The 288,358-nt window shown below is 42.7% G+C and overlaps 5 protein-coding genes across 6 annotated transcripts; 3 read left to right on the plus strand and 2 right to left on the minus strand.

The window, feature by feature from the left end:
* The first annotated feature begins 35,206 nt into the window (after window positions 1-35,206).
* Window positions 35,207-113,088, plus strand: SPAG17 (sperm associated antigen 17). The gene is made up of 49 exons (XM_033173838.1): window positions 35,207-35,323; window positions 38,058-38,198; window positions 39,401-39,484; window positions 41,839-41,970; window positions 42,693-42,891; window positions 44,370-44,564; window positions 53,813-53,994; window positions 56,361-56,501; window positions 58,301-58,379; window positions 59,716-59,807; window positions 60,308-60,445; window positions 60,525-60,635; window positions 62,933-63,083; window positions 65,410-65,640; window positions 67,286-67,378; window positions 68,363-68,412; window positions 70,590-70,697; window positions 71,667-71,821; window positions 73,433-73,623; window positions 74,503-74,588; window positions 75,091-75,363; window positions 76,808-76,919; window positions 78,330-78,470; window positions 78,728-78,841; window positions 79,767-79,990; window positions 81,390-81,507; window positions 82,726-83,165; window positions 84,052-84,178; window positions 85,887-86,101; window positions 87,312-87,456; window positions 88,366-88,520; window positions 89,517-89,708; window positions 91,493-91,605; window positions 92,031-92,161; window positions 93,870-93,997; window positions 96,495-96,677; window positions 98,866-98,979; window positions 100,244-100,289; window positions 100,980-101,082; window positions 101,469-101,522; window positions 102,486-102,585; window positions 102,802-102,964; window positions 105,092-105,199; window positions 106,838-106,983; window positions 108,227-108,396; window positions 108,600-108,660; window positions 109,874-110,018; window positions 111,307-111,444; window positions 112,755-113,088. The coding sequence occupies exons 1-48, from the start codon at window positions 35,222-35,224 to the stop codon at window positions 111,441-111,443; spliced, it is 6,819 nt and encodes a 2,272-aa protein (XP_033029729.1). The 5' UTR covers window positions 35,207-35,221; the 3' UTR covers window position 111,444; window positions 112,755-113,088.
* Window positions 113,089-113,868: 780 nt separating this feature from the next.
* WDR3 (WD repeat domain 3) lies at window positions 113,869-141,986 on the minus strand. The gene is made up of 27 exons (XM_033173939.1): window positions 141,910-141,986; window positions 139,163-139,366; window positions 138,356-138,565; window positions 137,540-137,658; window positions 137,012-137,090; window positions 134,816-134,911; window positions 133,857-133,967; window positions 132,889-132,990; window positions 132,665-132,762; window positions 131,814-131,918; window positions 130,476-130,706; window positions 129,876-129,969; window positions 128,660-128,761; window positions 127,920-128,005; window positions 127,053-127,188; window positions 126,062-126,118; window positions 125,177-125,277; window positions 123,858-123,969; window positions 123,603-123,737; window positions 123,258-123,308; window positions 121,501-121,566; window positions 120,263-120,355; window positions 119,765-119,812; window positions 119,305-119,348; window positions 117,577-117,705; window positions 116,090-116,183; window positions 113,869-114,919 (listed from the first exon to the last, which is right to left on the minus strand). The coding sequence occupies exons 2-27, from the start codon at window positions 139,331-139,333 to the stop codon at window positions 114,764-114,766; spliced, it is 2,826 nt and encodes a 941-aa protein (XP_033029830.1). The 5' UTR covers window positions 139,334-139,366; window positions 141,910-141,986; the 3' UTR covers window positions 113,869-114,763.
* Window positions 141,987-142,950: 964 nt separating this feature from the next.
* GDAP2 (ganglioside induced differentiation associated protein 2) lies at window positions 142,951-162,097 on the plus strand. 2 transcript variants are annotated; one of them, XM_033173158.1, is made up of 14 exons: window positions 142,951-143,054; window positions 145,750-146,051; window positions 146,489-146,628; window positions 148,480-148,633; window positions 151,465-151,553; window positions 152,784-152,860; window positions 154,320-154,479; window positions 156,030-156,180; window positions 156,593-156,669; window positions 157,129-157,205; window positions 158,526-158,665; window positions 159,081-159,135; window positions 159,616-159,759; window positions 161,249-162,097. In XM_033173158.1, exons 2-14 carry the CDS (start codon window positions 145,879-145,881, stop codon window positions 161,291-161,293), a joined length of 1,482 nt encoding a protein of 493 aa, XP_033029049.1. In that variant the 5' UTR covers window positions 142,951-143,054; window positions 145,750-145,878; the 3' UTR covers window positions 161,294-162,097. The 2 variants fall into 2 exon arrangements, with proteins under 2 accessions (XP_033029049.1, XP_033029050.1); XM_033173159.1 differs by lacking the exons at window positions 142,951-143,054; window positions 145,750-146,051; window positions 146,489-146,628 and having other exon boundaries at window positions 148,547-148,658.
* A 7,633-nt stretch (window positions 162,098-169,730) lies between these two features.
* On the minus strand, window positions 169,731-176,339 carry TENT5C (terminal nucleotidyltransferase 5C). Its single transcript, XM_033173466.1, has 2 exons — window positions 176,216-176,339; window positions 169,731-173,306 (listed from the first exon to the last, which is right to left on the minus strand). The coding sequence occupies exon 2, from the start codon at window positions 173,282-173,284 to the stop codon at window positions 172,121-172,123; it is 1,164 nt and encodes a 387-aa protein (XP_033029357.1). The 5' UTR covers window positions 173,285-173,306; window positions 176,216-176,339; the 3' UTR covers window positions 169,731-172,120.
* An 11,295-nt stretch (window positions 176,340-187,634) lies between these two features.
* On the plus strand, window positions 187,635-199,956 carry DUSP12 (dual specificity phosphatase 12). The gene is made up of 6 exons (XM_033173362.1): window positions 187,635-187,930; window positions 190,041-190,154; window positions 190,239-190,357; window positions 195,167-195,263; window positions 197,634-197,820; window positions 198,436-199,956. Exons 1-6 carry the CDS (start codon window positions 187,683-187,685, stop codon window positions 198,598-198,600), a joined length of 930 nt encoding a protein of 309 aa, XP_033029253.1. The 5' UTR covers window positions 187,635-187,682; the 3' UTR covers window positions 198,601-199,956.
* The last annotated feature ends 88,402 nt before the right edge of the window (window positions 199,957-288,358 follow it).

A 288,358-nucleotide genomic window follows, 5' to 3' on the forward strand; every position in this document is an offset into this window, starting at 1 on the left:
TACATGTCATCAGTTTGTTGACGTTCAAAATTGTCCTATAGTGGCATTAGGTGTCTTCCGTCTGAGACTGGGAGGCGGTGCCACCCTGTGGGCTCTTTCCATTGCTGCACCTATTGCATTAAGGGTCAAGAAATTTATACAGGAAATCGATTAACAATCAGCATGTCTATTCAGAAGTCAATTGCCTTGGGTTCAGTGGCACTTACTCTCCAATGGGAATAAGCGAATATAGGATATCAGCGTATTTTGCCCTTCTGCTTTTGCACTAAATCCATAAAAGTTCATCACCCCTGCATTGGTGGTTCTCCAAATTGTGCACCTGATCTTGCAGTTCCCTTTCTACCTGCATAATTTTCTGAATTTATCTGTCCCATTTCAAAGTCCCTGTCTGTCCTCAGTTCAATCAACCTGGGTAACTCCATCTTTCAAGTCTATCAGTGCAACCACACTGAGACAATCTTGTTTTAAAACACATGAATCCTCACATTTGTCTCTTGTTTTGGTTTCCTCAGTTTACCCTAAATCCTGTTGTCTGGTTGGGAGGTAGAAAGAGAAGCCTTAGAAGGCATTAATGAATCCTTTCAGGAATTTCTGGGCAAAGGATGACACATTAAACAGCTCTGCTAGCAAAAATGTTTACTAAATCAAGGTATGCTGAAGTGAGAGAGGAGATACCCATTGTCTATTTAGCAGATAGCCTCAGATTACCAATGTTCAAGAATGCAACCAGTGCGCAATGCCTGGATATCCACAATTACGACTTAGTAAGCCACTTGTCCAACAGACCCCAAGGACTCAGCTACATTAGTCAAAAATGTTTTGAATGCATTATAAACATGCAACAACAGATGGTGTTGGAGAGCAAAACAAATTTCTATGTGATTTTCCATAGTGTTCCCCCCCCTTTTGTTATAACGATTAAATTTCTGACTTATTTATAGTGGGTTTCTCCTGTGTGAAGATCCACCCCAAGTAGGACAAGGATCCTGCAGCTTAAACAGTTGCGCAGAAGAGAGGGTTTTGGCAGAGGCAGCTTTTCTCACCCCATTGTGTTCGAGGGGGTGCCCCCAGGGACTGGGGGCTCATCCCAAGGAGGTAAAAGCCTTTTACCAAAACACTTACCCATGTGGGCAGGTATCAAGGTGCAGCATAGTCAACAAGCCAAGGTCAAGCATAGATCCATCAGTCTAAATCCAAAACAGAATCCAGAAATGAAGTCAGGCAACAGTCCAAGGTCAGTATCACAGGGAGTTCAGCAAGGGGATGGCGTAGACTCAAGAGCAAGGAACCCAACTACAAAGAACAAGGATCCAGAGACCTCTCTTGTTTCCAGCAACTGGAAAGCTCAAAGGGGAAACCTACAGCCTCCTAGACCAAACACTAATCACAGCTGCTGGTAGTGAAGGGGTTCCAAGGATTGCTTACTCACAAGCAGACCCCTTACTCATGAGCTGTGCAACAACTGTCGGTCAACAGGCCCATGTTTTGTCTCAGCCTTTTGGTACTGGTACCGATAATTTTGAGGACTAAGGGCATGGCTTCACCTCCTCCTCTGACCGCTCCACCAGAGGGCCCCTCCAGGGGGTGCTCAGCACTGCTTCCAGGAGAACTTGCTTGCTCCTCAAGGTTCTTGGCCTGTGGACTGCCTGGTTCATTCTCCAAGGACTCTGTGTTTGGCAGCAGGGTAGGGCTAAGCAGTGACAACCTCCGGAAGAAATGTCTTTCCATGCATTTCAATACATCTGGTCACATGTTGGCCTCTGTTTTCAGGTGCTACCTTTGCCTTTCCAGTTGTACAAATTAGCTCCCATTCATCTCATGTGAGAGTTTGGCATACCCTCCTGCCCCCCCCCCCTTTCCCAGCTGCTCAGATACACTCAGCTGCATTTTTCTCTTTCCCTGACAGTAACTAGGGACAGCAGCTCAGTAATTAGGACATGAGAATTGAGAAAACAGACTATCCCGAAAGTGTGAGGTTTGGACCCAAAAAGACCACCTCATATGAAAGTGAGTACCTGGTACATTAAACCATGAATTAGTTTCATCCACTCGAGTCAGCTAGATGCAAGACAGCTGTCTTACTCCCTGAAGTATTCCAAGGCTGGGTGGACAATTATTTTCGCAAGAGCTGAAAATGGCAAGATGGGGAAATTATTTTGAGGCAATGCACACATTTATTTTATCCTACTATTGATCAAGGAGGTTTTACTGGGTTTAGGGAACCAGAAGAGTGTCCACCATAGCCAATGATGTCTCTAGCCATCATACCAATTTTAACTCAGGAGGAGAAGAGGATCTGTTTAAAGCCAAGTCTTAATCAATAGTAGCTATATGGTCCGGGGTTAACTTTGGTTTCAATAGGGAAGGAGCCCAAGTCCATTTTTCATGCCTTTTCTTGCGTGCTCATCACAGCCTTTGGTTCAGCATGATCAGGATAAGTGGAGAGAAATGTAGCCCAAAAGGCAACTGGGAATGCAAAACTTCACAGAACTCCTTCAGCAGGAAATTCCAAGCTCGTATCTCATTTAAGATCATTATTACTCATTTTCATTTCTCACTGTTTTGAAAGGGTTTCCCCCCCCCCCCGATAATCCAGCGTGCTGGTATTACCAGCAATTCACAAGTGTGTCTAAAACCTTGACGACAGTAATTAATGTATTCTATCAGCAGTTGGGTCTCGTAGCCAGCTGTTTGTTGCAAAATCTTCCAAGCCTTACCACTGGAAAACTACTTTTACTTGTCACCCTCCCCTTTGCGCACACAAACCACTGAGCGAAGTCTAGTATAACTTTCACTTAACGATTAGTGGCTTTATTCAATCCATCAACATGGGGCAGAGGTTACTTTGGTCTCTTGGGGCATCCAGCAAAATCTGATCTGATAAGACAAGCCTCTTCTGGCAGGCTGTTTGCTATCAGAAGAGAGTGACTGCAGGTGGGGAAACGAGGGAGGCGAATTAGAGGTTTTAAGAGAGGGAGGGGGGAGTTCCCTTCTTATGTATTCAGCTATCCTGGATTGCAGCAAGAATGATGGTCCTGGGGCAGGCAACTGCTGTGGGCATTCCTGCAAGAACCTCTTTGTATTTTCATTACAAAGCCCTAACTGTACAATTGAACAGGCATACACACGAGCCAGCAGATCTCAAAGAGCGTGGGGAAACTGTGAGGATGCAATGAAAAGGACACAAATTTAATAACTCCATTCATCCTAGGAGAGGTCTACCTGCCTCCTTACCTCCTAATACAGCAGAATTTCCCGTTCCAGAAGGAGGCTGTCCATTAAATTACTGTACATGCCTTTTTTTAAAAAAGAAAATAATCTTATAAATTGTGTGTCCTTGTTTTTTTCAATTTGATCCTTTCACATGGTTTTATGGCATTGAAAGATACTCGGAGTCCAGTGTGACTTTCATGCTCTTTATTCAGCTCATAGTAGTGAGGAATGTAGTTCCCCCAAAACGTTTGCTTTATATACACTATTTACACAATGGGCCCCATGTGATTGGCTAATTCCGGGATACTCCTGTATGCCAATCAGAGTGCGGATTCACTTCCACCTGGAGCTGGATTGGGTGGCTCCTGCAGACCAATCAGACTGCTGCAATCTCAATCCTATTGTTCTGGGACCAATCAGACTGCTGCAATCTCAATCCTATTGTTCTGGGACCAGTCAGACTGCTGCAATCTCAATCCTATTGTTCTAGGACCAATCAGACTGCTGCAGTTTGGATCCTATTCAACTCAGTACATAACAGGCATTTTATGCACTGTGACTTGCCGTTATTTTTATTTATGATAGTTTAGTAATTCTTTATTATAACTGTTAAGTGTAAACTGTTTAATTATTTGCTGATATTTATTTTTACTGTTTTACTGTTATATTCTAATGGATTGTTGAATATCGCTTTATTTGATATAAGTTGTTTATTTTAAAGTTATCCTTTCTATATATTCCTATGTCTTGAGAGGTTGTACCCTGGAGACTGGAGTACAGGAGGTGACCCTGAATGATGTCAAACATAGGGCCTATCTGCACTTACCTTTTAATGTGGTGTGGTTGCTGTTTGGGGAGATTTTTTTTTTAAGCATGCTTCTACATCTAAATGTGGAAAGGCCCATATTGGAAAGACACAGCATTATCGACCTCGGCATATACATGGGCAAATTGCCAAGAAGGTCCAACACAGTGACATTTGATATCAAAGGAGGAAATTTCGGGGTGGAGGGGGGAATTAACTGGATTAGTTAAAAGGAAGCTGAAGGAGGAGAGTCAAGAAACTTTGAGCTAGGTTTGAAATTACTAAAAACCACAATAATAGAAGCTGAGCAAGAATGCGTACCACAGATTAGGAAAGGTATCAACCAGAAGCGATGAAGATGTATTTATTTATTTGTTTATCTGCGGTTCTATACTCCACTTTTCACTATATATCTCCAAATGGCTTACCTTACATTAAAAAATACATGTTCAATCAGGGCCGGATTTAGGTTTGATGAGGCCCTAAGATACTGAAGGTAATGAGGTCCTTTGTATGTCCAGCTGTCCTTTGTCAACAACAAATTGTCGCTGTTTTTTGTGTTGAATATATGCTGTATGGTAATTTATGGACCTAATAGGTATCTAAAGCCATTTCCACATAACAAATAGGAGCCTACACAACACAAAACACTGTTGCTGTATGTAGGATTTATTTTATTTGTTTTTTATCTTATATTTTGGAAAGGTACATCCAGTTGTTTTTTTCTTAAAAAATTTTTTGTTGGGCCCCAAGAGAATGGGGCCCTAAACTATAGCTTGTTTAGCTTATATGTAAATCCAGCACTGTATACAATGTATAACATAAAAATTCCTTGGAACATGGAAACACTGCAACATAGTGCAATGGCCTCTTGAAATAAAACTGTATCGAAATTTAGCAGGGACCTTGAATCATTGGAGAATAGAGTGGAGCCTGCTACTAATTTGGTATGTATTTCTGAAAGAAGAGACCCCAAGTTTCTCTTTCTATCTCCACTGCAAATCTTTTGACGTTTTACCCAGGTGTTTTCAAAATGCATTTGATATGATTACTCATTACACACTCAGAGTGGGAGGGAGAGGGAGACTGGAAGAACAGGGGGTAATGTTTTAAAAAAAAGGTGGGCAGAGGCTATGGGGTTCTTCTGGCCTTTTCTTCTGGCTCCTCTTCCTGAGATTTTATTTTTCCTCTGCAGACCCTGAATGGCCAAAATGATGAACTATTGAAGATAGATGTTTATTCGGCATTTGCGCCCATCATACAATACAACCATACAATACAAAACAAGCAGTCAATCAAAAATCAGATAAAATCAAATAAAACGATAACCCAATACAGGCCGCGGATATAATAACACAACTCACAGGGACCAATATTATCACTTCGATAAAACATATATAAAAAAGAATTAAAGTTAAAATTTAGGCACCCAAAACTAAAACCAATGTCTAATTCTATTTTTGAAAAACATATCTAATTATCAGTAATCGGCTGACATCCCATTTTGTCTCTTGTGCGAGATGACGGCTGTTAGGAATCTAGCAACCTGTAAGGGTCCACATCTTGGAGAACCCAAGCAAGACGTAGGTCAACTGGCTTATCAGCAATGGACTGAATTATCGGATTTAATATACTGGCACGTATCGATCTGTACATAGGGCAATTGAACATTACATGCTGTAGAGATTCAGTTGATTTGTTTTCACAGGCACACATAGGAGAAACGTGGCCCTTAGTAAATCTATGACTCAGCACGTTCGATGGAAAAACATTAAACCTAGCTCTAATGAAGGCATAACGATGTGAAGCAACCGTGAGTGATGTTAAATAAGATGGAACTCTGTAGATAGGGGTAATGCCGATATTTAACGGCGAACAAACTCCCCCACCAGTTAAGAGATTTTGATATAGCTCCACATCGTCCAGAATTTGGTTTATACACCTTTTTGCTGCAGTAAGATCTAATTTGAGTAATTCAGAAGGTGAGATCTCATAGGTCAGCAATTTGGCATGGATTTTTCCAGCCCACAGAATATTGAATAAAACCCTGCAAGTGGCCCAGGTTACAATGAATACACATTCAAATATTTCAACCTACATGTTCCAGCAACTTCAAATTCTGTCAGACCCTGACCTGTTATCTGTCTACACAACTGTATTTAAACTTCCAGTTGAATGCTATTTTGGCAAGAACGAGATTTTAGGTATAGGTGAATAACTGCTTGTTTGTAGGTGTGCTCATTTTGCAGAAGAGGGTAATTGCAAAGGAGAAATCAAAAGTGCAAGACAGGCATTTGTGTGTAACTGGAGGTAAAAGTTGATACAAGAAGAGCATTTGTGCTGTTTATAAGAGTTTATAAATAAGACTTGCTGCAAACTCGCTTGAAGTTGCAGTGCAAGTGAATAATGTAAGCTGTCCATTGTGTTGTGTGGGACTGTGACATCTTGGAAGGACAAACCACTGATTAACATGAGGCAATATTTGACAGCATGGCCACAGATTTAATTCTAGAGAAACAGCTGCAAAGGAAATAACCCTCCTGATTTTGAACCTCTCTCTGCTGTTTCTCCATTTCTGTTTCTGATACTGGTATTATTGAAGGCTGAAAATACCCAAACTGCATTCAGTTTGCAAACATCGCAAGGAAATTAGACAACTTCGGAATGATCAGAAACCCCCAGCATTAGGAAGACAAGTACTGGCAACCTGATTTATCACTCCCTTCAGATGGCTCTTGCCTGAGCAACTTAAGCATGTATGGAGTGGCACTTGGGGAGGGAGAAGAAACTGATACCTTGCTGAGGCCTGTGTGCGCTCACTGAGAGAATCCTCAGATGCTTCGCTAATTAATTCATTTCGCCCTCAATTAAGTTGCTGCGTGTCCCTGCTTTTGGTTGGCCTGTAATTAGATCTCTACGGTGCACCTCAGAAGTGTGAGGGACATGTCAAAGCAAGAGCAGATGATCCTCACTCAGAGCTAAACTTGTCACCCTCTGCTAGGTGGTGGCCTGAATGCTGGAAAGCATTTACCACAGTTAAGCTGTCATGACCTGTGCCGCTCTATATTGGGCGCTGGGCAGGGTAATAAATCAAATGACACGGCTATTTGGAACAGGAAAGCTATTTCCAGATGGCATTGGTGGTTTAAAAGTAGCCTCCTTCTTCAGATATCAAAACTGGTAAAATGATGCCTCAAGTAAACTGAGGTGGAGACAGTTTTAGTAAGACTTACAGCACCAAGCAGATTTTCTGTTCATAGTGAGAATAGCAGAAGAATCACAGAACTGGAGGTGGAAAACACACACAGGAGATGGATACTGAAGACCCTTCAGGTGGTCACTAGTGAAATTCAACTGTGAGTTTAGAGTAGGGTGGTTTTAGCAAAAGGCCTGCAATTATGCTGTGTAGTTCCAGTTTGCAGAGGTTTAGGCACACAAACTCGTAAACTGTATTTTTCTGGAGCTACGTGAAATATTTTCCACTTTCGATTATTGCATAGTAATTTTAAGTTTTGATGGAGTAACATTTTCCCCCCCGGAACAACACTTCAAATTGTATGAATAATAATTCATTTTGATCCTGGTTGGCATCATTGCTTTCCCAGACTTGGGCAGCTTCAGTGCCTTCTCTTCCCTGACTACTGCTTTTCCTTCCTTCCTGAATTAGTCGCATGGGATCATGCACACAGCGGCGAGGGATGAGCCAGAGGACTTGATGACAACATAACACAGTGTAGCCATTCAGATTTGCAATGTGATGAAGTCACTGAGGGGGAATAAGAACAAACAGAGTGCCCTTCACCCACGATGCCCCAAGCAGAAGAGGATTTGCATGGCATTGTGGAAAACGTTGATTAAAAGCTGCTTAGCTATAGCCATTTCCACAAAGCTATAATAGGATTTAGAAGATTGGCCACACTTATGAAGAACTTCCATAGGCAACTGGGCATATTAATTTATTGTAAAAAAAGCAACAATTAAGTTTTATCACACCTTAAAGACTATAACACAATTTGTTCATCCAAATGAATCGTATCATGGCCTTATCATAAGGCAGAGTGAAGTGACCATCTTGGTAAGCAGATGCTGGTTATGGGGGGGTGGATCTGTTCTTCCTTAGCTCTCTGGCCATTCCTCTTGGCTGTGGGACAGAGCTGTGTATACTCCCAAAACCTGTCCTGGGCCCCTAAACTATCCCTCCACCTTTGGTACTACGGAAGGTGCTGTCCCATTGCCAGTGTTGAAGTAAGATTCACCTGTCAGTCCAGCTTGTGTTTATGTGTAGGATGAAGAGGAGGCACCATTTTGTCTGTCGCCTCAGACAATAAAAAGTCTTGGGTTGGCCTTGACTTCAATAGAATCATGACGATTTCTTGTTGGCAGGTACACATACACATGGTTATCTTTAGGTTATGAATTTAGCCATGAACACGACAGAGATGTTTTCTGTCCTGAGCAGTGGAAATAATAGCAGCAAATGAGCTCAACTACGTACAGCAGTGGATTGTTGTGTTTCATGATCCTGACCCAAATTGCGATGACATTTGCAATTGTCAAAAATTTATCACAGAAGTTAGAACTGGGCTGTAGTACTGTCAGTTTTCCTGTGCCCGTGCTTTCCTCCACTCCTGCACATAACTGCAATCCCTACAGGACTTACTCAGGTTATAGCTGCTATGTCTCAGTGACATGGTTGGTGCTGTGGTCTAAACCGCTGAGCCTCTTGGACTTGCCGATCGGAAGGTTGGCAGTTCGAATCCCCGTGACGGGGTGAGCTCCCGTTGCTCTGTCCCAGCTTCTGCCAACCTAGCAGTTTGAAAGCACACCAGTACAAGTAGATAAATAAGTACAGCTGTGGAGGAAAGGTAAGCAGCGTTTCCGTGCGCTCTGGTTTCCATCACAGTCCTCCGTTGCACCAGAAGTGGTTTAGTCCTGCTGGCCACATGATCTGGAAAGCTGTCTGCGAACAAATGGTGGCTCCCTCAGCCTGACGTGAGATGAGTGCTGCACCCCATAGTCACCTTTGACTGGACTTTACCATCCAGGGGTCCATTGCCTTTGCTTTTTTTACCTTACATTGGCTTGGTCATGTCCACAGAATGGAAGATGGCAGGATCCCCCCCCCCAAGACGGGCTCTGTGGGGAGCTGCTTTCACACACCAGGCCTGCAAACAAGACAGGAAGGCTGGTAACATCAACGCCATGTGGGAATCCCTTGCAGATGACTACAGTGCCTGGACGCAAACAGTCTGTTCTGTTCATGTCTCCACAGCAGTGACCAGAGGAGGAATGACTGCTGGGAGGAGTGCAGAGAGACTAAGCACCATGAGGCCTCTGCAGCAGCACAAGTGGACACCTTCACCTGCCCCAGCTGCAACAAAACATGTCTCTCCCATATAGGTCTCTACAACCACAGCAAGCGCTGTTTGACCAATGGTTTGACTTCACCCCCCAAAGGTGCACTTCTCCATTGTCTCCCAAGACAGACCCCAACAAAACAGCTATGTCAGCTTCTGGTGAATTATGCAGCGATGGCTACAATTTTTGCAAGAGAGTGGAATGAAGAGGCAGTGTCGCCAGTCAGAGTCATGGTTTCTTTGTCGGAGTCTCATTGTACTGCCAATGGCTAAAACGGGATATGTAATCACTCAAGCAGGCTTCCCTCCATACCATGCAAATGCAATCATACAGTGGTGCCTCAGGTTAAGGACGCTTCAGGTTACAAACTCCGCTAACCCAGAAATAATGCTTCAGGATAAGAACAGAAATCGTGCTCTGGGGGCACAGCGGCAGTGGGGAGGTCCCATTAGCTAAAGTGGTGCTTCGGGTTAAAAACAGTTTCAGGTTAAGAACGGATCTCCAGAATGAATTAAGTACTTAACCAGAGGTACTACTGTATTTATGGCTAAGCATCAGGTAACATCACACCGTAAAGCAAAATATAAAATGTGCACAGTTATTACAGCATAAATACAGTCGCAGACGACTCTGGGGTTACAGCGCTCATCTTGCTTTACAGGCCAAGGGAGCCGGCGTTTGTCCGCAGACAGGTTTTCCGGGTCATGTGGCCAGCATGACTAAGCCGCTTCTGGCGAACCAGAGCAGTGCATGGAAACGCTGTTTACCTTCCCGCCGGAGTGGTAGCTATTTATCTACTTGCACTTTTTGGCAAGCTTTCAAACTGCTAGGTTGGCAGGAGCTGGGACCGAGCAATGGGAGCTCACCCCGTCTCGGGGATTCGAACCACCGACCTGCTGATCGGCAAGCCCAAGAACCTCAGTGGTATAGACCACAGCACCACCCACATAGTACCTTTATTTAAAAAGCACAGTCCCTGTATTTGACAGCTTTTTAAATCAGTTTAATAGAACTGCTGTGCTAGGCAAGACATTATAGCACTGGAAGGCAACGTCTGATGCCAAATGTTGAGTGAGGTAAGGTATGCGAGACTGGAGTGAGATGCAGTTTACTTGCTCACAACCTTTTATAGCCATCTGAAGCTCATATGACATCCTGAGGTGATAATCAAGGCTACAGTTTCATTGGAAAGCAGAAGTGGAAAGGCCAGGATAGAAGCAGGATTTCGGGCTGACACCATAAAGGTGATTCCTGGGAATTTCTTGGATGAATCAGTGTCTCTTGTAGGCAGTTTCACACTACCTGGTACTTAACCATAAATTCATCCATGCTAGACATAGAATAGCCCCATAATATCGTTTCAGAAAAGAACTGTACATATGGATTAAATGCAATGCAACAAACACATAACTTGGATAAATGTGAGGATATAATTTAAAATGTGTGTACTTGCTTTGCCTCCACAATTAAATAGAACACCATTTGCTTTGGAAATTTAATTATGGTTAATTAATCAAATTATTGTGGGGGGATTTGAATGGGTAGGACAAATTTTAATTGGCAGGGCTCAGAGTGAGGGGGATGCTAGCTTGCTTTTTGAGACCATTTTGGTTCTATCAGGGAAGGAAAAAATAAAATATTATTCTTTTCTGTTTATCTCAATGTGGCATCTATACTGAGATATTAGTAGTAGGCAAATATATTTAACTTTATTTAGTGAATTGATTAATGGTTAAAGGGCAGGTAATAGGTTAACAAAATAACTTTTGCATTGTACACCTTTAAAGCCGAGGGTAGGTTAACAAAATGTTTGGTGGTTATGATACATCCCTACATTCTGTTGTAGTTGAATAGCGCCCCCTAGAGCACTGGAGACTTCTCACCCTTGCAGTGAGTCCTGAATAGTAAATCTGAACAGAATCCTGAATAGCGAATTCTGAAGCAGTGATTTTTTCCCCCTGTATACCCCCAGTTAATCCTTTTTTAATACAGGTGAAACTCAAAAAATTAGAATATCGTGGAAAAGTCCATTTATGTAAACAATTGTTTTCATTAGCTACTGGAGTTTAATATATGAGATAGACTCATGACATGCAAAGCAAGATATGTCAAACCTTCGTTTGTTATGATTGTGATGATTATGGCGTATAGCTGAGGAAAACCCCAAAGTTGAAATTGTTAATTTGGGGTTCTCATCAGCTGTACGCCATAATCATCACAATTATAACAAATAAAGTCTTGACATATCTCACGTTGCATGCCATGAGTCTATCAAATATATTAATTTCACCCTTTAAGTTGAATTACTGAAAGAAATGAACCTTTCCACGATATTCTAATTTTTCGAGTTTCACCTGTATTTACAAAGCCTAACTGGTCAAAACTGGTGAGCTTTGTTGTAATATGATTTGAGGGTCATTAAATGGTGGTTGAGCTAACCAGTTTTCTCACTGGCCACAGAGACCACAGACATATCAGAAATGGAGCAGATTTCATGATTGGGTCAAGACAACAATCCATCTCCAACAAAAGGACAGCTTTAAGAAAGGTTTCACTCTCATTCCTGGGCTCCTTGGAAACCTCTATATTGAGGGCCCAAATATCCTCTTGCTCAAAACCTATTTTCTGCAAGGAACTCTGCACATATTGTGAAACCCAAACCTTTTCTCCAGCAGGTAATATGTAACTAGCTAAGTTAGACTGATCTTTTGATTTAAAATAAATCTGTATAATTGTTACTTTCTATTTTTTTCTTCCATTACCCCATCTAGAATGCTGTAAGCAGAGCATGAATTTTAAAATACTGTAAAAACACAAAATTATGTTATACATCAGACAAGTTGATAAAATAATAATTATTATTATTTATGTAACTATCTAATTACATTCCAGTTTGGTAGCCGCATTGGCAGAAACAACCAAGAGTTTTTAGGAACCTTCAATAATAGCAAATCCATTGTAGCATATTCTTTCATGGGCCTGAATTCTTGCAACTGATGCAACTACTTAGTTCCTCACTTCATGCTTCTGACCAGGTGGGATCTGGAGCCATGAAAACGGACACTACCATGAATTTGTTAGTCTTTAAGGTGCCGCAAAATGTGTTGTTGTTTCTCTGATGCATGTGGAGAACAGTAGGTGAGTAATGTCTAGCTCAAGTTAACTTCAATAACTGTACAATCAGCCAACCTAGGACTAAACCTTCAGGAGGAATCAACATAAGTTGCATCACATTCCAGTTAAAAGATAAGAAGACATGGGATCTAGTGTTGGCTGTATTCTCAATAAGCACTCAGTTGATCAGTCAGTGCTTTCATTTGGGCTTTTAGATGTTCAGAATAGAAGATCATATTTCCCTCTAGCTGAAGGGCTTGTCCCATCCTGAAGCTAGTGCAGTGGTTTTCAACCGGTGTGCCGTGGCACCTTGGGGTGCCTTGAATGATGGTCAGCGGTGCCACGGGCAACACTGGAGTCTGTCCCCCTTTCCTTCCCTCCCTCCTCTGATGCCCTCTTGTGTCTCTGCCTCCCAAAGTCTTGCACAGCTGTTTGTTGCAGCAGCCCTGGCTTCAAGCTCCGCAAGCGAATGGGACCTCTGGGGCTGGTCAGGGGGTGCTCGATTGCCAGGAGCTGAGGTAGCCTCGGAGTAAGCAAGCAAGCAGGCGAGGGAGCCCAGCCGGCCAGCCCTTGCTGCTGGGAATGGGCAGACAAGTCCCAGGGGTGTCACAGAAAGAATGTAGTTGGTCAAGGGAGCCGTGGGCTCAAAAAGGCTGAAAACCTCTGAGCTAGTGGATTGCCATCAAGAGTTCTATATCCCTTCGGTAGGCATTGCATTGTTTCTCTGTAGCCCTTAAGCTGCTTCTTGCCACTGCAGCCATTTCTGCTGGATCTCTAAGGTGCCTTGGTAAGTATGGGTCTTAGTAAGTGTTTCAGCTCTTGCAACACATTCATGCAGGGGAAAGGCTTCTGCTGCTGCTCTCCACTTTGAGGTGTACATATGTGCACCCCAATTATAGCCTCTGAAGCTGGCTAAGTATAGCACTGCCCCTCACTGTTAATGTAAGTAATGGCAGAGCTAGCAGTAAATTCTCTTTTGGAAAAATGAGATAGAAGTACTACACATTTTTATAGCTAAAGAAAGTCTGACATTTAGGAACTTATCTAATTTGGACTTTCTGAAACAATATACTAACTGAAACTTAATTTTGAAACTTACACTTATCTGAATTTTGTAATGCAGATATTCAGTCAAGCAATATATGCAAAAATGCATGTACTAGGATAAGCAATATATGCAAAAATGCATGTACTAGGATAAGGTGTGTGTGCTAATATTAGCAAAAATAACATTCAAAATGCATTATATTAAGGGAAATCAGTCTGGGAAAATGTGTATATTAAGGAAATTTGCATATAAAAGTATGCATAGTGAGAAATTTGCACAAAAAATGCTGATGAACTTTTCACGAGAGATTTTGAAAATAAAACCACAAAGTGATGTGGAAATGTAGAGAACCAAACTTAAGATTGGACCAATAGGAATCTTAGAGAAACAAAAATTGACATATTCACCCATTCCTACTGGCATATCAGTATTGGACTTTGGAAGGGGGTTGACAACTTTGCTTTAAAGGAGAAGTTCTCCATCTCCTGGGGGTGGGGGCAAATCAGAAGTGTAGGGGGGGGGGAGGAATATCTCTTAAGCTGGAGGTTATATTGCCTGAGAATCAGAAGGATATGGGGCGTTATTTAAATAATGGTATTTTTAAAAATCGCATGGTCAGATGGGACAAATCTATAGAGTAGAAACTATGTGGAGAAAAGAATGTGAATATTAACGATCTATGCATCTCTTTATTTGATACACGATAAGTCACTCTGGAGGTATCTGCTATTTTGCAAACTGAAAAGGCCATCATCTGCTTCATGGACAAATAAAACATTTGGCAATGTAATCAGCTAGCTAAAGAAGAGTTAACCTCCCAGCCTAGTCCCACATAGCTTGCTGTACAGCTGGTGAAACGGATCTGTCAACACAACTATTACTGCCAGCCCAAGATCAGTGCAACGCCCTTGACCCTGAAGGTCAATTGGGAGGCATTGGCTGTTCCATCCTGTCAACTTGTTTTGCAAGGAAGGAAAGAAAACGCGCAAAATTAGAGCTTAGATTATCTGATAAGGAAAAGCCAACCAGAAAACTCTAGAAATCCGGCAGCGGAAAGGGTAGAATGGGAATGTATGCATGCATCAGCACAGAGCAGGTAGTGAATAAAGATGTGCCTATATTTCATAACAATCCAAGCTTCATTTTGGCATTCTCTGTCTGTTTGATTGTTTTTAATTGGGAAAGGCCGCAAAAGACCTTAGGACAGTACAGATGGCCAGGAGTTGTTGAATTTGGTGTACGTTTTGATGTTTTGCTTATTTTTTATGGCTATCTTTGTTACGTTTGCAATTATGTGATTTTTTTTTAAAAAAATACCAATTTCAACCTATTTGCTAATATATTTACAAAAATTTTATAATCATTGTTCAACAAAGATACAGATCGATAATTTTTAAGCTGCTCAGGGTCCCTGTCTTGTTTAGGAATCAAAGTTATATAAGCATTCTTCCAAGATTCTGGCAGCTCACCTGTATTTAAAGTCATATTCATAATGTCCTTTGGTGGTTGTATTAGGTAATCTTGCAACTTCTTATAATATATTGTTGAAAGTCCATCAGGTCTATGGATGCTTTCAAAAGTTTTACCGGTACTTGTGAGATTGCTTGCTGTAATTCCATCACTATCACCGGTGCATTCAAAATTCTCATTTTATCTTTTGGTATTTTAGATATCCCACTATCCTCTAGATATTTCTGCATTTCATCTAAATTGCCCTGTTTAGCTCAATATAATTCTGTGATATTTTTTTTTTAAATATGCTGTAAGCCACCTTGCGCATGGCTTTAACTCTGGAAAGGTGACATACAAGTAAAATGATTGATTGATTGATTGAATAAACAATGACCAAGACCTTCCATAAAGCTTTGTACTGTGCTCCTCTGTCTTTTGATTTATTTTATTACATTTCTATCCTACCTTCCTTCAAGAAGCTCAAGGCAGACTATGTAGTACTTCCCCAACCCTCCTTTATCCTCACAACAATGCCTGGTGGTAGCTTGTGGCCTAACCTGTTCCGCAGGTTGACCACCTAAGTTGTAGATACACAGTGCTGAAAACAACGACCGTGAATACTTCAGATTCCCCATGATGGAAAAACAGATTTCCGCCTTTGAATCGAACAGCTTTATTGGTTTAGAATGCCATAACTCACATAACGTAACCACCCTGGTCTGCAAAAAGCTTTCTCCCTGTTCGGGTTTTCACACACAATTAGAATAGCATGAATGGGAGAGTGAAGGCAAGCTCACAGACTCTTCTGTTGTGTTCCCACTGCTTGTTCCATGGTCTTCTACACTTTGGAGGGATAAGTCATGCAGCAGGAACCTGCTCTACTCATGTGGATTTCTGGTGCAATTCGGAACACTGATCTCTGATATCAACCTCTGATATGGACAACTTCTCTCCTAATTCTGTCCCGAATTCAGAGCTAGCATTACTAGACTATGACAGATTGCTGAAATTCATGAAGATGTGAATTGGAGGAGGCAACTGATCAAACTCACTTTAGAAATATTTATAAGGGAATCCTCAGTTAATGCAGAGAGTTATAATGAAACTCTGTCTGCAGTGACTCTTTGATCTATTCCATGTGCCCCAGCTGTGATCTTGCGAAGCAAAAGTGTTTGGCCTGCAGTAAGGCTCCAGCTGGGAACAGATGATAGTTTTTAAGAGAGCTAAAGGGCAAGTGATAAAAATTAGCATTTCCTTTTTTTTGCAATAAAATTTTATTATTCAATCATCTTCTGATACAAAACTAAACAGTCATTTAGTAATGTACATTATGCATTTCTTCTAAACATTTTCCCCCTTAGATATTTTTACAAATCATTGAAAAAAGTGAATAGATAAAAATGAAGACCACTACATTAAACTCCTACCGCCCAATATTGGGCATTAACAAAAACTGAAACAAAACAAAAGTTGACAGAAAAGAAAACATAATAAAAAAGTCAAAAGTCAAAAAGAAGAAAAAGAAAAAAAATTACTACATTAAAATAATAAAGTAAACCTAATTGGACTTCCTATCAGACCCAACTGTATAATCCGATTGTTCCTCTGAGTGTACTTCAACTCATTGTATTATCTCTTTATACACCTCTAATATGCTCTAATATCAACAAGTACCTTTCAAATTGTCTTATTCTTTCTACCTCAAAGGTTACTCGAATGCTGGCATGATTAATCGGCTTTTACTACATTTCCAGACGTATAGTTTGTATCTAACCCATATTATTATTATTATTGGAAATTTTTGTTTCGATTCACCTCTTAAATTATTCGTTATTTGGGCCATTTCAGCAAACTCCTGTAGTTTACTATGCCACTCTATTAATGTTGGAGGTTCTGTATCTTTCCAACCCTTTGCTATTAAGATCCGTGCCGCTGCCGTAGCATAAAAAAAGATCTCTTTTAAGTCATTTGGAATATCTCTATTGACAATGCTTAATAATAAAGCTTCTGGTTTTTTGGTAAAGGTGATTCCTAACAATTTTTTTAGCTCTTCATATATCTGACCCCAGAAAACCTTGATCATTTTACACGTCCACAACATGTGATATAGGTCTCTATTATTCCCCCCACATCTCCAACAGGTGTTAGCCAACCCTTTATACATTTTGGACAATCTTGATGGGGTAAGGTACCACCTATGCTGAATCTTCATCATATTCTCCTTTATGTTATATGAGGTCATAAAATTCATATTTATCCTCCATAGGGTCTCCCACTCACTTGGGCGTCCAATGTCTTGTGCTCACCTCACCATTGATGACTTAACCTCCTCCTCCTTTACCTCCCAATCAAGAAGTAGATGGTAAATTCTCGAAATTATCTTAAAATTGTTATTTATCAGTTCTGACTCAAGCTTAGTTGTTTCTTTGGCGAATCCAGTTTTTTATCTTGTTTAAAAGTTGCACACATTTGGTGATACTCCAGCCAACCCCCAAGTTGGTCTTTTATTTCCTCATAAGTTCTTAATTTAATGTCACCTTCATCATCTATCAATAAAGCATTATAGGTCAACCAATTCGCTTTCATGTTCTTTTTCCTAACTGCATTTGCCTCCATAGGAGATATCCATCTTGGAGTCTTTGGCTCCAATAACTTTTTATATTTTTCCCAAACTTGGAAGAGAGTGATGGAAATTTTAAATAATCAAATTAGAAAAGAAAGAAATATTAAAGGAATCGTCTTAGGGAAGAACAGATATAAATTAAGGGCCTTCGCTGACGACCTTATAATAACAACGAAGGAGCTGAAAGAGAGTCTGATTAAAGCTCTAGAGATCATGAAAGACTACGGGAAGGTATCAGGATTTAAGCTGAATTACAATAAAACCAAACTACTAGTTAAAAACATCCCTCAAAATGACAAGGATGAAATTGAAAAGTTGACGCAACTAAAAATCTACCCTAAAATCAAATACCTGGGCATATGGTTAACAGCTAAAAATATTAATCTCTATGAGGATAATTATAAGAACTGCTGGACAGGAGTTAAAAAGGATCTCATGTTGTGGAACAAGCTAAACCTCTCTTTCTTGGGACAAATATAGGCAATCAAACAAATATACTACCTAAGCTGCTCTTTCTATATCAGACTATTCCGATATTAGGGAAAACATCATGTATATATGTTGGCAAAAGGAGCTATCGAGATTTATTTGGGCTGGTAAACAACCAAGATTAAAACATACGGTCCTAATAGATGGTGAGGAAAGGGGAGGATTTGGCCTCCCCGACTTAAAATTATATTATGAGGCCGCATGTTTTTCCTGGTTGAAAGAGTGGTTCCTGTTATATGATACTGAATTGTTAGATCTAGAAGGGCATGACCTCCATTACGGATGGCATGCCTATCTACAGTACGAAAAGTATAGAGTACACAATAGTTTTACAAGCCACATAGTAAGAAACTCTTCCAAGTTTGGGAAAAATTTGCATTTCCAGTTGTTCCATAGTCATTCCCCCTGTCCCACTATAATCTCTGACCAAGCAGGTTTTTGAAACTTTACAAATCTTATTTTCCCAGTGCTCAAGTCATTCCTATCTAGCAGTGCCATGCTACTGAGATCTTATTGTTTCCCAAAACCTTTGCTGAGTCAATGATCTCGCAAACTGCTATTTTTCTAGAAAAAAAGGTACTGGAGCGCACCATGAACTTGTTCTCTTAGAATGGCAATGGCGCCCACCTGAGAGGTGCCAGAACTGAGCTCTGGCTGAAAAAAATTCCCGTATACAACCTGCACCTAAATGGAGGGATTGCAGAGCATTTCCATCCTACGAGGGACTGGCTTCCCCCTTAAGGGCAGCAGAAACCCATCCTCTGTGTCTCTTAGTTCCAGCCTGTCATCCCCAGCTCACATGGAGATCTGCCCCTCCTTCTGCTTCTTGCTCCTAACCTACTCCAAGGACCTCCCCACAGCCTATGTCATTCAAGTTGGAACCCTAAACTTGGCCTTTGTCTCTGCCCACTGGCACCCAGTAAAGAAAGGGCCCCATGCCCCCTTGCCTGGCCCTCTGATGGTTTCCTTGGTGGGCAATTACTGGCCTTTGTCCCCACTAATGGCCTATCAAGTTAGCTCTGCCGAGCTGGCGTGGTTCATTAGCATAACTATGTACAGAGAATTATTATTATTATTATTATCATTATTATTATTATTAGTTTTTCTTATTATTATTAGTTACTCCATAGTAAGTGTGTTCAGGACTGCAGGTGTTGAGCATTTTACTGAAATATATATGTGATTGTTAAATCATGGTTTTAGAAAATATTGATGCGATTTAGATGAATACAGTGGTACCTTGGTTCTCAAACTTAATCCGTTCTGGAAGTCTGTTCCAAAACCAAAGCATTCCAAAACCACGGAGCGCTTTCCCATAGAAAGTAATGCAAAATGGATGAATCCATTCCAGACTTTTAAAAAGCAACCCCTAAAACAGCAATTTAACATGAATTTTACTCTCTAACGAGACCATTGATCTATAAAATGAAAGCAATAAACAATGTACTGCAGTCACACAATCAATCAATTCATCAGTAGCTGAACTGGGTTCCACACAGTCACAAAAAAGAGCTGCAAAAACAAAAACGCCAAATAGCAAAAACAGACAGACCTCAGTGTAACTCTCAACATGGAAGTGTGGCACTCAAATCGGAATCATAACACTCAAAACGGAGCGTGTTTGGCTTCCGAAAATAGTTTGCAAACCAGAAAACTTCTGGGTTTGCAGTGTTTGAGTTCCAAGTTGTTTGAGTACCAAGGCGTTTGAGAACCAAGGTACCACTGTAACTGATTTTTATTAACTGACGTTTAAAAGCAACACAATAAATGTAATACAAACAAATATAAAAAGGGGAAGTTGAACGAGGGAAGGGGGACTTGGAGTAAGATGTTATGACCATATAATATGTTGATGCAAATATACTAGACTGCTACCTATGATGCAGAAGGATCAAGAGTATCTGAGCAAAAGTGTTTCTATTTCTCTTCTTTGCGCTCACCTCAATATATTGCAAGCAACATAAACGGAATTGCAAATAATACAAGGGAAAAGAAGCTGAGAGCAAGTAATTAGACCACCAGGTCAGGAAAGTGGAAGGTGGAAGCTGAGCAGCAAGTATTAAGTTCTGCACACTGAAAACCCGTGTTAGAAATGTTACAGATCAGCTTGCAATAAACTTGTCAGATGCACTGAGCAGCCTGACCTCGCTCCCTTTTCTATGACTGATCTTACTCCTTGCTATAGATATTCAAGGTAGAATTTAACTTGGTGCTTTCACATTTCTTAATTACTTTTTGATGCTGGCAGCCACTACAGTGTAAAAAGAACTTTTGGCGAACACTCTTGCCTATTTCCCACAAAACTCTGGAGTGGAGCCCACTTTTTACTATAAAGGTAAAGGGGCCCCTGACCATTAGGTCCAGTCATGTCCGACTCTGGGGTTGCGGCGCTCATCTCGCTCTATAGGCCGAGGGAGCCGGTGTTTGTCCGCAGACAGCTTCCTGGTCATGTGGCCAGCATGACAAAGCTGCTTCTGGCGAACCAGAGCAGTGCACGGAAACTCCGTTTACCTTCCCGCCGGAGCGGTCCCTATTTATCTACTTGCACTTTGACGTGCTTTCGAACTGCTAGGTGGGCAGCAGCTGGGACTGAACAAAGGGAGCTCACCCCATCACAGGGATTCGAACCGCCGACCTTCTGATCGGCAAGCCCTAGGCTCTGTGGTTTAACCTACAGCGCCACATGGGTCCCTGGGACTCTTTACTATAGCTGTATTTATTTTACTAGGTTGGCCCTCTCCGGATGTGGATTTGAGGTGTTATGACGGGTGACAGCCACAGAGCAGAATTCACCAGGATATGCTCCCATCTAAACCCCATTGAAATGAAGAGCAACCTTGTGAAGTTCCTGCTTATTTCATTGAGGTTTATGCTGGGTGACTCATATCCATCATTTATTTATTTCAGCACTCGTGCCATTTTTCAGGGCAAACTTTCCCAAGGCACCTCACAACTGGAGGCGGATGGGTCAGTTCATGTCAGTGTTTGCATGTGGTCATTCATTACTCTGTTCCAGTCAGTTTCTGCACCTGTGATTTTCTTAAATACTGCATTAAATCTTAGATAATTTGTGAACGTATCTCCCCTCCACACAAAGTACTCATTATTGTATGCCTTTCACACTCAGGTATACATTTTTGGACACACTTTGGGTGAAATTCAATGTAGCATTTGTAGCAATGGATTTAGACACTAGGAGACGATATATGGTTTAGGTATTGTGCATACTTTGCAGCTTAAATTTGGAAGCTAAGACAAGGTTTGTTTAACCTTCTACAATAATTACCAAGGATGCTTTTAGGCAGACTGGATTTTTCTGGTATTACCCCTTTTCTTTCCCTTAATACTCTCACGCACATTGTTTGATGAAGAAATAAAAATATTTACTTACGTAATCTACGTCTTGAAGTTTACAGTAGCAAAATGTAGGCAGGTTGAAAAAGCCACTTCCACCTGTAGGCAGGAGGTGGCGTTGCGGGCATCACGACCCGAGCACGCGTGCAGGGGCTGATACATAGCCCCTGCACGATTGGTGGATTCCCGAGGCTTCTCCCCAGCGGCTGACCAATCCGGTCGGCCGAGGGAAGAGGCCAACAGACCCTTTAACTTGAGACGGCGGGAATCCTTCCCCCTCTCTTTTTCCTGCCCCCAGCTGCATTGGTTCTCCCGCCCACCCACCCTTTAGGTTAGGTATTGACCTTGCTATGGACTCCGGTTGGTCGCCTCACTTGGCTGGGGGGCCTGGTAGGACTTTTTCCCATTGGACTAGCCAAATCAGGGTTTTTCACCTACCTCGTAGCAATTCGTCACAACTTTGGTTTTGGCGGTTAGGCATTGGATAACATCAATATAGGTAAAAAGGGGAGGTAGCGCCATCACCTGCCCCTCATTGGAAGGGTATTCCTTTAAAGGTTTCCGGGGGTGTGGTCCCGTCCGAAGCCTAGGGAGGTCAGGGCCTAAGGCACGCCCCAATGGTGATCACAGGGGCAGTTCCCCTTGATAAGTGTCAGGGGTGCTGCATTTGAAGGTTAACCCTTCACGGACCTCCAACACTCGGGTTGGGGGTCAGATATAGTGGTTAGGATCCAATGCCTAAGCCAATACTGCTCAACATCTGTAACCAATAAAGTTGTGGCCTTTACGCCCATTTAATCCGATTCAATGTGTCCTGTGTCATTATTCACCTGGGAGGGAGGGATATAGCCACGCAACTACTATCCTAGTTACAAAGGTACAAAGGTTAAAAATGGGGTCTGAGCTGCAGACCTCAGACATGCACATGTGTCCAGCTGGGCGGCATGGTCAAGAAAACGGAGGCTGCCCAGGCAGGAAGGAAGTGTTACAGCTTCCTGCCAAGACAAACAAAGGAAGTGATCTCACAGAGTTCTCTCTAGCAAATTTAACAGGAAATCTCCATGAGCTTCAGCCCCTTCATGTGCCTATCTGGCAAAACATGGACTGTTGGTTTAACTGCAACAATGTCCCACCGCACTGATCAATCATTCCATTAGTGCAAACATATCTGCTTGGCCAACAGAACAAACTCCCCTTTCTGCCCCACATGCTGTTCGGGGGGCTCTCCCATGCATGGCAGGGGGAGACGGGGGGCAGAGTGAGAAAGTGAACACAATGATGAACTAGATGGACCTTTGGTAAGGAAAAAGGAACTCAATATGTGTGAGGGTTCCTTAAAAGTAAGAAACTGAAGGCACAAATAAAATGGAAGATAAAAGACTGTTTATGTATGCAACAACTGCGGCAAGAATTCTTTTAGCCCTAAAAATGGAAACATCAAGAAGTACCAATGAAAGAAGAGTGGCAGACGAAGATGATGGACTGTGCAGAACTGACAAAGCTGACAGGAAAAATCCGAAAGCAGCACGATAAAGTATTCCGAAAGAATTTGAGTAAATTCATATGATATCTGAAAGATTATTGTAAGCAATTAACATCATTAGCAGGGTTGTCTGGAGACTTGTAATGAGAAATTTTATATCTTTCTATATTTATTTAAATTCTGAGTCATTCTGTAATGAGTGTAATTAGAATTGGAAAATGTATACATTGCAATGATATAAAAGTTAATTTTGAAAGCCATGAGGCGGGAGGGAAGGAAGTCGTTAGGCTCTAAAGAGCCAGGGCGGTAAAGTGGATAATGATGATGTGAATGTATAATATTAATGGAATATATATATATATATATATATATATATATATATATATATATATATATCTCACACACACACCATAAACCATTCCAACGAGAAAGAAAATGGGAAGCATCCAAAGAAACTGGGTTTACTCCCAGGAGCACAAAAGACTAGCCAAAGCTTGTAGAGCAGGCATCCCCAAACTCGGCCCTCCAGCTGTTTTGGGACTACAATTCCCATCATCCCTGACCACTGGTCCTGTTAGCTAGGGATGACGGGAGTTGTAGTCCCAAAATAGCTGGAGGGCCGAGTTTTGGGATGCCTGTTGTAGAGAGAGAGAGAGATAGCCAGGAAAGCTACACTATCTTGTGAAGAACAATGGAGCCTGAGAACCAGTGTTGCTGAAAGGCTCCCTTGAACAATCACAGCCACACAGCAGGCAGGCAGGAAGTGGCACCCTCTTGACTTCCCAATGAAAGAGCAGCTAGCTTAGCACTCACAGCAGCTGGCAAGCTTCAAGGCAGTTCTGAACACCCCCCCCCCATCTTCAGGTTTCCATGCATAATCCACAAGGTTCACCAGCTTTGCTCCCCATTCCCTGTTAAAACAGGGAAAACTCCAACCTTGCACCGTGACCTACTTTTCACTCCCTCTCTCTGTCTTCCACACGCACACACATGCACATCTCCCCCTATCAGGTTCCATTTTAGGAATTTGGGACATGCAAACTTCATAGTGCAAATGGGCAAGTCGCTCTCTGTCTCGGGAAATCCCGCACCAGAGCAGGGATGATATTTTTGAATTGTGTTTATTTGTTGGCACCCTGGTGTGAAAGTGCTTCCCATCAACTGCGTATTAATCTTGTCAGTCGTTTGTGGATGTTTCCCTCTCTCTCTTCCCTGGTTAATTTATGGCTTTTGTCTCTTTTTACTTTCATCCATTGCCATCTCCCTTTGCGATTGGAGGGAGGGAAGGCAGGAGGCCAGAAAAATAAAACCTTCTGCTGTCTTAAAAAGATTCCTTGAGAATGTAAATACAAAACCTGTACTGTCCAGGTCCTTCGGAAACAAGGTACCGGTCAATATGGTGTAGTTGTGCAAAGGTCCCCAGCCTATTTGTGGACAGAGAAATTGGGGGGAATCCCTTCTCCAAACATCTCCAAGAGGAGAAGAAATTATGCATCAAATTATTGGGGGGTTGTGTTTCACCACAATACCTGCATTCCCTGTAACCTCACTTCTCACGGGGAGGGAACCGCCAGAAGACCCTGGGCGCTGGACCTCAGTGTCCAGGCTGAATGATGGGGGTGGAGATGCTCTTTTGGTATACTGTGCCGTGGTCATTAAGGGCTTCAAAAGTCAGCACCAACTATTTCAATTGTGCTCAGAAACGTACTGGTAGCCAATGTAGATCTTTCAGGACTGTTGTTATATGGTCTCGGCGGCCACTCCCAGTCACTAGTCTAGCACATCACTTGACATCCCTACTCACGAAATATGAAAAGCATCATGTTCACCGTTTTCTCATGAATAAACTTCATCCAAGGAAGAGTTCTGCATAGCTGCCTGTTCATATAGCTTCTGAAGGACCTTATTTATTTTATTTCATAACATTCATACACCATTGGATTGTATTTTTAAAAAAATCTCCAAAGTTTACAAGAGAATAGAACAATGAAATATCAGCAGAAACAACAAAAAAATCAGCAACAAACTAAAAACCGATTAAAACATGCTTCAACATTCCACATGCTAGCAATGAATGGAAGCCTGATTGTGGTTCATCTATGTATAAAATGAATGAAATGCAAGCATTTAAAGAAATGTGCCGAGTGTTTTATATCAAGGTAGTAATATTGATGCAGTGCATGTGGGAGCCATTTGGTTGAAAGGTAGCTGTGAGCATCTAATTATGTTCAATACAGTAACATAATGCTGATTTTTCCTTATTGCTAAATTACTTAAATTATCTCTTTCTGCATTAATTTTTTTTCTGGCCAACCATTATTCTATCCACAAAAAGATATCCATTTCCTATCCCATTCAGCTCATAAATTATCATTGTGCAATTTACAAGTAATGTGTCTTGGTCAGAGATTTGCCTGGGATGTGGCTTCACACATTGCCTTATATTCCTATTAATCAATTATCTCCAATGCTAGTTTTCTTTCGAGAGGACCTGAAAGTGTAAAATCGGGGACATAATTAGGGTCAAATCTGTAGGGAATACTGCAAGGGGAATGAGGCTATTATCAACAAATCAGGTTGTAAGTATAGAGCTGTTGAACGAGGAGTGTTTTCAATTAATTTCTAATTAAATAAGGGAAGTAATTTAGCAAACCTTGAGAGATCTTCCCACACAACGTTTATCTCATCAGTCTCAGACAGGCATTCCTCCAGAGCAGGATCATTGTTTAGATCTTAGACATGTTATGTGATCTGAAATAGAGGAGTAATTTAATAAAACATCAATATTTTCCTTCTATTAGCCCATAGTGTCACAATGAATGAAGAAAACTCTCTTGCTTCCCATAGGAGGTAGTCGGCTCCTATTCCTCTGCCTCATTGTCAAGACCAGGGCAAATGTCTGTGCAAAACAGCCTGGGGCTGTTGGACAGAGTGGGGGAAATGACCTATATATATATATATATATATATATATATATATATATATATATATATATATATATATATTTAACAGCACCACTGACTGTCAAAAATGCACACTTGAAGATGGACAGGAAAGACTGTGAGCTATGAATGTATATCTACACTGTATAGATGTGTGTGTGTATCCAGCCTAATTAAACTTCAATGACTTTCCTCAAATAATTGTACTTGGGTGAGGGTGCTGCCTCTCAGAGACTAGATTGCCAGATCTTGATTTGACCTGAACTTCCTTCTCAGTGTCTTCAATGGAAAGAGTTAAATCTCAAGGTGAGAGGCCAGAAACCATAGGACAAGGTATTCTTCACAGGGCCTGCCCCATTTTCTATTTCTTTCTGAAGTTTAAACCCTTCCCATTTGCGGAGGAGAGTCTCTGCTTAAGTTGGGTTCTGTAGGCCTAGTAGTTGATGGCACAGGTAGTTTCACCTTGGCAGATGGTCCCCAGTAGAAGTGCAGCCAGTTGGGGAGTTGCCCCTGTGGCTCTGACACATTAGCCGTGTGGTGATGCCTCCATCCCCCTTGAATCCATCTACTTCCAACAGCTAAAGAAAAACATCTGAAAGGGATAGTGTATTGATGTCTTGATGTGATTGTTTAGAAAACCGGAATCTTAAGGTGAGTGATATGGGTTAAAGATTTGGAGGGTAGCTTAAAACTGGAAAGTTGACAGGAACTGGACTACCTGGTTGTTAGCCTTTAAGTCATCCTATAAGTCTACCCTGGGGTTGGGGATTGGCACCCTTGTTAAACTCTTAAGTACCACCCATATATCTTTTGTGGATTTTGCAGGAACAGAGGGGCTCTGCTATATTACTCATGGAATCATAGAGTTGGAAGGGACCCTGAGGATCATTTAATTCAAACCATTGCAATGCAAGACTATGCAGCTGTCCCTAACAGGGATTGAACCTGCAACCTTGGCATTATCGGCATCATGCTGTTGCAGCCAACTAAGCTATCAGACATTTCATATACAGGTTGCAATTGGCGATTCCCTGTGCTGGCGTATGGGAGCATTAGGGGCTCTGGCTACAGCGCATGATAAAAGAACTGGGGGTGCCTGTCATCTTGACTTTAGTTCAGTTCATAGAAGGTTAAGGAGATGAGGAGGAGCACTGAAATTGCAAAGAAGTCAATGCAACATAAGGGTTAACAAAGGGAGAGTAAAATAGTGACTTTAAGCTATTTAAATTTTCCTTTTCAGAAAGGCAGCTTAATTAAGTTTAGGGTATATGTGGTTGAACAGCTCGTCAAAAAATCTGGGGTGGTTTGTCCAAATATGAATGTCCTAAAGCAACAGATGGGAATTGAGTGTCTGTTTATGCAACGAGGAGTTTCCTAAGATTTTTTTTTGTTATAATTACTGATAATGCCGATGAAGGCAGCTTTATAACCAGGGGCCTAGAAAAGTGAAACTTGATCATCAGAGATTTGCAGCAAAAATGGAAGATTGATAGGTGACATCAAACAGCTGACAAGGAACCAAGGGCAGCCAGATGGACAACAGCTGCTCAGAAGGGATTGGTGTGGGGGGTGAGCTTCACAGAGAGGGGGGGGCAACTGTCTACAAGAGGAATTGCAGGAGGAGTAACATAGAGGAAATGCAGCCATTTTAACAGTTTTGTTTTCCTGTCTCCCTCCAGAAGATATTGCATACAGTGGTAAATCGGGTTAAGAACTTAATTCGTTCCGGGGATCCATTCTTAACCTGAAACTGTTCTTAACCTGAGGTACCACTTTAGCTAATGGGGCCTCCCACTGTCGCTGTGCTGCCGCCACACAATTTCTGTTCTCATCCTGAGGTAAAGTTCTTAATCCAAGGTACTACTGGGTTAGCAGAGTCTGTAACCTGAAGCGTTTGTAACCTGAGGTACCACTGTATAGGAATGTTCCTTGTTATTTGCAGTGAGAAATTTGATTCTGTTTCCAATTGGACATAACCTCCCTAATTTGCTTTTCCCAAAACAATACAAGAACTGAAACACAGCCATCCTTCAAAATTCACCATTTCCCAGCCAATGAATGTGTACAAACATGAGTATGCTATGGTAAAGCGTGCATGAAAATGAATATCCTAGTGAATAATGTGTATATTAGGCAAAACTGCTTTGCAAAAATATGTACTGTATATTCTGGCGTATAAGACTACTTTTTAATCCAGGAAAATCTTCTCAAAAGTCGGGGGTCGTCTTATACGCTGGGTGGAGAATCTGCGGTTGAGTATATCTCAAACTCTATATTTTAACTGGAAAAGTTGGGGGTCGTCTTATATGCCCACTCATCTTATACGCCAGAAAATACGGTAAGTTGGACACAATTGCATTCAAGTGTGCATATTAGCAGAAATTTGATTTAAATGCTGATTAATTTTCATGAGGACTTTTTATAATTAAGAAAATTGCATACTAGTGTGGAAATATGGAGAACTGAATTTAAGATTTGGAGGGAAAGAGAACTTGAGAGAAACTGAACCAGATTCTTCCATCCCTATTCAGGATTTATGACTGCATTTGCTAGCAGTTTGTAGGTAAACCACTGGTGTCAACTATTGCCGGGTTCAAATAGGAGGGATTGTCAACAAGGTGAATAATGTATGTCTGCTCTACAAATGTGTTCTGTACAAATGGATCTTGACAAGGAGAAGCAAGAAATACCAAATGGTCGCCCACAAATGTGTGACAGTTCTCTTCTTACTTCAGCCTTCATCAAGCACATCCAACCCCAAGCCTTAGGGGTGAGGGAAGAATTCAGTGGGCTCATCTTCTGAAGTGAACTCATCTGATCCTCACCAACCAGAACAATATGTGGGTCAGAATCTGCAGACCTGCCAGATTCCATGCTGAGGTTGACTGAGGCTGCTTCTCTTTTCTTTTCACAGATAGTGCCAGCTGTCTGGAATAGCTAACCCCTCTCCCGCCATGATGTCCCTTTATTCCTGGGCTGGAGTGGGGAGAACTGTGGCTGCAACTATGGGCAGAAGAGTCTCCAGGTGGTTGATATCTGGGATGCTATTCCCCCAGGTGCCTTTAGGTACCAGGCAAAAACGTTTCTCTTCAACCAGGCCTTCGGATGATTAACATCCTATACCTTTTTTAATGTGTTTGTGAGAGGAGGTTTATTGATCTGTGGTTTGTTTTATTGTTGTTTTCATTATGTACTGTATATTCTGGCGTATAAGACTACTTTTTAATCCCGGAAAATCTTCTCAAAAGTCGGGGGTTGTCTTATACGCCGGGTGGAGAATCTGCGGTCGATTATATCTCAAACTCTATATTTTAACTGAAAAAGTTGGGGGTCGTCTTATACACCCAGTCGTCTTATACGCCGGAAAATACGGTATTTTGTGTTTTTATCTTGTATTTTTATGTTGTGACCCGCCCTGAGATCTGTGGATGATGGGCAGTATACTAAATGAATGAATGAATGAATGAATCCAAGTTTGTTATAAGACTACTAGAAAATCAAAGCAACATATTAATTTAGAGTGGGTTTTTTTAATAAATAAATAAACAAACAAACAAACAAATAAATAAGGATCTTCAGCTTTTTGTGTGTTCATTTCAACTGTATGACCCAACAGCTCAGCTTAGCTGAAAACATGTTGTGGTGTGATCATTAATAGCCCTTCCTTCCACTTTCATCACGCTGTTTATCCTCCTCCACCACCACTGAGCTTTTGGCACCACAGACTAAGTCCTCCTTCTCAAATGACAATTAGAAACACTAGCAATGCCAGGCCATCTGCCTTGTCCCCTTCTTTCTGATTCATAGTCATAAACAATTCACAGGCAGGTGTTCTTCCTATATCAGCTCCCCACTATGTGAGGAATTCCTGCTCTAACTGGGTTGCCTAGTTATGGAAACAGCTCTCAGATGGGGTCCATGCTAGCAAGCTAAGAAAATATAACAGGTTTTGGGCATCTGAAGGAACTATTTAAAAAATAGTTCTCAGGAAATGTAGGGCTTTTATTGTTGAAATCTGGAATTTGATAGTTCAACTTCCCACCATCTCCTTAGGCAAACATGTGCCACCTTCTCCAATACACAGAAGTTCAAGAGTGTTGCCAGGAACCCCGGGACAGCTGCAGCACAGCAGATTTAAATGTTTTTAGCATGCTTGAATGTGGCCTGAGTAAGGATAGAGGTGGAGTACAATGGCAAATCTCTATTCTGTTTCCTCGAGATAGCCGGCTGTTATTGCGTGTCCTTATCCAAATGTGTCAATTATTACACGTGTGCAGGGGGAAACTACATTTGAAGTTTTGGCTGAGAGTCGCAGCGTGCCACTGGTCAGATTATACATACTGTACAAGGAAATCCATACCCTCTGATGAAAATAGGGATGTCTTCTTCCTTAATAATAATTTTATTATTTATACCGTGCCCATCTGACTGGGTTGCCTGAGCCATGCTATGTGGCTTCCAGCATATATAAAAACATAATAAAACATTTAAAAACTTCCCTATACAGGGTTGTCTTCAGATGTCTTCTAAAGATTGCAGTTATTTATCTCCTTGACATCTGAATGTTGGCAGGTTTTTTATTGTTTAGTCATTTAGTCGTGTCCAACTCTTCGTGACCCCATGGACCAGAGCACACCAGGCACTCCTGTATTCCACTGCCTCCCGCAGTTTGGTTAAACTCATGTCCAACACTGTCCAACCATCTCGTCTTCTGTCATCCCCTTCTCCTTGTGCCATACACACTTGGAAGTAAGCCCCACTGAGCTTACTTACTTATGAGTAGACAGGCACAGCCATGTTCTCCAAGAGTCATCAAAGTTTAGAATTTGATAGCATGTATTTTCATAGACTCATAGAATTGTAGGGTTGGAAGGGACCTTGAAGGTCCAGTCCCCTGCAATACAGAAATATGCAGTTGACCTATACAAGGATCAAACCTCTAACATCAGCAATTGTCAGCACCACACTCTAACCAACTGAGTTATCCATAGCACTGACCCAATTGGCTCAGGCATGCTAAATTCTTCCCAAGGACTGGGATACAACATTTCAACCAGCTCACAGACAATAGATACAGTATTACATTAAACTTTAAGCTAGCAAGCTGTCATGCCATTGCAGTATAACAAATTTGGGATTATGTATTTATTTTAACAAAACTAACAGGACAGAAAAAGCTTTCCTGGGGCTCCAGAATCACGTGCATGAAAGCAACTCCCAGCAGAGGCTTGCAGCACACTCCTCTGGAGCTTCATCTCTAGCATCACTGCCTAGCTTTTAAGTAAAAGGAAAGAAGTTTTGCTGCTCCTGAAATTCCCATCTCAACATGAATCAAATCCGGTTAACGTTGGGAAAGCTGCTTACAAAGAATAGGGTTCAAATTGAGGTCTGCATCAGCTATGAAAGTTAGAAAATGCTGAAATTCCACAAGTTATCAAAATGCAAATTTCCGAAAGTAGATTGCTCAGTTTTAGCCTTCTTTTAAAGCAGAGGTTTGCTTGGCTGAAATGAAGCCTGGTTCAAAAGCTGATATTTGTTTACTGAGTGCTGCTATTGCATGGCAGCTGCCAGAAACTTGCTGACTGTTCTCACATGTCAGCTATCAAATATTGCCAATTGCTACTACACATCATCTGTCAAAAGCAGTCAAATGCAGATTGCTCCTGCGTGCCGTATGGCAAATACTGTCAAATAACAACTGTCAATTAATGTCAAATCAAATATTCTTAGTTGTGCCTTGACATTAAATTTCATAGAGAGTGTAAACTTATTTTGAGTACATACATGCATAAAATATGCAACTCAAATATAATTCACTAGCAGCTATTGATAACACTTATTAAATAGACACTGAATAATAATATATACAGTACTGATGAGAAGGAATGGGGGTGTTCAGTATGTTGGTAAATCAATGTAGAAACTAAATCTGTAAGCCTATTTCAAAAAGTTTAAAATGACATGTACAATCCTATGCTCCAGAGACACTGGCTGAGAAGACTTAAGCTTAGATAGAATCCCAGTACACTGATGTATTTCAGGATATACTGTACCTTCACTCAAAGGCCATTGATTTCAGTGACTGGCTCTACTCTGAATATGCCTTAATTGGATATCATCCATTATCAATAAAATGTAATTTTGAACATCTACTTCACAAAAACCAGCATGCAAATAAATAAAAAAATAGCCTAGCATACGTTACATTTAAAAACCAGGTCACACAACATCATTTCTATAGCTCAGTTTACGGTTAGCCACTAGAGACCATGACATGAAAGTTTATATTCAAGGCCTGTATAAATGTTCTGAGGGAGGAGACTTTCTGATCACACGTAGGATTGAATTCCATAACTGTGGGGCCACTGACAAGAAGGCCCTGTTCTATGTGCCAGCCAACCCTAACTGTTGCTGTAAAGCCTTCAGAGCAGATCTTAAGGTACAGGCCGGTTGATACAGCTGCAGGCAGCTCTTTAAGTAGTCTGATGCCAACCTGCTCAAGACTTCAAAGGACATTACTTGGACTTTAAATTGGGGCCTGGGGAAGGCAACTATATTGCTAGTGCAATGTAGGTGCCATATGCTCCAGTTGTCCAAATCTGACCAGTAGCCAGGTGGCTGCAATTTGGTAGCACTTGAAATTTCCCACCCAGCCATCTTTAAATCTACTACCTTTTCTGGTCAAATTGTCCACCTTCCTGCTTTTTTAAAAGACTGGTTCATCCAACTATTTAGGTGACCTTCCCTTCTTCATTTCCTCTTTCTTTTCGCACACAATGTATCTCTCCTCCCCATTTGTACTTGACTAAAAAAAAATTGGTTGCTACTATCTTGGGCACATGAATGAACAGGGAAGGGCAGTATCCTCGCAGCAGAAATTTTGGACTGAATCAATAATTCAGCAAAGAGCAACATTTCAAGGCTTGCTTGAAATTTAAATAAAGATTCCTGGCTCTGAGCAGCCAGATGGGTATAATAGAGCTGGGGGTAGAGGTGGGGGTAAGCATGTGTTTTGGGATATTTTCACAGAACGTTAAATCACACAAAATATTTCACTTGTCTCCAGTGTAAGATCACAACATGACTCCCCTGTAATGAATTCTTTATCTTGGCAGCTCTCCTACTCTCTCCCAAGCAGCAATCCTCTCTCTTCTTTCGTCTCCGTGTGGGAACATATGGTAATATTTGGAATGTGATTTCGGCCAGAGAGTGAGCCTAGCTTGCCCACACCTGTGCAGACCTCCAAGTCACTGCACAGTATGTGTCCAGGCTGAGGTCATGCTCCAACACTATTGTGCGAGTTCAGTTTGCTCACTCTTCTTCCAAGACATGCCAAGAGCCCCAGAATACTGGTTTCACGTAAATCCCATTTGGATTTGTAATTTGTTAGATACATTATAAGGCAAATCCTCCCAGCTTCTTTCTGTGTAGAACTGCAGCTTTCAAATTCAGACCTAACCAACCCACTATTGATTTTGGACTAGTGTCTTGGAGAAACACTTCAAGCATAACTCCCCCCCCCCAAAAAAAAGAAAAAAACAACGATGGTAGACTTTGGTCCATAATATAGAAAGAAAGGCTTCTATTTCTTTCTACTTCCTTTTATTTCTGGTCCGTTAATGAAAGTACTACACTGAAGTCAAGCTAAAGCTCCCTGTACATTGAACTAGTGTGAAGTATATAGGCTGAACTTGATGGGGTGGTGACAGTCACATTTATTCAATCAAGTTTCTGCTCTGTTCATGTATAAAAGGGATTGGTGTGTGTGTGTGTGTGTGTGTGTGTGTAACATATTCACCTTTCCTCTCCATGGCCAGCCAGCATTTCCCCCCTAGCCTGTGTCCAATACAAGCCAGGCTGGGTAGGTGTGTATATGTCTGAGTGATTGACTATGGGGAGGAACAAGGTGGGAGAGTTCATCTACCTTCACCCATGTGTCCCTTCTTGATATAAAAATTAACTACCCCCACCGCATTATACATGAATGGAGCAGACAGATAATTTAACATTGCAGTGTCTAAGCCTGCAGATATAGCATATAATTATAATGATGATTAAGAACAACATTGAATATGTGAGTTTTGCAAGGAATCACATACTCCTCCAGAGCCTAATCTGTAAAATACTGAAGCAGCTATGAAACTTTGCTCTCCACTGGTGGGAAAGGTGAGATGATCCTTGAAATGCTTGGGGGGGGGGGTCTAGTGAGGAGCCTCTGATCCTGCACCTATTAGCCTGCAACGTCTTTGCCATTATCCTCGGAGGTGGACATGGAGTGGAACGTGTTATGCTTTCAAATAATATTAAGTATTGTAATGTCAGATTATGTGATTTGTATACTCATGTATATTTTTCCTTTGGAGGGTGCCTTTAATATGCCTGCCAAACCTTCGAAGTGCCTTATGGTACACTCACACCCCCCCTATATTTTTTCCAATATCATATCTTGTGTTGTCTCAGTGTAATAGGATCATGTGTTAAGCTTAGTGGTACATTTTAAGTGCAGGAGTTCAACGTGACAGCCCCAAAGCCCATGTCCCTAAGGAGAGTCCATAGCCATGCCCCAAGAAGAGCTCAAAAATGCAGGCAGATGTGTTGATCCATTGTGTTACACGCAGAGGGGGTAGCAATACATAGGATAATACACATTTTTGAAGAATCAGCATGATTGCAGTCCTATGCATTGTTAACATTGTGAGGACACACACACAAACACTGAAGTGCAACATTTTGACAGGTATTTTTATGATTATTTAGTAAAAGTGCGCGCCACCCTTAGGACCACAAGCCAGTTTACAGCATGAAAGCACAAGATGCATTTTTTTCCAAGACAGGTTTTCCAATATCCAAATGTGAGCAAAAAGTTATGCCCGTTTCAAAAAAAAAAAAAAAAAGCGAGCTCGGGAGAGGCCAAGGTAGGAAATAGATGCTGAGAAACACGGGTTAATCTTGCTTTTCGTGCTGAACAGTCAGTGGTACCAAATAAATACGGAGATAAATAAAATCAGTGGCCGTAAATTAATGCCTATTGAATTAAAAATTATGTTTTGAAGCTCCTTTTGTGACCCACCCTCGTAACTCCCAGCCAACCCAAAGGGTGGCGAGCAGCTACGAGGAGCAACAAATTCTGGCACAGAGTCGGAAGGGACCCCAACGTCGCCGCGTGGCGCGATGGGCGGACCACGCCCCCAGGCCAGGCGCCTCTCGGGTTGCCCTGGCGACGCCGGCTCTTTCGGCGCATGCGCGTAGGGCCGGCCAGGTTCTCGTTGCCAAGGCGACCGCTCGGACTCTTTCTCTCCCGCGCCGACTGTTGCCTTCCGTCCCTCCGGGGAAACTCGGGATGGCTCCGAAGCGGCCCAAGAGCGGCAGCGGGACCTCGGCGCCAACCGGAACCAGTTCCAAGAACTGGGAGGCTGGGCTGGTGTCTGCCCGCTTAGAGGAGGTGCGTTGGTGGGGGTGGGGCGGGGAGACACACGTACGCACACACGTATGTGCACACACATTCACATATATATATATATGTGCACACACATATGTAAACACAAACATATACACACATATACGTGTACACACAAACATGTACACACAGATACACACATGTGTACACACATATGTACACACACATACACATATTTGTACACACATGTATGTGCACACATACTTAGTGTTTTCTAAAAAAAAATGTTTAGGGGTACTCTCATTTTGACTCAAGAAAATCACCATTTTATAGTTCAAATCGGGGGAAATAAATAATAGTAAATGGACAAAAGTACAAAGATTCACAAAATGTTTAGGGGTATGCATACCCCTGCATGTGTACCCCCCAGAAAAAAGCATTGCATATATACACATACATACATACATATGTACACACACACACACATGTACATAGACATATATGTGCACACACACACACACACATATATATACACAAACATGTGCACACATATATACATAGATACACATGTACACAAATACACACACATATATACACACACGTGTGTATACACACACATACACACATGCAAAAGCTTCACTTGAGCTCACCCGTGCTAGAGATCCTAGTTTTGCTTCAGAGTCTCCCTCTTTGTTTAGTGTGTTTTACATTGAAGGAAGGGCATGTGATGTGTAGTAGCCCAGGTGAGCCCTACGCTTATCCTTGGGAGTAGTCCCCCAATCACCAGTTGAATAAAGTGGAATTTAGCACATTTACATCCCTCATTTTCTTTAATGAGGTCAAGGAGGTGTACAAAGAAAGGATCATTTCATTTATGTTATTAATTGGATTTATATTTCGCCTCCCCCACCCCCCAGGTGACCTACATGGTTCTCTTGCTTCCTAATTCCATCTGCACAACAACCCTGTGAGGTGTAGGTTAGTCTGAGAGGCCTTGACTGACCCCAAGGTTGCCCAGTGAGCTTGATGGCCAAGTGGAGATTCAAATTCTGGTCTCCCAGGTCCTAGTCCAACACACTAACCACTATACCACACTGGCTGTTTAGCCCTTGAAGTTTCTTTGATCCTTGGACAGGTGTCAATACTCAGCCTTGAGCAAGGAGCTAATGCATCATTTTGGTCTGAGACTAATAACAGCACACCATGCATTTAAAGCACATCACTTCACCCAAAGAACCCTGGGAATTGTAGTCTCCTTAACAGAACTACAATTGTCAGCACCCTTAACAAACTATGGTTCCCATGATTCTTCATTTGGCGCGGTGGGGGTGGGTTCATGCATTTTAAATACACTGAATAAAGAATTGAGCTATGAGATCCTCAGATCAGATTTTGTTTCAGCCACAAATTCATGAGCAGCCTGATCCTTTGTGGCAATAGGCATTTCTAAGCCCAGCTGCAGTCAGTAGACTTAGATGAGCCTAATGCTTTAAAATGACTAATCAGCATAGTTAAGCAAGTCACTAGTTTCACAGCTTTACTGCCCTTCTTTGGGTTATCTACAGTGCCTGATAGTTTCACATCCAACTGAAATTAATGGGACATAATTCAGTTGCAACTAATATTGCATTGATTTCTGCTGAATTGCTTTATTGTGCTTTTATTTTTTTATATTGAATTTTGCAAACTGCTTTGAATATTGTTTTAATTAAAAAGTAGTATATATGAAATCCTAAATAAAATAAATGCCATGTTCTGCTCTTCCCTCAAGCCCCTTTAAATCCAGAAGACACCTGTGCAGCCAATTTCAAGGAGAAGCTGACAGAGGCTGATGTAGTGATACGGTATCAGCCATTGCTCAGTCAATTTCTTATTAAAAGGATCATTAGCATCTTAGCCCTGAAGACAGTTCAGTAATTTGTATGGGGTGTGGCAGAGTTGCTGAAGGTCACCTTTGGCACCCTAAATGCTGCTGGACTTTATTATTGACAACTGTGAAATGTATGATGGCTTGATACATTATTGATACATTATTATTAAGGCCATTACCCATTAATTTCATAATGGTGCTGCCAACCTTTCAAGCAGCCCTTTAATAAGCAAGACTAATAAAGTGTATTTATTGGCTAACACTGGAGATGTGTATTAATTGAAAGAAGCGCCATTTACAGATAGCAACACAAGGACAATCCTGATTACTTTCCACACTGTCAAGCGTTTGTCATGCATCACTGGAGCCCTCTTTTTGATTCAGAAATTTAGCATAATGGCTTTAGATTTGAAGTGTGCTGTGGCTGGTTTCAGTATTTTGAGTGGACCTAAAAAATAGGAGTTAAAGAATTAGGTGTATTTGAAGTGCAGACAAAGGATAGTAAGAATTGGCAAATATGACAGCGCTCTTTGGAAACCATTAGCATTTAACAGCTTATATATCCTGATGGAAAATACAAGGTCATATTTGAGCAATCATTTTAAAAGCATAGCTTGTCATTGCCTTTGCAGATATTAATATAAAATTCCATTTGTTCTGAAGTGTGTTTTGATCTGCCACACATTTCTAAGTGTGTAAGAAATTATAAATCTGAAACCTTGCTTCATATTTTTTTCACAACCAATGCAAGTATGTATGTCTAAATCATACAGGGAATTGTCACTGAATTTTGCTAGCATCAAATAGATTAAGAAAATTATTCTGCAGTATAATATTGCCATCTGGTGGTAAGAGAGTAGTTGTCTATACTTCTTGAATGTAAAAATTGTTTGTTTGCTTTTGGGATAGGAAAATTGGATTCCCAGTATCGCAATGGTTGTTGGGGACCAAACGGAGGATGAACTTCACACAAAGGCCCTGTCTCTTGCTGTGCAGGTGCCAATGCGGAGGCTCTTTAGTGTGGTGACTTGGGAAGGAATATTAGCACAGGTATTTGGTATTTATAATGGTGAGAGGTGGGGTGTGGATGCTGGGGTTAAAACTGAAACGAGAATGCATCTCTACCTATGACCAATAGTGATGTAAAATAATGCTCACCCCATTGCCATGGGATGGAAATGTGCTTTCTGGTCTCCTGGGATATGATTCTCAGAATAAGCTGGAGGAGAAGGAAGTGGGCATTGACAGAGAGGCAGAATTTAAAGACGAGATGTAGCTGGGTTGAGAGGAATCACCCTGGGGCTCATTTGCATCCCTTGAAACTGGATTGGAGGAAGAAAATTGGAAGCTATTTTACCCCATTTGCTTTGTCAGATATCTGAGTGGAAATCTTGGAGCAAGAAGCCTGTACTCTCTGTTGAATCTTGACACTATACCTTACAAGAGCTTTATTAGTAGTAGTTTAAGACTTTGGTCAGGATAGTTTTAAATGTCTAACATGCAGCATGTTTATAAGCTATGTAGAGTTCAATATACTTACTTTCCTTAGAGTTCAATACATGTACTGTCCTTAGAAGATTAGGCTAAGGATTTAAGGAGTAGCAAAACCAGTTCTGTTTGTGCAAAGGATCGTTGGGCATGTGTTTTTCAAAAAAGTAGCCATCCTCACCATGATAAGCCATTTTTGAGTTTCAAAATCAGATTGTGATATGGCATAGGAGCTTGCTAGTCACAGTAAAAAAAGGTAAAATTTACCTTTCCCCAAGTCTTCAGACTCAGCTGAAGTAGTCTACATTAAGCAACACATCTCACTCTGAGGATTTCTATTACAAACCTAGAGGTAAAGGTAAAGGGATCCCTGACCGGCTCATCTTGCTTTACTGGCCAAGGGAGCTCACTGACCGCAGACAGTTTTTCTGGCCCATGTGGCCAGCATGACTAAGCTGCTTCTGCTGAAACCAGAGCAGCACACGGAAACACCCTTTACCTTCCCACTGGAGCGGTACCTATTTATCTACTTGCACTTTGATGTGCTTTCGAACTGCTAGGTTGGCAGGAGCTGGGACGGAGCAATGGGAGTTCACCCCGTTGCGGGGATTCGAACCGCCGACCTTCCAATCGGCAAGCCCAGAGGCTCATTGGTTTATACCACAGCGCCACCCGCGTCCCTATTACAAACCTAGGTGAGCATAAAATTAATTCAGAAAATTAATTCTCTTGTCTTTGTTCTTTACATTATATATGTTTTACAGATCATGGCAAGTGGAGATGTAAGCAAACCAAAGGGCAAAGAAAAAGAAAAGGAAAAGGAAAAAGAACCACCTTTGTTTACTGAGGTGAGTGAAAGCATTTTTAATTACCATTGCTTGGATTACTTTTCTAGCTCTTGTCTCTTTGGAAGAAAATGCTTTCATGGTTGGGGCTGTTTGTTTTGCAGCTGGTACTGAAGAAAACCTTGAAACATTTTTTTTATGAGACACTAGATGTAGAAGGGTAAGCAATGATGTGTCAGGATGTTATATGTGAGCAGCTAAGTGCTACTTCATAGGTCATTTCACACGTCTGCACTTATTTTGGAGTCCAAAACAAGACAGCTTCAAGGCACACAACACACAACTGGACTTGTATAGGTTTGGAATCTATAAAGTCATTATACCAAACCATGGTTTGCAAGTTTTGAGTTTCCAGTGCATAAACTAATAATGGTTTAGAATTTCTGGAACTTTTTCTTTCTTTTTGTTTGTCTCAGTCACACGAGCAAGGTTCACATGCTTTTCCTGGATCCCATTAACCAACTTGGTGTTCCTTCAAAGCACCTTCAGGTTTAAGACTACAGACAAGCCACTAGTATTATTAAGACTCTTACCTGATGTTCCCTACACTGCTATAGCACTCCCTGCTCACAGTGGTATCTGCATCTCCTTCCTGAATCATTGACCCTCTGGTCCTAGTGCAGGTTAATCCAGCATTGTCCTAAGAATAATAAACAGTGTTACTTTATAATAATAAAAATAAATGTGGTGAACAAGAACCACACTTGCATCCAACCCTCCAGAAGAGTCAACTAGGGTAGATAGAAATATTAGCAGTTGTGCTCATGATTCAGTTGACAATGGAAAGATCCACCTGTAATTATCACTTTAATTACACTCTCCATGCTCAGGAGAGTGAGACCTGGCTCTTCCCCCTTGCTTTCTTACACCCAAAGCAATGCCCCCCAAAGGGATGATACCCTTTGGTGAAAACTTGCTGCATTTAGGATATCATTTAGAAGGTTTCCAACTTTGCTGACTTGTTTAAGTCCTCTGAAACTATTAATCCTTTACACAGTTCCAGTGCAGCCTGAAGTTGATGGTACAAAGCTGAAGCGACTCTCCCTCATTCACCATATGAACCCTAGCAGCTGTAGGCTAGGAACTACAGTACATAGCATCTTTCTCTGCCCTTGCATTTGTCAAGTGAAGCCCTTTGACTGCATTCTCAACATGAAGCCTGCCAGCTTCAGACAACATATCAACATGCAGCAAGAACACTCGTCCATATTTGTGAAAGCAAAATCGACACCATATGCAGTCGAGTGTAATTTCTCCAGAGGTGTGAGGGTATGAGAGGATGTCAGAACTGTGAAGTAACACCTCATTCATTCAAAAGCTATAAATAGATCCAGTATGCTTAAAAAGAAAATTAGAGAAATGTTTTATATAAAGTCTTCCTTAGAAACGCTTTCAACCTTGGAAGAACGTTTTAAGAGTCATTATCATGCAACGCCTCTCTCTTTCTTCTAAAAACTATTGATGAGTTTTTGTCATGTTGTTGTTTTTAAGTGGTTATGTGAATGTAAGGAAAAGATCCCAGATGTTAGTAAGTTATATGAAATTTGGTGGAAACAAGCTGTAAAAAACATAGTCATAAAACAGCTTGTCAATGCCACACATCTGGACAACATAGCCACATGTTCTTACTGCTGTCATCACCCAAAGAAAATTCAATAACCTTATTCCACCCCAATTAGGCTACACACCAGCAGAATCAGTATGAACAAGAAAGGGGGAAATTGTACCCGGATGGAAACTCTAGCACCCAAAAGTATTTCTGAAACTGCCATTGATTAGTTTCCATTTGTGTTTGCAGGTACAAATAATAGCAAGGTTCCCATTGTTGGTTTACTATCTGAACAAATTGTACTTTAAAATAGCTATGTTATAGCAGTGCCATATCATACCTGAAATCTGAACCTGAAGGTATGGTGGAATCTGTGAACACTGCTTGAATGCTAAACCAACAGTGCTTGTTCTACTGGAATGGGACTGCATCATGGGCATATCGTTGTCTCATGTCCTAAGCATCTGTGTTTCCATGACACCCACATCCATGGTGTCATTTTGCACCAGGTCAAATATGGCAGGCTCACACTTCTGTTTGCTACGCTAACCAAAATTTGCCAACACAGAATCATGTCCTGTTTTGCCCAGGTTGCTACTGGTGAATTACAGCCTTTCCAGAGGGGTTGGAACAGGCTCCATAGCTGATTTTCCTTACCTTTGAAGACAGGCGAAACTTGCAAACCAGACTGCTATATCACTATTCCTCATTCCCTATCTTGAACCAATACGCTTACGTCTACTGTTGCAGCACACCACATATACTGAATTTGATACTGAAGCAGTAATCATTCGCTTTCTCTTTGCAGGTGTTAGAGGTGGCAAAAATCATTCTCAATAATGGAGAAGCACTTCCCGTAACTCTGATTGGAAAGTTAATTAAATATCAGATGCTCTGCATTAAACAGAAGGATCTGCAGAGAAGGGCTGCTGAAAAGAAGGTATTTTTAGGATCACCTGGGAGTAAGTCCCATTGAATTCAATGGACTTCAGAGCTGAAACATAACAAATTGTACTTTTAGTCAAAGGCGAAACAAAATACCACTTGAATCATAAGCAATTTGTTGAAATAGTAATCTGTATTATTTTTTGTTGCATTCAGAGATGGATTATATTTTTCTAACTTTGCTTATCTGTGGTATTCATTAGTACTCTGCATTTATTTAAACTGAGTTTAATTTTAGTTGTTGTTGTTGCTGTTACTGTTTAAGCAGCAGTCCTAACTTTTCTTGGAGGCTGGCTGAAGGTCCTTGGGAATTGGCATTAAGTGCTTTTGACAGAAAGGGAGTGCCATTGGCAAGGCAACACTTACGATGCCAGAGGTTGCCCAGTACAGGGGTGAGAAGGAAACAAAAATGTGCATAGGCTAAAGAAGGAAGTTGCCTGCTTGGGCTCCAGCAGGTTATAGTAAGTATCCTGGAGGGCATTAGGGTTGAGGGAGAAGTGTGCTGTGCAGTAAACAAACTCTCCTTCCTGCACCACGCAGGGATGCTTCAGTAGGAAGGGTGGAAAGGACTCAATTTTCCTTTTCAGGAGTCAGGACACATACTAGATTTGGAGCCAGCTGCCTCAGATAGGTATACAAATGATTGTATTACGCCACTGTAATATTTCCCCCTGTTGTTTTTCATAAGATGTGCATGTAGTTTATCTAATTTGGTAGACAACCGAGGACAAGGACAAGGAGAAAGACGAAAAGGGGAAAGGGAAAGGGAAAGGCGGCAAAAAGGAGAAACCTCCCAGTGCCAAAGGGAAAGGGAAGAAGAAGGGACCTGAGTCACCAAGTGCGTCAACAGCTGCCATTAAGAAAGACACCAAACTTAAACGACGTGGAGAAGAAGATGATCTTGACAAATACATCGGTGTGTAAAATATAAATATGCTTCATGTCAAAAGAACTGCAGATTCAGGACTTCCGACTGATTCACACTAAGAGGAAGCTGTGGCTAATCCTGGCATTCTGAGGAGCGCAAGCATATGAGACATGATATTAGAATGTAATACATTAAATTACAGGAAGCCAGTAAACATAGACTACAGGTGAAACTCGAAAAATTAGAATATCATGGAAAGGTTCATTTCTTTCAGTAATTCAACTTAAAAGGTGAAACTAATACAAGAGATAGACTCATGACATGCAAAGCGAGATATGTCAAGCCTTTATTTGTTATAATTGTGATGATTATGGCGTACAGCTGATGAGAACCCCAAATTAACAATTTCAACTTTGGGGTTTTCATCAGCTGCCTGCCATAATCATTGACATATCTCGCTTTGCATGTCATGATTCTATCTCAAATATTAAACTCTAGTAGCTAATGAAAACAATTGCTTACATAATGGACTTTTTCACGATATTCTAATTTTTTGAGTTTCACCTGTATATGAAGACAGTAAATGACGATCAAGCAAATCCTTTTGATCTTTGCTTTTAGATTTCACGTATTTTTAGCAACATGTCCTGCTAGTTTCAAGAGGAACTTAGCATTCAGCAAAGTATGTTTAGGCTCACAGCTTGCTAAATTTGCCTGTAAATACTAGAGAAGGTCTTTCATTTCTCTTTGTGACTGCCTTGTGCACACAGGCAAAGGGGAGAGCCTTCTTCTCATTCAGAAACAATTCTTGTACTGTACTTAGCAATAGAAGATGATGTGTATCCAGAAGCATTGCATGTGCTGAATAAACAGGCATAGGAAGAGCAGGGTGCTCCTTGGATAATTGTTCCCATTTCCTGCTCACATGAAAGGAGATGGGATGCTCCCCCACCCCAATGTTGCCTTCCATTGCTTGCTCAGTGAATCTCAATGTGGTATAACCCTTTTAATATGGTATAACCTGTCAGTTATAGCTTTGGCAATGCTTGCTGGGGAACGCCCCAGAAATAAAATAAGGGGTGCTTATACTCCTTCTTTCTTCCATTCCATGGCAGCACATTCCAGCATTGGCAGGAAGAATTTTCCTTGGAAATGCCTTTCTGAAGACAACATAGGGAATGATACTACTTGGGCAGGACATACATTTATCAACTCTCTCCAAACACTAAATGTTAGTTAAATAGTTGCACACTAATAACCTTATTTTAAAAGAGTTTCTCCCAGCCTCCCTGCCCCCTCCTGAGTTATACCCTTATGAATTGCATATGATACAATCCAAACTGTAAGTCTTCAAAAGTTACATGCATTTGAAAAGCAGGATTTGTAATAGATGCATTTATCGAAAATAACTTATATGCAAGTCATCTACCATATACCGGTATATGTAAGGTGCCAATTTGGATGCATTTTCAATATTACAGTATGCTTTAATAAAACCAATGAGCTTTGTATGGTGTTTTTAACAGATGATGAACCAGATGACGGTGCTCAGTATTATTTCATAATTAGTGGTTTTCACTACCCTCAACTTCTGCCTGTGCTATCCGAACTTGGGATCAATGTTGCAAGTGTCATTAAGATTTCTTCTGACAATTATGAGCCGCTCCAGACCCACCTGGAAGGAGTTGCTCTGCAGGAAGAACCATTTCTTGAAGCAGAAGGTGAGCTGATGATTAGCAAATGTATGTGATATGAACATGAAGATCCACCGTTCTTGTTCTTGTTTTAGATGGGCATTTTTGTTGTAGCATACTTTGAGCACTTTAATTAGCTGTAAGAAAAAAACACCAAAACCCAAGATACACTATTGATATTTCAATAGACTTTAAAATCTGTATCTTATTCCTGAGCTAAGTCCATTTGTGGATGAATCAGAAGAGTAATAAGTATGGGTGATCATGGCACAGGGCACAGTCCTCGCAGAAAAAACACTGGGGAGTCAAACTGATTCTTCTTCCTCCCACCCCAAACTCACTTATAGTTAGCAAGTGCATACTAGCTGCTTTATTATTATTATTATTATTATTATTATTATTATTATTATTATTTTGTGTACCCCGCCCTTTTGGCTGGATTGCCCCAGCCACTCTGAGAAGCTTCCAACAAATATACAAAGACACAATAGAACATCACACATTAAAAACTTTCCGATACAGGGCTGCCTTCAGATGTCTATGGAAGTTTGTGTAGTTATTTATCTCTTTGACATCTTATGGGAGGGTGTTCCACAGGGCTTGCGCCACTACCGAGAAGGCCCTCTGCTGGGTTTACTGTAACGCTTTAGACCAGGGGTCAGCAAACTTTTTCAGCAGGTGGCCGGTCCACTGTCCCTCAGACCTTGTGGGGGGCCAGACTATATTTTTTTGGGGGGGATGAACGAATTCTTATGCCCCACAAATAACCCAGATATCCATTTTAAATAAAAGCACACATTCTACTTATGTAAAAACATCAGGTAGGCCCCACAAATAACCCAGAGATGCATTTTAAATAAAAGGACACATTCTACTCATGTAAAAACATGCTTATTCCCGGACCGTCCGCGGTCCGGATTTAGAAGGTGATTGGGCCAGATCCAGCCCCCTGGCCTTAGTTTGCCTATCCATGCTTTAGACCCTTGGAAGCCATCAGAATCCCAAGCCAGTGCACCCCGGCCCAGCATCGAAGGCAGAGAGTTGGGCATGTTCAAATGGTGGGGAGAAGTAGACAACCAACTCATCCATGTGCCCTCTGATGAGATGAATTGCCTGTCCTCTTTGCCACTTATTTTTTTTTAATAAGATTTTATTATTTTCCAATAAAACACCAAAAAACAAATTTAAACAACAACACAAGGCATAAAAACAACAATAAAAACAATAACAATAACAAATACAATAAACATAAAAAGAAAAAAGAACATATACATACCTTAACCATTACCTATCTTTATACTTTCCTTGTTTCTAACTTCTTAATTTGGGGACTTCCCCCATTCCCTCCACTGTCTTCAAAGTCAAAAACATCTTAAAGGTAGCTTTATATCTTGTTCATTTAACAATTGCTCGAATTTTTGATATGCTTATCTTTACACAATCATGATCTTAATCAACTATAAATCTTATCTTAATGTCAAAACTTAACTCCTATTAACAAATAAATCATTCATTCAAAAATTTTCTTTTGCCAGTTTTATCAAATTTAACCCTACTAAAGCCTCTAATTTATCTCTGCTCAAATATTCAATTTTACTGATTTAACTAAATAGTCTTTAAATTTTTTCCACTCTCGTGACACCGTCTCCTCCCTCTGGTCCCGGATTCTGCCGGTCAGTTCTGCGAGTTCCATGTATTCCATCATCTTCATCTGCCATTCTTCCACCGTTGGTATCTCTTCCCCTTTCCATGTTCTTGCCAATAATATTCTAGCTGCTGTTGTGGCATACATAAAAAACACTCTGTCCTGACTGGGTATCTCTTCGTTGGTCATGCTCAGAAGAAATGCCTCTGGTTTCTTACAAAAGGTAACTTTCATTACCTTCTTCAACTCATTATAAATCTTATCCCAGAAAGCATTTACCGCTGGGCACAGCCACCACATATGATAAAAGGTACCTTTCGCATGTTTACATTTCCAACATACATCTGACATTTTGGTATTCATCTTAGCTATCTTAACTGGTGTCAAGTACCATCTATAAACCATTTTCATTATGTTTTCTCTTAAACTATGACAAGCAGTAAATTTGATACCTTTTTGCCACAATCTCTCCCAGTCATCCATCATGATATTATGTCCTATATCTTTCGCCCAATCTATCATTGATGATTTAACCAGTTCATCTTTCGTATGCCACTCTAGCAAAAGATTGTACATTTTGGAAAGGTTCTTAAAGTTCGATTCTAACAGTTCTGTTTCCAGTTTTGATTTTTCTACTTGAAAACCAACTTTTTTGTCCATCTTAAATGTTTCAAATACCTGATGATAGTGCAGCCAGTCGGGGACCTGGCTTTTCACCTGATCATAGCTTTTTAGCTTAAAAGAGTCCCCTTCCTGCTGCAATATGTCCATATATCTTAACCAGTTTGCAGACATGTTCGGTCTCTTATAGGCCTTGGCCTCCACTGGAGAAATCCATCTAGGGGTCTTTCTCTCTAACAAGTCTTTATATCTAATCCAAACCTGATACAAGGATTTTCTAGCTATATGAGTCTTAAAGGTTCTGTGGATCTTAACCTTGTCGTACCAAAGGTATGCGTGCCACCCAAACATATTATCATGACCTTCCAAGTCCAACACATCGACGTTCTCTAACTTAAACCAATCTTTTAGCCAGCAAAAGGCCGCTGCTTCAAAGTAAAGTCTTAAGTCCGGCAGGGCAAAGCCTCCTCTGTCTTTAGAATCTGTTAAAATCTTAAATTTTATTCTTGGCTTTTTGCCCTGCCATATAAATTTCGATAGGTCCTTTTGCCATTTCTTAAAACAGTCTAGTTTATCCAAAATTGGTATGGCTTGGAATAAAAACAGCATCCTTGGTAGGACATTCATTTTAACCACTGCTATTCTTCCCATTAACGATAGTTTAAGTCTTGTCCAGATCTCCATGTCTTTTTTATCTCCGTCCACAATTTTTCATAGTTATCCTTATACAGGTTCAAGTTCTTATTTGTGAGATTGATACCTAGATATTTTACCGATTTGACAAAATTGAGGCCTGTGGCTTCTTGAATTCTTTGAATCTGTTCTGCACTCATATTTTTACCTAAAACTTTGGTTTTCTGTTTATTTAATTTGAAGCCAGCTACAAGTCCAAATTGTTCAATTAATTCCAAAGCTCTGGGGACACTGCTTTCTGGTTCTTGCAGGGATAGCATCAAATCGTCCGCGAAGGCGCGTAATTTGTATTCCTTCTCTCCCACTTTAATTCCTTTTGTCTGTTTATCTTTCCGAATCATATTTAGAAGGACTTCCAGGACCGTAATAAAAAGTAAAGGGGAAATAGGGCACCCTTGTCTTGTTCCTTTCTCTACTTCAATCTCCTCCGATATCACACTGTTCACAATGACTTTTGCTCTTTGTTCTGTATAAATGGCCTTGATGCCATTTAAGAATTTTTCTCCAACTCCCATTTTTTCCAAATTCTTTTTCATAAATATCCAAGATACTTTATCAAAAGCTTTCTCTGCATCAACAAACAATAGTGCTGCATCTGTATTTATGTCTCTCTCCAGTTTTTCTAAAATGTCCACAATAATTCTCGTATTATTACTTATTTGTCTTCCTGGTAAGAAACCTGCTTGATCTCTATGAATATGACCTTTCAGCACTCTTTTCAACCTTGTAGCCAAAACATTTGCAAAAATTTTATAATCCACATTCAAAAGGGATATTGGACGGTAATTTTTCATTAGAGTCTTATCAGTATCTGGTTTTAAAATCAGTGTGATAAAGGCTTCTTTCCACGTTTCTGGTGCCCTATTTCCTTCTAGTATTCCATTGCAAATTTCTCTTAACGGCTGTGATAGCCAGTCTTTCAATGTCTTATAATATTTTGCTGTTAATCCATCCGGTCCTGGAGCCTTCCCCAATTGCATGTTGTTTATTGCATCTTCTATTTCTTGTGTCGTTATTGGGTGGTTGAGAGTTATTAATTTTTCCTCTGGGACCTTTTGCAATCCATTCTTTTCCAGAAATCGGTCTATCTCTGCTTCATCTATCTTCTCCTCCTTGTACAGTTGCTTATAAAATCTCTGAAAACACCATCTGATTTCCTCCGGTTTCTCTACATTTTTTCCATTTACTACCAATTTACTGATGACATTTGCCTTTTGTCTTTTCTTTAATTGCCAAGCTAGTAGTTTTCCACATTTATTTGCAGATTCAAATGTTCTTTGTTTCATCATTTTCACTTTCCATTCGATATCTTGATTCATAATATTCGCATATTGAGATTGCAAGTATTTAATTTCTTTTTGGATTTTGACACATCTGGGATGTCCTCTTAATTCTTTTTCCTTTCCTTTGATTAATTTCAACAATCTCTCCATTTCTGCATTTTGTTGTTTCTTCTTTTTTGCCTTCTCACTAATGAGGAATCCTCTCATTACTGCTTTACTTGCATCCCAAGCAATCCTTTTCTCCACTTCTGAGTTCCAATTAATTTGAAAATATTCTTTCATCTTTTTCGCCGCTCTTTCTACTAGCTTGGTATCTCTCATCAATGCATCATCCATTCTCCACCTGAAAGAATCCTTGGAAATCATTTTTAGGTTTACCTGCACCGGATTATGGTCTGAAAGCGTTTTGGGACCGATTTCTGCTTTTTGTAGTTTTGGAGCCAATTCATTCGAGATCCAGATATAATCTATCCTCGACCATGACTGCTGCGATTCACTGAAGTACGTTGCCTCTGTATCTGTGGGGTTTTTTAATCTCCAAGAGTCCACCAAATTCAAATTGTCCACCATTTCAAAAAAAGTCTTTGGGAGTTTCCCATCATTTGTTAGTTTTGTTCTCTGAGGTCTATCCATTAATGTGGAAACTGCCCCATTAAAATCTCCGAGGCAAACTACCTTATAGTCCAAATAATCCAGCAGCAAATCATGTATTTTTTTGTAGAAAATCGACTTTCCATCATTTGGTGCATAAAGTCCCAGAATCAAAATTTTTTCGCCTTGTACGTTAATTTCAATTGCAATGTATCTCCCTTCTTCATCTTTAAATAGCTGTCTTGGGCTATATTTCTCCTTTGCATAAATCACTACTCCTCTCTTCTTGACCTTGTCCGATGATATGAACTCTTGGCCTAATTTTTTATTCTGTAGTAATCTTCTATGACGCCGGACTATGTGGGTTTCCTGTAAACATATTATGTCCAAATTCTTCTTTTCTATGCTGTAAAATACTCTGCGTCTCTTTGGTCTCTGGTTCAATCCCCGAACATTCCAAGTCATTAACTTGAGCGCCATTTCTTTGTTTATTCCTCTCCTCCAGTTGCCTCTCCTTTCTTTTCTTGTTCTGGATCTTGGCTTGGTCCTGGTGATCCCGACGGTGGTGGGAATACCTCTGGAAACTTGTAGAGCAGTGCTGGGTCTAATGGAGTTCCTTTAAAGAATTCCAGATGCTTGTCCAAGAACTTTTGCTTTTCCGCCAGGGACCTTATTTTTATCTTTTTCCCTTCAAACGTAAATGCCAGGCCTTCTGGAAATTCCCAACTGAAGGAGATTTTTCTTCTTCTTAGCTCCGTCACCAGGTCGTTGTAAGGAGCTCTTTTTTCCAAAAAAAATCTGGGGATATCCTTATAAAAAATTACTTTGTTCTGCTGTACCACCAGGTTGTTTCTATAGTGTAAATCCAGAAAATAATCTCTGTCGTGTCTATCATGCAGCACAATCAAACAGTCACTGACTGTTTTAGTGCTTTTCTTTCCTCTGGAGCCTCTTGGTCCAAATCTGAAGGCCTTCACTATGCGTGCTGAGACATTCACCTCTTCTAACTCCCAAAAAGTTGAAAATAGTTCCACAATATAGGCTTTTAGGTCTTCCCCCTCCAATTCTGGAAGACCCCTTATTCTTATGTTTCCTTCCCTCTGATGTAGTTGCAGAAAAGCGAGAGACTCTTCCACAGTTCTCTGCCGTGTTCCAATATTTTCTAGCTGCTCCAAATCTAAATTGTCCAATTTTTCCTCCACCTTTTTTATTTTTTCTCTGACCACTTTGATTTCCTCAGAGTCCTTTTTTAACGTAGTCACCTCCTGCCCAATTTTATTAATTTCTTCTCTGTTCTTTTTTACATTTTCCTCAATTTGACCAATTGATTTTTCTAAAATCTGGGTAGAGGTTTTAATATCAGCCTTAATATCCACTTGGAGTTTTTCAATTGCAGAATTAACTGTGGTATTCACTGAAGCACCAATAGTGTTCACCGATTCTTGTGTTTGCTTCAACCCATCGGTGACACTTTTCAAACCTGCTGCAATTTCTGCAACACTTGCAACCAATTTTTCCATTTGTTCCTGCAGGGTTAAGGAAACAGAGCCTTTCCTTTTTTCAGAGCCAGTTCCTTTAGATCTAAGTTCCATTCCCTGTGGGCTCTGTAACTGTAATCTCAAGGTCACTCCAGTTGCTGTAGTGACAATCTCAGACATTCACAGCAGAAGACCAACAGTCCCAAAAGTAAACACCAGGTGGCCTGCAGCTAGCTTCTGAGAACAAAGAGGCTGCTGAGCCAGGAATCCACAACAGTCCAGTAATCCAACTTTTAGGCAAGAGTTCAGATTTTTCAAAAGTTATAAGTTCCTTAAAGCCAAGAAGAGTCTATTTTAAATAGCCCAAGTCAGTATCTGTTTCTCACTTGCAATGTAACCACCAAGTCTATAAAATAGCTTGTATCTGGCTGCAAAAGAGTCAAAGTATCTCCACTGGTAAACAGTCACTGTAACACTGGAACACCAACAAAGAAAAAATGGCAACAATATATCCCAGCCCGCTACTGACCCGGAATCCTAATCCAGAGGGTGAGGGGCTTCTTCTTTTGCCATATCAACTGTTTTTAGATCTTTAAACAAACTTTAAACAACTTTTAGATCACTTTTAAAAAGTTTGGCAGAGTTCGCAAAACTTTCCCGTTAGCCGCGGCTTTGATCTTTTAGCGCTACCAAGCTCGCGCAAACAGTTCAAAGGGGACAGGCTTCCTTTTAAAGTTTCCTCTGCAAGCAGTGCTCTTTAAACTTGTAGGATAATCCAATATTTTAACTTACAGAGTTTCTTTGGTAGATTCTGTGTAGGAAGTGCCGGGTGCTCAAGTCTGGCGGGGTCGCTGCTTTGATCCTCTGCAGGCAGTCGCTTCTTCAGTCCCGTGCTGGGGCTCCGCTCACCCGATTCTCCCCCTTACGAGGGTAAATCAGGAGCGGAGACAGCACGTCTGGGACCCACGAAGCCGTCGGTCCACGGGACGCTCTTCCCGTGGCTTTAAGGGACCCGTGGCGCAGGCACGGAGCTCCCTATCGCCTAACGGAGGACGGAGCCGTCAGACTCCCGTCCGCCATTGACTCGGCACCCAACCGGAAGTCTACCAAATCCCCTCTTTGCCACTTAAATGCTTAAAAAGATCTTAATGGAAACACACAAACAGCCGCTCTTGTGCTTTATGTTAATTAAGGTTTATTTGTTGCATTGCTATAATGCAATAATTAAAAAAAAAAACTTTGTGCCAAGTCACTACCATACTGTGGGATCCCCTGGGCCACAGTAGTTGTCTTAACATCAGTAGTGATGGTTGAGTCTTCATGCTTAATAGCTCCATGGAGCCAACAAAAAAAAAAAGCCTCTATTCTAGGCTGGTGCTGTGGTCCAGGGTCTCCTAGGGTGCAGCAGGAGCATAGCTGTCAACTTTCCCTTTTTTGCAGGAAATTCCCTTATTCCAGTGCCGTTTCCCGTTGCAAAAAAAGGGAAAGTTGACAGCTATGGCTGTTTCCCAATGCAAAAAAAGGGAAGGTTGACAGCTCTGAGCAGGAGCCGCAGCTAGGTAAGGGACAGGTGGAAGGAAAGAAAGGCAATGGGAGTATTTGTAAAGTCAAGCAGCAAGAAGGAGGAAGTTGGATCCAAGGTTTGGCTTCTTGGATCATAATCTCCGTTTCCTTGAGGAAGAAATTATGGTAAGAGATGGCTTGCACCTCACAGCAGTTGGCAAGCGTATGTTTGCTAAGAGTCTTGTGAACCTGCCCAGGAAAGCTTTAAACTAAATCCTGAGGGGAAGGGAGACAATATTACAGATGACAGGAATACCTAGTACTGGGAATAATAGCTTCATTGAAGGAAACAGCTGGAGGGAATGACTTGTGGTTTTAGTTTCTATACTAAAGCCCAGGGTATGGGAAACAAGCAAGATGAATTTGAGCTCTTAATATGAAACTCATGAGAGGAATGTAGAAATTGGGGAGTATATCCTATTCAAAAGAATAAACCAAACAGGAAAGGAGGAAGAAGTACATTACATTAGGGGAAATTGCTTTACAAAATGTGTACATTAGTGTCACAGAACGAGCTGGCCATTTCCAACAGTTCCAAGTTGGAGTTAACTCTTCATTAGCAAAAACACGATCATCACAGACCTGACTGAGTGTCAGGCCTAATGAGCACAGCAGCTTATTCACTGTAAGCCTTACTCCATGAAATCAGTTGCCAGGACTGAAACTCCCTGCCTCCCCACAACCGTCTTATGTCTCCTCCTCTCCAGGGCTCCCCCCCCCCAAGCGATTGGAGACTGTGCCTGTCTTTGCTCCTCCTGTTTCATGCCTCTTCTATTTCTGGGAGTCAGGGGAGAAGGGAGCTTGTCGCAGCAGGAGGGGGAGATACCCATGAAACTTCACCAGCCTGATTCATCTCTGCTTCTTGACCTCCCTCCTCCCACTTGCCTATTTCAGATTCTGCCTCTGGACTTGTCTCTGCCACAGACTCTCCCAGCTCACTAAGCCCCATTACTTCTTCAGCTTCTGACACCTTGTCTTCTCCTTCTTCTCCTTCCGACCACTCATTGTTGTCCCACCACTGCTCCCCAGGTTCCAAGCCTTTTCCCCTTTGGGTTCCCCAGCTGGTTCCTCCCACCATTCCTCTGCGTCCAATCAGTCCATGACAATTAGGAGAAATTCTCACTAAAATGCTGATCAGTTTTCACGAGGATTTAACAAAAAAAAGCTGTCATGGAAAGGTAGAGAACTGAAGTTGGAAATATGACAGAACCAAAAGAAACCAAATTTGACAGATTCATCCATTCCTATGTATCATGTTATCTGACCAAAGCTTTGATTATTAAATAGACTTTGCAAAAGAGTGAACTGACCGTGGCTTAATCCTTTTAGCCCAAAGTATGTTTAAGATTTGCTATGGGCATACTTATCTGCTAAAATAATTCCATGCTTATGCAACCCTAGTTGTCGAAGCTGAAAAGAAGAAGAAGAAGAAAGCTGCCAAGGACCTGGAAACCTTCTGGAAATATTTGGAACCAATTCTGAATAGCGGGAAACCAGGATCAAATCTTTTTCAAATAGCTCGACTCCATCACCTAGTCAAGGAGTCTTCCTTTCCTGCTGACTGGAGTAACACTGACATGTTGGTTAGTAGCAGTGCTATTTTTCTAGAAAGTAGGATTCCCCCCCCCATTATTTTTATTTATTTTTATTTTTATTTTATTTTTTCTTTATTTCTTTATTTATTTGTTATTTACTTATTCTTTCCTTAGTCGTGCTTATTGTATGTGTACATGTATAATATACCTTGTTCAGAATTGGGAAAATATGACGCATATAATCAAAATAATTATTGTATATAACTTTATTTAAGTTTTGTATCAGTGTTTGACTTGTATTTGTAATTTGAGATTTTGTGTTTTAGTTTGTAGTATCTGTAAAATCTATAATAAAAATATCAAAAAAGAAAAAAAAAGAAAAAAGAAAAAGTAGTGCCAGAACTCACCCTCATTTTCTTAGAATGGCAATGGTGCCCACCTGAGAGGTGTTGGAACTGAGTTCCAGTGAGTTCCCCCTGAAATAAAGGCCCTGGCTAGTACCGGTAGTATTGGGTTATATTTGATGTAACACTAAGGTTAACATTCTGTCAGTGCATGGATTTCTCTTTGCGCCATTGATCATTTCCCTACTTGCCCATGCACCCCCTAAATAGGATCTAGGGCAGGGGTAGTCAACCTGTTTATATCTACCGCCCACTAATGCATCTTTCTTGGTGGTAAAATTTCCTTACTGCCCACCAGTGCTCGATGGAAGGAAGATTCAGCTTGTGCCATAGAACCCCCTACCGCCCACCTAGAATCCTGAAATGCCCACTAGTGGGCGGTAGGGACCAGGTTCACAACCCCTGATCTAGGGCCTTCCCCAACACTTTGGATCAGATTTGGGGATGGTACGGGCCATATGGGAGGGAAAGGAGGAAATTCTCTTGTGCCTGCTGTCTTTTACAAGAATTTGTGTTGGGTTAAGTGGGCAAAAGTGTATGGTGTGACATTTGTTTCTAATTCTAGAGTGGGAATAGCTGTTAAACTGAACCCTGAGGTTTAGCATAGTCCCTCACCAAGGTATTGTTACAGATCAATAGACCCTTAAGGTTCAGTTTGAGGCTTTCTAGAGCAGAGATGGGGAACCTCCAGCCCATGGCAAATCTTGGCCTTCCAGGGAGTCCAATTTGGCCCATGAAGCCATTTCCCCCAAACTCTGCCCACCCACACACCCATCAACTGATATATCTGGTGCTGTCAGCTGATTGGTGAGAGTACAGGGTGTAATGCATCATTCATTAGTTCAAGCAGCCCAGCACTCGTACTGGAGCCTCTGAAAAGCAGAAGTTCAAGCAAGAGCTGTCTGAAAGTGAGTGCTCCTCTGTTTAAAATCTGAGCGAGTGGCAACGAGTAGAAAGACGTCTGCATTGTACAGACTCCTTTCTCTAATCCTTCAGCCCTGCTACCTGCTCAGATGTATAAAAGCTCCTACCTCCTACCCATCCCAAGCAGGCAGCAGAGGGTGGGGAAGAGGATAAAGAAGCTCACTCATTCAGCTGCTTAAAGGGCTTCCCACACTCCACTTATAAGCCTCCAAGATTGAACATTTAAAGTGGAAGCATGGGGAGACTTGCAAAACCATGCAAGGGATTTTGACAGATAGTTGGGACAACCCACCTGTCAGTTTGTATGGTGTCATAATGACAGGTGGGTGACTACAAATTTGGCCCGTCTGTGGCACCTGACACCAAAATGGTTTCCCATACCTGCCCTAGGGACTAGTGTAGTAATCAAAATACAGTAGGAGGGGAGATAGAAATTTGGTTAAACTTTGTTTATTTGTGATGGTCTATATCCCCTTGGGTGATGCAGCATTGTAACTGGAGATGTGTCCAGTAGGGAGGCAGTTGGTTGGCTAAGAGGAATAGTTTTTCTGAGGTCTGCTACTCCTGGCTTGCATTCCAATCTCGAATGTGCCTTGTCAATCGTCAGTGCAGTTAGGCATGCCCATGTGGTTGGTTAATTCCAACACATTCCATAGGAGTGTGTGATTGCATCACAGGGAAGTAACTGCCACAATGTTCATCTCTGATCATTGGGCATGATTAAACAAAAGCTTCATTTGCAAAACAATATGTCTTGTATATACCAAATTCTCCTAAATGGATGATCGGAAGAAAAAAACGTTTACTGTAGTTGTCATTTAGCTTTGAATTCTGGTGGTATGGATTCACTGCCGCATGCTGGTGAGTGGAAGAGCAAATAACAACTCTCCCATAATGGAAATCTGGGCATTTTTTGAGGTATGATAATATTAATATTAAAATGCATTCAAACTGAATAGGGCAAAGTCATGCTTGTTGTGCTATTTGATAACATGTATAATTCATTGCTTAGAAGTTGGCTGAGTTCCTATGTGTTCTGCATGTTATGAAGCCAGACTTTATATTTCCTCCTTTTCTTTTATGTAGCTTGAATTTGGAACGGAGCTCTTTGAAATTGTGGCATGTTTGATGTATGACTGCCTGGACTGGAAAAGACAGCATCAGCACTACTTGAAATCCACCAAATTTATTAATGTCCCTGTAGTAGAAAAGAAGAGCAAGGCTGAGGTCAGAGATCACGTCCATGCTTGGTAGCAGACATATTTCCATGTAAAAATTGTGCATAGGAGTACATTTCTGCATAAATATGCATCGTCTAGTAGATAGTTCAGTGTCAGTAGTGTGGTCCAGAGCAAAAATGGTTGGATGGATTAGTCTAGGAAAAGCCACTACTTCTCAGGTCACTGGGCAATTCTATGATCCTGCTACTCCTTTGGGGCACTTATATCTGATCCAAGCACAAGTAAAGAAGAATAAAACACCCCAAATGGCAAAGGAGGGAGAAGTACACAAAGTACATGAATACCAGTTGCTAGGAATCACAAGTGGAGAGAGTGCTATTGCATTCTGGTGCTGCTTTGGAGCTTTTACAGGCATCTGGTTTGGCCACTGTGAGAACAGGACTTTGGACAAGAAGGGCCATGGGCCTGATCTAGCAGGTTCTTACGTTCTTACTTCCAGCCACCCAGCCAGGATCCATAGGAGCCCTGCCAGTTGTGGGGTGGCGTACCAAAATGTATCAGTGAAAATATTACAGAAGGAGCCAATTTGGTCTGAGCTATGGGGAGATTCCCCTATAACAACTCTCAGCTCCACGTACAATCTAGCCTCCGCCGGACTCAATAATGCCACAGCAGCCTCTAATGCATTTGCTACTGTAGAGCAGCCACTAAATCCTGTTCCACAGGGGTATGAATCCCCCTTTTTTACTCACCCACCACGTACCTGTACACACATACTCCTGTATCTACTGCACATGTAAGTGCTTTTTGACTTCAAAACACAGAGGAAGTGAGGAGAGGCATGACACCCTCTCCCACCCTGGAACAAGGAAGGGTTCAAGATGCATGGGGGAGGGCATGGATAAGGAGGGACTGGAATAGGCAACACAGGAAGCCACAGCCATTTGTCATAGGAGCAACCTACATTTATGACATAGCACAGGCTTAGGAAGCAGGAGGCTGCAGCCCAGCAATATTTCATTACATTTGGAGGGAGTGAACCTCCCAAAGATCAGGTGAGAAGGTGGACTTTTTGGGGAAGGGGGTATTTTATAGTAATATATGACATAGTCTGAGGACATAGGAAATAACCCTTCTTTTTACAGTTTAAAGCCCAAGTCTACTACAACAGGCTCTCCATAGGACTTGGACTACACGTAAAGTTTAGCCGGTTGAAAAATCAAAAGCCAGACCAGAGCTGGCTACCCATCCCTTTCCAAAACAGCATAATTAAATATGCTGGTTATGATCTACAAATCCTTATGTGACTATGTGGGAAGTTATTCACCCATAGGAATCTGCCTGGATTTTAAGATCCATAGGAGATGTCCATCTTTCTGTCCTGAAGAACATTTGGTGGGGACTTGAGAGAGGGCTTTCTTGGCTGCTGTCAGGTGCTGGAACTCCTTGCCAAGGGTGGGCCAGCTAGTCCCATTTCAGATTTCCTTGCGTTGGCTGGCAAAGACATTTTAATTTTGACAGGCCTTTGGGCCTATAGGTTCCCTTGTAATTGGTTAAACTGGCTGTGTGAATTGTATCGGAAAGGAGGGGGTTCATCTAAGTCATGGAAAGGACAGCCTAAATTCTACATTAATTCAGAAATTCTCCTCCAGGTGATCCCAAGATTCCTCTAGCACTCTATGTGACTCAAACCTGCAGTAGTTCCTTGCATCACATTATTCACAAAGAGTGTCCAGCAGCAAAATTGACAACGTGTTTAAGTACTTCATTCAAGTACTGCAATAACTGGGTTGAAGATTTGAATATAAGACAGCTGTATTGTCATAAATGTTTTTGTTTCACAAGGTACCACCCGCTGCTCCACCTACACCTTCAAGGAGAAAGCAGGCAGCAGAAGAGCCTGCTGCACCAGTTTTAACAACAGGTATTTGTGGAGTGTCTTTAAGTTATTCCTAAACTCTGTCATTGAAAAGAGTAATTCCTTTTCAACATGCTGGAGAAATAGGGCAAAATATGTGTAAACCTTCTGCAGATAGCAGTGGGGTGATGAGTCTTGATTCAAGCTGCCATCCAGAACCAGAGAATTCTAGCATCTGTAATGAGATGCCTTCTGAAGCAATTCTTAACCATTTTCACTGCATCAAGGCATACTGAATGTCAAAAACTTGCTGTTTATTTCAGGGCTGATTTTATATTCTCAAATATGGAGGATCAGCCATTGTATATCCCTTCTTCCCAACAACTATGGGCCCATTTCTTATACCCACCTTGCACCTAACCTCCTGGATCTTCCTGCTCCCATACATTGCAACTACTTTTTGCCTTCCCCATCAATTCTGAAGCCACCACTCCTTCCTCCTCTGCAGCCCCCTTTGTGCACCCCTTTTCACTTTCACCCCATTCCTACGCCTCCTCCCCTTCCTTTTTTTGCAACTCCTCCTTGCACATAGACTTCCATTTAACTGGTTAGATCTCCCTACCCAATGCAGTTACTAACCTCCCTTTTCACCTTCCCATTTCTAAAGCCACCTCTATTTTCCAACCCCATTTTGCACTTCCCCTTTTTGCCTTCACCCCCCTTTTTCAAACCACCTCCCTTCCAAGTTTCCTCTTGCACATGGAATGCCCACATGGTGATTTTGTAGCTCTTCATTGCCCCCTTCTCATCTCTGCTCTCCAACCCCAAGCAGTCTCCTCCTTCCACACCCGCATATGTGCTGTTGCTGATGTCATAGGCAGTTATGCCAATATCTGCAATAGCTTGGGGGGAATTCCTGAATTTTCGTCCTGCTGAACCAATGGACTCTGGAGCTGCCAGCCTCCTCTGGGGACTTTTCCTGGCCGCAGCCACCTATGAGGAAATGGTGAGGACATGGCAGCGACTACTAAGGATGAAGTCACACAGTCGCTGATGCTTCTTCCTCCTGCCACAGCCCAGGAGGCCCATGCCCAAATATAGGAGTTTGAGGTGTTCTGGTAGGCTGAGGCAGGCCCATCTTTGAGCAGAGATGAGGAAGGAGGGTCAGTGGGGCCAAACTAGGCCAGGGACTTGCCTGCATACTGCTCAGAGCTGGGTCTGCTGGTCTCAGGCTTCTTTGGTTCTTGGGAAAACCCCACACTAGATTGTCAATACACTGTAGTACATATGACACTTTGCGATGCTAGCACCATCTGTTGTTGATCACACAAATTTCAGTGTGATGACAGACCGGTACAAATATTATATACGAAGAAAGGACAACATTACTTTTTGATTACAGATGTAGACATGAGGTTTTATAATGACCTCCTGAACGCAGTCCCTGATGAGATTGTTTCTGTTGCCTTGATATTGGATTGCATGTTGCAACAGGTAAGCACAGTCTTCAGTTTATTCAAGAATAGTAGTCATTTTTTAAAAAAAGATTTTGTGTGCAGCTAAAAGTCCTTCACACGTTATGCATGGGAAAGTGACATGGGGAGAGAACTGCTTTACTAGTTAATGGGACTGGATCTTTCTCAATTATAACCGTCCCAGTTCTCAGTGAACAGTTTTCATAGTTGTTGAAGACATCTGAAGGCAGCCCTGTTTAGGGAAGCTTTTAATGTTTGAAGTTTTATTCTGTTTTTAATGTTCTGTTGAAAGCCACCCAGAGTGACTGGGGAAACCCAGCCAGATGGGCAGGGTAGAAATAAATAAATAAATTGTTGTTGTTTTGATGATGTTGTTGTTATCATCATCTATAGCTGGGTGGGTCCCAGTATTCCTTGATAATGGACAGATTTGGGATTCTGCTGGTATTCTGACTATCCTGATGCTCATACTATTCATGCCAGCCATGGAGTTATCCTATTTATGTTTTCTTTTGCTAGGTTGTTGCATCAGAACAGAATCTTACACCACCAAGCTTGGTGGTTCCAGAGCCTCGTGAAGATGGGCTGGATCATACCATTGCAAGTCACATGGTTTCAATCCTGCCTTCTCTTGCCCTTCCTGAGAGTGAGAAAAAGGTTTGTATTGCCAAGCATTACTATTTTGTTATTTAAAAATATAGATATTTTAAATTTGTGTTTTTACTTTTATTAACAGAATCTTTACAACTCCTTTTATCCTGAAAATAAAGACAAGACCACGGATCAGAAATGGCCTCTTATACTGAACTACCATGATACCCTGTCCCAGAGATTGTACTTCCTAAAGGTAGAATGTGGTGCAGTTTAGTCTTTCTTTCTTTCTTTCTTTCTTTCTTTCTTTCTTTCTTTCTTTCTTTCTTTCTTTCATCAGTAGCATTAAATGTGTAAATAATGGCACTTTGAACAATGAGGGAGAAATAGCAAGTAGGAGCATTTTCCTATAAATTTGCTAGGACCCAAAGGACTTCAGAGGCTGGAACTAACTTCACACTCATTGCATAATAATTATAATTATAATTATAATTATTTTAGGTAAAAAAGGTAAAGGACCCCTGGACGGTTAAGTCCAGTCAAAGGCAACTATGGGGTTGCAGCACTCATCTCGCTTCAGGACGAGGGAGCTGACGTTTGTCCACAGAAAAGCTTTCCAGGTCATGTGGCCAGCATGACTAAACTGCTTCTGGCACAATGGAACACCGTGACAGAAACCAGAGCTCCTGGAAATGCCATTTACCTTCCCAGCACAGCAGTACCTATTTATCTGTTTGCACTGGTGTGTTATCAAACTGCTAGGTTGGCAGAAGCTGGGACAGAACTACAGGAGCTCACCCCGTTGTGCAGATTCGAACTGCTGACCTTCCAATTGCCAAACCCAAGAGGCTCAGTGGTTTAGACCACAGCGCCACCAATAATATATTTATACCCTGCCCATCTGACTGGGTTACCCCAGCCACTCTGGGTGGCTTCCAATAAATTTAAACACAGCAAGACATCAAATATTAAAAACTTCCCTATACAGGGCTGCCTTCAGATGTCTTCTAAAAGTCAGATAGTTTATTTCCTTGACATCTGATGGGAGGCTGTTTCACAGAGCAGGTGCAACTACTGAGAAGACCCTTCGATTGGTTCCCTGTAATTTCACTTATCATATTGAGAGAACTGCCAGAAAGCCCTCAAGAGTTGGATCTCTGTATCCAAGCTGAATGGTCAGGGTGGAGAAATCCACACTAATATAACTTTAATAGTGAAATGAATTATATGATATGGGTACACACTCTCCCACTCCCAATATAGTGCCAAACCATGGGGACATCAAACTGACTGCCAAACGGTGTGACATTTTAGATTACTGATTTGGTGTTAATATCATTCCTTATTTGGTGTAAATATCCTTTATTCCTTATTTTTGCATGGCAGTGACCAAGGTTACTGCTTCTACCATCTACCCCCCTGTACTGGGCAAAATTTGCCCAGTTCACTTCACCCAGTAGAAGAACATAACGCTTTGCATCAAGAGAAGGATGAAGAGGAGATTAACGAAGAATGAAGTGGCTACATCAGAAAATAATGGACATATGTTTGCAACAGGAGAGGGAAACCTAATTTTTTTAAGAAATTGGATCAAATTTAACTAATTTGGACTGATTTGTATTAATTTGGTAAAACCTGTGTGTGTGTGTGTGAGAGAGAGATATATATATATATATATATTGTACATATATATGAGAACATATCGCTTTAAAGAAAATTGTTTTTGCCAGTTACAGAGCTTGCTATTCACTAAGATCTGACATTCAAATAAAATTTCATTCTGTTCCTAAAACCTTTTTTTTTACAATAAAATCTTATTTAAAAGTGGTTAACAAAATATAAAACCACAAATCAGGGAGAAATTATTATTATTATTATTATTATTATTATTATTATTATTACTACTACTACTACTACTACTACTACAGTGGTACCTTGGTTCCTGAACGTAATCCATTCTGGGAGCCCGTTCAACTCCCCAAACCATTGAAAAACCAAGGCGCTGCTTCCGATTGGCTGCAGGAGTTTCCTGCAGTCAAGCGGCAGCCGCATCGGACGTTCGGCTTCCGAAAAACGTTCGCAAACTGGAACAATTACAGTTTGCGGCGTTCGGGAACCAAAACGTACGAGTACCAAGGCGTTTGAGAACCAAGCTATGACTGTATTATTAAGACTTAAAACATTAAAACATACAAGTGTTTAAAAATACTAAAACAATAAATTCCCATTAGCATTTCTAAGCATCTTGGTAGACTTGTCTAAACAAGGATGTTTTTCACAGGTGCCGAAAAGAATACAATGTAGATGCCTACTTGATATCTATAGGCAGGGAGTTCTAAATCGTATGTGCTGCCACAATATTGCATGCAGAGAAGTGACAGCAAGCATATATGGGATTGCATTATGGGTGTAAACTATTGCATACTTGTGTCCCCCCACAAAATTTCTAAGTGCCACTTTTCAGTTAAATTTTCAAGTTCAGGAATATTTTAATGTAGGATATCTAGGGCATTAACATCGGTTAATATTTGTTTGTTTCTTTTTTCTCTTCAGATGCAGGGTGGTTTAGACCCAGCCAAGGTTGAAAATGAAATGATGTGCAAACTCCCTTTGACTGATCTTCTTAAATTCCCTCTTCCGCCTCCTGGAACCAATACCAGACGCCTTGCCAGAATCCATGAGCTCATGCACTATTGCACTAGTGGTAACATGATTCCTTTACTGTAAACAGTTTCCCCCAAAATCCAGAATGGTTGTTATAAGGTATTTTTATAGGACCAGGTAAAGGTTTGAGTCCCTTCACACCTTGTTTAATGTGTTATAGGCCTCCCTTGGCCTGAAGAGGCTGGTACAAGTGTGAACTATAAATGGTAATAAGAGAGGTTTCCTGGTAAATAGGGTAGAATTGTCTTTAATTCTGCTCTGCTTGCCAGGCACGAAGGGATTATGCTTCACCTGTTGTAGTGCAAGACACTGCTCATCCTGTTCCTGAACCCTTTCCCCAATTCATAAGTCTGGGCTGTAAGCCATACATTGTATTTTAAAAAATAGGTAGTATGGTAGAGGCGACTCCCCACTTATGCAGGGGTTATGTTCCAGTACTCTGTGTGCATAAGTGGAAATCACATAAATGGGGAGCACCCTCTAAACACCCTTTAAATGCCCGCTCTGCCACTCTCTCTGCAACCCAGATCAAAAATTGTTGTTGTTGTTGTTGTTGTTGTTGTTCAATCGTTTAGTCGTGTCCAGCTCTTTGTGACCCAATGGACCAGAGCATGCCAGGCACTCCTGTCTTCCACTGCCTCTTGCAGTTTGGTCAGACTCATGTTGGTAGCTTCGAGAACACTGTCCAACCATCTCATCCTCTGTTGTCCCCTTCTCCTTGTGCCCTCCATCTTTCCCAACATCAGGGTATTTTCCAGGGAGTCTTCCCTTCTCATGAGGTGGCCAAATTACTGGAGCCTCAGCTTCAGGATCTGTCCTTCCAGTGAGCACTCAGGGCTGATTTCCTTAAGAATGGATAGGTTTGATCTTCTTGCAGTCCATGGGACTCTCCTTCATGGATCACTGCCTTGTCATGGCAAAGGGGCTTGAATAACTCAGAGAAGCTATGAGCTATGCCGTGCAGGGCCACCCAAGATGGACAGGTCATAGTGGAGAGTTTTGACTAAATGTGATCCACCTGGAGCAGGAACTTGCAAGCCACTCCAGTATCCCTGCCAAGAAAATTCCATGGACAAAGACAAAGATCAAAAATACTATACTAAAAAAGATCCACATCTGGAATTGAAGCTCTGGGGTTGGCTGGAGAATGTGTGGAAAAGTGGCTGCAGCTGTAGAGCTGGACAATATTGTGATTGTCTGAAACTGGTATGACCTTCAAACCGCAATACCAGTTTCAGACTTTTTGAGCTGGCAATACATCGCGGCTTCTCAGCTGCTGCCAGCACCTCATTCCCACCTGCCTGCCTGCCTGAGCTGTGCAGGCGGCAGCCAGGAAGCCACGATGTATCACCAGTTCAAATTGCCTTGATCAGCTGAGAGGTGAGCAGGAGTGATATGGGTTAGGGTTGGGCAATTTCAGACATCGTGATGTATCAGTACATCATGATATTCAGCTGCTGATCTATCACAAAGCTGAAAACCAGATATCGTCCAGCTCTATGCTGCTGCTGTGCTACCCCATGTGTCATGTGTTAGGCAGGGAGGCTGAGCAGCCTAAACAAAGCCCCACTGTACCTCCAGTCCCTTCCCTGCCCTTACTGAAGTCCTTTTTGAGCTCCGGGTTGGGTCTCCTCACGAGCCACAAGGATTTGGCTCCAGCTGTCAGGCTTTGAGGGGCCAGATCCCTCCCCTGGTGGCATTAAATAAGCAGATCAAACAAAAGGAGCATTCTTACCAGTTAGTTTCTTTAATAATCACAACGAGAGAGAAAGGAATGCATATCTCCCTAGAAATGGCGTTGCTCCCAGTTAAGGTTCACCACCCATCCCCATTAATCTACGTCACTCCTACATCTGGTAATCTGAGCTTGTTGCCACTGCCCTTTCTGTTCTATCACTCTCAAAGCCCATCTAGTCTTAGGTGACAGGGGGTTAGGGATTCTTTCCAAGGACACTGAATCTGCTAGCTTTCTCTCTCCTGGCGTTTCCTCTTCTAGCTGTTCCTCACCCAATATTTCCCAGCTTTCCCCCTTTGGACTATGCCCCTCTGCAAACCACTGTTCTAAATCAATACTGTCCTCCTGCCCTTGGGAAGGTTCAGAAGGGGGGGGAGAGCTCCCACCATTCCTCCTCAGTCCAGCCCCTGACACCAGCTCTCTCCCTCCATTTCCTGGTATGAATTACATCATTATTTCCTGGCGCCGCACATATACATGGATGCGCACGAGTCAGTCATGCACCAGTGGGAGGGGTTCCTGTTTATCAATGAAAAGTGACCAGTGCCTGTAAGAAAAATATCTCATCATGGGAAAGAAACGCTTTGCTGACATTGCTGAGTTTACTTTCTGTGCCTTGATCTTCTTACAGAACACATGAACTGGGCTGAAATAGAGCGAGCTTTTAAAGTGTTTACGTTTGAAAGTCTGAGGCTGACAAAGGTAGATGACTCTGGACAGCTAGAAGGCTGTGGCAGAATACTTGGTGGTGATGATGAGGTGTCTTACATCCCATGGGATAATCCTGCTAAGTTTGCCAGACAACTGAGACAAGAATTGCTGGACCTAAAAATATCACATGAAGAGTATCTGAACAAATCAGGTACGTAGGTTATCATAATTTTACTTATTTATTTAATGGAATTCATGAAATATGTTTATGAAAGATAAAACAGTAAAATTAAGAAAAATTCACAACCATGTACAGTCATACCTTGTGTTACGGCCGCTGCAGGTTGTGTTCAGCGCCAAACCCGGAAGTACCGGGATGGGTTACTTCTGGGTTTGGCAGTTCACACATGTGCAGACGTGCAAAATGACATCACACACATGCGCAGAAGTGCCGAATTGCACGGCGAGCATGCGCAGATGCGACACTTCATGTTGCGTTCTGCTCATGTTGTGAATGGGGCTCCGGAATGGATCCCGTTTGCATCATGAGGTACCACTGTATTAAAACAGTGCATGTTATTGCTAGACCTCTTACTGAAAGATGTACATACATTTGCTGCTGAAACAAAGGGCAGTAAAGGCACAAGTTCAAAAAGGGATTTTAAAGAATGCTTTGTAAGTCATCTTGGCCAAGAGATACATTTTCCAGCATGGCCATTGTTTGCCTTGTTCCACACCCACACCCACACCCAAAGCAAAATTCCTGGTGCCCCTGTTCTCAGACTTCTGCTCTGCAATGGTGACGTGTGGCATCTCCAAGATGGCTGTGCATACACATTTTGCACAGATCACAGGGAAAGTGGTTCTTTTGAAAAACCTAAAAGAAGAGCTAGAGATAGGAGAAAGCTTAGTGTTGTTAGCCAAAGGATGAAACAGATGGAAGTATCCTAGCTAAGCAGGGATGATGAGGGCTAAGAGGCAGAGTAGGAAGAGGATTTAAAGGCAAGTCAGTTAGAATAAGGAAGAAAAAGTTTGACTGCCAGGGCCTGGTCTATATTTGCCACAGAGTAGGATGGGAGAATGTTGAGGTCATACAATAGATTACAGTACTAAAGAATGCAGGTATACTACTTAAGAACAAACAGAGAGAAAACACCATGGTGCACCTCTACTAGTGAAACCAGATGCCTTCATCTGCTCCACCTGCAATGAAACATGTCTCTCCCATATTGGTCTTATAGGCACAGCAGGCACTGTAACTCTCCAGTGCCTTGACTTTATTCCCAAAGGTGTACTCCTCTATTGTCTCACAAAATAGACGGATGCCAACAACAGCTGTTAAAGGAATTTATACTGAGCTTGTTAATGTTGTATATGTTTGGAGATGGCTACAATCCTAAAAACACGTACTAAGGAATAAGCTCTGTTGAAGATTCTTCCAAGTAAACATACCTAGGGAATTGTGCTGATGCTGTCAGAAATCTGAGTCTTATAGTACTGTATAGGTCACAGTATTCTCTTTTGATCTTACTATTTTTAGTCTATTTACGATACTACTTCAGAGCCGAAAAGATTCAAAGTTATTCGACATGCCTTCTTTCTCCTTCACAGTGAAGTCATGGTCCATATTTAACATTTTTCAGAGGTCAGTCCCTCTCCACAGTCCACTTGCCCTCAGGCCATGCTGCAGATGAGCAACTGCACTATTCACAGGCCCCGTGACACTACCAGAGTCCAATCTGCTTTTCCCACATTGTTTCTGTGCTGCCACTTTGATTGTTGAAACTTAAACCTGGAGATTAGGGAGCTCCCATTCTGACTTCGGAATTTCTCTGATTTGCACCTTCTGTTCATAGGGCTTATCACTGACAGTGCTTTTCGTAGTCGACAACTTTACTCTTTTTCATTTGAGAACAGTTTTCACAGACCATCAGGACTTTACAAATCAGGTATGCTTTATTTGGAAAGAGCCTCTTTCCCTTTCCCTCTGTCTTCACTTTGGTGTTAAAACAAATCACTCATTTTTCTCATTGGTGATCAGTCTGCCAAAATACACCCATATTAGCAAACTATCTGCAGAGAATACCAACAGCTAAGCAAAGCTTATCCCTGAAAGTCAGTTATGTTCATTAAAGAATCACAAGGCAATCCAGCAGGCTGGCAGAACCAGCAGCTAGTTTATGCTAAGATACATTTAGTATTGCATAGTCAGAATCTTTTGCACTCCCAGCAGTAGAGTGTAGCTGGCAGTCCACAATCCAGAAGCAAGAAAGCTGAATTAAGAATGCAAGTCGTGTAGTGCAGCAGAGCTCATAAACAGGTGGTCTCGGGTCCAGTCTTCCTACCAGAAAAAGCTAGGTGCAGTCCTTGCACACAACACAGCTTAGGTGTCAGAGCTAAACAGGGGGAGCGCTACATGAGCCAGTTGGCTGCGGCATCACACAGGTTCTGCCAATCACATTGTCCAGAGGTGCACCCTCACTTCTCATTTGTTGTTAAAAGAGTATGTGTGTATGTGAAACACGAAGACACACAGATTGTCCATTTCAGATTAAGGAGAAAAAGAATTAAGGCTACAATCCTATATACTGGGAGTAAAGCCCATTGATTTCTTTTGAATGGGATTGCGCCATAAAGAACCAAATCCTCGCTCCTGGTTCATGCGCTTGCTGACCCAAGGATTTTCGTGGAAGTTCATAAACAGACATTATTATTAAGAGAGAGGAATGTTGTGAGAAAGAGGCAAGCCAGTGCTCTGAAAAACATAGAGACCGTTTATCAGGGTAGAGCACGATGGAGATTGTGCCACCAGCATTTAAGTAACAGGAACAGCCAAACAATTAACCAGATGAGCAGATAAAAAATATGTCTGTGGGTGTGTTAGTGTATGCATCTCTTATCCATCCACCCATCTATTTAGCTTTATTTTTCAGATCGGATTGCTGAATGTAAGAGTGATCTCAGTGCTTCTCTTGGAAATAAGGTAAGAAATACTGTGATTGAAATGTGCTTTACAGTATGATATGAAAGCAGAGTCTGTACATGTGAATTATGGTAGCTGAGATTTTCTTGTGTGTTTTTAATTTCAAATGTATAAATAATGGATGGATGCTCTTTAGTGATTCAAAACCTTTCCTCTTAAAGATTATAAGTACACTAATAAAAGTAGAATAGGATCTTCTAATGCCACATTGTTGTACTCTAGAATAATAACTGGTTAAAAATTCTTACTCGTTATCATTCTGTGCTGCCTGCGATTCTGTCTCCTTTCAGTATGGGCAGTTACCTTGACTTACATCTAACCAAATTTAGCAGCCCCACATAACTTTTTTTGAATTGGGGCTCTAGGAGAGGGTGTTTAATGGTGGTAGAGATTTGAGGTAAACCTGGCAGTGATCTACCCCCATTTTTGGTGGTTCAGCTCAGAGTTAGCTTTTTTTAGGGGAGGCAAAGTCTGCAAGGGAATTCCTGGGTTGCCTTATGCGTACGGGTCTAGCTGGCCTAGGGAAGAGCAGAGCTGATAGCATTACAACAGAGAGCCATTGAGGGTCCTCCAAAACTCTCTGCCCCAGGTGTGACCAGAGACTAGAGAGTTGGAAGGTTGCCATGGTAACTGCTTTGGGGGAGGACAAAGAGGTCTCTGGGAAGAAGAAAGAGGAAGAAAGGCTGAGATCCATCATGGCGAGGGTGAAGGAAGGACTGCCTGCAATGGTCTGGGCCATGCTGTAAGATCTGGACCCCCTCCATGCAGATGGAGGATGTAAATAGGTGAATAAACCCTATTTCCCAAAGCATGAGAGTCTCTACACTGCCTTCTGTCCTCCAAAGGGAAACAGGCACTGTGTGGGTGCCTGGGACCCCATGTGCTCTGACCACTGCTTGGCAGAGAGAGGGGGCAGGCACCTGGCTTCTGTAACAATAGTTTCTTCTTTTGCTCTTTTCTAAACATAAACAGGTGGGCACTACACCTATCCATCTCCTATGATTTAGACTAGAGGAAAGGAAACAGAGTAAAGGACTAAACATATTTTCTCAGTGTATCATTTCCCCAGTATTTCAGAGTAGTCAAAGTAGGGGGTTGAACTCCCAACTAATAACAATTTTTAAAAGCTCTCATTCTCCCTCCCTCCCCCCCCTCTCTCTCTCACACACACAGTTCTCACCTATGTCTAGCTTAGCCTTTATCTGCTATGACGAAATGGATCCAAGTTCTAGTGAGCTATATGCTGAATTTCTTCATTGTGATGTGTCAAATCTGAAATGTAGAACGTGCTACTTGAACCATCATAACCAAGCTTACCAGCTTGGGTAAAGTGGCAAGTAAATGTGGTCCGGACTGCAAACTAGGAATGAACTGATCATGAGATAGCTTCAGTTAACAGCAGGTGCAACACAGATCTACTTAACTCGCAACTCGGCATTTCAGTTTGCTCAAATGGCTTGTGGGAAAAAAATACTAGTCAGGTCTATCTGTCACCGTGATATATGGTGCAAGTTTTTCTCATGATGTTTGAACGTCAGCTAGTATTTGTTGAAGCTGCTTCCATTGCTTTATATACGGTAATTTGAAAGATCAAGATTGCTCTTGAAGAAGAAACCCATGTTCCAAAATAGACTGAGCTGTAATAAATCCTATTAGTAGGCATTTTCAGGAACTAATTAATTCTGTTAGTACTTTTGCATTCTTTCTGGTCTCACATCTAGGTGTCCCCCCACTTTTTTACTTCTGTATTGAGTTTTTTATTGAAGGGAGAGGCAGGTGACACCTTCCATTCCAGCTTCCATTCTTAGTGGCAACTTTCTCCTTTATCTGAACAGATCCTTGCCAAGCTTACTCTGATAGATTATTTGAGAGAGAATCTATGTGATAGTTTGTGTCAGGATGGGTGTTGATGCTTGTCTGGAAGTATCTGTCCAAGTCTTCCCATTTACCAAATTAAAAATTAGTTTTGTGACTCCCAAGGCAAAAAAAAAAGGTTAGAATCATAGAACTGTAGAGTTGGAAAGGAACCGTGAGGATTATCTAGCCCAACTCCTAGCAATGCAGGAATCTCAACTGGATCATGCATGACAGATGGCCATCCAACCACTGCTTAAACCCCTGCTCTGTGGCCTTCGTTATATGTGATTAATGTTTTATACCTCTTGGTGTTTCTTAAGTTACATACAGATACAGATTCAGAATTAGTTGCCATACAGGAGACCCAGCAGCGGTGTTTGAAAGACTGGAGCTTTGCAGAACATTTTCAACCACACCTTCTCTTCCAGGTATTTTTAGTTGCTTTTTCTTCATGATGTAGAGGTGGGGAAACAGATGTAAAGCTAATGAGTGGTGTTTCTTAACCATTTGCATTTAGCAACCCTTTTAAATCTGAATTGCACGCCTTGTCACCAAAGCAGGGGAAATTGTCTTTGTATTCTGTTTTATCTTGGATATCATCATAGGTATTACTTGTTGGGAAGAGTAGAAGTGTCATTTACTGTACCCATCTTTACTTCTATGAGTGTCCTTTCCCTTGATACAAAAAATAGGTCACACAGGACTTAGTAAAAGAGATGTTCCTTCTCTTATTTACATATGAAGAACTTGCTGGGCACCTTTTTATGGGCAGAGGGGGAGTTATTCTTCCATCATAGCTCTTCTGCAATAAAATGTATTTGCATACACATGATACAATCAACCTGTCATGGAGCCCGTATATTAACTAAGATAGAGCTGGTGTCACCCGCGTGTTAATGACACTGGACCCTGAATCTCCTAATGCCAGCTCCAATGCCTTTATAGAGATATTAAACAACATTGGAAATAGGAATAGTGCCCTGTGGCACAACTGCTAGGGGGTAGACATATAATCTTCCAACAGCATTTTCTGAACCCAACCCTGTAGGTAGGAATGGAACCTTCAGGTTGCCCTGGGCAAGATAAAACAACTAACAAATTCAGTAAATTATATCAATAATAGTAACAGCCACAGCAACACCATGCCACCAACTCATGGAGACTGTGCAGGTATGCTCAATGGTATTGAAAGCTGCCGCAAGCAAGAGCAACAAGATTGCACTTTCCCTGTCCCTCTCCCGATGGTGGTCACCATCTGGGCAATCAATGTCTAGTATTAGTTACCAAAAAATGGATTATAAATACATTTTTTATGCTATAACTGTTCCCCCAACTGCCCCTTTCCCCATTGCCAGTCACTTACAAAAGTTGAGTTAATGCTTTCCTTTCATTCTCAGGTTCTTCACAATGCAATCCAGCATTACAAATGCATTGATTCTTATTATCACACTCAAGATAACTCCTTGCTGATAGTCCTTCATAACCCTATGAACCAACGTTGCCAGTTTGAAGAGTCCTGGAATGTTGCATTGCATTCTGACGTTGGATTCAGGTGAGAGGTTCTTCAGGCAATGCCTCCAAATATCCTAGAAGCCATAGGTATGGAATACAGCATGAAAAGGAGATGGTGGTGGTTCATGATGAGAATGGCAAGTGCAAGCAAGTGTAAACGGGTGCACATTGCTGTAAAAAACCCCACCCCAAAACACTTCATTTTGAATATATGGAATTGGTGGTGAGGGATAGGAATGAAGCACAGTGCAGAGCTGGATGATATGTTGACCCAGTGGGTGGCAGCTGTGAAAAAGGCAAATTCCACATTAAGGAACATGAGGAAAGGGATTGAAAATAAAGTTGCCAATGCCTTAAAGCCATTATATGGCATGACTACTCTTGGATCACAGTATTGTTCTGCTTAAAAAGCATAAAGGGACCCCTGACCATTAGGTCGAGTCGCGGACGCTCATCTCGCTCTATAGGGGTTGCGGCGCTCATCTCGCTCTATAGGCCGAGGGAGCCGGCGTTTGTCCGCAGACGGCTTCTGGGTCATGTGGCCAGCATGACTAAGCCGCTTCTGGCGAACCAGAGTAGCACACGGAAACACCGTTTACCTTCCTGCTGGAGTGGTACCTATTTATCTACTTGCACTTTGACGTGCTTTCGGACTGCTAGGATGGCAGGAGCAGGGACTGAACAACGGGAGCTCACCCCATCATGGGGATTCGAACCGCCGACCTCCTGATTGGCAAGCCCTAGGATCTGTGGTTTAGACCACAGCGCCACCCGCCTTCTGCTTAAAAAAGGTCAAGGGACCCCTGACCATTAGGTCCAGTCGTTTCCGACTCTGGGGTTGCGGTGCTCATCTCGCATTACTGGCCGAGGGAGCCGGCGTACAGCTTCTGGGCCATGTGGCCAGCATGACAAAGCTGCTTCTGGGAAACCAGAGCAGCGCATGGAAATGCCGTTTACCTTCTCGTCGGAGTGGTACCTATTTATCTACTTGCACTTTGACGCGCTTTCGAACTGCAAGGTTGGCAGGAGCTCACCCCATTGTGGGGATTCAAACCGCCGACCTTCTGATCAGCAAGCCCTAGGCTCTGTGGATATTGCAGAGTTGGAAAACATTCAGTATGGGGCAACCCAAATGATCAAGGAGCAGAAGCAACTCCCTGATGTGGAAAGGTTGCAGCATTTGGGGCTTTGTGCTCTTAAGAGTGAGAATTAATGTCCTTAACATAAAGCAATGGTGGACAAGTGAGGGAGGAAGAGAATAGCTCAGTCTGCCCTGTGCAGATGTATGGCTGACCAGCTGCCATTGCCTATGCTAGCATCTCATGTTTACATACAGCACACATCTAGCTAGTAAGCAGTTGCACACTTGCACAGTGCTGATTGAAACTCCAAAAAGTCAAGCATGCAAGTTCCCTTTCTGTCACCCCACAGCAGCCAGCAGTTTCCAGAGGTGAAACATTTCGTCAGCTGCTGTGCAGATGTGATTTAAAAAATAATAATCCACAGAGTTAATAATGCAGAAATACCGTATTTTAAAATATAAAATGCAATCTAAACTATTTAAGGGTTTTAATTCTTTCATATGAGAAGGAAAAGATGCTTGATCACTGTGTTTTCTTATCGATAATAGTAGAAATTATTTTTTTTCCAGGAATTACCTGGAATTGGTGGCTGCTTCCATAGATGAATGGATAGTAAGAGAAGAAGTAAAATACCAGGAAGAAAAGATGGCAAAAGAATTGGAAGCACTTAGGTTAGCTAAAGAGTTAGCAGAAAAAGCACCTGTCGAAGTCAAGTCCCCACCTCCTGGCAAAAAGGGTGCTGCACAGAAGAAGTCCAAATGTAAGTTTACTACATATGCCTACTCAGAGGTAAGGCCTTGTTTTGGGTGCCATAGAAGGCTTTGTTCAAGCCTACCTACAGCAGGGGAGGAGCATTTTCAGAAGGGCCACAGCTGGGGGATGGGAAAGGATAACCCCTCTTGCTGCAATTAGGCTTGGGGAGAAAACCTTTGTTTGCTTGCTGTAGAAGGGTTTTCTCCAAGCCTAATTGTTTGGAGACAGTGGTTGACTTGGATATTTTAGCTGGTGGGGGAGGGTTAACCATTCCATCCCTGGATCCACTCTCCAAGAAACTCACCCATCCCCTCCAAATTTGGTTCTAAAATGGCTAAAGTACTTTTTAAAAAAAATCTCATGGCTAGTGAGATTGGAGTATGAGAGAGGCGTTGCTGTGTGATTTGTGAGTGTGTAGTTGCAGTATGCGGTGGATGGTGATATGAAGTGTCTTTTGCCCATAGTATGTGACCGATACGTTTCTTGCTGTTATTTCTGCATCTTGGGGGTCTCCCTTTATTGACTCCTACCAGGGCTTGCACAAAAGCTCATTATTAAGAAGGAACACATTTTTATTTTAGAGCTCAAGGAACATTTGGCCCATGATCTCCATGCTTTAATGTAGCTTACAAATAAATGTTGCCAAGTTAAAATTGACGTGCCTTTAAATGATTTTTTTCAGAGTATAAGGGTGCATATGAGATGATGGAAAGAGATAGAATAATAGCCAGATTGCTTTTGCCAAATATAGGAATTTGAGCTCTACTTTTTAAGCTTTGGTGTTGCGTTCGTTCTATCGCTCTTTTAACGAAACTTCCTTGGTAGTTGGTGGTTGCTGTTGCAACATACTTTTAAAGATGCTTTATCTTTATCTCAATTCTCAAAGCTCCTGCCAAAAGTAAAGTCGACGTTTCTCCAGAACCTGTAGTTGAGAAAGAGAAAAACATTTTTGTCAGAGATGACTCTCTCAAGGTAAAAAAGGGGGGCGGGGAGAGAGGTAAAGCCTAATCCAAAAATAATTTCCTTTGTTCCAAGTGTTTTTATACACCTAAGGGTGTTTTGTTTTTGTTCCTGTTTTTATTATGCATGTTGTGTTTTTATCTTGTATATTTTTGCTGTGCACCGCCCTGAGATCTTCAGATGAAGGGCAGTATACAAATTAAATAAATGCTTAAATAAATAAAACATACTTATGGCAACAGCTGCAGTGTGATAATAGTAATGATTTTTTTGTATAAGCTGCACACACATACTTTCAGTTTGTACTGAAAAGTTTTGGAAACATTACAGGGCTTTAAATAATATATTAAAATCACTTAAAATATTGACATTTTTTAAATGGAGGGAAGGAGGATTAAACTAAAAGTAATCCAATAGTGACTCAGAAAAAGGTTGAAATGAAAAGTTTTCCATGCACTGCAAAGTGAAGACCATCATGTTAAGTTAGGCCCTGAAGTCTTAATTGTTTGGACAGGCTTGGAAGGAAGAGCAGGAGCGGCTGTTAGAGGAAGAGCGGTTGAAAGAATTAAAAAAAGCTGAGAAGAAGGAGAAACCTGGCAAGAAAAAAGGCCAGAGTAAGGAGCAAGCACCCTCTGATGAAGGAAAGGCATCCAAAAAGAAAAAAGAAAAAAAATCGCCGAACAGATCACCAGAGTCGGCCAAATCACCAGACGCTGAAGATCAGGCAAAGCTGGCTGGGCAAAGTAAACAAATCCCCCCTCCTCAACCCCCCGTGAAAGAATATGAGGTGCGTTACTCCTGTTAGGAAGCTAGTGCCTTTTTTCATATGGTGCCTGTATATCTTGTCTCAAGCTTGAGCTTTTCTGCAGAGGCAAATTATGCCTGAAGCAAATTTTACCATTCCTAAGTGTGCATTTAATGCGTTTCATGGGGTGTTTCTTTTAGTGATATACACATCAACCCCAATTCTGACATACTTTGCATCTTTTTAATGACCAAATAATGCCTTCTTTCACAAACCAGTTTTGATGTGGGCTTCAGCCCACATGAGTACAAATGAAAGCACATGCAAACAGTGCCTTTTTTTGCAGGGGTGGCTCCTCACCATGGCGACATCACAGTGGCTGTGGACCACGGAGGAGCATCCCACTGCCTTTCTCCCCCTCGGGACCATCACTTCGCTTCCAATTGTTCATTCACCTGCACCTTAGATTCTGCTCTGACAGTGGGCTACTGGTGGGGCCAGGCACAGCACATACATTTTTAACCAGCTGTTTTGTGAAAAGAAAGGGTATTGGAAAACTTGGATTTCATTTTTTAAATATATAGCGGTGGTCCAAAGGTGAACAAATACCATAGGGTAGGCCCACAACAACAGACCTCAGGTTTCTGGAACTCGGGGAGGACGAGCTACTGGTGGAGCCCAGCACACAACAGACGTTGCCTGCTGTTTTGTGAAAGTTGGGTATATCAGAAAGGGCCACAGATAGTGAGCAGGAACAAGGTGTTGCCTCCCTCTGTGGCCTCAGCTCTTCCTCTTTTTGTTGCAAACTGGCTCACTAGTCTTCATTTGCTTCTTCAGTGCATTGCTGATGACAACCCCATGGTGAAATATCTTCAGCAGCTAAGCCTCAGCCTTGAACACATCATATCCCTAAGGTGGCTTCTCAAGAAGAGCCTGGGCTGTCCCAAGTGCCTTCTTATTTGTAATCCAGAAGTATAGATTTGTATAGAAGGGTCAAAACATGGAGACGTTTCCGTCAACCTCCCAGAATCAAGGCAGCTCTCCGTGGCAGCCTATCAACAACTGCTTCTTTTTTCAAATGTGAAAATATATGAAATATCTTAATAAACCCCACAAGGTATTTTTTATATGAAAATAAAAAATATGGCCATATGCAAGAGTCAACACATACCACTTTGCGGAAGCTCTCTGTGTTGCTACAGAGGAAGGGAGGACCTTGTTCTGCACCACTTTTTCTTACAGGGGAGCCATATAGATGATAGCTATATAAAGGGCAGAGTTCACACACTTCATGGGTTTTCAAAATATTTATATTTTATTGAAATAATTTCAATTATAAAGAAATAAATTGATACAGGGGGGAAAACCACACACTTCATGAGTCACAAAATAGTGGTGGAGTTGTCTTGCTGATAGAGTATGCCAGTTTTCCTTTCCTGAAAACTTCTGTCTAATTGTACCTTTTCCTGTGACTGCTCTGTCCTAGTTTCTTGGATACAATATGGCTGAAAATCCCATTCAAGTTGCAGGGACTACCCGATATCTGTTCCCTACTGATGGAGGACAAATCCAGGCAGAAAGGATAACATTTGAAAAAGGTGATTCTTTCGCACTTGGCATTTCTATGGGTTTCTAAACATGCATTTTAGAATCAGTATTGATAAATGGTTTCACTGTTGAAGTAATAATAGTGTAGCATTGTGGTTAGCAGACTAAGCTATGAATCAGGAGCTCCTGATATGAATTTTGCCTCTGTCAAGAATTCACTAAGTAGCCATTGGTCAGCCATCTTCTCTCAGCCACCACCCAGCGGCAGAGCAAGCCGATCGGGCGCCTTGGGCAGCACACGTGCCCTGCATCCAGGGGCGGGGCCAGCCACCTGCAGGGCGGGGCCAGCTGGGGCAGGATGCTCCATAGGGCCTCCGAGGAGTCTGTCTGCCTCCTCCCACTCAGCCGCCCTACAGCTGAGGGGGAGGCGGCGGGTGGACTGTTTGGGGCAGTGTGGAGCCTGCGGGCACCCAAGCCACCGCATCACTCCCAGGAGAGACGTGTGGCTTGGGCTCGCTGCAGGCCCTGCGGTGAGTGCCACCTGGCATTTTACCATCCCACCCGGGGAGGCCTGTCTCCACCTCACCCCTCTTCCTCCGCCCCTGCCACCACCACCACCACCACCACCACCCCAGAGTGTTAGAGATTAGAGACCAGGGTTCAAATCCCACTCAGCCATGCAACTCACTGGGTGAGCGTCGGCCAGCTGCTGTCTCCTAGTCTAACTTTACCTTACAGGGTTGTTGTGAGGATAACATGGGGAGAAGGAAAACAATGTATGCCTCCTGGAGCTTGTTGGAAGAAAGGAGGAATATAAACACAATAATACTGTGGTAATAAAACTAGAGGATAATGTATGAGATATGCTTTGGTATTCCCTGATAATGAGGGGCACCATATTCTAAAATAAAACTCTGGACTAAGTTGATTAGAATCCTGGCTCTAAGGATATATTTCTATGCCTCTAGGAAAACATTTGATTGAAAGTTATGTTTTAAATGCTGCTTACATTTTACTTTTGTAAAATTAGAGAATGAATATTTTGAAGTCACATTTTAACATTTTAAATGTAATTAGAGAAGTTAATGTGGAAACAGCTCTATCTAACCTTGGGAACCAGTGCAAACCAGTTCAGCAAATACTCTAGCACAGTGTTTTTCAACCTTTTTTGGGCAAAGGCACACTTGTTTCATGAAAAAAATCACGAGGCACACCACCATTAGAAAATGTTAAAAAATTTAACTCTGTGCCTATATTGACTATATATAAAGTAATTTTCCCACGGCACACCAGGCAACATCTCGCGGCACACTAGTGTGCCACGGAACAGTGGTTGAAAAACACTGCTCTAGCAATCTGTTTTATTTAATTTTGGCCTTATTCATTCTCTGGTACCAGAAAAGCAAGTGTTCGGTGACCATTTTAATTCTGTTTATTATTTTTCTTTCCTTTTCTCCTAGGGGCAACTTTGGTCAAAGTGAAGGTAATAAAGGACAACCACTGTTTCTTCATTCATATCATAGACCCCCAAAAATGTGAACAAGAGAAAGAAACTAATGAAGAAAGAGGTGACTCCCCAGGTGAACAAGAGCCAGAGCCAGGTCAGTGTGTTAGCATCAGCTGTATATAAATAAAATGATGTGAAAAGTATGATGAGTGTTATATCACTGAAGTTTCCCTAGAAAATTAGAAAAACAAAAGTTCTAAGAAATACCAATGTTTGCTTCCCCCAGGGAGTTGGCCAAGGATTAATGTGACCTTACCTGTAGAGTTAAAAAGGCTTACCTACCCCTAAAGAGAGAAAGCAAGTCATTTTCATATTAAAAACTGGTGTTGTCTTCTTTCACTTCTTCTTTAGACAAACCAGTGAATCAATCGAAAGCTGTGAGCAAGTTTGGATCATTTTCTGCAACCTTAGAAAATGAAATCCATCTCTCCTTTAGCTGCTATGGAGCATCAGGAAAAGCAGAAGGTAAAACAAGTAAAATGAAGAAAATTATCAAATCATTTTCTAAGATCTTTGTCATATCTGTTTAATTTTTGTGCTGCTGCCCTCTGGACCTCTTGTGGAAGTGGCACACAAAGAAGGGCCTCAGCTGTTGATCACAGGGTCAGAGTCAGTTCTTATGGGGAGCGGTGGTCCTTGAGGTATTTAATGCTTTTTGGGTCCAAACCGTGTCTCTCTGGCACTTTGGACCTCACCAGAATTGAATCCTGAGCTGCGGCCTGTCTTAGAGCTTGGCCCAAGGCCTAAAACATAAACTCAGATTTGTAACCGGTGACGCAGAACAAGAGCACACCATCTCCATGAGGGGTTCTGGAAGCCTTCCGCAAGAAATACCTCTGCTCAGCCGGAGGTATATTTACAGTCCTTTATTATATACATATATACAGGTTAAAACTCAGTGTTCACGCGTCTGATCCATCGCTCTCAGATCTCGGAAGTGGGGGTTTGCAGCAGAGCAAACTGGGTAGCCCCAGTCTTCGCCTTTCCTCCCAGCGCTTCCAGCCCCATAGCTCTTATGTGGAAGGGACAGGCACCCCCTCTCCATCAGTCCCTGAGCTGAGCTGTTGCTAAGGGTCTTTGCTTGCATCGGAGGCCCCCTCCTCCTCTGGGTTCCCTTCCATTAACTCTTTCTCTCCTGTCTCTCTCCCTTCCTGCCTGCCGCTTTCTAGAGGCTCTTGCCTACTCAGCTCTGACCCCTCCCTCTGCTCCAGGCCGTTCCCTGGCAGACCCGTGACACCTTAGGTATCTAGTTGTATTTCAACTTTCTTCTTTTGTCTTTAAACAAACATTTTGAAAAATAATATTTTCCCCAAGTTTTCCTAAATACACAAGAAATTTACATGTCTGTGACATTCTTCTATTTCATACAAACCATTTTGTTCCCCTGCAGAAGAAACTGATCCAAATTTAGCGACCGTTTTGACTATCCCTTCCGTAAATGTGCCCACTTCCGCTTTGGTTACCTCGCCTGTTTCTACTCCTGCTACTACAACTACAGGAAAGACTAAGCCTTCTAAAGAAAAACCAGGCAAAAACTTATCAGCTGCCAAAATGAGCTCCCGTCTCACAGTGACTGGCTCGCCAGATGACTCTTCAAAGCAAGATGAGAAAAAGGTGTTGCTGTATTTCCTACTAAGTATGGTTCCTGAGCCTTGAGGGAATGTATATCATTGCCATAGTACACTGAGTGGTAAATGACCCCTGGATGGTTAAGTCCATTCAAAGGCAACTATGGGGTTGTGGCGCTTTTCTCGTTTTCAGGCCGAGGGAGCCAGTGTTTGTCCACAGACAGCTTTCTAGGTCATGTGGCCAGCATGACTAAACCGCTACTGGCGCATGGAGGATGCGGGTGGCGCTGTGGTCTAAACCACTGAGCCTCTTGGGCTTGCTGATTGGAAGGTTGGCAGTTCGAATCCCCGCAACAGAGTGAGCTCCCGTTGCTCTGTTCCAGCTCCTGCCAACCTAGCAGTTTGAAAACACGCCAGTGCAAGTAGATAAATAGGTACTGCTGTTGCAGGAAGTTTCTGTGCGCTCTGGTTTCTGTCACAGTGTCCCATTGTGCCAGAAGCAGTTTAGTCATGCTGGCCACATGACCCAGAAAGCTGTCTGCGGACAAACACCGGCTCCCTCGGCCTGAAAGCGAGATGAGCACCGCAACCCCATAGTCGCCTTTGACTGGACTTAACCGTCCAGGAGTCCTTAACCTTTTTGCCTTTTACACTGAGCGGTGATCACAAATGTGACCGTACATTATCACCTTGTAGAAGGCGTGTGGTGGAATTCTGACCTGTTTTGGAATATGTCACCTACAGTTCCATTCTCCTTGAGGAGAATGGAGGAGAAGATTGCCCTGTCTACCACTGATCCAGGTCAGGGAAAGGCAAAATATGCTGTCGGAGACATTCCCCAGCACAGGAACTAGAGCTGTAACCCCTTAATCTCACAAGGGCTGTCCTATGGAAATATGTTGTCATCACAATGCTATCTTCCCATGTAAACATTTAAATTTAAAGCTGGCATGCCAAGCCAGAGAAGCCAGTCACCAGCCCTGGAGGAGAAAAGATTCTACTGGTGCTGGCAATGGGGAAGGCAGATTCCTAGGAGAAGAGGGAGATGTGTGTTGTGATTTGCTTTTTGTTTTTTAAGGACACTGTAGGTATTGGATAGCATAACCACCTTCTTTGTAAAACAGGATTTGTATCTAATGCAGCAGTAGTTTATGCCAAAAGAATCTAAACACTGTGGCGATCTGTTCCTCAAAATGATTAATGATTTTCTCTACTGACTGCATTTTAAAACTTTTATTTAAACACAGGCAAAGAATTGTAAGCAAACATGTTTTCAATTATATTATGGCCAATTATATTATTTGCCAGTGAGATGATATCCTAGCCTACAATGTATGTGAATGTACAGTATTCATATCAGCCTATTATATAGTAGCTCCTTCAGTAATTATGGAGAGCTAAATATTTTTAGAAATGCTATTTTCTGTGTCTCTTTCATTCTCTAGGTAGATGTAGACGAGTTGATCCAAACGCAAACTATTCCAGATACCCGTGTTTTCAATAGTTTGAATGTGTCCTGTCCCAATGGATTGGTACTAACCTTTCTTGGACAAAAATTCACAGGTTAGTGCTGATCATTGTTACGTGAGCACAACATTCTTTTGCAAAAGTATTCATTTTGAAGGCATTCTGAATCCAGGTGGAGATGGGTGGGAACTGAGGGCTGATGTCTGGTGCCATATAATGCCATGATGGAGCTTGTTGGAAGGGAAGTGTTGCAAATACTTGCTGTGTATTGCTTTCCAACATCTGCTGCAACTGCATAAGCGAGGGTGGAGGTGGGGGATAGAAGCAGATGTGGTAACAATGACGACATGAGGTTGGTGGGACTGCTGAATGGTGTGACATATAGGTCTGAAGGGAGAACAGTTTTTTAGGACTGTATGCCAGTGGTGGGTGGAGCCAGGGGAAGTGGGTGGAGCAATGGGTGTGACCCTTACCTTTGTACAATAGGTAGGAATGCAAAGATCTGTCAATTTTTGTTGCCCCGGTTTCTCATTTTCCCATTTTTAAATTAAATTATCCACATTTTGTAGCAATTGGCAGGTTGTTGTTGTTGTTGTTTTTAATCCATCACCGTTTTAGTGCAAAATTCTCCCAATAAACACATTTTAAATGCAGTTTTGACTAATGTACTGATACTTTTAGGGCCAAAATAAATATGACTGCAGGCAAAAGCACTCTAGGAGGAAACAGAACAGGACCAGAGAGGGAGCCTGAGTAGGAGGCATGGCCTGCAGATTGTCCCAAGGTTCAGATAGAAAGGCCTCATCTTTGTCCTAGAATGATGAAACTGGAGCAGAAATACTGATACTTTTAGTGCCAAAATAAATATGACTGCAGCAGTTGTGTGTATTTAAACACAAAATGTCCTGATCATGTAGACAGAGGTGACAAGTGTTTGATTTTTGAAAGAGGTGCTTAGATAAGGAATGCAGAACCCTCTTCCACCAGTAGACTTCTTATAGCTGGGGCTGGGAGGATGTAATCTACAGGGTGGGTTTTGCACTGTCCCCCATATGTCCATTTTTGCTATTAATCTTAGATTCCCCTCACTTTTCTACATGATTTTTGTGGTTCCATGTTTAAGTAAGTAGAACTACTGTCATCCATAGTGGCTCTCAGTCTAAATTGGGTGTAACATCTGGACAGTATCTATCTTGAAGTCATTCATTTACCACCCTGATATTTTGGCATATATTAGTTAGCTCCATAGTTTGCATATGACACTTGCTAATAATTATTACCTGCTAATGGGCATCATGTTTTGATCCGTGAAAGCAGAAGAAAAGGGAAACAAGGCCAAGAATGAAGATGAAGGAAGCAAAATAGACGAAGCTAAATTGGACGAGGGCAAAATTGATGAAATTAAGACACAAGAAGCCAAAGAAGAGCAAGTGAAGGCCCATGAAACCATAGCAAGCAAGACCAAAGGAAATGAAGACAAGGCAGATGAAGTCAAGCCGCCTGATGAATCTGTGGCAGATGATACCTTAAAGGATGAGGCCAATGAAGGCAAGGCTGAGGCTGAAACAGAGGAGGACCGTGCGAACAAAGCCAGGGAATCTATTTTTGAGATATTTACTAGGCAGAGTTATCCCCAAAGGGTGAAGCATTCACAGCTGCAAAAAGCAGTGAAGAACCCAATAGATCAGGAAGTGTCTAGAGTTACTACGAGACAAGGAACTGTCATAAAGTACATGTTGGATGGATCCACTCAGGTATGCTAACAAAAATCATTTGGCATTGGCTTAGATTCAGTTTTATTGTTTATTTCCAGATGTGATGGTTACCGCAGCACAAAATCCTCCTTCTTTATTTCCCATCGGCTGTACATATTTCAATTCCTGCTTAGACTTTTATTTAACTATAACATATTCCCAAAATGCCAAGTAGAGTTACTCTTCACTTTGTCAGCCCACAAAAAGCATTAGTTATAAATCAATATTCCACAAATACAACTTATACCTCCTGCAGTTTTACGTGCCCAAAAGTCTGGCTGGTGATGGTAAATGAGAAATCCTCTTCAGCTGCAGCATTCTGAGTTCTTTCTCTCTTTGCTCATGTGGGTACAAGTGAGTCAGTGCGCTTAGCAAATGTTCCTAGCCTTTAGGTCATTCCTTAATTCAAAATATAACCCCTGTTAAGAATTACTTTCAGCCAGGGGTCTGTTGCTATTGTATTTATCTATACAGTGGTACCTCGGGTTACAAACACTCCGCTAACCTGGAAGTAGTACCTAGGGTTACGAACTTTGCACCAAGATGAGAACAGAAATTGCGCGCTGGCAGCACAGCGGCAGCGGGAGGCCCCATTAGCTAAAGTGGTACCTCAGGTTAAGACGGTTTCAAGTTAAGAACGGACCTCCGGAACGAATTAAGTTCGTAGCCAACTTAACCGTCACTGTATCAGTGTCCCCCCCCCAAAAAAAAATCTTCCTGAGCTAGTTCCTCCCATATTTGAGCATTTTAGGCTGTAATCCTATTACTTGTGAGTAAGTCCCATTGAGTTAATTGAGACTTACTTCGGATTGCCCTGATCGTTTTATTTGCTGAGTGTAAATGTCATTGAATGTAAGGATTTTAACACTGTTTTTTTCTTCCCTAGATACTGTTTGCTGATGGCACAGTGATCAGAAGCCCTGATTCTGGTCCTGTTTTACCACCTCCACCTCCTGCAAGTACACCACATACAGAGGCCACGCCTCCTCCTGATACAAGCACCAAGAAATCTAGTAGGTGGTCAGGGGGCTGAGTAATCTGAAACTTTTATTGTCTGATTCGTGTTTTATGTTCCCACATACTTTACCATTTGGTCTGATACCAAGATGGCAATCACAATTCAAAATGGTATAAATCTCGCTCTTCTTTTTTTAAGCATGACTATGAGACAAATGTTGCACTCACTCTGTAGGCCTTTAGGTAAATAGACACTCTTTGCTCTCTAAGAGTGTGTGAATGAATTAATTGCTGCTCGCATTTATCCAAAGACATTCATATATCATGAGTGTAAAGTATAACTCTATATTCTCTATCTTACTTTTCTGTGCAATAAACCACTCTTTCATTTAGATATTGTGTGTGGAGTCCTTTTATTGGGTATAAGGAGTGGTAAATGAAAGTATAAACATGCATCCGAAACCAGGAAGATCAAGTATTTTTAAAAGATTGGACTAAATGTTTAATTTATTTAAAAGAACACTGTAAACAGTTAAAATCATTGGCAGGGATGTAATGACACTTGTAATGTTGAATTAACTATGGTAACTATGGACATACAACAGGCCGACAATGGTAAAAGATGCAGTAAATTTAATATTAAATATGGAACCCATGGAGGGAGGGAAGGAGGTCTGAAGGTTCAAAAGAACCTTTTATTTTAATGTTTGAAATGGTTAAAGTTAAAATATATAAAATTGTGAAAAACCAATTAAAGAAATGAAAGTATCAACATGCGTTTAGACAATGCATGTTTCTTCTTCTAAGGAAACTATTTCTGTTCCTCTTAGGAGGGTGGTTTGGATTTTAATGTAGGGTGGGCATGTATTTAATCTAGACCAGGCATGTCCAACAGGTAGATCGTGATCTACTGGTAGATCACTGGATGTCTGTGGTAGATCACCGGTAGATCAGTGGCTCCCCCCAAAGAAGCTAAAAAACTTTGGCTCCCCTAAAAAAAAGCTCAACATCTTTGCCCTGCACCCCTAAAATGACCTTAACCACCAAAAACAGGGCTTTCCTTCCTTTAAAAAGCTCAATGTTGCTTTCCTCCTCCCTAAAGAAGCTCAACAACTTTTACGTGAACCCCCCAAAACAGGGCTTTCCTTCCTAAAAAAAAGCTCAACAACTTTGACCTGAACGCCCCAAAAGGGGGTAGATCACTGTCAGTTTTTAAACTCTGTGAGTAGATTGCAGTCTCTTAGAAGTTGGACACCCCTGATCTATACATGCACTTGTAACAACAGATCATATTGAAAGGCACAGGCTGAGCTTTAATCCTTGGCAAGTGGAAGGACTGGGAAAGCCCATCCCTTAAGACCCCTTGCAAGCCTATCTCTTGTCAGTAGGGTCTCTTGAAACCTCAAGTTAAAAATGTTGGGTCAGCAGCTGACTGAGAAGGATTGTCGTGAGCATGCTCTTAGGAGCAGCCTCAGCATTCATCTCTCTGTTCTTGGGACTAGCTGTGGAATAGAGAAGACCAGTTCTGTCCTCAGACAAGGCCAGCCCAAGAGCAGCAAGGAAGAAATAAGTCTTCCAGACTTCAGGGTTCCTGCCTGTCATTCTGTGTAGGATTTTTTTCCATCAGGGGAGAGGTTAATGGAAAATTAAATTTTGACCACACAGAAGGTTGTGGTGGTGGCAGCAGCAGTGATGATGATTATATAGTGCTGTTGGTGTATTTAAGTGATCCTAATTTTTCTTCTTCTTCTTCTTCTCCTCTAGGAAAAGGTACCAAAGGTGCTCCTGCACTAAAAGTTGAAGCAGCTGAAGTCGCTGCTCAGGATCACCCATTAGATACGGAACAATCCCCAGATGCCCTGGCAGGCACCTGGATAACCACTACCCCATTAGGCATTCAGATAGGCACCAAGGGATCAGAGAGGCTGGACCTGAAGCCGCTGTTGGCCTACCAGGCCACCGACCCAGTTACTGGAACGGTAATCAGCCATGGCTTTGTCATAACTCCAAGTGGCACAACAATCACATGCTACTTTTGTTTCTCTATAGTTCTTTCATAGTAAGGATACGACATTCTTTTAATAAAAGGGTGTGAGGAGCAAGCTCGCACCTGCAAAATACGTAATGCAGCCATACCTCGGAAGTCGAACGGAATCCATTCCGGAAGTCCATTCGACTTCCAAAACATTTGGAAGCCAAAGCGCAGTTTCTGATTGGCTGCAGGAAGCCCCGTCGGATGTTCGGCTTCCAAAAATAGTTTGCAAAGCGGAACACTCACTTCCGCGTTTGTGGCGTTGGGGAGCCAAAACGTTCTAGAACTAAGCTGTTTGAAAACCAAGGTACGACTGTAAAATGTTCTGATTTCATGTTCAGGATTAATCCACCGATAAAACTTCATCAGTATTCTTCTATTGGCGTGTATAGGGTTTAAGGGAAGCGTAGTACCTCTGGTGGGGGACCTGCTGCATTCTTTCTTGGGTAGTTTGTCCTCCTTTGGTCCCCACCCTGCACTCAGCTCTCACCTGTGGCTCCTAGAAGCTGTCAGCATGTGATAGCGGCCATGCCCTGGAAATGACTTTGACTGGCCAGCTAAACCTGGCGAGGGCAGCCAATGGGCCTCAAACCCTCGGTGACTTAAGAACTTATCCTGTATGCGAAGACAGGCACTTGCAGATTGAGCAGATGAGACTAATAGTAGCTCCAATGGTCAAGAAGGCAGTTTCTGCACCTGCTGTAGAGGGAAGTGAGGGGCAGATGGGGCTCGTCAACCTGGGAAGGTAAGCCCATCTAAGAGAAGGAAAACTCTGATCCTAAACCTCTGCTGCCTTGCGAGATATCTTCAGGAGAAGGAAAGGCTATGGAGTAAAGTAAACCCCATACAAATCTAGAGTAGTGTTGGATGGTGCCTTGTACACCTCCTTCCGGCAATTCCTGCAGCCAAGCTGGTGCCAAACTTATTGCTCTGGACCACATCAGTGAGGCCAAGAGGGGGTCCTTATTGCCTGGGCAACACAGGACCTCCGTACACACTGGCCAGGCTTGTGCCCAAGGGAGGTCACTTCAGTGTTGCTGGTGCAGCAGTTTGACTTCACCCCAGTGGCACCCTCAATTGCCTCTTGGGACAGATGGATGCCAACAACAAACCTTCTATCTAAAAAACAAAAACAAAAAACCCTTCTATTTCTCCAGGTAATGACTATAAGGGAAGATATGGTCGTTGTGGTGGAGAAAAGCGATGGTTCCAGAATAGTAGATCATGCTGATGGCACCAGAATAACCACTTTCTTCCAAGAGTGTGTTGAAATGGTTGAGTCCACTGACAGTGAAGAAACAGGTATGAGTATGATTCTCGTATAGCCCTTTTTCGTTGCAAAAAAGACAAAGGTGGGACCGTTTACATTCCTTTGTTTTCAGTTGCCTATTACTTTATCATTTCCACAAGGAGAAATTCATTTACACCGATTGAAGAAGCTATTTTGAATAATTGCATTCAGCTGATTTTAGTTATTCATCCTCTGAATCCTGGTGATGGACCAGAGTCCTCTGTAGTCAACAAGAAATGTGTCCTATGTTTTTGTTCTCAAAAGATTAAATACATCTTTAAACAGATTGATACTTGTGACAGTTATTGTGATGACCAGAGAACAAAGTTATATTTGCCACAAGCAGAATCTTCCATCTTACGTAGGGAAGTCTGAATAACCTCATCCTCAATATAGTAAGATGCAGGCATTTAGATGATTTCTTACAGACCTTTTGCACCAAGAATAGTGCTTAAATAAGCAGTTGCTCTCAGTCAGGTGTTGCTAATTGCTGGTAATGCATCAGATAATACTTTTGAATCTTGAACAGAATTTAATTTATTCTTTCATCTTGCCAAATGTATTGAATTCTGGTATTCTCTCAAAGCAGGGAGGGATTCATCATGCAATGAGGTTTGTCCAAAATCCTGGAAGGTGCTAAAGATATCAGAGCAGAATCAGCAGAACAATATGGTTGAAACAGCTACTGCTGTGTATAGAAACCAAATTTATTGAAGTGTATTTGTCAGAAAGTATTCAATTGGCAGAAAGTGTTATAAATCTGAGCTCCAAGGATACAATGGCAAGTTTAATAGTAAATGACAAGAGTTTTGAAGCCATTATTGTGAGAAATAACATTGTTCTGCCACTCATCCTAGGCTTTGTCACGGTTCACAGTATAAATGCTCTTCTGAAGTTTGTTGACCTGGTTTTATTCCTAGACACTGAGCCCCAAACCATCACAAGGAAAGTGAAATGCATGCGTGTAGAAAATCCAGATTTTGCAACGATCATAACAAATTGTGAGGACAGTTCGTGTTGTGCCATCTTTGCTGATGGAACCTCGATTATATCAAAGCCTGAAGGAACATACCAAGTGAGTCTACAATTAAAAATGTATGCTGAGATACTATTATTATTATTATTATTATTAAATTTCTACATCACCATTCTACCTGCTGCCTCATGGAACTTGTTCAGGAGAAGAAAGGGCTAAGGTGTAAACCCTACACAAATCTGGAGTGGCATCTCTAAGGTGGTTGGATGCTGCCTTGTGGGCCTCTTCCTGGCAACTCCTGCAGCCAACCCTTTCTCCTTTTTGATCGAATGGTGATTCTGGATCACAACTAGGATTGTCTTCAGTATCACTTGATGCTCTTGCTCTCATTCTGAAAAGATATCTATCCATATTTTGCAAATAAAAATTATTTTTATACTATACTATACTATACTGAAATGTTTCAATGTTTGTCCTTGAATCTTCGTGCCACACTTGCCACCCTCTCTCCTCGCCACACCATTGTGGCACACACCCTTTGAGAACCACCAGCCTAACTCCTTAAGTTACAATGTCCATTTTGTGCCCCATTATTCCCATGCCCCAGATTTCCAGTTATGCCATGTTTAATATGAAATTGATAAATGTCAGTATTCTAATACAGCTCTCAAAGCTGCTAAGATTCAGTGGTTACCAAACTTGGCCCTCCAGCTGTTTTGGGACTACAGTTCCCATCATCCCTGGCCACTGGTCCTGTTAGCTAGGGATGATGGGAGTTGTAGTCCCAAAACAGCTGGAAGGCCAAGTTTGGCCATCACTGCGCTAAGTTAACTGTTAATGAATGGCAAGCAGGAAGAGGTACATGAAAAGTAGTCAAGCATAAAGGGATGGACTGCAGTCTGTTTTCAAACTAAATAGAAAATTATTTCCAGTAGCACCTTAGAGACCAACTGAGTTTGTTCTTGGTATGAGCTTTCGTGTGCATGCACACTTCTTCAGATAGTTTGTTTTCAAACTAATTCATCCTGCATTCCATAATGCTTACATTGATTAGTAAATTTATGAGTGGCTGAATCTCCTCTATTATTGTGGTAGATACTGCCCATGAACAAAGGCTGCCTCTTCGTCGATGAAGATTGTTGTGCAGTTTACTCTCCAGAAGCATTTGAAAAAAGTTCATGTGATCTTGTATCCAGTTTTGAGGAGCAGCAGGCAGGGAAATACGTTATGAAACACAACTCCAGTATTGCCTGTGAGGTGATGGACCACGCAGGAAACATTTTTAAGGTAACAGTTTGTTCTGGAGTTCATTGTGTGGATTTGTTTTACAAGGTTTGGTTTTAAATTGGGTTGTAATTATTTGAAATATATCATTTGGCTTTTAATTTATTAAGATAAATTTAAAGAGCCTCCAGCTACGATAGTTTGCTTCCAGCTCCTTCTCTGACATGACTCTGAGAAGAACATTGGAAGCACTTTCTTCTCTTTTCAACTGATTGCGCTTTGCACTTTGTTCAAAGCCAGAAATACTAGTCAATGCCAGGTGTGGTTTATGTTTGTGTGTTTGGTTTTTTTTATATCAATCTCATTTATTGGCATTTTTAAAAAGTGCATCGTATACATGGATCAGAACACAACACAGTTAATGAAACATAGTTGGAGATTATTTGTTGTTGTTGTTCAGTCATTCAGTCGTGTCCGACTCTTCATGACCCCATGGACCAGAGCACACCAGGCACGCCTATCTTTCACTGCCTCCCGCAGAGAGCCAGTGTGGTGTAGTGGTTAAGAGCGGTAGACTCGTAATCTGGGGAACCGGGTTCGCGTCTCCGCTCCTCCACATGCAGCTGCTGGGTGACCTTGGGCTAAGTCACACTTCTTTGACGTCTCTCAGCCCCACTCACCTCACAGAGTGTTTGTTGTGGGGGAGGAAGGGAAAGGAGAATGTTAGCCGCTTTGAGACTCCTTCGGGTAGTGAAAAGCGGGATATCAAATCCAAACTCTTCTTCTTCTTCTTCATGCTAGTCACTTCGAGAACACTGTCCAACCATCTCATCTTCTGTCATCCCCTTCTCCTTGTGCCCTCCATCTTTTCCAACATCAGGGTCTTTTCTAGGGAGTGTTCTCTTCTCATGAGGTAGCCAAAGTACTGGAGCCTCAACTTCAGGATCAGTCCTTCCAGTGAGCACTCAGGGCTGATTTTCTTTAATGATTGATAAGTTTGATCTTTTTGCAGTCCATGGGACTCTCAAGAGTCTCCTCCAGCACCATAATTCAAAATAGTTGGAGATACTTTAGGATAAAACTGTCCAGACATCATGAGGTATGAAGATGGCTCTTAGGACCTACGGTGATGTCATTTTATGGCGTCACTCAGAAATCTTGCCACATTCTCCACAATGTCATTACTACAATTGTTGAGCAGATAAGAAGTGCAGCTGGGATGAACAGATTCCCTCTGTCAAAGAAGAAACGGGTGATAGCCAGAGCTATCTTTTTTAGGGCTCCTGTATAAACCATGCCAGATTATCTGGTGAAAGCGAGAGAAAGATGAGAATGATGTCACCGCTTCAAATGAAGCAATTAAGAGGCTTTAAAGTAGAGTTGAGCAAAATGTTCATGAAAACATATGTTCAGCAGATGTCCCCCACCCCTCTTTCTTTCTTTCTTTCTTTCTTTCTTTCTTTCTTTCTTTCTTTCTTTCTCCCTCTCTCTCTGCATTGGTTTTGTGCAGTTAGTCTCAGTTGTACACTTTTGCCCCTGTTTGAAGACCACCCCAAAATATCACCCAATGGATGACGGGGGCGGGGCTTAAAGCATTACAGAAGTGTTTGAACAACGTCATCATTGCCCTTCAACTCAGTCTTTAAGTTAAATGATCCCAGCCCTTTAAATTTAAATAGATTATTGTAACAGGTGAGGCTTCAGAGAAAGAGACAAGACTTGGATGCAATGAAATAGGTAGCTCCTCCCTACAGTTTCAGGTGGAAATAACCTCTGTATACATAATGCCAAAGATTTGAGTGCCCAGAACTATAGTTACGGCCAAGTCACTTTGCTTTTTATTGCAGGTCATGGCTGATGGCAGCACCTCTGAATTCATTGCTAATATTGATGCTGATGGAAAGGAATCAGAGATCACAGAAATTAAATTGCCAGTCATATATGGGGAACATGCACCCAGGTATGAAATCAATAAATGTTGCCTATTGTGTGGTTTATAGAGCCAGCTGCCAGATTTTAACTATTGCTTCTTCTTCTTTTTTTTCTTTTTTTTGTCTTTTGGATAAATGGCCTATTTACACATATATGCAGCCTGAGCCAACGATTTAAACTATTGCTTGATGTTTCCTTGGTTCTCTTTTATTTCTCACCACATTTGTTGTGCCATATCTGCCCCTCCTTCGTTGTTCTACATTGTGAAGATCCAATGGTTTTTTTAAAAAAGCAATGCATATGAAGCAACTAAGTCAATTTTGCATGGTTTCTAGGGGAAATTATAGTAGCCCAGTTTTCACTTTTCATTCATTCTTCTACTGTTCTGGTTTTGTTCGTTATATACTTTGCTTGAACTTCAAATTGACCAGATGTGTGGGGTTGATGATTTAGATTCTTCATTGTGTATGCTGATGGCTCAGGGACTGAACTCCTCCGTACCAGGGATGCGGAGGCATACCTGACAGATGCTTATGGTGATCCAGTTACAGCAGTTGTACAAGAGCCAATACAAGAGTGCCCAGGTAGGAGCACAGTCCTCCATTCAGATCAGTCTTGTTTTGATGATGGTGATGATGATAAATTTAGTATTTATACCCCACCTATCTGGCTGGGTTTTCCCAACCACTCTGGGCAGCTCCCAACTGAATATTATAAACATGATAAAACATCAAACATAAAAAACTTCCCTTAACAGGATTGCTTTCAGATGTTTTCTAAAAGCCAGGTAGTTGTTTATTTCCTTGACATCTGATGGGAGGGCATTCCACAGGGTGGGTGCCGCTACCGAGAAGGCCCTCTGCCTGGTTCCCTGTAGCCTCAGTTCTCGTTAGATACCTCCCATGTGACCAATGTTAGCCAAGCACATGAGAACTACTGGAGAACTCTCTAGAATTCAGTTACCAACCAATCAAATTTAACCACATTTTAACGCATACAAGCATTTACAATTTCAGTGAATTAAATTGCTATACTTAACAATTTCCCCACCATCAGTTGGCTTTTTGGAGGTGGGCACATCCTACCACACAATTTCAGACATTCAAAGAACAACATTCTGTTCCTGGGAAAGTCTACTTTCCCCAGGTGTATCATCTATTTGGTATTGTGAATGTGGCAAAGCAAAACTCTTCATCACAGCCGTTTCTTGCTATCTTGTGTTTTTTTTGTCTAGACTTACATCATTGTTGTTGTTGTTGTTGTTTTGTTGTTGTTGTTATATTTATACCCCGCCAATCTGGGTGGGTTTCCCCAGCTACTCTGGGCGGCTTACAAGATATCTATAAACAAAATAAAAGCATCAATCCTTAAAAGCTTCCCTAAGCAGGGCTGCCTTCAGATGTCTTCTAAAAGTCAGATAGTTGTTTATTTCCTTGACATCTGATGGGAGGGCATTCCACAGGGAGGGTACCACTACTGAGAAGACCCTCTGCTTGGTTCCCTGTAACTTTGCTTCTTCCAGTGAGGGAACCGCCAGAAGGCCCTCGGAGCTGGACCTCAGTGTCCGACGTGGCTTCCGGTTGAGTGCAGGAAGATCCTGCAGCCAATCAGAAGCCATGCCTTGGTTTTCAAAAACTTGGTTTCCAGAATGGATTAAGTTTGGCAACCAAAGTACCACTGTATGCAGGTATATAAGCACATCCCCCCTCTATTTATCAGTAATGGGAAAGACTTCACCTTTTCTTCAAATACTTGGTGACATATTTTAAAGGCTATTTGAATTTCACCTGACAGGTGAAGTTTCCTGCAGGAGTCTCAGGGGTCTACAGGAAATTCATCAAATTTTATTATACCCCCCCCCCCGGTTGCAGTTGTGAATGGCAGCATTGGTGTGGGAGCTAGCCCAATATTCCCTGGTTTTGTTCTGCCTAACAATCTGATTATCTGCAGCACATTTTCTTTGCATTGCAATCATGCCAGTCCTAGTAAATTGTGCATCATGCTATGTAACCCTGCTCTTTTTGAGGTGGGGTGGGGGCAGGTGTCATAATGCATCAACACAGCTGCCTTCACGTGGCTATGGGAGCTGCCATGATGATTTCCTGCATTTCAAAATGTACCACCATACCGCGGTCTCTAAGGTGCTACTGGACATTATATATATATATATATATATATATATATATATATAATCTCGACTGCATCAGACCAACACGGCTACCTACCTGAATCTTTTCAGAGATAGAATGACTAGTGATTTTCTCTGGGTTTTCTATTTGTCTTTCAAACCAGGAATCCTAAGCATTACCATACTTCGCCCTTTGAGTGAAACTTCTCAATGGGTGATGAAGAGAGATTCATCCGCTATCATTCCTTATAATCTCCAGTCAAGGGCCTGGGAAAATTTCCCTCCAGTTGAGGTATGCAGCATTCAGAATTGCTTCCTTCAGTACTTGATTGTGATATGACAGCACTGATCTGGCAGGCCAATTTTTTAAAAAAATGGTCATCTGAAGAATTGACAGTGATTTATTGACAGCAGGAGTGCCTGGACTGGATCCATGTACAGTGGTATCTCGGGTTGCAAACACCTCGGGTTACAAACACTTCAGGTTACAGACTCCGCTAACCGAGAAGTAGTACCTCGGGTTAAGAACTTTACCTCAGGATGAGAACAGAAATTGCACAGCGGTGGCAGCGTAACGGCAGCGGGTGGCCCCTTTAGCTAAAGTGGTACCTCAGGTTAAGAATGGTTTCAGGTTAAGAACGGACCTCTGGAACGAATTAAATTAATGAAGGGGAGGCCAGTTATGGGTGGGGTTCCTTTGCTGTGTTACTGTATTGTGAGTGGAATAGTGTATAAGGTACGTTTATATTGCAATGTAGCCAAAGCAAAATTCCAAGTACGGTATGTTGGTACTTGGCCAATAAAATTATTCCTATTCCGATTCCTATTCCTAACCAGAGGTACCACTGTACTGTTTCTCCTCCTGTCATTGATGCAGTTGCCTGTCTGGATAGACACAAAAGTCCGTGCAAAAGTATCCACTTCTACCAGCCAAGTAAATGATTACGAGAGTATGCTGGTGACGTGACTGTAACAGCTTTCCTCAGATTTTCAGCTGCTGTATGCTGTCCCTTATATTTTGGCCTTTTTAGTAGACTTTGGACTTTGGTTCATTAAGGTAATTTCCCCAGCAGTCCTTTGGGGTGTGGGGAGAGAAGAAAAGAGATGTAGATTAATTAAAACATTTGTGACCCAGAAAACCTCCTCATTTTAATATGTCGATTTAGGCATGTAAAAATCGGTTCCTGCTACATCTCTGAAGGATCTTCTGGGGAAAATCAGAATCTATTTCTGACTTTACTTTTAAGAACCTCCATAGTGTTTCATCACGCTGCCTAAAAAAATAATTGACTTATTTAATGGGCTCATTATTTTATTACTTTGTTTATTTATTAAATTTCTATACATCAGTGCTGGATTTATGTATAAGATAAACAGGCTATAATTTAAGGGGGGGAACCTGGATGTACATTTCCAAAATATAAGATAAAAAACAAATAAAACAAAACCTACATACAGCAACAGTGTTTTGTGTTGTGTAGGCCCCTATGATGTAAGTAGTGGGCCCCGCCTGCTAGCCTGCTCCCTAAAATATCACTTGGTTTGCTCATTTCTATATATAGGGTGCCTACATTGTGCATGGACTGGTTGCATGGCAACATGTGGAAATGGCTTTAGATACCTATTAGGTCCATAAATGACCATATAGCATATATTCAACACAAAAAAAAACAGTTGGACATATAAAAGGACAGCTGGACATATAAAGGGCCCCGTTACCTTCAGTAGTTTAGGGCCTCATCAAACCTGAATCCAGCCCTGCTGACCCATCATCTAAGGATCACAGGGCAATTTACAATATAAAAAACACAACAATGCATAACATGGTAACAAACAAAAACAATACCCTCCCAGTTTAAAAGGTTATACAGTAGATTGTTGAATTAGCCAAAGGCCTGAGGAAAGAAGAATGTTTTTGTCTGGCTCCTAAAGATATGTATCAATGGCGCCAGGCTGAGCCTCCTTGGAGAGAGCATTTTCCAAATGGGGAACCACCACAGAAAAGGCCTGTTCTCGTGTTGCCATCCTCCAGATTTCTTGCGGGAGGCCTCAGATGATGACCACAGAGTCTGGGCTGTTTCATATGAGGAGAGGCATATGTTTATAAATAGCAACCTAATCCAAGGTTCAAAAGCAATAATCATTCAGGCTTTTATGTTTCTTACCCTAATACATAGTTCATATGATGATGATGATGATACATTAATGAAGAAGAAAAATAATTTATACCTCACCCTTCTGGCTGGGATTCCCCAGCCACTCTCGGCAGCTCCCAACAGACTATTAAAAATATAATAAAACATCAAACATTAAAAACTTCCCTAAACAGGGCTGCCTTCAGATGTCTTATAAAAGTCAGATAGTTGTTTATTTCCTTGATACCTGACAGGAGGGTATTCCATAGGATAGGCGCCATTACCAAGAAGGCCCTCTGCCTGGTTCCCTGTAGCTTCACTTTTTGCAGTGAAGGAACCGCCAGAAGGCCCTCGGCACTGGACCTCAGTGTCCGGTCTGAACAATGGGAGTGGAGACGCTCCTTCAGGAACACTGGGCCAAGGCCGTTTAGGGCTTTAAAAGTCAGCACCAACACTTTGAATTGTGGCCGGAAATGTACTGGGAGCCAATGTAGATTTTTCAAGACAGGTGTTATATGATAGCAAGCTTTTTTATGCAACTGGCTGAAAGCAGGTTTTCTGATAGGTTGATCCAAAAGACATTGCATAGAAGAAAGTCCCACTAAAATGCATAACAAATAAAATCTCGATTTTCTCTTTGTCATTTGGATTCAGAGGAAGACTCCAGGACCTCCATTTGGAATGAATGCTTGGAAAGGCCTGTGCATAGAATTCAAGCAGTTAGCAGGTTCTCCTGCACCTATACAGAAATGTCCAAATGTACTCCAAATCCGCCGGTTGATCCAGTATTCACCAGTCACTGATGAGCTTAGACACAAATTGCAGGTTTCTGTGAAGGTAAGGCAAACCCTGTGAAGATCTAGTGAAGCAAACCCACAGCTGATCTGTTAAGCTTTCAGTAGTACATATAAAAAAACCCTGAATGCCCAGAGAAGCTTGAATTAAAGGAAAATAAAAATTTCTTTCCAGTAGCACCTTAGAGACCAACTAAGTTTGTTCTTGGTATGAGCTTTCATGCACACGAAAGCTCATACCAAGAACAAACTTAGTTGGTCTCTAAGGTGCTACTGGAAAGAAATTTTTATTTTGTTTTGACTATGGCAGACCAACACGGCTACCCACCTGTAACTTGAATTAAAGGACTCACCCTTCCTTCTTTAAATGATGTTCCAAGAAATTCCCAGAAGTTCTACATAATTGGTTAGAAACAATGAGCAAGTCAAGATTAGAAGGCAAATCAGGAAGCAGGCTTGATGAATGATCCAGAAGAAAAGAACCAAGGCTACAGTACTGCACCAGAGCTCAGGAAGACCTCTCATTTAATCAAGGTTCATATGGAAAACAAAGCCCTTTATATTCCTTTCCCCCAACGATCCAGTGGTCACTCTTGAGTAGGCAATCAGAATTTTGCTTTTACTTCTATTTTCCTTCATGAAATGTTTGGTGTATCAAACAAACACCAAAGGCTCAACACTGAGAAGGCTGTCACTTTCAGTTCATTGGTTCAACACACAGGTCAGCCATATATAAATGCTATCTTCATCTCACAGTATAGAGTCCTGTACACAAAGAAGCACTTGTGAACTGGTCATTTCACACCTTCCGAGGATGTGTGGAAGAAACTTCCTGGCACATGGGCCAGTGTGAAGATAGTGCAGTTCAGCCATTCATATATGTCACTAGTATTACAAGTCGTGATGATGATAATGACTCTAATAAACTAACGAATATGCAGGTGGGAATGTGATTCTTTTTGTCCACCCCACCTCCATTTTGTCCATCTTTTTGTCCATTTTGCTTTTCCTTCTGTTTTCCTTCATGAAATGTTTGGTCTATCAAACAAACGCCAATTTATTTCATCATAATGTACTGCAGTTTGAAGGCTCATCTGGCCCAGTACAGTGGTGCCTTGCAAGACGAAAATAATTTGTTCTGCGAGTGTCTTCGTATAGCGATTTTTTTGTCTTGTGAAGCACCAATGCAAAATAGCAGTTTTCGTGAAAATAATAATAATAATAATAATAATAATAATAATAATAATAATAATAATAATAATAATAATTCCGTCTTGCGAGGCAAGCCCATTGACTTTTTCGTCTTGCGGGGCAGCCTTCCGCTAGCGAATGCCTTTCGTCTAGCGAGTTTTTCGTCTAGCGAGGCACCACTGTACAAAGTTACCATATTATAAGCTGCCTTATACCAGGCTAAAGCAGTTACTCATCTACTTTGAACTGATTCTCAGTGGCTCTTCTGGGTCTTTTCAATCACTTGCTGCCATCAGGTTGCTGGTCTAACTAATGGTGCTGGGAACTGAACCTGTAACCTTCTGCAGGTTTACCACTGAACCTGCCACAATCTCTTAAGAAAGGAGAGAAGCATTTTGATATGTAGGGAGCTCCGTAGTCAAGATAGCTTTAAACCAGTCCCAGAAGCAATTTAGTCACACCGAATGTGCTTTTTCACTTTAGTTTATTTCAGATTTTTGAAGTTTCTTGTGTGCTGGGCAACACCAAACTGAAAAGAATCATACTTTGTGTGAATGGATTGTTATGTGTGTTCCATACCAGTAACTGTCTCAGAACAGCTTTGAACAGAAATAGCGTGGAGTACGCAGGCAGCAGAAGTGCCTCATTCTGTTTATCTGTATCTCCATAACTTACAAAATATATTTTTTCTGTCTCCCTCCCCTGGGGGATGCAAAATCTTTCCATATCAATGTAGGAGGAGCATGCACCTTTCCTGTGAAATTTTATTTCAGACAATATAGAAGTGTGAAGGAACCGGAAATTAAAGGTACCCTGTTCTCTCAAAACACCGCCACACATGAAGCGACTTTCAAAACTCACCGTTTGGCTCACATAGGTCTGATTTCTACCAAAAAAAAAAGATTGTAATTTGACAAAAGTTTTAAAATGCATACACAGAACCAACTGTTAGTTTTCACTTTCACCGCAGCTTACTCTAATGAGCATTTTTAATAGAAAGTTTATTTTTCCTGTTTCTTCTCCACTGCCCTGTTTTTAAGGAGTACATTGAAAAAATCATGAAGGAAGAGGACGAAATGGAAGAGATGTCTATTAAAGATCCACGAATGGAAGAAGAGAAGGAAAATGCTGCCGACCTTCTCAAGCTAGTTATGGTAAGGGCTTCATGTTTCATTGTTCCCTTAAATTCAGGTTCCCTTAAATTCCCTTTATAATAGAAGGGAAAGTGACACTGTCTTCATTACAACAGTGACTCAATTCTGCGTTTCCCCAAACCTTGGGGTCTGTTTTCTCCTTCCCTTACATTCTCCTATTTCTTCCCCTTTGTAGCGATCCATAGTTAACCATTACTTCTGAAACAGAAAACTCTGGGTTTGCACTTCATTCACTTCCTTGTCCCGTAACGGGAACCTTTTCTCTGCCCAGTTCCACTCTGTTCACAGCTGCAGCTGGAATCAGAAACTTAAATGGAACTTCTTTGTATTCTTTTCTTTGATAGCAAGGCACAGAAATAAAATACAGAAATAGAAGAGTGGGTGTTGAGTAAATGGTGGAGCGGTCAAAATGAGATTCTGTTCCTGACAGCCATTGCAAGTAACAGGTGAAGCTATCTAAGCTTTTCATTCCCTGCTCCCTCACTCACCGGGAAATGGCTCCAAAGTAGGAGGTGATGCTTGCCGAATTCTAGGCAAAAATCAGGGGCGTAGCTAGGTAAATTGGTACCTGGGGGCAAAAAAATTTTTTTGCCACCCCCCTCCAGAGGCGTAGGAAGGTCAGGTGGTACCCAGTGTGGAAAATTTCTTGTCACTCCCCCTATTGATCCCCCCCCCCCGCAAAAATGTTTTTACATTACCAGTATTTCATATTTTCTTACAAAGGAATAATAACAAGTAATAATAATAAAAACTTTTATTTATATCCCGCCCTCCCCGGCCGAAGTCGGGCTCAGGGTGGCTAACATCAGATACATAACATTGGTATAAAATCAAACAATAATTAAATTACCTCCTAAAAACATCTCAAAATCAAATTGAAGTCTAATTAGATGGCTTTCCACAGGGTTAGGGTTGGGAACAGTAAGTGCTGATGCTTTTATGTTGCATGAATGTGCTTGCAAACCAGAAAAAAGACAAAAGTACAGAAGCGGTAATTATATGTATCCATATAATGGGTCTGTCTGCTGTTTAATTTTTAGACTGCAGACGAGCAATGTGCTGCAGTGGAAATCTTCCTCCTATTTCTATCCTGGTCTCTCACAATAATCTTCTTCCAGACTCACATGTTGACAGCAGGAATGACACAAACCACTGTATCGCCAATGCCTTTGGTGGCTGTTTGTTAAATATTTGGTGTTGCTGAAATGCCTTGGAAAATATGTGTTTCGAACTACACAACTCAAGCCATGTTTGTTCATTGCAGTCTTTCCCTAATCTTGAAGAACCTTCAGAAGATCTATGCAGCAGAGGTAAGAGTGAGAAAACTTGCTTTGCTCTTTAAAAATCACTAGGGAGTCTTGTGTGCAATATTTCTCTTCATCTGCCACAAGTATTCTGTGTTAGCTTTTTATTTTTATAATTACATTTTGGGACCAGTAGGGAAATATTGTTGCTGGTGCTTAAGTAATATCTGTTAAAGAACTGCTGGTGAGGAAAATTGCCAGTGAAAATGGTTGGTGGATGTAAAGCTTCTCTTCCACCAACCCTTATAGCCAACTTTCCTCCCTCCTTCTTACAGACCACGCGTGGAGAGGTACCAGCCTTTTAAAGGTCTCTCATTTACCATTCTCATTTAAAAAGTGATTCTGCACCTCATGGTCAGAAAAATAAGTTCTTGTGCCACAAAGCTCTTTGGTGTTATTGCTGCAAAAGATTAATAGTTACCCCTCTGGAAATTTATTAACTTTGAAAATGAAAACACAGGAGAAGTAATTAATTCGCAAATATCTATTGATGGCTGAAATATGCATGTAAAACTGTGCTCTATGGTATACATAAAAATGCATATATAGTATATTTCTGCATTGGTGGACAATGAAGCAGAAGAAAGACCTGTATAAAATAAGGTGATTGCAGCAGAACAGAAGACAACACAGGTATGTGAATGTCAGAACAGATTGAGACATGTTGGTACATCACTTCCTCTTGTGGCTTTACAGCTCATATTGCTGAAATATACGAGCAGGCAGTGGCTTCACACTCACACCATCCATCAAGGGAGTCACTTGCAAAGAAAACAGAAGAATATTGGCAGAAGTTACGGTAAGAGTTCAGTATAATAAGATGTTGTCATAAATGCACAACCATGACTTATTCATTACCTGTAAGGTGTGTGTTGTTGTAATTAGCCTGATCTGGACCGCTAGGCAATTATGCTAACATAATTGTTGTCGCAGATTCCGTCGTCTTCTCTGGCTAGGCCCTAAATCACAAGCTCTGATGATGCATGTTTTACCTTAAAGTAAAAAAGTGCTCCTGAGGCTATTGGGAGTGGATTATTTATTCACAGGCATTATTACAGGCCAGTTGCCAATTGCAGGAATCTATACAAGTGAAGGCAAAGTTGTTAAAAGACTTCATATATTAAGATGTCAGTGTCATATTTCAAAAATAATATTTGGTGAACTTCTTCATTTCTTCTCATACAGCCAGGAAGAGGCAAAGGATGTATCTTTCTGGCAGGTCAAGCTTGCGCAGACCAGGTAACAGTGCTGCTAGTTTAAGGGTAGGATTCAGACGTTCCTAAGTGGAAGCAAGGGTGGGGTGCAGGGGGAGAAAGAATGTGGTTGAGTGTAGATTTTGGAAACCCCTGCTGCCTTGCAGGATAACTTCGGAAGAAGAAAGGGGTAAGGAATAAACCCTATACAAATCCTTTAAGTCCTTAAGGTGGTTGGGTGGAACCTTGTTTGCCTCCTTCCAGCAATTCCTGCAGCCACGCTGGTCCCAAATGTACCATATTATCCCGAATATAACCCACATCCCCCCCCCAAATTCTGACCATGAAAAGTTAAAGTGTGGCTTATATTCGTGACCTTACGGTATGCAGCAAGGAGCGCGGGGCAAACAGCGCCAGGAGCGCGGTGAAGCGGCACCCACTCCGCATGTAGTTCTCCCCCAAGGCTGGGAAGGAGGAAAGCGAGGAAGGGGAAAGGCTGTCGGCAACGCAGCGTGGCTCTCCCCTCCCGCCCCGCTCCCCCGACCCAGTATGCAGCCAGAAGCAGTGAGGAAGGGTGTGGCTTATATTCGGGTATTTTTTCTTTTTTCTCCCCCCCCCCTTCCAATTTTAAAGCTGAGGCTTATATTCAGGTGCAGCTTATATTAGGGCCAATACGGTATTGCTCTGCTTTCTTTTTGGCCACATGAGTGAGGCCAAGAGTGAGGTCCTGTTGTGTGGGCAGCCCAGGACCTCCATATGCACTGCCCAGGCTTGCACCCCGGGGAGGTCACTTTGGTGCTGCTAATGCAGCCATTTGACTTCACCCCGGAGGTCTCTCAACAAAGAAAGGAAGGAGGGGTGGTTTTTCTCCTGTCCTGATGAGGCAAATTTGCCCAGTTTTTCATTTTTTAACGTTCTAGACTTAACTATGGGCAATCCATAATTCCTGGTTATAAAGCAGTGTAAAATCATCATAGTGTTGTGGATTTCTTCTTTTCCTTCCATTTAGGCAGGAAATTGAGGATGGAAAGGAATGTCTTATGAAGATAAGGAACAAAGTCATCCCCCCCTATTTCAGTTCAGAATTTGGCATGGAATTTCTGAAGGAGGTAATTGGGCTGTGAAAGTTTAGCAGAGTTGGGCTAATACATAGAACTCATTTACACTGTACTGGGCTACTGACAACCTGCCCCTAATAACTTTGCCCTTCTCACTGCTCAGACTTAAGGAATTGTGTGTACGGCACTAGTGGACATAAGCTTGTTACTCGTATTTTGACTGCTTTTGTTAGAAAGTTAATTTCCTCCTCCGTTTTTTCTTTAAAGCTTCCTGATGTTGAAAATCTTTCGAAAAAGCTCCCTCCATTCTCAAAGAAAGGAAAGAAGGGACCATTGCTGGATACAATTACAGAATCAGGCGAAAGCAATCTAGGTAACGCTGCAATACAAAATGAGTGCTGGGTCCCCATTTGCCCTTACATCCTGCATAGTTGGACATGGTGGCAGTGTTTGCAAGTTGCACAGCATTTCTCACGCTCCTTGTGTGCTGCTATAGAGCACAACAGAAAGAGGCCAGTTCCTTCCCCCCCCCCACCCCTTCCAGGACAGCTTCACACATTTGGCCTGGATAGCTCAGTTGGTTGGAGCACGGTACTAATGACACCAAGGTTGCAGATTTGATCCCCATATGGGGCAGCTTCACATTCTTGCATTGCTGCATATTCCTGCATTGCAGGGGGTTGGACTAGATCAGAGTTTTCCAAAGTGTGTGCCATGACATGTTAGTGTGTTGGCTGCAGTATGTAGGTGTGTTAACTTCTGATTTGCTAGTAAAACTGAATTACAGTCATACCTTGGATCCCAAACGCCTTGGAACTCAGACGTTTTGGCTCCCAAACGCTGCAAACCCTGAAGTGATTGTTCCGGTTTGCGAACGTTCTTTTGGAGCCCAAACATCTGACGGGGCTTCTGCTGCTTCCGATTGGCTGCAGGAAGCCGTGATTTGGTTTTCAAACGTTTTGGAAGTCGGCTGGACTTCCAGAACGGATTCCATTCGACTTATAAGGTACAACTTTACTGTGTTGCAAAATTATGCAAGTCTAAAAAGTGTGTCACAAACATGAAAGAGCAGGGTCCATAGGAATAAGCAATGAGTCAAATGTTGCATAGTCATTGCCCGGGATTACCATGGCCAAAATGTTCTGGATATGTAGTGGTAAGTCAGTTTCTCTCTCTGCATCCTGTATTTTATCCTTCTCACTTCCTGTGGAATTTCTAACCGATCAATATCCCTGGGGTCTTCTGATTTTCCCAAACGTGCTCCTACTTGCATGATCTTAAAGAGTAGCACTGGGGAGAAGGACTCTGAGTTGCCTAGCAACTCAGTTTGTGGGGTGACACATGGTGCTACCTTATCCCCAGGGCTCTTTAACCTCTATATGAAGCTATTGAAGAGAGCTCCCTATCCACTTCCTCTAAACCAGGCATTGTTTTATACACAGCTTAGGGGTGCTCTTTGGAACTACCTGTCTCCAGATTTGGTGGCTGTAGCAGCTGGACCCTTTCCTGAACATGGTTGGCCCGGCTATTCTGTGCTGGAAACCTCGCACTTAGACTACTGTAATGTGTTCTGTGTTGGAGTTCACTTACAGCTGGTCTGGAGGATTAAGCTGGGGCAGAATACCAAGGCCTGGGTAACGAGTGGTGCCCCTTATTGGGTACATACTGTCAGTAGCAGTAAAGCTCTGCTGGATGAAATATTTATTGCCACCGGTCTGTTTTTTTGAGAATCCTGGAACGTGTTTTAAGTTTTTACTCTGCTAACTATATATTGGGATCTACACCTGTGCTCAAGGGATATGCATTGGCTGCCTATTGGCCACCAAGCCAGTTTTAACTTCTTAAGACTTATGTATGAATCCCTAAAAACTCTGGACCAAGTTACCTGAAACACCCAATTCCCCTCCACTAATGATTGTTGTGATGACGTGGAATTTTTCACTCATGGCGCCAGTGTTACGAAATATGAGAGAATCCATCAGTATTGGTAGCCTGCCAGTTTTGAAGCCATACTTACTACACAGGTAGTCCCTTGGTCTCTGGACCCGAGTGTCTTATTTTAATTCCTGTGCTAATGTTAATGGAATTGTTTTATCGCGTAATTTAACTATCTACGTTTTAATATTTGAATCGAATTGCCTTATTATGTATTTTCACTTAATAATTAAATCAGTTATTAACTTTTAATTAAATTAATAATTGTAACTAATTTATTATTTATTTTAGTTTTGTTTTTTATATTTTAACACTTGTGCAATTGGTTTTTATACTTGAAAACTGCTTAGAAGCCTATTTTGGCATTAAGCAACACATAGATATAAAGAAATGGCAAAATTGCCAAGAACATCTCTCTCATGTGCCCTATTGAAGAAGAGTTTGGATTTGATATGATATTGAAATGAGCAAGTGCTATTCAAAAGCCATGCTGTGCAACTCTCATTAACTTCAACGGGAAGTGCTTAGGATTCTAGGGGGAGGGGGATTTTGCCCTAAGTTTGTAGTATTGTTAGTTTGTCAATATAACTAATAGCTTGTCAATGTTGTTATATTTCTCTAGGAACCCTGGAGCTGTCAGACAGAAGCAAGGCTTCGGGTGATACACTCACTAATCAATCAGGTTATTCTGTAATCTGTGCTGAAGTTTTCCCAGATTTCTCCACAACAGGTAAAGTATTTCAGCAGGTCACTTGGAAAAGGAAGTCATAAATTATACGTGGCAACAAATACAAGTTTTGTCAGCAGTTGAGAATTGGCAGGCTTGCATGCTGGCACAGTGATAGATGAGCAGATATTTTGTAATATTTGACTACCCCCAGGGAGGAGCCAAAATTGAGCTGCTGTAGAAAACTAGAGACAGCACTTAGTGCTAGATTCCTTTGGATGGTAAAGCACTGGAGACATGACGTGCCTTCATAATATGTACTCCATTTACTAATAGAAACATAGCTCATTTACTTAATTTATTTAACTCACTCTTCTCAAAGGAACCCAGGGCCATCAAACAAACAAACATTTAAAACAATCATGTCAAATTTCAAGGGTGCCAATAATAGTGGATTTCAGTTATGAAATACCTGGTTGAACAGGAACATCTTTAAAAATCCTCCAGAATGTTAATTATGAGGGAGGGAGACATGCTTCACATAATCATAATTACAATCATAATTTTATTATTTTACTCTGCCCCTCAAACATTAAAACCTTCCCTATACAGGGCTGCCTACATTCAGGGAGGGCATTCCATACAGAGGGAACTGCTACCAAGAATCTGTCCCCGAAACTTTTCTGAGACCCTCTGAAGTGTTCTGTATTTCTGAGATTAAAATGGCACAAATTTCTGAAACTAGGCCTTGAAGCACAACAGTGTGTACATCACTTCATAAGGTGATAGATGCCCAATTTTGGTACCTACAATTAGCTTACCTTTTACAAATATAACCTTTAAGTCTAAACGTATTGTTGTTTGCCCACAGTCCTTAAATTACGAAAACTTGTTGGTATCATAGAATGGATAGTTCAGAATAAGTATCAAAGGAGAAACTTGAAGAAGCCAATTTGTGGAGCCAATGTTTGCAGCCTAGCAGCATTGCTCTTAAGAAAGGACATACAGGATTGCACTAGAAGAGAGCTATATAAATGCCAAGTATTCTTACTAGTAGCATGTTGTTTCAGGGATATTTCTTAAAAAAAAAACCAGTCATGCCTTCTACAATGAGGACTGCTACTACTTTTGGATCAAGGGTTTTCTTTTTATGTTTTATTGATTCGTTTAGGTTTTTTTTTTAAATGTATTCCAGTTCCCAGAAAAAAAATAGAACACTTCTGAATTTTCAAAGCACATTTCATCTTTGAAAGATGATGGGAGGAAAAAGAATTTGAGAAAATGTAGGGAAGTGAGACAACCTTGAGTAGCTAATAATAAGTGGGGGTGAAACTTAAGTTTGTTGTTGTTTAGTCATTTAGTTGTGGCCAACTCTTTGTGACCCATGAATAAAAACACACATTCTACTCACGTAAAAACACCAGGCAGGCCCCAGAAATAACCCAGAGATGCATTTTAAATAAATGCATGTAAAAACACACTGATTCCCAGACCATCCACGGGGCGGATTGAGAAGGCGATTGGGCTGGATCCGGCCCCCAGGTCTTAGGTTGCCTACCCCTGAGATATATGGATGTATGCCGTGCATGCATTTAAAAAACAACAACAACCTAATAGGTCTCAATTAATTGCGCAAGAACTGTAGAACTGGCCTCGTGCAAAGTCTGCAATCAGCCTTGGAACTCTCTTCATTTTCAACAGAAATGGCTGAGAGTAGATTTGAGGTTGTCTTTCAGCCAAAACTCCAGTCTCTTCTGGTGGATGCAGCAGGATCCCCAAGGAAAGAGAAGGTGAAATTGCCTGTGTCCATTCAGAGAGACAAGACACACTCTGTACCCAGACGAAAGGTAAGAAAGTTGATCTTCCACTGTTCCACCATTTCTATCCTAACCATGAATACAAACCATAGAAGTATAACTTCTTTCTTAAAACACGCTATTTCTTAAGATGCACCATCTGCTATTATACACCATCCATTTAACCTAAGACAGCTGTGGGACAAAATGAAAGTGGCTCTATAACGCAAAAATGGTGGCATTTTTCCATCTCTGCCGTATTAAGCAGTTGGCCCCCTACCTCTCTCGCCCTGATCTGGCCACAGTGATCCATGCGATAGTCACCTCCAGACTTGATTATTGTAACTCGCTCTACGCGGGGCTGCCCCTAAAGCTGACCCAGAAACTCCAGCGGGTGCAGAATGCTGCGGCGAGGCTCCTCACAGGGTCTTTGCCGCGGGACCACATTCATCCAGTGCTCTACCAGCTGCACTGGCTCCCGGTGGAGTACAGGGTCAGGTTTAAGGTGCTGGTTTTGACCTTTAAAGCCCTATGTGGCTTAGGACCCTCGTACCTAAGGGACCGCCTCTCCTGGTATGTTCCATGTAGGACCTTAAGGTCCTCAAATAATAATCTTTTGGAGGTCCCGAGCAACAAAGACGCTAGGTTGGCCTCAACTAGGGCCAGGGCTTTCTCAGTATTGGCCCCGACTTGGTGGAACAGTCTATCACAAGAGACCAGGGCCCTGCGGGATTTGGCATCTTTCCGCAGGGCCTGCAAGACGGAGCTGTTCCACCTGGCCTTTGGGTTGGTTTCTGTTTGATTTATGCTTCATTCTTTTATTGGTGGGTTATTTGAAAATGAGACTGCAGTTTTACTATTGAATTTTTAAATTTGTATTTTAATCAGTTATTTTAAATTGATTGTGTTATGTTTTTGCTGGAATTTTAATTAGTGTTATCCGTCCTGAGCCCGGTTTTTGGCTGGGAAGGGCGGGGTATAAATAAAAAATTATTATTATTATCATTTAGCATCTTCAAAAATGACGGTCTGCCTCCAGCCTTGCATTGGCCATCAAGAAATACTGGGCAGAGTACCACTGGCTGCGCTGTCAGGTGCCCATCGGTGTCTGACGCTGGTTGTGTTAACATCTGAGTTAGGGGTTCTGGGCACAGAGCTCCAGTCTACTGTGAAGTGTACGAGTTCACTGCTGTGAATGGAGGATTGCTTGATAATGGGTCATTTTTCTCATGCCAGCTTGCCTTCAAATTAGGAGTATGTTTGGCCTCCCTATCAGTGCTTCTCATTCATGCAGGGTGAAGATCCCGTTTCTGGCAAAGTTCACACATGCTCTGCTACAGCAGCTTCACAGCAAATGTCAGGCTTTCTTCTCATCCCACCTAAGGTGTCATTTGGGGTTCTCAAGGAGGGCTGCACTTACAAAAGCATAGTAGTCTTGAAGAACATCGGGATGAATTTCTGCAGGTTGGCATATTTATTTATTTGAAGCACCATACTTGTTTCCTTGCTCCTACATGTTCGGCAAGACTTCCACAAAATGATAAAGGGGTGCAGAGAAATCTTGGCAATCGTGAAAAAAGCAAAAGATTCTAAGTTTCTGCTATTTTCTTACTTCCTGATCCTGTCAGTGCCAACCAACAAGCTAGCTTAACTTTGTTTCTTGGCAGGTTTCGGGTGAAACAACCACCACCCCGTACTGGATTGCGAGTGTGCTACACCCCAGGGCCTGTAAGTTATGGGGTATTTGGCTTGATTGTTGTGTTTTGTTTTTTCATGTGCTGGGGTCCTCAGTGTTTCAAGAAGTTGCTTAGGAGGGAGGAGTTTGCAATATTGCGGTGGCAGCAGCTTTCTGAAAAAGGCATTAGAAGCTATGAAACACCTACCTGAATCTCAGTTTTAGTTCTCATAATCCTGACAAATCTCAATTTATCACACGAGGCAGGCGCACATGGTCATCTCCCAAAGTGCTTTCTCCAGCTGCTTTTCCTGCCTTGCCTAGGAAGAGCAGCTCTTTCAGCTCTCTTGCATAAGAATTTTCTGAACTCCTGCCTGCTTTCCTTCTCGCTCTTCTAAATCTGCAGCTCTTTATTTTCCTTCTCTGTTAAAAAGAAAGAAAAATTTAATTTTATTTTCTGATGCTTAACCACCCCCACACCCCAGCAACAATGAGAAACATCATTTGGTTTAAAAAAGGCCACTTAGGCAAAAGACATTCCAATTGTCTGATCTAAGGACAGTCCTCAGAATAATTTATCCAAAGGGACTTCCGGTATGCTACTGCCCATTCTTCTACAGCAGGCATGTCCAACAGGTAGATAGTGATCTACTGGTATATCACAGGACATCTGTGGTAGATCATTGGCCCCCCTACAAAGAAGGATGGCTTTCCTTCCTAAAAAAAGCTCAACAACCTCGACCTGAACCCCCCAAGAGGGGGTAGATCACTGCCAGTTTTTAACTCTGTGAGTAGATTGTAGTCTCTTGGAAGTTGGCCACCCCTGTTCTACAGCAAACAGTGCAGAGCACACTTTTTTTTAAGGTGCATTTGAATTCTCTGCACACAGCTTGTTGCTCACATTGGGAGCTGCTTGCTCTATAGTAAGGCTGGTAAAGAGGATTCTGTTGGGGGTGTAACATCCTGTTTTGTAACATCCATGCATCTTGCTATGAGGCGGCACCATCTTGTATGTTGTAGGCGAGGTTCTCCCATTCCTCCTCCATTGTTCCCCTGCTCCTTGTTCACCTTTTGGTAGAGCAAACAGCCCTCAATGTGAGTCCAACTAATCTGCGGTACTTTCGGCTTCATCCTTTGTTGTTGTTGTTGTTGTTGTTGTTGTTGTTGTTGTTGTTGTTGTTAGTTTTCTGGTGTCCTGCATGATGCAAGAAAAACCATTCATGAAGAGGTTTAGCATTGCTCAATTTTAATGATCTTTTTTTATAGGTAGCTTCTGGATTGCAAACAGAGTTGGAAGTCGATATTTATGCTATGGCTATTGGAGTAGAAGGCAATGAGGGAGCGGGTGAGGTTTCCCATCGGATTGAAATATACACAGAAACGGAAACTCTCTACCTACCTGTGGAAGCAAATATCCTTTATTGCTTTTCTGTGCATGACAAACTGGTGGCCTTTACTGCACAGACAGCCACACACCCCACACACTTTAAGCAAGTTACTTTATTTTGAAGACTTGGAGTCCCTTAAAATACTTTGGGAGAGAGATGTTTATTGTTGACACCTGTCTCTCTCGGGAGACAATGGAAGAGTGTGCCTTTGGGGATAAACTCCAACCATTGGAGATGTTTACACAACCCAAATTGTTTCAAAGTTTTGTTTTAATGTTTGGGAAGAGAAATTATGTAAAGGCTAAATGTTTAGCGCTTTTTACAGGGCCATCCTGTGGCCCCACTGCCCTTTCAGCCAGAAATCTTCTCCTTAACATTGGCTGAGTGTAGTTGGAATCCTATATGCTCTGAACAGCAGCTTTGAAAAAACAGTATCAATTTAAGCTTAAATAACTCCAGGGAAGGAGAGTCTACCACCTGTAGGGACAGTCTGTCCAACTGTCAAATGGCTTTTGATCTTGTTAAGGTTCTTCTGATGTTCTAAAGACCTCTCTGTAAGGTTCTCCTGGAAATGACTCAAAGTGATTTACAAACACAATAGAAAAGAAGAAAACCATTGACAGGAACAGTAGAAATCTCCACTCATGCAACTCCCTCCCATTAGTTCTGTTCCTGCCTTCTGGAACAAGAGAGAACACATCTGCTCCATCTTCTGTATGGCAGCCTTTCGGATATTTGAAGGCCACTGTCATATGCTTTCTTGGTAAACTACCAATGAGGAATAGGATGGTACCTCTGCCCCTCCCACCATTTGTAGGAACTTGGGAAGCTGCTAATCATTGAAGCTGCTCTTCATCGTCCAGCGAAAGAGTAAGAGTTTGGAGAGAAGCCAACTTCATATCCCAGATGTGAGCTAAACTCTACTTAAATAACATCAGCTCTTGTCTCATGAATCAGCCTGCTCCCATAGCTTCGTTAACTATGAACCCTGAAATTTGGGGTCCCCTCCAAAGCTTTGACAAAGTTTTGCAACAAATGTATCAATTACTCAGTTTGGGGGAAGCTGCAAAACTATGGCACAAGTTTGCAGGGGATCCCAAATTTGGGGGTTCATAGTTAATGAAGCTTGCTCCCATCTCTGTTCTTTACTAGTTTCACAATGCTTTTTTTGTCACCAGAAGTGGAAATGCCAGCCGGAACCTAATGGCCAAAGCAGTCCTCTGCTGGTTAGAAGAGATGCTCTTTATATATATTAACAGAGCACACACAAGTGCTTCACAAAGCAACATCCGTCCTTAACATGCCTTTCACCAGTCTTAACAAGCAACATCTATGACAGCAGACCCCCCAACTATCCTCAAGGAGGGAAGGCTTCTACCACCCAGCTGGTTTCAGAAAGTCCAACCTCTCATTTTAGAGTTATACTACCCCACAAGCTGCCTGGTTAACGTAAGTACTGTAATTTAATTGCATTTGAGCGTGGAAACTCCGTTTGAACAGTATGTACTTTCTGATAACTGATTCCTGCCACACTGTGCAGACCTCAGTGCATCTTCCAGAATTGAATATTCTGAAATTTATAACTCACTGGCTCTTTTCTATAGCTTCCTTGCTAATTGTATGGAGGCCACCGGCATTGGTGTCATAGTCCAAAATAGTTTCACGGCACTGCCTACCTCACCATTAAGACAGCAGGTCAAGGATTACTGGTATAGCGATAATTTGAAAGATGGGGGCAGGAGAGCACAGGAATGGCTTTAGCTGAGGTTGCATCCATTCTGGAAACAAGTGGAAGATAAATCTGTTACCCCTTTTCTTCCTGCCTGGGCTCCTACATTGAACCCTTGTGGTTGAGGAGTAACTGCTGTCGACACTTCTTGCTGCATTTGACTCCTAAAGCAGATTCAGCTAGTCTGCTACTGATCAAATGCAGTGTTCCCCTCTAAATTAGGGGTGAGCAACCATTTTGTCCCCAAGCAAGTGGGCGAGTGCTCAGGGGCCGTATGCCAGTGACCTGGGCATATGCACACAGGGCTTTCAAAGACTCTCTCAAAAGAAAGAAAGAATAAATAAATCAATATAATAATTTATTATTATTTATACCCCACCCATCTGGCTGGGTTTCCCCAGCCACTCTGGGCGGCTTCCAACAAAATATTAAAATACAGTAGTCCAAACATTAAAAGCTTCCCTAAACAGGGCTGCCTTCAGATGTCTTCTAAAAGTCTGATAGTTATTATTCTCTTAGACATCTGTTGGGAGGGCATTCCACAGGGTGGGTGCCACTACTGATAAGGCCCTCTACCTGGTTCCCTGTAACTTGGCTTCTCACAGTGAGGGAACCGCCAGAAGGCCCTTGGCACTGGACCTCACCTACTGCAGCATGATTTATGGGGGAAGGCCCACACCATGGCTCTCCCGGAGTGCCTTCGTTCCCTGTCACATCCATGCTTCCCGCTGCCTGCCAGTTGCTTGGTAGGCTGGGAGGGATGCAGTTTACATTCAGAGAGGGATGGCTCTGTTTTAGCATGCACCTCACAGCCTGCCCTAAAGCTCTTTGGCAAGCTGAGAGACATGTGATTTGTTTCTGAAGTGGGGAGGGGAGTGCTAGGTAAAATTCAGCAAGGGGATGAATTCAGTGGCAGGAGGGTCACTTCACCTGCAGTGAGCCACATGGAAGTTATCCACAAGTGCTCTTAAGATTAGTGAAATAAGCACAAAAGGCGGTTTTTTCAAATTTTCAGTTTTCTTGGTTTCAGACTCGTTTCTCAGTGGGCAGAATCTTCTCCTTAGCGATCAAACTGTCACATTGCCCTGTGCTGGAATTTCAATGCTGCAACAAGGACTACAATGAAGTTTTTAACACAACCCGGCTATCTTTTAACTTCACATTGTTGCTGTTTTTCAAAACAGACCATGGCAGGCTTGGAATGGTGATTATAACATAACGACAGCCCTACAATGATAAAATTATCTAGCAGCAATATCACCTTGATGTTTTTGAAGTATAAAAATTTCCCATCAATACTTCAGTGGTGTTCACCTGCTACATTAGCTTATTAATATATATATTTAGGCATCCATGTTTAACAATAAAATTTAGTTCCTCGTCATTGTGGTTCTCTGATTTGTACTTTGACAATTATTTATTTAACTGGGAAATGAGCTTTCCACTCCATTTGTTCTACCACCAAGCAGTTTTACTGAAGAGAAATAGCTATCCAGACTATTGGCCAGATCCAGTTGCTGTTTTAAGATAAGACATGAAGCAATAGGATGGGGCAATTAAGTACCAAATGCTCCATGAAGGGAATCCTGCCCATTCTTTTCCAGTGAGGAAGAGGACCTTCCACTCTCAGGTTGACATTAGTGGGGTATATTGAGTGGTGTCTCATTAATGCTTTTGTTGCTGATGGGGCACATGTATCTGTTAACTAAAGGTAGAAGATTTAAATGTAACTTGCAGTACAATCCTATATATCTACTTTGAAGTAAACCATTTTGAGTTCAGTGGGGTTAACTATGAAATTCTATTAAAAAAAAAAACTCCCATGTAAGTGTGTGCCTCCTTATTTAACCTCTGGTGGTGTTTTTGAGTGCCCTAGCTTGGATAAAGAAACTGGCATGTGAAAGGAATTATGCTGCATTTCAAGTTTGTAGAAATGAGCTTCAGGCTTCTAAATTCTGCCAGTTCATTTCATACACACACACCATGCATGAATAACCTTCCCCACCACAATCTGATGCATTCTCAGGAAAAAAACCCTTGACACAACACAAGCACCCATCCCCAGCTCCATCAAGCTGGTTCATAGGCAGCATAGCACCAGGCTGGCAACCCCAGAACTAAACCAAAGTGAGCCAAATGTGAGTAGTGGATACACACCTCTGCAGTTTATTCAAAAGCAGACAATGCAAAATGTCTTGAACATGATAATGATAAAGGGAGGGATATTACTTATTTCCCTTAGAGCTTTCAATCCTGTAGCCAACTTGGTTTAAGAGCTAACACAATAATTTAGCTATTGGTTTGCATTTGGAATGTGGCCGTATTGGAGCACCTAAACAAGGTCTAAGCATCCCTTCTCAGAAAATGCCTTGCCACATTGCTTGATGGATACGTTCAGTGAATAAGTATGTGCACCGTTTGAGGGCTTTTTAAACTTTAGTTCAGAAAAACTTCAAAGGAAACAAGCCGAATCCAACAGACATTTTCTCCTCTTCGGTGTTTAAATGGCTTCAGAAACAACTATGAAGCTTAAATTGCAAAAGAAGATGGTAGGATGTAAAGAAGTTTTAAATATAGGGATTAGCTAAACAAGTACATTTTGGGAAAGGCTTCACTCAACACATCTGCACCACATTTTGACGGTGGTGGTGGTGGAATGCTGTTGCAGACCGGCAAAAATACTGGTCCACTTGAGTGAGGGCAGAGAGTACTGCCCTTATGATTTAAGCTTGGTGACGACTCATTCCCAAATCCAATTGGCTGTGTGATGTGAGGTCACTACGTTGATGGGCAGGAAGAGAGGTCTGTTTAAAAGGTGCCAAGGCCACAGATCAGGGAAAGAAACAGCTGCTAACAGTATGTGAAATATAAGCTGGGAAGGGGGGGGCAGTGTTTTGATCCTTCTCTGACCCCTCCCTTTTGATTTGTAAGTGACAATCTGACGCAGCTCGGGTTAAGCTTCCACAGAACCTCACACCCCTCTGTGCTGGAGACAACAAACCCGCATTCTCCTCGAGCAACAAATCCAAAATGCCCCAATTAGACCATTGCAAGAATCATCTTCTGTTTCTTCTTTCTCTTCCTTTTTTTCTCCTCAAATCGGTCAGTAGCATCAGCAAAAAAAGTCACTTCATCTTTGGCTTCTATTTCTTTCTTTAGGAACTGCAGGCCAGCCATATTAAATCCCAGCACATCCTATAGAAAGAACACAAGTATACCTATGTAAGAAGCAGAAAGAGGGCAGACGTGGAATACTTTTGTCATCACTTGCCAATTTCAGTGGTTCTTTCTCTACTGTTCTAATACCAAACTATGTCAGAGACAGTGGGCAGGATTCAGCTAATGAAGCCTGTTTGCTGAAGTCCCTGCAAGGACTTCCATTTGTGTGGTGAGGATTCCCCTCTTCTCCTCCCCCCACGCCACGCCCCCACAAAATTGGCTCGGTGTGAGAACACTTCCAGAAAAGTGCATTGAAGGAGAGGGGGTCATTCTGTCTGGGAAGTCGAAAACCTTGCTCATAGAACGATCAGCATAGCACAGCATTCATTTCCTCCAGTGTCTCAGTAATCTTCACAACTACCCAATAAAATATTCCAACTTTACCCTCCTTTAACTGCAGGTGGGCCCCTAAATCTGTAAAAACTGGTGGGCTAGCAAGGCTGAAGTGAGATTTCCCAGCTCACATTGCTTAACCCTGCTCTGTTACTGTCACAATGCAGATACTCCTGAAACAGCCTTCACAACCAGTGTTTGCTAAAATTATTCATCCCAATCATGAGTGTTTTTCTATGTTCCTGGCAGAGGGAAAGTTATGGATTGTGATGGAAACACAGTCTACAGCCAATATTTTTGATCAGGGTGGTCCTCACCACCACAATCATGAGCCTCCCTGCTTCTCTCCATCTGAGCAAACCACGGAAGCAGTAGTTGTGCTAATGGTGTCACGGGAAAATTTCTTGCAAACGTTCCAGCCAAGGCAAAGACTGCTTGCCAAGGAGGCCTTTTTCAACCATGTCCCCAACACAACCATATGCTCTGACCCCATGATTAAGCTTGTCACATTGCTAGCATAGCTGAAACAGACCCAAGAAACTAAATAGGAAAATGGTACAAGATTAATCTGCAATGATGCAATTATTATTATAATAATTGTAAATCTCAAATACTAAGATTCATAATTAGAGGTTTATGGCACTGTGTGTGTGATAACCAGAACTTGCTTGCTGTCCCACGCCATTACTGACACCGGAAGAGGGATCAAGATGCAGTACAGCTTGGGCAAAGCAGATGGGCATCCAAAATTTGCACCCTTTACACACACTACCCATAGATTGTGTAAATTTCTATAGGTGCACACTTACTTACCCTCACTTGGCTGACTTTAGAGATGGTGGTTTTCTTCAGGTTCTCCATCACCTTAATAAGAAGCTGATTGGTTGTGATCCGTCCAAAGTGTATCCTAGGGATGGAGTGGGGAGAGAACCCAAAACACTGTCAGACTGCCAAGTTTTGGTCTCCAGACTAATCCATAAGATCTACTCTTTTCTGGCCTCCTGGTTGATTAAGAGGTGCCCAGAGCATCAATGAGATGTTTCACACTCTTACAAAGGATCCACAAGATGACACCTTTCAATTTGAAGTGTGTAACATTGGTAAAGGAAAACAGAAAGTTAAACAGGGGCAGTCATTTTTCCATTGAATTGTCATGTTAATTTGTGGTGGGTGGGAGGAATGTTCACTGTTGCAATGTTGGATCTCATTATATCTGGTCACGGTAAAAAAACAGATCCCCCAAAGAGAAGAGATTAGGAGAAGCAACAAGCAGACCATGGAGAGAAATGGGGTGGAGAGAAGCAGACACACAGACACCCCAACAGGAGAGGAGGAAACAAAGCAAGAACATGCACCCAGAAAGGAAAGGGGGTTAAAAACAAGCACAGAGACACCCAGAGAGAAGGAACACACTCTTTCTATTTCTTTTTGGTCAAACCCCTCCTCTTTTCTCTCTCTCTCTCTCTCTGCTTTTCCTCCTGGTCACTCTGCTTTCTATGTTGGCACCAAGCTCAACCTATAAAACTAGACATTTGAAAGAGGAAGTGGGAGTGAGCAACATGCCTTCCATTTCCTTTCTCAACTCTGTAGTTTTCCAGGCAGAATTTGCTCCCTTCCCACTCCAAAGAGAGGAGAAAAGGTTAACTCCTGGCAAAGTAGGCAGGAGAGGAGTGCAGAGGCTTCATATGGGTGCCAGGAGAGCTATTCACAGCTGCTGCTGCTGCTGCCGCACTCAGAGGCACCATGTTGTAGACGCGAGGTTTGATGATTAAGTGACATCTGATAGAGAACTACAGAGTTTATGAAAGACCCTTTAAGCTTCCTGGGCATTCTTCTAAGGCTATCATGATGCCTCAATTTGCAGGAGGGGGGGAGAAAATGGAGAGGTAGCAGAGCAATTCACACTGAATTCTAAACAGAGACTATGATCTCTTCTCCTTATACAAGGGTTGAAACAAAATTAAGGAATGTGCTGCTGTTTGGCAACTCATTTTGCTGTCCATCTGGAAATTACTGTTTGAAATAAGTGATAGAGAAAGCCTCTTAAAAGAAAGCTCCGCTTGAGGGGTTGAAGAGGCAATGGTTTGTCAATACTTGCCTATGAATAAAGTTAATGCCACTGGAAGCATTGAGAAAGCCTGTGTTCTAAGAATAAAAGGAAGTTTCTATGGCACCATAGAGCTCATTCGCCTTTGGGTCAGAACCATTCATGCGCAGGCTCACATCAAGGCGCAGGGCTAGACATGGCCAGCTTCAAAGCCAGGAAGCTTCCCTGCATTCATTTCAGCTGTGGGGTTTACCTGAGAAGGAACAGGAGAGCTCGGCATAGCAGTTCTACCTCTGAACCCAACTGGAGGTGCTGATTGAAGAGCTCAAGGAGGTCGGGCACATATGAAAAGGGCAGCACCAGCAGAGATTCTTCCAATTCACTGTGATGAAGAGAAGAGAGTAAGGCATCCTCAAACCCGAGGCGTCAAGTAGGGCTGGGCAATTTCAGGTTTCAACATTTCAATGTATCACCAGCTAAACATCGCAATACAATGATACATCACAATGTTGAAAAGGAAGGAACATCGGCCCAGGTGCCGCAAGGCACTTGGGTGAAACTGCCACCATTCCCACCAGCACCCAGCACAAGGAGGAAGGAGGCAGTCCGCCTGCTCGACTGGAGGAGGAAGGTAAGGTGTTGGCTGGCTGGCAAGCCCCACCCGCGATATACCACTGGGTCAAAACACTATGACAATCTGACCCTCAAATCGATCCTGGATGAAGTATCAATACATTGCCCAAGCCTAGCATCAAGCTATAATAGCAACCCCTTATCAGTGGGGTGTCTTTAGCACAGGGGGCCCCAACTTTTCATACCAAGTGAGCCACAAGGGTACTTAGACACTGAACCCATGGGCTGCACACTCCCTTGTTGTGCAAGAGGGGGAGCACTGGGCTTTGGGGAGGAGGCATGAGACTCTGGGCAGCGTCCTAGAGTCCTCCCACCTCCTTCCCAGAGCTGGGAAAGTGCCAACTAGGCTTTGAGAAGGAGTCAGGACAACTTTAGGATGCTGTCAGATCCCTTATGCCTCCTCCTTCCCAAAGTCCAGCACCTTATTTACCTGGCTTTGGGGAGATAGTGTGATGGAGGAGCGGCGGGGGGGGGGGGGGAGGTTGTCAAATGTTTTCGAGGGCTGCCAAAAAAAGGACTTGAGGCAGCCCTTCTTTAGCACAAAGGTGGAAGAGCAACAGCTTACACAAAAACAAAGCATGGCTTTTTCAACAGTTGCTTGGCACTGTTGCAGCCTGCTTTCCCAGGAAGGAACTTCATGTGACCGATCAGCAAAGCAGGGATCATCTGGATGGAATGAGACTTAAATGTCAACTCTTGCAATTTCTAGCCACAGCTCTGCCAGGACACAAACGTCCCGCCATTCCATAACCAGACTTGCTGCAGAAAGTTCGCTAACCGTTTTGCAAAGAAGTTGTAAGCAATGTTAAATACACTCACAAGTGCCAACCTCACAATGCCTGTTTCACAATGGGAAAGGACCAGAGCTCAGTGGTAGATCCTTTGGCTTTGCATACAAGTTCATTCCCTCGCAGCTCTCTGATTCCTGCCTGGATCCTGAATAGCTGCTTCTGCCAGTCAGGGCAGCCAGTACTGAGCTAAGTGAGTCAATGGTGGGACTAAGTGCTAGGCAGTTTCCTATGTTCCTAAAGCCTGCACATATGCCTGCTATCTCCAGTCAAAAGCACTCTGGTGGCAGAGTACTGAATTTGGTCCTCACTACCATGCACTGTGAGCACTAAAGAACTTACGACCCCACTGGTCAAGGTCTCTGTGTACCATACATCTTCAGAACCTGCAGATCTTATATTCCATATTCAAATACTCAAATTCAAATAATCAAATGTGGCGTGGCAGCAGCAAGAGGCCCCATTAGCTAAAGTGGTGCTTCGGGTTCAGAATGATTTCAGGTTAAGAACAGACGTCCGGAACGAATTAAGTATGTAACCAGAGGTACCACCATACTCACCTTGACTTAACCTTCTTGAGGATATCTAGTACGTAAGCAGAAGGCTGCAAGAAAAGGGCAAGAGTGGATTGCATTGCTAGCCGAAATTTCTTATAGAAAAATCTGTATCTCAGTTCCAGTAAGCATAAATGGCTTACTGTGAATTTCTCTGGAGAGCCAATTTCTCTGGCTCTACAAAGAACTCCCACCCCACATCCCACTCAGAGTGTTGAAAAGTTTGGCCTGCAAACCAATGTCAATGTCTCAGTTTCTTAAGACAATTATTTTTTATCGAAACAGGCAGCAGCAGAATAACAGACTAAGTCAAACTAATCAAAACACACATACCCCAACCCATGACAACTCTCCACCTCCCCTCAATAGCATTGCACACAATCTGGAAAATAAGAATGCCAGGAAAAGGCAGCTTAACATTCCACATGTCTCAAAATTCCAGAAAGCGGCCACACAGTTCACTTACTGAAATATTGCCATATGCCTGGAGAATAGGGTTTACAGGAAGAGGAACCTGCAGAAAGAAAGCAGGTTGCAAGTCAGGCACAAGTCTCTCTGCAGAAAGGCATAATACTTTAAGTTTATTTTAATGAAATGCAGGGGTTTGGGTATGTTATTATGTTGGCCCTTGTTTTGCTTTGTTATTATGGAATTGGTACTATGTTATTGTTTTGCTATGTTATTATAAAGTTCCCTTTGTAGTGTTTGTTTGAAAAGTATTCCTGTTTCCTTTGTTCTAAGCCACTTTGAGCATTTTAATTTATTTATTTTTTGGTGGAAAAGCAGCATACATATAAAACAAATAAATGAACTGCATATCACACATCGTGAGATCACCAAGCAAATGTGCTACCCTTTTTATCTCCTTCCCTTTGATTTTGTTAAAGTGTTCTAAGAAAGAAACTGTTCAGATCTGGCATCACACTGTGCTGAACACAGGACACAGACCACAACTCCTTCCTACCTCTTTTCCTGCTGCTCTACAGATCACTTTATGCTGTTCCAGCTTGGCTGTCTCTTCTCTGTACAGCTCAATGGCTTCCATGATCCGTTCAGCCTACAAACACAAAAATGGCACATTAGCAGTGCAACAAGATGAAGCTGCTGTGATAATGCAGAGTAGATAGTTGAACATCCATTTGATTATGCACAAGAGGGTGGAATAATCAAACACATTTTCACCTGGTGAGATGGCGGAGAACCTGCCTGTGCACTGTCTTGCCAGAGTGATACATACTCTGGTTATCTCCCGCTTGAACTACTGCAATACACTCACCTTTGAAGGTGATTTGGAAACTACAGCTAATGCAGCTGCCAGATTGTTGAGTGGGAGCAGCCGCCGGGACCGTGTGGCACCGGCCATAAAGGATCTACATTGGCTCCCAGTACATTTCCGAGCACAATTCAAAGTGTTGGTGCTGACCTTTAAAGCCCTAAATAGCTGCATACATGAAGGAACATCTCCACCCGCATCGTTCAGCCCAAACACTGAGATCCCACTCCAAGGGTGCATCTCCCTCACTGCAACAAGTGGAGGTTACAGGGAACCAGGCAGAAGGCCTTCTTGGTAGTAGCGTCCGTCCTATGGAACGCCCTCCCACAAGATGTCAAGGAAATAAACTATTTGACTTTTAGGAGACATCTGAAGGCAGCCCTGTATAACAAAGCTTTTAATGTTTGATGTTTTATTGTGTTTTTAATATTTGGGAGCCGCTCAGAATAGCTGGGGCAACCCAGTCAGATGGGCAGCATATTAAATAATGGAATTTCTTCTTCTTTTGATCCTCAAGGTGGCTGTTGGAGGGTGGCAGACTGCTGTAACCTCCCCTGTGCCCACTCCACCTCATGGCTTTAAGTGCCATTGAAACAAGAGGACATGCAAAATGCAGCTGAGAAATGCTGCCTTTTCTCCCACAGATGTAGAACTGCTAGAAAAATAAGTGTGGTGATCATCAAGTGGAGTTCTGCAAAGGTCAGCAATGCATCTCTGTCGCAGAAGACATGACTTGCATGTTATGGGCAATTTCCATCTCTCACTGAAGAGGTTGATGAAGTCTAATTCAGTTTAAAAGCTGTGCTTCCTTAAGAGACACTCCCCAGAGTATAATCAGAGCTTTAAACAGAACACTCCAAGCTAGAGAGTCAGAAAGTCATCTTTTCCCCCTAATGAGTACATTAAGGAACCTGGAGGGTCAAACTTACTGCCTTGACAGTTTCAATGGTCTTCTTTCCTGCTAACCCAGCCTCTCCCTGAGTCTCCCCAGGAACCTGAAAAGAAACAGAAAAAATGGTGTCACAACCTCTGCAACATCATTATGGCCGAAGCAGTTTTATCTCCAGTTTGCCTCAGAACAGCTGTATAGGTCTGTGTTTGAATTTGAAAGGTAACAGAACAAGAAAGGTTAACCAGTCTCAATTTTCTCTAACAGTACAGTGCAAAGCCAAGTTGGTGCAAAACATATTGCTCTGCTTTCCTTTGGACCACATCAGTGAGGCCGAGAGGGGTGGTCTTGTCATCTGAGCAGACCAGGACCTCCATACACACTATCCAGGCTTGTGCCTCGGGGAGGGCACTTCAGTGCTGCTAATGCAGCAAAAGCAATACGGGAGGCAGCATTTACAAGTTACTGATTGCTGCAACTACAGCAGATGCTGTGATTCTTCAGTGGTTTGAATTCACCCCAAAATGTGTCTCTCAAGACAGACAGATGCCAACAATAACACAATGCCAATATGTCTCCCTGTTTTATTAGCAGGGAAGAAATTATTAACCAAGTGACACAAGGCATATAAAACAGCAACAGGTCTGCTGGGGTAAAATTATGAGCTGCTGTTGCTTCCAGAGTGAGGCAGTTGCCTGTGCTGAGGGTTACTACTGAGGGCAATTCTCTAATTTTATTTTACAAGATTTGTATACCACTTAGTTGACAATGACCACCTAAGCAGTTTACATTTTGCTCTTTTGTTTATGTTCTTCCACTACAGAAACACCAGAATGTCATTGCGCTGAAGCATAGCTGACCCTGCTTGGGCAATGCTGAATTCTGTTAAATGCAGTTTCATTTCCTTGCATATTTCATCAGCTGAACTGTTGGATTAACAACTAATTTGTTTAGAAATTGTTAAGATCTCACTTAGAACCAAATATAGGGTTTTAGTTAACTATTATTCAGAGTAGACCCACTGAAGTTTTTGGACCTGAGTAAAAGTTACTTTAATACACTCCTCAAAAAAATCTTCAAGCAGTTAGCTTTCCAGCATACCTGCTTCTTGGGATCTGAAATAATCATGGTATTGTTTCTAGTGGGAAACTGTTCCGCTGCCTCACTTAAGCAGGAGAGCAACATGACATGGTCCAGAAAAGGAGGTGCAGGAAGCTTGCTTTCCCCCTCCCCTGGGACTGCAAAGCTAGGGGAGGCACATTCTGGCCTCTACCATCTAGCAGGGGCCACTGGAAGGCTGCACTACCTGCCTCCCTGGAAAAACATCAACTTGGTCCCATCCATCATTCAATTTAGAAGCAGCTACTCTAATGCTTGCATTCCTTCTGTATTACGATGGAGAGCCTACAAGGAAGGGCTGTCTAATGTGTGCAGTGATGCTCAGAACATTTCAGGCACTTTGTAAGTGGTAAGCCAAAATGCATATGATGGTTTTCTGGAAAGCAGATTAAGTGAAAATTCTGGCACAAACTAGAACTGGATGTTATTTTAGTTACCAGAGCAAGTGTTCAAGTTATCTCAAAGCTCAATTGAATCTGTAATCCAAAACATGTATTTGAAATGTTGAGCACAAACACAGCCAAGAAATGTGAGCTGACACATTTTATATCCCCCATTATGCACCGAAATGTCTGGACTTTCTATTGTAGCTGCAGAATCGCATCTTGAGACTCCCAGGAAACTCCCTGCTTGACTTGGGAGCAAGAACATTTGAATGTGCAAACATATATTACTTACCACGGGCTGGTCCTCCTTTGCTACACTGTCTTCATACTCCATTTCTCTTTGCTGCAGAGGGAAATAATTTGGTTTGTCAGCATTAGCAAGCACTGAAACACAACTGCTTCAAACTCAGACTACCTGAAGCAGCACATTTTCCTATACATATCTCCTTCCCATGGTCCTTTTAAGTAAAAAGTGACTTAAAAAAAAACCTTGGAAAGAATGCCAAAAAATATGGACACACAAATTTATTTAGTTATTTTTAAAAGGAAGATATGCACAAGAACTGAAATCTGGATCCCTTTTAAGATTAAGAGTGGATACCAAAGGTACCCTCTTACACAGGACGACATTTCTTACCATCTCTCTCTCCTCCTCCAGAACAATTGGCTCCCTTGTCCTCTCCCAGAGACGCAACGATTTGTCATGAGAAGAGGAGACAAGAAAGTCTCCGTTGGGACTGAGTGCCAAACACCACACTTCCTGGTGATGCCCCTACAAATCAGATATGCAGATAGTGAGGAGCAAAAGGGGAGAGACCATTCTGCATGTCTACCAATCAACAGAAGCGATCACTGCTTCCAAATTGGCAAATACACATATCTCCTATTTTACCTCCAGGGTTTGGATATGCTCAAACTTATCAGCATCCCACTGCTTAATCTTGCGATCCTTCCCTGCTGTAAAGAAGAGGTGGGACTTGGGTACAAACTGAAGAAACATCACACTAAAGAGAATAAGAGAAAGATATGGAGTATCAGATCACTACCATTTCCAATACAACATTCATAGCAACATTTCTACATTTTTCATAGCAACGTTTCTACATTTCTCAGAGGCTATTTAGAAAGGGGAAAAGATACAGACAGCTATGACTTCAGTTGCCACTTCCTTCCATTCTCCTGTCCTTATTCCTTCCCTCTGGAGTCTGTGGCTTCCATTCCAGAAGCCCAGGTGCTTTTAAAAGAAACACTAGCAGCCATGCAACAGCACTCAAGGAGAGCCAAGAAGCATCTGCTGCTGTCATCAGAAGCCCCATCAGCACTACTGATGCAACATTATGTTGCATTCAACTTAAAAATGATAGGAGCACCAGGGATTTCTCCAGTGAGGTCAAAAGGTGATATTCAATGTAAGCCATCCTGAAAGTAGACTCACTGAAATCAATGGTTCTATTCCAAGCATGACTTAACTAGCTATCGCCAGCATTTTCCTTGAACTGTTTTCATGGGTTTTGTGAACAGAAAGGGCTAGCAAGTTATGTGATATCTTGAAGGGAAGCAGAAGCTCAGGGCTAAAACACTGTGGCTTCTTTCCTACCAAAACTCAGATCCCAAAACACATAGACACAAACAGTGAATGCCTGCCCTGCACCCCTGGTCCCCTAAGTACCACAAGTGCAAATCCACAATAAGAAAACCCACACCGTACAGCATGATCAACTCATAGAAACATGTTTAATACTGTATATTCTGGCGTATAAGACTACTTTTTAATCCAGGAAAATCTTCTCAAAAGTCGGGGGTCGTCTTATACGCCGGGTGGAGAATCTGCGGTCGAGTATATCTCAAACTCTATATTTTAACTGGAAAAGTTGGGGAGTCGTCTTATACGCTGGAAAATACAGTACTCCTAACCTAGGAGACCAACGAATGGTGAGAGAACTGTGCAGCTGAGACCCTGTCACCTGCCCTTCCACTGAGGTGTCTGATGCCAAAGTTAAGGGGATGGGAAGAAGCACCTCATATTCTGCAGGCTCCAGACCAGAAGATTCAGCAAGGCCAACTTAACCGGCATTCTAGCCTAGAGCTTGCAGAATGCAGCCCCGTATGTTGGACTCAATGGAGGCTATGACAATAGTGAACTTAAGTACCAGAGGAACCTAGTTTTGGGGGCGGGGAGAAATGCTACACCAGGGGCATCTAGGTGCCCACCTGTCATCATGGGCAAAGAGAGACTTGTGGCAATCTCCAAAGTCCAAGCCCCAGATCTTCACGTTCCTGTCAGCAGAGCCAGTTGCAATTAATGCCCCATCCTATAACAGAAAAATGAAAGAAAAGGGAACTCAGTCGTGGATGTGAGAGCATGATTAGCCCCAGCTTCCATCTACTGTCCTGTCAAGTAACACACACTTTTTTGGATCAGAACAAGATTTTGTCTTATGCTTCAAGGAAAGTGAAGCAAATTAATTTCTTAGCTCTCATCATCAGGCAGCCAACTCTAGGTGTTTTATTTCAGGGCACCTAATATGGGCATCCCTACCAGCAGGTAGGCAAGCAGCACTCAGGCTCCAAGAAGCTCTGTGTTACTCTCTGATTTTCATTACACCAGCCATTTATGCCCCATGGAATGTTTCAATATACAAGCACATCGTTATTCCAATCAGTGCACATAACTTTCAAATGTTAAAGGACGAAAATCTCATGTTGCTGCACACTGCCAGAGAAGATGAATCAGCCTCTCCCCATTACATTACAGTACTCAACTCTCTCACTGAAAACAGAGTTTGAGAACTACAGTTACATTGTCCAGATTCTACATGTCTACACAACAAAGTAGGTATGGACACAGCTTTGGGCTGCCTTCAAGCCAACCACTGGGGGAGCAAGAGCTCTTCAACATAAGGAGGCTACAACTTCTTGCCTTCATTCAACTCATGCCTTTCTATGGTCTGTATTGAACTATGAGACTAGCATGAAGCAGCACAGAGAAGATTTATAACTGGGAAAGAAAATGTGCATTTGTTATGGAGAAGAACTGCAATACACAGCTCCATCACTGAACAAAATGCCAAAATCTCCAACAAATGGCATACTCACATAGGAGATATCCATGCATAACACGGGCAACTTGTGTCCATAGAGAGACAAAAAGAACTGGAAAGCAAGAAGACGACATGTATATCAGCTAGTTACAGGCTTCTTTATTTAATGGCATAAATTTTATATACACCACTTGATTGTAAACAACAAAACAAACAAAAACACCTCAAAGCAATGTATTAAAAGTGTGCACAAGTGTGGAAGAACCTTGCCCTTTCTACCATTCTCCCGCAAACAAAAGCTGAACACTTCTTTCTACCAGGTCAGAATATTTGTCCATCTATCACAGTATTTTCTGCCTTTGAGTGGCAGTTTGCCAAAGTCTCAGTGTTGATCACATGACACCCATTTAAATGGAGTTGGCAGCATTAGACCATGGAGCCTTGTACGCTGAAAGCGTACGTTCTACTACAGGGGTCAGCAAACTTACCACACCTCGGGCCGGTGTCTCCAGCACTGAACGCGCGGTGGGACAGAGGGCAGGGAAGCGTGCACCCATATGCGTGCGCACACGCTATTTCCGGCACACTTCCGGGTCGGAGGAGCACCAGAAGTAGCTTGTGCGCATGTGAACGGTCTCCTCTAACCCGGATGTGCACCAGAAATAACGCTTGCACATGCGCACAAGGTATTTCCGGTTCTCCTCCAACCCGGAAGTGGGCAGCTGAGCCGTGCTGCGCCAGTAAGAGCGGGCGGCGGCAGCAGGCAGCGGGGGTCGCTGGGGGACGGATAAATGAGTCCCTCGGGCCGTATCCAGCCCCCGGGCCGTAGTTTGGAGACCCCTGTTCTACTACTTTGGACCCTCCTCTTTATAACAGACTCACATGGGGAGTTCTGCATCCCTATTTGCAGAATACTGAAAAATAATGGACTTGCCAAGATCTCTCAATGAAAACACGTAAGATGAGGGGACCAAAAGGGCATCACAGCAAGCGGCAACTGCTTCCCAGAATTCTGGACCTAAATTTCCAAAGGTAGCGTTGCTTACCTTGAGGGTATCAGTGTAGAATATTTTCACAGTGCAGTCCAGTAAGGCTACAGCCAAAAGCTTTTGGTTGGGGCTGTACCGTACACAAAGAACATCTTCATCCAGTTGCAAGATGCGTGTCTGCTTCACAGAAAGCCTAGGATCGTATAAGCATAAAACTGATGGACTGGTATTGCACAGAAAATTCAGAAAGCTTTGTTAGATGTGCACTGCAAGTTCTTAGGCAAGGAGACCCCAAACCTCGGTGTTTAGTGCCCATTCAGAGCAGTGGCATAGGAAAGTGGGGGCGTTGAGAGCGACACGCCCCCGGTTCCAGCCTGGAGGAGGGTGACACTCGGTGCCACCCCCCCCCGCAACTCCCAAGCCACCACCCGGCACCATTACGTGCAGTGGCTGCTCGTGCACTGCAGCCTTACGAGTTGCCATACGGGCGGTGTGCTGCTTGCGCCCGGCATCCAGGACAGACTGCGCAAGTGCGCACTTGAGCACTCCGTCCCGGATGCCAGGTGCGAGCAACCGCTGCTCAGACGGGCTGAGGCTGCGGTGCGGCTGATCACGCCCGGCAGCCCGGACGGACTGCGCTCCATAGCGTGCACGCGTCGTGACGTCACGACACACGCGCGCTACGGAGCGGCCCGCCACCCCCGGGGGGTGCCCCCGCATTTGCCACTCCGGGCAGCAAAGCGGCTCCGTATGCCACTGATTTAGAGGTTCACCATACACACACCCTTTCCCCCACATTCTCCCAGGGAGGAGAAACTTGTGTTGGGAAGTAGATGTTAGCAGATGGGAACTGTACACTCCCAAGAGAGTGAGGACAAAATGTGGAGTTCAGATGTGCTTTGCTTCCGGAAAAAACATCCTCACCTCTTTTGGACACTGTCCTTATCCTTCACCAGTTCGAATTCCCAGAACTTGACACATTTATCTGCACCTCCTGTAACAAAACCACGCTGATGGGGAAAGGAAAATTCAGATTTATTTCATCAAATGTATGGATCACTTCCCACTACAAAAAGTATCAAAGTGATTTACAACAAAAATAAAAACTATAAAAATACAAACATAATCATAATACATGACAGCACTAATTGTTGAGATCTTTTGATAAAGGGTGGTTAATAATAATAATAATAATAATAGACAATAATGAGCATCCTTAAATGTTGCAACCACTAAAATAATTCATACAAATTACTATTATTTGAATTTATTGGTCACTTTTTTACCATTGTAACTCAAAGTGACTTACAATACAGAAACAAACACATACATTATAGCTGGCATAAATGCAAAATGAAGGAAATTTTAAAAGACAATCCTGTTTTTAAAAGGATTAAAAAGGATTAAAACATCCCACCCACTCAAGACCACAGATAATTAAGAACCAAATTCCTGGCACCTAGAGTTATGTATTGATGATGCCAGGCAAGCCTCCCTGAGGAGCGCAATCCACAAGCAAGGAGCGACCACTGAAAATGTCCATTATTTTGTTGCTACCCTCTGGACCACCTATGCAGGGGGCAAATGAAGAAGGGCCTCAGGTGACTATCACATGGTCCGAGTCTGTTCATATGCTGAGAAATTAGAAAGTGTGCTTTAATTACCTGGTCTGAAGAAGGACATATGGACCACAAACCCCCATCATGAGCATCAATGGTCTCCAATAAAATCCCAGAAGCCAGATCAAATAGCTGCAGCTTCCCTGTCTAAAGCAATAATAAAGCCAGATCATTAGTTACAGAGATGATTCCAAATTCAACAGAAGGTAACTCATTATAGCGTCCAAGTGTGAGAAAGAAGGAAAGTGGGATGGTCAGGCAGATTCAATTACCTAGAATAGCATCCCATTTTGAGCAATGACCCAACAACAGCTTAGCAGCTTAATTTGCAATCCTGTAAAGTAGGTGGGCACTCTTATCCCATAATGCAGATTTGGGGTTGAAGGGGGCGGAGGCTGAGAAAGAAAGGTGTGCCTAATGAGTTTATGGTTGAGGCAAGATTCAAACAGGGCACTTGCTGATTTGTAACTCTCTCTTAGCAACAATGATTTTCACTGCTATTGATTTTTCAATAATTACGCCCAAGGGAGATGCCAGTGAAGAAATAGAGACATTACACTCTGGCCAAAACAAAAGACAGTTCCTTATCAAGTCCCAGGTGCAGGAGAGGCAGCAATACCAGGGAAATTTCTGTGTTTCATTTTTCACTCACAGCTATGCTCCTAGCACACTCATATGGTTAAAGGTATAGTTGAAATATTCAAAACTCGTTAAAGTCAAAGACAACTAGGAGCAGTTTAGCACATCCACAGTCTGACTCATGAGTAGGTATGGTAATATAAATTATTCCTTATAACTCTGCAATTTTCTTCCAAGTCACCTGAAGTATAACTCCATGTTTGAAAAATATGGTGTTATAATGGCTGTGGTCAAAGTTGGCCACGTAAGAGAAAACATTCCCAGCCACAGGCCTTCAAACAAATCCATAAATTTCATCACCTGAGCCTATTTTCTCCCATGTCTTCAGAGTAATCTGGAAAACACATAGAAGTACACTTCCCTACTGCTCCGAGGCTTATCTAGCAAAAGCAATATACTGAAAATCAGGCATTAGGTGTACAATAAGGATTTTTTTCTCTCAGATTGTATACCTAGGACAAACACTAAATCGAATCTCCATTTAGGACTCAATTTGTTGAGGAGCTATGCCTCCAGGAATAACATTCCACATGGTTCTAAGTTAGACATACTGAACTTCCTCTAAAGATGATACTTGAAACATGCAGGGGATTGTTCAGGTTCAGAAGGTACAGAAATTTACCTTGGTTCCTATAATGACCTGCCGATCTCCGGGAACGAAGAGTGAACAAAGTGCATATTCACACGCCATGGTCCGGATACATTGTAAGGTAGACCTGGGATTAGAAATGGCACATGAAAGATACACATAGAGACAAGGCAAAATTGGGGAAAGACTCAGTAAAATCGGGAACACATGACATTCGTGACATACGTGTGAACGAATGGGTGATGTTGCAGGGAGGAAGGGAGATACCATGAATGAATGGATGGTGTGGGTGAGAGAGAATTAATGGAAAAGGAATGCCAAGAGCGCAGAACCGCATATGCAGGCCCCCATCACTTTCCTTCAAGGGACTGTGGCCATCAGTTTCAAAAAGGTTAACTACAAGGAAGTCTTGTGTCAAATCAGTTTAGTGACTGGCACAATCCCAAGTTTTTGGCCTCATCTGTGGCTAAAAGAAGATACCAAAAGATCAATGGCAAAAAAGAAAGGCTTCTTCCTAATCTCAATGTGAATCCATCTGAATATACAGTATATCTAAAGTTAAGGTGTTTAATGCTTCCTGTAAACATTTTACTGCAACTAGTTTTTCCTCCAATTGTCAGAGACATTTCATACCTGTTCCAAATCTTAACTGATTCAGCAGCAGCAGAGAGAATGGCAATGTTGTCTGAGCTAAATGCCAGGGTTCTGACATCACTGCGGTGACCACCAATAGTTATTTTGGACACTTGTAGAACTTGGGGTATCTGCACTCTTGGGTTCAGGCTGTAAGATTCGATTATGTTGTTCTGGAGCATTACAGTGGCTTTCAGCTCCCCTTTTGGGCTGAGTATCAAGTCAAAAGACCTGTTTAATAAAATAATTATCATTGTTAGAAAACATCAGGTAGCATATAAAAGAGTTGAAGGGGCTAAGCACAATGGTATAGTTTTGAAAACACAAGCTCAGAATGTCCCTTTCTCTTGTAGTTCTGGTCAAGTGGCACCCCTCCCTCTCCTCAATTCCCTTTTCTTGGTCTCCATCCCTGTGCTAATTCCTTGTCTTGACCTCCAACCCTCCACTGCCAGGTTTGTCCCATTCCATTTTCCACATGTGCAACCCGACAGGGTGCACAACTCTCCTCATCCAGTTCTATCACTGTGAGGAGCTGAAAGGGTTACACACAGCTCAAGCTGCGCCAGCCACAGGAACTGACGTGTATGTTTTGCTGTGCATATGGAACTTCTGTAATTCTCAGACCGAGTGTGTGAGTTCCTTCGTCGCTTGTAACGGAGATGGTCATGTCTGCCAAATCTCCAGGAATTTAATGCTACGCTGTAATAAGTCTGCTTTGCTGACAGAGAAGGAGTTAGTTTAAGTTTGTTACAAACTGCTGTTTTTACAAAGACGGTATTGCAGGAGGTGTGCTTCAAGAAGCTGCGTTTTGTTTTCTTTCAACTCTGCTGCTAAAAGTGAAAGTGGACTTTACGAACTGCGCAATCGGAAGCCTGTGGACACCATTTTGGTAATTTATGGCTTCTGAACGCGAGGATTTTATTGCTCCTGACCCCTCGCAACACAAAAATCACTCTCAGCAGCCAAAATTGTCATTCATTTAAATAGCTCCTCCACCCTTTGTGCCTTACTACCTAGAATTCTCCCAGACACTTGCATCATGCCACCTATTTCCCAACCCCTCAAAATCTACACCAGAAGAGAACACAAGCTTTAAAAAAAGCTCACGCACATGTAACTATGCTTGCTCACATTTATCCTGTATAACCCTTGGCTTCTCTGAGCTCTCTCCTTTCCCTCTCTTGTCTCTTTTACTGTTAAGTGCTCTGGAATTTGTGTGGTGGGGATTTGAACCCTGGTCTCCCATGTCATAGTTCAACACTCTAACCATTACGCCACACTAGCTCTCTTTAAAGAGCATCAAAATTATGAGCAACACCCTTAATACCTTGAACTCACTTGATTTTAGAAGAAGCTCTGATGTTAGTGAGACGCTGAATCTTGTCTTGTAGGCTGCACTCCACGATGATATCACATTCTTCCTCCTCCACACCTGACCTCTTCCTAGGAAAAACCAGAAAAATGAGACAAATGTTAAACTCAACCTCGGCTTGAGTCAGAAAATAAGAGCAAAAATGCACATAAACAGGATAATGTCATGCTAGTGACAGCTGGCAATTCTTGAGCCAAACTCACCCTCTAGGGGGTGTCAACTAACTCCAAAGTGCCTCTTCCCTTTGTTCTCCTGAAACTGCTAAGGTGGAATTTGCTTGCTCTTCTCAATCTCTCCCACTATCCAATATATTTCAGCAAATTGGAGACTTCCCACCTCTGCCAAATCCTTTACTACTAAACAGTTATCTGCTTTGTTTTGTGCAGCGCTAAGAGGGCAGAAGAGAGCTGCATTGCTGAGATTTTCCATGAAATCCCCAAAGCTCCATCTCAAGGTGGCTAAGTAGATTAAAGGTCTTGTAACATAGCTGTTATAGTATTATGCAGCAGTGTTGCACCATCAAAACTGACAAGGCCTTCCACACACAAGTCTTAAGGGGAAGGATTAAAGAATGCATTTTAAAAAGCAGTAGATTAGAACTTTATTTTACCGAGCAACATGTAAAATAAATAAACTGTAAATTTGTGTATTATACACAAATTATTCCAATTGCAAGTGTAGGATTTACTCATCACAGATCATAAAGCTACATTCAAAGCCCTTTGCATATGACAGGACACTTCCATTCTGACATGAATCAAGCTCCTTATTAGTTCTCAGCATAAAAAAATAAAATGTATTGCCAATATTCATTTACTTGGCTTTTTTCCTTGCTTTCTTCATCTTCTTCTCAATTTTCTTGCGAACCTCTTGTTCGCTAAGGACATAAAACACTTCCAGGACAGAGTCTGTTCCCTTAGAAAATGATAACAAAGTCAGTTGCAGGGCTCTCTGAACCAGAAATCTCTATAGAAAAGTTCTCAAAGAAGGTAGGAACACCTCCCCCCCCCCCCCGGTTAGTTCCAAAAGCTAGTGACATACATGGCAAGCGAGAATCCGCCCTGTGCGGTCAGTAGCAAGATTAACAACTCGGTCCCTTCCTTCCCGCATGACAGAACCAGCTTTCACGCACTTCAGGATGTGCTAAAAACAAACAAAAAGAATTGAAAACAACCATAGTGCGATCTTTTTCAAAAAAAAATAAAAAAATCACCAAAAGCGTACATCAAAATAGAATAGTAATTCAGGACAGTATTGCAAATAATTGGTACTAATACACCATAAATGGCGTCTTTCAAGAGGACTCCTAAAAGCACTGATGGTCTGGAAGTCAAACATTCTTCCAGATATATACGAGTATCAAGAGATGTTCAACCCAGCACTGCAAGCCAAAGTAAGTACACCATAAGAATGGATTCCCAGACTCTCCTTCCACAGTATAGTTTGCTCGCCTCCAACTACAGCAAAGGCAACCAAGGGTCAGCGGCCAGTTACAGAGCAGATATCTCGGAATTGTGGGTCCAGGAGCAGTCAAGTCTGTTTAAAGCAGATCAGCTTCAGAACTGAATCTAAGAATGCATAGAATGACTTTCTAATGCAAAGAGGAACCAACATTCTGACAGATTCTGCACCAACTTGCCAATGCATTAAAGGAAAGCATTTCTATGGAACAAAGATTACTGCTAAAAGGGGGGGGGGGCAGGTGGTCTTGTTTGGGGAGGAGACTGAACACCCTCACCCACATTGTAAGAAATCCTTAGGGCACCAAATGAATATCGTTTGAATCCAACCTGACTGTCCATCACAATTGTGTATTCTTCCCTTCAGAGATTTTAGTTTTCTTTTATATGAACACATGTGCACAAGTAACACAGAAAACGTACCCAGTGATAACTAAGAGCACATTCACCCTTTGTATGCATTTCAGATGGGGACATTTTAACAGATTTTAAATATGTTGAAGAACACTCATGAATGTTGAATCCCTAAGATCACGAGCAGAAAACTACCTCATCCTCCGTCTCATCCTGATCGTCTGTCCTATCCTCTTCAGAAGATCCTCCAGTGTGCTCTGCAAGCCCTTTGCTTCTCTTGTACTCTGGCTCACTTTGGTCTGGTTCCTGTTTATGGTGCCAAAATTAGTAAAATACATTTAGAATAACAACAGGGCTTCACTCTCTAACTTCCGTTTTCCCTCTTGCAAGCCAATTCTTCATTCACTTAACGTTTTAACAGGTGCAGAATGGAAGATATGCTCGCACTTGAAAGCTAAAGGATAGGCAAGTGCTTGACAACTGAATTAGTGAAACAACCAAAACTGAGCATTGGGGCAATTAGGCATAAAGCATGCTGAACAGACACTGATTTCCAACAGTGCTGTGCCCACTGAAAACAGAAAGCAAGTCACTGTTATTATGCCACTTCTCACAGATTCACCTTTTGGCCAGCCAGTGCAATCCAATAGCCAGCTTCATGCTGCATGCGGCCTAATCCAATGAAGCAACAGGAAGGAAATGAGAGGAACCACATGGTGGCCGAGTAATCTCTGAGGCATCTCCAATTGGTCCCATATTGTAACAGGGAGTGTAGGAGGAAATATAGATGGCTGCTTCATAACCCAAGTTATTCCTTCAATTATAGTTACAGATTCCATGTTTAATTCCTGCAGCTTTGCATCTACAAAGCTTTATTTATTGTCCAAATAAAGACAAGGAAGTTACTTTTTCCTCAAAAGGTCAGCGTTAGAACTTCCTAGGCCACTTTTAATACAAGAAAGGCAGCGGTATAGTCAAAGGACTATTGTAACAAGGCACAGGAAATTTATTATTATTTGTTTACATTTACGTCCCACACTTCTGCAGAGTGTTCAAGGAGGCAACCAGCGATACAGAATACAAATAAAGGAATAATATAAATTCCATAAAAACAAGCAGATACAAATGTTATGATGGAAGTGTTATGCTCTTACCTCCTGGAAATAGCTGATGTCCCATGCCCGCAATTCACTGTCAGCAGAACCGGTGATAAGCAGCTTTTCCTCAGAAACGATAGCTAATCCCCACACCTAAATGAAAACATGTCAAAGGGCTTCATTATCTTTAATTAGGATCAGCCCCCTCATTAACAGCAATAAATAAGTAATTCAAAACCAATTTGGATTCCTTGTGTTTGTAGGATAAATATCTAACTAGAGCTACTAAATGAAAACAGGACACTTTCTGAGAAGTAGAAAAGGGGTCCTGTAACAGCTCTGGAACTGCCCTTTCTTACAGAATTCAACCATCCCAGACATCATTTGGACCCCAAAATGGAAGGAATGTTTTATAGATGGTGAACCCCCAGCACCATGCCTTTCTTGGTCCCTACATACTAGAGTTTGTGCCTGGCTTCCAGTGCTGTACCTTCTTTCTGATCAGGGTTGGTTGCCCTGCCTAGCAAGGTCACTGTGCCACTAAATGTCTCCTCCTTCCTCCTTGCTGCCATGGGCTTTTAGATGACAGAAATAGCACAGGAATGAAGCTGCACAATGCCCTTATGCCTTGGAGTAGACAGGAGCTAACTGGGTAAGGACTCCATAGCTGTCAACTTTCCCTTTTTTATGTGAAATTCCCTTATTCCAGCACCGTTTCCCATTGCAAAAAAGGGGAAGTTGACAGCTATGGCCGTTTCCCAATGCAAAAAAAGGAAGGTTGACAGCTCTGGTAAGGACTCCTTCCACTTTGGCAGGGGGGGGGGGTCTGTGGAAGCATAATTTGAATTGGCCCTTTCTACTGGAGAAAGAGGAAGACAGCCACACAAGAGATACTGTCCCCTTGCTAAAGGAGGACAGATTAATTAGTACTGCTTTACCTAAGAGATACTAAATGAAAATATCTTAAAGCACACACCATCACAGGTAGGAGCCATTTTACAGGTTCCAACCTGTAAAATTGGTTGGAACATTTATTTATTTATTGAAAATACAGTACCCGGAAGTCTAAGGCAGCTCACAGAACAAAACCAGAACACAAAACACATAATCAAAATAAAAACAACAACCCAATAACACCCCCTTCCAACATCCTACTACACTTTCTGGTTCACTGACTATTGCAACAGCATGCTTTCCTTTATGTCAGAGAAACAAAATGAAACATTTGCACAACAAAATTTGTAGACCGGACCACTAGGATACATATTTTAAAACTACACATTTTAAATGAAACTGGGGGAGGGAAAGGATAAAACTGTGTGGATCCTGAGATTGCCATACTTGCCTTTTTATTTATCATTGATTTTATCACACATACGATAAATGCAATACTTCCCCTCAAAGATGAATTAACAATAGAAGCAAATTAACTACAAGGGGAGCTAGTTTATCAAGATATGTAAATTCAATTCAAAGGTGGTATTCTTCCTACTGACAGTGTTTCAGAAAGTCTTATGATCCAGAATGCGGCAGCTAGACTGGTGACTGGGAGCGGCCGCTGAGACCATATAACACCGGTCCTGAAAGACCTACATTGGTTCCCAGTACGTTTCTCAGCACAATTCAAAATGTTGGTGCTGACCTTTAAAGCCCTAAACGGCCTCGGCCCAGTATATCTGAAGGTGCGTCTCCACCCCCATCATTCAGCCCGGACACTGAGATCCAGCACCAAGGGCCTTCTGGTGGTTCCCTCACTGTGAGAAGCAAAGCTACAGGGAACCAGGCAGAGGGCCTTCTTGGTAGTGGCGCCCGCCCTGTGGAACACCCTCCCATCAGATGTCAAAGAGATAAACAACTACCTGACATTTAGAAAACATATGAAGGCAGCCCTGTTTAAGGAAGTTTTTAATGTGTGACATTTTAATGTATTTTAATCTTTGTTGGAAGCCACCCAGAGTGGCTGGGGAAACCCAGCCGGATGGGCGGGGTACAAATAATAAATTGTTGTTGTTGTTGTTGTTATATGATGCATCTCTCAGATGAATTAAGGATATGCTCATAAGTACACATTTAGTTAGGAATAAATTCCGCAGTTACTTGGAAAGTAAGCTCAATGAGGCTGACTTCTGAATTAAACATGCACACAACTTCTTAGCCTACCTTGCGTAAAAACCAAAGATAGAGAAACAGGGAAACAACAGTCATGACTTTTTCTGCATAATCTTGTTATATGAACTCCTGCATCCTATTTACCTCAGTACGGTGCCCAACCAATGTTTTGAAGCAGTGCTGTGTATCCAGGTCCCACCATTTCACCAGGGTGTCTTTTCCACTGTCAAAAAAAAAAAAAGATAGACAATGAATGGCAACAGTTTCACCCTGCTTAAACTTTTAGGTTAATATTAAACACTCTGGGTCAAGCATCTCTGTTCTGTCGTGGCTACCATATGTGTACAGAGTATCAGTCACAGTGTGGGAACTTAGAGTTTCAAAGGTCAGCATAAACATGCATTACAAAGTGGAAAAACTAGAAAACAGGGCCATGTACAGCTTAACTTTGATGAAGCACACAATTCCTTCATTGGGAGTTTTAAAGCAGAAGTTGGATGGCCATCTGTCCTAGATGCTTTAATTAAGACTCCTGCATTGCAGGGGGTTGGACTAGATGACCCTAGAATTCTATGATTCCCATCTGAAACACAACCCCTCTGAATTTTAACTATCCCTTCAGAACATATATTAGCAGGTTTGCCTGATGTATTCTTATCTGAGCACCTTTACCTGGAAACCAGGATATTCTTCTCCTTCAAAAGGACCACTTGTGTAACGGCATCTTTGTGGCCCTTCAGCCGGTACAAACCACTCTCATTGATCACATCCCAAATGATGACATCTGTGTCCTAGAAGTAGAAGGAAACTGAGAATGAACATATGCTACTGCCTTAGCCATGCTCATTATAAACCAAACTGAGCAAAGGATTCAAGGTATAAAAAAACAAGCAAATACCAACCTACAATTAACCTCACTGTATTACCTCACCCTTGTCCTCACATTTTTAAAAGAAGAAGAAGAGTTTGGAATTGATATCCCACTTTATCACTACCCAAAGGAGTCTCTCAAAGCGACTAACATTCTCCTTTCCCTTCGTCCCCCACAACAAACACTCTGTGAGGTGAGTGGGGCTGAGAGACTTCAGAGAAGTGTGACTAGCCCAAGGTCACCCAGCAGCTGCATGTGGAGGAGCAGAGACGCAAACCCGGTTCCCCAGATTACGAGTCTACCGCTCTTAACCACTACACCACACTGGCTCTCAATAGCCAGACACAAAAATATTAACAGGCTAGATACTTGATATTTTTATGGCCTTCTTTCTTCATTGTATCACCTTTTCATGGCCCTCAAAACAATTTACAATGAAACAGAAATTATCAATTATGACAATGATGTTCTGAAGCTTCAGGGATGTTATGTTCAACCAACACACCAGACCTCATCCACTACATGCCACGTACCTAAATTTGAACTGCATTATCAACAATCAGTTGACAAACTTTAGTTACATCTATTACCCACCAGTTATCCAAAGAATTTCTAACCTTTGATCCTGAAGCCAGTCTTCCTCCCAGCTCATCATACTTCAAGGCAGTAACAGCAGCCTTATGACCATTGAAAGTAATATTTCCTTCACCACTTAGGAGACTGAATACATGGATTGATCCATCCTCATATCCAACAGCCAAGTGAAGACCATCTGGGGATGGGCAAAGAGCAGTAACCACCTGCTTTTGGCCCTGAAGGATGAGAACCTGCAAGGTGAAATACAAGAGACCATTGTCATAGGGTGTGGCACAGCCATGCTCACCTAGAAAAGGCTGGAAGGGCACATCTTTTAATTAAATATATACTGCAAGCCTTAGGGCTCATAACACAGATTTATTAACTACTGTAAACCATCATATACTCAGAGCAATTTAAAGTGCAGGGGTTCCTCCAAGTCTGCTAATACCTTATTAAAAATCGATGTTTCTGCTATTTTGACTATATAATCAACACTAAGAGAAATACATTCTGTATTAGTATACAGCAGATAAATAAAACGGCAGAAACTGCTAGCAAGAAAAAGATTACCACTGAAAGTGCTCTAAAATGCACTGCTATAATATCAACTCTTATGGCTAAATTCAAGTATTTCTATGCAATATGGATAAGAGGAGTTCTATCAAGTGTAGGGAATGGCAATAGAAAAATGCCAAAAGAGCCGCCTTACACCGTGCCATCAGCAGACACCATCACAGCTCTGTGTGACCATAGCAAACAAAAATACATTCTTATACATGAAATGCAAGAAACAGGACACCTTGGATTATTGCACATCCGTTTCAAATGCTAAGCAAGTTGCTCACCTTCTCTCCTTTCCGAGTATCCCAGATGAAAACATGCTCACAGGCTGGCACTGCTACATAACGACCTTTTTCGCCCCGCAGTGTCACATAGACAATATTGCCTTTTTGGCTGGCAACCACTCCAAAAAGGGCAGTGCCTGTGTAACGCAGATATTGCTTGGTAAGCCCCATTGCAGAGGTTCGCAGGTCTTTGCAGAATCCAGTCTGGACAAGAAGGGGATGAGTCAAATGTTAATTCTGAAGCAGAAATGCAGAAAATGAGTATTGGCAATACTCTTAGGCAATGGTTGTTTTCCTTCCACCTCTTAAGAATTACCATAAAACATTACTTTCCATGGTATTTGCAGCATTTCCTGCTGTTTATAATGGATTACTTGTACATATACTTCTAGCAGTACCTTTAGGATACATCTGAGCAAATGTTATCTACGCATACAGTCCAGGTCCATTGGAACTAAACAATTTCATTTTCCCGGGACACTGCCAAATAATAGCTCAGTTGGTAGAGCGTGGGACTCTTTAATTTCAGGGTCATGGGTCTGAGCCCTACGTTGAGTAAAATATGCCTGCATTGCTGGGGGTTGGACTAGATGACCCTCAGAGTCCCTCCCAGCTCTACAATTCTATGATTTAAAAATCACGGAATCATAGTATTCATCTAGCCCGGGGGTCAGCAACCTGCGGCTCCGGAGCCGCATGCGGCTCTTTTACATGGCTGCCGCGGCTCCGGTGCTCCGGGGCGGATACGCCTGCCCACTTCTCCAGCTGGCAGCGACCGCCCTCCAGCTGGCCGGCGGCCCGCCCTCCGGAGGCTGAGGGCACTGCTCAGGGGCATACCCAGGATCACCTGGCCTTGAACAGCAGGGCTCTGAGGCGGTGGGGACGCAGTAGAGGTGGTGCAGCTCAGCCGAGGGCTCTGGCGGGGAGCGCGCCTGAGGCGCGCACGCTCCTTCGGGAAGAGATGGAGCTAGGCGAGCGGGAGGGGGAACTTTGAAGACCCCGCCTCCGCCTCCGAAGCAGGCGCCCATGGGAGAGGCCGCCCCCGAGCCTGCCTGGCGGGACCAACCCTGCCCAGCTCCGGGAGTCTTCCTAGCGTGGGAGGTGGCCTAGGGGCGGACAGGGGAGCTCCGGGGTCGGCGGGTATGTGGGACCCCGCGGCATCCAGAGGCAGCTGGGAGGCGGGACGGGATGGGGGCAGGAAGGGGGCCTTCAGACGCGTCCCCGCACGGGCACTGGAGGCCAGGACTCTTCGGCTGGGTCGTGGGACCGCGGGGGAGGGCTGGCCGCAGTTCCTCTCGGAAGGCTGCTGGCTGCTGCGTCGAGGCGATTACGAGGTAGGCAGCTGCGGGCTGGGCCAGGGGCGGCGGGCAAGGGGGGAAGCCCTCTTTTTAAAAATGGTTGAGGAAGCGGCGCCTGTTTCCCTGCCGCTGCCTCCTTCGCTCCTGGTTCCGCTCGCAGCCTCAGACCGCGCTCTCGCGGGCGCGCGTCTCTCTCCGCCCCGGAGCAAGGCCGGGACGTTTTGCAGTTTTCCTCTGTCCTGAGTGTGTGTTAGGGGAGCCTTGACAAAGCACCTGTTGGCGTGGAAGAGAGGAGTCCTAACTTGGATCTGTGTTCATGTGCAAAATCTATCGCCATTGTCATTAAGGGGGCAGGGAACTCCCCTAAAAAGGTTTGAACACTACGAACTACTACAGCCACCTGTATGCAAGTCAGCACAAACATCACAGGCTTCTCTGGTGCAATTCTGTGCTTTATTTAGCAAGAGAGGAGGTTGGAAGAGGTGAACATAGCCTCTGGTCTGGAATATTAAGGGTAAAAGACACTAAGATTATTGTAAAAGCCAGCAGTCTTCAATAAGACATGGGACAAACATTTAACACAAGTGTGCAGTTGAGGACTCATTTTTTTTTTAAAAAAACAACAAATCAAATATTTGTATGCTGTTGCAACCCACCTTGGATCAGGTTGTGACCTGGTAGTGGTCCCCAGGGTGGATAAAAATGAATGATTTAAATAAATAAATAAATAAATAAATAAGGATTTTTTTTATTTAAATCGGATTTTTTTATTTAAATCGGATTTTTTTAAATTTAAATCAGATTTTTAAAAATAAAATGCAGTGTTATATTTGTTTTAAATGTCGCAATGGTTTTGCGGCTCCCAGTTTTTTTTCCCCTTCGGAAACGGGTCCAAGTGGCTCTTTTGGTCTTAAAGGTTGCAGACCCCTGATCTAGCCCAACCCACTGCAACACAAGAACCCAATTAAATCCAAATCAGGCAGGTAAACGGTGTCAATTAGCAACACCTTACTCTAAGTATGTGACCTGGAGAGCCAGTAGCCCTGTTCACATGCTACTTGCATGCATGCATCTGTACTGATGGTGGAACAGGGCCACACTTTCAGCCCCATCCTCGCTGTCAGGTCTTATTCCTGCAGCATCCATATTCAGCGTGACTGCCCGCAGACGTATTCCAATGCACGGACCCCAATTCAGGCACAGGCATCTGCCGCCAATACGGACTACCTATACCCACGAGTTGGAATTTCTCTCAGGAAACACGCAAAGAGAAGACCCGACGGCGAGGGTGACAACTAAAGCACCCCGAGCTCTACCGTCCACGCGGATATGCCCTATACGCGGGAAACGAGAGAAAGGCACTCTGCACTGGGTCAGAGACACTCTTTCTGCGCTTCCTCGGCGAGTTCAACAGCCCTAACCGCTTCCCCGCCCGCTCGCTGTACCCACCGTCAGCTGCAAATTTATTTTCCCCAAGCTTCTGCGCAGCACGTGCTCATCACCGCGGAGCTCAGGCTCCGGGAGTGACTGAACATCTGAGGGAACGGGGAAGGAAAGGGGAGCCGCGAAGCGTCACCGGAAAAGGAAGCCGCTCAAAACTACGAAGAGATAAGAATTTTAAAAAGTATAGAGACACACTGATGTCGTTGCCTGCGTGGGCAGCTTCCGGGTTCAAAACAGGAGCCTTTTCAGAGTCCTAGGGTAGTACAGTACTGTACTAGAAACTCAGTCAATATAAGTCAGTGGGGGGGGGGCGCTTCTAGCTGCCTTGAGATGTCTTCCACCAGCCTGCTGTGTGCAACGGGATTTGGGCTCTGGGGGGGGGGCAGCTTGGCTGGACCGAGTTTCATCTAACCCGCAACGGGACTGCCTTGCAAGGCTGTTGTGTGGGCCAACCTGCACCTGGTCCTCCAGCGTGCAATTATGCCGTGGCATCGGCAGAGCTTTTTTTTTTTAAGGCACAAATTAGGCAAGTCCGAGAGGAGCCCTGTCTTTGATGCTCCCTTTCCACGTAGTGGTGGGTGGGGGAGAGCAGGAGCGAGAATTCAGGGCGTGTAAAAGAAAGTCCTTCTTGAAGGGAGCACACAAATCAAACTCATACCGCCCCCGCCCCCCACGTTTGTTCACTGAATTCGAAACCGACACTGAATATTGAGCACTCAAAAGGGGTTTCTGGCTCGCACTGCTTGAAAACAAAACGTCCCGGGGGCTGCTTTCCCCACGCTGGGTAGAGAGAGATCCCCGCATTGCAGCGGGTCAGAATAGATGACCCCGGGGCGACCCTTCGGTTCAGCGCCGCCGGTCGCTTCAGCGTGGTTTGTTCCCCACCTCACTCCCGTCCATGTGGCATGCAACCTTCCTTCCTTCCCTCCTCCCTCCTCTAAGGGCGAAGGAGGGCTTGGAGGCGGGAGGCAAAAGAGCGACTAGGTGGCGCTTGGGCAGGATCGGGGCGTTCACCGGAAGGAGGAGGAGGAGGAGGAAGCTTTTGTTTCGTTCGGGGCTGCGCTGGTCTCCCCCGTCGCGTGAGGGAGAGGAGGTCTCCGAGCGGTGCCGGGCCTTAACGGGTGGCGGAAGCAGCAGCAGCAGCAGCGACGGTGAGTGTCCCCCGCGGCCGCCTTCCTCCCTCAGTCAGTCAGTGAGCGCCGCCGCCGCGCGTCGTGTCCCCTCCTCTTCCCTCCCCCACCGCCTCCCGCTGGGCTTCCTAACGGCTCCTCTTCTTCTCCCCTCACGCGCCCCTCATGCGCCGCCGCCGCTTCAGCCCCCTCAGTTACCTCAAGAACCCAACGGGGGGGGGGGTCTTCCGAGTTCCCTTTCCGGCGCCGGGCCCGCCTCGCGCTGCTTTACTACTCATTATCATCACCACCACCATCGTTGTAATTTATTAAATTTGCATACCGCCCTTCATCCGCAGGTCTCAGGGCGGTTCACAACATAAACAGAGAAAGTTGTTTTTATTGTTGTTGTTGTTAATGGTGTTGTGAACTGTCCTGAGATCTACAAATGAAGGGCAGCAATTCAGTGCGGGATTATGTATAAGCTAAACAAGCTATAGCTTAGGGGCCCACTCTCTTGGGTGCCCCCCAAAAAATTAAGGAAAAAAACAACTGGATGTACATTTCCAAAATATAAGATAAAAAGCAAATAAAATAAAACAACAGTGTTATGTGTTGTGTAGGCTCCTATGATGTAAGTAATGGGCCCCGCCTGCTCCCCTGCTCCCTAAAATATCACTGGTTTGCTCATTTCTATATCAATTATCGTACCTGGATAAAATGCATATTCTGTCATGTGCAAATGGCTTTAGATACCTATTAGGTCCACAAATTACCATATAGCATATATTCAACGCAAAAAAACAGCGACAATTTGTTGTTCACAAAGGACAGCTGGTCATATAAAGGGCCCCATTACCTCCAGTAGGGCCCCATTACCTTCAAACCTATATCCAGCCCTGATGATGATGATGATGATTTATTGAATTTATATACCACCCTATACCTGGAGGTTTCAGGGCGGTTCACGGAAAAGATCAACATAAAAACCACAATATATATAATCAAAATAAAAACAACAACCCAATAACACACACCCCAGTGTGTTTCGTTTATCAAATTTGTATACTGTCCTTCATTGTAGGTTTCAGGGCGGTTCACAACAACATCATCATCATCATTTCATTTATTCCCCGCTCATCTGACTAGGTTTCCCCAGCCACTCTGGGCAGCTTACAGCATATATAAAAGCATACTAAAACATCAAACATTAAAAAGAATTGTTGCTGTGAGCCATGGGCATAGGCAGTATTTTTTTGGGGGGGGGCAGGATTTATGTTGGGGCAGAACTGAGTTATCTGCAACGCAATTTGTCAGTTATTTATTTTTATTTGCTTACTTGATTGGGGGGGCAGCTGCACCCCCTGGCTACACCCGTGTTGTGAGCCACCCTGAGATCTACAGATAAAGGGCAGTAGGCAGATTTAATAAGCAAACCAAGTGTGTTTCAATTATTTATTAAATTTGTATGCCACCCTTCACCCGAAGGTGGCCAGTCCACAGCATTAAATACACAAAATAGACAAAGTACATAATGAGAACAGGAACAAACCAAACCAATAATACTTACTTCCTTACTTGCCTGTCTTTTCATTCCTCAGAAAGGAAGGGAAACTTCTCAAGTGTAAGCAACATGCTGGGTAATAACAGGTCTCTTCTTTCTGCAAGTTTTGGGGGTAACTTCTAGTTCTTCTCTCTGCAAAAAAGGCTTTTTCCTGATCCAGAGCATAAACTTTTGTGGGCTAGATGCGCCATGCCCGGTGAATTTATTTATTATTTTGTTTTATCAGGTTTGTATACAGCCCTTCACCTGAAGATCTCGGGGCCAGTTCACAGTGTAAAAATACAAAATGGAAACACATGATATATAATGAAAACAAGGTCAAAAACAAATGACATTTGTTATCCTCTTACACAGTGTTTTTCAACCACTGTTCCACGGCACACTAGTGTGCTGCGAGATGTTGCCTGGTGTGCCGTGGGAAAAATTGAGAAATTACTTTATATATAGTCAATATAGGCACAGAGTTAATTTTTTTAACATTTTCTAATGGTGGTGTGCCTTGTGATTTTTTTTCATAAAACAAGTGTGCCTTTGCCCAAAAAAGGTTGAAAAACACTGCTCTTACATGGCCATGGAGAGAACCTAAGGGGGAAGAAAATGTGCTATCCTCGTTCTGAATGAGTATTATTATTATTATTTAAACCTTGTTTATGTCCCAGCTCTGTGTGGCCTTATTGTTGTCCTCCTGCATTTCCTGGCCCTGTTGGCATCACTATTTGAAGTTTCTCTTTGATAAAAGAGAAATAATCGAGCATGTAAATCTACACAAAGAATACTAGCATATTCATATTGGGAGAAAACTAGGACAGAACCCATTTCTCTGACATGTAAGTGTTGTAAGTGCACATAAAACAAATCATATAAAGGAGCATTCTATCATGCAAGCTCTTGCCTGCAATCTGAAGTGGCAAACCTGCTTCTGGACTACATTTTCTGCTTCTTTGAGAGCAACACCTAAATGGCTTCTTGGAGACTAGTCTAGGAATAAATAGTATTCCTGAAAAGGCATCATTTGGGAGGAAAACTGCACATCCCTGAATGAGTGTTTCTCTAAGGATGTGCCCTTTGGGTTCTTACTATTTTGTTATGAAGGAATCTTTTGTCAAAACACACACACATCTGTTTTTTTCAAGCTCACACAGCACAATGATTTACTGATGTGCTTTTCCACAGGAACTTTCATCTCCGTTTTTAACAAAGAGCCCGAGTGTCTTGATTGTGGTGTGTCCAGAATACCAGCAAGACTTCAGTAGGAGTGTAGAGTGCTTATGAAGTAAACTGAACTAATTCCCAATCCCTTCCATGGATCCTTTGGGGGCTCCTTCCAATTTTGTGGATATTGATGGTTTGCAAGGCTGGACTGATCTTTATGTGGCAGATCAGTTGAACTCTCCAATTCCAGTAGAAAAGACTCAAGTTGATGCTTGCTCGCCCTTCCCATATAGGAAAGATATCAGTGCAAAAATAATATTATGGTAAGCTTGCACATCATGATTTTGAAATAATTGTCTTTGTTAACATAAAATGCTTAGGCATTATGTGTCTCAATGATTTTTTTGGTTTAATCTTTGGCTGATATTCATAGGGAGGGGGTTTAATATTTAAAAAAAAATATCCTAAGCAAAGGATCCAAAGTGGGTTAAAGGGTACCGCGGGCAAGGCAGCCCTCCCCGTCATCCCGGGGAGGTCGGGAGGCTGCTTACTCCCATCGCAGCCGCCAAATTAACTCGTGATAGATAGCAGAGATGTTACGGTCCGCCATCCTCCTGCTGTGCACGCTGGGAACTCCCTCTTTTATAGCCTTGAAGCAATAATCATGTAACAGCTCTGAGGAGCTTCCTGTGTGTGTGTTGTGCTTTGTGCTTCTATTTTCTTCCGTGCCGCCTGCTGAATGGTGGTGATTTTTCCTCAGGAGGGGGGATGTAGCATTGCTGAACTGCACAGCCATAGTGAACACCAGCAATGAGTCTCTCACAGACAAGAACCCAGTTTCTGAAAGTATCTGCACACATGCGGGTCCTGACCTGAGGGCTGAGCTACAGAAGCTCAAAGGTAAGTATAGTAAAGTTAATCCGATTGACTTCAAAACGTTCAGCTTGAACCAAAAAGGAGACTGCACTTTGGTTTTAAAAGTTCATTTCACAATAAAAAAAAATCCATGAACAAACTATGCTGTAATTAAACAAACATTTGGCATATTTTAACATTAATTCTTCATATATTCATCTTATATTGTAACAATTCAATTTATCAGCTACAAAGCTGATAAAAAGTAACAATACAATAAAATTAGAAGCTGATAAACAGAACTCTACAAAGTAACCAAGAGTAAAAGCAATTCAAAACGTTGCGCAATCGTATGCTGTACCAGGAATTAACCCATAACTCCTATAGTGATGGACCCATTTATTCCAGCTGACCAAAAAAGGTATATTGTCTCTAACTTTGTTCTTTAAATCTGATATGTTAAGTTAATTTTGTCACTGATGCATATTTGCTTACTTCATTATACCGGTCTTTGATGGATGAAGCTGTCTTTGCTGTGTATAAAATTATTTCAACTGTCAACAAATATGAAATTAATTCTGAGCCCTCTTACCGAGCTTTCTAATTAATTTAATAAAAACACAATTGGGTGTAATGGAAGTAAATATTTGGAGGGATGGTTTTTTGAACAGAGAATTTGGTCATTGATAAATGTTTCAGGTTACAAAAAATACATATCTGAGGAAGAATTAAACTTGTAGCCCAATTCTATACCAAGAGTTTACATATAGAAAGCCACAACATGAGTAAATTATAAATAAATTGTATCATTGACTGTTGTGTTCATTTTGTGTACTACTGTACCATTTTACGGGGCTAACCAAACTCTTCCCCTACAACAATATCTGATTTAAAGAATAGCTTCTGAATTCAAAGTATGTCTCTCTCCTCCTCCTTCTTCCCCCACCCCCTCTTCAAATTACAAATTTTACAGCTGAACTTCCTCATAAAATAAGCAAGGTAATAAATTTCCTTAAAATGACCATTAGTGATGCAAGAATGAATAGGTGATGATATGAATAAATCATGTAAAACATTCACGGCAGATCTTTATAAAATATTGCAACACTTGTTGTGATTTACTAGAACAGGTCAGCTTCAGGCCATTGCTTATAAAAATGGTCTGTCAGATTTGGACAAAACTAAGACGTGGGTGGCGCTGTGGGTTAAACCACAGAGCCTAGGGCTTGCCAATAAGGAGGTCGGCGGTTCGAATCCCTGCGACAGGGTGAGCTCCCGTTGCTCGGTCCCTGCTCCTGCCAACCTAGCAGTTTGAAAGCACGTAAAGTGCAAGTAGATAAATAGGTACTGCTCCGGTGGGAAGATAAACGCCGTTTCCGTGCGTTGCTCTGGTTCGCCAGAATCGGCTTAGTCATGCTGGCCACATGACCCAGAAGCTGTATGCCGGCTCCCTCGGCCAATAAAGCGAGATGAGCGCTGCAACCCCAGAGTCGTATGCGACTGGACCTAACGGTCAGGGGTCCCTTTACCTTTAAGCTGCAGGTAGTTAAAACTAAAAATGGAAGTAAAAGCTTCCAGATTCCTCTTCCGACTCCCTCTCTACCTGCACCGGTGTAGGGTTGTGTGAACCCAAGGCTTGCACCGGCTTGTTCTCTCAGTAAACCATGGTTTATCTATATGTCTAACTGAGACCTCTCTGTCCCCCACTACACAGCTGTGCAAGCTGCTTTTTACTCTTACCTAGGTTTGGCAGGAAGCTTGGATATAATATGGGGAGCTGTTGTGTGTTCCCAAATCCATCCATAAAAGAGGATCTCTGTGCTAAGCCTAGAATCCTTACATTTCAGTTGTTTCAATATTACTTAGCTCATCCTGCTTTGTTTTGTTCTCCTATAGGCTGCCGGACAGGAGAAGCAAAGCTGACAAAAGGATTTAATCTAGCTGCCCGATTCATCATTCACACTGTGGGTCCCAAATACAAAAGTCGATACCGGACAGCAGCAGAAAGCTCCCTGTACAGCTGCTATCGCAACATTCTGCAACTTGCAAAGTAAGCATGTGTCTGCTTGTGACAGGCAAGTACCTTGTGAAACAGAGAGAGCGAGAGAGCGCAACAGTGTATGTAAAAGTTTGGAATGTGTAACTAGTGCAAAGAAATAAGTTTTGAAAACTTAAGTTATCTATCATACCTTAACATCTTGGATAGCTTCTGAAAGTATACACATCAACATCTAATCCCCTGACTCTCTTCATCCAAACATATACAGTGGTACCTTGGGTTAAGAACTTAATTAGTTCCGGAGGTCCGTTCTTAACCTGAGGTACCACTTTAGCTAATGGTGCCTCCCACTGCCGCCGTACAATTTCTGTTCTCATCCCAAGGTACTATTTCTGGGTTAGCGGAGTCTGTAACCTGAAGCGTCTGTAACCTGAGGTACCACTGTATTTTCCACGTGCTTTAGATTCTTCCATTCCCACATTCCAATATTAGTTGCTTAGTAATGGGGGTAGATGATGAGAAGCACTACACGCCATTCCAAGGAACAGAATGTATTGAAAAGCCTGGTATTATGTTTTTATATGGGTTCAGAGCCACCCAGAGTGGCTGGAGCAACCCAGCCTGATGGGCAGGTTATAAATAATATAAGTATTGTTGTTGTTAGAAAAGCACTTGTTAAGTATAAATTCTTCTTTGGCGATCACTCGTAGCCAAGTAATATTGTCTGCCATGAACAGGCTTATAACAGTGAGTCTAAGTGACTGTGGAGGCCAATTCTGGATCCACACGTCCTTCCACAGTGGGGACATAGGTTTCCGGGCGGGAGTTGGTCTTACCACGTTTCTCCCTTGCGTCCTGAGTTCAAGTGTTTTCAAAGCCCATGGCACCTTTGGTAAAGGCTGTTCTCCAACTGGAGCACTCGCAGGCCAGTGTTTCCCTTTTTTTATAGATTTGCCTTGAGAGAGTGTTTGAACCTCTCTTGCTGACCACCAGCATTACGCTTTCCGTTTTTAAGTTCGGAATAGAGTAGTTGCTTTGGAAGAGGATACTCAGGCATCCGCACAACATGACCAGTCCGACAAAGTTGATGTTGAAGAATCATCGCTTCGACACTGGTGATCTTTTCTTCTTCCAGTACACTGACATTAGTTCGCCTGTCTTCCCAAGTGATGTGTGAAATTTTACGGAGACACCATTGAGGGAATCTTTTGAGGAGATGGTGTTTATAAGTGGTCCATAAATAAATAACATAATAACAATAAATAACATAATCACAGAGGGAATGGCAATTGAGGATCAGTTCAGAGAATTACTATTAGATTAAGGATGCAAACAGACATCATTTCCTTAAAAAATCTATAGTTTCCTTTTAACCCTCTTTTCCATTGCTAAGCTGCTTAACACATCTCCTATCTGATGTAACCCCAGACATGTTTTGCAGACTTCTACGGGTGTCTTCATGTGGATTTTGTGTTTGTGAGGTGGGATGGTGGTGAATGGTGGCAGCTCTCTGTGGTTTTCTGTCTTGCCCAATGTCTGAAAATTTAAGATCACAAGCACTGTGTTTCTTGTCCTGTGCAGACTATTGGTTTGTTAGGTGTCTCACATGTAAAACTATGTGTTTGTGTGCAAAATTACATGTTGGAAGGTATGGGACCTTCAGTGTTACAGCCTCCTCAGTTGTAAACCTAGGTGAGCTCTAGGGCTACATCATCTTTGTATAATATGTTTATGCTCTTTGAAACAGTAAAATTTGCAATACTGTGCTCTTCTGAATGATTAACGGCATTTATGATTCTCTTGGACTCCTTTCAAATGGTTTGTTTGGTTTCATGCTGTCACTTAGACAGAATCTATCAAATATCAGGACTATGCATTGTCCCTCATGCCAAGGGATCAAAAGTCTTAAGCTTCAGAATACTTAAATTAAATTATTCCCCACCATCAGTTTATTTTGGATTAGTTATCTCCCAAGTTCATAATCTTAAAATTTTGGAAAAGTTACTTTGTTTTTGTTTTTTAAAAATTAAAATCTATAGGTAATTTTAAGAAATAACCAGTAATACTTTTTATTTTACTACTAAACACCCCTAGTACCGGTAATCAACATGTTCATTTTTAATGTGATTCAGTCTTTACATCTTTTGGCATAGTTTACACCAGGGATCAGCAAACTTTTTCAGCAGGGGGCTGGTCCATTGTCTCTCAGACCTTGTGTGGGGCCGGACTATATTTTGAAAAAATAATAATAAACAAATTCCTATGCCCCACAAATAACCCAGAGATGCATTTTAAATAAAAGTACACATTCTACTCATGTGAAAGCACGCTGATTCCCAGACTGTCCACAAGCCGGATTGAGAAGGCAATCGGGCTGGATCCGGTTCCCGAGCCTTAGTTTGCCTACCCATGGTTTACACTATAGCTCTTCCTTGTCATCTAAAAACCACGTCTTAAGAAGTAACCAGCAAACATAAAACACCCAATGATACTGAAAACACTTACCGGTAAAGCTCCTTTGTCAAGAGTTGTTATAACAGCTATTAGGAGCAGTGGGGGTTTCGTGAAAATTTCAATAGAATCTCTTCCTGCTGTTAAAAGCTTTTGGAGAGCAAAATCTATCCACAGTATGAAGCAAAAGTATAAACATCCATAATCATGTTAGTCATGGGCACCTATTATGGATTAAGCCATCTCTGTGGGTCCTTTTTACTATTTGATTCTAAATTTGGTGTTGCTCTGGTAATTTTAATGACCGCTGTTGTACCACTACAACAAATGCAGCCTATTCATACAGAATAAGGTGACATGATCCTGCTATGACATCAGTTGCATTGATGTGTTTGTGATGCTCACGCTTTTAATTATCCTTCTGGCTGCAGGGAGCAAGCGATGTCCTCAGTCGGATTCTGTGTGATAAACACGGTGAAACGAGGTTATCCTTTAGTGGATGCTACCCACATAGCACTGCGTAAGTAGCCTTGAAAGGATCATTGCTGGATATGCAGCTTCATCTACATGCATTGTGCTTTGCTAAGAACGACAGAGCAGGATTTGTGAATTATCTTGGTTATATTTACTTAGGCTTAATTACAGTTGAATATTGGGATTAGATGGCTGTGGCAAAGGGTTCATAGGAAAATACATGTTAATCCAAGCCACTTTAGGCCTTCAGTGTTGCAAAGCTTTCACTTAAGTCAGGGGTCAGCAAACTTTTTCAGCAGGGGGCCGGCCCACTGTCCCTTAGACCTTGTGGTGGGCTGGACTATATGGGGGGGGAGAGAATGAACAAACTCTTATGCCCCACAAATAACGCAGAGATGCATTTTAAATAGAAGGACACATTCTACTCATGTAAAAACATGCTGATTCCCAGACCATCCGCAGGCCAGATTTAGAAGGCGATTGGGCCAGATCTGGCCCCCGGGCCTCAGTTTGCCTACCCATGATTAAGTTGTCATAGTGTAGAAACTATAAGAATATGCAAGTTAAAATTTGAGGAACTAGTAAAACAGTGAGGCAGGTGACTTCCCCTTTTTGTTGCTAGCAAAGCAGTCTGCCTTTATTTGCAGTTGGCGGCACAGCTGTCTTGATGTGGTGCTACGTTGAAGTAGGTTGAGAAAGATGGTAGTGTGTGGTTGAACTCCCTACAGCCCAATTCAAAGCATAATTACTGAAGCGGGGACTATATTGCAATCTTCTGACTCCAAAGGCCCTCTCCCATCCCCTGCTCCACTTCCCTTAGACTAAGTTGCAACCAGCTGTCTTTACAGTGAAAAGTACAACTGTCTTTTCAATTAGAGAAAGCAATTCTAACATTTTACAAAAGCCCTTGTGGTGAAGTAAAATGAAGGAGTCATAAAGGACTTTCACGCAAGTTGCACTAAAGGCTGTAGGTACTTGTTTTCCTGTGTACAGCATTCTTCTGGGAAAGGCATTAATTGAGACAGAGAAAACGAAATCCCAAACCCAAAGCTATTATTGTCAGGAAACCCAAACACTACCACAGTACATGTGGTCAACAAGGATGGGGAAAATAACTAATTAAATTAAATTAGATCAATTAATAACATTAAATAATGGCATAGAAAAGGGTAGTCCTATATTTTCCATCAACATGGGTGTCTGTTTCTTCTCGTTTTGCTGACTCTGTGTGTTGATTTCTCCCTCTTCCTCCCACCCACCCACCCCCCCATTGCAGGAACCGTCCGGCGATTTTTAGAGGTTCACGGGGAAACCCTTGAAAAAGTGGTATTTGCAGTGTCTGAACTTGAAGAGGTATGTAAAGTACTCTGTTTATGCCTGTAGGCATTGCTGTGCTGCTGAGTTAACCCAGTCCCAAAACCCTCATGCCTTGATCTCTATTTACTGCTCTCCACTCCAGTGATTCAATTAACTTCTAGTCCAAAAGTACACGATAAACTTGGTTTCAATACCTTCTTATTCCTTCAGACAAATATACTCCAAAGTTGCCATTCCACAGTTCTTCTAAATAGCCTCCATCTCACCTGTAAACCAAAAGTGCAATTTACTTGTGTAAAGTACTAATATTGAAAGTTACCCTGTGTGGCTGCCAGGACCCATTTCCTCCCCCAAGGCCACTTTTCTGAATTGCAGCATGAAGTTTGGGGCAATCCCATACTCACTGCCACAGCTCTAGTGCTGGAGATGGGCAGGAGAGCTGGGGTTTTGATTTGGCTCTGCATTTAAAGGCACATTCCCAAGGCTCCAAAAGGGTGGGACCAAGCCAACAAACTCACACACCCCTCTCCAGCTCAAAGGTGGAGATGGCAGTGGGAGCTTCCTTTGATTCTGTGCTTGTGAGGTGCTCTATGTTCCTTGGAAGCAGAGACACAAACCTGGGCTCTGCACTTCAGCTTGAAGCTAGAAAGGGAGGTGGAAGGCTTATGGTCCGCATGTGCTTCCAAAGCACTTTGGGGAAGAGTTAAGGCCTGAAGATGATCCCTTATGAGCAACTAAAACACAACACAGCTGTTCATAGCTGGGTGGGATTTCTTTGCTTGCCACAGTAAGTATTCTGCTGCACACTGGAAGCAGAATTCTGGTACCTGCCCTGCGCAAAACGTTGATACATAAGAAAAGGATGGAAGGCTTGTAGGGATCCATCTATTGGACTCCACCACACATCAAATCCACAGGTTCCCCATCCCTAGCATTAGGGCATAAGGACAGGATGGAGATAAGTGAATACAGTCGTACCTTGGTTCTCAAACGGAATCCGTTCCGGAAGTCCGTTTGACTTCCGAAAATGTTCGAAAACCAAAGTGTGGCTTCTGATTGGCTGCAGGAACTTCCTGCACTCAATCGGAAGCAGCGTCGGATGTTCAGGTTCCAAAAAAAATTCGCAAACCAGAACACTCGCCTCCGGGTTTGCGGCGTTCAAGATCCAAAACATACGAGTACCAATACGTTCAACAACCAAGGTACGACTGTAGATTTATTGTATCGAACTTGTATTAAAACTTATTCTCTGCATCCTAACCTTTCGGCACATGTCAGAAGTTGAAAGAAATGTGATGGGGCTGCTAAATGCATTGCAACTTTGTTTCACCTATGGGAGAAGTGTAGATCTTGACTAACAGGTCAGTTTGATGCTATCATGATTCACCATGCAGTAGAATACCTGGGGGCATTTAATGGTCTTTGTGACCTGTTTTCAACCTGCCTTGAAAAGTGGAGATCTCAAAAGCATTCTCAAACTTTTCCCTTTCTCCAGGATACTTATAAGAAGTTGCTGCCTCTGTATTTCCCAAGGTCTCTAGAAGAGGAGAAAAAGTCCTTGCCTTTCCTTCCTGTTGATATTGGCAATGCTGAAGGGGAGCCAGTCGTGCCAGAGCGTCAGATCAGAATTAGTGAAAAGCCAGGTGTTTCTGAGGGTGAGTTTGCAGGTTGTGCCCAGAGAGTCTTCTGCAGAGTTAGGATAAACATTCTCTACAGAGCTAATGTAGTTATCCTCAAGGCATTGGGAGAGATAGGTATTCAAACTATAACTGCTTTTCCATTTGTAGCTGGAATGGGTGAGAACAAGGTCAAGCGAATTGTCTGTGAAGCTGATAAACGATAGGATTAGCTCCTGCCCTTTGACTCTGTTTTGGCTTCTTATGTCTTGGAGCAAATCTTCTGTGGCTCTAGATCTGTGTAAGTTTATAGCACACTTAAAGCTTTCATATCTTCCGTGGAGGGGAATCCCTCTGGAAATACAATATTTTATTATTTCCCCATAAAAGCAGACCCAGTCATTCCTTGTTAGAGGAGGGCATCTCATGAAAATTGACTCCTTCCATCAGTGTTCAGAGGCACAACTTGCCTGAATTTCCTCTCCTCACTGCTGTGGGCAGAGTCCTCATCAAGTTTTCCTCTCATGTTTGCCAAGAGAGATGGATTTTTGGTGGGAGACTGGAGTTTTAGATGCAGGGCTTGACTGACCTCCTGTTGATCTTTATCTCTCCTCCGTCATCAAGATCCATATGCCTGACACCAGTCAGTTACCACTGAAGAGGAGGAAGAGGGCAGTTTCAGAACATACATAATTTATTGTTCTTATACATCACCTTAGGCATGCACACAAACGCATATCAAGGTGAAGTACAAAGCAATAATGAAACAACTAAAAATGGTTAAAAACAACACAAAAACCAGAAGGTGGATTTTAAAAAGCAATGTGAAATAGACATCCATAGCAGAGATCTATTCATCCAGTTTGGAAAGCTTGTGAGTAAAAACCACCACAAACCTGTGTATGAAAGGCTATTCATGAAGTCTTACAAGAGCAGTCTTGCTTCTTCCATGACAGTAGCTTCATCAGATTTCCATGGCTGGAAATTCTGTCTGTTAATATACCATTATTAAGTCTGATCCAGGTGCAGGTGGTGGCTCATCAACCTCCTGGCAGAGGTTATTTACCTGTATATCCATCCCAATCTGGCTTTGGAGCAGAAACTGCCCTGATTGCTTTGGTGGATGATCAGGGAATTGACCATCTCTGGGTTATGAGCACAGTGTCATGATGGTTCCAGTCCTATCCAAATGTCAGGGTTCAGAAGGTAGTGCTGGGCTGCCTCCAGGTTCCATCTTCCCTATGCTTTCTTAATATATACATGCAAGTTCTGTAATTAAGGCTTGGCTAAGGCTTCACAGAATGTATCCTATCTCCAAGAAAGTGCACTCGCATTTTCAGTGTTCTGTTTTGGCTCTGAACAATTACGCCTAGCTGACATACTTGATGCTTGCCATATGGTGAACTCTGAGTGCCACACTTCATCCACTCTGCCTGCTTTGCAGAAAGAGATACTGATGAACTCATAATGCAATACAATATAATCTCTCTCTATCTCCTGTCCATAAGTCTCATTGTTTTCCTGGACTGGACTTGTATTGTGGCTCTACTTTGGACAGTTACTTCATTGTTCTTGCACATCTTTTGCAGATAATTCTGATGAGGAAGGCCTGGAAGCAGACTTTTCATTTATTGGTTCCCATGCTTTTGCCCGCATGGAGGGAGATGTTGATAAACAGAGGCGTCTTATCCTTCAAGGGCAGCTCTCGGAGGCAGCACTGCAAAAGCAGCATCAGAGAAAGTAAGATGTTATTGCAGATGACGATTCCTATTGGTGATTCATTGTGTTTTGAGCTTCAGTGCTATATACTTAGGAGCTGCTACACTATGCATGGTGTGTATTTTAGCAGATTTAGAAACATGTGAGGAACACTTCCTCTTGTGCTGGGGGCTTTAGACATAGCTTCTGTGCTTTTTAATGGAAGGACAGCAGCTCAGCTGCTTATTTATGTTTAATTATTTCCAACTTAATCCCACACTGCTCCATTTGCGTTTTCCTTTTGGATTATGACACAGTATAACATCATGTGAGAAGTATGACAGGTTTGTTTGCTGTATTTGTCTAATAATATGTCTCTGGAGGTGGTCTTTGATTGCTAAACATGACAACCAGATCAGTCTAAGTTCTGAAACCTTATGTGGCTGCCTTCCAGTTACAATCGCTGGCTTTGTCGAGCAAGAGCGGAAGACCTGTCTGATATTGCGTCCCTTAAAGCTTTATACCAAACTGGTGAGTTCAAGGTCGCAAATTCTAATTGCCCCTTAACTCTTTCTCGTCGAATATATTATAATGAAGATATAATGTGATAAAAGGAAGTCTCCATGTCTTAATGCTACACTGTACAGGAGAATGCAGCCTTTGAAAATTATTTTTAATTTTGTACACATAAGTAAATTGACTTAGTCAAAGATTGGCAAAAAGTCATACAAGAAAGCCATAAGTCCTGTAGAGGATGGCCATAGACCTGAAAAGGGCTTGAAACAAGGAGCATGACTTATACAGTCCCAGACAACTGTGGCCCTTGAAACAGTACCCTTTGAAGTTAAAGCCAATAATTAATTTAATAGTATTGCTCCCTCATTGCTAAAACCATGTGATTTTAGGTTGAGCTTTATTTCTGCTTGCAGAAGTGGGGGGGGGGCTTTAAAATTAACCTTTAAAAGTTTCCGATGTTCATTCTATTTGTAGGTGTTGATAACTGTGGTCGTACAGTAATGGCAGTGGTCGGAAGGAATATTCCTGTAACTCTAATAGACATGGAGAAGGTGAGATCCTAACAAACATAAAAAATTATTAGTGATTAATTAGTAAATTTCTGCTTGGATACAGATTTATTTATTCTTTTGTACATTTATATGCAGCTCTTCACCCCCAAGAGGATTTCGAGAGCACATGACAATTCATTTCAATTCAAAACACATCAACATATCTGATAAGGCCAGACTAATAGCATCTCCAACTGTGGACCTGATCTTTAACTTGGGAGTACAATTCCACCAGCATTTCCACTACTTCACCTAAGTTAGATAGGAAAGGGTAATAGAACTGGCTGTCATTAGTATATTGACAGATTTTTTAGACATAAACAGGCATATACACAACATTTCTCCACAGGTAGTGACCAGCCAGTAAACTTCATGGGCAATGCCTGCATTATACGTAGGGCTGTCTCTGAAGACTGTTCGGAAATTTCAGCTAGTGCAGAATTGAGCGGCCAGGTTGCTCACCGGAGCAAGATGGTTTGAGCATATTACACCGATCCTGGTCTGACTGCACTGGCTACCAATTAGTTTCTGGACCCAATTCAAAGTGCTGGTTTTGACCTATAAAGCCTTAAATGGCTCACGGCCACCATACCTCAAGGACTGCCTCTTTCCATATGAACCTACCTGGGCCCTGAAATCATCTTCTGAGGCCCTTCTTGTACCACCTCCTTGAGAGGTCCAGAGGGTGGCAACACAAGAACGGGCCTTCTCTGCAGTGGCCCCCCATCTGTGGAATGCTCTCCCCAGGGAAGTTTGCCTGGCACCTTCATTATACACCTTTAGGCGCCAGGCAAAATGTTCCTTTTTAACTAGACCTTTAGTTGACCTGATCAACATCCTATACCCTTTTAAAATGTGGCTCTTTTGGGGGGGGGGTTATTGGGTTATTGTTTTTATTTTTATTTTGTATATTGTGATATTTTCTGTGAACCGCCCTGAGACCTCCAGGTATAGGGGAGTATATAAATTCAATAAATAAATAAATAAAATGGGGGGGGGGGTTGGAGCCAGCTTCTGGTTCAAGCCTACCACTTTGTTCATGATAACTGAGGACTCTGGATTTGTGAGCTCACCACTTGTTTTGGGTGAGAAAGGAATGACATCTTTTGTTGGGGGAGAATTAATTGTGAAGCATTCACTTTTTTATTTCTTGAGAGAATCTGTTCTCATATGTAAGCACTGCACATTCAAAAAGTTTGAAAGAACTTTTTCCTCGATCCCCCTAAAGGTTGCTCTGCTTTTAGCCGTATTACTTATGCAAGGATGGATGCTGCAGTCCCCTGCTGAAATCTGACATTTATGACTTTTCTCTTTCTCCAGGCGCTCTTGTACTTCATTCATGTAATGGACCACATTGTAATGAAGGAATATGTCATTGTGTATTTCCACACGCTCACTAATATCTACAATCACCTAGATTCCGATTTTCTAAAAAAACTCTCTGACATTGTTGATGCCAAGTAAGTATAACTCTGCTTGCCCCAAAGCCTTTCTCCTTACTTCCCTTTTGGATCAAAAAGCATCACAAAGAAACTATTTTAAAAGGGAGTGGACATGGAGACACAGTGTTCAATGAGTACGGGAGGCTTAGTTTCAGAATATGCTCAGTCACTCGTGTGACGCAGCACCTTTGGGCTGCTAGAATAAGCTTCCTTGGCTTTATGAAAAAGGCATGTCAGCTGTCATGAGACTACTCATTGTCTCTGTAGAGCTTACCCACAGAAACAATTCAGGTCAGTGCTGCACATACATTAATAAGTTGCGGCTCAAAACAAGTGCCCTTTTTTACATGGAGCAGATTGCTAAGAACTTGTTTGATTTCTGCAAATGTTCATTAAAAACTTAAGACATTTACTGCTCTTGTTGTTAACCTAGGTACAAAAAAAATCTGAAGGCCCTGTACTTTGTGCATCCAACATTTCGCTCAAAGGTGAAGTATGCCCTACTCAACGGGGAAATTGTACATTTTGGGTTGTAGTGAATGTGTGGGATCCCAAAATATGGGGCATAATCAGTTTGTACAATGGTTTGTACAAATCCTTTGCATGCTTCTTCTATAACATGAGCTGACTAATTACATAGCAAGATAGGAATCAGGACCACTGTCATTTGGATTGGTTAGCTCTTTCAAACTTCTCATCCAAGCCATTTAGGTACCTGCCCTTAGGGTGAAGGGTGAGTAATTACTACTACTACTACTACTACTAACAAAACAACAACAACAACAATAATAAATGTAGTCTTAGAGAATGCTATATTAACATTGCTAAACTAGCAATCTGAATTGTGCATGCACTTTTACCTTTGTCTGCTGAAATGGTGAAGGAATTGCTAGATTGTTAAGATTGAGACTCTGGGTAGTTATTGACAATTTTTCTGGTAACATTTATTTCCCCTTCTTGTCTATTAGGTTTCAACATGGTTTTTCACAACCTTTACGGTCTCGGGACTAAAGGACAAAATCCACCACGTGGAAAGCCTCCAACAGTTGTTTGCAGCCATTCCCCCCGAACAAATTGACTTCCCCCCATTTGTTCTTGAATATGATACTAGGGTAGGTGGCTTCAGGCACTGCTGAGTGTTTGCTTCTGTTTCTAGTCTGTATGTAAGCAGCTGCATACAGCAAACCGGGGGTGGGGGGGCGCTTTCCTTCTGCCTGATTTAAAATAAATCTGAGGGGATTGCTTTGGAAACAAGAAAAGGCTTGGACTGAATCTGTGAAAGGCTTGAAGCATTTTTTCTAACGCAAAGAGCTTTAGCCATGCTACCTTGGTAAAACTGAAGTGAATATTGTTGTAGTTGGTGTGCAGTTCTGAGAAGCCCACAGGCAGCAGCTAATATATGGAACAAAGAGGAATGCTTATCATGAAATGTTTGACATATGTGGTACTTAAATCATCTTGAGTTAAGTCCTCACTTTCAAAAGATTGTTGAAGAGAGCATGATCTGCAGTACACTGGGGGTTGGGGGGAGAAAAGCACCCAGTAGCCATGAAGCAGCTTATCATGCTTCTGTTAAAAGGCGCATGTCCTCTAAAAGCCTAGCTTCTGGTTTGTGCAATAGACTCCTTAAAGTTGTACGCCAAGAGGAAAAATTTCCCGAACTCTTTAACTTGTTCCATCTCCTAGTTCTTTCCTTCCAAGTATGCCTAAACTAAGTTTGTGGGCTTCCTTACTCACAATCTAGTTACTGGCGCCTCTCATGATTTTTTGCAAGTCTACCATAAAGTTTGTGTGGGAAACATTTATAAACCAGCCCCCAGCACATAACACTGTATTGTTTGGTAGGTCAATTTTTATGTTACTTTTTTCAACGTTTAGATTACTACCTTTGTTACAAACGCCACCCGCATCCCTAGTAGCACCTTAGAGACCAACTAAGTTTGTTCTGGGTATAAGCTTTCGTGTGCATGCACACTTCTTCAGATACACTAAAACAGAAGTCACCAGACCCTTATATATAGTGAGAGGGTGGGGCGGGGTTTTTCTCAGAAGGGTAGTGGGACCTGTCTGATTCGACTCCCGCAATGATTCGAAACCAAGGCAGGCCTCCGATTGGCTGCAGGAGCTTCCTGCAGCCAATCGGAAGCTGCGTTGGACGTGCAGCTTCCAAAAAACGTTCACAAGCTTGAACACTCACTTCTGGTTTTGCGGCGTTCGGGAGCCAAAACATCCAAGTACCAAGGCATTTGACAACCAAGTTACGACTGTAGATCCACTCTTTGAAAAGGTTTCCCTCTTTGTATGTGTTAGTGAGGTTTTTACAGGGGCGGTGGGTTAAAGATCCTTGAGAGAAACATTTGGGATGATGGCTACCTTCAGAGTCAGAGTGGTGGCCCTGCAAATGGCTGACATGCCCACTTCCACAGATTCCCTTATAGAAAATGTTCCTTGAAAGGAAGGGAAGATTGTCCACTTCTGAGACAGGTTTTTAATGGGATGAGGAGAAACTCTTCATTCAGCAAGATTTAGGAAGATTGATTTGTTTTATACTTGTGTATTCACTGTGCCATTTCATCTTTGTCTCTCGCTCTCTCTTTGTAGGAAAATGGATCGTATTATTCCTATCCGTCTTCTCCAGACCTCTGACTCTGCAGCTCTGCCCTTTCTGGTTTCCCAACCTCATGAGATGCTGCTTGCCATATATGCTGAGCTGACCCAGCCTATTCAGAGAGATCAGAGAGAGGAGTTTCCTCCCACCTCTGCTATTTTTTTACAATGGTATTTGCAAGGACACATGCAATCTAAACTCTTGTCGCAATGTGCTGTGTATTTAAGCATCAGTCCAGTGGAAAAGTTGATTTATGAATATGAGCATAGATTTCACCCCCCCTTGATTTCAAGGGTTTCTCTCCCACCCCCAATTAATGCCATTTTCCCAAGAGATCTCTGAACCGTGTTTGAATCTGATCTCTGCAAAGTTCTCAGCATTTCCTTAAGTTATGTGTGTTAGAGTGGTTTGGAGGAAAAGATACAGTATCTGTTTAACAGTGTTCTAAGGTCTTCACGCTTTGAGTCCACCTTCAGTGGTGACACAGTTACAGAATTCCCTGTAGAAATTTCTGCAAGGCACTGTTGCAAGTCCCTACAGCTATTACAAAGTTAAGCATCATAAATGCTACTTAGCTAGGAATCTGACGGTCTTGTCTCTCTTTTCTGGATGATGCGAGATGTAAGGATGCTGCTGCTTTTCCACGAAATAATAAACCTGAAGGACATATCAGCAGTGTCTCCTGTAGTTCATGCTACTTGTACACTTGCATTTGAAAGAACAAGATGTGTGAACATTGATTATCACCTGGACTGCATAATCTCCATTATGATGCAGATTTTTAATCATTAGTAGTAAACCAATGCAACTTTTATTTTGAAAATAAATTATTTGGTAGTGGCCTTGTAGAATTTAATCTATAACTTCTCTTACAGCTTTCATATCTGCTTTATCTGCCTTCTTACATTTTTGAAGTGGTGGATCCAACAATTCTCTAAATACTTAACCTCAGAGGAAGTTTTAGATGAGACACTGGCTAAAAAAAGGCGGGAGGATGAAGAAAATATTCGCACATGAGAAAGCAAGTGAAGTTTGTAGAAAGGAGAGAGGTGAACCTGGTTGAATTTCACATTTCTATAACATAATCAGCCATATTCCTTGCTACTATTTTCTACTCTGTTCTTTCTGATTTGAGAAGAATTATGCCATATGAGAAGATGTGCGCCAGATAAAACTGCAGTAGCTTACTCTGGTTTAGATACAAGGTACACAGCATGGGTATGTTAATGGATACATGCCTACATGGCCCATTAAACTGGTAAGCAAATGCAGTTGATTCTCATTTAAAAACAAACCTCTTAAGAGGTTCTGAAAATATGTTTCTGCTGTTTGAAGATTCAGATTCGCTGAAAAACTAGTAAAAGCAGTGGGCAGATTCTAAAGGAAACTCTAGAAAGGTAGAACTGAAATTAATTTTTTGCAATGTGGATAGATGGGAGACCGAGTCATAGACAAACCACAACACTTCAGTATCTGAAGCAGGAAATTCAAAGGTTGCCACTATCCTGGCTTTAAGGGGGGGGGCAGAGGAGACTCAAAGTGACTTTACAAAATGAAATTTCAATACATAGAATATTTCTTTAACACTGAAAGTGATTCAAACATAAGAACATTTCTCCTTTCCCTGCACTGCCTTCAGTACTTGAAAGCATGAACACTAAACCCCTATTATAGAAAGAGGCAGAGCAAGGGCTTAACACTAGAAATGCCTGGGAGGGGTGAAACATCTTCACCTGGCCCGAAAGATGATGTTGGTGCCAAGGGAGCCTTCCTGGTCCACCGCTGCAAAGGCACACTCTTGTCACATTCATCCCAACTGCTGCAAAGCACGACACTAAATTAAAACCATTTCAAGTAAGCACAGTAAGAGAACATGGTCACAGCTTGCATCCAATTAAATATCAAAGGTAATTGTGTGGAATCGGAGGTGGTATTTCTGTATGACAACTGAGCATTCTAATTAAATGAGCATGTTCCCTTTTAATGACAAAAACGGGATTCCGCTTCATCAGAAATTGTTGCAGACTGCTGAATAGTTTGCATTTTGTGATGTATGGGTATCACTGAGACTTCAGGAATCAGAAAAGGGTGCACAGGACACAGTGGGCTTGGAGAACATTCCACCATCAAACACGTAGCAGAGGTTAAAGTTCATGCCACATTGATAGAATTAATTTTATCCTGTTTATGGGTTTCCCCCCAGTTTTATATTTACAGATCATATTTTTGTCCTTATACAATAATTAACATAAAGAATTTCCTCCTGTTTTTATGTTTTATAGTGTATGTTGCTGTTTTTAACGTACTTGCTTGTGAGCCACCCTGGGATCTATGGATAAATGGTGGTATCGAAAAGTGGCTTCATTTGTGAAATACAGTAATATAAAAAATGATTGTTTAGGAGATTTGTAGCTTCCATCCTAATATGGCAAGGGTTATAGCCTGCACTGAGAGAGAGTGTTGCTAACCAGACAATTTAACCACTCCTGCGTGGTCCTCACAGCTGCCAAATGGAAATCTGTTTTTCCTAGCTGTCTCTTCTAAGCAGCCCTCTGTAACAGAACCATAGAATTGTAGAATTGGAAGGGACCTCAAGGGTCATCTAGTCCAACCCCCTGCAATGCAGGTATGTCAACATGCTGTCCCTATTTGAAATCATACCGGACCCTGCTTAGCTTTGCAAATGTGCCAGAAGTTTTATTGCTGCACCACTAGGAGCAGTTAGGACCTTTTGGGGTTTGTGGACCCATTTGCAATCCAGATGCAATTGTAGGCATCACACAAGCACTGTAATAATAGAATACTTCTTATAATACTAATTTCAGCAGGAGGGAGGGAGGGAGGGACTCAGTGGGCACCAGGGTTGCCCTGTAACTGTGTCTGTGCATAAATTAGTTAACACTGTGCAACTTAGTTCCAAGTAAGTGTTCGTAGGATTACTTCCTCACCCATCCAATTCTCTGCACTGAGTAGTGTACTAAGGCAGCTAACTCTGAGGTGGCAAATTTACATTTTTCTTCAAGTTCTGGTAACTAAGAACTAGGTTTCAGTTTCTCAGGCTGACCATTTCAACCTCCCAGCTTCTAAACAGGAAGCAGTGATTTTATAACCAAGATAAAAAAAATATACAAAATGGCTGAATAGTTTCATTCCTTAATGCTTAATGTGGAATAGAGTAGTTGGTACTCTCAAAATCTGCTACAAAGCAGCACATGGAGAGGTCGTTTACCTTCCTGCCGAAGCGGTACCTATTTATCTACATGCACTTTGACGTGCTTTCAAACTTGCTAGGTGGGCAGGAGCTGGGACCGAGCAACGGGAACTCATCCTGTCGCGGGGATTCGAACCGCCGACCTTCTGATCGGCAAGCCCTAGGCTCTGTGGTTTAACCCACCACGCCACCCGCGCTGTGCCTACTCAGCAGTAAATCCAATTTAAATCAATTATGCTTACTACCAGGTAAGTTGGGTTAAGATTCCATCCATACTCCTGAAGATGTTTTACACCCAAAGCCTTAATCATGAATGATTATAGCGCAAGGCAAAGGAGCTTTAGCATCAGAGTTTTCTTTCTCCTAGATGAGCTACCTTCCCAGGTTGACAAGCCCCATCTGCCCCTCACTTCCCTCTACAGCATGTGCAGACACTGCCTTCTTGACCATTGGACCCACTATTGGTTTCATCCTCTCAATCTGCCAGAGCCTGTCTTCACATGCAGAAGTATGCTGTTGCTTTTGCAGATAGGACCACAGGGTTGCTGTCTGCAAATCTTCTTCACATGGCTACAGAAAAGACCGTCCTTCAGAAAATCACTGTCAGAATTCAAAGTATCCACATTTCACTCCTTAAATGAATCTGCCTCTCTACTTCATGGCACCAGGGCTTCTAACTAAAAGCACTTCATGTCAGTGTCACTTTACCAGCGAATCCTTATACTGTCCTTATGGGGTAACACGATAGCAAAGGATAAGAAACGACATAGGGTGCCGTTCTACAGATCATGTTTCAATGCAAAACTTATGAGTCAACATTTCCAACAGAACTAAACAAAGAAATGCCTTTCGGGTTTTCTCAATTCTTCTCCCAGGTTATTCTCTGGTTTCCACAGTGACGAGGATGTCCAGGAAATGTTTGTCAGAACAAACTCCAGGAAGAGTTAAGATCAGCCAGCAGGGAAGTGTTATTGTTCCATAGCCTGCTGCAAACAGGTGACAGAGACTTGTCCGTATTTGCTTGGTTCATATAAGGAAAAAGGAAAAGGGGAAAAAAGCATCTCCTCTGCTATACAACATTAAAATGTGTCTGGCTGTACTTGATGATAGGCAGCTGAATATGGTGGGTTAGTTTTTCCAAGAGAGTAGCTGGCCACTTTTGTTGATATAGGCAACCCTCATTTTGCATGGGGGTTACGTTCCAGACCCCCGTGAGCATCAGTGAGGACTGCATAAATTGTTCGTCCCGCCTGTGTTCTGCCCCCCCCTATTCCGCCCTTTTAATGATATTTTAGTGACCCATTTGTGGGACCAATTTCAATGGTCTGCCCCCGTCCCTTAATGGATCCAAATGGCTTCAAGAGAGTGGTAGGGGGTGTCTTATCCCATGCTGATGGCCTCTCAGCTGATTTCCTGGAGGAGAAGAAGAAGAGTTTGGATTTGATATCCTGCTTTATCACTACCCAAAGGTAGTCTCAAAGCGGCTAACATTCTCCTTTCCCTTCCTCCCCCACAACAAACACTCTGTGAGGTGAGTGGGGCTGAGAAACTTCAGAGAAGTGTGACTAGCCCCAGGTCACCCAGCAGCTGCATGTGGAGGAGCTGAGACGCGAACCCGGTTCCCCAGATTACGAGTCTACCGCTCTTAACCACTACACCACACTGGCTCTCTGGAGGTGTACTTGTAGGATTTGCTGTCAGTTGCCAAACTGACTTGCTATCCGCTTTAGGTCCTTGTGCACCTTAATGCCAGGAGCGGCTGCATTTGCTCTTCTGCTCCAGGCAGCAAAATGCCTGGGGCCAGCCAGGGGCCCTCCTAGGTGAAGACCATCTTCTCTAAGCCCCAATAACTCCCTCCTTCAAAACCCTTGAGAAGGATCTCTAGGTGCCAGGAGGCGATTCCTAACCATTAACTCTCATCCGAGGCTTTTAGCATAACTGGGAGATGTGACTTTAAGAAGTATTATGCTCATTCTGAAAAAGGAAACATTGCTTCATTTTACCTCAATTTTTCTCCATTGGAAGGACCTCTGGGGGAAAAGGGGTTTCTTCCCCAGGTTTTCTGGTCCGTCCCCACAGCCTGAGACTTTTTTTCCTGAAATTGCTAAGCAGCAGCAGTTAACAAACCTGGACGTCAGACTAAGCAAGCACATGAGTCCATTATGGTTAGAGGAATTACATTTCAATTGCAGCAATTGTTTCTAAGTTTGCACCTGTACATATATGTTAAAGGTAAAGGGGCCCCTGACCACTAGGTCCAGTCACGGACAACTCTGGGGTTGCAGCGCTCATCTCGCTTTATTGGCTGAGGGAGCCGGAGTACAGCTTCCGGGTCTTGTGGCCAGCATGACTAAGCCGCTTTTGGCAAACCAGAGCAGCGCACGGAAATGCCGTTTACCTTCCTGCCAGAGCGGTACCTATTTATCTACTTGCACTTTTTGGCGTGCTTTCGAACTGCTAGGTTGGCAGGAGCAGGGACCGAGCAACAGGAGGTCACCCCGTTGTGGGGATTCGAACCGCCGACCTTCTGATCAGCAAGCCCTAGGCTCTTTGGTTTAACCCACAGCGCCGTATGCAAACTGGTGTTCTCTTTTCAGTAATGCATAACTGACATTTGGAGAAAATCTCTCTAAGCTGCCTATCTAGGTGCAGAGACGTTTACTTTGAATTTCACACACCGTGATGGAGAGGGCAAGCTGCATCTACATGTTCTGCAGCCTCTGTTTTTATTCAGCGCAATAAAACATGCACCCCTTTCCAATATATGTTTCCAGAAAACGCACATGAGAAGCCAGAAGTAAAACTACTTCTGTACCAGTTTGAATTCAGAACTGCATTTGTGCCTCACATTCTAGCTACTAATGTACTGTAATTATATTCAGGGTGTGCAGGGCTGAAACCAACAGGTGTTTGAAACCAGAATTGGGGGGAGGAGTGTTTGCTTCTGAGCCTTTCAGATCAAACTGTTCTGAAAGCTATAAGGTTATTCTCGCTTCAGCTATCAAACAGAAACATGGACAACCTACCAAAAAAATGGTAATGCAACAACCTAATCTTACCAGAATCTAGTTATCAGTGAAGCGGTGAATCCCTATGTGGGTTTTCCATTCCAAAGTACAGGTTGGAGATAACAGACACAAAATCCCTTCCCCATAGAAAACTGGATTTCAGAGAGAGTGGTTATAGCCTAGTTGTCATGCTGGTTTTCTAGCAGCAAGATTTGGGTGGTTTTTTGTTTGTTTTTTAATGGAGAAACATTGTATGTGGGGAAGAAATAAGATCCCCGTCATACTGAGAACTAAGACCAAAATACTGTTTTTTTACAATAAGAAAATGTGATGTTTCTCTTAAAGTTGTGAAGGGAAAATTAACACAAATCATACAGAAGGCAGATATTCCTGCGTTACAATCTATAATACTCATTTGGGTTTGCCTACACTGGATACTAGAGTTCTATCCTTACTGAACACACAGATGCACAACTGGCTCCCACTGACTCTATCCTTTGATTTGCATTCAATTTGGGCTGCCAGATTTTATTCATAGCTACAGCATATGGATTTGTGTAGCGTGTACTCCATGGGTAGGCAAACTAAGGCCCGGGGGCCGGATGTGGCCCAATCACCTTCTAAATCTGGCCCATGGACGGTCCGGGAATCAGCGTGTTTTTACATGAGTAGAATGTGTCCTTTTATTTAAAATGCATTTCTGGGTTATTTGTGGGGCCTGCCTGGTGTTTTTACATGAGTAGAGTGTGTGCTTTTATTTAAAATGCATCTCTGGATTATTTGTGGGGCATAGGAAATTCATTATTCCCCTCCCAAAAATATATATATAGTCTGGGCCGCCCGCCCCCCAAGGTCTGAGGGACAGTGGACCGGCCCCCTGCTGAAAATGTTTGCTGACCCCCTGATTTACTTCTTAGTCTTTTCTTATCCCAAATACCGGTATATCCCACAAGGCACTGGAGGTTTAGGATCAGAGCTTTCCTTCTGGGCTACCTTCCCAGGTTGATGAGCCCCACCTGCCCCTCACTTCCTTCTACGGCACATGCAGAAACCACCCGCTTCTTAACCGTTGGATCCACTCTTGGTCTTGTCTGTTCAATCCACCAGAGCCTGTCTTCGCATGCAGGGGAGTTCCCTAACTCACAGAGTTTGAGACCCATCAGCTACCCTCACCTGGTTTAGCCAGCCAGTCGAATCTGTTGCTGGGGTGTGGTCCTTGTCAAATGCTGACAGCTTCAAGGAGCCACAGGTGAGAGCTGAGTGCAGGGTAAGGACCAAAGGTGGGCAACCAAGCCCATGATGTGTCCCCCACTAGAGGTACTACCCCACCAGCACCCCATACCAGGGTGTGATATGAATACAATAAATAAAGTAAATGAATAATGACTTAGCAGGGACCAATATTAACTTAGGGCACTATTAATTGTTTTTATTCAGGCTGCTCTGGAATTAATGTCTCATAGGCCTGGATGGGAGAGACAGTTTTTTTGTGAAATCTAGGGCACTGTGGTGGTCATGTCAGTATCATCTTAATCAGGGTCGGATTTAGGTTTGATAAGGCCCTAAACTACTGAAGGTAATGGAGCCCTTTTTATGTCCAGCTGTCCTTTGTCAACAACAAATTGCCACTTTTTTGTGTTGAATATATGCCATATGGTAATTTATGGACCTAAGAGGTTTCTAAAGCCATTTGAACATGCAGAATGTAGGCACCCTATATATAGAAATGAGCAAACCAGTGATATTTTAGGGAGCAGGCTAGCAGGCGGGGCCCATTACTTACATCACAGGAGCCTACACAGCACAAAACACTATTGATGTATGTAGGTTTCATTTTGTTTTTTATCTTATATTTTGGAAATGTACATCCAGCGTTTTTTTTTCTTTAATTTTTTTTGGGGGGCCCAAGAGAGTAGGGCCCTAAACTACAGCTTGTTTAATTTATACATAAATCTGACACTGATCTTAATGCATGTGCTAGGACCAGACAGGAAGCAGCTTGTGCAGTCTCCACCTAATGCTACCTGTGTAAGGAATTAACAGTCTAGCTGGCAGAAAGACAAGCACTACCCTTGAGAATTCAATAGGCAAACTGGTTCCACAATTTTATCCACCCTGAGATAGTAAAGAACTAGAAGGATATTAAATAGTTGGCATTTGAACTGGGCAAGGGGTGGGGGGTGGGGAATTATAATTAAGCTGCCGTTGGAAAACTCCTTAATGTGGGCGGGGGGAGGAAGAACAACAACAGTCATGTTTAAGTTGACAGACTTTATTTTTTCACCTTAAGGAAACCAAAATAAGATAAGCATCTTATAAGATCTGCTCATCTGGCAACTGTCATTAGGTTTACAATTTAAAGAAATACATATTTACCAGACGTGCATGGAAAAAGGTTTCTTCCAGTGTAAAGAAATGCTACTCTTAAGATTATAGTCCATTTCAACTTTGAGATCATTGTTGAGGGGGGGGGGGAATCTAAACTTTGCTTTGTTGCTGTAGCCCCACTTAATACAATCCTTCTTTCTGTTCCTCCCCCACCCCCCAAGACACAGTCACTGTGAAAGAAAGCAAAGCTGCAGTTTCTAGTCTTTACATTAAGAGTAAGTATGTGCCTTGCTCTGCGGGCAGATCGATGTATAGGCAGAAGAGCACAGTCAAGAAACATTCGGGCAGTCTGAAATTACTCAGCAAAAAAATGTGTAGAATGGCCAAAAGCAATTGAAACTGACAGCTCCTTGGCACTCAAACCAGAAGCCCTACACTTCCCCCGCTTATCCGTTTTGTTCAACTACTACTTCACTCAAGGTGCTGCTGCTTTCGAACAGCCGGCGACATCTGCATTGCTACAGATAGTGTTTATCTCTGTGTTGCAGAAGTAGCAGTACTAAGAACAAGAAAACCCTCTGCCCTCTTGTTTTGAACAATTAAATGAGAAGGGGGCCAAGTACTATTCCACATTAACTCAATGCCATCCAAACACAGTGTTTTTCCCAGGTAAGTATTTCTATTGCGATCACCCGCCTAACCTTAGCTTAGTTTCCTTTTGGGGGAAATGTACAGAAAGTTCACCCATTAAGTAGGTGGCCGGCCTTTCGGCTATAGGAGCACTGTGGAAAGCTATATTGCCTAAGAGGTTGTTGTTGTTTTCCTTTTACTGCCTTTTGAATTTGATAGACAAATTTCAAGACTTCTGCTGGGACCCACTACAGTATTTGCATTTCCCATACCTGTGACAGTTCATCAAAACATGGATTCCTTTAACAGAAGTGCAAATTAATATTGCCAACCATAACACTGATCCTTTGCACTACCGATGTGAAGGCCTGGATTGGGGGGTGGGGGACATGTGTTCCCCCAATTTTGCCATTTTTTCCCCTGGGTCTTCCATATCTCTAGTCTATACCATGTTCCCTTTTAACAGCCTTACTTAGACTGTGGTGCTAGGACACAGCACTTCTTTGCAGGATCCTTTCTTAAAGCCAGGTTCTTTAAACACCACATGTGAGAAGGCACCCCATTATATACTTTGAGGCTTGCCGAGGAGGTGGGGCACACAACTGACCTTTGGCCAAAAATATCATTTTTAAATAAATGATTCTATTTTTAAACAAATTAATGAACCCGTTTTTCAAGGGGAATCACCCCCGAAACTAGAAAATCCATGTTATAGAAACCATCTTCCAGTCCAAGCCATCTACAAGCTTGGGACAATTATTTCAAGTGAGCTTTTTTTACCAATTTGTCTTCAACAATACTGCTGTACTCTAGAAATCCATAACTATGCATACTTACAAGCCAATGGTACAATACATAAACACAACAAAGTATAGCCATCCCAGTTTCCTACTGATCAGACTTGTGACATCAGAGACCTGGGGAAAATCCTGCAGTTTCAGCTGAACTCTGGGGGGCAGGGAGTATTCCCTGTTTCCCTGGCAGGTCAGTCCAAGCATCAGTGGAAAATAATATATTAAACTTAAGTTTCATAATTACCATATATTTTCTAGTACTTTGCTTTTAAAAAAAAATGCTTGACTTGGGTTCTTAGAATTTCTGCATCATGTAATTTAGGATAGCCTTCATTTCTTTAAACTAAAAGTGACAGTGTTGGCAGACTTCATTATCCTCTCCAAACTAAAATTCATTCTTTAGTCCTGCTACAGCAGCAATGAGTCAACTGCTAATTTAAGACTTTTTGAGGGGAAAGAAAATGGCTTCAGTCCTGCATACAATTCAGAAGCTGCTTCAGTCCTATTGACTTTGAACAGCCTAATGGCATACAGGATTGTAGCTATGATCTTCCATAGTCATATCAGCCTAGTCCTCATTATTTGCAAAGGTAACTTAATTCAAACTTCAGAAGACAACATGGCATGGAAGCAATCGAGCAGTTACTACTACTCTGGCTTTGCCCCAACAGCATCTTTCTATCTTCAGTTTCCAGAAACATTGGGCAATAACATATACAAGCATTAGGACAGTTCCCCCAGTTAGAGAGGAGAGGAGAGGAAACGAGGAAAGATGAGGCACACTCTATGGGCTGACCAAGGCTATTTAAGGAATGAGGGAAGAGAACCAGGAGCCATTCGATTGGTATGAGACCTAGTTGGTTAGGGGGGCTTTGAAAAATGGGAAGCTCAAAATCAGTTACAAGGCAGCCAGGTGGGATGAGACTGGCCATAGGTATCTGCAACATAGTAGCTGCTGAAGTTTGCATCACTGGTATATGGAGCTGGCTGGTAATAGCAAGTGACATTGGTGGCATTCGGGATGAGGTTTTGCTCTACCAGCACTCTGAGCGCCAGAAGGGAGATGAGGTTCAGTATCTGCCTTCGCTCATGTCCCATGAGGCACACCGTACTCTCGTTGACTACTTCACGCAAGGTCATTAGGTAGTCATATTTGCTTCTGTCCTCTTCGGCAAAGTGGTTCAGGAGGTATGTCTCCAACTTGCGCTTCTGCTCCAGAATGTCTGGAAAGTCTATGAAGAACCTAGAACACATGTAACGCTCAAGGGTTTTGATCTCCTCTTTGTCCATGGGCTTGAAGTCCCTCACAAGCAGGTTGCTGTACTTCAAGAGGCCTCCTCCTCGAATCTCCTCAGGGTTCTTGGTGGCTATCAGCCTGTTCTTAAGGTGATCCAAGGCTGCCTCAAAGTCACCATACATGCTTTCTCCAATCACAGTTGGGTGGAAATGTTCGCACATTGGGTTCTCTGAGCAATCATAGAAGAAGAGCAGAGAGTCTAGTATTATTTGAAACGAGTCCACGCTAAATTCAAACTGCCGCCTTATACGATCCACAAACTTGAGCTCCACATTCCTGCCATGCTTGTTGAAGAGAGAGATTAGACTCCATCGGTCAATATCGGTGCACACCTTCACCAGCTTTTCAATGTAGGCTTCCTTAAGGGTCATGGGGCTAATTTTTACTGTGTTGACACCTTCAGGCAAGAATTTTAATAGAGACTGCAAAACCACATCTCTGACCAACTGGAACTCAGTCTCACTTGGGAGACATACTTGAAAGACAAGGTCGAGATCCTTACAACCCAGTCCATTGTCTTTGACCAAGACATGACCTGCCACAGAACCATTCAGACGGACGTCGTGCACCTTAATGTTTGCTTCACTTAGCCTGCGGCGAACAGTTTGGACAATATCCTTCAGAGTTATCTTCAGAGTTGGAAAGTTGCCTCTTCCGTGAATTGGCACCACCTCGGACAGGACCTCATGAAGACGACTGACCTGATCCCAGCTGAGCACACTCCGGGACAAGGAATCAGCATTTGGTCTGTTGTCTGCCATTGTAGGTTGATCTTTTAAGTAACTAAAATGAAAAAAAGAAAAAAAGGAAGAGAACATTTTAATCAGACCATCCAGTTATACCAACAGGGTACAGCTAATATTAGAGACTGCAGTTGGTTAGGGAAGCCCTTCATGGGAAGAGCTAGGAGCCTGGCAACTTATTCTGCACACCACCAGACGTGCTGTGGTTCACAGGTTCAGTCCTAGTTGCCCAGGTTGGCTCCATTAATACCAATGGAAGGATGGATTGTGTCAACCTTCCTTCGTAGTCAGTTTATCTGCAGTATATTCTAAGCTTTTATATTTTATATTCCAAGCTTTCTAAATGTTCAAAGCAGCAAATGCAAGTACTGCTCATTTGTTATGAGGAATACAAACATCTTCCCTTAAAATACTCTGAATATACACTAGGGTTGTACCTTAGATTTACCGTCTCATTACCTTTTCTGTCTATCCCCCTCCCCATTATCCCACACTACCACCCCTCCCCTCCCTCACCACACAAATACCTATATTCCGGGTTTAGTTACTATGGCTGAGTTCTTTGGAGTTTAAGCATTCTCTACCACACAACTACTGCAGAAGGGCAGTTTCTAGAGAGTCCCAGGCAATGATCCAGAGCTCATTAATTTACTAAGATGCAGAAGTTCACATACCACAACATCTTGACAGGGAAAATCCCTGATGACACAGAGAGAACCTCTCCTCTTTTCTCCCACACCCTATTTTATTATAATATCTTCCACGACCAACTACAGTATGGTGGTGGTGTTGTTTTGCTCCAAATGTTGCTTTTACAACATTTGAAATATTTTAAAGAGGGAAACTGGTGTTGGGTGCCCCACTAAGCTCTCCAAAGGACCTGCTACTTGGGAAAAATATATATATTTTAGTATCCTCGTTGTCAGTCAGACGATTAGGCTCTAGCTTGGGCATTGACCGAGGACAAAATCAATATACATGCTGATCCCTCTCTCCCTTCACAGGTGCAGGCACATGAACATTGGAAGTGCAATGCACACGGACTGCCATTTTACATGCTACTGCTAGTTTGAACCAACCAACCAACCCAGCATGTCATAGAGACAAGGCTTCACCAATGTGTACTGTAATGGCAATGCCAGAGAGTTACGTTCAGGCAGTTGATCCTTTGCGCAAGGTTAGAAGTACTTAGAAGCACAGGGAAATGCAGCTTTCCAATACTTGGCAGCTGAACACAGGGCAGGCAGAACAACTGTATCACCCAGCTGTGGCTTGCAAGTCTTATTTAATCATGGCTAATTGAGGTAAGGGGAAATAAGAGCGAGGAAGAAACCCTAATGTCTGTATGGGTGCTAGATACACAAATGGGATGCCTTTCCCGGCCTCTTAACCACTCTCAGTCACATCTAAGATTGGCAACAGTTCTCTATATAGTTCTCTATAAGAGGCCTGGTTAGTGGCAGAAGCAAAAGGCTAGAGAGACCCAGAAACAAGATGCAGGGAAAACAGGCGACAGCCTTCTTAGGAACAAAAGGGGGAAAGCCAAGAGCCTTACGACTCTGAGATATCAACATATTCGTGTGCAAGCTTTGCCCACTCCGTCATAATTTCTGATCACAACCAGGCAAGTTTCAGAATTCTATTCAGGGCATTTTCGCAATTAGAAGAACAAACAGGAACGGAGCGGCAGGTGCTTCCTTAACTGCCATGGTAAAACAAAACAAAAACCCCGCACACCTACAAGCTTTCTATCACATGTGGCCTGTGCCCCAGCGGGAAAAGGAATCAAAATTAGAAGGGAAACCCAGAGTCATCTAGTCCACTCCCATGCAGGAATCTTAACACATGGTCCCCTATCCAATTTGAAACCATACCAGACCCTGCTTAATTTTGAATGTGTGCTAACAGTTTTATTGCTGTACCAACCAAAGGTTAAGTTAAACATTTCAACCAGACCTAGTGATAGGACACCCAGTAACAACATCTAATCTTTCTGGTGTATTCAAGGCAGCTTTGCAATTTCTTTGTAATTAAGTTTGTACCTCCAGCAACATTTGGAGCGTCCCAGGTTCCCCACTCTGATCTAAAGACAAGTACCCATCATGAACTTTTCTTGGTCTCTACTCCACACCCCTTTTCTATTTAATTTGGTGTGGAGAAAAGATATATGCAAGGGGGCTGTGAAACACAAGAACTTGCTTACGGTTTTTAGCTGACCTTAAGACACTGTCACTACTGGGACTTCCTCCCCTTAAAAAAAACAAAAAACCCCGTCCCTAGCATTATTGCCTGCATTTACTCAGAAGCATGCCACAGCAATTTCAGTGGCACTTACTCCCAAGCAGATTGTATTTAGGAAGACTGTAGCCATAAGCTCTAGTGCGAACTGTTAGGGGAGGAGAAGAGTTCAAGAATACCGAGAAAAGACAGTCAACTTGTCATGAGATGGAGGGGCACTAAACAAGCCGCATCTTGAAGAGCAAGAGCAAGGCGTTGGAATAAAAACAGACCGTATACGAGTGCAGGGACGGTCGTGCGGATGGGGAAGACCCGCAATTTCCCATGCTTCCTCTATTAAAAACTTCATGCAAGCAGGAAAGGGGAGCGAACCAAAGAGCAAAAACCCACGCAACCTCTTCTTTCCCTGATGCGCTTGCTTTCTGCTTGCAGGGAGCGCGAATTAACAGAGCGCAGCAGCTGGGAGGCTGGCTGGCACCCAGTAGTAGCGCTGGCGTCTTTTCCGCCATCCAAGCTTCCTGCCATTTACTTGGCATATAGAGGCTTAAAGGGGGGGGTCGCACGCCCCCCCCCAAAACACCCCCTGCTCCCTTTGCCAAAGGGGCAAAGCTCAGCTGTCAAGCTCATAGAGAGAAAGGCAGCACGGGGAGCTTCCCTCCGGCGAAGGCGAAGGCGAAAGGGCGCCTCCCTTCGCCTCGGCGCTCCACTCACCAAAGCGCCGCAGGCTCCTCTCCAAAACGCGCAGCGATAGCAGCGGCGGCCAGAGTTTTCTTGCAGGGGACGCCCTGCGTGTCTAGCTTTATAGAGACCCGCCTTCCAGCGGGACCCCGCCCCGGTAGCTGGAGGCGAGTGGAGAAGGTCTCTCTTCGGGTTCGTTCAGCCCAGATCAATTGACTGGTCTGGGCGTTACTGTTTCGCTCCGCTTCCAAGCTGGTTTGAAGCCGGAGTAGGCTGAGTGAGATCGGAGTAAGCCAAAGCCACCTGCAGGTGTAGTTGGGTTTGTTTTAAAGGAAATGCAGTTATTTACATCAGCATCCCCACAGTCAATCCAGTGGCCTGAGGTCTTGCCAGCATCCACACTTTCCCCCAGGTATATGATGAGACTGCTTCTATTTCCTGGAGTCTAAGCAGTGATTGGGTTGCCATGAGAAGCAGCAAACATAGGTGGGAGGGGAGTGCATGCTGCAGGAATTTTTTGCAGGAACAATTCATGAATGAGTCTGTAAATAAATAGATACCTTTCAGCTCCAATTTGGGGCTGCCCTCCGCCGGTTCTTTAGATGTCATCCTATGAAATTAACCAGGATCACTTTATATGACTTAAGACTTACTCAGACAACCAGATGGTTTTACTTGTACAGGATACTAAGTGCTTTATTAAAGCCGGGGGGGAAACTCACAGCTTCTATTTTTAAAGCCATAAATGGCTGATAACGAGAAATGGAGCGGAGGTTTCTGGTCTGACACTCGTGAACATAACTTGTGATTGGTGGTGAATGCACATTAATTGAAAGAGGAGGGGAGCTGATTCCCCAAGAAGAATTAAAGAACGTTAAAATGTGTATCTGAAGAAGTGTGCATGCACACGAAAGCTCATACCAGGAACAAACTCAGTTGGTCTCTAAGGTGCTACTAGAAAGAATTTTCGATTTTGTTTTGACTATGGCAGACCAACACGGCTACCCACCTGTAACTGGAACTATGGAAGGCACCACATTGAGCCACATGAAATGGAAGTCCATAAATCTCTTATCTGAAGAAGTGTGCATGCACACGAAAGCTCATACCAGGAACAAACTCAGTTGGTCTCTAAGGTGCTACTAGAAAGAATTTTCGATTTTGTTAAAATGTGTGTTACTTCAATTGTGAAGCCTATCACACTTCCACGTTTTACAGCTTTTCTGCTGCTGCAAAATGCTAGACTCTAGAGCAAAAAAATCAAACCAAAATTCTTTGCCAAACTTATATGAAAGATAAAAGAAAGAAATACTCTGAGCGCCTGCAGTTTACCTGTCACAGCACGATTATTACAGGTATAAAATGGAGCATGCTTTTGCTACCCTGGTGCTAAACACATTTTCATAGGATGAGCACAATTCTGTAGGAAAAGATATGTGTTTAAAATAAAATAAAAGTTCGTTTTTTTAAGCTGGAAATGCTGGCAGGTTCAAAGGTGGTGTTATGTAGTACTGAATTGCTTTGATGTATGTATGAATGGATGGATGGATGACACTCTGCACATACTCATATTAAAAAGGAGTTCTTTATTTCAACCATGCCAATAAACAAGGTGGTGAACTTACACAGAAACAGCAGAAATTCAAACAACGAGCGGTTTTGCCGTTAATATTTTTATTTGTTGAAACTGAACAATAACCACAACAAAAGAGTTAAAGAATTAAAATGCAAGTCCTTTAAAATTGTTGCTTCAGTTCCTATATATAGATTGTTTCTCAGTGAAGAAAGCAGGTAACACCTAAATAAGCAGCAAAGGGGCAAAATGAATCGCCGTTCCTTAACCTCATTTCCAGGTACTTCGCTGTCAAGTTATGTCCTTGTTGCAATTTGGGGAAATTATTAGAGATTTAACATTCTCGACTTCAAGAATGTCAGCTATACATGTGGCCAAATAAAACAATGTGGTACTTGAGTTTCGGTGTGGTAAGAAATCAAGAACATCTCTTTAAATGCATTTATAGTCCAATCCTATACATGTATGCTTACTCATAAGAAAGAGCTATTGTGCTCAAAGGGGCTTAGGTTTGCAGCCCTCCGTCTCCATATAGGACCTACAGGAAAGCAAGCCTTTACATATCTTCTCAGATGTAAGCCCCACACATTTCCTTGGTACTTACTTCTAGGTAATGATATATACAGGATTGCAGTCTTACTCCCTAGGAAAGTGTTTTTGGGTTGCAACATAAAGGAAAGAAGACTCTCCACTTTGCAAAAAAACCCCAATCAATTAGGAAGAGAAGGGGTGTGTGGGATCTCAACCAGCACACATACTGAAGCAAAGAAAGCTAATGTTGGCCCTAATACATTGACTTCTAAATTCTGCCTTTAAATTCTCTCTTCTACAGTGATAGCCAGAATCCCCCCAACCCTCTTGTGCTTTCTTCCCTAGTAGCTCTCTCCCCTCTCCTTCCTTCCCAGCTAAACAGGCAGCAAAGGAAGCATCCCATTTATTTATTTACAAATATAGTTTGCGGTTGCTGGCATCCATCTGCCTTGAGAGACAATGGAAGAGTGTGCCATGGCAGGGTGGGTAAAGTCAAACCAAACTGGAGAGTGCAAGCTGTGGCTATAGAGACCAAGATGAGAGAGAGAGACATGTTTCATTGCAGGTGAGGCAGATGAAGGCAGCCAGTTTCCCCGATATAGATGTGTTTATTTTTTCTGCACTCCTCCCAGCGCTCATTAAACAGCAGGTTTAAAGTAAGATTGTAATTTTATTGTCTCATCTTCAATTTTGTAAACCACTTTGAGGTTTTTTTTTAAACAACCAAGCAGGGTATAAAGCTTATGAAATAAGTGAATGAATGAATGAATGAATGAATGAAGGAATGAATGAAGTGTTAGTTTTAAAGGTACCATGAGACTTGTCTATACAAACCCATTGCTACCACTGTGCAATTCAGCCTAACCTACCTCACAGGGTTGTTGTGGAGATTAAATGAGGAGGGGGGAAACTATGTGCACCACCTTAAGTTCCTTGGAGAAAAAAAGGTGGGACAGGAATGCAAATAATAATAACCATAATCATTATATATATATATATATATATATATATATATGCTTCCAGGAATTTTGGGAAATTAAGATGGCAGTTGTCTGGGTTGCTGCACTGGTTTATGGCTGACCCTGTAACAAAATTGGAGGAGGAGGAAGGATGTGACTGTGATCCTCTGAGCATCAGCGTACCCATGCCCGCCTGGATGCTGACATCAGGCTAGAAGCCCCATCACCTGTTCCAAGGTGGTGGTATGGGGGCTCATGGGCTGTGAGAACCATGGTTCTAACAGCAAAAGAAGCAATTGCCTGGCAACAGCTTGTCATAAACCTCTGGAGGACAGCTGCCACCTGAACCCTCTTGCTCTACAGGTAATAGAAGAGTCCTACAGGTGGCAGATGATCCTTTAAATTTTGAGGGATACTGCTTCCTTGCAGCTTAAAGGTCCAGGGGCAGGGGCAGGACCTGATTCCCAAAGCAAGCATCCTTAGGCTCATCCAATTTCCCCATTCCTATAAAACAACCCAGGGTAGGTGGAGAGAAGAAGAAGAAGAAGAAGAGTTTGGATTTGATATCCCGCTTTTCACTACCCGAAGGAGTCTCAAAGCGGCTAACATTCTCCTTTCCCTTCCTCCCCCACAACAAACACTCTGTGAGGTGAGTGGGGCTGAGAGACTTCAGAGAAGTGTGACTAGCCCAAGGTCACCCAGCAGCTGCATGTGGAGGGGCGGAGAAGCGAACCCGGTTCCCCAGATTACGAGTCTACCACTCTTAACCACTACACCACACTGGCTCTCAGATGCATGACTTACTGTACTATTTAATAGTAACATGCTCACAGACCATGGGCAGCAAGGATCATCCAGCAGTGAGTGGTTCAAACTTAAAATAATAATAAAAATAATGTTATTATTTATACCCCGCCCATCTGGCTGGCTTGCCCCAGCCACTCTTAATATGCCCTGATATCACAGTGCAGCTGAGAGCTTCCAGGCCCTCTGCCTTTGATTGGCTGAGCTAGCTGAATGTTTCAGTACACGAGTATACTATGTAAGGCGCGATAAATTTAGAATCCAGTGCTTATCCGAAGTTACACTGCTTAGTGTTTTCCCCACACACCATGGATTTGAATGACACTGTCGGTAGGATTACGCTGAGTGTTCTCAGCCCCTTTCCAAACTTGGTACTTTTTGTGTGTGGTGTTGAGATGCTTGACGGAGGTGTGTTCATTAGTAAAGGTGTAGAAAAAAGTGGGAAGGGATTAGCTACACTAGCCCCAGAAGCACCTACAGTGGGGAGAAGAGGGAGTAGAATTTAGACCACAAACTGCTGATAGATCTCTGAGTTATCGACAAGTGTTTCCGAACCTAATTTCTTTTAACAACAGCATCAAGAAAACGCTTATTTCCCCCTTTTCTAAATCAGGATGTTGGAACAAAGGATGTGGTTTAGGATTTGATTTTTGTATGGAAGGGCTGTGAGCTTGTCTGCTGCTGAAGACAAACTTCTGGCCCAAACATATGCTCATTGGCATCCTGTTCCTTAATTCAACGCCTGCCGGGAACAAGATGTCTAACCTAACAACAAGTTTTTGAATCACAAAAACTGGCTGTCACGCAGGTCATTCCCATCCTTGGGTGAAACAATAGATTGTTCTCAGTAGGTAGAAAACAAGAATCAAGAGAAACTATGCAGTCTTCATCTTAGCAATCAATCAATCAATTTATTGCATTAGCCATATGGCCATAGCACAAAGTAAAAGACCAGGCAGTGTCCTGACACGATTATGCAAAGAATACAACAGATACAGTTAAAACGATTGGAAGTAAAATCGTACTGGATAAAACAAATAAAATAAAAAGCACTAGCAGGGCATGACGACAGAGTCCATGTCAGGAAGATACATAAGACTAGGGCTAAGGGAAGTTAGCCAAAAAGGTGGTCCTGAGTTTCAGGGCCTGTAATATGTAGATGGCCGCTCCACGTGAAACCAAGGGGTTGGCATCTGCCAGTAGGTATTTCATGCGGTCATCGTCCCTGGCGACAGTCGGCGGGATTAGAGGGAGAAGCCTAGGTCTTATTGAGGCATATAGTGGGCAGTAGAGGAAGAAGTGAATAAAGTCCTCTATCTTTCCATTGTTGCATGGGCAGAGTCGAAGATCCAGAGGAGTATTGGAAAATACACCCTGTAAGAATGCTGTGGGAATGGCATGAAATCGAGCTAGTGTAAAGGCCCTTCTTAGTGTAGGATTTATCAGATCACTCAGATAGTGGGCCAGAGATCTAACTGCCTTCACGCGAGGGAACCACGTGGAGAGTCTGGCTGCGTTAGATAGATCTTGATCAAGGGCAGCATCCCTAGCAAGAATCCAGTCGCGAATTTTGCCTTTGTCCCATGAGGATAGGGCGGCGAAGTCTGGAAGGGAGTAGCAGTGACAAATGGACTCCTTAATTCAACGCCCACCCCTACTCTGGCACTAGTTTGCAACAGGCCTGCCGGGAACAAGATGTCTAACTTAACAAGTTTTTGAATCACAAAACTGGCTGTCACGCAGGTTATTCCCATCCTTGGGTGAAATAATAGATTGCTCTCAGTAGGTAGAAAACAAGAATCAAGAGAAACTATGCAGTCTTCATCTTAGCAAGGGTGAAAAATTATTTTAGGCATTGTGCTAGTCTTAAGACTGTGGTCAGATACAGGCTCCATGGCTTCAGCACCAGCCAGCTTATCTCCTTCCACAACCCCTAATTGTTCTGTATGCCATCTAACCCAATGGAGTGTTATGGAGTATTCAAAAGCTTGCATGTTGTTTTATGATATTTTTGTTTGTCTGATAAGTATATCACCGTAATATGGATTTTGGATTCTTTTTCTGATTTACAGGATTTTCTTTCTGATTTGCTACATCGTTCTAAGGATGAATTGTAAAAGACTACAGTACTTCCAAGATTTATTTGATTCTTATACTATAAAAACTAACGCATTAAACAGAAAAGGTAAAACAAACAGGATTCATTTATTTTATTGGAGTGTGTTTTCCCCATTGCAACTATGTCTGCATGCAACCAAGGGCAGGACAGTAACAGTAAAAATGTAAATTCCGTTACAGAAATGACAGCGGTGGGAGAATGTGGATGAAACCGAGAAATAGCTAGTTTATTTGGGGAAGGATTGAGAGCAAACTCAGTAAACCAGACTGCTGGTTACAGACGCAGGTGTTGAGTAAAACGAAAAGGGAGTTCAGAGAAAGAAAGAAACACAAAGTAACCAAAAAGCTTTCAGCCTGCAGAAGGAACACTGCTTTTGAACATAAGACCATGTTGCAATGGTGGAACCACATTCTGTAGCCACCTATATATCACTGGAGGCAAAAGATCCAAGTTTCCATGTGCAGAGCTGTCTACCTTCCTTTTTTTGCATTGGGAAACGGCCATAGATGTCAACTTTCCCTTTTTTTGCAATGGGAAACGGCGCTGGAATAAGGGAATTTCCCGCAAAAAAAGGAAAAGTTGACAGCTATGATGTGCTGTGTCTGGTTGTGTCTGGTTCACACACAGTGGGCACCAAGCTAAGAGTGTGCTGCAACAATAACAAACAATGGAAGAACAATGGTATCTGAAGAAGTGTGCATGCACACGAAAGCTCATACCAAGAACAAACTTAGTTGGTCTCTAAGGTGCTACTGGAAAGAATTTTTTAATTTGTTTTGACTATGGCAGACCAACATGGCTACCCACCTGTAACTGAAACAATGGAAGGTGAGAGGTGGGGAGGTGCTGAATTTTGGCATCACACAAAGTGTCGCTTAAATTTTAAAGTCCAAAGTCCGCCACTGAGATCAGGAAGGTGTTCTGATGCCCACCAGTTTAACAACAGCAACAACAGAATGATCTTTCCTACCTGAACTAGGCTGCTGAAATGTAGAAGGTTAATCAGGGGTGGACTTTTTGTGAAAGGACAAGCTCTCTGCATGATTTCAGATCTTCAGTCTTCCTGATCGGCTGGCATCTTTCCTGAATCAAATGGCAAAACAGTCCTTAGCCACCAGAGAAACATCTTTAGGAAGAGAATTACCATTTTTATTTTTATTTTGGTAGAGAGAAAGAGATATTGTTCTTGCCAGAAGACTCACCTCGTTCCTTTTTTAGGGCAGTCTCGAACCACTCAGGGAATGGAACAAAACACTAGCTTTGAGAATTTGAAAATAATTGTAAGGACCTCAGGCAAACCCAGCCGCAAATTGAATACAGACTTGTCTGAGATGCTTTGTAAATGTTCAGGAAGCAAAACTATGTGTCAGAGATGTCTGGAGGGTTCTTTAGCAAGGAAATTGGGTTCCAAAAGTGGCCACAGAAGAAGATCTAATGGAAACCCTGATATTGGTGGGGGAGGAGGTGAGAGAGGAGGCAGATCTTCAGGGTTTTTTAAAGGGCTGGTCATGGAAGGCATACCTGAGAAGAAGAAGCCTATTCTCATTTATAAGGCAAGATGTGCCCTGGGAGACCATGAGCATCTCATGAGGCAAGGGGTGAAGTGACATGACAACCCCACCCCACGCAACAAGACCTTTCAACAGAACATGATGATTAGATCAACTCCTTCATCTCTCCCTTGAATGAAGACTGTTCTGGGAGTGATGGGGTTGGGGGTGACACCATTTTCTGTCCCACTGGTGCTCTCTAGAATGGAAGGGACAATGGCCAGACTGCTCATAACCCCTAGACCACCATCTCCTGCTCCAAGAGGTGGTTAAATGTCCAGATGAGCTATGTTTGTCAGAAAGAGACTTGGGTAGTGCCAGATTTAGGGCAGTATGGGCACTGAGCCGAGGGGGTGCAAAACTGAGAAAGTCCATGATTGGGAAGATCCATTTGGGGGTGCCAAATTTTGGGCTTGCTCGTACTACCAAAGATGGCCAAAGTCCACCCCGTCCTAGGGTTTGGAGGACAAACTGTGAAGCTTCAAGATGCAATAGTCCAGTGTAGCTTTGATCCATTTGAGGAATTCAGGGATTATTATTTCCCCTTCAAAGGTAGGAGGAGGATGCTGGTCACCTCACTGTGGCTTTCTACAGCACCCCCCACCTTTTGAGGCCAGTGGGCAAATCTGGAATTTTGAGAGTTCTGTGGGATCCAGTATTCCTGGTTTATATCATAGAAATGCCTGAAGAACTTTGTTAATAGAGATGCTACCTTTCCTTTCCTTTTCTACTTATTTATACAAATAGCAACAATCAACATTCAACAAACTTACTACCCGAATTTCCAGCAGAAGCACAAAGTGTCCATAAATTAGATTAAACTTTTTAGTCCTTTCTTTCTGTTTTTAAACAAAGATTTCATTCCACAAGTTGCCATGTGCCACTGGACCCCTGTAACCATGTTCTATCAATATTGGATATGTAAGAAAGCTATGCCAAAAGGATTGAAAGGAGCGGTTTCATTGTCTCTTTGACTCTCTTGGACAGGGGCTGTCAATTTGTCCATTAATTTTAAGCCCTAAAGTTGTAAGATCCAGATCTCAAACAGGTCTACATTTAGCGTCTTCCAATACCTCGCAATAGTAAGCTTTGCTGTAGTCGTCAGGTGAGTAATGAGATCCTTGTGGGAAAGTTGTTGGACAGTTTCTGAATGGGTATGATAGGAGTGTTATTTAGGATCCAAAGGGGTATCTTGTTTTGTGATAAGGGCTGCTTCATGAAAAACGTTTTTTCCCCAAACACAAAGACTTTGGGGGCATTGCAACAACATGTGAATAAGTGAACCACACATAGCTGATACGTTTTTAGTCATTTTAGTTTTAAAAAATGGTATATATACAATTGGTGCATGATATTGAGTGTGTTTTCCTGGATTCTTATGGAGACAGATTTGAAGGGGCCTTTATCCATATTCTGCTTCATAAAGTATAATCTAATGGCTCACTCAGATCTTATCCCCATTGTGCTTTTAAAATTGTGGGAGGTGACAGCATTTGAGAGTTCAGTGTTCCATAAATCTGGGAAACAAGTCCTTTACCTAGTGAATTATAAATGAGAACAATATTTTCAAAAGGAGTCAATTTATGTTATAATGCCCATGTTTGGACTATTTGTTGACTTAGAAAATGCCGGACCTGGTATATTGCAAACCAATTACAGTGGCACACGATCTGTTCTGGATCGCGCTACGTAACACGGGCGTGCTTAACACGAACGCCCAACCCCCCAAAAAAACCCCAGAAGTAGCACAGTTTGAGTGCTTCTGCACATGCGCAAAGTGCGCAGAAGCGTTCTGCGTATCTGGGGGTCACGCGCAGTCCAGAAACACTTCTGGGTTGCGGGCATTCTTAACTGGAATGTCCGCAACCCGGGGTATGACTGTACCTTGGTTTTTGAATGTTTGCGTTGACGAACATTTCGGTTTTCGAACGCTGTAAACCCAGAAGTAAATGCTTCGGTTTTCGAACTCGCATCGGAAGTCGAACATGCCACATGGTGGCTGTAGTGAGTTTTCCATATTGATGCTTCTGTACTGAGTTTTTGGTTTTCGAATGTTTCGGAACTCGAATGGTCTTCCGGAACGGATTACATTCTAAAACCGAGGTACCACTGTACTTGATACTGCAGTTAATTTTAACTCAGGTTCTGTAAGACATTGTATAAAAATATTTAGCCAGAAAATCCCCACTCAGTCCCATTATCCAAGTATTTTAATTCTATCTTCATTATTTTTGGGAGTTATGGGGTGTTAGGGCAGACCCTACAAATGTCCCTATCTTCCAGGGACATCCCTGATTTAGAGAAGCTGCCCCGGTTTCTGATTTGATCCCAGAATGCCCCACTTTTCCTTAGGAAATCCCTAAGGAACATCATTGGATAAATGTTGCGAGGGCATGGAGTTATCCAACCCCTAAGCCATCTGAAGGCAATCCTGTATAGGGAAGGTTTTTTTTTTACGTTTTACTGTGTTTTTATATATGTTGGAAGCTTCCCAGAGTGACTGGGGCAACCCAGTAAGATGCTTGGGGGTATAAATAGTAAAATTATCATTATGGAATGGGACGAAGCTATTTTCATCGGAGAAATATTGGAGGGTATGTTAGGGGAGGGATAGTACCTCTCGTGAGGGACACATTGTGCTTCTTCTGGGGTAATCTGGCCACCTTTGGTCCCCACCCCTCACTCAGCTCTCATCTGCCTGTGGCTCCTAAAAATGATTGGCATGTGACAGTAGCCACACCCTGGGAACGGCTTCAAGTTTCTGGCTAAACCACGTAATGGTAGCTGATGGGTCTCAAATCCTCAGTGAGTTTGGGATTTCCCCTGAATGCGAAGACAGACTCTGGCGGATTGAGCAGACGAGACCAAGAGTGCATCCGATGGTCAGAAAATGCTGAGAAGTAGCCTACACAACTCTGGGGTCTCTAAGATGGTTGGATGGCGCCTTGTACACCTCTTTCCGGCAACTCCTGCATCCAAGCTGGTGCCAAACCTATTGCTCTGCTTTCCTTTGGACCCCATCAGCAAGGCCAGGAGAGGGGTCTGGGCAGCCCAGGACCACCAGACACACTGCCCAGGCTTGTGCCCCTGGAGAGGTCACTTAGGTGCTGCTATGCAGCGGCTTGACTTCACCCCTGGAAGGCACACTCCATTGACACTCAAGACAGACAGATGCCAACAATATTCGAATAACATCATAGGCAGTATCAGAGGGGCTGATTTTGAAATTCACTCTTTCCAGACCCTGTGGTTTGAAGAAAGTAAAGGATTAAGTAAATCTTCTCAGAATGATTCAGTTTACGAGAAATATCTTTAGGTGACAGGTGAAAATGCTCCTCTTCAACTAGGCCTTCAACACCCTATATCCTTTTATATGTGTTTGTGGGAAATTATTGTTTAGTTTTGACTCTTGCTTTTATTATGTATTTAGTGTTTTTATTTTGCACTTTTATGCTCAGACATCTTCGTATGAAGGGTGGTATACAAATTTACTGAATAATTGTTGTTGCTGTTGTTGCTATTTATTTATTAAATTTGTGTACATAATAATATAATCGAGCTCTGCAGTTTTATGATAAATCTATGGAACGGTAAAAAAAAAAATGAGTTTAAAACAGAAGAGTTTTTGAGTTTAAAACAGAAGAAAAGGGCGGGAATCAAACGGAACCCGCAAGCGTTAAAACAAAATAAAATAAAAAATTCCTTCCAGTAGCACCTTAGATACCAACTAAATTTGTTTTTGGTATGAGCTTTCGTGTGCATGCACACTTCTTCAGATTCCTTTTAGATTCCACACAACAACAAAATCGCGGAAGCGTGCGTGTCTACAATTTCGTAAGTTTACGGTTGGTCGAGGAAGGGCGCCTCATTGGCGTGGAAGGAGCGGGAAGGCGAGGCCACAGCAGTTCCCGCCCACCCCGACAGCGACAGTGGCTGCTGGGCGCTGAGGCGGCGAGGCCTGGCCATGGTGTCCGTTCTCCCCGGCCTGTATCTGAGCGGCGCCGGTGGCGGCCTCCCGGATGGCGCGTCGGCCTCCGCGCTGCTGCTGGTGGACTCGGAGCCGCCCGAGGCCTCTGCGGCGGCGGGGCTGGAGGCGGTGCTGCACGTGCAGGCCCTGGACCAGCCCGAGAGCGACCTGCTGAGCCACTTGGACGCCTGCGCCGCCTTCATCAGCCGCGCGCGGGAGCGGGGAGGGGCCGCCGTGGTGCGATGGTGAGAGCGTGGCAGACGGGCGGGGGAACAAGCAGAATTATTATTATTATTATTAATTCGAGCGCTGCAGACTGGCAGGAGAACAGTAAGAATTATTATTAGAGTGCTGCAGACTGGCAGGAAAACAACAACAACAACTATAATAATTAGAGCGCTGCAGACTGGCAGGAGAACAATAATAATAATAATAATAATAATTATTAGAGCGCTGCAAACTGGCAGTTGAACAATAAGAATTATTATCATTATTTTTATTACAGCACTGCAGAATGGCTGTGGAACAATAAGAATTATTGTTATATTTATTTATTTGTTTGTTTATTTAAAGCAGCATATAATAATTATTATATAAGAAAACAATATAATATAGCAATTATTATAACAAGCACCACTAGGGCCCGGTTTCTGCTCCCAGTTGTGTGTGTGTGTGTGTGTGTGTAAACCCAGAGACATTTTGACATTGTTCTGCCACATTTTGTTGTGAAAGGCAACTGCCCATCTTTCCTGTTCAGTCAAGAAATATTTTTTACTTCTTCTCTCCCTGATGCTGAGAGATGTTTTTTAATTTTTCTGCGTCTCATGTTCCAATTGAAAAAAATAAATAAAAATTATGCTACGTTTCAATGTGGCCATCCTCACTTGACATCAAGGACGCTGTCACACAAACAGGTTGGATATTGGCCAGATAAATATATCTATAAATCAGGGTGGTAATGAGAGCTGTCCATCAGATATTGAGAGAAATCAAGGGGTGCTTTTTTGGTTTTTATTTTTAGCACAGCTCGCGATCGGATACCTCCATGTCCAGCCAGAAGCCAAAGTACCGGAAAAGACGGGGTTTCTCTTGCCTTTTTTTCTAACTCGGGTCTTATTACATGTGACCTAGACATACTGGTGCTCAAACACAGATAACATTGAATCTTCAGTTTCTTCTGTCTCTCAGGACATTAAAAAGAAAAAAGAAAAAAACACCTCCAGGAGAATCCGGAAATCGCCTATACAGGCAATGAGACACGACTGCAATGTGCTTTCTCTTTTCTCTCTCTCTCTCTCTCTCTCCCGTCTCCCTGCAAATCCTTCCCTAGCATTAACTTTTGGCTGAACTTTCACTGTCTAATTTACCTTGTGCCCCGATGTGCTCCCAAATCTCAGCGTGTCCCAACTCTTAGCCTGCACAGAAGGCGGAGCAGTCAAATAAATTTTTGTTGCTTCGTTGATTACATGTGTATACAATTTGCTTTTTGTGTTCTTTTTGAAGAAGCTTGCAAAAGCCACAGCAGGCTCCATCTGGGACAGTCATTTGCTCTTCTGTGCAGGGTGTGTGTGTGGAGGGCAGGATGCCAGTTTGAAGATGGCCACTACCACCTGCAATTTTTGTCTGTTCTTGTACAATTAAAGTGGCACCCTGCTTTCAATCAATCCAGCCAATAATCAACAAAACACCATAGCCCTACCCTAAGATGTAGAATGTGTTCATTCCCCACTTTCTCCATCAAGTCTTTTTCTTTCTTTCATTCTTTCTGGTTTTGTGTACCAGACGCTGGTGACAAATGACAGGAGATGGCCATTGTTAGAAATGTTTGGCTAGATGGGTATTGGTCAAATGGAGCAGGACCCTTATGCTCTTATCATTGTGTAGGAAGTGCTGGGTGGGGGGATCATTATTGCTACAGGATTTCCACCACACTCTTGATATCTGTTTGTTTGTTAGGACAGGAGCAGGATAATTTTCAGGGAGGTCATGTCTTTCAGGTGGGTGGGGTGGCAGCAGGTAATGAGGGATATTGTAAAACTAGAGTACAAAATACATTGTGCATCAAAATACACAAAGAGCATCTGGGGAAGGCTTGAGCATCGGACTCTTGAGTATTGTATTTCTAAGGGAAAAGCTATTGATACACAAGTATATCTTCCAAAGTTGTCATGAGAAATGTGTGTGTAGTGCTCTATTCCCTGAATACAAGTGTATTGTAAGAAAGATGTTCTCTAGGTGAAAATGCAGTTTGAAGGGAATGAAGGATCTGGTTATTTTTTGGGGGGGGGGGCGGCGGTTCCATTTTTGGTTGCGTGTGACCATATTTTATTGGGTGTCTCCTTGTTTTGTTTTCAGTCAAGCTGGAGTCAGCCGGAGTGTTGCTGTTGTGACTGCCTATTTAATGAAAGCCAATAAACTCCCTTTTGAAGAGGCCTATGCCTTTGTCCAGGCCATCAAACCAGATGCCAAGTGCGTTTTTATTTGATAAAATTCGTTTTCCTTCCTTGTGAAGATTGGAATGTAGTCAGAAGGCTTTTTTCCCCCTTGTTCCAGAATGAATGAAGGTTTCGAGTGGCAACTGAAACTCTATGAAAAAATGGGCTGTGAAGTCGATGTAACCAGTACTGTTTACAAACAGTATCGTTTGCAAAAGGTTACAGAGAAATATCCTGGTAAGGAAATAGAAGCGCTTTTCTAATTTCTTAACATTGGGCTAGAAATGGCTACATACAAATTCAGCTATTCACATTGGACCTGAACTTGCGTTATTGAACTCTTCGTGGAATTGTCGTCGTCCCCCAACAATGAATAACAAAACTGTGTAATAAATAGCACTCTTTTTCAAAACATGAATTGTATTCTAGATAGATTAGTAAGCTTGAATTCTTAAAGCATGGATACATATTACTGACCGCTGTTGGAAATCACCCCGATCCCTGGCTACGAGTCTTGGTACATTGAATACTTGCCATGTAAGAGCAGCTCCACCTCTCATTTTTCCTGCTCATTTCCCAACCTCTAGTTAAAATTAGCTTCTGAGAAGAATTAAAAGAAGACAAACAGCACAGTGAGAAAGTCGAACAGCAACTTCTTTGCTGTATACTTAGCTTTCCATATTTCTTTAGCTTTTTCTACCTGCTAGTGTTGAATTCTTCAGAATCTTCAGAAGCTGGAGCTGTTGCTTTACAGGGGAGTGTAATTTGGAGCCACACTCCCATTGAAGGGGAAATAATTCCCACAGTTCAGCTTTCTGTCCCATGGGTGCAGGAGTCCGCAATCTTAAGTTTGAGTTTGGTAGCTGGGAATTATTTCTAGTAGCCAGTGGGAATATATTTAAAGTATCCCTGAACACAAGCAGAGTGTTTTTCTCTTTCCACTATATGAGTGCAATCTGTCTTCCAAATAAAATTGCTGCGCTACATGCCAGAGTCCCTCCTCATCTCTAAGTGAAACACTCCCCCCATCTCTATAGTACTACATATACGTAAATAAGTAACACAAACACCCCCTTCCCAAAATCAAATCTAGGTATTTCAAAATTCCCATCCAGTATCGTCTCTGGGCTCTTCACTCCCCCAGTTGGTTCTGAGGAAATTGGTACAACAAATCTTTTTTCTCTGTCGGATGTGGGACATGGGGTGAGAGAGGCCAGCTAGAAGTGCACTCAGCTGCAAAAGGCAGTTGTTGGGAGGAGCCCACGGGTTTGAGATAGAAGGAAACTTGCAGAAGCAGGATCTGCCAGTAGGTAGGCTGCAAAAAGCCCCCAGCCTTGCTATACTATGAATAACCTAGCATACCTACACTTGATCTCATTTGTGCAAGAGCAGAAATCAGTTTTCAGCAATCTTTCCTCCAGAAGAATCTACTCCAGGTATTCTTTTGGCACATGACAGCTTCCGTTCTCTGTAATAGCCCTGTTTTGGCTCCCCGCCCCCCACCTTTCTATTACTCTGGATGAAATCCATCTGTAAGCCACACAACTTACAGCCATCTCTGTCCCCTGGGCAGTTTTGCTCAGCAGGATAAAAAACACCTTGTGAGTGGCATGTTTGTGAGTGGTTTTGTTTCAGGCTACATGGTTGAGTTTCCTTGCTGTGCTGGAGTTCAGTCATTTAGAAATTAGGTAAAGTGAATGAAGTTTTTGATTGCTAGTTGTAAAAACATTCTAATTTCAGACTTTACTGATTACTAGTCTGTCTTAAGGTGTTTGTGTGTCTTAAGCTTTCTGATTAGTGTAACAGTTTTGGGCTTCAGTCTCATGTATTTCCTCCCCCCTTTCAAGGCAAGTTGTACAAATGCCTCCTTTTCAATTTTTTTATTTTGTAACCAGACCTTGTGCACGTACCAAATCTCAACAGTCTAAATTATGCGGAAGCACATTCACATTTTTATGTCCCTATGAATGAGGCTGATATGTGTAATTCTTTTCTTTTCTTTTCACATTATCAAGCTGCATAAGGGAACAGTTGAGGCAAGTCTCAGTGGCATCCTTGGTTTAGAGTTTTGTTACGATTTTCAAGTTGGACTAAATCAAATATGAAAACCCAAAGAATGGGCTTTGCTTGCATTAAGAATAATAAAGTGGCATCTTCTTCTTCTTCTTCTTCTTCTTCTTCTTCTTCTTCTTCTTCTTCTTCTCTCTCTCTCTCTCTCTAAAGGAATCTTTCTTGGTCTCCTATCTTGCTGTCAGGACAGGGTGCTTTGTGCTACAAAAGAACTTAGGCACATGCACAGAGTGTTTGTGAAGCGTTTTTCACAATGTAAAGGCTAAAGATCAAGCTGTCCATGTTATATAATATATAAAGCTGGTTGGAATTGCAGAAATATGGATCCTCCACCACCTAGTGCCTCTGCTTAGTGAAGAAAGTGAGGATCCTGTAAGCATATTTTATAAAACACAGTGTTTCAACTGGAATAGTATAATCTGTTAAAACAAATGAAAAGTCAAAGTTGTGTGCTAGCTTTCAAGTTTCACAAAATTCTTCCTCAAGCTGGATGCTAAAAAGGCTAATACAGTGGACGCTCGGGTTGCGAAAGTGATCCATGTGGGAGGCGCGTTCGCAACCTGCAGCGCTGCTTCTGTGCATGCGCGGGTCACGATTTGGTGCTTCTGCGCATGCACGAGTGCCGAATCCTGGAAGTAACCTGTTCTGGTACTTCTGGGTTCGGCGCGAGCGCAACCCGAAAAAACGTAACCCGCAGCGTTCGCAACCTGAGATATGACTGTAATATCAAACAAAGTTAAAGGTTTGTGTGAGGGGAAACACTGTTGCAGGTAGGGAGCTTGAGTGGAAGCCCGATTTGCAACATGTGACAGTCTTCAGATGGCGCTTCCGGAAGTTCTTCACAAATTTACCTAGAGATTTGCTAATAAAAGATTGCAACATTTCCCCTTCTGCTTGGCAGAGACTTGCGAGGCGCAATTAATAATAATATTTATTAGCTATTTATATAGTATGATGCATAAATATGACACTTTACAAGGAGGTATCTGCCCCAAGTGGCTTACTTACAGCCTAGGAATATATTACTATGTGCTCTTGGCTCCTGGTGCTTCACATGAGGAGTGGCAGTACAAGCATGGGGCTTTCTCAGGCACAGCAATGGAGGCACACAGTGGCATGAACCAGCAACCCTCCCTAATTGAATTTAGACATTTTCTCATTACCATGAGCAACAAAGACGTAGTCGCAAATGTTTTGCTTTGTATCTGATTCCTTTTGCGCACGGCCAGCATAAGAACACACCTCAGTTTGGTCTTTCCAGGAATCATTTCTTAAAGTTAGGATCTGCCACCCCAGTTTTGTACATGGACTTAGACACTCATGCTCAAGGTTAATCTGAACTTAGGTTCCCCCTTCTGTTTTCCAAATGGAATTCAGCTTTGCCTGTAAGTCAGGCATGGCCAAACTTTCAGCTCTTGCATTTCTCTCTTTCACTTCAGTTTTCCTGATCTTGCTCTTCTTTCTACCCTCGGGTGGCCCAAACGTGCGCCATTCATATTTCAAGCTTTCACACCCCCCCCCAGGCCTCCATTGCAGCCTGCAAGATCCCTAGTGCCCCTTCTCTTCTCCTAAAATGCAATAGTAATACTTTCCACTTTCATCTCTCTCCATAGAAACCAGTGTGTTCAGATGTAATGTGTGATCAGGGACACATGTAGGCAGCAGAGGAAAAGGATGGAAACTGAGGTGCGGTAATAGGGGAAAGAACATGCAACACCTGCAACATGTGCTTTTGGGCCCAGGTGGTTGTGCCAAAGGTTTCACAGAAAATGTGGCTTTTTAGGATGGATTTGAAGAAAGCAAGAGAGTGGGAGTATCACAGGCATTTTGAGAGGCAGCTCTAGGCCAGGCATAGGCAAACTTGGCCCTCCAGATGTTTTGGGACTACCACTCCCATTATCCCTAGCTAACGGGGCCAGTGATCAGGGATGAAGGGAGTTGTAGTCCCAAAACATCTGGAGGGCCGAGTTTGCCTATGTCTGCTCTAGGCATTTGGCAGCAACGGAGAAGGAGTGATCTAAAGGAGCAGAAGGCTTGCCCCCTCCCCCCCGGCTCCTTTGGGAGGAAGAGAGGGATATAGATTCAATAAACAAACTAAAACGAGACCTTTGGGCGACTGGTGGTGAAGTGAACATTAAGTAATCATGGGTTTGAATGCGTCTGGATAGAAGAGTGGAGATGTAAGGGGCAAGGCTATTGAAGGTTTTGAAGGCAAGGATGCAGGATTCAGGAGTGGATAGGGCTTTCTTAGATTACTGCCAGAGAGAGACAGAACTACATAAGTGCAGGCTTTTATAGTTTCAAAAAGAGGGTGATGGTTGCTGCTTTCCCCCCTAGTATGCTGTGGGGCAAACAGATCATTTGCACCAAGCACTAACTTAATTCATTTGCAAAGAGCTTCCTGAATAATCTACTTAAGATATTTCAAATAGGCTTCCACTATGCCCTTTATGACCAACGTATTTCTCCTACCCCTTTTGTTTAACATCCAGCCTGCTCAAGAGTTCCATGAAATGCAAAAGTTAGCGTACTGCTTTGAGACTTTGACGTGAATATAATAAAGGTATCACAGCACCTTGAACTTCTTGAAGGAAAAGTGGGCCATAAATGAATTAAATAAGTGAAGCAGGTACTGCTGCTTTAAAAAAAATGTTTTCATGGATCAACATAGCTGATAGCATGTTTATGTGAATTGGTTTTTGCAATGATCTCATAAAGTGAGAATAAATGCACATCTGAGTATAGGCTTTTTTAATGAAGGAAGGAGTCCACTGTAGGCAGTTACAACCACAATTGTTCCTTTATGGTACTTATTAGGACAAAAGCTTTCTTTTTTAAAAAGCAGATTTTGTTGTAAAGTCCCCTGAACATTTTGCTTAAGGATATTATATAAATGCAGTAAACCAATACAAGCTTTTAATGTTTAATGATGACTGTCTGCAAGTTTCTAAATGCACTGTTGCTTCTTCTTTTCAGAGCTACGAAATCTGCCGCGAGATGTCTTTGCAGTTGATCCAAACACTGTACAGCAAACTCCAAACACTGAGGTTCTGTACAGGTGTAGAAAGTGCAGGTATGGGGCTCCACAAATATATTTATTAGATTTATATCCTGTGACTTACAGCTGTTATTTTCAAATAGTAACACTTCTGTCCCCATGGGTCTGGTCTGGGGAGCCGAAAAGGTGCCCCGTCTTGAATTACTTGGTTCACACAAATGAATGTAGTATTTGTGCTGCCTGATAAACGCTGTGATGCAAAGGTCCTCACCAAGGCTGTGTTTTGGCAAGCTTTTAGTAAAACCATATTTCTCTGGAAGTTTGAGTAATTTATTGTGTGGAAAAATATATCTCTTTTGACTTGTAGGGCACCTTATTCTGACAGGTAAAACTGACCATGTTCTTGCAAATGGCGCAAGAGGCGGTAAACTTGTTTTTGTGAGTGGATGTCAAATTGAAGATGATGGGAGGGTGATTTACTATTCAGCTCAACCTAAAAAAAGGGTGCAGATAAAAAACTAGAATCAGAAACTAGGCAGAAAGGTCCCCACCTAATCATCCCTGCAATAAGCTATGTTTCTATGCATTTTGGGTTCTGCCCCCCCCAATGAGGAAAGCATTCCATCATTCAGTTTCTACGTGCAGTTTGTCCCAATGCAGATTTACCTCTTTGTCTGCTTTTATGACAACTGGCTCAGTGTCCCAGATATACAGCAGCAAATGGATTATATATAAGTAATAGTTGAAAAATGGAGATGTTGTGGTCAGAATGTGTAAGGAAAGGGAAAGAGGTATGATTCCAGATGTCAGAAGCCCAGGGCTAAGGTTCTGTAGCAGAGTGAGAAAACAATTTGGTTTTAATTAACCCTCATGGGCAATATATAATATAAAGTAGAATGAAACAGTGCTATAAAAGTTTTGGAACTTAATGGTGCAGCAGAGAGAACTTTCTGAAGGAGCCGTGGTGATTTGGTGTCTAGTTAGACTGCACAGCCATGAGTTCTGCCTTGCTGGAGGTGGGAGTAGAAGTGTCAAATGAGATAACCTGCAGCTCTTAGCAGCTCATGTCCTTTGGCAGTGCTCCCTGGTTACTGCTGAGAGGCAGTGGCATGCCTGCCAATTGCTTGATTTGGAGAGAACTCTGCAGATGGTGGCAGGAGAGACCCAATCCTTCCTTTCCCCCCTTGTAGCAGCCCTTGTTATCTTGCAGGCAAACTGATAGCAGCTACATGAGAATTGGGTGTTGGATGTGTATTTACTTAAGTGACCCATTGAACAAAGATCTGGAGCCGATCTGAACGCAATTTGATTGCACATGCCAACTTTAGTGGTCTTTGTGTCTGACCCGATTACAAGTTTGCTTGCTGGCCGACTAAGATGTCATCTTGGCCTGTTGTCCTGATCCCCTGGCCTACCTGGCAGTAAGTCAGTGTGCCAAGTCCAAGTTCAAAATCTGAGGGTCAGTCAGCACAAGCAACACCCAGAGTCAGAAATCCAAAGTCCAAAGGTCAGGAAAGGAGGTTCAGGGTCAATCTAAGTAGCCAAGTCTGAAGTTCTGCAGTTAGGATACAGTCCAGCATCAAACCCAAAGTGTAGTCCTGTGGGGGTCCAAGAGCACCCAAGTCAAGGTCCCTCAACAGGGGCAATTGAGCAGACACAGCACCTCAGCTTTGCTGCCTTATTATACTACACCTGATGATTGCAGCATCTGGGCTTGATGAGGTATGTGACCCTCACCTGCTACCAGCCTCCTCCAGCTGAGGAATCACACACTTCCTCCCAGAACTAGTGAGCCCCACCTGGCCAGCTAGGGAGCTGGGCTGTGGGCCCTTGCCTACCTCAGTCTTCTGGAGCACCCTGCCTGCTGCTCCCTGCACCTCAGATCCTGCCGTGTACATAGAGACAGGGGGCCCTCTGGCTCTGGTGATGGGTCCTGTTGCTCTGGTTCCTGTTCACTGACCCCCATCCCTCCGCCCTCCTCTGCCCCCCTGTGAGTATTTCCTACACCAACATCTCCTTCCCCATCCCCAGCTTGCCCTGGTGTGTCCAAGTCCTGGGAATTCCAAGTAGGCTTCAGCAGTCAGATCAGGAGAGCTGCCTAAGTAACCAGAATAACATCTTTAGAAGAATGGAAGAAGGATTTCATCCTAAATTAATGCATGGATTAAAGAATTTAGGAATGTGGCAATATGAAAACCTGTTACGTGTGGAAGAATGTGTTTGCTTTATGATTAGGAACTCCCACAATGAATTTTTCTGTTGACTCCATACTATTACTTGCAGTTTCTTCCTCATATCTTATTGATGTGAAATACAGTTTAGATACAGTATATTTTTGCTTTTGATTATATGTTTCTTTCATTTCATATGCTTTAATGAACAAAGGTGACATTGCTTTCAGATACCTTTCCAAGTCATTGTGTTACCTTTGTTTCTGGAGGACAGGCGCCTGCTGTTCCGAAGTTCAAGCATTTTGTCTCATGATGGAGGCAAGGGACCAGCCGCTTTTGCTCATAAGAGGCTTTCGAGACCTGCCCCTTTTCACTGTGATGACCAGTCTAGGTGTACTTCTTACTTCATTGAGCCCGTGCAGTGGATGGAACCTGCACTCTTAGGAGTGATGGATGGGCAGGTGAGGGGAAACAATCACAGTTTGAATCTTTGGAAATCTACAACTAGTTAGCTAAGAAAATGGCAGCAAAGCAAGCTGAAGGGGAACCTGAGCAAATACAGTGGAACCTCGGTTGTTGAACACTTCGGCAGTCGAACGTTTTGGCTTTCGAATGCTGACAACCTGGAAGTGAATGCTTCCATTTTTTAATACGCCTCAGAAGTTGAAGGGCTTCCAAGGCGCGTTTCTCTATTTCCTCAATGGATTTTGCCGACCAGCAATTGCGCCTCGGTTATCAAACGTTTTGGAAGTCGAATTCCAGGACGGATTACATTTGACAACCAAGGTTCCACTGTATTGAAAAGTGCAATGGAGTTGAGAAAATGATGGGTTGTGGGGGATTTTATAGGGGCCATGGATACTTCTCTGCATGTGTGAGTGTGCATTGTTTGCAGGAAGAGAGAGGTTGGGTAACAGAACGTAATGTGACCAGAGGAGCCCAGATTTTATATTGATTTGAACGAACCAGTCAAATCTTTAGAAGTTGGAGATCCATGGCGATAGTTAGTTTTGAAGTTTATCTTTTCAGAGATGAGATGGAGCATTAAGTGACTCGTTTGTCTTGTTCTCTTGCAGCTTCTGTGCCCAAAATGTACATCAAAGCTGGGCTCCTTCCATTGGCAAGGTGAGCAATGTTCGTGCAGCCATTGGGTGACCCCTGCCTTCCAAATTCACAAGAGTCGGGTGGATGAAGTAAAAGGACTGCTGCCCATCGGTAATCTGCAGACTGTAAAAAGGTGAACTTGGTTTGTACTTCTGCAGTCCAGTCAGTGGCCTCGTTCCTGTATAGTGTTTCCTATGGGTTTACAGCAAGTCATACGTACAACAGAACCAGTTGAACTCCACGTTGAGTGTTTCCAGGAAAGTCGTTTTGTACTAGAATACCTAGACTTTATGTGTCATTAAGAAAAAAGAAAGAGGGAGCAGGCCCTAGGGGTAAGCCAGAGCTGGGGGCAAGATTAGGACTGTGGCATGTGGTAATGAGGCCATTAACCATTCTCTCTGCATCACACTTCTGATGAAAAGCTCACTTCTCTACTCTTCCTGTATGCTATGGTCCTGACTTTTATCAGCTTCCCCCGTCCCCATGCCTACGGTTTCTTTGAAACAAAACCATGATGTTTGCAATGCAATTTGTTGTTTGTCCCTAGCTTTTTCACTTGTTTTGTCAAGAAATTTTCCAAAATGTTCTTCATCCAGAGGGTTTTCATAAACAAACCCGCTTGCTTTTAGCGTCCAAATGACTATTAAGGAAAAGTAATTAGGGAGACACTGCAGCTGTCAGATTGTTATAAAATAGCATTCTGAAATTTGATAGTTTTGGTGCAAAATATGATTGGATGTTTGGGAATACAGAACAGGAAGAGAACTACTCATGATGATGCAGGAGTGCCAGCCACTGGATGCCTGATGTCTAATTATCACTTTCAACTGGATTATAACTTGGAAAAGGACTATCAGAAAAATCGCTTTGCAAGTGTCTCTGGTGACTGTTGTGTTGATTTATCAGCAATAAGTTATATGCTATGATTTCCTACATCATGAGGGTTTCTAACAATCTGTTGTGAAATGGATCCAAATTACAGGTAGTCAGCATTTGCTGAATCACTTGACTGACAAAGATTAGTATTGGTTTCTAGGTCATTTACTGAAAGGGTTTGTAATCTTTTTTTCCAACAAGGTATTACGTGCTGTATGCAAATTAAATTTCGAAATTTAAAAAATTACTGAAAACTTGGTGTGTGAGTTAATGGTAGGGGAGGGGAATTAGCAGGCTGTTACATTACAGAGATGCTCAGTTGTCGAAGATAATTAAGAAAACAGCACTGTCTGCAGATCTAAAGCAAGATGACAAATACTAAATATGCTTTTGCAGTATATTTTCAATATTAGGGAGTTTTTAAGGGCTGGGCTTCTCACCTTAACTGATAGGGGACTTGCAACTTGCACATCTTGGAAGTACAAGTATTTGTTGATGTCTAAATATATGCACATTGCCTACTTTATGTATGTTTCATCCTTTTCCATGGGACATGGTATTGCTTAATTCCCCTTGAGCAAGTTTCAGGTTAATGCAATTAAAAGGTTCCAAACATATTTCCATGTTTCCTTATTTTGCATATTCTGAGTTTTTTTTTAAAAAAACCAAAAGCTGATATTTTAAAACAAAAGCTGAGATTCTTGTGAAAATTTTAGAATGAAATGTGACACAAATTAGGCCTAGGCATTGGACAGCCATAAAATTGGAAGGGTTGGTAAAACTCTTGAGATTGAAGGAGTTAATGCCGACACATAAGTGAAAAAACAACAGTTTAGTGGATGGGTATGGGGGTGTGTGTGTGTGTGTGTGTGTGTGGAGGGGGGGCAAGAAGATGTTTAGTGAGGCAGACACTAGTTCAGGTAATACATTGGTCCAAAGGTTAGAAGAGGCAAATTCGTATGATTATGGCAGGTCTTCCTTGGCTCAGAAATGTACAGTATTTGGGTTAACACAGAACACTTAAGCAAGCTAGAAATGTGTGTGTAGAGTCTGACCTTTGTTTTGCAGTTCCACAGTTAAACCCATCGAGGTTTTTTTGCTGGATAAAATGGTGGCCCCTCCCTCCATCACTAGAAGAGTTGCGTGTAGCTGATTATAAGGGATTAAGATCAGGACTGAATGTAATTGGATTAATTAAGACTTCGGAAGCAGGAAGAAATAAAAACTTTGCAACCTGATACCCAGCACATGAGAAGTCACAGAAAATGTAAAATTGGCTTTATAATTGATCCCTATTTGAATATGAATTGTAATTAGACAATGAAAAAATGTGGCCGTTATTGGATTTTAGTACCGGTAATTGAAAATTAATAAAAATATATTTACAAAAATAAAGAAGAGCTGTGTGTAACATGAAAGCCCGTTTACAAATTAAGAAACAGAAAGGGAAACATTGAGGTTCGACCTGCGTTGGCGTAGTAGAACTTTGCAAAATGCTGAAGCACTCCTCATGCTGGTGTAAGAAGCTGTGCCGTCAAAACCAAACTCTACTACAATCGGTTTTTGCTTTCACTGTTCTTGAGAAGTGCACTGAAGGAAAAGTTCAGGCCCCATGGCTTGTGCTGTGGTTAAGACACACCTGTGTTGCTCAGGGGAGCTAAAAGGCTTCCAGCTCTTGAACTTTGACCACGGCTATGAAATGACCATAGCCTCTTGGACTTAGGGGGGGATTTTTCAAGTTACTGTTCCCCGTGCGTGTCCAAAAATGATAAACCTGGGCCTCTTGCACAGTGGTGTGTATGATAGTGCAAGAATAAATCCAGAGTTTATGCTAGTGGAGTTTCTGACTGCTATATAGTTCAGACAACGCACAGAGAACTAGGATTTCTTACATTGTTACAGTAGCGATAAATTGCTGGTCCAATAAAACATTCACTGATTAGTCATCAAATAACATTCAATATGCCCAATAAAGTGCCCTGTAATTGTGCTAGACACCTGGAAATTCTTTTATTCTCTCGCCAGGAAATTACTGTGTCCTATATAAATACACATTTTATTGCATTTGCTGTATGTTTCCTTAATGCAAGTGCTGGCTCATTCTTGAGAGATGCTTCTCCCTTTATGCTGCTCAGCTATCCCAATCCAGGGCATGTCTTACATTGCCGATTGCAGCCCTGGGCTCCTTTGGGAAAAAGGATGGGATATAAGTTTAATTAACAATATTGTTTATTCAGAAGTAAAGTCTCACCAGGTTCAGTGGGATTTACTCCGAGTAATCATGTGTAGGAATGAGGAGAGATTTTTTGCAAACCAGCCAGCTACAAGATTTCTTGACTACAGCTTTTTCAATGTTTTGTTTAATTTGTTCTTACAAGTTGATGAAAACAACTGTTTAAAAGCATGTTGAGTTAAATGAAGTCAAATAGTAGTAGAAAGCTGAATAAGTTGTCAGCAACGATTAGCTTTACGTTTTAAATGCTAATTTATTGTTTTGAGCTGTGTTGAAATGGATTTATGCATTGTTGAATAAAAAGTGACATCTAGAGGTGGTTCATATTACTGCACTTTTTGGTTTGGTTGATAATGGTTCTTAGTAAATTCTACTGTTTACTTTCGTCAAATAAAGCTGAACAAAACATAGTTGCCTATTATGTTCACTTTGTGGTTTTCCCATCCATTCATTATAAATTACTGGACAGATTTCTTAACCTAGGACGATTAATTTAAGGTCAGTAGAATAGCCTGGCTGGATCAGAAAAGTATAGCTATTTAGTCTGCAATTACAATCCTTTGTTTTTCCTTTTTTTTTTTTTGAAATGCAGGAAGTGTTGCTGCCAACCATGTTGTCCTTCTGTGTTTCCTCCATTCTTTTCCCTGTTGTATGTTGGAAGTTCATTTGTTGCAAATTACTCGCTAAAAATGAATAGGGCAGCAGTGGAATGCATGGAGGCATTGCTCACGCAATGTTCTGCCTGCTGCACATTGACACCTGTGTGATGTTTCCGGAGGTTAAACCTGGGACCATGCTTGTACACTCCTTCATGCAACTCTCTTGCTGCTGAAGCATGCATGCCACTGCTGTGCCGTGACCCACAATAACTTTCGGGGGGGAGAATGCTTTAGACAGTAAAAGGCAAAAACAGTGGGTCTTTTATTAAAAGAACAGTAATTGTGTCTACACTGACCTCTGGCCCATAGGCTTAATCAGGCATTAGGTGATTCCCCAGGCCATGCCCTCCCTTCTCGGGTACCTCGGCAAGCTGGGATTGGCTCTTTTTGCCCCTGTCACTGGGCACTGAGCTCCTCACCCAACATGCCACTGATTAGAGTGGATCAGCTGTCATGGACTGGCTGGACACAGAAGAATGGAGGAAAGTTTTTAATATTCAATTAATTACAGTAGTACCTCGGGTTACAGGCGCTTCAGGTTACAGGCTCTGCTAACCCAGAAATAGTACCTCGGGTTAAGAACTTTTGCTTCAGGATGAGAATAGAAATTGTGCGGTGGCGGCGGCAGCAGGAGGCCTCATTAGCTAAAGTGGTACCTCAGGTTAAGAACAGTTTCAGGTTAAGAACGGACCTCCAGAACGAATTAAGTTCTTAACCTGAGGTACCAAGTGGGACAACTTGCGGTGATAGAAAAGGAATGAATGAAAGTTCAGGGGTGGTGGCAGAGTTTTCCTTTCCTTAACCCACCCTGGCGCACCTTCTTGCTCCCTTTGAGCAGATAAGCATATACAACTCAGTTGGGCAGATGGTTGCACAGGAAAATCAACCACAACATTTCTAGTGCTTTAGCACATTGTGTGTGTAGATGCATAACCCCATCCATTCACTTCTGTCTCTGACCTTCCAGCTGGCAATTCCAGAACCCCCCTCTCCTTTTTCCAGTAAGACTGATGTGTGAAGATAAACTAATTCCACTGATTTTCTCTACTTACACCTATTTACTGGGGATCAGCTAACAGGCCTCTCATCACCAGCTTCCCCTCTGGTGTCCTGTTGGCTCCCTTCCAATTTTTCGATAGTGACAAATTGCATGTTAGAAGATCAGCAATTTCACATTTAAACTGTTTAGGAGCTCCTACGTGGATGTAATCCAGATCTATTGACTTGTTAATTTTTAGTTTGTCAGTTGACCCTACTGCTTACTCTCTTGTTACATCCATATATCTCTGCTTCTCAGATCTCCTAACTGGGGGGAAAGTAGGTTCTTCAGTCATGGTTTGCTACTTGTCCAAACGTTCCTCTGTGAAGACCAATGGCAGAGAATTCATCTAGCTCTTTTGTAGTTTTACCTGTCCTCTCTTAACAACGTGGGTGGCAGTGTGGTGTAAACCACTGAGCCTCTTGGGCTTGCCGATCAGAAGGATGGCACTTCGAATCCTCGCGACGGAGTGAGCTCCTGTTGTTCTGTCCCAGCTCCTGCCAACCTAGCAGTTCGAAAGCACGCCAGTGCAAGTAGATAATTAGGTACTGCTGTGGCAGAAAGGTAAAAGGTGTTTCCGTGTGCTCTAGTTTCCATCACAGTCCTCTGTTGCGCCAGAAGCGGTTTAGTCATGCTGGCCACATGACCCAGAAAGCTGTGGACTAACGCCAGCTCCCTCAGCCCGAAAGCGAGATGAGTGCCGCAACCCCATAGTTGCTTTTAATGGACTTAACTGTCCAGGGGTCCATTACCTTTTACCTTACCTCTTAACAACCCTTCCTCTCCTTTGTTCTGTAACAGTCTAGAAACGATCCTTGTGGCTGATTTCCTGCTTCTGGCGTATTTAAAGAGGGTTGTGGTTTTGTTTTGTTTTTAAATCCCCACCCCTTCAGCAAAATTCTTGATTTGCATCCCTTATCTTCAGCTTGCATTGCTTTGCCAGGACTTGTGCTCTCCTTTTGTTCTCATCTGGGCAAGAAGACACTTAAAAGTTCAAGGAAGCTTTCTTGCCTTTTATAGCTTCTTTGACTCTGCATATGAACCTCAACCACACCGACATCCTCTTGGATGTCATGGTACCTTTTCTAATCCGTGGAATGCATTCTGTCTCGGCTTATATTATTGAGGCTTTAAAAACTGTCTGAGCACACTGGAGAGATTTAACCTGGACGCTCTCTTTTAACAAATCCTCTTTGTCCTTTAGAAGTTCCCTCTTGAAATCAAATGTGAGAGTGCTGGACTTCCTGGGCAACGTTCCACTTGACACTCATAGGACTGTGGCTGCTCTGTCCAGTCAGTGCAACAACACTTACATCTTGCACCAGGTTCTGGGCACCACTCAGGATTAAGCTTCATGTTGGACCAAGGCACAGTCATTGTATCAACAAATTTGGTCCGGACAGAAGCTTGCCCAGTTGATGGGAGGGTAGCTGAAATTGCCCATTTTACTACAACACACTTTTTTTTTGGTCACCTCCCTGCTGTCTTTCGACATGTCAATAATATATAGGCTATAGTTTGCTGCAAAGACAGGCTCTGGTGGATTGAATGGATTACACCAATGCTGACCAACCAACAATCAATAAGGTGATCTCTGCATGTGCTGTAGAGGGAAGTGAGGGGCAGATGGGGCTCATCAACCTGGGAAGGTAGCCCTTCTAGGAGAAGGAAAACACTGATGCTGAATCTCCACTGCCTTGTGGGGTATCATTGGGAGAAGAAAAAGCGAAGGAGTAAACCCTGCACAAATCTGGAGTGGAGTCCTTAACGTTGGTTGGATGGATTCTTGTACGCCTCCTTCTGGCAACTCCTGCAGCCCAGCTGATGCCATTGCTCTGTTTTCCTTTGGACCACATCAGTGAGGCCAAGAAGGGGGTCTTGTCATTCGGGCAGCCCAGGACTTTCATAAACACTGCCCAGGCTTGCACCCCGGGGAGGTCACTTTGGTGCTGCTAACACAGCGGTTTGACTTCACCCCCGGAGGCGCACTCCATTGTCTTTGGAGACAGACGGATGTCAATAACAGCATAGTATGTCCCCCACACTAAATTACTTTTTCCGTTCAGGTTCTCAGCCACAGTACTTCATTGGAAGAATTGATTTCTCCTAGGTTTTCTGTCTTATTGGATCCTAACTCCTTGACAAAAAGAGCAGCTCCACTCCCAGATTTGTTCTTCCTTTCCCTTGCTGTATAGAGTTTCTATCGAGGGTTAACCTGCATTCTACTGTTTCTCCTTGTTGCACCAGCTTTCCAGTATGTTGCTATCCTTGTGTTGAGAGCCAGTGTGGTGTAGTGGTTAAAAGCGGTAGACTCGTAATCCGGGGAACCGGGTTTGCGTCTCCGCTCCTCCACAAGCAGCTGCTGGGTGACCTTCGGCTAGTCACACTTCTATGAAGTCTCTCAGCCCCACTCACCTCACAGAGTGTTTGTTGTGGGGGAGGAAGGGAAAGGAGAATGTTAGCCGCTTTGAGACTCCTTCATCAAATCCAAACTCTTCTTCTTCTCATTCCCCATCAAGTACTCCAATTCTCTCCATTTGTCTTGGAGGCATCTAGCACTAGCATTTATATAGTGCTTCAATTATCTGCATAGATCCACTGTTTTACAGGAGGACTGGGAAGTTCCCCCCCAGTCATTCACCCCCACAAGACCTCTTTATCTCCCAAGATCTAGCAGCTAAGCACTGCATCTAGCCTTGGTAGGCTTTCTGTTGAGATATTGGCATGTTCCATGGGAACATCCACCTACTGAATTTCCCCATTTTAATGAAGGAAGGAAGGATGGATGGATGGATGGATCAGCCTAAATCAGAGGTCACCACCTTTTGGGGGGTCCACAGGGGGATGGTGAATGTCACCCCATTGTCCTAGTCAGGTCACTTCTTGGTGGTTTGGATTTGCACATCCAATCCTCTCCTGCAGGGATGGCAGACAGATTAAGATGGTCTGTTCCTGGAGACTAAGGGAATCAAATAGATTCCTAAATGCCCTGTGGTGAGGGGTGGGGGTGCCAGTAGATGCAACAGGTGACCCTGTTGAAGCCCTTGTTGTATTGTGGAACAGTAAGGCATGTCGGGCTATTTCCACTGAATATTGGACTGCCGCCATCTCTGTTGTCTTTTCAGCACCTACTGAAGACTTTCCTCTTCCAACAAACATTGTAAGTAACTGTATGTTTATATTTTTTCCAAGGCTGTCTCTGTATTGGAAATGATTTGATTTATTGCTTCATCACTTGCTGCTTGCTGCCCCAGGCTGCTTTGGGGAGGAAAGGTGAAATACACATTTAATAAACAAACAAATATATATATATATATATTTTTAGGAATAGTCTTGCTCACCTCCCCCCCACTCCCCCAAAAGACCTAGATGCAACTTGGACTACTTTTGCCCTCTAATCTCCTGGATGTCAATTAAACAGCCTCTGTTCCACTATGGAAATGAATTTAATTCTGTCTTTATCTTTTGAGAAACATCTAGGTTCTGTGACTAATGTTTCCCTTTTGCAAGGTACATGTTGCTGCTTGGTTGTGACCATTTTTGAGCCCCTGTCAGGCCTTCAAAGTGCTTTTCCATGCTGCTGTTGCTTCAAGATTAGATTAGTCCAATTCCCTCAGCTGCCTTGCCTGATAAGGCCCTGTGCAAGAGACCCAAAGAGCAGGTGCCAGGTTCTTTGTAAAATCAAAGGTGATTTAACACACTTTCACCAGCTCTGAAATCTTTGCATTGGCTGCCAGCTAGCAGGCTTTTTAAATAGCTATGTTAATTGTGCATACCTTTCTGAAGTTTCTCCCTCCAAATAAATTTGAAGCAGATCAACACATCTTGGTAAAAATGAGCCCGGTTCCGTTTTCTTCTCTCTTTTTAAAGAGCAGAATTGTTAACATCATCTGCAAATGGACAGTTCCTTTATTTTGTTGATAAATCGCCCGGTCTCTGAAATGGTGCCAAACATATCTTAGCTTGATCATCGTTATGTCAGTTTCATCTAAGATTGCAAACATGCTGACAAGGACATTAAGAGTTGGAGCACATTGTTTTAAGAATCGATAGAGGAGCGCTCAGAAGAATTAAGAAATATAAATATAGTATATGTCTGAAATCTCCCCAGAATATTGCCTGCTTGACTTCATCTTGCCTACAATTAGCTGATGGGGTTTTGACTTCTTCCACCTGCACTTAATAATAGGAGCTCCCGCTCTGTTCAATCACTTGTCTCTCTGTCAATACAGAGAAGGAGTCACAAGCTTGTGCTCTTCTTCCCTGTGGGGTTTTTGTGGTCAGGTGAAAGTTAGGTATTTTTGTGTATTTATATTGTAAACCACCTTGTGATCCTCAGATGAAGGGTGGTATAGACATTTAATAAATAAAAATTAAAAGAACAGGTCAAGAAACTAAGTAAGTGAGTAATCTGCTCCAAGGAAGTGAGAGAGTGATCATATAACCTACACTGGCTCCTAGTACATTTCCGAGCACAATTCAAAGCGTTGGTGCTGACCTTTAAAGCCCTAAACGGCCTTGGCTCAGTATACCTGAAGGATTCAGGTAGGTAGCTGTGTTGGTCTGACACAGTCGAAATAAATAAAAAATTAAAAAAATTGTCTAGTAGCACGTTAGAGACCAACTAAGTTTGTTCTAGGTATAAGCTTCTGTGTGCATGCACACGTCTTCAGATACCACTTCTTCAGAAGTGTGCATGCACATGAAAGCTTATACCCAGAACAAACTTAGTTGGTCTCTAAGGTGCTATTGGACAGTTTTTTTATTTATACCTGAAGGAGCGCCTCCACCCCCATCGTTCAGCCCAGACACTGAGGTCCAGCGCTGAGGGCCTTCTGGCAGTTCCCTCTCTGTGAGAAGTGCGGTTACAGGGAACCAGGCAGAGGGCCTTCTCAGTAGTGGCATCCGCCCTATGGAACGCCTTCCCATCAGATGTCAAGGGAATAAACAACTATCTGACTTGTAGAAGACATCTGAAGGGAGCCCTGTTTAGGGAATTTTTTAATGTTTGATGTTTTATTGTGTTTTTTAATATTATCTGAACAGGCTTTTATGCTTCCAGGACCAAAACCACCCCACTCAGGCGACAGCCATGTCTTCCTTGAGGAATAGAAGCCCTCATGTGAGCCCAGCACTCAATAAGTCCCTGTGGGGTCATTGCTGGGTTGACATGGGGTCTCATGCTCCAGGGATACAGCGGGGCTGGACTCTGCATTTCTTGATTCAGGGTTTCAGGCTCACGCGTTATTGAGCTTGGCCTGTGGCCTGGCTTGTCCTCTGCTGCTTGCTGGGCTGATGGGTCAGTTTCGCCCCTTCTGAGTTGGAGCTGGGAGCATGAAATGAAAATAACACTACTTCGCCCTTGCAAGTGCAAGGGGTCTCTTCCCTCCCCCCTCAAACCCCAAAGAGCAACACTGCAGGGTTACTTGTGAACATATGCAAGACCTAGCACCACTATAGGTCTAGTGTAAAGGTAAAGGGACCCCTGACCATTAGGTCCAGTCATGGATGACTCTGGGGTTGCGGCACTCATCTCGCTTTACTGGCTGAGTGAGCCGGCGTACAGCTTCTGGGTCATGTGGCCAGCATGACTAAGCCGCTTCTGGCAAACCAGAGCAGCGCACGGAAACGCCGTTTACCTTCCCGCCGGAGTGGTACCTATTTATTTACTTGCACTTTGGCGTGCTTTCGAACTGCTAGGTTGGCAGGAGCTGGGACCGAGCAACGGGAGCTCACCCCGTTGCGGGGATTCGAACCACCGACCTTCTGACTGGCAAGCCCTAGGCTCAGTGGTTTAGACCACAGCACCACCGACGTCCCAGTTAGGTCTAGTGTACAACCCTTCAAATAGCATTTGTGAAGTGATGTCTGCCATTAAAAGCAGCATTAGCATGCAGTGTGTATGCCAGCATCCTAGGGAGGAAGCGATATACAGAATTATTCATTTAACCGCTGGTGGAAAATTAATTTTCTTGAATGATTCAGTTAGGCAGATCTTTCTCTGAGTAGCCCTGCTGAGTAAGGGGAGTTGAGAGGGGAAGGGCTTTTTCTTTTAGAGGTTTCTATGGAATGCTGTCCTCCAAGAAGCTCTCCTGTGACATCCTTTGGAAACCTTTTAAATTTCGCAGGCCTTTTAATCTGTTGCAGCCTTAAACAGTGTGATTGCTGCTTTTTGTTTGTAATGATGCCTGGGATGTTGTATGGGCAATCTGTCTTACTGCATGCATTGTATTTTCTTTATTCCTATTGTGAACCACTGGGAGGAGCTGGCAAGAAGATGGGAAACTAGTTCCCATTTAGCAGAATGTTGACCCTTTAATTAGTTCTTTTTTCCTTCCTATAAAAATATGCAAGTCACTTTTAAAGTTTAAAGAACAAATAATTTTTACTTAGTGTACTTGCAGTTGCAGAATAATAATAATATTTATTTATTTATTTATTTATTCATACTACACACCCTGCCCATCTAGCTAGGTTTCCCCAGCCACTCTGGGTGGCTCCCAACAGAATATTAAAAACATGATAAAACATCAAACACTAAAAACTTCCTTAAACAGGGCTGCCTTCAGATGTCTTCTAAAAGTCAGATAGTTGTTTACAGTATTTCCTTGACATCTGGTGGGAGGGCGTTCCACAGGGCGGGTGCCACTACTGAGGAGGCCCTCTGCCTGGTTCCCTGTAACTTCACATCTCGCAGTGAGGGAGCTGGACCTCAGTGTCCGGGCTGAACGATGGGGGTGGAGATGCTCCTTCAGGTATACTGGGCCGAGGCCATTTAGGACTTCAAAAGTCAGCACCAACACTTTGAGTAGGCCTTTCAGGTCTTTCAGGACCGGTGTTACATGGTTTCGGCGGCCACTCCAAATCACCAGTCTAGCTGCCACATTCTGGATTATGCAATGCAAGTGGATGCAAAACATCTTAACATGATTAAACTGTTACAGACTGACTCCGAGGCAGGCAGCAACACTACACAACATACCTGCTGCTCTGACTGTTAATACTACTAACTGTCATAACTGCAGTAGAGTTTATGACATAAAAGAATTCTTCAGCTCTTGCGATTAGCCTTTTACACATACATTTTGGATGCTAATATCCCACACACAGTGGGTGACAGGGGTGCCCAAACTTTATTCAAAGAGGGCCGGATTTGATGAAGTGAACATGCGTTAGGGCCGACCAAAGTTGTTTTTTAGGTTTGAAGTTGTTGAGCTTTTCTTAGGATTGAAATTTCCCCCATGGCTGCTGAGCTTTTTTTAGGATTTTACCCCAGGACATATACTGCCACGGGGACCGGATTAAATCGACTGGAGGGCTGCATTAGGCTCCCGAAACAGACTTTGGACATATCTGGCATATGGGAACTGAAGGCAAGAGAAAAATCCCCGCAGCAAAAGAGTGGAAGGGGCACAAGCAGGGTCTCTCTGCTTTTTCCCGACAGTTGTTTTCCCAATGCGAAGAGGAATCAGTATTCCAGATCCAGGGCTGGTGTGCCACCCCCCCCCCCCGGCCTGGTGTGTGTGCCCAGATGAGCAAAAAGGTTTTTGATCCAGTTTCCCCATAATGCCTCCTTTTTGCATTTTGCAGGAGAGTGCTGTGGATATTCCTGTGGTTGCAACAAGGAGCGCTCTGTGGGTGGACATCAGGCCAGGGGCTTAGCTTGTGGGGGGGGGGGCCTGCCGGGGCGAAGGCAGTGGGCACAATTTTATGGGGGGCGCTGTCAGGGCGGTGTGAAGAGGACGCAACAGCCATGCGCCCTTAGAACCAAGGCTCAAAGTGGATCAGGATCACATTGGCAGTGAGTACTGTGCTGGCATGCCCTGCCCAGCCAGCAGGCCTATCCCGGGTGCCATGAGGACACACTCCGTCGCTACTTCTGGCTCCACCATAGATCACTCTTTCCATCCATGGAAGAGGAAATTCACAGAATCCTATTTCCCATCTCAAGGACCATAGGACTGGAAACACAGGCTTGTATGGAAAAAACAACAACCAGATGAATGCAAATAAAAACAACAAACTATACTTAGGTGAGTCCCAATGTTTTTGGTTTCCAGCTGCAATTGGTTCTTGTGTAGCTTTCGCCCGTATGTAATATACAAGAAGTCGCAGCATAGTATTTGCCTAGCCACAAGATGATTTCTAGCAGCTTCTTGACATTTGTTACTAAATTTTATTGTTGATCATTATTGCTGCGCTTGAAATAAATAATGGAAGCGTACCTCATAAAAGTTACATTTGAAGTTATTGCTGCTAAGTTGGCTAGATGTGCATTTTTAATTATTCAGCATTCTTACAAATGTAAACACCATTTTAAGTATTAATGGGACCATGTATTTTGGAAAGCAGAATACTTCGCTATCACTGTACAAAAGAAATTCAGCTAGCGAAATATAGGTGCTGAGGTAAAGTATTTGCACAGAGGCTGGAAAAGAAACGCAGATGAGCAATAAGAGGGCATCTTAACACATCCTTCTGATGTAATTGGCCGTAATAATGCCTAAATATTTTGGAAGTTGTTTTTTGCCTATGCTGCAGAAATGAGGGTGTGGTGATGTGGTTGAGAGGGTGGGAGGGAGTGAAAGGAAGTGGATGCCTATCTGTCTGGGTTGGTTAATTACTCCTTTTCTGGGACAGTGTGTAGAGTGGCCAGTTATTCGTTCCCAAAAAAGGCCAAAAACAGACAAACATTTACACAAAATTTGCATAAAATTAACAAAATTTGCATACAGTTACATAAAATTTGCCTAAAACCATCCGTTCCCAAAAGAGGACAAAACAAACATTTACATAAAAATTGCATAAAATTAACATGCAATTTGCATACTATTGCATAAAATTTATGCGTATAAATGCAAATTTAGAAATAGACATTACAAGGCACTTTAGTGGAAAGTCAATATATGAGAACAAAGGAAGCAGCGAGAAAGGGCAGAAGAAGCTAAGGAAGCTCATGCAGGAGAAAGAGTGACACAGAGTGGATGAATGCTAAATCAGACCTAAGACTTGAGCTGAGAGATACTGCACCAAACATCGAAGAACTTGTTCAACACAACAGGCCCACCCATCACATTGCAATGTTCATATTATTCTTTGAATGACATTTTAAATTGCTGCTTTTGTGGTGTTTTTTTTTACTGCGTTAAAATTTGAATCCCATATAATTTCTTCAAAATACTTCAGTGTGTAGCGCAGCACATTACCATTACCCGCCAAGAAGCAGAGAAGCAATGAAGTGGTCTGCGAAGACCCTCAGCAATTTCCAAGTGGTCCTTGGGCAGAGAGGGAGTTTGGGAACCTCTCACAGAAGCAAGGCCTTGATCATGAGCAACATGTTTCTCAGCCAGACAACCAGACAGCCTCCAAGCCTCTTTGTCCTCTCATCTTTTGCCAGGAGGACAGAGATCTTGGCTGGGCCTGAAAAAGGCCTACTTTCACCACCAGGCTGTTCTCCTCCTTTCTGCCTTTCTGCTCACAGAGTTTTGCTCTGTGAAAAGCTCTTGCAGCAGCTCATTACCTGAACAAATAACACGAGAAAGCCATCACTTTTTTATGCCCTGCTTGGGTGGATTTGACTGGCCATTGTTAGAAAATAATGGGCCTTTGCTCTGATCCCAAAAGACCACAGCACCAAGTCTCAGTAGCTTGGCAGACTATTCTCCTTAGCAACAATGCTTGGAAAGCACAAATCAGCCAGGAGCAGCGTAATGAATGTGCCTGAGGGTTGTCCCCTTTCACCCGGGCTTTCGTCTCTTCGTCCCCTGATAGCCATGGAAGCTTTCCAGGCAGAAGTATCATATGCGTCCTCAAAAGAATGCAAGCACTTCTTCTGGCTTGCAAGAGGGGCTCCCTGCTTCAGCATCCATGCCCTCTTAGCAAGCACAACAAACAGTGATCATCTCTATGATGGAAATGAATATTGTGCAGTACAGTGTTCAGGGGGACATATGTAAAAGGGCAGACTGTCCACATGTCCCTATTTTCCAAGGACAGTCCTGCATTTACAGAAGCCGCTCTGGTTCCTGATTTGATCCCAGAAGCTCTCGCTTTTCTTCAGGACGTGCCTATTTTCATTACAGAAATGTTGGAGGGTATGGAGTTATGTGACCCCCGAACCAAGGAGATGAGTAACTAGACAACCTTCAGAAGACATCTGAAGGCAGCCCTGTATAGGGAAGTTTTTTTTTAATGTTTTAGTAGGTTTTTTTAATATGTTGGAAGCTGTCCAGAGTGGCTGGGGCAACCCAGTCAGGTGGGCAGGAGATGATGATAATGATGATGATTGAATAGGACATCCCTATTTTCATCAGAGTAATGTGGGAAGGTACTAAAAGAAAGAGCACTGAAGTAAACAATACTCTTGCCTAAGACATCAGCTTACTGCAAAATGGAGCCAGGATGCGAATTTGATTTCTGCTTCTGGGGTTTGCTAACACCCACCGTTGTTGCTGCTGTTGTTGTTGTTTATTAAATTTACATACTGCCCTTCACCCGAAGATCACAGATTGGTTTACAGCAGTCCCGGCTGACCACTGATCTGCCCCATAAAAGGTAATACTGATATTGCTTGTTGGAAGCAATATTTTTGTATTGAAAGAGGGGAATGTGTTAGGAAAAAATGACCCATCCACTCTTTAATGAGGTTTATTATTTTCTTATTGAATTTGTATACTGCCCTTCACCTGAAGATCTGAGGGTGGCTCGCAACCTAAATATACAAGATAAAAAATACAAAACACACAATAAAAAGAAGAACAAAAACGAAACACCACTGGCATGCCTTGGTGCCTCTGTGGGAAGATAGGGGGACTGTGACCCTGTTAGTTCTCCACCCCTTTTCTCCTGTATATTTCTATTGTGAAAACTTTGAGCCTATAGAAGAATTTAAAAAATGGCAAACAAAGAATTGTGATGCGCCGAAATAGCAAATAAGAGGCACTACTAACACTTCCAAGGAAGGATCAAGAACAAACAGGCAACATTCTCCACCCCATTTCACCGCAAGCAAAAGCATGAGGTCCTTTATTCTAGGACGGGTTCAGGGATTATCCCCTAGTTGAAGAAATGTCCAAGGTACAGTTTCTGCCCATGTGTTGTAACATGCTCTATGAAAAGCATGACAATCAGATCTGAAGTCTTCAGCCACTAAAGGTAATAATAAATAAGGCACTCAGCTTAGAACAGATATTTAATGAGAAATGGACTTTCTTTTCTGTTCCATTAATAGGAAATTTTGCACAAGGATCTCACCACTGGTTTTCTTCATATAATTTTAGTTTGTGACATCCCAGCTGGTTGCTGTGGGAACAGATATAATTTCACCAACAAAATTAATCACCACCATAATTTTCTAGCAGAGAAGAAAAGCTGAGGAAATATCTATTCAGATGTCTTATCAAAAAAGAGGTAACAGAGAGAAAAAAATATTAATTTACTGAAAAAGCTTGCATTAGTTTTCCGTAAAATGTAACAGCTTACAAGACGACAGCTTCCTACTCCTTGACAGTTTGATAATGAAAAACCGAACGCTGCTGAGATGGAAACACCCTGAATTCTGAACATTAGGGTTAAGGATAAATGTTGCAATTTAATGTGATAATTGTCGTTTCTTAATTCCCTACTAACTCCCCGATGAACTGAATAGTTATATGTCTGATTCATTGTCACTGCGACTGCTTCCATGCCCAATAATTTCCATGCAATTGGCAGCATTCATTCCCTCACTCTAGAGGCTCCTGTTCCCAAATGTTTACATCCCTCGATGCACCTCAACAACATGTTGGAGTGTGTAAGTTTATCCTCGCAGAGGAAAAAACCAAGATAGCGTTAGTTGAGTGCAGTCAAGGTCACGAGTTCAAGGAGCCACAGAAGTGGAGGGGGCCACAGGGGCAGTTGCCCCAGGTGCAAAATTGTTAGGGGACACAAAATTTCAACACCAGGTGCTGCCTCAATACAGCTGTGTGCTTCCGTTGCTGGGCTCTATTGAAAATGGCTTCTCCATGCAAACCAGGAAGTGACTTCTCCAGATGTCAGGGGCTGGGCAGAGGAGGAGGAATGGTGGAGACCGCCTCCTCATCCTGACCCTTCCAGGGAGGAGGAAGAGGAAGAAGACAGTATAGATTTACAACAGTGGTCACAGCTCAGAGGCAGATGAGGGGGAAAGTTGGGAAATCATGGGAAAGGAGGAGCAGGCAGAGCCGGAACAGCAGCTGGCTAACACACTGTCACTAGAAAGCATTCCAGACCTACCATCTCCCAGAACCCGGCGAGCCTTAAAAGTAGGAGAGCAAAGAGCTCAAAGACAGAGCGCACTTAGCGGCACCTGTAGAGGAGGTGATAATGATGACGAATGAGGAAATGGGAGGGGGAGTGGAGAGATTCACTTGGGACAATGCCATTATCCCAAAGGCTGGGTTCTATATCCTCTCTCTAAAGTTTGAAATAAAAAAGAACTATAAGAAACTTTTCCTTGTCTTTATACTTTCCTGGGCAACCAGCCAGGAGCCGCTGACAGCATCCTGACACCAGACAACAGAATGCGATCTCCTGGATGATGCAGAAGCCTTTAGGCAGTTGAATCCGCATGCATACTCCATCCATTTTCTTCCCTTTCACCCACCCCTTCCATGTGGCCCTGGGCACTGGCAACCCACGCTACGCCACTGCTTGTAAGGTGTGGGTCAGAGGCAAATGACTCCTCACAAAGGAGAGTATATCTGTTCTTGTGTTGGTAATAATGTCTGGCCTGACTGCAACCTACCATTTCTGTGTTGGATCTCTGCTGCGAGAGTGCTTTGCTGGAAAGATGTTGCTGTCTTCTGTAAAGTGTCTGTCTGGATTGAGAGGCAGACAGAGGAGAGAACATGAATGGCAAAATGAATCAGTTGGACAGGAAATGGACACTGAAGGGGAGGAGTGTGGACTGGAAAAGTAAAGAGGAACAACTTCTGAAAGAGAAAAGATGATGGAGAAGTTAGATAAGGGTGGCTGCACACTCAAGATGATAAGAAAGGAAAATTAATACGGAAATAGTAAGTAATGATTTAAAACAGAAAGGCAAGGAGATTTGTTACCTCTTTTGTTTTTTAAGGGTAGAAGATACTGTTTTGTAAATGTACGAGCAGGAATTGATAAATCGACAGCTGGTGGGTAATGAGAATTGAACATAAGGAATGGGTTGTGAATTAGAGATAAATATGTAATATCAAACAGCAAAGGGGGAAAACAGGGACGCATCAAGGACAAAGAGCAGGAAGCCAATTTTTTGGATTTTTACAAAAATAAATTTGGTGTTTTTGGATTTTAAAAAAATTAAATTTGATGTAATCTGGCATTGATTTGTAAAGAATAAATATTAATTGGCAAGAAAAAGAGAGGCAGACAGAGGTAGGATCATTTTCTACTACAATACTGAATGTATAGATGGCACCTAACACCATGGTAACTAGTGCTAATACACCCAGGAACCTCACCAAAATGCTGGAGAGGATGCACCTCCACAGGCACATACCTCCACATGTGGCGGGAATGCCCCAAAATCCAACTACAGTGGTACCTCGGGTTAAGAACTTAATTTGTTCTGGAGGTCCGTTCTTAACCTGAAACTGTTCTTAACCTGAAGCACCACTTTAGCTAATGGGACCTCCCACTGCCGCTGCACTGCCAGAGCACGATTTCTGTTTTATCCTGAAGCAAAGTTCTTAACCTGAAGCGTTATTTCTGGGTTAGCGGAGTCTGTAACCTGAAGCGTATATAACCTGAGGTACCACAGTATTCTGAACAACAATCATACAATAAATATGGAAAATAACTAAGCAAGTATTAGAAGTCACCCCAGAACTGCCCCTACTAAACATCTTCCAAGATAATAATGCCCACTCACATCATAAAGAGATCATAACTCACCTTCTCTCAGCAGCCAGAAACATCGTAGCCAGACACTGGAGAGACCTATCAGGAGTAAGCACAGCATTATTAGAAAAACTAACCAACAAACTGACACTGACATGGGGACAAATAGAAGAAGATGCCTTCACCCCGGTATGGCTCCCCTTTATCACATACACAGCCCAACAAGAATCCACCAAAAGTATATGAATCAATATGGCTAACCTGACTCAAAAACAAGCACACACCTCACTCACACATCAAAACAAAACAAAACAAAAAATAAAAAATTCCTTCCAGTAGCACCTTAGAGACCAACTAAGTTTGTTCTTGGTATGAGCTTTCGTGTGCATGCACACTTCTTCAGATACACTGAAACAGAAGTCACCAGACCCTTATATATAGTGAGAGAGTGGGGAGGGGTGATTGGCTGATAGGTGTGGTAAACCTGTTGATGACTGTTAACAACTGCAATTGATCTTACAGGAAAAGGCAAGGGGTGAGATGGCTAAAGATAGCGGGCTAAAGATGGATGGCTAAAGATGGCAGACCAACACGGCTACCTACCTGTAACTGAAACATGAAAACAAAGTACACCACAGCCAATCACAAACAAACAACCACACCCTAGGCAACCTCTCTCAGCACCAAAGGAACACAAGCGAATAGTAAAGAGATCCTGCACAAGTGGTGCTGACACAAAACCCCACATAAATTAAGTAAAATAGAAACATCGCCACCTGACCCCACCCCCACCCCCACCCCACTCACCATTCCCCCCTCCACCTCTTTCCTCCTTTTCTTCCTAATGTAACACTAATGTCTCAACAAATGAAACTGATCTGTAGAAAATGTAACTTGAAAAAGAGACATTGCACATACTTTTGTAAACCAAGAAATCTTTAATAAAATGTTTTTTAAAAAAAGATTTAAAAGACTTACCACTATTTTGAAAAGTCCAAAGGTCAATTGAAATGGTCTGTTTCTGCCTAAAAGACATCATATAGCCTGTGTCTTAAAATTAAGCTATAGTTCAACTACCAGAGAGAGAATCTGATTAATAGTCAGAGACAACATAACCCATATCCATTATTTATTTTTGTATCATAAATGTTTTTTTGGGTTTTTTTTGTAGCACTCCAAATAATGTACCAATTGAATTGAGTGTCAGAACATCTGAAAAAGAAAAGCTCTTCAGAGTTTTATGGCTCAAAATGGATAGTTAGGTGTTTTTTTCACAAGTTGCTCTGGACTGGAAACTGTTTCACCTTGGCTAGACAAGCTGTAAATCAAAAATTGCACCTATCAAGTATTTACATGTTTTCATTTTGTATCTCCCATTTAAATGCAAATTTTGCCATTTGAACAGGGTCCGGATGTGCTTTATTACACTACAATTACAGTTTCCCTCCTCACCAGACCTCACTGTAATAAGGTCATAGGTCATTTCTCCCTCAAGCCCTCAGCAAATGCAACTGAAATTAAGAAGTCATCATCTGCTGCATTTGCGAGTGATACACATTTGCAGTAACCACTATGTAGAATGATGAGACGGGGGGAAGCCATTGAAATAGTTGACCTCCTGTTCTCACACAACCAAAACAATTATCATAGATACTTTGTATTTCCTTAACTGAAAGTTGCTCTCTACTGAGAACTGTGGGAAAATGGGTGCTGGAGCTCCTCGTGCACGGCCTTGGATTGGTTATGCACGAGGTACCAGTTGCGGGGAAAGTGGCCAGCGTTCCGCGTGCTTTTGAGCACGGTCGCCGGCCAGGCCTCACAGTCTGAAGGATGATGAGTAAGCCAATTGACGACTCCGATGAAGTGTGAGTTTCTAATTGCCTTCTTTAATGAACAGTTGCCTCGTGAAATAAAATATATACCCTGACTCTGAATAGACGGACCAGTTTAAAGAAATAAAAATTTTACTTTACTCCCCCCTTTAACCCCAAAGGAAGACAGACACCGGTTGTATCTTTAGTGGCTTCGGCAGAACCCGCATAGGCTCGTCCCCTAAGCTAAGTTCTCCTAAGCTTAAAGACCCTGCGCGCCCAATCTTCCGCGAGGCTAACTAAATAAACTAAAACCGAAATATCTTCCGCAATTCTAGCCCTAGGCTAAACCTAAAGAAAACCTAACTAAGGCTAAACCGAATGATCTTCCGCGATCTAACTCTAACTAAAGAAAAACCCATCCAACCCGTCCAGCCCGCTCCTAGCCCCTTAAACTAAACTTGACTTCAACTAAAACCCAACTAAAAGAACATAAGAAGAACGTGCGGTCTCGTGCTACTCCTCCTGCCTAAGCGGGGTGCCTCTGCCTTTTATTAGGGAACAAACGTGACATCATCAATAATGCCTTAACCAATAAGATCACTGTTGCTGCCCTCCAAAAGGGCGGGAAGCAAGTTTAACGCTCATTAACAACTTTGAACATGACCGGATCTACAAAATAAAGGCGGATTAATCTTGTAAGTGAATCACACTATTCATTCATGCTTTCACTTTCACTTTTGCGCGCAATTATACCAAAAGTAGACCTTGAAAAACCCATAAAATAACCAATTAATTATGAATCCATGGCGGATCCGTGAAACGTATTCCGACATATCATCTTTCTTTTTTTGTTTTAAATTAAATTAATTTTGATTTAGTTATATAAAAAAAAATAGAGATATCATAAGCATTTATCTGACATAAACATTACCATTTGCTTCGATATAAACCTCGACATGAAAAGGCAAAGCGTCAACAGTGCTGACAGTGTCCACATCAAGACTGTGATATAAACACCAGCAAAACTATCAACATCCACCCCTTTCATAGGAGGAAATACTTGTACAATAATGTAGCAATAAAGTCATGAAAATAACAAACCACTAGCCGAACATAAAAAATGATCGATCCGATACACTGTAAACCTTCTAGGCATATATAAATACTTCAATATGTAATATAACACAACAAATCACCTCATAAGCATGTATACTTTCGCGTGCAGCGTAAAACAACAAATTACTCCCCAAACACAAGAGAGGACCTGATACAGGTCCAAAATTAAAAATAACGGATAACGACTGCCCAAACATAAGAGAGGTCCCGATCCGGGACCCAAAATTAAAGTATAACTAGAGCTGGGGCTACATGGCCTACCCAGACCCCTCCCCCATTTTTTTTAAATTTTTTATTTGGAAACTAAGGAAAATGGATAAGGAAACATAAAAGGGTTGTGGCTCTGAGGCTACAGAATCGAGGGAACTTTAGATTCTGGACTTACCACAGCGACCACAGGTAACGGGGAACTAGGGTCCGATTCCAGAGAGGGGATTTAAGCCACCTATGTACAAGTGGTTTTCGCCACAAGAGGGGATTTAAGCTACCTACATAAAGGTGTCCCAGCCAGGATGAGGATTTAAACCATCTACGCAAGGGTTTCCAGCGAAACGAGATGGGAATTAAACCAACTACATAAAGGTCTCCCATGAACAGCAGGAAACAAGGTGAAGGGAAAAGCTGGGAACCTGGTTTACTGCCAAAGGTAGCATATAGAGGGGTTTTCTTCAAAGAAAATAGGGGTACCAAAAGGGTAGGACGCCACCAGACTTGACACATATATCTTGAACAAATCCGAGAATGACCAATTCTTTGACCAAAGGAAATATTTCAAATAAGGCATATAAGTGTTACCACATTTTGAACTACAACTTTTGCAAGCACAACGTGGAGATTTAGGATTATTGAAATAAAACATATATGTATAAATATGTCTATGACTAGAACTGCACAAAGACGATGCTTTGACCTTACATAAACATTTCCATATCATCAAAATTGTGACGCTCTAAATGGAAACCATTTCAGAAAAGCTTTGCATATATAAACATCCATATCATTAATTACCAAGCTATATGGAAAACACATGTAATATGCGAGGCGGATATTTCAAGAAGCATACAAAGGTAAATATGCAATTTTTACAAGTACAAGACAGGTTTAGAACTGCAAAATGGTGTTGGAGAGGAGGATGAAGACGATGAATGAGTTGCCGGTCGTCTTCTTCTCCGACTACACATGACCATGTAGAAGAAATAGTCCTGGAACTCAGGAAAAGTTCATGGAGCTCAGGAAAGTACTGAAACATCGAGTTCTGAAGAAACAATGATACCTGTAGAAGAAAGGAGGTTAAGCAAGCAAATCAAGGTGATCTGCTAGTGAATGCAGGTATGGGAATAACTGGAACAAATCTAGGCAGCCAGGAACCAAGGGGCTGCCCAGAGGCAAACAAAAGGCATAGGTTGAGGATTGAACACAGGTAGAGTGAAAGCGAACTTTTCTTGATCTGCAGGTGCCAGTGGAATGGTAAAGAAACAATCTTTAAGATCGATGATTGCAAGCTGATGGTTTCTAGGAATGAGGTTAGGGTTAGGAAGTCCACATTGAAGGGGACCCATTGGAACAATTCTTTCGTTGATTTTTCTCAGGTCTTGAAGCAAACGCCATTTTCCACTTTTCTTCTTGATGACGAAAATTGGAGTGTTCCAAGGGCTATTAGAGGGTTGCACACGATCCTGGTGTAGCAGCTCTTTGATTAGGGCCTCTGCTGCAGCGAGCTTTTCTGACGTCAGCGCCCATTGGTCGACCCATACAGGGGGTCCTTCCTTCCATGTGAGTGGAAGAGCATGTACTGGCGCTGATGCAAAGGCCCACATCAAAAATGTGTATGGACAACAGTTCTTGCTTTAGACAATAAGTCTCTACCCCAAAGGGTGATAGGCACATCCATAACAAGTGGACAGAGCTGCACCATGGAGCCTGAGTCTGACTGGAAGGTAATCGGATGCACACTCTGGTGGGCGGGTTCGAAACCTCCGACTCCGAAGACTTCCTGGGTGACAGTCGTTGCCCACTGGTCAGGCCAATCCTTTCTGGCGATCACTGTGACATCTGCGCCTGTATCAAGAAGACCCTTGATCTTTCGTCCACCCATTTCTAAGACGAGATGAGGGCGTTCTTCTGTAATCTTGATTAGCGCCATTGCTGTCTGAGGAGGCAAAGAGTCTACAGGAGCTGTAGGCGTAGAAGTAAGCAAATAGAGTCTGGCAATTTCCAAACCTTTTGTTAGGACACAAGGAACAGTTGAAAATCCTGGAATCAGCAACTGCGATGAATCTGTGATTCGAACTAGGCCTGCAGTCAGTGTGACTGTGGCAGGGAGGCGATCCATCCTAGGCAGGATAAGGCAAATTGAGGTGTCTGGGAATGGACCACGAATGGATGTTGGCAATTGCTGAGCAAACCATGGATTTGAAAAATAACAGTCCTCTGTTAAGAAGAGTGGTATACCTGGGACAGAAGATTCTTCTTGTTCTTCGTTGGCAGTGTTTGAAGATATCTTTTTGGCTTCGGGTTTTTTGCACTGCTGAAGTTGGCAACTCTGAAGCTGCTTGGCGTTGAGTTGGCAAACTTGAGGTTCCTCTGTTGGTAAAAGTTGCTGATGCTGTTGAACCTGCTGGCATTCAGTCAGTTGTGCATCAAACTGGCAGGATGGAACTTCTTCTTTGACACGAGGCAGTAGAAGTTGTTGTTCCTGATAGTTGTTTGGTTGTGGCGGGCTGAGCTTAAAAGCTGGAGGTGACACAAAGGTGTGGACATTGTTAACTGGAGTGATGCTTAAGCTTCCACAAGAGGGAGCTGGCCCACTCACTTGCATTCTTTGGCCACATGGAAAGTGATCATCAGCTGGGTTGCAACTTGAACACTGCTGTTTCATCAAGGGCAAATGTCCTTCAATGACAGATTGACCTTGATTTGAAGATGAATAAAGCTCAGGAGTTGCGAGATTGATCTCAGTAGGATGTCTTCTCAACGTTGAAGGCAATTCTGCGATCAGAGGCTTGACTGTGATTGCTTGCTGTGAAGCAGGATCAACATCAGCAGGAACTGAAGGGCGGTCAGCAGAAGGTGAACTGAATGCTGTGTTCTCTACTGGAACCCTTTGAATAGGTAAGGCAGATGATGAAACCTCTGGAACCTGAATGCTTGATGAGGTCACATCTTTTCTCTGGACATCTGAAGAGTAGATATCTCTCTGGATCACTCTTTTTTCCTGATGACCTGGATAAGGAGTAGCGTTGTTCACCTTTCTGGGATGGTTGACCTTCATGATGTTCTTGAACTTGCACCCTATTGTTTTACCGGGGCCGGGGCGCGGCCCGCAGAACCGTTTCCCTGAACTGGAGATGAGGTAGGTGATGTGTTTTGTGGATTCAAGCGACAATCATTCGCCCAATGAAATCCTTTCTGACAGATGGGACATCTCTCTGGCGGCTTGGCAGAAGGCCTTGGCGTTGTTGTGCACTGCGACCGGAAATGCCCATCGCCTCCACACCCATAGCACTTCTTGACTGGCGTAGAGCTGTCTTGACGTGGCATCTGTACCGCAGCTGCCAAGAGCTGTGCTTTGTAGGAGTGGGTACCGACATTCTGGCAGACGCGTAGCATCTCGGTCAATGTGGCATCTGGACGAGCTGCAACTGCTGTTAGGGCATTCTTGCAGTCATCATTGGCATTTTCAAAGGCAAGTTGTTTTGTCAGCATGTTTCTGGCATGACGATCTTCTATCTGGCGTTCCACTGCAACAATCAGGCGATCCACGAAGTCCCCATAAGGTTCTTTTGGACCTTGCCTAACTGCAGCGAATCCTGATACTGAGCTAGCATCTGTGCGATTGGGTAGTCTGCGCCAAGCTTTGACTACAATGTCTGCTATGGTGACAAGTGCAGCATCAGGTATGGCTAGCTGTTGATTGAGATTGGAGTAATGTCCTGATCCTGTGAGCATATCTTCTGTGGCAAGTGGCGTTGCACGTCTGGCTGCTACTTCTTTCCACTCTTGCAGGCACAGAAGAGCATCTGTAGGCGACAGGAAGGTGCGAAGAATCAACTTCCAATCAGATGGCAGAAGTCTACTAGTGGACAGTCCTTCAAGTAAACTTCTAGTATAAGGAGCTTGAAGTCCATTTTCACGTATGGCTTTTCGCAGTTCACGTAGTGTTTCAAAAGGAATGGCTTGATATCTTGCAGGTTGTCCTCCATTAGCACGAATCACTGGAAAGATGTGCATTGGATCAGCACTAAAGTCTATTTGTCCCAAAGCTGCTTCCAAAGCTTGGGTTCTGCAGATGGGCTGCATTGCTGTTGGATCTGTAGGTGGCATCAGTGAGTTTAAATCTTCTTGATGCTTTCCAAATGATGAGCCACTAGATGGTGCTAAAGAGTCTTTGACATCTGGATGCCTTGAAGATGGCTGACTATGAAGACAAGATGGCTGACTTGAAGTTGGATGAAGACAAGATGGCTGACTTGAAGTTGGATGAAGACAAGATGGCTGACTTGAAGTTGGAGCATAAGGTTGTTGGCTCTGTACTGCAAGTCCTGGCATCTGGATCATCATTGTTTGGCTTTGCTCTTGTCTTGGAATCTGCATTGGCATTGGAGGTGCTGAAGGGTTGGTAAATTGCTGTTGTGCTGCTTGCATTGAAGCTTGGATTGCTGTTGATTGGAAATCAGCTTGCTGCAAAACTGGAGCTGCTGGCTTGAGCGCGGCCTGCAGGGCAGCAGGGTTTGCTGGCAAAAAGGCTGCTTGCTGCTGCTGCTGCTGGATCGCTGGCAAAAGCGCGGCTTGCGATGGAGGAAGCGGGACCGTTGCTTGGAGCGAGGTCCGCGGCTGCTGCTGACTTGAAATCGCTGGCTGGTAAAAGGCCTGCGATGACTGCTGAGCGACTGGCGGTGGGGCAGTCTGCGGCGGGGCTTGAAAGGCCGACGGCGTCTGCTGCACCGGCACAGGCGGCAATGAATCTGGCAATGACAAATTGGACAAGGGCGATTGCGTGTACGACAACGGGGCCTGAACTGGCTGCTGCGAGGGGGCCGAAAATGGCACAACCGCAAGCGGCAGCACAGGGGCACTATTAAAAGCAGTATTTCCTAAATTCACTGTTCCATTAAGCAAAACATTTCTTGGAGCGATTTGTTGAAAGCAGTTTCTTACTTTGCTCCATACTAATTGTACAGGAATTCCGATTTTCGGGTTGGCCATAAATTCTAACCCGATCCTTTCCCATGAGGCTAAATCTTTCGTTCCCTCCTTAGGGACCCAGGGACAAATTTCCCCAATGGTTTTAACTAAAAGCTCTACTTCTGATTCAGAGACAGGGTGACCATTTCTTTTCAAAAGGTACAATAAATCTTCACAAAATTTTACTTGAGCAGTTGAGAGTGAGGAGCCCATTTTTTAAACACTTTTCAAAAACTTTTCCTCCCCCACCCGTAGGCTTCTACTAGGGGACACCGGTTCTACCCGTAGGCTTTAACCGAAAAACCTGGCACCCGTAGGCTTTAGCCAGAAAACCTCCACCCCCACCCGTGGGCTTCTACTAGGGGCTACCGGCCCTACCCGTAGGCTTTGACCGAAAACCCTGGCACCCGTAGGCTTTTGCCAGACCCTGGCACCCGTAGGCTTTAGGGAAGACCTTACTCTGCCCGTAGGCTTACACTAAACTCCTTGCCGCTCTACCCGGGGACCCCTTGGGGCAAAATATACGCGCGCGACTTCTATTTACACTACTTTGGGCAAGCGGTGGATTCGCGCTACTGCAGCGAAATCCTGGATAAACCGGGCCGTTATACCTCACCTCTCAATGTCTGTTTCCGAGCCACTTCCGATATGTTGCCTTTAACCGGAGTCTTCGTGGAAGCGATTTTTGACTACGCTTTGCCTCACACGGGGCACCACTTGTCGGGGTTTGGGTGCTGGAGCTCCTCGTGCACGGCCTTGGATTGGTTATGCACGAGGTACCAGTTGCGGGGAAAGTGGCCAGCGTTCCGCGTGCTTTTGAGCACGGTCGCCGGCCAGGCCTCACAGTCTGAAGGATGATGAGTAAGCCAATTGACGACTCCGATGAAGTGTGAGTTTCTAATTGCCTTCTTTAATGAACAGTTGCCTCGTGAAATAAAATATATACCCTGACTCTGAATAGACGGACCAGTTTAAAGAAATAAAATTTTTACTTTACTCCCCCCTTTAACCCCAAAGGAAGACAGACACCGGTTGTATCTTTAGTGGCTTCGGCAGAACCCGCATAGGCTCGTCCCCTAAGCTAAGTTCTCCTAAGCTTAAAGACCCTGCGCGCCCAATCTTCCGCGAGGCTAACTAAATAAACTAAAACCGAAATATCTTCCGCAATTCTAGCCCTAGGCTAAACCTAAAGAAAACCTAACTAAGGCTAAACCGAATGATCTTCCGCGATCTAACTCTAACTAAAGAAAAACCCATCCAACCCGTCCAGCCCGCTCCTAGCCCCTTAAACTAAACTTGACTTCAACTAAAACCCAACTAAAAGAACATAAGAAGAACGTGCGGTCTCGTGCTACTCCTCCTGCCTAAGCGGGGTGCCTCTGCCTTTTATTAGGGAACAAACGTGACATCATCAATAATGCCTTAACCAATAAGATCACTGTTGCTGCCCTCCAAAAGGGCGGGAAGCAAGTTTAACGCTCATTAACAACTTTGAACATGACCGGATCTACAAAATAAAGGCGGATTAATCTTGTAAGTGAATCACACTATTCATTCATGCTTTCACTTTCACTTTTGCGCGCAATTATACCAAAAGTAGACCTTGAAAAACCCATAAAATAACCAATTAATTATGAATCCATGGCGGATCCGTGAAACGTATTCCGACAGGAAAATGGAAGGGGCTCATTATTGCTGATAGGAGAAAAGGCAGTGTGGTACAATGGTACTGAAGGTGCAATCTCACACACCCTTACGAAGGAGTAAGTTGTGTTGAACCCAGTGGGACTTCTGAGTGGACTGCATAGGACTGTGTCATGAGTAAAAGTGGGGGAGGGGGAGAGAGATACGACCTGAAGAGAAATCAGAGTTGCTAATATTATTGAAGACAAAGTTGATATGTTTGATTAGAAAAACAACAAAGTCACTGACATTTATTAATAACAATAATTAGAGGATACCCTCTGGACTTTCTGTGTGGAAAAGAATTAATTCAAGACATTTGGGTTGGAAGATTGGTAAATGGTGCCTGACAGAAAGTAGATCACTTGGATGTCATTCTAAAGTAAATATTAAAAACAAAATATTTTATGCAGCTGACAGATGGAAAATATAAAGTCCTTTGAGAGCCAGTGTGGTGTGGTTGGTTAAGAGCGGCAGACTCATAATCTGGGGAACCGGGTTCGCGTCTCCGCTCCTCCACATGCAGCTGCTGGGTGACCTTGGGCTAGTCACACTTCTTTGAAGTCTCTCAGCCCCACTCACCTCACAGAGTGTTTGTTGTGGGGGAGGAAGGGAAAGGAGAATGTTAGCCGCTTTGAGACTCCTTCGGGTAGTGATAAAGCGGGATATCAAATCCAAACTCTTCTACTCTTCTTCTTCGTCTTTGAATTCGGCACGGAAACTAATTGGTAGCCATTGCAGTTGGACCAGGATCAGTGTAAGATGCTCAAACCGTCTTGCTCCAGGGAGCAACCTGGTCCAGTGCAGTCGGACCAGGATTGGTGTAATATGCTCAATCCGATAGTGATAAAGCGGGATATGAAATCCAAACTCTTCTTTCTTTCTTTCTTTCTTTCTTTCTTTCTTTCTTTCTTTCTTTCTTTCTTTTTCTCTTTTCTCTTTTTCTTCTGCTCTGGGCTGCTTTTGGGGTCCAAGGATTACACACACATGAAGGCAATGGATGGTTGATGAAAGGAACCTGAGTGGGAAGCGGGAAAAGGAAGATCTTCCAGCATGAGAGAAGAAAGGAAAGCTGCCAGGTGAGAGCTGGGAGGCCTTCTACTTTCTGTGTGAGACAAGGGTTTAAGAAATACCTTTGAGAGAGGACCCTGCATTTTCTTTTCCCTTATTTTATTTAGATTAGTTTCTTTTATCTTACTGCATCATGAAAAAGCTTCAGTAATCTCTTCTTAGTATTTTTGTGTGTGTAAAGGATTGTTCTGCGAGCTACAAATAGGAAATTATATTTCACTGCCGCCACAAGGTCACTAGGTGATCTTGCACATGCCCTATCTACAGTGTGGGTAGAATAACTGACCTACCATACAGATTATTATAAAACAATATATGCAAAGCAGCTTGAGTGGCTGAAAGCACTAAACAAATACAAAGTTTATTTCTTATCAAAAGCTAAGGATGACCTTTATAATTCTACAGGCATGTTGCACAGATTATGACAGCAACTGCTTACAGGAAAAGATACACTCCATGCAATATATAATGGGTGGTGAAATTTATTTTGGTCTGAGGGCCACATTCCTTCTGAACAACATTCAGGGGGTCATATGCTAGAGGGGGGCCAGGGCCAGGGGGAAAAGTGAGTGGTGAAATGAATGTGCATTTTGACATTGCACAGTGGTCTACTTTTTGAATGCACACCCACCCTTCTCTGTCCTCCATGCAGGGAAGCAAGGTGCACTCTTAAGAGTTCAAGAACACATTCCAGCCAGGAAGAAATATTCAAATGGTTGTGGGGCAAAGCATGAAAGTCTTGAAGGCCAGTTGAATGTTTTGTTAGTGATACCAATAAAGGTTTTGATATTGAAGGCCAGTTGGAGAGGCATGGAGAGCTCCTTTTGGCCCCTTGGCCTGAGATTCCCCACCTCTGGTACATAATGTTGTCAGTTTGCATTTCTTAGTGCAGGAAGTATTGATCTGATGTGTAGAGATATTTCCTATTCTAATTAATTCAAGAGGGTTCTGGAAGCTTCTTCTGTGTGAAAGAAGCAAGCAGAAGGTTCATGATGTTTGGGTTATTCCTTCAGAGAATCTGAGTACAGCTGGGTTAAACTGGTTCTGTTATCTCTTCTGTCAAGGTCATGCTGACTATAATAATAGGCCAGAAGGAGCCTGGGTTTCACTTCTCTTTCTATCTCTCTTCCTTCTGGTGTGGTGTTATGTATATAGTATGCTTAGTGTTAAGGTTTTAGACTTATTATAAGTTATTGTACATTTAAGTTAAGACTGCTGCAACTAGATTTCTTATGGACGGTGTCAATCCTCTACGTATTGGATTTGTGACCATAATGCTCATTTGCCTTCAGTAGCAGTAAAGCTCTTCTGGATTAAATATGATTGCCTCTGGTCTATTTATTGGGGATCCTGCAACGTGTTTAAGTTTTTACTCTGCTAGCTATACATTGGAAACTGCTCTGGATCAATATTGAGTAGAATTCCATGACAAATGTGAACAGTAAAGAACAAGAGTCTCTGAGAGGGTAGTGCTCTGCATGTTGTCGGTCACCAGAGAGTAGCTTCAGGCCGACTCCCTTACTTTAGGAGTCACTACGGCAGATATGCCTCGTTCTGTGAATTTCATTTGGAAACAATTGCTTTCATAATACTCAAAATCCAATTATACATATTTTCAAAGTCAGCAACATCTACATGATACGCGCTTTCACAAAAAGTAGAGCAGTAAGCAATGAATCTTGTATAATAAAGAAAACGTCCCGGTAGTTACCATTCCAAAATATTGTGAATAAAACTAATATTTCAATAAACGTGTTTGTCTGCTGTCTACCAAGCATTCTTTTAGAGCAAGTTAATCTGGATAAAATGGCAGCGTTCCATATTCTCCTGCATCATTCAGATACCAAGAGGGAAGCTCTTCACATACATTTTGCTGCTATACGTACTGTACTTTTCCGTGTATAAGTCTATGTTTTTTTACTGGAAAATTAAGTTTAAAATCGTGGGTTGTCTTATACATGGGTAGTGCCTAGTGGTGACGTGGGATTGGTTGATACAGTGAGCTGGAAATGGTCTGCAGCGTGTTATTGGTGTATGCGGCCAGGGGTGGTGTTGATTGGGTGATGCTGCGGCAATTGGGTGGGCAATAGGCTGCTTTTGCCGGTGAGGGGACAGAGGTTAGGAGTGTGTGAGTGTTAGCGTTGGCTGGGCGGGTGAGTGAATTTTGGCAATCCCCCCCCCTAAAAAAAGCTCAACAACTCTGTGCAATCTCTCCCCCCCCCCATTTTCTTAATTTTTAGTCCCCCAAAATAGGGGGCGTCTTATACACAAGGGGGGTGTTATACATGGAAAAAGTACGGTATTTTAGCAGTCAGAAGTAGGCTCACAGCAATTTCAAGATCAGTTTCATTAGTCAAGTCCTTTACATAACGTAACACTATTCTGGGATCATTGTTGGCATACGTCTGTCTTGAGAGTCAGTTTTCCTTCTGCTAAGCTTTTTGAATCCCTGTATGGAACTATTTCCTTCTGTGTCCACCAACTTATGAGAGAAACAATTCAGCGAATGCTACCAATTTCATTGCCTAATAATGCGATAGAACCCCTTGTCTCCTTTTTAAAAAAATCTTTTTATATATTGATGTCCCCTCTTACTACTGCACTTCCAGCAGTGAATGAGATCATTACGACACAAAATAAACATGAACTTTTTGCTAGCCTATCAAGCACTTTGTTTAATTCTGCATATTTGGAAAAATAACCAGTGGTTAATCAAAAGGGAAATGCAGTGGAGACTACTGAACAGTACTCTAAACCCGCAGTCCGATGGTCCCTGGTGTATTCATGTCCAGGGACCTGACAAAACATTTGTGGGAAGGCTAAGAATGAAAGCAAGCTGTGGCTTTTTCACAGGGCTCTATTGTCCTTCTGGAGCTGAATGGCTGTTACTGCTGCAAGTGCACTTCCGCTTTCTATGTCCCTCTTCACAATGGCTCCCCAGCATCAACAATGTCTACTCTCAGTTCCATAGGCATGGGAGCAGATGCTGTAGCCTTCCTTTATGTCACTTGACATTAGAGAGCTATGTTGCTCTCCTGCAGCTTGTACAGGGAAGCAGCCCTTCCACTTCAACGGGGATGTATTTGTCAAAAGTTATCAAAGGAATAATCAAACAGAGCGCATCTGAGTCCAAAATAACAGATTCAACTATTGGAAGCCGATAATTAGACCAAGCTTAAGTTTAATGAGTTAATTAAAGCTGCTTGTCTCTGTCACCATCGTGAATCGGCAGAGGGCTCAGAAATACCAGATAAAGAAGACGTATAAAAGCCCAGTCACACTGCTGGTTGTTTTAATCTCCTGAAATTGGTTCTTTGGCTGATGCGTTTCACCGCCGGTTTCGAGAACAATGCAAATCATCCCTCTTTCCCAATATAAAACCAGAGCATCATTGTTCATTGCTGATTAGCTCTATGTTACTAAGGGTGTATGGGTTGTTAGGGGAGGGGTCGTAGCTCTGGTGGGGGACACATCATGCTCCTTCTGGGGTAGTCTGTCCACCCTTGGTCCCCACCCTGCACTCAGCTCTCACCTGCAGTCAGCATGCAACAGCGGCCACACCCCAGAAATGGCTTAAACTGGCCAGCTAAACCAGGTGACGGTAGCAGATGGGTCTCAAACCCTCAGTGAGTTAGGGACTTCCCCTGCATACAAAGACAGGTTCCAGAGGGTTGAGTGGACAAGACCAATAGTGGGTCCAATGGTCAAGAAGGCAACTGCCTGTGTTGCAGAGGGAAGTGAGCGGCAGATGGGGCTCATCAACCTGGGAAGGTAGCCCACCTAGGAGAAGGAAAACTCTGATGCTAAATCGGGTTCTACCCTGAGTAAGAGCACGTGTTGCGGTCGGGGCCTGGCAAGACACTAAATTGACCTGTAGGGAGTGGCTGGACGCTGGCCTTAGTCAGGATAGGTCAGGCAGAGTTACTGGGCAAAGTGAGATGTAGCAATTTGTGATGGACAGGTCAGCGTCCTTTATAATCCTCTGCACGCAGGGTGATCCCTCTCTTGGCTTCGAGCTTCGAATCACCCACCTGCCCCCCCATTGTTTTCTTAGGCCTCTGCTTTGACCTTGCAACTGCCTGTCATGGGGTCGTCTGCTTTGTAGCAGGGGCCCAGTAGGAATTTTTCCATCTGGCTGATTAGTGGTTGCCTTATGGTTTTTGCCTACTGCAGTAGCAACTTGTCACAACTTGTAAGGTTGGCGGTTAGGCATTGGTTATGTTTTGGATTGCTCGGATGGTGAGGCCTCACCTCCACAATCATGTTTATGTTGGTACAGGGAATTCTGTTAAAGGAATCCGGCGGCTCTTTTGCTTTGTCCGAACCCCAGGTCTGGGGCTAGGGCCATAGGCAGAGCCCCCGGGACCGCTGGTGAGGGGGAGGTTTCGTCCCCAGCCTCCTTAACTCTCCCCAGCTGCATTCTCCCGACGCTGACTGAAGTCAGCAGCTGTCCCGTTTGGACAGATAGTCTGAACCAATGCCTACGCAACCACTCACTAAATTTGTATTTTAATAAAGTTGTGGCCCTAAATTATTTGCCAAAAACCCAAACAAAAATTATGTCTCTGTGTTTAATTCTTGGGGGGTGGCTTGAGGACCTCGACGCGCAAACCTCCACTGCCTTGTGGGGTATCTTCAGAAGAAGAAAAGTCTAAGGAGTAAACCCTACACAAATCCGGAGTGGAGTCCCTAAGATGGTTGGATGGCACCTTGTATGCCTCCTTCTGGCATCTCCTGCAGCCAAGCTGGTGCCAAATTTATTGTTCTGCTTTCCTTTGGACCTCACCTCCAAGACCAAGAGCGGGGTCTTGTTGTCTGGGCAGCCCAGGACCTCCATACACAGTGCCCAGGCTTGCACCCTGGGGAGGTCACTTTGGTGCTGCTAACACAGCGGTTTGACTTCACCCCTGGAGGCACACTCCATTGTCTCTCGAGACAGATGGATGCCAACACCAACAGCAACTAAGAATTCCAAAGAGAAATAGGACCAAACTCTTCCCGTGGTCTCACTACACCAGTAGATGCTACATTGTGCCAATATGAGAGCCTTTCTGCTTCAAACTAAAGGCCTACAAATCTCAACTTTCTGTTTCCCACAGTGGCCAGTCAGGTGCCTCTGGGAAGTCCACAAACTAGGCAAGAAGGTAATGGCCCTCTTCCACTGTTTCCTAGGGACTGCCATTTAAGGACATGCTGCATTTGTACCTGAAGATTCCATATCACCATCATGACCATCAGCCATTGACAGCTAGAATATTCCAATGAATTAGCCTAACACAGGGGTAGGCAACCTAAGGCCCAATGTGGCCCAATGGCCTTCTCAATCCGGCCCGCAGACAGACTGGGAATCAGCATGTTTTTACATGAGTAGAATGTGTCCTTTTATTTAAAATGCATCTGTGGGTTATTTGTGGGGCATAGGAATTCATTCATTTTTTTCTTTCAAAATATAGTCCGGCCCACCACATGGTCTGAGGGATGGTGGACCGGCCCACGGCTGAAAAAGATTGCTGACCCCTGGCTTAACAGCAACCTCTGACCATCAACAATGATCAGTCCTGTGACCTGTGATCTGCCTTACAGGCCTTTTCCACCTGGCCTAGGAGGGTGGGGCCCTGACTGACTGAGGCTAGAAAGGATGAGGCTGCTGTACAGACACTTAGACAGGAGTATTGTTTGGGGGGGGGTTGTTGCTGTGGTGGAATTTGTTGCTGTTATCGATATTAATTTTTGTATCTTTATTTTAGATCTTATGATTTATGTGGAAATGGTGTCATTTCATTGTGTACTTTTTGACTTCTGTTTATTGTTTATGACTACTTCTGTTACGTGGGGTGTTGTAAGCTGCCTTGAGCATGGTTTGAACTATGGAAAGGCAGCACACAAACAAGTGTTGAAATGTAGAATTTAAGGTCTGCAGGGCAAAAGGCTGCCTGTGTTTTTCTTATGAATCAGTAAGTACTAGATGCATGGATGATGCTGTATAAAACCACAATGTCAGTCTCATGTTGACTATTGCATTCTTGCTCTATCCTTCCCCCCATTCAAAGTCTCTCTCTCACCACACCATTCTTCTCACTTTCCACATGGACCTTTTTCGGAGAATGGGATGGCAACACAACTAAAGCAGAACCTTGTAATGTTCATTAACATGCACAATTCATTCTTCTGCTTTTGAACTTGAGTCCTGCTAGTTATGGAATGTTCATTTTTTGGTTTATTCCCCTTGTTGTTTTTATTCAATATAAGCTTAAAAATTTCCTTAAGAGGTAAAGAAATCTAGCCCTTGCTTGTCTTTGTTACCTGTGGTTGAAACGTTCATCCTCATCTAATGTATCTCCTAAGTGTGCCCTTGCATATAAATTACATATTTCGGCAGCGATGCTGATGTAAAAAGGATTACTACAATAGATTGAAAAATAAAACAGATTTATCTCAATTCATCAGCGGGAGGAGTTTAGTCCTTTGTATGGGTGGCGTGCCAGGCTGTCAGATACTAGAGGTGAAAGACGGTTTAAATAAGAGAAAGTGTAGCTCATGCAATGTAATAATGGCCAATGTATCTTGTGTTTCTAGCAATACGGGCAAATAATTGGCTGGTTAGTTCAAATCAATATGAGAAATTCATCTCTGCCCAAATACAGTACCTCTTTTTGGCCCCTCTTCCTCTCTTTGAATTGCTAAGTTAGAATGCTGTAAGGATAGAAAAGCTACAACTCCACTGTCAAGATCTTATCTCTCCCAGCAACCCCAAGTCTCTGTGGCTCCTTTCATAGCCCACAATCAGCAGTTCCACTGACCTCTGTCTTGCCTTGATTAATTTATCTGCTGTCATCCAGTCCATTACCACTGCCATGCACTGATTTAGTACTCTTCTAGTCTTTTTGGAAATGGATGGGAAAGAGAGTTGGAAGCTATCCACATATTGGTGGCACTGCACTCCATACCTCAAGATGAGCTCCTCTAGTGGTTCTAGTTACAGATAGGTAGCCGTGTTGGTCTGCCATAGTCGAAGCAAAATAATAATAAAAAATCCTTCCAGTAGCACCTTAGAGACCAACTAAGTTTGTTCTTAGTATGAGCTTTCGTGTGCATGCACACTTCTTCAGATACACTGAAACAGAAGTCACCAGACCCTTATATATAGTGAGAGGGTGGGGAGGGGTATTACTCAGAGGGGTGGTAGGAATGGGTGATTGGCTGATAGGTGTGGTAAACCTGTTGACGACTGCAATGATATAGCTATTTTTAGCCCTCTCACCCCCTTGCTTTTTCCTGTAAGACCAATTGCAGTCGTTAACAGTTGTCAACAGGTCTACCACACCTATCAGCCAATCACCCATTCCCACCACCCTTCTGAGTTCCCAGCCTCAGCTTATGGATGATAATGGCTGAGGGACTTTGTGGATAACTTGATGGTTTTTATACTTGATGACCAACTGTAATGCATTGTACTAGATGATGCTTGATTTTAACTGTATTTTTACAGACCTGTTATGAACCACATGAATGATCACAATTGTTTTATCTGCATGCCGCCATTCCAGAGTTAAAACCATGCTCAAGGCAGTTTACAACTTGAAGAGATTTACATAATTACAAACAAAAGTGGTCATAAACTATAAATAAACCATATCAAAAAGTACACAACCAAACTGAACAATTTCCACATAAATAATAATATCTAAAAAGAAAGATATAAAAAATCAATAACAGCGACAAAGACCCCTAAACAAAACCCCAATCCAAGAGTCTGTTAGGCAACCTCCGTTTTCATAGCTGGAGTCAGTCAGGACCCTGCCCTTCTATCCCAGGCAGAAAAAAGGTCAGCAAAGCAAGGAGAAGGTCTTACAACCAAGATGGTCTCTGGCTTCTTCAGCAGCCTCAGCTTTTGTAGCTGGAGTCAGTCACGGTCCTGTTCTCCCAGGCCAGGTGGAAGGAGGCTAGCAAGGTAGGGAGCATGTCCCCCAGGACTGACAGCCAAGATGAATGAAGCTCATGAACCACTGGTGATCCATGGACCACAGTTTGGGAACCTCTGATGTAGTAGATCATTTAGTTCCTTCAGCTCTGCTGCACATCTCCATGAGGTTACAATGGTGGTAGACAAGTAAGTTTGCTTTGTCCTGATTACTACTACAACGTAGGTCCTACCAAGAACTTTAGCCCATGCAGATCTGTCATGAGTAATCAGCAATATAAATCTGTCATGTGAATTATATTATTATTTGCTATGGGCTGTGAATTTTCATTTCAGCTTTCGTGTTCTCTGCCCTGAGATCCGCAGATGAAGGGCAGGCCATAAACATTATAAATAAATAAATAAATAAATAAATAAATAAATAAATACTGGCATTGCTCAGGCGTCTAAATTCTCAAGATGTTGATGCTACAGAAGACAGTAGCAGTGTATATTAAAATATTATTATTACTCACATTTAAGGTATGATCTCCATATATTTATAACAGTATCCAGCTTTATCATTGCCATCCCTTTTAAAGTTCTCTTGGTGCCTTGAGATAGCATTTTCTCCCCAAAATAACTAGCAGCATTTATGACCGAAATCACCCTCGTAAACGTCTGGACTAAACATTTTCTCGGCAGCGGATATTAACATGGAACACAAGTTCATTAGCAGTCAATAAAACACTTGTTAGTACATATAGATGGGAAATCTTCCCAGAAATAATAGCCGTGTTGACATATCTTCCCTCAGTCTCTAAAGTAATGTTAGTATTTATAAATAAAACATTCTCGAAGTCTGACTTTTAATAGACTCACAGAAGTAAGTCCTGTTGAATTTGGTAAGGCCCAGGTAACTGCAGCCTCAGTTATTAATACTAATAAGCTGTGAGTGTTTGCCAATAATAATAATATTAATATTAATACAGGTTCTTCTAGGCTATAAAGCTTTGTTAAGGCCTAAGGTCTTCTCAGTCATATATAGCAGCATCAGCATCGGTTCTGTTCATCTTTAAAATGATGTTTAATGAAAAATAAAGCTATCAGTGGCTACTAGCCATAACGGCTCTGCCTCCACTGTGGGATGCAGTAGGCCTCTGAATATTGGTTGCTAGGACTAACCAAAGGGGAGGGTGCTGTTGTACTCAGATTCTGCTTGCAGGTTTCTCATGGGCTTCTGGTCAGCCACTGCAAGAAAAGGATGCTATACTACAGGCATGTCCAACAGGTAGATCGTGATCTACTGGTAGATCACTGGACGTCTGTGGTAGATCACTGGTAGATCAGTGGTTCCCCCCAAAGAAGCTAAAAAAACTTTGGCTGCCCTAAAAAAACCTCAACTTCTTTGCCCTGCACCTTAAAATGACCTGAACCACCAAAAAAGGGCTTTCCTTCCTTTTTTTATTGAAAATTGTAGTTTATTTATCAGATATACAATGTTTGCCACAGTTATACAACAAATGTTCCAAACGCAAATAAAGATAAAAAATAAAAAACTTTTTAAAAGCTCAATGTCGCTTTCCTCCTCCCTAAAGAAGCTCAACAACTTTTACGTGAACCCCCCAAAACAGGGCTTTCCTTCCTAAAAAAAGTTCAACAACTTTGACCTGAACCCCCCAAAAGGGGGTAGATCACTGCCAATTTTTAACCCTGTGAGTAGATCACAGTCTCTTGGAAGTTGGCCACCCCTGCTATACTAGATGGGCTTTTGGACTGATCCAACAGAGCTGTTCTTCTCCCTTCTTATGACATTAATATTTTGCCAGCGAGAAGCTCTCTTAAAAGATAATGTTAATAGTGCTAATAACTGTTATTAGTAGATGCAGTCAATAAAGTGCTGTTTGTGCTTAGAATTATTATTAGTGTTCAGGTTTACAAAGAAGATCTTCCCAAAGGCTGAGCAGTATTCATATCCTTTTTTAAAAAAGCTTGAATATGAGCCCTTTTGAGACTTATAGCAGATGGGCCATTGGCCTGATTGAGCAGGTTCTTCTAAAGTTCTTACGTTTCACAAGCTTTTGGTTCCACTTAAAAGTCTCTTTAAGTCTTGTGCCTGAACAGAAACAATTATTTGAGCATCCTAGACACTTTATTAAGAGTGCCCAACAGGCTAGCCCAAGATGTCTTGCTGCTGTAGGCAGAATGCCACAATGCCCATTCCCAGATCTGGGTTCCCACCCCATCATTGCAACTGTAACCACGATGCAACAGCAATGGTGAGGGCAATGGGGCTGTGTTGGCAGTGTGGGTGAAGCCCTGGAGGGGCTGGCAGCTGCATGGTGTGCAGGGAGCGGGGGTGGATTCACCACCTGAAGTACAAATTGCTTCACTTCACCTAATACATGGGCTTCCCTGGTGCCCAAACAGGTAGGAGGTCATCTGTCAAACTTATAGTGTTGTAATATACAACTACTGACTCACATGAAAGGGTTAAACTGAGCCCTGAACTCAAGTTGCCAGAGTGGGTGTGGCTTAGAAGGCTCTCAGCTGCCCCTGCTTCCCTGCCTTCTCTGTCTGCTTCTTTTCCTGCTTCCTAGAACAAGAAAGGAGCCGTGTGGCTGTGGCTCTCAACTTGGCAAATGCTGCAAGTGAACTGAATCTCTCCAAATAAGGAGCATTTATAGCCTGCACTTTTGCTACTCAAAACATTGTATAATCCTTTTGTAAGGAAACAAAGTTCTTTTCTTTTTAACTCATCTTGAACCTTTTAATCTTCACTTTACTGCCATCAGATGGAGACTTGTTTGCTGTAACTTCTGGAAATTCTGTGAGTAAAATATTCACTTTTTTGGCAAAGCTGTGTCTGTGATTTATTCTAGCCTAAGTATTTTTGTGGGGAACATTTGTTTAAAGGTAAAGGAGGGCAGATGTAAAACTAACAAAGTTTTAATGTGTTTGGAGGAATCATCATTGTGCTTAACTCTGCTATGAGAAAGTAAGAGATCTGTCTTCCAGACCTCTCTCTCCAACAGATACTTTTCTAAACATTTCTGAATTTGCTGAGCACTCTTTGAGGTTTACATTTATTCATCTGCCTTGCACATCAGAACATAACACACTGGGTACTTCAGAAAGGCAATATTGAAAGAAATAGCACCTCAGACTGTTAAAAGGTGAAAGGAAAATAGCATTCAAAACCTTGTGGTGGTGCTGCTGTTTTGCTTATTTTAAGGATGTTAAATGAATTTCTTTTAAAAAGGGCTCCCACTGGCTGTTTTTAAAGGGAGATTCAGGTTATCCATGGACATTTAAGAAAGGCTTCTTGGGGGTCGGGAAATAAGTGTGTGTGTGTGAGTCAGCATGGCTCCTTCTAAGTCTCACTGGTGCTGTTCCTTCTATCATTTTAAAACATGTTACCTGTTAAAAAGGAGAGAGAGATACTCATACTGAAAAGAGATATTCATACTGAAAAGAGATATTCATTCTGAGCGTAGTTACTTCCAGTGAAGCAATGAAACCTGGGCAAAGATTTGTAGAAGAGTTTGGATTTGATATCCCTCTTTTCACTACCCTCCCCTACAACAAACACTCTGTGAGGTGAGTGGGGCTGAGAGACTTCAAAGAAGTGTGACTAGCCCAAGGTCACACTTCAGCTGCATGTGGAGGAGCGGGGATGCAAACTCGGTTCCCCAGATTACGAGTCTACCGCTCTTAACCACTACACCACACTGGCTCCAATATCCCTCCAAGTATTATCCATGTGAATAAAATTGTTTGCAATACTTTTCTTCTGTAAAATACTATATGATCTGGGCACTCTGTGAGGACAACAGTCATGTTTATTTCTAGCTTATGTATTCATTTACAAAGGAATTACAAGTTATGTCACAAAACTCTCATTTCTTCATGTAAACAGTGTTTGGAAGGAAGAAAAGTGGTTTGGAAGTTGGGACCCAATTAAACAAAAACAAAGACGAATGGATTCTTTCAGTAAAAAATAAAAAATTCCAGAAGGGTAGCTCTGCGTGAGTCTTTTTGCAACAAAGAGTCTTGTTATGGCGCCTTTAAGATTAAAAAGACTAACATTTATTGAGGCATAAGGTTTTGTGGAAGTCGGCTGTAGATTATGAAAGCTTATGCCACAATAAATTTGTTTTTCTTTTAGGTGTCACAGACTCTCAGTTGCTTTTCTTTAGCTTTTAAAAAAAGAGTTCTGTATCATTTATTATGATAATAATCCATAACATTAAAAAAAAAACTTGCACAGAAAGCGGATTTAAATCGACTTCAAAAAATGTTACACTTTCCCCATTTGATGCAAAGCACAGCTCAGTGTGGAAGTTAATGGAGGGATGTACACCATTTGGAGGTAGCCCTGCATAAAATGGTCAAATTGACCATTTTATGATATAGAAAAGTGATCTCTACAAAATGGCGTCAGTTCAGCCATCTTTCTTACGATGTAAATATTGGTTTCCATTATCCCTAATCAGAGGGTTTAGGAAGAGGTTAAGGCTGGACAACTGAGAACTGCACAAACTTCTCATCAGCACATATCATTTGTTTCACAATTAGTCCTTATGAGGTAAATATTGGCTCCCAGAGAAGATGTACTGGGTGTGCCATTCCCTAAACCTTCCAATAGTTTAGAATGATGTTTCTGAAGAACTCTTGTAAGACATTTTATTCACCATACCTTTTAGTTTTCTGATTTACATAGTGTGACATGGGTTCTTGGACTAAATTAACTAAAAGATCCTCAGTTTTAGTGGTCTTTAAAATGCAGCACCTTTATGGAATGACTCATTAGTGTATGTGCCATTTGCATCGTTTATAGTTTCTGCTTTGAGTTGCTATGGTAATGAAATGGCAGCTCTCTTCCGAAATAAATACTAATGAAAAACTATCAAAGGCAAATGGCAAGGTTTAAAATGTATCTGCCCTGAGGCAACATAATTTGGATTTTATTTTATTTTATTTTAAAAAAATGTGTCCCATTTGCAGGTTTCACTAGAATAGAAAGCAACTGGTGAAGTGTTATCGCATTTCAAAATATCAGTCTCCTTGGGAATTGTAGGAATGGTCCCCCAACCTGATTCAAAAACCATCCATCACTTTTTGGATGAGAGGGTGAACAGTAGTGGCAGCTGACAGCTTCACTCTTTTGAACGAGGAATCAGCTGTGAGCAGTTGCAACACTGCCATGCGAAATGAAATAAATAACGTGAGACTTTTGGAGACAGGGTTGAAATGTGACCACTATTACATGGAAGCAATGCCTCCTTTGCCATGAAGTCAAATGCACACTTTTTTGGGGGGGAAGTGCATAACTTTTAAGCAAGATGGTATTGCAGAAAATCTTTCACTTTTTTGGATTTACTAGCCTAATAGATACAGTAAACAAAACACTCCGATACCAAATATTAGAGAGTAGTGCTGAGGATGTGGGTGGTGCTGTGGTCTAAACCACTGAGCCTCTTGGGATTGCAGATCGGAAGGTCGGCAGTTCGAACCCCCATGATGGGGTGAGCTCTCGTCCCTCTGTCCCAGCTCCTGCCAACCTAGCAGTTCAAAAGCACGCCAGTGCAAGTAGATAAATAGGTACCACTGCAGCGGGAAGGTAAATGGCGTTTCCATGTGCTCTGGTTTCCGTCACGGTGTTCCGTTGCGCCAGAAGCGGTTTAGTCATGCTGGCCGCATGACCTGGAAAGCTGCCTGTGGACAAACATCGGCTCCCTCTGCCTGAAAGCGAGATGAGCGTCGCAACCCCATAGTTGCCTTTGACTGGACTTAACCATCCAGGGGTCCTTTGCCTTTTAACCTTACCTATACCAAATATTAGAGGGTAGTGCTGAGGCTGCCTCAGCCATGGAGGAAAACGGTCCCCTTCCCCCGGTGGATCTGGTTTATAATTTGATTGACAAGCTGTTGCAACCCTTGTCTTAGTCTCCAGCAGCGTTAGTTCAGCAAGCTTTTTACAAGCTACAACTGTAAAAAACAAACCCGACTTTGTATTCTCAGTGACTTATATATAGAAGGCACCCTGTTATTTTGTATGTATAAGGAACTACTATTTTTTTTTAAAGGAAAAATTGGGGGACAAGGTAATATGGGTAAGTTTAGATGACGGGTCTTGCAAATGTCAGGTCCGCAGAATCAACAGCTGACTTGATGCTCCCGAACAATGTGCTGCTCAGCTCAAAACCAAGTGCAGGATACTTTGCCTCTTTTCATCCATGCCCATTTCCTGCTACAGCTGATGAGTGGTTAGTTCCTGTAGTATTAGAAAATCAAAGGCCTAAGATTACTATGTTTATCCTTAATACACACACAGCTTTTTAGGATGTGCTTGCTTTGTGCTGAACTTTTTAACGGGCCGCCAAATCTCTCTGAGTTTACTGTATTATTTTGTAGCTCTGGAAGCTGTGGCTGAAGAGATTAATAAATGTTTTTTTTAAAAAAAATGTTTTACATAAATAAATCTTTGAGGAACAAACAGGTAAGGATGGACGAACCTGCCACTTTTGTTTTCCCTCTGTTCTTCCAATCTTCTGTTCGCCTCGTTTCTGATTCAGTTTGTAATTCTTTTTTAATTTTTAATTTTAATTTCCTCATTATCATCCATAAGGTGTTTAGTGCTCGTTTCTCCTAATGTACAATTTTTTGAAGCTGTTTCCCTCTAATTAATGTTTTTCTGTATGTTGCTTTCATTTTCAAGCACACATTCCCTGAATATACATGTTTTCGTGCACATCCTTTTGTGAGAGAACTGCTTTGTAAATATCAGAGTAGTGTGAATTTCAAAGGGTAGCTGCGTCCCATTTTGCATTCTCTTTCTGGAAGTGCAAATGAGAGCTGCATTTCTCCCCCATCTCTACTAAGGCAGGCTTTGGATCTGGCAAGACTTGGGCGTATTTCCTTTGTTTCATCTGATTAATAAATATGCAGAGAGCCAGTGTGGTGTAGTGGTTAAGAGCGGTAGACTCATAATCTGGTGAACCGGGTTCGCATCTCTGCTCCTCCACATGCAGCTGCTGGGTGAACTTGGGCTAGTCAAACTTCTTTGAAGTCTCTCAGCCCCACTCACCTCACAGAGTGTTTCTTGTGGGGGAGGAAGGGAAAGGAGAATGTTAGCCGCTTTGAGACTCCTTTGGGTAGTGATAAAGCAGTATATCAAATCCAAACTCTTCTTCTTCTACTATCACTTTTTAATTTTTGCCTTTCCTTTTCTCCCCATGTCTGCATTCTGTGCTCTTGCATAACATAATCTGGAATGGGTGGAGCAATCCAAATGTTAGGGGAGAGAGGTGTACAAACCACCTATCCCAACAACTTGCTGGGCTCATGTCATCAGGGAGGAAAGGAGGGAGGGATTTCCTCTCTCTGTATTCCACTTTGATTTTGTTTTAAAAATATTTAATCCCCACTGGGATCAATTCCTCTGGCTCAGTCAAACCTCTCCACTCATAGGAGCCAACTCCTAGGGGCCGAGGTCCCTTTGCCCCCCCATAAAATATTTGAGGGGGCCGCCCCCCAAAATTGATGGGCATTGCCATCAGCCACAGATGGGTGTGGTATGAATAATAAAATGATGATGTCATGTGATCAATTATGGGGTGTGGGGCTTACCTTGCACCTCAATATTTTATTCAATTTGGCATCCCTGTCTCTGCTACTGCAAAATTCAGGGCTGGGAATTGCCTGTATGTTCAAAATATGCCAGAGAGTCTCTGGCTCTGGGTTTGAAGACATATGGAGCAATCACTTTGCTAAGGCAAAGCAGGTGGGATCTTGTCAGTGCCTGGATGGGTGACCCACCTGGGAACTGCAGGTATGTAGCTTTGGGCTCCATGATGGAAGAAAGGTGAGGCATAAATGTAAGAAGAAAAATGCAAATGTGTCACACAAGAGTTGCAATAAACTTTTGCTCGTGCTGCTATTGTGAAAATTATGCCACTGCATTTTACGGCCGCTCCAGAGGCAGAAATCACTGTTTACCTGCATCATGTCAGTTTGTCCTCTTTACTCCTGACTCGTATATTAAAAGGGGGTGGGGAGAAGTGACAAGAAACAGCAAGTCATTGTCGACAGCAAGGGCTTCACGATTGCTATTCCTCTCACTGTGGAATTCAGTGCTGTTTGCTGACTCTATCTCATGGTAAATAATTTGGCAGATTGCTAATTCGGAAGAGAGGGAAAGCCCTCGGAATTTATAGCAGGAATTTTCAAAGCTGTGTTTTTTGACAACAGAGATGACTCACACTTATTCATGGCTCCTTTCTTCTGGGTGGGGGGGTGTTACTGGAATTCAGTCCCAGATGGCAACTAGGCTGGAGAGAGAGAGAATGAGAGAGAGAGAGAGAGAGAGAGAAGTGCTCTGTATTTACAGTGCTGACAAGCCATGCAAAGAGAAATGGTTTATTATGAAGGCAGGAAATGAGGGACACCTGCATTCTTCGAGCGCAGTTTTCAGCCCCGTCCTTTGCAGTCACAAAAGCCACTTTGGGATTACAAATTATGACAGAAGGGGAAGAGACAAGAACCAGAAAAAGAAGGTGATGCTATGCTAGACATTATTTATTATATCAAATACCTCTTGTCAGTGTGACCAAGAAAATACAACAGTTGCCAGGCAACTGAAACAGGGCATGTGTGCTGCAGAGCGTGGAGTAATGTGACCTTCAAAATGAAGGACACTAATCCTCTCTGGGTTGTTGAAAGCAACCTATTGGGGGGGGGGAACGTTTGACAGCCACCTTCTAACATGGAGAGGGAGCTTACCTGTGCGCAGCATCTCTCCCACAAACGATGGGGTGACTTCAAGGTGGGAGGGGCAACTGAAAGAAACAGAGCCCCTTTTCTCTGTGCCTCAGAGACATCTAGCAAGTGTGTGCAGGCAACACTATCATTTGATAAATGGCGCAACCTTATCAATAGCACAGGGGCGAACATTTCTCTTGCTTAAATTTTATTTTTTTACCATTCCCCATCAACCGAGAAAAGAAGCTGTGGTGGAAAATTACCTTTGGGGGGGGGGGAGGAGATTTCAGTGAAATTCTCATCAGTGTTGTGTGAGGTTTCTGTTGCACTTATTTATTTTTTAAAGAATAAATATTTATATACCTCTATGATATTCATAAAAAAGAAAATCAGAGTGGTTTACAACAACTATATAAAACCATGCAATAAAAAAGCATTAAAAAAGCTAAAATCAGAAACCGGCTAAATTATTATGGAAATATGTATTATGACTTGCCTGCAGAGTAGAAAAGTTTTCAGCCGGCCTTTAAGAGTTGAAAAAAGAAGGCACTTTACTGTTGGGGTGCATTTGTATCCTTTTCTTCATTCTGCAAATAATCTCTCTGGCGCTCTACTCTGCAGCCTTTCTGGGGGCCTCGTGCTTCCCCAAAGCTTGAACTTTTCTGTAAACAGAGGAAGGCGGGAAGGCTGCCTACTGTGTGCCTGTTAGCTGTTCATCATTATTTTATTTACCGGTAAGTGAAAACATTAAAAAAAAGAAAAAAAAAAAAGAAGTCAGCACAAGAATGCATTTCTAAAGGTAAAAGGAGGACTTCCCTTAAAAACAAATTAAGCCAGCATATCAACTTCTGATGCTTTCTTGCCAGCCTCTTCTGGCTTCCTGCAGTTCAGTGCAGGTGGTAGCGCAAGGCTGCAGAGTGCTGGAATCATAGAATTTTAGAGTTGGAAGGTTACTCCAAGGATCATCTAGTCTACCCCCTGCAATACAGGAATCTTTTACCCAGCATGGAGCTCGAACCCATGATCCTGAGATGAAGAGTCTCGTGCTCTACCAGCTGAGCTACGTTCCCCAGCAAGAAATGTTTAATGGAAATAAAGACACACCACCCACGGCTTCCTCGCAACATTAAGGCAAGATGATCTCTGCATGCACAGAAATTCTTAAGGGCCCTGTGAATGAGGCAGACAAATGGAATTAATTCTTCTTATTATTTAAATTTGTATACTGCCCTTCATCTGAAGATCTCAGGGCAGTTTGCAACATAAAAAAATATAAAATGAAAACACACAATACATAATAAAACAACAACAAAAGCAAAACAAACCAATAGTCTCCCTCCCAAAGACCATAGAATGTTAATAAGCCCAAGTCCTGGGTGAAGAGAAACGTTTTCGCCTGGCACCTAAAGATATGTGATGAGGGCACCAGGTGAGCCTCCCTGGGGAGAACATTCCACAAATGAGGAGCCACCTCAAAAAAAAGGCCCATTTTCGTGTTGCTGCCCTCTGGGCCTCTCATGGAGGAGGCACATGAAGAAGGGTTGCAGGGTCTGGGTTTATATGGACAGAGATGGTCCTTGAGGTATTTTGCTCCTGAGCTATTTAAGGCTTTATAGGTCAAAACCAGCACTTTGAATTGGGCCCAGAAACTAATCTGCAGCCAGGGCAGTTGGGCCAGGATCTTAAAGCATAGGTGCCAGCTCCAAGGGGCTGAGACAGTTGCAGCATCCTGAATATTTTTCTTTAGGGGGCTGGGCCCTCTCAATATTCAGAGGATGTCATGCCAGCCCCACCCCAGCCCCCATCTTCTGGAGAAGCTGACACATCTGGATGAAACCATCTTGATTTATACATTGTGCTTCTGACTCAGCCAAGACGCTATTCTTTGAATTCTGGGATGCCTCTTCATATTACATATGGTGTGTGTGTGTGTGTGTGTGTGTGTGTGTGTGTGTGTGTGTGTGTGTGTGCGCAGAAGGACTGTGAACTCCATGCAGTTCTGGTTTTGGTCAAGGAACAAACTCCTTGGCTAGAAATTCATTTATTCCAAGTATTTGTCTTTTGCACTTGGCTCTGGTTGGTGGATCTCAGGGTTCTAGGAAATACAAAGTAGATGCTACAAGCTTTAAGTTCAGATAAGACTGAGTCACTGTTAGTGGGTGGTTCCCTAGAACAGACCGGTGGGAGTTTGTCTGCTCTTGAAGGAGCAGGTTCGTAGCTTGGGGGTCTTCCTGGATGCTTTGTTGTTGCTCGAGGCTCAGGTGGCCTCAGTGGCCAGGAGTGCCTTCCATCAGTTTCGGCTGGTGGCCCAGTTGAGTCTGGACAGCGATAGCCTAACTATTGTTGTCTATGCTCTGGTTGTTATGTCGTGGGTTCTGGTAGCAATAAGTCCAGCAACACTTCTTAGTGAACAGCTCTTTATTGTAAGGATAGGACAAGACTGGGGGATAGGGGGTAGGGAAAGCTCTATTTATAGACACACTGGTACAGAGGGAAAAGATACATTTAAGCAGGAACCAATAATATTCAAACTTTCCGGCGGGACCCAATCAGGCTGTGGATTGTGCTTGTACTCTTTAAATTGACCAATGACATTACTCTACCCGGCTGACAGAATATCTTACTTAATACACAACACTGGTAAGCTCAAGGTTGATAGAGAGAGAGAGCAAAAGAAAGGACACTTCTACATATAGTCGTACCTTGGATCCCGGAACGCCTTGGTACTCAGATGTTTTGGCTCCTGAATGCCGCAAACATGGAAGTGAGGTTTGTGAACGTTCTTTGGAACCCGATCGTGTGACGTGGCTTCCGATTGGCTGCAGCCAATCAGAAGCCGCACTTTGATTTCCGAATGTTTTGGAAGTTGAGCGGACTTCCGTTCAACTTCCAAGATACGACTGTACTGTGAAATGGACTTTAAACCATCCTGTGATATGTAAATATGTGAACATGCCAGATGAAATGGAAGTAAGATGGTGGCAGGATAGCAGAGTGATTGTACTATTAGCTGCTTTGTTAGTTTGTTTTTTAAGCCTTGTCTGTTTATGGAAATGTACGGCATCCCTCTATATCAGGCTACATTTGTCAGTTTACAGATTTAGAGAAAATAACAGATGGCAGGAACAGTCGCTGCAGCCAGCAGCTCAGAGATATTAGCTGAGAGTCTAAACCTAGCACTGAGCAATCTGCTGCTCTAGCTCAGGCTCAGTTTGGCACTGTTTACGTGCTTTTAACAGTAGTTGTCAAGATCTCTGCCAGTACATCACTGGTAACTAGTTCATTCTGCTACTTCAAAAAACAATGGGTGAGATCCAGTGCAGGGTGAGTGAGCATCTGGTCATGCAACACAGCTTTTGTTCCCTGTACTTTTTCCTGCACTCCCCACCACTCCAAAATCTGCCCCAGAGGAGGTGTGTGTGGTAGCAGGCACAAATCTGAAGTTGCAGGCAGATTTTTGTTGTGCTGCTGGGTGGACATCATTGGATGCCACCCAATGATTAGTTTTAATAATGGCGCTCTGCCATTTCATAGCCGCCAGGATTTTAAAGCTGGTGGATGTGGACCAGATTCCAAGCAACTGTGTACCAAAGCCAGATGGAAGATGGGGAGATACACTAGGTGGGATAACTTCTGAAACTGTTTGGGACAGGAATAAGCAACGGGTAGCCTGAACCCAAACAAGAGCTTGCTGGTCTGTGCTCTGAAGAAGAGTTTGGAAGAAGAGTTTGGATTTGATATCCCGCTTTATCACTACCTGAAGGAGTCTCAAAGTGGCTAACATTCTCCTTTCCCTTCCTCCCCCACAACAAACACTCTGTGAGGTGAGTGGGGCTGAGACACTTCAAAGAAGTGTGACTAGCCCAAGGTCACCCAGCAGCTGCATGTGGAGAAGCGGAGATGCGAACCCGGTTCCCCAGATTACGAGTCTACCACTCTTAACCACTGCACCACACTGGCTCTCCATGTGTTTGCTGGGAGAAAAACCATGTTGAGAGTATCTGTAGAGGAAGAAGAGGCAAGATTGTCTTCCTAGGTCCCAGAATGAGAAATTGGTTATGCCTTTTATTGCAGGTTAACATCTTCTTTACAGGCATGTCAGGCCTAATGAGCACAGCAGCTCATCCACAGTAGGTAGTTGCCAAGACCAGAAGTCCCTGTCTCCCCACAGCCATCTAAGTTCCCTCCTTTCCAGGTTTTTCCCCAAGCAATCTGAGACGGTGCCTGCGTGAAGCTGACTTATCAGCCTTCTTCATGCCTCTCCTGGTTCTGGGAGACAAGGAGGGAGGGGAGCTTGCCACAGCAGGATGGGGAGACACCTGTGCCTCTTCACCAGCTGGAATGATCTCTATTGGCCTCCTGCTTCAGCTTCTGCCTCTGATTCTGGACTTCTCTCTGCCACAGGCTCTCCCAGCTCACTAAGCCCTGTTACATCTCCAGCTTCTGACACCTCCTCCTCCCATTCTTATCCTTTTTCTCCCCCTGACCACTCATTTTCATCCCACTGCCAATCCCCTGGCTCTGAGCCTTCTTCCCTTGGGCGTTTCCTAGCTGGTTCCTCCCATCATTCCTTTACATCCGGCCAGTCCTTGACACCTAAAGTCCCTGCGAGGGTGTCCCAGGAGTCATAGGCCATTATGAACCTCCTCCTCTGCAAGAAGGAGGTCCACTCTCAGTGTGGAAAGAAGTATCAGTGGTGCATACCAGCCATTGGAACTCTGATAGTGGGGAAGGCAAAATATTTGTGTGCCCAGGTAGTGAGTTAGGAGAGACTTAGGATCCACTTCTCTGACATGTCACTGGAACAAGAGGAAAAAACACTCTCTAGCCCTGGAGTAAAAGAATGCTGCATAGATTCCGAAGAGTGCCACAAAGATTCAAATGCTACTAGTTATAGCTAATAAGCTGAACTGGGTCTTTGATTGATACAACGGCTATTATCAGAAGTTAAGGTCATATCCGAGAACCACAGATAGACAGAGAACAACATGAACACTAAGTGCAAAAGTGCACATGCTGCTGTTATATGCATGTTTATTTCATAGCAGCTGTAGGGGTGGAGCATCAGGAATGGGACTTAACCTTTGCACCATGTTCCCAATGAAAATTGCCCCCCAAAGGTAATATTTGCTGCAGCAGCTGGGGTGTGTGGGTGAAATGGCAGACACTTCCAAAGGTTTTTTTTTAAATGTTAATGTAATTACACATTTTATGTAATGTGTTATTTAGCTCTAAGAGGCAGTTTTAAAAATAACTCTCTGTGTGTGGATTGAATAGTGGCTGAAAATAGGCTTTTGACTGCAATGTAGCCAATAGTAAACAAAAATATGTTTCGTGCTGAATACCTAGCCTAGGATCCCACCTTTGTCACCAGTGAAGTGTAGGTGGGTTCCCATGAGGCAAGACACAGCGATGACAGCAAGAACCTTTATTGAACTACATAACTGAGAAACAGGCAAAGCAACAGCTTATATACATTCCTGAAAGCCTGGGCCACTCCCACTCCCAATGTGATTGGCTGTCTAAACTTCCAAGCTGCGAATCACGACTTAGAGCTCAAGGGCCAATGGCAGAGGCCCAAATCCTGAAATGTTCTGTGAATGGACATCATGTATCGAATCAGTAGCTCAGAATCCTTATTCCAGACTCAAGCTCAGGCAAACACAGACCACTGAATACACAACACGTGGAAGCTAAAAATTCCCTTGTTTATGTGGAAGGTGCCTTCTGCCCATGGTAGAGTTGCGTTACCCCTCATGGTAGAGCAGGATGGGAGAAAAGTGAATCTAAATCCAAATACATTCTGCTTGCATACACTCTTTTGCACCATGGAGGCCTACACATAACATTGTGTAAAGAGTTGTGGATATTTTCCTTCTGCTCACCATTCTGTGGATGCAGCCCAGCGTCTTCTAATTGAGAGACAGTATATAGTCCTCTTGACATTGGAACTCTAAGCATATTCCTAAGAGATGCTGTTTGTCGCAGAAGATGCTCTCTTTGTTGCTCCCATGGTGCAGGAGTGAAGCCAGGATGTCAAAGGTGACTGTAGACGGAGAGTTTTAACAAGGAGTTTGGAGGCTCGAGTCTGAAAGTCTTGAGCTTATTGATTGTCAGAGCTAAACCTTTATTGAAAACAAGTCAAATTTTGATCTATGCAGTCACCCAGTGACCTTTATAAATCAAAGAACAAGCTGTATTTGCAGGCTCCAAATGTATTTGTAGTTAAAAGGGGAAAAACAGACTCAGCACTTAATGCAGCCGTCCCAGGGTGATGCTTCACGAAGCAATGAAATAAGAGGCAACAAGAAGCCAGAGCCGTTAAAAGAGAGGCAAAGAGGAAGAAAAGGAGAAATCTGGGGAATTACATGGCAGGAATATTGCAATTTGCATAGCCATTTGTGATGATGATGATGATGATGATGATGATAATAATAATAATATAATAATAATAATAATAATAATAATAATAATAATAATAATAATAATTTCATTATTTATACCCTATCTGGCTGGGTTTCCCCAGCCACTCTGGGCTGCTTCCAGCACATATAAAAAAAACACAAAAAGTCAACATTAAAAACTTCCTGATACAGGAAGCTGTGACAGTTGTACAGCCCCTTGGAACCACTCAGAGATTTTACCAACATCCAGCAGTATATAAAATTTGTTAAAACAAATACAGTAACAAAATATATTATACTGGCTTGCCAATTGGTTCTTTGCATGGATCATCTACAGCAGATACTCTTCAACCTTTTCAGACCCAGGGTTCAATTTTAACTCAAACATGCATTTGGGGACCCATTTCTTAATCTTTTTACCATATAGTTTGAATGATGATAGTGTTCCTGCTGCAACGCACCTTAGACCAGGCTGTGACTCACTAATGGGTCCTAACCTATCAGTTGAAGGCCAGTGATCTATGGTGCTTCCTGAAGTGCATATGCGCTTGTCTGTTCCAGATGCAACACAGGAGGCTGCTGGATGTACTCTGGAGAGGACCCTAGATCCTTCACCAGTCTGTGGGGGAATTTAAAATTGGGCATTTACTGGTGAAGGAATTGCATGTGTTAGGGAAGGAAAACATGACTTTCATTTCCTGTGCCAACCATCCTGGTTAGAGCGATTCCAAAGTGCATTCAAACCATAAGCAAAGCAAGTAACCATTGCAGTATCTCCAAAGGCGTTCCGTGATCCATTCTGATCTAGGAATTGCACAAAACTAGCTAGCAGGCCCACCACATTGAAAGAGCATCGGAATTGAGGGATCATTTATATAAAAGGATCCAATGGTGAAAAGAGTGGCTTTGCAAACCTTTGTCAAAGTATAGGGCTTTTGCAGTGTCGTCCACAAGAGAAAGCCCTCTCAGCAGAGTTTAAATCCCATCTTAAGCAGTGCTTAATTGAAATTCCTATGCTTGATTGAAAGCACAAGAATTAGCCGTTAGGCTGATCACCCACTTTTGTTTGCCCATTTACCAAAGAAACAGGCTACAGACTGAAAAGTAAGTTTAAAACCTATAGCTTGCTCACAGTCAAACATTCATCCTTAGTAGCATCAGCAGTAAAAATAAATGCAGGTAATATATTTGTGTTTACAGCAAAAACAGCCTCAGGCATTTGCCTGATGCTGGAGCATGCAGACAGACATCTGCTCCCAAGACTGCTTGGAGAGAGAAGGAACAGGAAATGCTTATTTGCTCCTTCCGTCCCAGGAGAGGAGAGGAAATGACATCACACAAAGCCTTCTCTACCAATTACATTTCTATGGTCTGAGTCAGCCTCTCAGTAATACAGATCTATGGTCTTAACCCCTTCACATGCTAACTAGCAAGAATATGCATGGTTAGATTTGGCCACATATTTCCCACAGTCTATAATGGGGTGGGGTGGGGCGGGGAAGGAAATCTAGCAGGGACTTGAATTGCTAGAACAGTTACCTCAAAATGAAACATAGTTGTGGTGTTTGGAGATAGGGTTGCCAGGTCTGCTTCCAAAAAATAGCGGACAAGTGGGGGGGGGTTTAAATTAAATTAAATTATATATTTTCTTACAAACATTTTAACACGCATTAAAATACCATTTCATCATAAAGCTTTTGAATAAAAAAAATGTCCAATATTTTGTAAAAAAAAAAAAAGTGAACATAATGTGAAAAAGTGGACTGTCCACTCAAATAGTGGACACCTGGCAACCCTATTTGGAGAATGTGGCAGCTGGTGAAGGGGGATTACTACCCCTTTTGCTCTTGACAGCTTAGTTAACATTTCCGACATGAAGCTGAGGCAAGAGAGTCCTGCCTCTGGCAGGAAGACTGGAGTGCACCTGTGGGAAAAGCAGTTTCTGTTTCTCCACTTCATAACCATCCAGAGGAGTCAGGGCTGCAGCAAGACCAAGGACCATGACCCTGATCTAACTCAATTGATGAAAATAGTTTGTAAAGTAAACCAAACACTTGTGAGAACCCCGCCCCTCTCACTTTTCAAGATATAAGCTGTTGTATCTCAATGACAGTCATGTTGTGAGGAAACTTTAAAGGCACCAGTACAAAATTACAAGAGATTTCTGTTTCTGTCTTCTAACTAATTTGCTGACACTAACCCCACCAATTAAGATATACAGTGGTACCTTGGGTTACAAACACCTTGGGTTACAAACACTTCAGGTTACAGATTCCGCTAACCCAGAAGTAGTACCTCAGGTTAAGAACTTTACCTCAGGATGAGAACAGAAATTGTGTGGCGGTGGCGGCAGTGGGAGGCCCCATTAGCTAAAGTGGTACCTCAGATTGTGCGCCAGTGGCACAGTAGCAGCGGGAGGCCCCATTAGCTAAAGTGGTACCTCAGGTTAAGAATGGCTTCAGGTTAAGAACGGACCTCCGGAATGAATTAAGTTTGTAACCAGGGGTACCACTGTACCTTAATACCAGCTCTCCCCCCCTGCTTTGTCCTTAATGTGGGGAGGGAGGTGTTCCAGATTCATGTTTCCTCCAAGTCACTTAATTCAAAGTGAGTGACACAGGTTAACCTCAAAAGTGATTCCTACCTTGCCATGGGTCACTAAGCCTTGTGTGAAAGGTCTCTGGAATCACCAGTTACTTGAAAAGTGCTTCATTTGTGCCCCCTCTTCCCTAATTCAAGTGTATCCTTCCAGTGGAAGTCAATTGCTTTATTAATTAATTGAGCTGCCGATTTGTGATAATTTTTAGTTAACTAATTTGGAGTCAAAGTATCAAATCTATGTACTTTTTATGGGTCATGGTAGGATTCCCCCCCACCCCCAATGTTCTTGTGCTCTTTTAATCTGACACTTACAAGGTCTCAAAGGATATATTGAGATATTTCCTTTTACGGTTTCTCTGTTTTTGTTTTTGTTGTCAGATCAGCATAAGATTACAAGTTTTATGAGTAATATGTGGTGTACATCTCCCCCGCCCAATGAAAAGAGAGAGAGAGCTATGATTTGGATTAAATGAATGTTTTTGTTCTTAACACCAATGTTTTTCAAGATGGCTCTTAGGAACAGAAGTCTCAATGGACTTCAGCAAACCCTCTGCACTCATCAGAATCCAGACTTTGCTCCTGAGCTTCTTTCTGTTAATTGCTTAAAGTCTATTCTTAATACATCAAGAGAAGCAGTTGTTTCCTTGGCAAGTTTCGCTAGGCTGTAGTGTTTGATTAATCTTTCTGCTTTGATATTAGTAAGCTAGCGAAGAATCTGATCCCTCTTAATCAATGGTCCTCTGGCAGTTACAAAGGTGAGCAGCTGCAGAGCCAAAGAGGGAGAGTCCACACCATCGTTTATCTGCTGTCTGTATCTGAGAATTCCATTTATCAATTGTAAGCACAAAGCATTAATGCAATTGCATTCATCAACTGCAAGCATGGCGTGTGCAAGCAATAGCGTGCAAGCATTTTCATCAGATGAACAGACCTGGCTCAGTGTCTTCAGTGCTGAAGGACTCAACAGCTTCATTGCTGAAAGACCACTAGGCATAAAAAAACAATGTTTATAAATCAAAACAGCAATCATGGAATGGCTCTAGACACATGGGGGGATTCCTGCTTCTGCACATACATTGCATTTGCCATTTTAGTAGTAGTAATAGTAGTAGTAGTAGTAAGTAATATATTATTTATACCCTGCGCAGCTGGCTGGGTTTCCCCAGCCACTCTGGGTGGCTCCCAACAGAATTAAAAGTACAATAAAACATCTATATGACATTTAGAAGACATCTGAAGGCAGCCCTGTTTAGGGAAGTTTTTAATGACTGATGTTTTAATAGATTAAAAAAAAAGTCCAGTAGCACCTTAGAGACCAACTAAGTTTGTTCTTGGTATAAGCTTTCGTGTGCATGCAAACTTCTTCAGATACCCAAACTTCCATTTCATGCAGCCCAATGTGGTGCCTTCCATGGTTCTAGATTCAGGTAGGTAGCCTTGTTGGTCTGACACAGCCGAAATATATATATATTTTTAAATGTCCAGTAGCACCTTAAAGTAAAGGTAAAGGGACCCCTGACCATTAGGACCAACTAAATTTGTTCTTGGTATAAGCTTTCATGTGCATGCAGACTTCTTCAGATAACCAGCCTTTAATGTATTTTTAATCTTTTGTGGGAAGCCGCCCAGAGTGGCTGGGAAAACCCAGCCAGATGGGCAGAGTAGAAATAATAATAAATTATTATTATTATTATTATTATTATTATTATTATTATTATTATACATTAAAAACTTCCCTAAGGGCTGCCTTCAGATGTCTTCTAAAAGTCAGATAGTTGTTTATTTCCTTGACATCTGATGGGAGGGCGTTCCACAGGGTGGGCACCACCACCGAGAAGGCCCTCTGCCTGGCTCCCCGTAACCTTCCTTTTACCACCCATTCATTCAATTTGGAGAGGTACTTTTGAAGCTCTTTACAAAGTCTTTTTGTTCTAATGGCCTTGAACAATTTGGTATCATCAGGAAACGTGGCCATGTCACTGCTCACTCCTAATTCTAGATCATTTGTGAACAAGCTAAAAAGCTCAGGTCTTAGTACTGATCTTTGGGGGACTTCACTTTGTGCATCTCTCCATTGAAGATCTAGCCATTTATTCCTACAATTTTCTTCCTCCAACTTAACCAGTTCTGGGTCCATAAGAGGACCTCTCCCCATATTCCTTGACTGCTAAGCTTACACAGGAGTCTTTCTTGAGGATATTGAATGCTTTTTGAAAGTGCAAGAACACTACAGTATATCAACCGGATCACCTATATCTATCTGCTAGTTGACACTCCCAAAGAACTCTTAATAGGTCCATGAGGCAGGGCTTGCTCTGGCAGCAGCCATGCTGGCTGTTCTTCTGTAAGACTTTTTCTTCTATTTGCTTGGTTATTTTATCTCTTAACAATACTTTCCACCAGTTTCCCTGGGACAAATGTTAAGCTAACCAGCCTGTAATTTCCAGGATCCCCCAGACCCTTTAAAAAAATAAATAAATTGGCGTTACTTTGACTACTTTCCAGTCCTCAGGTATGGAAGCTGACCTGAGGGACAAGTTACATATTGTTGTTAGCAGGGCCGTCTTAAGGAGATTGGCCGCCGTAGTGCCTCTCCGCCGCCTCCCTCCTGCGCTTGCTGCCCCTTGGGAGGGGGATGGGCGAGCGGGGATGAGGGGCGGGCGCTGGAGCGGTGCGGGGCTCTGTGTGCCCTTCCAGTGCTTCCGGGACGGGAGGCGAGGGCGGCCGGCTTGTGCTCCCGTGCTCTGTCGGGCAGCCGGAGGGCGTGGCGTGGCCGGCCAGCTCCTTTGCTCCGCCGGGCAGCAGGAGGGTGCTGCCGGCGGGCGCTGCCAGCAGGGCTGGAGGGTGGAGGCACCCTCCAGGCCATTGCGCCCTGGCGCGCCGCGCCACCAGCCCCAATGGACGAGACGGCCCTGGTTGTTAGAAGATCAGCAATTTCAAATTTGACTTATTTGAGAACTCTCAGGTTGATATCACCCAGACAATTTGTCGGTTTTGATATTGTCTGTTAGGCCTTCTTCATCTCTTGACACCACTCTCTGCCTCAGTTCCTCAGACCCCCGTCCTGCAAAAGTTAGCTTAGGTGCTGAGATCTATCTTATATCTTCCATTGTGAAGACAGATGCAAAGAATTAATCCAGCTTCTCTGCAGTCTCCTTATCCTCCTGTTTGAGGGTCAGCTGCATCCTGAAGAAGCAGAGTAGTCTAATGTGAGTGATGGCTGAGAGGCTGTCTTCTACCTTGCCTCCTTTCAGTGAGACCCTTATCAGAGAGACCAGAAAAACAATGTGGGAAGATAAAGGGAAATTTTCTTTTAACTTTCCACGAGGGTGAGAATGAGGTCAAGCATATAGCCACCTCTTTTGAAGCAACCGCATTGGTTTTCAAGCAAAAATAAGATCTCTTCAAGTTACAGTGACCCAATTAAGCAATTATCAAACCAAGTGTTGTTTAATAACATTGCTGCAAGTGGATATAATATTATATCCTATTATGTTATATTATAAAACTATATTAAACAGTATCATATTAGTTTGATACAGATATCTGAATCTGCTCATTCTTGTGTATAGTTAAAGGAACAAGTTGGAATTTAATGGCACTAACTGTAAGTTAAGAGGGTTAGATAAAGCTGGTACGTTTTATTTGAACTGTATGAAACATGGATCCTACAGGGGTACAGGGGTACCTTGGTTCTCAAACTTAATCCGTTCTGGAAGTCTGTTCCAAAACCAAAGTGTTCCAACACCAAGGCGTGCTTTCCCAAAGGAAGTAATGCAAAATGGATTAATCCATTCCAGACTTTTAAAAACAACCCCTAAAACAGCAATTTAACATGAATTTTACTATCTAACAAGACCATTGATCCATAAAATGAAAGCAATAATCAATGTACTGTACTATAAAATAAGTAAGACTGTATTGTAGATGCCAAAAATTAAAATTATTATTTTTTCTTACCAGCACTGATTGTAGTCATTGTTTGGACGGGGGGCTTTTATCCATTTCTGCAGTCACACTATCAATCTGCCAGTAGCTGAACTGGATTCCACACAGTCACAAAAACAAATTAACCGAAAAAGCCTCAAAAACAAAAAAAACAATAACACCAAATACAAACTCCAAATATCACCTCAGAACACTGCAATCGGAAACGGAAGACTTGAATTATAATGTGGGGGATGCAAATTAGCAGCGCAACAGTAAAAACGAAAGCTCGGGACTCAAAACGGAGCACGTTCGGCTTTCGAAGCAAAGTTTGCAAACCGGAACGCTGACTTTGCAGCGTTCGAGTTCCAAGTTGTTCGGGAACTAAGCTGTTCGGAAACTGAGGTACCACTGTGTATACCGAGAAGGTGGAATCAGTAAGTAATACTCCACAAATTGGTGGCAGTGGGTGAGATGGTGAAACATGGTAGGCCAAGTGCTGGGTAGGGCTCCTTGACCAAGTGGTGGCAACACCACCTCCTGCCATTTCTCCGGGCATACTCAAAACTGCCCAAGATTGTGTAGGAGAAGCATAGCCTTGCTAAGTCTCCTGGAAAACTCAACAGCTTTCGATACCATTGATAATGGCATTCTTCTTGGTCAACTTGCTAAGGTGGGGCAGAAAGACAATATTATTACAGTGGTGCTGGGGAACAACTAATCCACTCCAAGGACTTTGCCTGATGGTGTTCCCCATACCATGAACATTACATGAAATTGCTGTGATAGGTTAGCCAAAGGATTGAGCTGACATCGATATGCAGATGACACATAGCTCTACCTATTATTTCCATCATCATTCAAGCCTAAAGAAGTAGTCTAGGTGAGGGGGGAACGAGGCAGAACTTGATCCGGAGCCAGACAAAGTGTGAGGGTTGTTGACTGGGAGTTATGCTTGTCTGAGTGGCAGCATGCAACCTGTTTTGAATGAGACTATGTTCTTCTTTTTTTTCAGGAGGAGTGCAGTTTGGAGGCAGGGTATCCCCTGTACCCAACATTGTCCTTGGATGCCCAGGTGACATTGGGTAATTCACCAACCAGAGAAGGTGAATCTGATCTCAATCACTCATACACTAGCTGCATTCATGTCTTTTGCCATGTTTTCTAACTGGAGCCACCTTGAAAGGTGGTTAGGAAACTGTAATTGGCACAAAATGCAGCCACCGAAATGCTGGAGGAGTGAGATGATCAGAACAGATTACATTAATCCAACACTGATAGCAATTTGGCTATCTGGCCTCTGTGGCATTAACCTTTGAAGGCCCAGGATAACATTTAAGGTTATCTTAAGGACCATAAAGTAGGCATCACAGGCCCTGTTCTCTGCTTCATAATTAGAAAATATTGGACTGGCAGGCACCAGGGACAGAGCTTTAATGTACATGAGTGGTCGCCCGCTTCTGAGAGCATGAATCCTGCCAAATTTCAGAAGGCTAGCTGGTATTCACCAGCCATTACAGTTTTAGGGCAGACAGTGCAGTTTTAGAATGGGACTCCTTTAATCTCCTCTTGTGTTTTGTGGCCAGTTGGTGTGTAGCTGGCAGATCAGGGGCTTTTGTGCTAGGCACCAGATGGATCAAGCCCACTGATCATTATCCCTTCTTACTAATTCACAGGAAAATGAATCACTCTGCCAGGCATAGCTATGATCATATCACACATGGCTACAAAGCTCTGGGAAGGAAGCTGATGGGCCTTGGGCTCAGCTGATGCTCTCATCAATTATTTTGTACAAGGTAGAGGATGACAAAGAGAAAGGAGAACATTTGAGCTGAATCACCTGTCATGCAGATAATGTCAATAAGAGAGTTTTGGCTCTAAACTTCCTTAATAAAGTAGGATGCACAACCACCCGACCTTTGCTCTACTCGTTCAACTAATGAGTGAACATGGTACCAGTTCCTCTTTCATTGAGACTTTTCCCGATTTCCACATAAATTAAATAGGATGCATTTGTTTAAACTGGTACCCTGTCCATTGCTAGAGGCCTCTCACCTCCCCCAAAGCTGGGAACATGCATTTCTAGGACCCTGTCAGAACCCTCATATCTCCTTCCCAAAGCCCAGTGTCTCACTTACCTGGCTTTGGGAAGGCAGTGGAAGGGCTGGAGGGGGTGTCAAATGTTGCTGAGGGCCACCAAAAAAAAGGCCTTGAGGCCTTAGGCTGCACATTGGAGCATCCTGAGCTATGTGATCTAGCCTACCTAGACAAATACAGTGATTTATCAGGGGAGTGTTTTTACAACAAGAGACATGCTGAGAAGAAGAAGAAGAAGGGTTGTCCTGCCAGCAGGTTTACTTTGTTTGTGACACAGGAAAGGTACTCCTCTGTAGTGATGTCCCGACTATAGAAGTCCCTGGAAGCACAGATGGGGACCACATTTGGCTTTCAAGTTCTAAGTTCTCCTGAAAAAGCAATTGAATGACCAAAATGGCTGAAAACAAGCTCCTTGGGAATTGTAGGTTTTATATTTTCAGTATTATTATATTGATATCCTACCTTTCCTCCAATGAGCTCAAGGTGGTGTAATGGTCCCTCTCCTCATTTCATCCTCAGAACAAGCCTATGAGGTCGTTTAGGCTGAGATAGAGGCTGGCCCAAGGTCACCTAGTGAGCTTCATGGCAGATTGTGGATTTGAACCCCCAGTCTCCCAAGTCCTGGTCCAGCACTCTACCCACTACATTCCATTGGCTTTCCTAAGAGGAAGCATACCATTTCATGCAGTATCCTGGACCTGCAATAGCTCTCTAGCTCCTCCTCCACAGGTGGCAAGGACGGGCTACCTCTTTCTTATCATTGCCACCTTCAGGGTTCAGCCTCAAAATGTCTTCTTTACCTTTCACACATTGCAATCAGCAAGTCATCTTCAGTTTGCTTGTGATCTTTTTTCTCTTCCTAAAGTGTTGGATCCTGCCAAGCTAGGAGTTTGAAAGCACGTCAAAGTGCAAGTAGATAAATAGGTACAGCCTCATCGGGAAGGTAAATGGTGTTTCCGTGTGCTGCTCTGGTTCGCCAGAAGCGGCTTAGTCATGCTAGCCACATGACCCGGAAGCTGTACGCCGGCTCCCTTGGCCAATAAAGCGAGATGAGCGCCACAACCCCAGAGTCATCCGCGACTGGACCTAATGGTCAGGGGTCCCTTTACCTTTACCTTTAAAGTGTTAGAATAGAACCTTCTGGATTTACACACAGCTGAAGGGAAGAAACACAAGAAGATTTTGTTACCTATCATCTGTAAAGGAAGCAACTCCCCCTGCCCAAATAAAAATTAGGTATTGTTACACACACTTTTTCATTTATGAAATGGCTTCCCTGACTGTCTTTTTAAACAGAATCATTCCATTTTCTCTACTTATTTTTCACTCTGCTGGAAGCAGACTTGATACCCACCTATCCTTCCATGTACTCCTTTTTCACATCCAAAGGCTAGTTAGTTTGAAATGTCAACAAAACTTGATTTTCTCTCTCCTTCATATTGCTTCATTTATCTTCATTTTCTCCTGGCTTTTCAAATCGGCAAGCATTTTTCTTTTTCTTGATTCTCTTTAAAACCTCCATCTTGATATTTTTCAATTTAAATTTTGCTTGATGCTAGGCTCTCTACTGGGGACTTTCTCAAAGTCCATCATCTGCTCACAATTTGCTGTCCTTGTTTTATTACGACTAATTCTTCTTTGGTTTTCTGTTTTCTTTCAGGTTCCCTTTCATTTAAAACTTATAGTTTCTACTAACTTATCTTTGGGGGGGGGGGAACACCTAATTAAGAGTTTTCTATATACACGCAACATTTGAAATCAACAGCAGCAGAGATCACAGGTGAAAATTACTTGTATCGCTTTATAAAGTTGTAAACTGTAATTAATATTTCAGGAGAATAAAATCCTTTCATTTTCTTTTAAAAAATATATTTCCCGGACCCACTAACATAACACCGAATTTCTAGATCTACCACTGAGTAATGGAAGGGTGGAAGTTGTTCAAAAAGAATAGATGCAACAGAAAGGAAGGGGAATGTCGTATTCTTTGTCAAATATGTACAACTGCACATAAATTCAGGTGTAAAAAAAGCTTCTGGGCAAAAATAAATGGAGAAATAAAATAGCAACATTGTGGTCAGTCTGCTTCAGACTGCTGAGCCAAAGAGACAATGTGGAATGTGTTTTTCCGAATCAAATTGCAGATGCCTCAGGGAACCAAGTTAGTCAGTAATTCCCCAGTAAATTTCTGGTATTGCCTTGCTGCTTTCTCTTTCAGACGGTGGCAGAATGAATAAGGGGGAATGGCTATCTCCAGCTTGATTCTAATAGGGAAGAATTGACCAATGAGCTGAAAGTAGCAGGAAATTGGGGAGAAATTACCATGTAATGCTGGAATTTACCCTCTTATGTAAAGCCAAAGGGGAGAACAGTAAAATATGTAGGCCTACCTTGGTTTTCAGGAACACAGATATTTTAAGTTCAGAGAAATGATAAGTAGGATTCCATGGCTAGATAGTTTCATGGGGAAAAGGAGCACAAGATGAGGGGAAGATTTTCAGGAGAGGATGCAACAAAGTGTCTGTGAGACCTTAAAAAGCAACAAATTTATTATGGCATAAGCCAGGGGTCAGCAACCTTTTTCAGTTGTGGGCCAGTCCACTGTCCCTCAGACATTGTGGGGGGCCGGATTATATTTTTTTGGGGTGGGTGGGATAACGAATTCCTATGCCCCACAAATAACTCAGAGATGCATTTTAAATAAAAGCACACATTCTACTCATGTAAAAACACCAGGCAGGCCCCACAAATAACCCAAAGATGCATTTTAAATAAAAGGACACATTCTACTCCTGTGGAATGTGGGCCAAATTGAGAAGGCGATTGGGCTGCATCCGGCCCACAGGCCTTAGGTTGCCTACCCATGGCATAAGCTTTCAGGGACTACAGTACAGTGGTACCTCATGTTACAGACGGGATCCATTCAGGAGACCTGCCCGTAATGTGAAATGCCTGCAACTCGAAGCGCTGCATTAGCGCAAGTGATCGGCGTGATTTATCATCTCTCTCTCTCTCTCTCTCTCTCTCTCTCTCTATCTCTATCATCTAGTATTTTGGGATAGGGGTAGAATTATGAACAGCAAGATCAGAAGGTGATTAAATGCTGGAAACAAAATAGAAAATTCTTTCCAGTAGCACCTTAGAGACCAACTGAGTTTGTTCTTGGTATGAGCTTTCGTGTGCATGCACACTTCTTCATACCAAGAACAAACTCAGTTGGTCTCTAAGGTGCTACTGGAAAGAATTTTCTATTTTGTTTCGACTATGGCAGACCAACACGGCTATCCACCTGTAAGTGCTGGAAAGTACAGGTGGAAATAAGTATTAACAGTGATCATTCAAAAGAAGAAAAAACAGCTGTGCACAGATATACTGGTACTGGAAAGCCAGTATGTGGTAAGATCACAATCCGTTGTGCTAATATAATCCTATGTCTGCCTCTTTCATTGCAGTTGCACTTAACAATGCTCAAAATACTTGGAGCACTATCCACTGGGTCAAGCACATGCAAGTTGCATTGCTCCCGAAGAGAATATTAAGCACATGTTTTACTCTCTCACTGAAAACCCATGGAAAAGGATTTAACTTCATCTGAATTGTGTCTTGTAATATTCAATATATATCTGTTTTAGATAGGCAGCTTAAAGAAAGGACTTCAGTAGAGGAAAGTGTGCCAAGGCACTAGAATGGGATCTCAAGCATGTCTGCTTTGGTTGAAAGTGCTGTGGAAATACTAAATTGCAGCCATATTGGAAGGTGTGGGAGTCTGAGACTGGAAAATTAGCATGGAAAGCCCCTCCCCCCTTTTCTCTCTCTCACCACCAATTAATACGAAAACATATCTAGTGAACTGTAAAACAATAAGGGCATCTCAAAGTTGTTTGTTTCCTAATCAATCAATAATAATAATATTAAAAGTAAAGGTAAAGGTACCCTTGACCATTAGGTCCAGTCGCAGACGACTCTGGGGTTGCGGCGCTCATCTCGCTTTACTGGCTGAGGGAGCCGGTGTACAGCTTCCGGGTCATGTGGCCAGCATGACTAAGCCACTTCTGGCAAACCAGAGCAGTGCACGGAAACGCCGTTTTCCTTCCCACCGGAGCGGTACCTATTTATCTACTTGCACTTTGACGTGCTTTCAAACTGCTAGGTTGGCAGGAGCAGGGACTGAGTAATGGGAGCTCACCCTGTCTCGGGGATTCGAACTGCCGACCTTCTGATTGGCAAGCCCTAGGCTCTGTGGTTTAGACCACAGTGCACACAAAGGGACAGGTGGGTGGAATTTGATCAAAATCCAGCCCAGGCCCTAAGAAACACTGAAGACTCTGTAACCCATGAGGCACCGGGAGTTCTGCAAAAACTGAACTAGTAACTGAAAAGTTTGTGGCAATTGGAAGGTACTTTTCCAGAATGTGTGAACATATATCACATGAAGCTGCTGTACATTTTGAGAGCAATGTTAATTGTTATAAAGGAAATGAAAAGAAAATAAATCCTCAATTTTAGCTTAGAAATTAAGCATAAAGTAGTCTTTAAGAAAGCTTATTTTAAGACCAATAATTGTTTCTGGGCCTTCTGAATCTGCCCCATCATCCCTGGTGATTCCCCCCCCCCCAAACAGTCTCGGCTAATTTCAAATTTATAATCCATGACTTCCCACTTTTATGCCTCACAACTTGCAGGGTATTGCAGTCTTAAGAGAAAACCTGCTTTAATTCTCAGCTGCTCTACAGCTTTTGCTATATATAATTCAAATACCTTCAAAACATGTTAATGTAAATTATATAAAGTTCCTGCTTTAATGTTTGTGCTTTTGCCTACAAGATACCAAACCCCATATGGAATATTAATATTTCTTCTAATTGATGCACAGTTACGCATTTCTGGCCTACTTAGGAGACCAGTGCCTCACACTTTCAGCATCCCAAAGCCTCCCCAAAGAAAATAACCCATGGAGACTTCACCAAATTAAGCAGTTTTCTGAAACCAGCCTCATAAAAATGTGAACTGATATCAGAACAATGATTCTAATTAATTCATTTTTAAGTACAAACTTATTATTATATTCTAAATAATTAAGCAAAAACATGACTGGATGTAATGGGATTTCTCATCCGAATTCCCCCCCCCCCCAAATGAGTCATTATTTCCCCCCAATATTTAACTGCTATTTTACATTTCCACCACATATGGAAAAAAATTCTTTCTGACACTTCCAGCAAGGTGGTGGTAGTAATTTTTATTCTTTCTCATATAATAATAATAATAATAATAATAATAATAATAATAATAATTTTTTAATTTTATACCGCCTTTCTATCTTACGATAGGCCTACTCAAGGTGGTTTACAAGCAGAAGAAACAAAAAATGTACACCTTATTAACAATCTAATGCAATACAAAAATGTGACAATAAAACAAAACTTTAAAATAAGCAACCTACATCAAAAAGTAACATTCAACAATTATTAGAGTAATATAAAATGATATCAACATATAAAAGTTAAACAGAAATCCACTCAATGTTTACAATAAACAATCTCTAAACTAATCAATAAAACAACGGCAAGCCACAGTGGGCCTACATAAAATAATACAGTACAAATTGAGAAGCAAAGACTAGAGGGTGGAGCAAGGCAGGTGGAAGGAGGCCTTGCCTGATGGAGTCTCTCACCTCACAGTTCTTCCTCCATGAAAAAGCTCCCTTATGAAGAGTCCCAGGGCCAGGGTGTGGAGCAAGGCAGGTGCTCATTTTTATATGAATAAAAATTACTACCATATAATTGACATACCATCTGCTCACTATTTTATCAGTTTTCTCTCACCCCTATATTCAAAGAAAATTTATGGTCAGATAACCATAACTTCTCCCACACATCCATTGGCATATCTTCCCCAGTGTGCACCAGCCAACTGAATGAAGTTTAGATTGGCTGCCAGGCTACTGACTATGCCCCTGAGCACAGCAATATGGTTACCCTGACTCCTTTAGGCCACAGAGTGTCCCCCTGCTCCATTGCCATCCACACTCTTTTTGGAAACGAGCTGTATGTAAATGAGTTCCAATTTCTCACCTTGGAACTGCTTTGGAGAGCATTTCAAATCCATTGCTTTTAAACGTTATGATTACATTATTCATTAGCTCCAATTTTCCTTCCTGATGGCAGGCCAGCTCATTAGATGCTTTCCAAAGATTAGAAGCCATAAAGGAACTCGTTGTGAAATAAATTAGAAACACATAATGATGCGTCATTACGTTCCCTATAGGGTTAAGAGCAGTCGACAAAGCTGCCATTCAGAGGTCCTTTGCATCAAGGGGCAAAACGGGAGCCTAGTTTTTGCAAACTGAAGATGAAGACCTGTGTTTGGGCCATGCCTAGTTTGTGCCTTGTGTACTGGCGATATGGGGAAAGCAAACAGGCCACTGAGCTGACCAGTGATCGACAGATCAGCAACCTCCAGGGGTGCCAACTTGCCTCCCCCCACATTGGGGGGCGCATCACATGAAGCCCTGTGGGGCATGCCGCGGGGAGGAGGAGGAGGTGGAGCACAGAGCTGGGCTCCATGCTCTGCCTCCTCCCCGCAGCATGTGGGAGACAACGACGATGTGCCCAGGGCAATCTCAAATTGTGGGGGCTGGGCCCCCCGATTAAAAATATTGAGGGGGTTGGAGCCCCTAGCACTCCCTATACCCGGCACTGGTTGCACCCTCTGAAAGTGATCCAGCGTTATCTGCAGAGTGAGAATCAGGAACATTAACAGCCTTCTGTGCCTTTGGATTCCTCTAATGAGGTGGTGTGATAAATTTTTGAGATGGTGATCTTTGCGATCTGCAGACTGCAGCAAAATGGTTCGACTTGCCACATTTATGACAGATACTCCCTTTGGCAGGACAAGTGTGCTCGGGAGGTTTGAAGAGGGTCTCTCCCTATCACAGGCTTAATCATCATTGCTGTCATGTCTCTGCTAGCAGCAGCGCAGGCATCCATTTGTTGAGCACGCATCTCTGCCATTTTGTAAGCGCAAGCAGTGCTCAGGTGTTCAGGGAGAAGCAAACATGAACCCCCAATATTACCCTCCTGAGGCATGGGCAAAAAAGCATCCTTGGAATTGCTGAGTTTGCACCTCCCTGTTTATATCGCTGAATTCACAGGAAGCAGCTAGGTTCTCAAACGTGCATGAAACTAATCCATGCGCTCTCCCTGCTTCTGCCTGGCCTGATGGAACTTCAAAAATCAATGTTTTTCTTCGGAGAAAAGTACTTTGTCAGTGCCTCCTTTGCTTTCATATAATCATCACCTCCTGCCTCTGGGAGGGTGGTAGAGATGTCATACACTTGTTCTCCAGCACAGTGAAGGAAGAGAGCACACTTTGCAGACTAATTCCTCAGCAGAGAACAAAACTTTAAGTCTCTGAATCGATTTATCCCAGCGGAGCTGTATGGTTGTATGGGAATCATGAGCAAAAAAAGGAGGTGATGGCAGAGAGAGCAGCCATAGCAGGTCTAGTTTTCTATTATCAGTCTTATACAAAGCAGGGCAAGGAAGCCATAACTCTCTCACACTTCTTTTCTTATCAGCAGGGATGTAGAGGCTTTTGTCTGTGAAGTAGGCCTCAGCCAATGTCCGGAAATCCACGCATCGCTCAGCGTGAATTCCTAAGTCTGTCTTTGCTATTATAAGCTATACTCTTTGTATGAGGAATGGTGATCAAAAGACTTTAGAAGAAAGTCAAACATTAGGCATGAGAAAAACCCAGGTCCTGGTCTCTAGATCTCTGTGTAAGATCAGTACTGAAACTGCTTCAGACCTTGGTACCTGGGAACACAGACAAAACATGGGTGGTACCCTCTCTCCATCCCCACATGCCTGGGCTGGTACTCTTGTTCCCCCACTGAAGGGATTACTTCCTTTGGCAATTATCCCCTCAGTTGAGACCAGACCCTGCACTGGGCTCAGATAAGAAGCCTCTGACTGGAAATACTCAGTGGCCCACCCCAATGTTCTAGGGCTGACATGGCTGCTTTGGGTGGGGATGCTGATGATATTTAGCTGGGCTGGATTTTCCACAGCTGCATATGGAGGCTGGGTAGGTGATGCAGATAAAACTACAATTCTTCTTCTCTCCAGATGGCTCAGGCCACCACAGCACTAAGTGGTCTCTCCCCCCACCCCACCGTATACTGGTTCTGGTTAAGTGTCAAGGACTGAGCAAAGGAGGAATGGTGGAGACCGCCTCCCCATCCTGACCCTTCCAGGGAGGAGGAAGAGGAAGACAGTATAGATTTACAACAGTGGTTTGTGGGAGGTCACAGCTCAGAGGGAGATGAGGGGAAAAGTTGGGGGGAAATGGGAGAGGGGGAGCTGGCAGAGCTGGAACAGCAGCTGGCTGACCTGTTGTCATTGGAAAGCATTCCAGACCCATCATCTCCCAGAACCTGGCGAGCCTTAAAAGTAGGAGAGCAAAGAGCTCGAAGACAGAGGGCAATTAGTGGCACCTGTAGTGATGATGAATGAAGAAGTGGGAGAGACGGAGGGGTGGAGATTTACCTGGGACAATGCCATTGTCCAAGAGGCTAGGTTCTATAGCAGTGGTGGCGAACCTGTGGCACCTTTCCTTCCTTCTTTCTTTTTCTTTTTTTGCTGTTAGCCAGAGATTGTGTTCAGCAATTGGTCTGTTTTTCAATTTGCTGCGTCAGTGGCTGTTTCTGATTGGGCGTAACAGCGTTCTTTTTTAACCCTTATTGTGCTGGGTTTTTGGGCGCTTTGGTAGACGATGATGTCGGTGCTGCACGTTAGTTCCAGCGAAGGTATTATTCATCAATTATTTCTGTTCTCTCTCTCTCCCCCCAAAAGCTCAGCAGCTTGGGGGAACCCCCCCCCCGCAAAAGCAAAGCAACTTTTGTGTGAGACCCCCCCAAAAAGCTCCAAAATTTTGGTCAGCAGCTTCCCCCAAAAAGCTCAACAACTCTGGGCACTTTGCGATAAATAAGTGGGTTTTGGTTTGCAGTTTGGGCACTCAGTCTCTAAAAGGTTCGCCACCACTGTTCTATAGCCTTTCTCTGTAACGTTGGAAATAAAAAAAAGGACTGTAAGAAACTTTTCCTTGTCTTTATACTTTCCTGGGCAACCAGCCGGAAGCCGCTGACAGCATCCTGACATTAAGAAGCCCTGAACTGGAAATCCTCAGCAGTCTGCTCTAGTACTCAAGGAGTGACAGGGCCAATATCAAGGATGAACCCAATGGTCCTAAATAATAACAATAATAAAAACAAGTCCTTTCCCTTCCTCATGCTTCTGGCAACGGTGGCTGATGTTATAGGATTCCAGGAGAGTCGGTAAACACGCAGTCCAGCCACCTCCGAAGGTAATAATGACTTACTCCAATTCTTTCCCTTTTAATCTAATGTATTAACCTAATGTGTTTAATTCTGCCATAGCTGATATCCAGCTGAGGATGGTTGGAGTTCCCTGGAGCACCCATTGCCATGGAGATGCCTGGGAAATGCACTTTCCAGTCCTTTTTTTGGTTCGATATAATATATTGAGGAAGCATTTAAAACTACCTGTCCTAGGGCAATGAGTGCTGAGGGACGGTCTGCTGAATGTCGAATGCACACAAGTCATTTCGAATCAGAGGAGGGTTTTGCACACTCTGTATGCTAATTACTATAAATTGTTCTCTGTAAAATAAAGATCACATGGAAAGTGAGATTTCTGGTGCAACAGGCTACTCACGTAATGAATACCAAACAGGTTGGAATGGACGGTGTTCAAAGTAAATCATATCTTGTTGACCTACAGGCCCAGTGTAATTCTCATTTTAGGAAAAAAAATAGGATGCAGTAAAGCAAGCACAGGAAAGCTCTTCCCATGTGTAGAATTGTTTACTTTATCTCTCAGGGATGGAATAATTTGCTCAGAGGCTTAAAGGGTAACTTTCCTAGTTTTATCACTTTGTCTTTTTTGAATTCTCGTGTGGAACCTGGATATATTTATGTCAGGCTGTGGACATGTAAAGTCACAACACCAAATTCAAAAGGAAGAACCGGAATCACACTCTCAGGCAGCAGGATACATTTAAAACATATTCTTCCCCTCAAGAAATTCTGGACACTGTAGTTTGTTCAAGGTTGCTGGGAATTGTAATTCTGTAATTTAGAATATGACAGGCATGGAGGTTTCCTTGTATGGGGAAGCTGTTCTTGAGGGTCCCCACTTCAGAGTCGGACTCTACGGAAATTAGAGGGACCCATCCATCTCTGTCCCTGGAGTCTGGGGAGCGAGCGCCCAAAGGGAGCAAGGGCCCTGAACCAAAACAAGCACCTCAAATGCAAAGATCAACAGGTCATAACTTTGCCCTCTCTTAATATGAGTGAAAAAAAGTTTTGCTTTTAGCATTTAAGCTTGATATATTTACACTGCTGTTTTTCTAGAAAAAGAGGTGCCACAACTCACCACAAACACCTCCCTTGTTCTCTTACAATGGCAATGGCGCCCACATGAGAGGTGTTGGAACTGAGTTCTGGCAAGTTCTGGATGGAAAAAAGCCCTGTTTTTACCCACTTAGCTCTAAATGTAAAATTTACATTATTATTATTATTATTATTATTATTATTATTATTATTATTATTATTATTATTATTAAATTTATATACCACCCTATATTCAGGGCAATTCACATAAAAAGATCCCAGTACCTGTATATAAAATAAAATTAAAAGCAATAACCCAATAATACCCCCCCAAAAGAGCCACATTTTAAAAGGGTATGGGATATGATTCTCTTGAATGTCAGCTGTCGTCTACAGGTAGGTAGCCGTGTTGGTCTGCCATAGTCAAAACAAAATAAAATAAAAAATTCCTTCCAGTAGCACCTTAGGTAAAGGTAAAGGTAAAGGGGCCCCTGACCATTAGGTCCAGTCGTGTCCGACTCTGGGGTTGCGGCACTCATCTCGCTCCATAGGCCAAGGGAGCCGGCATTTGTCCGCAGACAGCTTCCGGGTCATGTGGCCAGCATGACAAAGCTGCTTCTGGCAAACCAGAGCAGCGCACGGAAACGACGTTTACCTTCCCGCTGGAGCGGTCCCTATTTAACTACTTGCACTTTGATATACTTTCGAACTGCTAGGTGGGCAGGAGCTGGGACCGAGCAACGGGAGCTCACCCCGTGGCAGGGATTCAAACCGCCGACCTTCTGATCGGCAAGCCCTAGAATCTGTGGTTTAACCCACAGCGCCACCTGGGTCCCTGTAGCACCTTAGAGACCAACTAAGTTTGTTCTTGGTATGAGCTTTCGTGTGCATGCACACTTCTTCAGATACACATGCACACGAAAGCTCATACCAAGAACAAAGGTGGTCTCTAAGGTGCTACTGGAAGGAATTTTTTTATTTTATTTTGTTTTGAGCTGTCTGTCTGTCTTCTACTATAGTTATATTCCTTGCCTACAACCAGGGTGGGTTTCATAAAATACTCACAATTTTACCTAAGTTAGGCAAAGATTAGGGAGGAGAGATGATGAATGTCACAGGCATTCTTTGTGGTTCCCACAGCACACCAGAAGGCTCTTTGCATGCAGTGGCTTCTATTGACACAGAAATATATCTATGTGGTTGTTTGGCTAAGCTTGACTTTTTGCTCCCTTTTAGTGAGATCCAGACACACCCCTGCAAGCCTGAGGTCTAATCAATACTGTGCTAACTGCTCCATTAATTCTCTCTCGCTGCTTTTCTCTCTCATCTTCCCAGGAGTCTATTGACTGTTGTAACTTTAGAGCAGGTAATTGATTTTTTTTGTAGGTAATAACTGCAGAAGATTATCAGTGGTATCTTTCCCTCCGTTTTGCAGGCTCCTGTCAAATTGTGACAGTTCAGTGGTGCTTTCTGATTACCCTTACCATCGCCACCAGTGTTTGTCTATTGTTCATTCTATAATGTGGAAAGCTATAAGCAGCACAATTTCTGAACAAAATTAATTGGCAGATTCCCTCCACTCTTCCCAAGACATTGCAGGGTTGGTAGTACAATTCCCTAGAGATGAGATTTTTTCCCCTCATGATCATCCTATAGAGGAGCAGATGCATGAACTGATCAGGTTTTGTAGGGCATGGAAAACACGGCTATAAGTTTTTAACTTACCCAGCCAAAGGCATGGGTCCAAGGACTCTGTTGTCTCCTGCTGAAAGAGTGGAAGAAGGTAACAAAAGGTATGTGTAAGTGACTGAGTGACAGAGTGAGTATATGCATGAGTGAGTGAGACTCTGAACATCCTCTCTTATCAATCAGAAACTGGATTTTCCATCTTTGCCATCCGTTTTATCACTTACTGTCAGGAACTGGGCAGAGGAGGAATGTTGGAGCCCTGACACTTACATAGGTGTATCTATGTAAGAAGTACATCCTAAGTGTCCATAATCTAACTAAAGGAAAGGGCAGCTGGGTCTTTACTCAGGCCACTGAAACATTTCAGCATTTTCTTCAAAACAATCCACAAAAGTTATGACTATACACCTACTGTGGTGCTCATCTTTGACATCTTATTAGTTACAAGCAAACAGTAATTTTAAGTAACTTTAAACTTTTGCCCAGGAACTTTAAACAAAGGAAGATTTTTTTTTTCATTAAAGATTTTCTTGATTTACAAAAGTGTGTGCAATGTCTCTCTCGTATTTTTTCCATGTAACATTTTTACAAATCAGATTTGATTGTTGAGACATTTGGGAGAGAAGGGGGAAAGGAGGTGGGTGGGATGAGGAGATGGGTGAGGTGGGGTGACGATGTTTCTATTTTCCTTAATATGTGTAGGGTTTGGTGTCAACGTTGATTGTGTAGGTTCTCTGTTGTTCGCTTGTGTTTCTTTGGCGATGAGAGAGGTTGGGATTGGCGTAGGGTGTGATTATTCATTTGTGGTTGGCTGTGGTGATCTTTGGTTTTCTGTGTGAGTGGGGTTGGTGGGTGCTTTGGATCAGGTTAGCCATATTGATTTGTATGCTGTCGGTAGATTTTTGTCATTGTCTTGTTGGGCTGTGTGTGTGATGAAGGGGAACCATACCGGGGTGAAGGTGTCTTCTTCTGTTTGTCCCCATGTTAGTTTCAGGTTACTGGTTAGTTTTTCTAGTAGGGCTGTTTCCCATACTACTTGGTACCATTGGTCCATGTTTACTCCTGACATGTCTTTCCAGTGTCTGGTTATGATGTCTCTGGCTGCTGAGATTAGATGGATTATGAGTTCTTTGTGTTGTAAGTGGGCATTATTGTCTTGGAAGATGTTTAGTAAGACCAATTCTGGGGTGGTTTCTAACACAGCAAAGGAGGATGTTGTTAGTTACATTTCTATCCAAGTTCCAGATTTGCAGAAGCTGTCCCATTTCCTGATTTGATCCTGGAATCTTCTGTTTTTCCTTAGGAAAGGAAATGTTGGCGGATACCCCACCTCACCCATCCCCCCATCTCCCCAATCCAAAGAGATAAGTAACTATACAACCTTTAGAATACATCTGAAGGCAGCCCTGTATAAGGAAATTTATTATGTTTACTGTTTTATTATATTATATATATTGGAAGCTGCCCAGAGTGGCTGGGGCAACCTAGTCAAATGGTTGGGGTATAATAATAATAATAATAAGAAGAAGAAGAAGAAGAAGAAGAAGAAGAAGAAGAATAGGACGTTCCTATTTTCATTGGAGAAATGTTGGAGGGTATGTAGAAGTTCTAAGTACAGGGCAACCACCACCACCACTACTACTACTACTACTACTACTGAATAGGGCCAAATTTCTCTTCCACTTGTCAAAAAATGCACTTCTGCAGAACTTAATAAAAATTTCTTTCCAGTAGCACCTTAGAGACCAACTAAGTTTGTTCTTGGTATGAGCTTTCGTGTGCATGCACACTTCTTCAGATACTATCTTCTTCTGAAGTGTGCATGCATACGAAAGCTCATACCTAGAACAAACTTAGTTGGTCTCTAAGGTGCTACTGGAAAGAATTTTTTATTTTGTTTTGACTATGGCAGACCAACACGGCTACCCACCTGTAACTGGAACTGTAGAACTTAATTTTCATGAAGCATAAGCTTCCTTCCTTCCTGCTTTTTGTCCTGCAGGATCCTGATTAAAGAGATCAATTTGTGTGTGTTTTTGTACAATCATGTTCTAGAGGCAATCAATCAGCTCCATCACCCTATGTGTGGTAGCTTCTCATACGCACTGGTGGGATTCAGCCGCAGAAGGCCTTAGAGCAATGTATCAGCCTGTCCCTTTCACACTGCGTGTTGTTTTATTTAAGTGGAGAGCAGCCACAGTCGCTCATAAATAACTGATGTACTGTATCCTCCACTCCATCTGTTCCTGCAGGGTTGATGGAAGGTATGCCCTGGCACATATGCTTTAAAGTTTACCAAAACACACCTTGCATTTTTGTTTGTGCTCTTATATAGAACACCAGCTGTTCCTGGAAAGGAGACTACCGTGGCTGAAAAACCAAAATGAACTATTAGATATCTGTTGTTGTCTAGGGTAGACAACATGGAATACAAACAAAAAGAATTAAGACTAATAAGAGTAGGGGAAAACAACAACTCTCCGTCCCTTTCCATTTTGCTCTCGGTAATATCCATTGACCTTCTACACATTTTCACCTTTTGTTTGTGGGTTCAAGTCCTACATCGCAATTGCTTTCCACATTTGGAGAAATAGCTAGTGGCAGTTGGCCCAGTGGGTAATATCAACAATCACTGGGATGGAGTGTTGCAAGAATTTGGGACCATCTGCTCTTGGTGCTTTTATATTATAAGGGTTGGCTCCCTATCCTTTGTAGGCTGATAGCTGGTGTAACACACATTTTAATGGACCCTTCTTTCCCTGAAAAGGACTGCATAGGATAATCAGCAACTCTGGGTGTGATTTAAAAAATAACAATTCTTCAAAAACAATTCTTTTAAAAAAGATTACAGGGTGTTGTAAAAAAAAAAAGTGTGAAAGCAATCCAGCCAGCATATAAATACATTTTTAAAACACACACACACACACACACACACACACACCCAAAACTAAGCAAGCCAATCCCTGAAAACTAAGAAATAGAAAAAAAGCAAGCCTGACCAAAATCCCTGCTTAAATTTCTGGGCAAAAAGGCAGGATTTGTCTCGGCAGCAAAAAGATCGCCTTGTCATCACTAGATGCCTTTCTTGAGGAGTGAATTCCAAAGCTGGGGTGCCACCACAGAAAAGGTCCTCTCCCTTATGACTATATAACATGCCTTTGGTGAATAAGATGCATGGAGAAGGGCATCTACAGAACTTCTTAAGACACAGAAATGCTGGTGTGGGAAGAGGTGCTTTCTCAGGTATCTGTGTCCCAACCCATTTAGGACGTCATCACCTATGAAGCAAATAGTGCCAATGGCATTCTTTCAATGTTTTAACACATGGGGTAGAGGTACACACATCCCAGAAGCTCTTGGAAGGTCCCTGGATGGACCTGGCTCCAGCAGCTCCTCAGCAGGGTGTATTTGCATTTGTGCAGAATGACCTACAGTTTGAAATGGTTTCTCCAAAATATATGTATTTCCTACTTGTACAGAGGCCAACTGCATCCTTCATCACAGCATGGAAGCTTCTGCACATTCATGAATGGCAGAGAAGTCTTTGATACACGAGTCTTGCTGATCCACTGAAAAGGGAACAACAAACCCCTTGGTGACATTGCTAATACAAATCAAAAAGTGCATTGGAAAACACTCTACACTTCAACAGCTCCATCCCAGATAAAATATACGGGTGCACTGCAACTTTACAAATAGCTCAAAAGCTCTGATTAATTCCATAAAATTAAAATCGAACGTTAACGTTCCCCTTTAAAATATATTTTTAATGACATCATACTAAAAAAGGCAAATTAATCACGGTCTCCTTCTGTCCCAGCTAAATTGAATATTTCCAAGATAAAGAATTGCAGCGCCACTTGAATTTTGTAATCAAAACAGCAGGCGCTAAACGGTTATTGATTTTGTGCTCCATTGTTTAACAATTTAATAGTGCAATAGAACAATTTTGCTAGTTATCTAACAGTACATAATGTGTTGCTTTTTGGGGGGAGGGGGGTCACTTTCAGATGTTGGAGAAAAGCAAACAACAGCAACAACCCCCCATGAAGAGAGTCAGCTGTCTCCATTCACTCCTCCTGGTTCCCCACCTCCAAACAATCTCACACGAAATGCAGGTTTAAGGGAAAGTCATTCATTTTTTCAGCAGCGAAACCACATGCTGAGGCCACCTGCTCCGTACAAGCTGTTGCTTCTCAATTCAGTCTTCTAGAGTGTCCTCTTTATGTTTAATATTCAGCCACCAAGCACCCTGGTGCTTCACAACTCTTTTTTTCTGAATCATGCACATTGCAGAATATGCATTATCCCAAGTGCTGGAAACTCCAGGGATGGGAAACAAATGGCTAAAGACTCATGGTGTTTTTTTGTGCCCCCCCCCAATATTGGCTTCCTTTGTGGCGTTTGCCGATGCCTCACGTGTAGCCTCACATGGGGCATTAGGTTGTGGGGATAACCAGCGCCTACCGGGCACCAGCTATGGGGCAGCCTGCGAATGGGACGGCCGGTAATTCTGCAGCCTGCTCCCACCGCGCCGTGAAGAAAGGGATCTGCTGGCTGTAATCTGAGGGTTGAATCTGTGAGTTCATGTTGAAGTTGCCTCGTGGATGTCTGCAAGCGTCTGTCTGGTCCAAAAAGGTTCCGGAGAGGAAAACTAATCTAAAAGGTGGCCAAAACCAAACGGCCAAATAAAAGACTTTAAAATAAAATGAAATAAAACAACAGAGACTGCAGTCTGGTGAAGAAGCCTACCGCTACCCTGCGTGGTTGGTTTCGCTTTCTCTTTGCAACTGGGCTTGCCACGCAATGATGTTCTCGCGCTTACTCCACGGCTTTCTCCACACCACAAACAGGGAGCGGCAGCTATTTATTAAGGGAATAACCAATGTCATAATCAATACATCAACCAATTACAACTCTGTTGCTGCCCTAAATTAGGCGGGAAGAAGATTAACTGACCGTTGCTTAATTCAAAGTTGGAGCCTCTTTTTCCCCGCGGAGGGATCCCAGCAGTGAGTCGCCTGCTGGATCCTATTGCTACCTTTCCTTCCAAGGCGGAAGGACACAGTAAAAACAAGTACAAACAACCACAAATAAACATAAATAACCACAGGTGCAAATGCACCTGCAAAGCATATTCCCACATTCCTTGACAAAGATAGTGCATAAGTGGAGGCAACGAGATTTCCTGCCCCATCATGCTAATAGGCAGACCCAAGCCAGATGGTGCAATTTTCAGCATCTGAAGAACATCGAATAAAAGTGATTTCAGGGAAGACAAAATGTATGCAAAATAGTGCTGGGCTAAAGTATTCGGTTCGGTGATTGTCACAAATTTCAGGGGGTGGGTGCGTATGAAAACGTTCCTCAAAGACTGGGTTAATATTCAGGGGGAGGCAACTTTTTGGGTCAGAATGGTGCGGTGTGTCGTTCCCAAGGACATTCTCTTCTAGGCAGTGCTTTTTTTCTGGGGGGCACACAGGGGTACGCATACCCCTAAACATTTTGTGAATCTTTGTACTTTTGTCCATTTACTGTATTTATTTTCCCCGATTTGAACTATAATATGGTGGTTTTCTTGAGTTGAAATGAGAGGACCTCTAAACATTTTTTTTTGGGGGGGGGAGGAGAAGCACTGCTCCTAGGAGTGCATTCGGAGCAGAGGAAGTGATGGGAAGACTTTTTGTGAAGGAAAAGGGAAGGGGAAGAAGGAAGAAACAAAAAGAACTGCCCCTCTCAGCTGTCTTGTATATATCAGGCATGTCCAACTCGTCAATCGCAATCTACTCCTTGATCGCTGGTGCCTATCAGGTTGATCACAGGACCCCCCCCCCCCAAAAAAGCTCAACAACTCTGGCAGTCCCTTGGGAGTTGGATATGCCTTGTATATATCATAAGTTTTAGTAAGCCCATCAGGACAGCTATATATACTCATTCCTTTCATTTGTATGATTCTATGAGCATTGTTTTATATTATTTTTATTTACAGTATTTAGAGATTTTATCGTTTTATTCTTTTTTTAATAAACCGATTCTTTTAAAAAAACAACAACAATCAGGCAGTACATACGCTTTAAGAAACAATAAATAAATATTCGTTTATCTCTGTTTGAGCTGAAATTGACGTCCAGGAACTGAACAAACTCATATACATGAATTTAAGTCAACAAAATAAAACCCAACAAACATTGCAAGTCACTTTAGAAATCTGTGGGGAAAGTGATTTTTCTTTATTTAAAAGGTATTCCAAATATACTAGTAATTGCTGGCTGGATTCCAAACTGAAATGAGAGGAGTTGGCTCATCAACAAAATTTAATATTTTAAATATTTGATTTATAAATAAAATAATGTAATAGATGTCAGACACGCTTCATCTAACTGCTGGTTCCAGGTGTCTTTACATTACTTTTTTATAATCTATAATGCAAATATGAAAACTGCAGTGGTTGGCATGTGTCTATAAAACGTTAGTCTTCCTGGTCACGGAGCGATTTTAATTTTTCTCTTTTGCATATGATTGCTGGGTTCATCTGACTCTATCTTACTAAATTCTGCCAGCAATTGTAGCTTTGCTGCTTTTGGATTTTCCTATTTTATAGTTTGCAATTACACTTGGGCTTGGTGATGTATTCCAATCTGATATTTGAGTTGCACCCTCTACAGTTCTCTCGCAGGCCAGTGTTATTACGATGCCCATAGTAATTGTAATGGTGAAATTGAAATTATTATTATTTTCTTTCCTGAAAACACACTTTCCCATGAGAAAGATAAGGTAAATGTAGAAAGTAAAGTAAATAGCAAAGGTTTTGTAAATGCTGGGGGTTGTTTTTTTCCTTATTAAAAAAAGTCTTGCCTTAAAGTGTCCTTAAAGGCAATGCAATAATGTCAACAAAGGGAAAGGCCGGATTTTTCCATCAATCAAACGGGTTGTGCCACATTCTCTGAACAGCAAATGAAAAATATGTATACTGAAGGGTGGAGATACTGTTACTCCAGGATGCATTCATAAATCAATGGATAATAGTAACCAATTCTGGCTGAAGGTTAGGGGACCAGTGCATTAAAAAGATGTAGATTTAAAATGCAATAAAAATAAAAAATCAATAATAATACATTTTAATTCTAAGTCATCACACCACTGCAATAACAATCAGTCATATTTATGAAGGCTCTCTGTGTGTAATAATCTCCCTGATCCCTATGTAATTGCCAGCTTTGCTGTCTGTATTATCAACAGCTCTCATGGCTTATTGCTTCATACTTTCTTAATAAGTGCTTGCAATCAATAATCTTGCCACTGAGCAAGCAGCAAGCGGCCGGCCAAACACAGGATGTAAATGCTTCAGAAATGATTATTATAGGGGTATGAACAACAAGGTAGCTGCGTTAATGGGATAGGCATGTAGTAAAGAGATATAATTTGGAAAGTCTTCTTGTTGATGTATGTAGATTCTGGGCTGCATCAATAGGAGTATAGCATCTAGATCAAGGGAGGTAATAGTACCACTATATTCTGCTCTGGTCAGACCTCACCTGGAATACTGTGTCCAGTTCTGGGCACCACAGTTCAAGAAGGATACTGACAAGCTGGAACGTGTCCAGAAGAGGGCAACCAAAATGGTCAAAGGCCTGGAAACAATGCCTTATGAGGAACGGCTTAGGGAGCTGGGTATGTTTAGCCTGGAGAAGAGAAGGTTAAGGGGTGATATGATAGCCATGTTCAAATATATAAAAGGATGTCATATAGAGGAGGGTGAAAGGTTGTTTTCTGCTGCTCCAGAGAAGCAGACACGGGGCAATGGATTCAAACTACAAGAAAGAAGATTCCACCTAAACATTAGGAAGAACTTCCTGACAGTGAGAGCTGTTCGGCAGTGGAATTTGCTACCAAGGAGTGTGGTGGAGTCTCCTTCTTTGAAGGTCTTTAAGCAGAGGCTTGACAGCCATCTGTCAGGAATGCTTTGATGGTGTTTCCTGCTTGGCAGGGGGTTGGACTGGATGGCCCTTGTGGTCTCTTCCAACTCTATGATTCTATGATTCTTCGCCATACTCGGCGCAGTTTCAGCGAAGGCAAAGTGTTTATCCTTACAAAGCATACTTTAAATCCTCCTCAGAAGGGCTTCAGATGAGATGGCAATCACCACCTGTTTACAGTCTCAGCCCAAGACTTGCCGCTTGCCAAAAGTGCATTTATTTCTGAAGAAAACGCAACTGCTCATTCCCTCACATGCGCTCTCTAATAATGGATAACCTGCGCCGCTCATGTAAATGGCCGTATTAGTGTCGTTTGGAAATACTGATAGCTAATATTTTTTAAAAAAGCTCATAGAAGTGGTACTTTACCCACTTTTGTAAAATTTAATGCTACATTCCAGCAGTTTTTTGGGGGCATGGGAATTGCTATTACTCACACGCTCCTTCTCTGATTAAATTTTATACCTTCAGATTGTCATAAGCGAAACATGTCAAGGCAGATATTTTAAATTGCTTAGCATTTAGGTTTGAGAGCAATTTCCCTCCCCTGCTCCAGCATGAAGTTCTATTGGCTAGAGGAAAAAAAAATTGAAATGCATTCGTTTTACAGATATGAGTAGCAGAAATCACATACTCGGGACAACTTTAAAAACCATTTTTTAACTCCACAGAGAATGTGGCTACTTAAATCTAAGTGTACATTTGGACTTTTTGGTAGCATGAGGTATTTTCTACAATCGCGACAGGTAGTCTGTGGATCTAGTGCGTTATGAGAAATATACACACATACATTGGCTTTGAAGCGAATTTCACAAATGGTGCAATATGGTAACTAAGAGGATGTGCTGTCAATCGGAAAGTCCCTGGATCAACCCTCCCCTGTATCATCAACTCCCTAGGTATTCTAAGGAAAGCCTTTTCTGGTGGCTGCAACACAGTAGGGTTGCCATATCCCACTTGCACAAAGCTGGGTGGCCTAATCTACAAATTATGTGAATTATTTGCTAATTCATGGAATCACAAAATTGTAGAGTTGGAAGGGCCCCCCGAGGATCATCTAGTCCAACCCCCTGCAATGCAGGAATATGAAGCTCTCCCATACAGGGATCGAACCTGCGCGATCTTGGCATTATCAGCACCACACTCTAACCAACTGAGCTATGAAAATTGTGTGGTGACCTGGGAAAGGGTTGCACAACATCATCTCAAAACCACCCCTTTTCAAAGTTATTTTATAGGAATGAAACAGATAGTTGGGTTTTGAAATATTCCTTTGCATGAAATGCTTATTTGAATGTCCAAAATATGAATAAATACCAGGACAGGCTTTTTTTGTATGGTAAGAAGTCAAAGACAAAGGGTTAGGGTTAGAGATACTAAAAATTACTAAACTTCTCATTGAGCATCTTTTTGAGGAGGCCAGTGAGCAGTGTGATCTCCCACCCACCACTGCAAATAATGTAGTTTCTTTCTTTGTTTATTATATTTATATCCCACCTTTCCTCCAAGGAGGTCAAGGTGGCATACATATTTCTCATCCTCCCCATTTAATCCTCACAACAACAACAACCCTGTGAGGTTGGGTTAGGCTGAGAGTGAGTGACTGACTCAAGCTCACCCAGGGAGCTTCATGGCTGAGTAGGGATTTGAATCCTAGTCTCCCAAGTCCTAGTCCAGCACTCTACCCTTGATGAACGTTTGCTATTAGGCAGATGATCAATCAATAACTATATAAACAGTTTTGTTCCAATGACACATAGAATCATAGAGTTGGAAGAGACCACAAGGGCCATCCAGTCCAACCCCCTGCCAAGCAGGAAACACCATCAAAGCATTCCTGACAGATGGCTGTCAAGCCTCTGCTTAAAGACCTCCAAAGAAGGAGACTCCACCACACTCCTTGGTAGCAAATTCCACTGCCGAACAGCTCTCACTGTCAGGAAGTTCTTCCTAATGTTTAGGTGGAATCTTCTTTCTTGTAGTTTGAATCCATTGCTCCGTGTCCGCTTCTCTGGAGCAGCAGAAAACAACCTTTCACCCTCCTCTATATGACATCCCTTTATATACTTGAACATGGCTATCATATCACCCCTTAACCTTCTCTTCTCCAGGCTAAACATACCCAGCTCCCTAAGCTGTTCCTCATAAGGCATTGTTTCCAGGCCTTTGACCATTTTGGTTGCCCTCTTCTGGACATGTTCCAGCATGTCAGTATCCTTCTTGAACTGTGGTGCCCAGAACTGGACACAATATTCCAGGTGAGGTCTGACCAGAGCAGAATATAGCGGTGCTATTACTTCCCTTGATCTAGACGCTATACTCCTATTGATGCAGCCCAGAATTTCATTGGCTTTTTTTGTGACATGTCAAGGGGAAGATATGTTGCAACAAAATGCCCCTGCCACTCACATTTGCAGCAAAACAAGGGGTATTGATATTGACCAAAGAAGCTTATCTTATAGCTCTTGTACAAGAGGAGGCTTGTGGGTCCGAAACATAAACGTTTATTATGTTGCTAATTATATTACATTGGCTTACAAAATGGATGATAGAGTCAGACTCTGAGATACTGTATCTCTTTGAGAGAGATTTGATGAATACCCCATCGCATCAAATGTTATGGGCAGGGGGGGAAAGAGACGAGAGTTAACAAAGTGAAAAATAATGATTTGATATCTAGCTGGCAGAGAATATGAGACCAGTATAAAATGTTAAGACCAAATTTGTCACCTGTGAGATCAATATGAAAAGACACTGACGCTGGGAAAAGAAGATTTAAAACTTGGAAGGGATATAAGATGCTTAGATACAAAGACTTGATAAAACATGATGGGGCATTTAGAAATCAAATATAGTTTAAACCAGGAAAGGATTTCGTAGTATGAATTCATTCAGATAAGGTGAGCTATAAATAACTGTCTCAGAAGCAACTGTAGGTCAGTAATCCAACCCCCTGCTCTTATGCTGAACTGGTGTGTGTGTGTGCCGGTGTTGGAATGAGTGGAGAACAAAATTTTGGATGGGGTACAATCACTGGTGGAGGAAGAGGAGTGCGGGGGAGTGCACCACCCTGGCAGCGTGATCCCGGTGGGGTGCCATCGTGGCTGCCCCCCTGCCTGCGCTGGGCGCCCCGCCCTCCAGGCACCCCGCCCACAGGATGCACACCAGCCCCGCCCCACCTGCTCTCTGCCCTCCAGTGCCAGAGCATGAAGCTCTGCCACTGGGTACAATCCAGGCATGATTGCTGCACCAGCTTCAGGCTGGTAAAGTGACATTGGTTCATCTCCCCCACCTTCTGCCCTGGCTTCTGTGAGTGGTGTGGGAAATTGCAGTCAAATATAACTGGCAAGGTTAGGACTAGTTAATGCACGAGGGGCTTAAGAACACAGAATTTTATTCCTAGACTCATCTAGGTCGTGCCCCTCACCTGGAAGGAAGTTAAGTTTCCTCCTTTGTTCTCTTTCACCATGTGAACTCACAGAGATAGGACATGCCTGAGCTTGTTCACTACAAGCTCAGACCATGTGCTTAGAGCTGTTTCATTATATTTTGTATCCCAAGATTCCTGCGCTTTCTGGATGAGCAGGCAGCTCAGTTGGATGTTCCTTGTTCTGATCTAACCATGCAGCTTCTGCAAATGTTACAAGAGTTGGAAACCCTAGAAATAATATAAAAAAAAGAGTTATGGTTCCTGTTTGTGACTGGGTGAGGAGTTGGAGGGTGTTGCTAGACCTGTCCCTGTTCTGCGATGGGGGACGGGACAGGGGGCAGATGGGAGCAGTGGCCAAGAATGGGAACCAAAAGTGCTGACAAGGTTTTCAGGAAATGGGTAGCAAAAATCACTTTCTGGGAAAATAAACTTAATGCTAGCGTACTGATTGGCAGAAGTTTGTTCCTCTTTAACCAAACTTATTTGATTCCCGGGAATGTGTGGTTCTGATGTTTGCATCAGGCTTTTGCAAAAGGATATCCGTGTCTGGTGGGGGGGTCGCACTCTGAACCAATTTCCTTAGGTCTCGGGGTTAGCTTTGAAAAAGCATGACCTGAACTGGGTTAGCCAGAGTATTCAAGCTGTAGGAACACAATGGAGGAATTAGATGGAAATAAGGTATTCAGATAAGGTACATAATTAATTTAATGTGGCATTTGAGCAGGCAAGGGTAAAAATAGTCAGAAAAACATTTTATTATGCGTCATGTTTTAGTTAAGCATTCCAGTCTTGGAGGAGGAAAGAGAGCAAATTAATTTTTCTGCAGTATTTGTATCCTACCCTTCTTCCTCCCAAAAATGTGCATTGAATTTTAGATTTCAAAGCTCTTGGGGCAGGGACTTGAGCCATTGTACTCTGTGGTGGAGCTGCTGCTGCTGCTAACTATTACATGTATAATATTGAAAAAAGGTGAGATGTGAATTAGTTATTTATTTAGGCCTTGACTGTTTTGAAGATTAGCGTAGTTTGTATGTGTTTTTGAACAACATATGACTGGTGTAGTCTTGTTGTTAGGAATTTGGAAAAATTTGAAAACCATACACTTGGGGTAAATAACATTACATAGTCTGTTAATTTTTGCTTGGCATGTTGATTTACACTCAACTGCACTTACATGATTGAAGCAGTAAAGCACAGTGGTGAGAGGCTTAAGTTTGCTACCACTTCCTACCCAGATAATCACCCAGCTGACCTGAAGGAAACCCATTCAGTTGTCACAACAGCACTAGAGATTGTAGCCAACTAATTTTTCATCTTACCTTGTACCAAAGTCCCAACAAAGGGTGAGAGAACCAGGATACTCCATGGCAGGGCCCTCTTTAGCAGATGCGGCGCCGGTGTGCAAATATCTGCCCAGCGCCCCCAAATTACCACGGATAATGTTGGGGTGGCCATAGCTGCGCACTGCCAGCCATTGGGGGGGGGCAACTCTCCCCCATGCTGCTGTGGGAGAGCAATCCCAGCAGAGGCTTGGGAGTGAAGTTGTGCCCCTCCCAAGCCTCCTCGGGAGGAGAGCGATCCCCGCAGAGGCTTGGGAGGGAAGCTGCACGTCTGCCAGCCATATGGTTGGCGGGGCGCAGCTTCTATCCTAAGCCCCTGCGGGGATCGCTCTCCTTCCGAGGAGGCTTGGGAGGGAAGCTACATGCCTGCCAGCCTTATGGTTGGTGGGGCACAACTGGCAGGCGTGCAGGGAAAGGGGAGGCCGCTGGCAAAGCAGCGCAGCTCCCCCACTTACTGGGGTGCCCCTGAAAGGCCGGCGCCCTGGCGTGACACACCACTAAGACCTATGGGAAAGATGGCTCTGCTTCAAGGCCTACTAAGATGGTGGTAAATCAGGGCTGGCCCATCCATGAGGGAAGATGAGGCAACCATCCCAGGTGGCAGAATCCACAGGGGCAGAAGATCCCGAGATAGATCATTATTCTCCTTGTTCCTGGTGTACATCTTCACTCAATCCTTCTTCCTTGGTGGTGAGAGAGGTGTCATTTTGTGGTTTGCATCAAGTGCTCAAACGTCTTGGGGTAGATGATCTCTCCCAGGGCCACTTTGCCACCAACTTGACCCATAAATACTATGAGGCTACTGGCAGTGCCCCAAACAAAGCTCAGTGAAGAAGACAGCGTTGATGGAAAGACGTCCCAGTCCGTTGTTTTCAAAAGGCCCCCCCCCTTGTTGCAGATACCAGCAGAGAGAGCTGAAGGATGGAGGTTTGAAGGGGAGATCCCACCTGCAAAACAAAGTCAAATGGGGTGGTGGGTCTGGCCACACGAAGGCTGCCCATGACCTCTCTCATTTTCCTCAGGCCTTTCTCCATGGTGGCTCTGAGCAACAACAGCTCCAACACCAGACTTCCGAATACACAATAAAGGAAGACACAATCTGAGAAAAAACTTGTTCAGGTCTTTTTCTTCCTGTTTACATTTTGGTTTCTTCTTCTTCTTCTTCTTCTTCTTCTTCTTCTTCTTCTTCTTCTTCTTCTTCTTCTTCTTCATAAATGAGGTAGAGAACCCTCTGCATAGTAACCGCAGGAATTCCCTTTTGCTTCCTCTGGCTGTGAGATGAGCGAATCAGAGGTCCTAACACATGTGCAGTTAACAGGGAATAGCTTTCATTCTGTGGTGTTTTCTGTTTCCCTCTCAGGTACTCTTGAAAAGCTCGTGGAATGTCTCTTGAGCAACTTCTGAACATGTGGAATTCCTATTCACCTCACCTCTGAAAAAGCAGAAGTAGTAGGTTAGGTCATGCTTATGGAGTCGAATAATTGTACAGGTTCACAATGGTACTTTTGTATGTTGTAGTTATTCTGCCCCCCCCTGCCCCCATGTTGCAAGTCACCTGAGCATGGTTTGAACTGCAGAAAGGCGACATACAAATAAAATTATGTATGTATGTAGAATAACTCTAGGTACAATATCCCTAAATAGGGACACACAGAGGAAATCACACCTATTTTATAAGATGGTTGTAAGGATTGCAAGAGGAAAATATATGTGAAGTGTCTGCAGCATGCTTCTTATTAGTATCTCTACACAATCCATAGGCTTTTCCCTTTCGTAAACCATACTCAATTAAAACACACAACCAAATTCTTTTGGAACTCAAGAACGTTTCTGCACCAGTTTGTTAACGTAGCTTGATAAGCTGTTGTTCAAAGGGGGAAAGCTAGAGGTCTCAGTGCGTGTGTAGAATCGCTTGAATGTTTTTCAACACATTGGGACACCTTTTTGTATTCAAGGTCATTCCTTTTTTTTTTGTAGAAGAGGGTCTCATCATGTTGCAGCCAAGAAATCTGACACTGGGCACCAAGGAAATTAATCTATTCATAAGTGAAAGCCTGAATAATATGAAGACAAATAAATTAATTGTAAGGGGAGCAAAAATACAATTCAGTTAATAACAGGAAAGACAACCAATTTATCATTTAATATGAGTTAAAATAATTACTGGCTTGATATTGACCACAGCTTTTTTTTTATTTAAAAAATGACAACTTTACATCTAAAATTGTGTGACAAGCTGATTAGTTATGGAAAACAAATTGGAGTGTGCATATCCAGAGCCCTTTAAATTATTGCCTCTATTCTTATGTCTGCTGGACAACCTTCAGACCTGCATTAGCTAATTAATCCATAGAGTAAAGAACATCTTTTTTACAGAATCATCAGTATAACTAACATTATTTATATCAAACTGTAAACAACTATAAATAACAGAGGGGTAACTCTTTGAGGACTCAAGAGCAAGAGCGAAATAATCTCATCTATGTAACTCAAGTAGGTGAGATCGGGGCGCTTCCACATCATGACCGACAAAATGAGAAGCTCAGTGAAATTAAATGCATCAAAATAAACCAATTAAAAATCAGTCTCCAGCATCTTCTTGCCTATCATTTATTAAAAATACACACAACCCAAAGAGAATGTCAAACATTGTGCCCGTAAACACCCATAATGACTGAATTGCAATATTCTGCTGTGGATCTCAAATGTCACATTGGTTGGTGCGCATCTTCAATTGCAACGCAGAAAATAGAAAGGTCAAAGATTCAGCAACGCCCGAAGACCTTACAGCAAATCTAGTAAGATACATCATTTGATTTCATTTTTTTATATCCGGGTGAACACACTAGAAAGGTGCTGCAGAACATGTCAGTGAGATGCTGCAGAACGAAGTGAAAACCTTGAATTACCAGCCTGAATCTCTACAATACTCTCTCCTATATTGACCCTTTAAGTGCATTTGGCTTCTATTTCAGACTGCTGGGCAAGCTGGTTGTATCCATCTCTCTGCTTATCTCTTGCACAGAATATTCTCTTGTTTCCATTGTTAGATCAAAACCAATACTTCAGGCTGGGGGGTTGGAAAAGGAATGATTTCCTGTGAGTTTTATTTATTTATTAATCAAAACAAATCCCATTTGCTATATCCATCTGATAAGGCTTCTGGTTAATGTTTCTTCTTTCGAGATTAATCCTTTGTGTCGTGTCACGATGCTGTATAAAAGACCGCTGCCGCAGCCAGGGCAGGGAATCTTTTCCCACCTGAGACTACACTCCCCTCAGCAACCTTTGAGGGCCACATGCTAGGGGTGTGGGGGGCCAGGCGCAAAAGTGGGCAGAGCATGTTAAGTATAATTGGTTTAATTGACACTGAGATGAAATTCAGGTAAGGGTAGGTTGCTGCTGATGGGTCACCAACTGAATCTGGAGATGGAAAACGAGCAGAAAATCGAGCTTTTATTTAGTAACGAGCAGAGGGTTTCAGCCTCTGGCGAAGGTTTTAAATATTATAGGTTGTTTTGCAATTGTATTTTTATGTGTTGGGCCAATGGCCGTAAATAAAACTTACTTACTTACTTAAGAAATGGAAAATACGCCTGTTATGTAAGGGAGGTGTACCCCCCACCCACTGCCGAAAGGATCAGTTTGGGTTTTGGGAACACTACTGGGCATGGCTGGATATATGCTATGTATCTAGCTAAGTAGTTGTTGATGATTAGATTGGTATCTCCCTTTTGCCATTCCACTTTCCCCACCAGAGCCCCCAAAGCAGCTCTCATAAAATACAACACTCTTAAAAACTTGCAATTAGAAAACTCTCTCCAT

This window comes from Lacerta agilis, chromosome 16 (assembly GCF_009819535.1).
Source record: "Lacerta agilis isolate rLacAgi1 chromosome 16, rLacAgi1.pri, whole genome shotgun sequence".
NCBI classification, from domain to species: Eukaryota; Metazoa; Chordata; class Lepidosauria; order Squamata; family Lacertidae; genus Lacerta; species Lacerta agilis.

Excerpts from the sequence above, each read along its gene's own strand:
- SPAG17 (XM_033173838.1), top strand. The coding sequence starts at position 35,222 with ATGGCTCCGAAGCGGCCCAAGAGCGGCAGCGGGACCTCGGCGCCAACC. Across the intron at positions 59,808-60,307 it reads TGGATTGCATGTTGCAACAG|GTTGTTGCATCAGAACAGAA; the intron begins GTAAGCACAGTC and ends TTCTTTTGCTAG. Across the intron at positions 84,179-85,886 it reads TACAAGCACCAAGAAATCTA|GAAAAGGTACCAAAGGTGCT; the intron begins GTAGGTGGTCAG and ends CTTCTCCTCTAG.
- DUSP12 (XM_033173362.1), top strand. The coding sequence starts at position 187,683 with ATGGTGTCCGTTCTCCCCGGCCTGTATCTGAGCGGCGCCGGTGGCGGC. Across the intron at positions 190,358-195,166 it reads GGTTACAGAGAAATATCCTG|AGCTACGAAATCTGCCGCGA; the intron begins GTAAGGAAATAG and ends TCTTCTTTTCAG. Across the intron at positions 197,821-198,435 it reads TAGGAGTGATGGATGGGCAG|CTTCTGTGCCCAAAATGTAC; the intron begins GTGAGGGGAAAC and ends GTTCTCTTGCAG.
- GDAP2 (XM_033173158.1), top strand. The coding sequence starts at position 145,879 with ATGGATCCTTTGGGGGCTCCTTCCAATTTTGTGGATATTGATGGTTTG. Across the intron at positions 156,181-156,592 it reads CAAAAGCAGCATCAGAGAAA|TTACAATCGCTGGCTTTGTC; the intron begins GTAAGATGTTAT and ends GCTGCCTTCCAG. Across the intron at positions 156,670-157,128 it reads TAAAGCTTTATACCAAACTG|GTGTTGATAACTGTGGTCGT; the intron begins GTGAGTTCAAGG and ends TTCTATTTGTAG.
- WDR3 (XM_033173939.1), bottom strand. The coding sequence starts at position 139,333 with ATGGGGCTTACCAAGCAATATCTGCGTTACACAGGCACTGCCCTTTTT. Across the intron at positions 131,919-132,664 it reads AAAGCAAGGAAAAAAGCCAA|GAAGAGGTCAGGTGTGGAGG; the intron begins GTAAATGAATAT and ends GGTTTTTCCTAG. Across the intron at positions 120,356-121,500 it reads CCATTGAAACTGTCAAGGCA|GCTGAACGGATCATGGAAGC; the intron begins GTAAGTTTGACC and ends TTGTGTTTGTAG.
- TENT5C (XM_033173466.1), bottom strand. The coding sequence starts at position 173,284 with ATGGCAGACAACAGACCAAATGCTGATTCCTTGTCCCGGAGTGTGCTC.